We start from the raw sequence: 288,358 nt of genomic DNA on the forward strand, positions 1-288,358 counted from the left end.
CAGAAAAAAAGCCCTATTACAACATATGTGTTGTGATAATTGCCTTGTTTGCGCTATAACCTGTTAGTTCATATGCCTTGACACTGTGATAATTAAGCATTTCACTGTAACGTCTACACCTGTTTTTGTTTTTATATATATAGGCCTAAGGTCGAGACAATAACAAGACAGTTGCAGAATAAATTCAAACCACACCTTTGTTTCATGGCATCCACAAAGCATATTGCATGTCATAAACAGTTACATGACCTACAGCATGGTCAATCAAGTTAATGTTTCAGACATTTTCGGACTTCTAAACAGCTATTGATTTAGAACAGCAGAGAGTTATCGCATGTTCCAAAGAAAACAGGAGCTGCCTACACTATTCCAGCACCATTTCAACTTCAACATTTCAAAGCCATCAAATCACCTATGCTTAGTCTAATACGGTGACAACTAAAAGATTCCAAACACAATTTAGTCCAATCAACGTAAGCTAAATATCATGTGGATGTCCATGGTACTGATTTCTGTGTGTGTGTGTGTGTCTGTGTGTGTGTGTGTGTGTGTGTGTGTGTGTGTGTGTGTGTGTGTGTGTGTGTGTGTGTGTGTGTGTGTGTGTGTGTGTGTGTGTGTGTGTGTGTGTGTGTGTGTGTGTGTGTGTGTGCGTTCGTGCATCCACTCCATAAGGGCAGGGATAGTAGCGATCTTAATAATTATCGTCCCCATATCAAGGCTTCCTTGTCAAGCTAAGATTCTTGAATTGTTGGTAAATGTACAACTTTGCTCTTTTTTATCTGAACATTTTCTTTTGAAGGTAAACCAATCAGAGTTTAGGCCTGGGCATAGCACTATTACAGCAACCACTTTAGTTGTTAATGATTTTGTCCGTGCTTTATACACTAAAAGTGCTGCTTTGATTGTGGATCTGTCAAAAGCTTCTGATACTGTTGATCATGATATTTTATTGAATAAATTGTCCTCGATAGGCCTGAGCTCCGACACCAGTTCATTGTTTTATGATTATCTTAGTGACAAAACTCAGGCCATCATGATTGATGGTGTTAAGTCTGCATTTCTTTATGTGGATGAAGGTGTACCACAGGGAGTTGTTCTCTTCACTATTTATACAAGCCTCAAGTATTTTTGGGTATGACTCTGCAAGCTTGGCACACCTGTATTTGGGGAGTTTCTCCCATTCTTTTCTGCAGATCCTTTCAAGCTCTGTCAGGTCGGATGGGCAGCGTCGCTGCACAGGTATTTTCAGGTCTCTCCAGAGATGTTCGATCGGGTTCAAGTCTGGGCTCTGGCTGGGCCACTCAAGAACATTCAGAGACTTATCCCGAAGGCACTCCTGCGTTGTCTTGGCTGTGTGCTTAGGGTCGTTGTCCTGTTGAAAGGTGAACCTTCTCCCCAGTCTGAGGCCCTGAGCACCCTGGAGCAGGTTTTCATCAAGAATCTTTCTGTACTTTGCTCCGTTCATCTTTGTCTCGATCCTGACTAGTCTCCCAGTCCCTGCCACTGAAAAACATGGTGCCAGGTTTCCTCCAGATGTGACGCTTGGCATTCAGGCCAAAGTGTTCAATCTTGGTTTCATCAGACCAGAGAATCTTGTTTGTCATGGTCTTAGAGTCTTTAGGTTCCAAGCTTCTACCATTTAAGAATGATGGAGGCCACTGTGTTCTCGGGGACCATCAATACTCCAGAAATGTTTTGTACCCTTCCCCAGATCTGTGCCTCGACACAATCCTGTCTCTGAGATCTACGGACAATTCCTTCGATCTCATGGCTTGGTTTTTGCACTGACATGCACTGTCAACTGTGGGACATTATATATACAGGTGTGTGCCTTTCCAAATCATGTCCAATCAATTGAATATACCACAGGTAATCAAGTTGTAGAAACATCTCAAGGATGATCCATGGAAACAAGATGCACCTGAGCTCAATTTCGAGTCTCATAGCAAAAGGTCTGAAAACTTATGTAAATAAGGTGTTTCTGTTTTTAAAAACCTATTTTTCGCTTTGTTATGATGGGGTATTGTGTATAGATTGATGAAGAAAACAGTTTATTTAATCAATTTTAGAATAAGGCTGTAACGTAATTAAATTTGGAAAAAGGGAAGGGGTCTGAATACTTTTCGAATGCACGGTATAGGAATGCACGGCTAGGTTGCCGCAATTCGCCGGTTCCAATCACGTAACAATTCATGATGCTGTTTAATGTGTGCCCAATTTAAAGAGTACATGGAAGTGGTCCTTCCAATTATGAGGAAGTTAGTTACATTTGAATTAGCCAGATTTTGTGTTATTTTGCCATACAGTGGCAAGAAAAGTATGTGAACCCTTTGGAATTACCTGGATTTCTGCATAAATGTAACATACAATTTTATCTGATCTTCATCTAAGTCATAACAATAGACAAATACGGTGTGCTTAAACTAATAAATTATTGTATTTTTCTTGTCTATATTGAATACATAATTTACACATTCACAGTGTAGGTTGGAAAAGTATGTGAACCCCTAGGCTAATGACTTCTCCAAAAGCTAATTGGAGTCAGGAGTCAACTAACCTGGAGTCGAATCAATGAGACGAGATTGGAGATTTTGGTTAGAGCTGCCCCATAAAAAACACTCACAAAATTTGAGTTTGCTATTCACAAGAAGCATTGTCTGATGTCAACCATGTCTCGAACGAAAGAGATCTCAGAAGACCTAAGATTAAGAATTGTTGCCTTCCATAAAGCTAGAAAGGGTTACAAAATGATCTCTAAAAGTCAGTCCATGCTAAGACAAATTGTCTATAAATGGAGAAATTTCAGCACTGTTGCTACTCTCCTTAGGAGTGTCCGTCCTGCAAAGATGACTGTAATAGCACAGCGCAGAATGCTCAATGAGGTTAAGAAGAATCCTAGAGTGTCAGCTAAAGAAATCTCAGTAAGATGCTAATATCTCTGTTGACGGGTCTACAATACGTAAAACACTAAACAAGAATGATGTTCATGGGAGGACACCATGGAAGAAGCCACTGCTGTCCAAAAAAAACACATTGCTGCACTTATGAAGTTCGCAAAAGAGCACCTGGATCTTCCACAGCGCTACTGGCAAAATATTCTGTGGACAGATGAAACTAAAGTTGTGTTGTTTGGAAGGAACACACAACACCATGTGTGGAGAAAAAAAGGCACAGCACACCAACATCAAAACCTCATCCAAACTGTAAACTATGGTGGACGGAGCATCATGGTTTGGGGCTGCTTTGCTGCCTCAGGGCCTGGACAGCTTGCTATCAACTGCAAAAAATGTGGCAAAGAAATTAACTTTATATCCTGAATACAAAGCGTTTGGGGAAAATCCAACAAAACATCACTAAGTACCACTCTTTATATTTTCAAGCATGGTGGTGGCTGAATCATGTTATGTGTGTGCTTGTCATCGGCAAGGACTAGGGAGTTTTTTAGTATAAAAACAAATGGAATAGCTAAGCACAGGCAAAATCCTAAAGGAAAATATTGTTTTCTGTTTTCCAACAGACACCGTGAGACAAAGTCACCTTTCAGCAAGACAATAACCTAAAACACAAAGCCAAATATACACTCGAGTTGCTTACCAAGACGATTTTGAATGTTCCTGACTGGCTTAGTTACAATTTTGACTTAAATCGGCTTAAAAATCTATGTCATGACTTGAAAATGGCTGTCCAGCAATGATCAACAATAAACTTGACAGAGCTTGAAGAATATTTAAAAGAATAATGTGCAAATATTTAAAAATCCAGGTGTGCAAATCTCTTCGAGACTTATCCAGAAATACTCACAGCTGCTATGTGTTGCCTAACCTTAACCTATTGATGTTATATTGAGCTGGTTACATGGCATATGAATGACAGTCATCCAGTATGCTGTAATAGAAATAAGGCCATGCTCATAAAACATTTTTTTTGCAATCTATTATGCAGTTAGAACCAACTGACAAAAAGCTTCAGAGCGTAGTGGACTTAATCAGCAAACTCAGCCAGATACCATTTCCAACCACAGTTTGAATAAAAAAATGCAGGTTTTTGGATCTCTCAATGCAGGCCAAGTGTTTCAAGAGGCCGCCAGCAACTTCCATTGGCTGTATGTGCAGTGGAAACAGATGGGAAGGGGCGTTCAGTGGCAAAACGCCGTTATTATGGTCACATGGTAGTGAGTAACAGAAAATGTTCCTCATAGCAACACATTAAAGTCCCCATAGTTCACATTTTGATGACTTAGAAAGTTCCTCTCACCTTAAATGTCATGAACTCCTATCCTTCCCGATCTATACCTGTAAAATATGATTTGGTCAATATAAGATATGATATTTTGCATACATTGTTTCAATGTGTTTCAGCCATACAATGCTCTTTCTACTGTATATTTGTCAAATATGGCTAATGTCCCACCACAAAAAAACTATATATGTATTTACATGGTTTCGTAAATCACTGTAAATGGAGCATCTTCTAGCTTATTTGAGCACATTTACAGTGTTGGAGCTGCTGCAACAGCATGAGCAGAATAAATAGAGAAAGCATTGATGCCAGCGGGATCAATAGCCAGGGACTATCTGCAGAAAGAAAATAGGAATAGGGATGCCAGCCCAGGGAAAATAACACTGCTGTGTGTCCCAATGCAGAGGGGGTGGGGGGGAAGACAATGCAATATTCTCTTTGGAATTAATTCAGTGTCTGTACTCCAAGAGGATCTAATTTGGTCCTGCATTCCTCCCGTACACTTTCAATCTGTCCCTGGCTCTCTTCTCTCTCCTTCTCTCTTCATTTCTCTCATTCTCCATCTTTCCCAATCCCTCCCTACGTTCTCTCTCTCTTCTGTCCTCTCGCTGTGCCTCTGCCTTGGGTCTTTGTTAGACTGGCTTTGGTAGTGAATGTGGCAGAAGGTGAGAGGGAGGCCTTGAAGAGAATTCAAGGGCCCTGATTGGGAAGGAGAGCACAAGGACCTGCAGACACAGGAGATGAAACAGGCAGTGAGAGGTATGAAAAACATCTTCCCCCTTGAGAGAAGGGGGAAGAAGAGATAGATATAGAGAGACAGAGAGATTCATAGATAGAATAACCTCCAGTTTCAGGTAAAACAAAGGAATGATGCTGAGAGGCAATGTTTTCAGTCTGTAGGCTACTCATTCATAACTCTTGACCTCATTACATTTTGAATTGGAGCTGAAAAGATGATTGAGCCAGGTAACTTTGGGTAACTTTGGGACCGGATTCAAGATAAATGCATGGCACACCTTAGTACAATTGTTGATTCTTATAATAAGAGATAGATATACAGTACCAGTCAAAGGTTTGTGGGACCAGGGATGGTGAGGGACAGGCAGAGGTTGGAGGAGACCAGCAGCAGCTTGTTGAGTGGTCTTGTTTTGTGCACACACCGTGCAAGCCGCGACGAATGCGGAGACGTCAGGGACCATGGTGGGCCAGCAAAAGCGTCATCGCACAAAAGCCAGGGTCCGGCGGGAGCCCGGGTGGCAGGCCAGTCTGGAGGAGTGGGCCCACTCCAGGACCTCAGAGCGGACTGCGTAAGGCACGAACATCCGGTTATCTGGACCCCCCCGGGGTTAGGCTGGGAATGCTGTGCCTCCCAGACCTGTTTCCCTATACCCCAGCTGAGTTCCGTCACCAGGCACGTGGTGGGAAGGATGGTCTTGGGCTCCAGGTAATAGCCATGGGTCTATAATGGCGAGTGTGCATCCGGCTTGACATTATTGGATCCCGGCCGATATGAGAGAAAGAAGTTGAACCGTGTGAACAACAGGGCCCAGTTGAGTTGAGGCGCTTGGCGGTGCAGAGATTCTCCATATTTTTGTGGTCAGTCCATACGATTAATGGGTTTACCTCCCCTTCCAGCCAGTGCTTCCATTCCTCCAACGCCATCTTCACTGCGAGAAGCTCACGATTTCCCACATAGTAGTTGTTCTCGGTGGCGTTAAGGCGATGGGAGAAGAAGGCGCAGGGATGTAGCTTCAGGTCCAGGGCAGAACCCTGGGATCGGACCGCCCCCACTCCTACATCCGACGCATCGGCCACCACCACAAACTGACGGGAAGGATCGGGATGAACCAGGATGGGAGCAGTGGTGAAGCAGTGTTTGAGGTCCCGGAATGCCCGGTCAGCAGCAGGGGACCCTGTGAACAGAACCTTGGGAGAGGTGAGTGCTGACAGTGGGGAAGCCAGGGTGCTGTAACCCCGGATTATGCGGCGATAGAAGTTGGCCAACCCCAGGAAACATTGCATCTGCACCTTGGACAAAGGCTAAAGCCAATCCACCACCACTCTCACCTTCCCTGGACACTCCCAGCGGAGAAGATGTACCCCAGAAAGAGGATGGTAGAGTGATGGAACTCACACTTCTCTGCCTTAATAAACAGCTGGTTCTCCAGGAGATGTTGAAGAACCTGTCGGACGTGGAGCACATGTTCTTAGGGGGAGTGGGAGAAGACAAGGATGTCATCAATGTAGACAAAGACAAACCGGTTCAACATACCGCGGAGACATCATTTATCAGAGTCTGAAACACAGCAGGGGCATTGCTACCCATGGACCGGCTAGCTGTCTGAATCTCCGTGACCCCAACCAACCTCACTACTCACTGGACCCTTATGATCACTCGACTAAGCATGCCTCTCCTTAATGTCAATATGCCTTGTCCATTGCTGTTCTGGTTAGTGTTTATTGGCTTATTTCACTGTAGAGCCTCTAGCCCTGCTCATTATACATTATCCAACCACCCACACATGCGATGACATCACCTGGTTTCAATTATGTTTCTAGAGACAATATCTCTCTCATCATCACTCAATGCCTAGGTTTACCTCCACTGTATTCACATCCTACCATACCTTTGTCTGTACATTATACCTTGAAGCTCTTTTATCGCCCCCAGAAACCTGCTCCTTTTACTCTCTGTTCCGGACGTCCTAGACGACCAACTCTCATAACTTTTAGCCGTACCCTTATCCTACTCCTCCTCTGTTCCTCTGGCAATGTAGAGGTGAATCCAGGCCCTGCAGTGCCTAGCTCCACTCCTATTCCCCAGGCGCTCTCTTTTGATGACTTCTGTAACCGTAATAGCCTTGGTTTCATGCATGTTAACATTAGAAGCCTCCTCCCTAAGTTTGTTTTATTCACTGCTTTAGCACACTCTGCCAACCCGGATGTCCTAGCCATGTCTGAATCCTGGCATAGAAAGACCACCAAAAACACTGAAATCTCCATCCCTAACTACAACATTTTCAGACAAGATAGAACGGCTAAAGGGGGCGGTGTTGCAGAGATAGTCTGCAGAGTTCTGTCCTACTATCCAGGTCTGTACCCAAACAATTTGAACTTCTACTTTTAAAAATCCACCTCTCTAAAAACAAGTCTCTCACCATTGCCGCCTGCTATAGACCACCCTCTGCCCCTAGCTGTGCTCTGGACACCATATGTGAACTGATTGCCCCCCATTTATCTTTAGAGCTCGTGCTGCTAGGTGACCTAAACTGGGACATGTTTAACACCCCAGCCATCCTACAATCTAAGCTTGATGCCCTCAATCTCACACAAATTATCAATGAACCTACCAGGTACCACCCCAAAGCCGTAAACACGGGCACCCTCATAGATATCATCCTGACCAACTTGCCCTCTAAATACACCTCTGCTGTTTTCAACCAAGATCTCAGCGATCACTGCCTCATTGCCTGCATCCGTAATGGGTCAGCGGTCAAACGACCTCCACTCTGCTTCAGCGAGCAGGCCTTTCTAATCGACCTGGCCCGGGTATCCTGGAAGGATATTGACCTCAACCCGTCAGTAGAGGATGCCTGGATATTTTTGGGTTATTCTTTTTAAATGCCTCCCTCACCATCTTAAATAAGCATGCCCCATTCAAGAAATTTAGAACCAGGAACAGATATAACCCTTGGTTCTCTCCAGACCTGACTGCCCTTAACCTACACAAAAACATCCTGTGGCGTTCTGCATTAGCATCGAACAGCCCCCGTGATATGCAACTTTTCAGGGAAGTTAGAAACCAATATACACAGGCAGTTAGAAAAGCCAAGGCTAGCTTTTTCAAGCAGAAATTTGCTTCCTGCAACACAAACTCCAAAAAGTTATCGGACACTGTAAAGTCCATGGAGAATAAGAGCACCTCCTCCCAGCTGCACACTGCACTGCGGATAGGAAACTCTGTCACCACCGATAAATCCACTATAATTGAGAATTTCAATAAACATTTTTCTACGGCTGGCCATCCTTTCCACCTGGCTACCCCTACCCCGGTCAACAGCACTGCACCCCCCACAGCAACACGCCCAAGCCTTCCCCATTTGTCCTTCTCCCAAATCCAGTCAGCTGATGTTCTGAAAGAGCTACAAAATCTGGACCCCTACAAATCAGCAGGGCTAGACAATCTGGACCCTTTCTTTCTAAAGTTATCTGCCGAAATTGTTGCAACCCCTATTAATAGCCTGTTCAACCTCTCTTTCGTGTCGTCTGAGATTCCCAAAGATTTGAAAGCACCTGCGGTCATCCCCCTCTTCAAAGGGGGGGACACTCTTGACCCAAACTGCTACAGACCTAAATCTATCCTACCCTGCCTTTCTAAGGTCTTCATAAGCCAAGTCAACAAACAGATTACCGACCATTTTGAATCCCACTGCACCTTCTCCGCTATGCAATATGGTTTCAGAGCTGGTCATGGGTGCATCTCAGCCACGTTCAAGGTCCTAAACGATATCTTAACCGCCATAGATAAGAAGCAATACTGTGCAGCCGTATTCATTGACCTGGCTAAGGCTTTCAACTCTGTCAATCACCACATCCTCATCGGCAGACTCAATAGCCTTGGTTTCTCAAATGATTACCTCGCTTGGTTCACCAACTACTTCTCTGATAGAGTTCAGTGTGTCAAATCGGAGGGCCTGTTGTCCGGGCCTCTGGCAATCTCTATGGGGGTGCCACAGGGTTCAAATCTTGGGCCGACTCTCTTCTCTGTATGCATCAATGATGTCGCTCTTGCTGCTGGTGAGTCTCTGATCCACCTCTATGCAGACGACACCATTCTGTATTCTTCTGGCCCTTCTTTGGACACTGTGTTAACAACCCTCCAGACGAGCTTCAATGCCATACAACTCTCCTTCCGTGGCCTCCAACTGCTCTTAAATACAAGTAAAACTAAATGCATGCTCTTCAACCGATCGCTGCCTGCACCTGCCCGCCCATCCAGCATCACTACTCTGGACGGTTCTGACTTAGAATATGTGGACAACTACAAATACCTAGGTGTCTGGTTAGACTGTAAACTCTCCTTCCAGACTCACATCAAACATCTCCAATCCAAAGTTAAATCTAGAATTGGCTTCCTATTTCACAACAAAGCATCCTTCACTCATGCTGCCAAACATACCCTCATAAAACTGACCATCCTACCGATCCTCTACTTCGGCGATGTCATTTACAAAATAGCCTCCAATACCCTACTCAATAAATTGGATGCAGTCTATCACAGTGCCATCCGTTTTGTCACCAAAGCCCCATATACTACCCACCAATGCGACCTGTATGCTCTCGTTGGCTGGCCCTCACTTCATACTTGTCGCAAAACCAACTGGCTCCAGGTCATCTACAAGACCCTGCTAGGTAAAGTCCCCCCTTATCTCAGCTCGCTGGTCACCATAGCAGCACCCACCTGTAGCACACACTCCAGCAGGTATATCTCTCTGGTCACCCCCAAAGCCAATTCCACCTTTGGCCGCCTCTCCTTCCAGTTCTCTGCTGCCAAAAATCTCTGAAACTGAAAACACTTATCTCCCTCACTAGCTTTAAGCACCAGCTGTCAGAGCAGCTCACAGAATACTGCACCTGTACATAGTCCATCTAAAATTTAGCCCAAACAACTACCTCTTCCTCTACTGTATTTATTGATTGATTTATTTATTTTGCTCCTTTGCACCCCATTATTTATATTTCTACTTTGCACATTCTTCCACTGCAAATCTACCATTCCAGTGTTTTACTTGCTATATTGTATTTACTTTGCCACCATGGCCTTTTTTTACCTTTACCTCCCTTATCTCACCTCATTTGCTCAGAATTGTATATAGACTTATTTTTCTACTGTATTATTGACTGTATGTTTGTTTTACTCCATGTGTAACTCTGTGTTGTTGTATGTGTCGAACTGCTTTGCTTTATCTTGGCCAGGTTGCGATTGTAAATGAGAACTTGTTCTCAACTTGCCTACCTGGTTAAATAAAGGTGAAAAAAATAATATATATATATATAATTGGTGATTCCAAATGACATGAACAAATACTCGTTGTGGCCGCTGGCCGTGTTGAAGGCGGTCTTCCACTCATCCCCCTCCCGTATCCAAACCAGGTGGTAGGCGTTCCGTAGATCCAGCTTGGAAAACACGGAAGCGAAGTGTCCCGGGCCTTGTTGAACACCTCCCGAAGGTCCTAGTACTCCCCGGGAATGGCGGAGAGGTTCAGGGCACCTTCCGAGCCCCCAGGAAGACGTTCCGGGGCAGGTTGCGCTGACATCAGACACTGGGCGTGGCCAGCCCATGATGGCACCAGTAGACCAGTTGATGAGGGGATTGTGTCGCTGGAGCCAGGAGAATCCCAATACCACGGGAATCTGAGGAGACTTGATGAGCAGGAATTGAATAGTCTCGCTGTGATTCCCTGACACCCACAGGTTGATGGGAGTGGTAATAGGAGTGACCTATCCATGGGAGTGAAGAAGGGCTGAGTGGGGATGTTCAGCTCGGAAGCCAGGGTAGCGTCCAAAAAACATTGGCCACAGTCAATGACAACCCGGAGAGATTTAGACTGGTTTCCCCACAGCAGAATGGCATGAACAGGGGTGCGAGCAAGGGAATCAGGAAAGTTCTCCATAGGGCCCACCAGAGTACTCGCTCCTACCAGTGAGCCTGATCTTTTTAAAGGACAAGAGGACACAAAATGACCAAGAGTCCCGCAGTACAGACAATTCTTTGTGTTGATCCTGTATTGCCGTTCTGCTGGCGATAGCCCAGCTCTACCTATTAGTTGCATAGGCTCGGGAAGCGGTGACTCAGCCGGCTTCGGAAGGTCAGGAAGCCGGGTTCTCTTGGCAACAAGATCGTCAGAGACATCGATTCGGATGGTCAAAGCAATGAGGGAATCGAGATCCGTGGATAACTCCCGAGCAGAAAGCTCGTCCTTGACCTCTTCCGAGACTCCGTTCAGGTACATATCGAACAGTGCTTCCTGGTTCCAAGCACTCTCCACTGCCAACGTGCAGAAATCCACCGCATAGTTGGCCACACTGCAGGAGTCCTGCCGAAGCTGGATTAGTTTCCGGGCAGCTTCTCTCCCGGAGAACGGGCCGTAAAAAACCTTCTTCACCTCTCCCACAAACCCCTCAAGACTAACGTATATGGCCGGCTGTTAATCCCATACAGCAGTAGGGTCTGCTGGATCAGTCATGGCCTTTTCGTACTATCAGGGTTTGAAGGTAAGACCCAGATGCAGACTGTGTTAGAGTAACAATGTGTATTACAGCAGCAGGGCAGGCAAATGACAGGTCAAGGCAGGCAGGGGCTGATAACCAGAGTAGTGGGGGAAAGGTACAGGACGGCAGGCAGGCTCAGGGTCGTGTCAAGCAGAGGTCGGTAATCCAGAGGTGGGGCAAAGATACAGGATGGCAAGCAGGATCAGGGTCAGGCAGAGTGGTCAGGCAGGCGGGCTCAGAAACAGGACAGGCAAGGGTCAAAACCAGGAGGGCAAGAAAAAGAGAGACTGGGGAAAAGCAGGAGCTGAGACAAAAACCCCAGGAAACATTGCATCTGCACCTTGGACAAAGGCTGAAAAAAAAAATGAAAAGAAAGCTGAGACAAAAACGCTGGTTGACTTGACAAACAAGATGAACTGGCAACAAACAAACAGAGAACACAGATATAAATACACAGAGGATAATGGGGTTGATGGGTGACCCCTGTAGGGGGGTGGAAACAATCACAAAGACAGGTGAAACAGTTATTTTTTGTTTTTAAAAACTTTGCAATTAATTGCAATTCATCTGATCACCCTTCATAACATTCTGGAGTGTATGGAAATTGCCATCATACAAACTGAGGCAGCAGACTTTGTGAAAATGTATATTTGTGTCATTCTCAAAACTTTGGCCACGACTGTACATCTTTAAATGAAGTTGCATGGAAAAAGGAATGGGACGGTGAAAATATTTTCTGTCATGGTTAAAGGAACTCAAAAGGTGTGATGATACTAATTAACAAAACATTTGATCTGAATGCGCAAACAGTCAGGAATATTCTGCAAGGAAGGTGGACTCTTGAATTTGAAAGTGGATTAAAAAAAAGCCTCATTAATCTATATGGTCTAAATCAGGATGATCCACATATTTTCGAAAATATTCATAACAATCTATTGAAGTTACAGGCAACAAACGATTAAATGATCATGGTGGGAGACTATAACACAGTGTTAAGTACTGTACCTCAATGGACAGTAAAGGAAATCGCTCTACAAACTATCATCACTGTGCCCTTACAGAGATCACAAATATTATGGACACATTAGAAATAGTGGATATTTGGAGACTAAAAAACTCTGACCTAGTAATATATACAGTACATGAAGGAGACTTAATCAAGCTAGTCGTCTTGACTAGTTTCCTGTCTCTTTCTCTCTTGCATCAAAGGTTAAAAAAGTATTGATTGATGACAGAATGAGATCGGACCATCATCGAATTGGCCTTCAGATAACTCTGACAGAATGTCCTCTTGGACGGGGATATTGGAAAGTTAATCAAAGTCTACTGGAGGACAATTAGTTCTTAACTAAGATAAAATAATTCATAACAGAATTTTTGGTTCAGTAAATCCCCTTATTGTTTGCGATACATGTAAATGTACCTTCCGAGGTCAACTCAATATTCATCAGTAAAGAAAAAGCAGTTTCTGTCTAAAGAGACAAGACTAAGAAGGGAAATACAGGAACAAACGGTACAGGTAGATAGCAATAAAAATGGCACTACAGCGATACAAAACAAGTTAGAGGAAAAACATAAAGAACTGTCGGAACTTATTCAACCAAAAATTGCACCAAATTCTTCCTGAATCTTCAACATAGGAATGCTACCAAAAACAATTAGCAGAAACTCATTACTAAAGACAGTCATCCATGATTCTACAAATTATATTTTAAAAGAGGAAGCTAACTATTTTGAACAGATGTTTTCTTTTCCGTCTCCTCCTCACCCTTTGAATGACAATTACTGTAAAGAATTATTTCCAAATAAATAAAGAAATATGAAAAATGTATAAATGCACAAAAAGATGAGTGCGAAGGCCTCAAAAAGTTATTCCTTATGCTTAATTTCTATACGCTACTCGTGTTTGTTATATTGTTAAATGTTCCGTTTTATTTTTAAACTCACTTGCTTTCCAAATCCCAGCGTATACGTTAAAGAGTACTGACTCTAACAATGGAAGCAGCGGGAAAACAGAATATCTCCCAGACGGTCGACGAGCAGGGATACCTTCTAGGTCAACACCATGACCAGCTGGCACAACTGGGGACGGCTATGGTAGAGGCTCTTTGCAGTGTGCAACGTCTCAAACCTGTCCGGGAGATGTTGTCATCATCTAGCGGTGGATACTCTACAACCAGTCGACCCAGCGAGCCAGCACAACAGCCCATTCAGCAGCGCGCTCAGGTCAGCGATGCCCGTTTGTCCCTCCCGGATAAATATGACGGTACCCCATCTAAATGCCATGGCTTACTACTTCCGTGCTCCCTCTACTTTACACACCAGATGGGAGCCCCCACCACGAGAGGTCCAAGGTTGCCACGGTTATCTCTGCTAACTGGGCGGGCATTGGAATGGGCCACGGCCGTTTGGGAGAGAGGAGAGGACTAGCTAGATTCATATGAGGGGTTCATGGCTCTGTTCAAGTGAATCTTCAATCATTTCCAGGAAGGCAGAGAGGGGGGTGAGCGCTATCTTCAATTACGGCAGGGGGACCAGATGGGATCACCTTCTGGACAGTAGCAGCATCTAGTGGATAGAATGATCCGGCGCTTCGTACGCTATTCGGAAGAGGTCTGCGCGAGGAGGTCCAGACGGAACTGGCCTGTCAAGATGACAACCTCTCCTTGGACGCACTCATTGTGATGGCAATCTGTCTGGATAACCTAATTCGGAAGCGTCGCTACTCTCATCACTTCTCTCCCTCCCTCAGTGAACACTCTGGATCAGAGCCTGATCCCATGACGGTAGGGGTCACACGCCTCCCCGCGGCAGATCGATGCAGACGGAGACAGCTGGGGCTCTGTCTGTATTGTGGTCAAGGAGGGCACCAGCTCCAGTTGTGTGCGGCACTTCCCAATCCTGGATCCACAAGAGCAGAGGGACGGTCACGTGATCTTCCACCTCCTGGGGCAGGAGTGAGTATTCCATCTTCATCACTTTCTGCTAAGCTCTTTTGGTGTACATCACACTAGTTGACCTTCCCTCGTGTACTGTGTCTACAGCGTTAGTGGATTTCGGTGCCGCGGGGAACTTTATTGACCAGACCCTTGCCTCCTCTCTTAACATCATCTCATACTCGCTCTCCTCTCCTTTCCCGGTTCAAGCCCTCAATAGTCAGCCCTTAGGATCTGGAACCATCACTCACATCACCCAACCACTCAATCTTACCATGGAATCCATTCATCAGGTGAACATCCTCTTCTTCATCACCAGTGCACCAGTTCACAAGATCGTCCTCGGCCTCCCTGGGCTTCAAAGCCATAACCCCACCATATCATTGTCGAGGATGAGAATCACAGATTGGTCACCTGAATGCCGGAGGACCTGCTTCCCCATCCCCTGTGGTTCCACGTCGGTTGAGAGTCCTATGGTTGTCCTTCAGCCCGACATCTTTGAGGTTTACCAGGATGTCGCCAAGAAGGATGGAGGGTTACGTCCATGTATAGATTACAGAGGACTCAATGAAATCACCACAAAATACCGTTACCCTCTCCCGTTGGTGCACAACAAGAGAACATCTCTGTGGGGCCCTGTTCATTACCAAACCGGACCTGCGGAGTGCATACAATCTCATCCGCATCCGGGAGGGGGTTGAATGGAAGACTACGTTTAGCACGATGTCTGGTCACTATGAGTACTTGGTGATGCCATTTGGTTTAGCCAATGCGCCGCCAGTGTTCCAGGCATTCGTTAATGAGGTGTTCAGTTACAGTTGTTGCTCGTAGACGGCTGAGCCATTGTTGCTCCTAAACGTTTCCACTTCACAATAACAGTACTTACAGTTGACCGAGGCAGCTCTAGCAGGTCAGAAATTTGATGAACTGATTTGTTAGCAAGGTGACATCCTATGATGGTGTCACGTTGAAAGTCACTGAGCTCTTCAGTAAGGCCATTCTACTGCCAATGTTTGTTTATGGAGATTGAATGGTTGTGTGCTGGATTGTATTCACCTGTCAGCAACGGGTGTGGCTGAAATAGCTGAATCCACTATTTTGAAGGGGGGTCCACATACTTTTGTATGCATAGTGTATATGGCGCGTAGAAATACTAAGTGGGTGGTCAGCAGAGATAGGTGGGATGGGTTGAGGGAAACTGAGGGTTGAGATGTGGAACTGGAAGTGGGAGTGGAGTTGCTAGGTGGAGGGGTAGTATGACGGTCAAAGATAAAAGTCAAAAGTAAAGACAAAATAAACAAAAAAAAGTATGTTTGAATGACACTGAGGGGGAATACTGTTACATCCAATGCCGGTTTGCCTGAGGCTGATGCCGCGCAGGTGCTTGTACGCACATACAAATGAATACACACACTCGCATTCAAATGCAGACAGGTGCACACACACGGACACACATCTAAATAGTGCCAAACATGCACTCAAACACACACAGTTGGCCTTGCTGTTTTGATTTTTGTTGTACTTGATGTCTTTCGTTTTTTGCATTGTTGTTGTTTTCTTTTCTTTTTCCTGTTAGTTGTTGGCCATTGCGTGGCTGGCCTTGTGAAGATGCTGGAGGAAACAGGTACAAAAGTATCTATATCCACAGTAAAACAAGTCCTATATCGACATAACCTGAAAGGCCGCTCAGCAAGGAAGAAGCCACTGCTCCAAAACCGCCATAAAAAAGCCAGACTACGGTTTGCAACTGCACAAAGATCATACTTTTTGGAGAAATGTCCTCTGGTCTGATGAAACAAAAATAGAACTGTTTGGCCATAATGTCCATCGTTATGTTTGGAGGAAAAAGAGGGAGGCTTGCAAGTCGAAGAACAACATCCCAACCGTGAAGCACGGGGGTGGCAGCATCATGTTGTGGGGGTGCTTTGCTGCAGGAGGGACTGTTGCACTTCACAAAAGGAAGGAAAATTATGAGGAAGGAAAATGATGTGGATATATTGAAGCATCATCTCAAGACATCAGTCATGAAGTTCAAGCTTGGTCACAAATGGGTCTTCCAAATTGACAATGACCCCAAGCATACTTCCAAAGTTGTGGCAAAATGGCTTAAGGACAACGAAGTCAAGGTATTGGAGTGGCCATCACAAAGCCCTGACCTCAATTCTATAGAACATTTGTGGGCAGAAGTGAAACAGCGTGTGCGAGCAAGGAGGCCCACAAACCTGACTCAGTTACACCAGCTCTGTCAGGAGAAATGGGTCAAAATTCACCAATCTTATTGTGGGAAGTTTGTGGAAGGTTACCCGAAACATTTGACCCAAGTTAAACAATTTAAAGGCAATGCTACCAAATATTAATTGAGTGTATGTAAACTTCTGACCCACTGGGGATGTGAGGAAAGAAATAAAAGCTGAAATTAATTATTCTCTCTACTATTATTCTGACATTTCACATTCTTAAAATAAAGTGGTGATCCTAACTGACCTAAGACAGGACATTTTTACTCTGATTAAATGTCAGGAATTGCGAAAACTGAGTTTAAATGTATTTGGCTAAGGTGAATTCAAACTTCCGACTTCAACTGTGTGTGTGTGTGTATATATATATATATATATTATAGTAAAGTAAATATGCACTGAGTATACACTGAGTATACAAAACATTAAGGACACCTGCATTTTCCCTGACATAGACTGATCTGTTGAATTCAGGTGAAGGCTATGATCCCTTATTCATGTCACTTGTTAAATCCACTTCAATCAGTGTAGATGAAGGGGCGGAGACAGGTTAAAGAAGGATTTTCAAGCCTTGAGACAATTAAGACATAGATTGTGTATCTGTGGGATTCAGCGGGTGAATGGGCAAGATGTAAGATTTAAGTGCCTTTGAACAGGGTATGGTAGTTGGTGCCAGGCGCATCGGTTTGAAGAACTGCAACGCTGCTGGGTTTTTCACACTCAACAGTTTCTCGTGTGTATCAAGAATGGTCCACCACCCAAAGGACATCCAGACAACTTGACACAACTGTGGGAAGCATTGGAGTTAACATAGACCAGCATCCCTGTGGAATGCTTTCAACTCAATATTAGGAAGGTGTTCCTACAGTAATGTTTGGTATACTCAGTGTACAGTAACACAGAGAGATGAATTAGAAAACACTCAAATTAACTCAAACCCTACACCCCAACCAGAGCACTCCATTCTGCCACCTCTGGTCTTTTAGCCCTCCCAAAGTCAGGACTGCTGAGTCCCTGCCCATCTTCCAAAAATGTCTGAAACCCCACCTCTTGAAAAAGTATCTTTGAAGAAAAAAACACTAACAGCCTTGCTTTGTTTGCACTAACACTCGCTTGTGTCTTTTCTTGCCAGCACTGACTTTGCTGAGATCTACTTTTAAAGTGGAAAAAAGCCTACTATGACTGTGATTGTGGTTGTCTCACCTAGCCATTCTAAGATGGATGCACTCTGGACCAGAGCATCTGCTAAATGACTCAAATGTAATGCAAATGATATATCTGCCCATAGGCATATGATTTCATGAAGTGTAACTTCTTACATCAGAGAAGACGCTTCTGATGGGAGGAAAGCTCATGAAATCATTTGGATGAATAAGAAAGTCTGCCTGGCCTAAGCATATAAATTCAGAACCAACCCTCTAATAGGAACCTGGACAGAGATGCATGTCAGCTGAGATCTTGAACTGAACTGCTTTCCAGAAGACATTAGCCTAAAATTGGAGATGGGAGCAGCTAAATAAAGGGACCTGTTTTGTATCAGTGAGCATTGCCAGTTCTCCCAGGGGTCTGGTGGAAGAAACGAGAAGAGGGAGAAGAGTGGTTGATAATATAATCTACATCCCACCCTTCTGAATTTTGGCGGTGCTTTGTAGCCATTAGCCTAGCAGTATCAGCACGTGTTGGGAGGAGCTGGGGTTTGTCTCTATCAGTGAGACAGCGCCCCAGTCGGATTGCTGTGACCGACCGTGTACTGCGCGCTCCTCATCCGCCAGTGTTTTCACACATACGCACACACACAGTCTCTGACACTCACGCGCACTCAGAGTGAAACCGTCTACCGGGACCTGTACGCACGCATAATCTCTCTTGGCTATCGCATCACTTCGCGCATCACTGCGGAGAGGGTAAGGCAGGTAGCGGACCCTTGGCACTGCCACTTGTTTCAACACTCAGCATTCCAGGTAGACTAGTGCGGTACTGTCCGTGACTCTCTTCGGAAAATAAGAGGACTTACCACCGCCAGTCGAAGAGGAGGTACTAGGCTACTACCGTCACAGACTAGCCCCGCGGCTCGGTGAGAGGAAGAACTTTTGTTGTTTTGATTCGTGATTTTCTCACATTCCTTAAACCTTGGAAGTGAAACCTGCTATTTGAGAGAGGATGGGACCGTTACTCGTAATCATCGTCCTCTGCTTGAGCGCCGCTGTCCCGCATCTTGTGAAAGGTGAGTAGAGGAGCGCAATTTTATGGATGGGGATAGTCGAGAGGAAGTAGGCTATGCTTTATGTCTGGGTGGGTTTCTCTATATCCAATGACACCCGCTGAAACAGATTAGGCTATATGTGGCAAGAATTAACATTTATTTCCCATCAAAGTGTCATGTTTTAATACGGGATGTGGCAAAATATTCTAGGCTACTAAATACGCCCTGGTTGTCATGTTATGCAAGAGGTAAACGCAGTAGACATATACAGTGAGTGTTAACTGAGTTATTTTTCATTTTCCAATAGTGTATGGTAGCCTAATTTCTGGAAATAATACCGATATTAAGGAGCATGCACAATAGCTTTGACAGTTATTCAGCAAAGCTTAACGCCCGTTCTGAATCCTCTCGGATCTGAGCGGCTATTCCTCGCGTATCATAACTCTCCTGTAGGCTACTTGGGCACGTTCGTCCACTTAAGTATAATTCCAGCATCCAAACTGTGCACCGGCCATTGGTGAATGGAAAGAGACATCTGTTACAAAACACCAAAAAGCGTTAATGACATTCGGATATTGTCAAACCAGGCCTTCCGTACTGGGTACAAGGTAGGGAAGGATGTATTTTATGTTTGTTGTGATTGACATAGTCTATTTTATTGTGGTGTTGAAAACGCCAGCCATGATGTTGAAGTGCTTGAAGTGGGTAATTGGTATGCAGTTATGCTTTGCTTATTGGTTGTGTGGTGCATTGGCACAGTAGCGTGTCATCAACTATGCCACAAAAGCATACTGAAGTGGAAAAGTCCATATCCACGTTTATAAACACAGTCACTACAGTTATTGTTATTTGTGGTCATTATATTTAATTTGACTTAATTAAATGAGGGGGGGGGTATTTATTTTTTTACAGTACAGAGGGAGGGTAATGTGAAAATAATTTATGAACCACCCCAGTAATTTTTTACAGCAGAATTTTGTTGTTACCAGAATTAAAGGGACAGAAGCTCAGGTTGACCTTTATTGTCATGAATCTTGCCCTGGATGCAGAACAGAGCGATTTCTGCTAAATTGGCCAGCTGCAAAGTCAAAATTGGCCATATTGTACACATTCATGAAAATGTATTTTGAAATGGTTAGCAGTGTGGTTAAGGTTAGGTTTAAAATCAGATTTTATGACTTTGTAGCTGTGCCAGCTAGTGACCAATCTGCAGAGCTGCCTCCAGGGCAAGATGAATTACAATAAATGCCAACCTGAGAAGGAAGCCAGAAAATGACAAATGTCTTCAGCAGATCATAATGTGAAAGCGGATGATGGAACGAGATGTAATCTTGCTTGATAATTTCAGGGAATGTCAAACCGTTGCTTTTACTCCCTATTATAACATTAGTTGCAATGCGAAACCCATATTAGGCTACCCATGACCTCATAAAACATCTCGAAGCGGTAGGCTAGGCTAACTGGGATCTCACTTGAACAGTCTACCACTGAGACTGTTGCGTGTTAAACTCTGCTGTTAATTAACTGAGGATTTGTTGAATGCAAATGAGTCATCAACATTGAGACATTATGATTTAGAAATCAACAGTTATCTTGTGCAATTATGGTGACCATAGAAGACTGCATATCGCATAATGTTTTACATGAGTCCTTTGGCAGCCAATTACCCTCCTTTGATCTGTGCAGCTGTTGTTGAAGAGTGAAATGAGGATAGTGTGTTGACACAGCAGTTAGCCTACTGTAAGTCAGGTCAGAAGATTTGACTTCTGGTGGATAAAAGACTTACTCTCGGTGACACATGGCTACATTTATTAAAGGTGCAATATGTAGAAATCGCCATTTCCTGGTTGCTAAAATTCTAATATTTTGCCTAATTTCAGTTTATGTGACAAAACAAGCAAGTATAGTGTAGAGAATCATTATACTATCTGAACCTCTGTTTCATTGATATTTACATTTGTATAAGCAAATTCATACTTTCTCATCTTTTGGTTGCTAGTCCCAGTCGTTCGATTAGTTTGATATTTGAGGATGCCACCCAGTCGTTTGTTCTTTATGTTCCGTTGTTCTTTATGTTCTGATGCTAGCTAACCAGCTAGCTACGGCTAACACAGTCATGACCTCTGCAGCCAGAATAACAACAAAGTAGCTGTTTTTCTGTTGACATTCATTTGGATACAACCATAACAAAATAATGCCTAATTTTGTCTGGCATAGCTAGAAACGTTTGCCTTCTCGCCAGGACACTCAACACTGTTCATTACGAGTAGATCGCGCTGCATATCAAACACTAGACTAGAAGCTAGCTAAATAGTTTGTTGCTAGCAAACCTGCCAATATGACAAACGAATTCAAAAATATTAGTTGCTGAAAACAGCTAGTCAAACTACAAAACGTGGGAGGATTTGACAGCATAGTGCCAGTTGCGTCATGACTGCAACAGTAGGGACCGTATAAATTCATGTTCATCACTCTCCATGTTAGGTCATCAGTCTCTGCAAAAACAAATCAATGCTAGATAGCTACGTTTTTCCTCATTGGACCTGCGTTTACAATGAATGGTTGTTGGTTTAGCTTTCTGAACCCTTGTAGCAAGTATGGTCTGCATGTGTAGACGCTTGTTGCGTCATGATTGCAAGGTGTCACAATATATTTCCCAACTGTCCCGATATCCTTTCCAACTGCCCCGGTATCTGGTTTTAATGTCTATTCTAAAATGATAGACAATCAGAAACGAGTATTCAACAATGCTGTGGTATATAGTGCATTCTGAAAGAATTCAGACCCCTTGACCTTTGTCACATTTTGTTACGTTACATCCTTATTCTAAAATTGATTAAAATAATTTTTTACCTCATCAATTTAGACACAATACCCATAATGACAAAGTGAAAACTGATTTTTTTAAATGTTTGCAAATGTATAAAACATGTAAAACAGATACCTTCTTTATGTAAGTATTCAGACCCTTTGCTATGAGACTCGGAATAGAGCTCAGGTGCATTCTGTTTCCATTGATCATCCTTGAGATGTTTCTCCAACTTGATTGGACACCTGTGGTAAATTAAATTGATTGGACATGATTTGGGAAGGCTCACACCTGACTACATAAGGTCCCACAGTTGACAGTGCATGTCAGAGCAAAAACCAAGCCATTAGGTCGAAGGAATTGTCCATAGATCTCAGAGACAGAATTGTGTCAAGGCACAGATCTGGGGATGGGTATTCTGCAGCTTTCAAGGTCCCCAAGAACACAGTGTTCTTCATCATTCTTAAATGGAAGAAGTTTGGAACCACCAAGACTCTTCCTAGAGCTGTCCACCTGGCCAAACTGAGCAATCGGGGGAGAAGGGACTTGTTCAGAGAGGTGACCAAGAACCCGATGGTCACTCTGACAGAGCTTTCGTGCCATTGTGGATTGCGCAGATGATTATGGTTCTCGTTCCGTGTGTTAATCATTGTGCGCTTGTGTTATTTATTCAAGGTACTCCTCGCTCTTTTGTTTGGGTTTCATCCCTGTGTTTTGTATGGTGTTTGGTCTTCGTCCCCGTGCCTTTACACGGCACGCCGTAATTTGGGTGTACTAAAAAACCCTATTACGTATTCCTGTGCCTGTCTCCCAACCCTTTATGCCAGCGTGACAGGTATTTTTTGTAGATTGATGAGGGGGGAAACAATTCAAACCATTTTAAAATAAGGCTGTAATGTAACAAAATGTGGAAAAAGTCAAGGGGTCTGAATTCTTTCCAAAGGCACTGTAATGTATTTGAAGCTGTTTGAAGCTGGTGTACAAAGTAAAAAATGCAAAAAGAAAACTTAATTAAGGACGGAAAGCATAGAAATAGCACACATAGAACATATCTACCACTTCTTAGACTTGCTTTCAATGCTTATGACATATAAACATGTTTTTAAGTAATACACATACAAGTAATGAATTACTTCCATCATGTAAACATATTGATATGCAGTGGTGTAAAGTAAAAATACTTTAAAGTACTACTTAAGTCGTTTTTTGGGGTATCTGTACTTTACTTTACTATTTATTTTTTTGACAACTTTTACTTTTACTTCACTACATTTCTAAAGAAAATATTGTACTTTTTACTTCATACATTTTCCCTGACACCAAAAAGTACTCGTTACATTTTGAATGCTTAGCAGGACAGGAAAATGGTCTAATTCAAGCACTTATCAAGAGAACACCTGATCATCCCTACTGCCTATGGCCTGGCTCACTAAACACAAATGCATATTTTGTAAATAATGTCTGAGTGTGCCCCTGGCTATCCATACATTTTAAAAACAAGAAAATGATGTTGTCTGCTTTGCTTAATATAATTAATTTTAAATGATTTATACTTTTACTTTTGATACTTAAGTATATTTGAGCAATTACATTTACTTTTGATACTTAAGTATATTTATAACTGAATACTGTTAGACTTTTACTCAAGTAGTATTTTACTGTCTGACTTTCCCTTTCACTTGAGTAACTTTCTATTAAAGTATCTATACTTTTATGACAATTGGGTACTTTTCCCCCCACTGTTGATATGTCTACTTCTTCTGTGTGTATAAGATGGTTAAATAAAGTGTATTTGCCTATTTTCAAACAGGTGTAGGATCTTAATTTAATCACTCTTTTGTTGTTGAGAAATTTACTGCACCGCAGGAAATGTAGATAAGCTTTGTGATTTACATAAGTTCACTGAAAACCTGTGTTAATTAACACATGGTTATATTAACAGTGTTGAACTTTTAATGTAGTTACATTTTGGCCAGCTAACAGCCTAACCACCGATCAAGCAACATTATGGACTAAACATTAAAATCATGTTGCTGCAGGATTATTTTTGCTGCCACGATAGTGGTCAAATTAAGATCCTACACCTGTAAATGGGTAATGTATTCCTCTGTCTCTAGTTATTTGGCAACACGCTAGTTAGCCTCAGGAGTCAGCCTTGTCAGGCAGGTCTAAGCCTCTCCTGTCGGGCTCTGCCTAGAGCAGCAGTAGTAAGACTGCTGTGGGGCCCTAAGTCTCCCCGTGTCAACTCCCATTGTCAAGACATAATACTCCCTCCCAGTCCCCGCACAATGCACGCACAGCCAAGGTACATTGGGTCTATTTTGTTTCAAGGCTCAGTCACTTCAACATATATCCAGAGCGAGGTCTTCAATTAATCATTCATCTTTTATTCCTGAAAATGTAGTGGGATTTCGTCCATCTGTTTGTGGCTTTAAGCTCATCCAGGGATAATGGTGTACTGGGTAGGGGTTGGGGGGTTGGGAGTGGGGGGAGTTGATTTCCCACAATGATATCCCCTTCACAAACTCTGAGGGGATAATTTCTACAAATATGTGGTCATAACGGTTGTTCCAGCTGGTATTACATCACATGTTCAGTTAGATGAGAGTCAGTATGAGCAAGTAAACTTTGTTAGCAGCAGTAAAATCTTTTAGCAGCAGTAAATTCATATTTTTAACTGGAGCTAAGAGGACAGTGGGTGGTCCACAAGGCTTACTGCAGGAAAAAACAGCCACAGAGCCGATCACAAATCAATCACATCTCCCCTGAATTCTCACACAATGATCCCTACTTCAAGTGTCTAATCCCACTCGAGAATTTGCTCCAATTGGATTTTAGTGTCTCAAATCCTCTGAAGCAATATTTTCCCAGTTATATTCTCCCCCTCACCCCTCTGTATTGCCAAAGGTAGCAGGTGTCTGTGGAGACACTCCATTGAGTGTTTGAGAGTGTCAAGGGGCAGCTCTGTCTGCGGTAACATATGGTTTGGTTCCCAAGGCTGATTCTCACCTATTGTCCGCGCACTTGCCTGGGTACACCACATGACTAAGGGCAGTGGTGTGAAGTATTAAGTAAAAATACTTGAAGTCGTTTTTTGGGGGTATCTATACTTTACTTTGCCATTTATATTTTTGACAACTTTTACTTTAACTACACTATATTCTTAAAAAGAAAAGAACCCAAAAGTACTCGTTACATTTTGAATGCTTAGCAGGACAGGAAAATGGTCCAATTCACACAATTATCAAGAGAACGTCCCCGGTCATCGCTACTGCCTCTGATCTGGAGGACTCGCTAAACACAAATGCTTCATTTGAAAATGATGTCTGCGTGTTGTAGTGGCTAACCGTAACAAAAATATATATAAATACAATTGTGCCATCTGGCTTGATTAATATTAGCAATTTGAAATTATTTATACTTAAGTATATTTAAAACCAAATACTTTTAGACTTTAACTCACTTTTAGACTTCTACTCAAGTAGTATTTTACTGCGTGACTTTCACTTCTGTTAAGGTATCTTTACTTTCACTCAAGTATGACAATTGGGTACTTTTTTCACCATTGACACACACACCACTTTCAGAAGTGACACCTCTTTCTATGGAACCACAAGAGATGTAAGCTAAGTGTAACCTTAATTCTGACAAGCTTTATTGTCTCTATGTCATGACAAGATTATGAAGCTTTCTCCATTATTCCCATCCCTACGTATGTGACCTGTCATAGCTTTGTGGCTAGTGCACTATTCTCAAAACCTTCTAGATGTATTGTATTTTAGAGCAGACTTCGCTGTTCTTCATTTTTTATCATAATTGCAGTAGGATATCCAAAACCTAAAATCAGTGTAGAAACAAATTACTGATATTAGTGCAAGACGGTTTGTGATAATTCTTAAGAACAACAGACAATGCCTTATATTTTTAATATGCAGTGTCTTAAACGACTAAAATATAATTTATATCGCTGAACTGGTTAGCTTTGAATTTGATGATTTGTAGTCGACTGAAACTGATTCCCTCAAAGGAAATATGAAAATGCGAACCCCACAATAAAATAGGTTTTGGTTTACGTTACTAAGCAGCATGTTAGTAAAACATGTGAGTCCTAAATGCATGCAGATGATAGCTATCTATCTGAACGGCCATTCTATACATCCCCCATTCCTCATCTGAAGGTTATGGCTTATGTTAAGGTCACTTTTAATAATGTAGCCTTGCAATCTACCATATTGCCCTTCACTCTCCCTGTAAATGGCATGGTCTTCAATCAATGGAGAGTGGTTAAACTCTGAGATCATCAGTCGCGATAACTGTGAAAATCCTGGTTGCTCATTGGACGACAATCCAAGCAAATGGAAATGCAACACATAGACACAGGGGTGAAACAGGAGTGATTATTTTCATAATGCCCTCTACTCTTGATGAAGTGTCATAGGCCAGACTCATTGTTCTCTTTTATTCCTTACGTGGCTTTGTCAGTGCAGATGCTGTTTAGTAATAATAATATTTGGAGGGGAGTTCATTTTTCTCCTGTGTTGATAGGCTAATGGCTATGGTAGTATGTGTGTTTACTGTGAACTTGTATGTGTTGTACTAATCGGCTCTCACGCCTGAGTTATTGGGAGAGCATTAGGTGGTAAAATAATATTGTTAAATGTGCTAGGGTTTAAAGGTTACTCTGTCTAGGTCATAGGGAGTGGCTTTGTAGTAAAAATTCAGTTGAAACTGAAACTAAAATAAATGTTGAGACTATAATACAAAGACCAAATCAGAGACCACTAGATGTCCTAAGATTTCCAGCACGTTTAAGAATTAGAATAACAGAGAGGCTTTAGGACTGTTAGTGAGATTAAAGTTGGACAGGCACTGTAAGGAGAGAAATGATGCAGAGAGCTTTGGATGAGATTTATATTTTATCTGTTTACAAGAAACCTGAGCCAGATGTTTTCTATAATGAAGCGCAGGCCCTTTAATGTCTATTTAACGTCTATTAGGGTCACATATGATTGTTTTTGAGTTTTTCAGGGCAAGACCTTAATCACATTTTATCACTGATTGGGTCAAGCAGTGTTCCGTGTACAGAGGCCAATTATCAGCAACCATCACTCTTGTGTTCCAATGGCCAATAGCAAATCCAAGTGTATCATTTTAAAAGGCTAATTGATCATTAGAAAACCCTTTTGCAATTATGTTAGCACAGCTGAAAACTGCTGTTCTGATTAAAGAAGGAATACAACTGGCCTTCTTTAGACTAGTTGAGTATCTGGAGCATCATCATTTGTGGGTTCGATTACAGGTTCAAAATGGCCAGAAACAAATAACTTTCTTCTGAAACTCAACTCGTCAGTCTATTCTTCTTCTGAGAAATGAAGGCTATTCCAATGCGAGAAATTGCCAAGAAACTGAAGATTTTGTACAACGCTGTGTACTACTCTCTTCACAGAACAGCGCAAACTGGTTCTAACCAGAATAGAAAGAGGAGTGGGAGGCCCTGGTGCACAACTGAGCAAGAGGACAAGTACATTAGTGTCTAGTTTCAGAAACAGATGCCTCACAAGTCCTCAAATGACAGCTTTATTAAATAGTACCTGTAAAACTCAATGTCTCAATGTCAACAGAGAAGAGGCGACTCCGGGATGCTGGCCTTCTAGGCAGAGTTCTTCTGTCCAGTGTCTGTGTTCTTTTGCCTATCTTAATCTTTTCTTTTTATTGGCCAGTCTGAGATATGGCTTTTTCTTTGCAACTCTGCCTAGAAGGCCAGCATCGGGCTTGTAATTAAGCATGTAATTAAGCATTTCACTGTAAGGTGACATGTTGTATTCGGTACACGTGACAAATAAACTTTGATTTGATTTGAAGATGTGTCCTACCTCCAATGATATAGTAGTAGTAGTAGTAGTAGTACACTGAGGTTAAGTTACCTTTAGTCAAAATATGATTGCAGGTTAATAGAATATAGCTCTACTTTGCTCTGATAAAATCTCTCCGTGAGAGAATGGAACACCACTGCATTTTCAATAAGCCCGATCTTCTTATTCTGGATCAAATGGGAGGTGGCTTAAGATCTTACCTCCGACATACCCCAGGAGATAGGGGAGGCTCATTTTAATTCTGGAAGGGTACACTCCAAATCATGGACTTCCTTACACCTTTTTGTTCTCTTGCAGGATGAATATGTACTTGGATTCAAGTACAAAATGGAACAATGCTAACTGTGCAGGAAAAAAATAAATAACGTAAAGGCACAGTAATGCGAACTGTATTTAACTCTCTCTCCTCAGAGTAATAATGTTTAATAATTTAACTCTCTCAGAGTAATACTGTTTTTATTTACTTTAACTGTAAACGGCAGGTTTGATTAAACAGGGACCTTAGTTTCTCTAAGGCTTTGGGTCTAACTTTAACCTGCAGAGGTGAGCTCTATGCTTAATATACAGTATTGTAGTTATCAAGCCAGCATTTCTGAGTCATGTCTCTCTCTCTCTCTCTCTCTCTCTCTCTCTCTCTCTCTCTCTCTCTCTCTCTCTCTCTCTCTCTCTCTCTCTCTCTCTCTCTCTCTCTCTCTCTCTCTCTCTCTCTCTCTCTCTATCCTCACTTCTTCTCTTTCTCTCTCCTTATCTCTCCTTCTCTATCCTCACTTCTTCTCTTTCTCTCTCCCTATCTCTCCCTCTCTCTCTCTCTCTCTCTCTCTCTCTCTCTCTCTCTCTCTCTCTCTCTCTCTCTCTCTCTCTCTCTCTCTCTCTCTCTCTCTCTCTCTCTCTCTCTCTCTCTCTCTCTCTCTCTCTCTTTCTCTCTCTCTCTCTTTCTCTCTTTGTCTCTCCCTCTCTCTGTCTCACTGTCTCTCTCTCTTTTTCTTTCTCGCTCTCTCTCCCATACTCTGTGCTTCTATCCCTCTCTCTCTTAGTCAGCACTCCCAGCGTGATGTTGTTAGGCACGTTAACTGCATTAGGCACATGCAATATCCCAAGATTTGTCTGTGGATTTCATCCGATTCTCAGACTCATCAGCTCTCCCAGAGTTCACAGCATTTTCCCTGCTCTGTTAACTTTTATTTAATTGAATGTGCCAGATCCTGTGTGTGTGTGTGAGTTTTTGCATCTGTGTATGTGTGCGTGCTTATCCATCATTTTGATAGTGTGGGTGTGTGCAGTTATGCATCTGTTAATTTGTGTGTGTACAGTACAAGTGTGTGTGTGTGTGTGTGTGTGTGTGTGTGTGTGTGTGTGTGTGTGTGTGTGTGTGTGTGTGTGTGTGTGTGTGTGTGTGTGTGTGTGTGTGTGTGTGTGTGTGTGTGTGTGTGTGTGTGTGTGTGTGTGTGTGTGTTTGTGAATATTAACTTTATGGGCTGCTCGCATATGTTTTTAACTCTGATACTTTGAGAGCTAACCCAGAAATGTCATCGCTAAAATAAAGAGTTATTCCACGAAGGGTTCCTCTTGTGTTTTGCTCAGACACTGACTGTAGAGCCAAAAGCTTCAGTCATCCCACCACTCAACCAGCATGTCAACACACTGATATGTTTCACCATACAGCCTAATATAGACGAATAGCCTCTTCACTATAGGTACTGTGTATGGTAGTCTTTTCTTTGGTGTTATCAAGAAGGATCCCACCTTTGGGATATGATGACTGTTGGAATAATATTGTTGTGTATGAGTACGTGAGCCAGTGTGTGTCATAAGAGTAGCTCAGACAAGGCAAGAGAGACAAATGGGATTTATTATTTGGGGTTATTTGGGGCGAAAGATGATCCTTGAAAAAATATCTAGTGAGAACGGAGGTACGATTTAGTTATGTGAAATATCTCCAGTGCAGCTGTTTTAGATTACCCTTGGGGTGTTGGCACAGACAGAGACCAGCTCAAACAATGTGTGGAAGGTATCTGCATGTGTACATTGCCGTTGCGCTGCAGTCCCTCACTCTCCAACCTAAAGAACATCAACACCAGATGATGGGAGAGGTTAGGGTCGGTGAAGGCGGATGTTTAGTGGGAAAATGCTTGTTCCTTCGGCTCTGGAGGCAGAGCATTGATCTAATAATTGATTCTTGAAGAACATAACTTAGAAATGCCCCATAAGCCTTGTTCAACTGTCTTATCCAATCAGAACTCAAAATATAGGCTTGTTTTTTAAACAAAGTAAATGTAAACATACACTACGTAGCCCACCAGAGTCAACTGATGCACCGGTGTGTCAATCTAAGTTACATAATAAAAAAATCCCCATCAAAATCCGTCAGTTTAAGCTAGAGATATCCATTTTTTTGTGTCGAATGTGTTTCAATCCACTGCATCCGCCAGTGTCGCACTTCCTCATCTGCAGTGAAAGGTGGCAGAGCTAGAGCGGTGTTTGTCAGACCGTGAGACATCTTGAAAATGGGTCTTCTCATGTCAATGTCTGCAGCGTCCGAACGGTCTGACCTACAAACTATTATGACCACTATGGAAAGGGGAGACTCAAGAACACGACGGTGTTCTCCTTTTTGCTACGACCCCCACAAGTGTCAGGATATCAAGAAGCTGATTAAACAGCATGATAATTACACAGGTGCACCTTATGCTGGGGACAATAAAAGGCCACTCTAAAAGGTGAAGTTTTGTCACACAACACAATGCCACAGATAGTTCAAGTTTTGAGGGAGCGTGCAATTGGCATGCTGACTGCAGGAATGTCCACCAGAGCTGTTGCCAGAGAATTTGTTAATTTCAATATCATAAGCCGCCTCAAGTTGTTTTCGAAAATTTGGAAGTATGACCAACCTGCCTCACAACCGCAGACCACGTGAATGGCGTCGTGTGGGCGAGCGGTTTGCGATGTCAACGTTGTGAACAGTGTCTCATGATGGCGGTGGGGTTATGGTATGTGCAGGCATAAACTACGGACAACGAACACAATTGCATTTTATCGATGGCAATTTGAATTTACAAAAATACAGTGATGAGATCCTGAGGCCTATTGTGAGTCCCATTTTTTTTAAGGTATCTGTAACCAACAGATGCAAATCATGTGAAATCCATAGATTAGGGCCTAATGAATTTATTTCAATTGACTGATTTCCTCATATGAACTGTAACTCAGTAAAATCAATAAAATTGTTGCATGTTGTGTTTATGTTTTTGTTCAGTATACAGTGGGGAGAACAAGTATAAAATGCAAATTAATGACTTAAAAATCATACAATGTGATTTTCTGGATTTTTGTTTTAGATTCCGTCTCTCACAGTTGAAGTGTACCTATGATAAAAATTACAGACCTCTACATGCTTTGTAAGTAGGAAAACCTGCAAAATCGGCAGTGTATCAAATACTTGTTCTCCCCACTGTATATGCATTTCCTAAGTTTTCGTTTTTTATATGTCCTAGATTTAGGACTTTCCATCTAGGAACTGAATATACATTCCTACATTCCGCCTCACCCAATGTGGTACGGACCTGCTATTTTTTTATACTTTAGAACCGTAACCCCAATCAGAAGCTAGCCAGATAACTAGCTACTAGCTAGTAGTCAGTTAGCCACTGCTGCGGTCTTCGCCCTTAACTCGGACACAGCCAGCTTCAATACCGGGCCAATACCTGCCAGTCTGCAAGCGCGATATCAACCCAGAGCATATAGGACTGCTTTTTCTCTACCACATCACCGGATTCCTGACGCAAGCTCTGGACAATTACACCGTATTATCACAGCTAGCTAGCTGCAACCGAGTGGCTACTACTGGCTAACACCTCTGTCCCGAAGCAAGCACCAGTTAGCCTTGAGCTAGCCTCGAGCTAGGCCCATCTGCCGGCTAGCCGAAGAGGTCTACCAGCGAATTCTTGGGCTACAATACCTCTTTTGCCAATTGGACTGGACCTTTTTTTGCCGACACAGAGCCCTGCCAATCCATCACAACTGGTCTAAATCAGCTACAAGCTAATTTAGCCATTTTTTTGCCGCTGCTAGTAGCTTTTACCTTCTGCACAGACACCAGCCCTGTTATTAGCCTGGATATTACTCACCAATTTACCAGCATCGGACTGTCTCTCGACAACAACGCCGGATTCCTGCCGTAATCCCTGAGCCACTACTTCTGATCCTCACAGCTAGCTTGCAGCTAGCGCAGTTAGCGCCACTGCCACGAAGCTAGCACCAGTTAGCAAACACAATTCTACAATTCACAACCTCTCTTTCGCCATTCGGCTTGGATTCTCTGTCGACACGACCACGTCTGAGCAGACCCCCTCCGTCTGAGCAGACCACCCCCGGGCTACTAACTTTAAACGCCGCGTGCTAGCTTAGTGGAGGCCTCCCTGCTCCATCTACGGCTGCCCCCTGGACACTATGATCACTTGGCTACATAGCTGATGCATGCTTGACTGTCCATTAATTCACGGTACTCCATTCTGTTTATTTGTGTTTTATCTGTCGGCTCTGTGCTTTAACTCAGGATCTGTGTGTAGTTAATCCGACCCTCTCTGCCTAGTCGTCGCCATTTTTACCTGTTGTTGCTGTGTTAGACTAGCACCCTGTTATTGCTGCTGTTATCTTACCTGTTGTTTTAGCTAGCTCTCCCAATCAAGACCTGCAATCACTTTATGCCTTATTGTATGTCTCTCTCAAATATCAATATGCCTTGCATACTGTTGTTCAGGCTAGTTTTCATTATCATTGTTTTGGTTTTCAATGGACCCTGTAGTTCCACTCTCCGTACCTCTGATACCCCCTTTGTCCCACCCCCCACACATGCGGTGACCTCACCCATTGAGACCAGCATGTCCAGAGATACAACCTCTCTTATCATCACCCAGTGCCTGGGCTTGCCTCCGCTGTACCCGCGCCCCTCCATACCCCTGTCTGCACATTATGCCCAGAATCTATTCTACCACGCCCATAAATCTGCTCCTTTTATTCTTTGTCCCCAACGCTCTAGGCGACCAGTTTTGATAGCCTTTAGCCGCACCCTCATCCTACTACTCCTCTGTTCCTCGGGTGATGTGGAGGTAAACCCAGGCCCTGCATGTCCCCAGTCACCCTCATTTGTTGACTTCTGTGATCGAAAAAGCCTTGGCCTCATGCATGTCAACATCAGAAGCCTCCTCCCTAAGTTTGCCTTACTCACCGCTTTAGCACACTCTGCCAATCCTGATGTCCTTGCCGTGTCCGAATCCTGGCTTAGGAAGGCCACCAAAAATTCTGAGATTTCCATACCCAACTATAACACTTTCCGTCAAGATAGAACTGCCAAAGGGGGAGGAGTTGCAATCTACTGCAGAGATAGCCTGCAAAGTTCTGTCATACTTTCCAGGTCTATGCCCAAACAGTTCGAACTTCTAATTTTAAAAATTAATCTCTCCAGAAATAAGTCTCTCACTGTTGCCGCCTGCTACCGACCCCCCTCAGCTCCCAGCTGTGCCCTGGACACCATCTGTGAATTGATCGCTCCCCATCTAGCTTCAGAGTTTGTTCTGTTAGGTGACCTAAACTGGGATATGCTTAACACCCCGGCAGTCCTACAATCCAAGCTTGATGCCCTCAATCTCACACAAATCATCAAGGAACCCACCAGGTACAACCCTAAATCCGTAAACATGGGCACCCTAATAGACATTATCCTGACCAACCTGCCCTCCAAATACACCTCTGCTGTCTTCAATCAAGATCTCAGCGATCACTGCCTCATTGCCTGTATCCGCCACGGGTCCGCGGTCAAACGACCACCCCTCATCACTGTCAAACGCTCCCTAAAACACTTCTGCGAGCAGGCCTTTCTAATCGACCTGGCCCGGGTACCCTGGAAGGATATTGACCTCATCCCGTCAGTTGAGGATGCCTGGTCATTCTTTAAATGTTACTTCCTCACCATATTAGACAAGCATGCTCCGTTCAAAAAATGCAGAACCAAGAACAGATATAGCCCTTGGTTCACTCCAGACCTGACTGCCCTCGACCAGCACAAAAACATCCTGTGGCGAACTGCAATAGCATCGAAGAGCCCCCGCGATATGCAACTGTTCAGGGAAGTCAGGAACCAATACACGCAGTCAGTCAGGAAAGCAAAGGCCAGCTTTTTCAAGCAGAAATTCGCATCCTGTAGCTCTAACTCCAAAAAGTTCTGGGATACTGTAAAGTCCATGGAGAACAAGAGCACCTCCTCCCAGCTGCCCACTGCACTGAGGCTAGGTAACACGGTCACCACCGATAAATCCGTGATAATCGAATACTTCAACAAGCATTTCTCAATGGCTGGCCATGCCTTCCTCCTGGCGACTCCAACCTTGGCCAACAGCCCCGCCCCCCCCGCTGCTACTCGCCCAAGCCTCCCCAGCCTCTCCTTTACCCAAATCCAGATAGCAGATGTTCTGAAAGACCTGGAAAACCTGGACCCATACAAATCAGCTGGGCTTGACAATCTGGACCCCCTATTTCTGAAACTGTCCGCCGCCATTGTCGCACCCCCTATTACCAGCCTGTTCAACCTCTCCTTCGTATCATCTGAGATCCCCAAGGATTGGAAAGCTGCCGCGGTCATCCCCCTCTTCAAAGGGGGAGACACCCTGGACCCAAACTGTTACAGACCTATATCCATCCTGCCCTGCCTATCTAAGGTCTTCGAAAGCCAAGTCAACAAACAGATCACTGACCATCTCGAATCCCACCGTACCTTCTCCGCTGTGCAATCCGGTTTCCGAGCCGGTCACGGGTGCACCTCAGCCACGCTCAAGGTACTAAACGATATCATAACCGCCATCGATAAAAGACATTACTGTGCAGCCGTCTTCATCGACCTGGCAAAGGCTTTCGACTCTGTCAATCACCATATTCTTATCGGCAGACTCAGTAGCCTCGGTTTTTCTAATGACTGCCTTGCCTGGTTCACCAACTACTTTGCAGACAGAGTTCAGTGTGTCAAATCGGAGGGCATGTTGTCCGGTCCTCTGGCAGTCTCTATGGGGGTACCACAGGGTTCAATTCTCGGGCCGACTCTTTTCTCTGTATACATCAATGATGTTGCTCTTGCTGCGGGCGATTCCCTGATCCACCTCTACGCAGACGACACCATTCTATATACTTCCGGCCCTTCCTTGGACACTGTGCTATCTAACCTCCAAACGAGCTTCAATGCCATACAACACTCCTTCCGTGGCCTCCAACTGCTCTTAAACGCTAGTAAAACCAAATGCATGCTTTTCAACCGTTCGCTGCCTGCACCCGCACGCCCGACTAGCATCACCACCCTGGACGGTTCCGACCTAGAATATGTGGACATCTATAAGTACCTAGGTGTCTGGCTAGACTGCAAACTCTCCTTCCAGACTCATATCAAACATCTCCAATCCAAAATCAAATCAAGAATCGGCTTTCTATTCCGCAACAAAGCCTCCTTCACTCACGCCGCCAAACTTACCCTAGTAAAACTGACTATCCTACCGATCCTCGACTTCGGCGATGTCATCTACAAAATAGCTTCCAACACTCTACTCAGCAAACTGGATGCAGTTTATCACAGTGCCATTCGTTTTGTTACGAAAGCACCTTATACGACCCACCACTGCGACCTGTATGCCCTAGTCGGCTGGCCCTCGCTACATGTTCGTCGTCAGACCCACTGGCTCCAGGTCATCTACAAGGCTATGCTAGGTAAAGTGCCGCCTTATCTCAGTTCACTGGTCACGATGGCTACACCCACCCGCAGCACGCGCTCCAGCAGGTGTATCTCACTGATCATCCCTAAAGCTAAAACCTCATTTGGACGCCTTTCCTTCCAGTTCTCTGCTGCCTGCGACTGGAACGAATTGCAAAAATCTCTGAAGTTGGAGACTTTTATCTCCCTCAACAACTTTAAAAATCTGCTATCCGAGCAGCTAACCGATCGCTGCAGCTGTACATAGTCCATCTGTAAACTACCCACCCAATTTACCTACCTCACCCCCCATACTGCTTTTATTTATTTACTTTTCTGCTCTTTTGCACACCAGTATCTCTTCTTGCACATGATCATCTGATGATTTATCACTCCAGTGTTAATCTGCTAAATTGTAATTATTCGATTTATTGCCTACCTCATGCCTTTTGCACACATTGTATATAGATTCTCTTTTTTTCTACCATGTTATTGACTTGTTTATTGTTTACTCCATGTGTAACTCTGTGTTGTCTGTTCACACTGCTATGCTTTATCTTGGCCAGGTCGCAGTTGCAAATGAGAACTTGTTCTCAACTAGCCTACCTGGTTAAATAAAGGTGAAATAAAAAAAAATTAAAAATTGTCTTAGACTAAAGAATTAAAACTATCATTTTGATATCATGGATGGTCAGTCCTTGCATCCATAGCTCTGTCTATGAATTTGAGTGGTTACCTTTTTCCAGCCACATCCCTCAGCGTTTTACCCACACAGGGGTGGGGAGACACTTTAAATTCAGAAGGGAGTTTGGATTTGAGGAATGAGATTTTCTCTCCTCTGAGGTTTTTTCCTTTGAAACATTTCCCTGCTGCTTAGAAGGCACCTGGTCTCCCTTTAGAGTGTGGTCAATGTCTCATCCCTCTCTCCTATGATTTAGACCAGGGGTTCCCATCTCCGGACCTACAGTACCCCAAAATATGTGTTGTAACCCCAGACAAAACACCTGATTCAACTTGTCAATGGCTTGATGATTAGTTGACAAGTAGAATCAGGGGTGCTTGTCCGGAGCCACAACACAAATATGTACTGTTAGGGATACTCGTGGACCGTAGTTGGGAAACACTGATTGTAGAAACTGGTTTTCAAATGTCATGTTGTCTTTTATTGTAAAGGTCTTCTATGTAGATTATATTATGCCTAACACCGCACATAAATGTTGGAACATTTTGAAAGTGGAATGTGCATAGAATGTGGAATAGCTTAGGGCTGTGGTCTGCCAGGTGTGTGTGTGCGTGTGTGTGTGTGTGTGTGTCTCTCGAAATTTGCATCTAGTGATGAATGGACAAAGCTATTTTTCAAGTGAACAACCATTCCATTGAGTGTATCTGTGTCTTACTGTGTTGTTTTACTTAAATACCTTTCTTATGTTATGTAGTGGGGGAGTGGAATCGAAAGAATGGGGAAAAACTACACATACTTACCCCCCTTTGTTTGTTTGCATGGCATATTAAAATAACATGAACCAAGCTATTTCTTGTCTATTTGAAATGGTTATATTCTGGATACATTTTCAGTTACAGTTTTCAGTTGTATTACTGACTCAGATATTATGTGGATTTAATGTCTGATACTATCTAAACATGCCAAAGGCTGTGGTGGGTTGTGTCCAGACATTAGCTAACCGCTAACCACACCAGACATTCCTCAGATTTTAAAGTGTTGGTCATAGTAAGTAAGCTTGCACAATCTGCCTGTTTTGTAACTGCACGGGGACTTTTATTAGACCAGGAGACTTAGCTAACATTTATTTTATGATGGCACAATACGTTTGCAGAACTTCTTCCCAGTTGCAGCGAAAGGCGATAGGTTGATGTCACTGTATCTTTAGCGCCCTTGCTACCCTTTAGTTTGCACCTCCAGTCCCCAAGGCAGCCTGTGTACAGGGCTTGAGCAGCCATGTTGATTTGTTCATATTGGCCCCCTTGCAGGGAGGACATTGTTGATCTGGGCTGGCAGGATGCCAGGGTTAATCAGGGATAGTTGTCTGTACACACTGGGCATCCTCACCATAGCTGAAGGCCCCAAGCTGCTGGCCAGACCAGCATGTAATCCATGGGTCAGGATGTGGCGGTTCAGCAGGTTATTTAATGAGAACGTATGCCCTTTTATCCCCCTGAGATTGTAATCAAAATGTACATTTTTAGGTTGATGTACCATACAACACCATAAATATTGAGCACAAAAATGTCACACCAAAAGCAAAACTATGCACCAAAGCAGTGAGGCGCTTGGATCTTAATGTTATCACTCCTTTGTTGCTGAGAATATTCCTGCTCATCAGGAAATGCAAACGTGTAGTGCATTTGAGTTTTAAAATGGCTTCTAAAGTTTGTAATTTCCACTACAAAAATGTTCATTAATTATAATCCATATATTAATTCACATTTCCTGTTGCTGCATGATTATTTTCCTGCTGTAGCAAACTGGCTCTAATTAAGATCCTACATCTGTATGAAGGAATTTAATATGACAAAGAAAGATTTGTTACCTGTATCACCATATGAGGTTGCTTAAAATCTCCCAAGTTTCCTGACACCCCTAGATCCAGTATTCACAACCCAATCAAGGATGCATCTGTAAAAACAGACAACAATAATGTCTGTAATTGACAATTAGATATTGTAGATCCATTTATTCCATTATTGCTATCTGACCAACAAAAGTGTAATTTGGAAGTCGGACGTCGGACGGGGTGAGAGACCCCTACAGGGTAATTCTTCTGTTGGCTGTCAGTGTTGTTTTATCTGTTGTGAACATGGTAACTGTTCCTCACACTCCCTCCACTGAGTAACAGCCTCTTTAATCAGTGCTATGGTGCCCACCCTCAACATGTTAATGTAACAATGGAGTAATGGTGTGTTTAATAGGACGACGACCATGCAGGTTGGATTCCAACATGTGATGTTAACTTGATCTGTGAGAACAGTCAGATTTCATAGCAGGCCATTTGATGCATTTATGGCCCCGTCTGTCTGTCTGTCTGTCTGTCTGTCTGTCTGTCTGTCTGTCTGTCTGTCTGTCTGTCTGTCTGTTTTGTCTGTCTGTCTCTGCCTGTCTGTCTCTGCCTGTCTGTCTCTGCCTGTCTGTCTCTGCCTGTCTGTCTGTCTGTCTGTCTGTCTGTCTGTCTGTCTGTCTGTCTGTCTGTCTGTCTGTCTGTCTGTTTGCTGTTCTGTCTGTCTGTCTATGTCTGTCTGTCTGTTTGCTGTTCTGTCTGTCTATGTCTGTCTGTCTGTCTGTTTGCTGTTCTGTCTGTCTGTCTGTTTGCCGTTCTGTCTGTCTGTCTATGTCTGTCTGTCTGTCTGTTTGCTGTGCTGTCTGTCTGTCTGTTTGCTGTTCTGTCTGTCTGTCTCTGCCTGTCTGTCTGCAGGTCTGCCTCTGCCTGTCTGTCTTTCTCTGTCTGTCTGTCTGTCTGTCTGTCTGTCTGTCTGTCTGTCTGTCTGTCTGTGTCTGTTTGCTGTTCTGTCTGTCTGTATTTCTGTCTGTCTGTCTGTCTGTCTGTCTGTTTGCTGTTCTGTCTATGTATGTCTGTCTGTCTGTCTGTTTGCTGTTCTGTCTGCCTGTCTGTTTGCTGTTCTGTCTGTCTGTCTGTCTGTCTGTCTGTCTGTCTGTCTGTTTGCTGTTCTATCTGTCTGCCGTTCTGTCTGTCTATGTCTGTCTGTCTGTTTGCTGTTCTGTCTGTTTCTGTCTGTTTGCTGGTCTGTCTGTCTGTCTGTCTGTCTGTCTGTCTGTCTGTCTGTCTGTCTGTCTGTCTGTTTGCTGTTTTGTCTGTCTGTCTGCCTCTGTCTGTCTGTCTCTGCCTGTCTGTCTGCAGGTATGTCTCTGTCTGTCTGTCTGTCTGTCTGTTCTGTTCTGTCTGTCTGTCTGTCTGTCTCTGTCTGTTTGCTGTTCTGTCTGTCTGTCTGTCTGTCTGTCTGTCTGTCTGTCTGTCTGTCTGTCTGTCTGTCTGTCTGTCTGTCTGTCTGTCTGTTTGCTGTTCTGTCTATGTCTGTCTGTCTGTCTGTCTGTCTGTTTGCTGTTCTGTCTGTTTGCTGTTCTGTCTGTCCGTCTGTCTGTCTGTCTGTTTGCTGTTCTGTCTGTCTGTCTGTTTGCTGTTCTGTCTGTCTGTCTGTCTATGTCTGTCTGTCTGTCTCCCTATCTGTTTGCTGGTCTGTCTGTCTGTGTCTCCGTCAGTCTCTCTGCCTGTTTGCTGTTCTGTCTGTCTGTCTGTTTGCTGTTCTGTCTGTCTGTCTGTTTGCTTTTCTGTCTGTCTGTCTGTTTGCTTTTCTGTCTGTCTGTCTGTTTGCTGTTCTGTTTGTATGTCTGTTTGCTGTTCTGTATGTCTTTCTGTTTGCTGTTCTGTCTGTCTGTCTTTCTTTCTCCATTTTCTCCTCTCCTCTCCTCGTTTTCTCACTGATCCTCCTTTGTTGCTGGGAGTGCTGGCCTATTCTAACCCCAGAAATTCATCCTCATAAAATGAATATGATTCCTTTGTAGATGGAGGCATCTCTGCTAGTGTGATTAATATCAGCTGGGTCGGAGGAGATGGGCGTGGTGGAAATTTAAACCCCCAATTTAGCATTCCTCTGATAAGAATATTAAATGTCCCAGTGTACAAATATGGCAATTAACTCTCCACACCAAATCGCAGACCTCAGTGGAACAAAACAGAGTTAAGAGTATTATATTTGAGTTTGAAACTAATGAGTTATATGTATAGTGTGTCTACCACTGGGGGATGTCTCTAATGGTATTTTGCAATAAATGACCCCTGAGACAATTGCAAAACCTCTGTAAAAAGGGTGCAGTTATGTCGGCATCAAAAGGCTTTTCTATCAAAGCCCCTCGATTGAAAACTATCCTTATTGTTGTTTCTATTCACTACATTCTGTCAGTCTCTATAGACAATCATCCCATTTCAAACGTGGAATAAATGTAAAACTCCTCTGGGCAAATCAATAGGCTTTTTGAGGAGGCTGTTCACTGTATTCTTCATCAGTTTTTGAGGAATATTCACCAGCATCTTCCCTGTTATCTGTTCCTGCTGTAAGCGTTCTCTTCACACACTCAGGCCTTGGAGGCTAAGACTGATCACACATGTTCACAGAGCTCTAATTATGCCACATCAGTTCCTAATGTATTCTTTGGTAGAACACTGCGGCTTGCATCCTGATTCGGTTTGATCTCAGGAACAAAACACTTTGATATGGTAGGCCTGCTCCCTTGTGTGATTTGTGTGTCTTTGTTTGCGAGCATATGGTAAGATTGTGTGTGTACTGAATACAGTAGTATATATTTTATTTATTTGAGTTGTGAAAATTGCTTTATACTCGCCATATGTTGATAAAGACCTGTCGGTTTCTGATAAGATTTCAACAACCATGCACATTTCAAACCGAGTGTAGAAAATAACTTCTGATGTTGAAGGGTAAAGCTCAGTACCACGAGACCTGCTGAGCTGGAGCCACAACCAATAACCAGTACCCAGGAGTAACCAGGAGTAACCAGGAATGACCAGGAGTGACCAGGAGTGATCGGGAGTAACCAGGAGTGACCAGGATTGACCAGGATTGACCAGGATTGACCAGGAGTAACCAGGAGTGACCAGGAGTAACCAGGATTGACCAGGAGTAACCAGGAGTGACCAGGAGTAACCAGGAGTAACCAGGAGTGACCAGGATTGACCAGGAGTAACCAGGAGTGACCAGGATTGACCAGGAGTGACCAGGAGTGACCAGGAGTAACCAGGAGTAACCAGGAGTAACCAGGAGTGAGAGTTAAAGTGCAAAAGGGTGTTGGTTAAGATGGTACAGGTTTGTATGCATCGGTGCTAATATGGAAAGCCTGTATTTGTACGTAGTTGTTCCAAAGACAGGAAAGAGGTATCTGCTATTAGGTTTTTTACCATTGATCATCTCTTTCTAATGAGACATCTGTCTTTGACACAAAACAGTCCTGTCTTTGGACACAAATACTTTTCCTACACAGTACACACCCACTGTGTACACACTGGTTGAATCAACGTTGTTTTCACATTATTTCAATGAAACGACGTTGAATTGATGTCTGTGCCCATTGGGCACATGTTGACGACTGACTCTTGATTTATTTCTGCCCTCACAGCGATCAGCTTTTGTTTTGGATTTTCCAGTGTTGAAAATATTGCTTAAACGGGTGTTGGGAATTAGCCTTCTGAACGTGCTCTGTTTTTAAGGAGTCATGTCTTATTCATCTAAAATTCCATGTGAAAATCATCAGGCAAACAAGAATGTTAATAAGTCAACCATTTAATGAACAAGGTCTCTGAAATGCTTTAATGTCTCAATGTACTGTAAAATATTCAGACATATTCTGGATCTCTGACTGTTAAAAAATAAATTGTGCAATACCCTATCGCCTCGCCCCTTTCCACAACCCCCCCCCCCCCCCCCCCCCATTTCATTTCATTACATGACATGTTTTATGGATCATATTAACCGTGCCACGAGAATTAATCAGAGTGATCTTGTCTCTGGAAGCGATGCAGATGTAGGATCTTAATTTGAGCCAGTTTACTACAGCAGGAAAATAATCCTCAGCAACAGGAAATGTGAATTAATACTGTATATCGATTATTTTTGTGGGGTCGATAGCCTGACATTTCAAAGTGGACATTACAAACTTTAGAAGTATTTTTAAAGCTGCAAAAAGTAACTTTTTGGGCAACCCGACCAAATTCACATAGAAATGTGAGTTATAGATCTGTCATTGTATTTGAAAGCAAGTCTAAGATGCGATAGATCTCTTCTATGTGCACTATTTTCATGCTTCCCGTTCTTAAGTTGTGTTTTTGCGTCTTTTACTTTCGGTTTTGTTCACCAGCTTTGAAAAAATATTTCACAGCAGTTTAGATAATAGAATGATTCTCTATACTATACTTGCTTATTTTGTCACAAACTGAAATTAGTTGAACTATTACAATTTTAGCAACCATGAAATTGCACCTTTAAACCTCAAATACACTACACGTTTAAAGTGTCCTGCTTTGCAGGAAAGTTCTCCTCCAACAGGGGGATCAAATTAAGACCCTCGAATGACTCTAGCAGCAGTAAGGTTGTCACTAGTTACCACAGCCACAAAGTAGTAAACCCTGCCTATTTCTACTATTTCTCTTCTGAACATGTGATTTTAAACTTAACCCTAACCTTAAACTTAACCAGTCTGATAACCTTATGTCTAACCATAACCTTAAATTAAGTTAAAAAAAGCAAAAAAAAATATCATTAATTTGTACAATATAGCCAGTTTTGACCTTTTGGCTGTGGTAACTAGTAACAATGTAGAATTAGGCTCTCCTGGCTCAGCTCGGGCCTGAAGTAGGGCATCAGTAATGACACAGTAGAGAGAGGAGCAATCACACCACTCAGTGTTTGATGTAGTCAGCTCTGGGATCTGAGATCACAGATGCATCAGTAACCTAGATAACTGCATTGAAAGGGTTGTCTTGTGACAAGCTCTCAGCAGGAGCTATCGGATGGGATGTGGGGCTCCTTCCATCTCGTCAATAATTCTGACCTCTAATGTTTAATATCGTTCAATCCAATGTGAGATGTGATTTTGTTATTGCAGAAAATAGTTGTACTCAAACAAAGTGTTGTGGCGTTCGTTATAATGAGTGGCCCAAGATGCAGCGTGGTATGGTTCCATCTTCTTTATTTTGAAGTGAAACTCAAAGAAAACAATAAATCGCGAAACGAACCGTGAAGCTACTATAGTGCTCGCAGGCAACAATACATAGTCAAGATCCCACAAAGCACAATGGGGAAAATGGCTGCCTAAATATGATCCCCAATCAGAGACAACGATAAACTGCTGTCTCTGATTGGGAACCATACCAGGCCAACATAGATAATTAATCACCTAGATAACCCACCCTAGTCACTGTCACGCCCCAACCAACATAGAGAATAAACAGCTCTCTATGGTCAGGGCGTGACAAGTGTAATGATTCATCCAAGTAAAAGTGATCGGTATTGTATATTTCAAATGTGTTTGTTATTGGGTATAATATGGTACATTTACTGAATGATTTTTGCTGGATTGTATGTTGGTAGTGATGGAATGTCAAAGCTATCACATTAGCAGACCTCATTTCCACCCCCATTCAAAGGCTGGAGTAAACCAAAATGCCTTAGTGTTGGCAACAGTAGCAGAAAGTGTGACAAAGTGAGAAAGTCAAAGGAAACGTTGTCTCGGCTACATAGAGAGCCTCAAGAAATATCACTGTGCTGGGTTAAGATACACCATATGCCAGACTGGCATTGGAGATCCGCGAGAGGCACTTTGGTCAGAACTTCAGCTGGTTAAATTGTCTGCCAGCTGCTCCTTGGACTCCCTTGAGACTTGTCTCTTATGTGTGTGAATTGCTTTGATTAGCTTTTGTTATTTATTGCAATTTGGCCCTGTCATATCTTGAATTTCAGAGACAAACAGACAAGAACACAAGCACAATTTTGCACATTTATTACCTCACTTTATCATCTATACATTTTGGCACTATAGAGTTTTACAATTTGCCTTTGAAATTAAACAATGTGAAATATTTGCCAACAAGTTCAATTTATTAACAGCAGAGGGATGAAGGGTCAAAGTAAACATTCAAATAACATTGAGGTTTTTGGATTATTCTAGATGTTAGATGTCCATGATAAGACTCAATCAGTATTGCATTCCATAGCTCTTGCTTAAGAAGATAAATTATGTTGGAAAATGCAGCTTTGGAGAGTTCCTGGAGAATTCTATTACCATATCCTCTTGTATGAGTTTGGAGTCAATTTATTCTGACTATCAAAGTATGTAGAATATCAAACATGTTACATTCTTTCTTATAGTGTATTGATAAATACTGTGTCTGTGTTTTACCTGAGAAGTGGAAGAATATGATATTGAAAAGTGCCTCCACAGGACACGTTGTTCAATCAATAGATTGATTGATGTACATAATTGGCTATAATTGTGTGGTTTTTAACTATAATTTACTTAGGACACAGGTTTAGTTTGTGAAAAGCCTTGGTCCATGTTACAGGTTAGTCTGTAAGCCCCTGAACTGTGCAGGCCCCAAGCAGAGTGCATTATGGCTGCCCTTCGCCCATGATGAGGTGAGTTATTGATCTCTTACTGAGACGGAAGCCCTCTGTGTATTTCTACAGGGCTTAGAGCTGGCAAAGCAGGCTACGCAGTGCACAGTGATGAGGGCTATAAACACTTAGAAAAAAGGGTTCCAAAAGGGTTGTGCCCATTGGAGAACCCTTTTTGGTTTCAGGTAGAACCCTTTTGGTTTCCATTTAGAACCCTCTGTGGAAATGGTTCTTCATAGAACCGAAAAGGCTTCTACTGGGAAACAAAAAGGGTTCTTCAAAGAGTTCTTCAATGGGGACAGCCGAAGAACCATTTTAGGTTCGAGATAGCGCCTTTTTTTCTAAGAGGAAATAAGCTTGATATAAAATCAGTCTTCTACCACACTGACTTTGACCAAGTTCCCGGAACTTTCTTGTCACAAGCAGTTGGAAAGCAATTTTGATTAAATCTCAGGAATGAGAAAGGAAAGTGGTGGAGGTCGTCTTATGTGGATGGAAGCACTTATCAGACAAAGTGCTGGATAAGCTAAGTCAGACTGTTGGCCTATGGCTGGGAGGAAAGACCCTCGTCCCTTTGAACGGTTTGGAAGGAGACATGGAGATTTCTGTGGCTGCTGAATCGGGTCTTTAGACATGGAACCCAAGGAGAAGGAAAGGTTTGGGTCTGCGATGATTCAAGCGATGATTACAGTTTGGAGAAGCCACCTACCTCATAGCAACTGAAGCACGACCACACCTGGTGATTATGGCATCTGGTTCAGTCCCAAAACCACGCTCACCACGACCGTGACTGTAGTGGTTTGGGTTGCAAACGCCAAGGGCTGACTTCATGTATATGAACGTCGGGGAAGCAAACAGTATAGTAGACTAATGATCCTCTCAGTTCAGATCCAACATTAGATAAACCAAAGCAACCTCTCAAAGTTAACAAACATGACATTGTGATCCCTTGGCTTTCGTCATGAAAATGAAGCCATCACTGTCTGAACCTCACAGTTTCGCTGCCACCTGGATCCCATCAGCTCAGCAGATGTATTTAACCCCGTAGAGAGGGCAAGGTTGAAGGATGGCCTCAGCGATTCACTGGATTCCCAGCATCACCAAAGGTCTCTCTCATCTTCAAACCCCTAGCAGACTATCAACAAAGCAGATCCATCTCCCTGGGCTGCGTCCTCCAAAAAGCAATCGAGCTATTTAGAGATAAACGGCCGGCCTGCTCCATGTCATTGCTACTTGCTATGGCTGTCACAGAGATGCAATGCTCTCTTTTCGTTCTCTCTTTTTTTCTCTCTTTCTTCTCCTCATCTCGTCTGCTTGGTTTTATTTGTCTTTGCATTGTTTTGGCGCTGCCTTTCTTTGGGAACAAATTCTCACTGTGTCGGCTCGTTAAGACCACAATGTCTGTATTTTATGTTTGCCTGTGATCCTTTGACTCTTTCTGCATATTTTTGTTGCGTTTCTTTTCTCTCTTCTTTCTCTCATTCCCTTTAAACATTTAATCTAAATAACAGAAGAGACCCACTGGGCACAGACGTCAGTTAAACATCTAGTTTTGATTTACATTTGGTTGATTTGTCAACTAACCAGAATTCAGTGTAAAATCAACCAAAAATCTCAACGTCATTGGATTTAGGTTAAACGTTGGGTGAGAAAAATACAAAATTCCCTTATGTTGATAATTTTTTTCAAATTCAATCAGTTTTCCATGTTGATTCAACATTATCAATGTTTTGTTGTTGTTGTTGAAATGACATCGAAACAATGTTGATTCAACCAGTTTTTTCCAAATGTGGAGTGTCTTGTCTCCCTCTATTTCTACAATGACAATGTGGACTATAGAGGGATGATTCAGGCTTTTCTTTCATGAGAACAAATCATGTTCTAGTCACTTGGCATGTGTACAAAAAGCCTCATTGTACTTTTTCCGCCTTTGTGATTTTTTGTCATTTGGTGAACCAATGTCAAACGCAAGGATAGTCCTTTTGTGTTCCATTAAAATATAATTACTTTATATTGGCTTGTATCCAGTCAACTGATTATCTTTGTGAAGCCCAAGAAGAGTGTTATTTTGTTTGGATGGTGGTATAAATAAAGCTCTTAAGTATTTATCACTGTGGACCATGTGTCAATCGACTTTAGAGGAGGGTGTATAGGAGCTATTTGTAAAGATGAGCTAACACCAGAGCAAAGCTGGGCCTTTTAGAATGAACCATCCCAACAAAACATTTATTTTGAAAATGGAGTAATGTTGTGTGCGGATTACCAACCCTGTAGAATCTTGTGACCAGTCTGACACTAGCTCACTCTCTGAACTCATTTGAGTTCTAATCAAATTCCAATTCTCCTTCTTTAGATTATTGTGCCAAAGAAATGATCCCCATTAGCGGACGCCAATGGCAACAGCTAGTCATACTGGGGTCCGTCACATAACGAAAAAGACATTACGATTTACATACATTTACAAAATGTGAACATGTAGTGTGTGTGTGTTTGTGCATCTATCACTTACACATACTGTACATGTCAGTAAATACACACAACAAGTAGGTCACATATGAGCGATCTTGCTGTTCTCTAACCCCTCGGGATCCAGTGTTCTTGTCTCCCTGCGTCTTGGAAGGGAAATGTTCGTACCAATCACTGTGAAAATGGGCCGCCTGACTCAATGTTCTGGCTGACAAGGCCTTTTCATGTGAGTGTTTCACTGGTTTCTCAGGGCTCACGTGTGCTAGAGGTGTGGAGGTTGGTAAGTGAGATCAGAAACACCCCCAGAAATGACACACACACATCTGTGATTGTGTGTGCATGGGTGTATCCAACCTCAACCTGAGCCCATGCTGCGTTGGTGGTTGTGGATTGAAAGCTTGCGTTGTGTCTGTCACTGTGGTATCGGTGGTGTCATACAGTATGTAACTGTTCACAGGTGGCGAGGTGTGATCTCTGAAATGTTAATATGGCGTCCCATCTGGCGTGTGGCAGCTTGTCTCCTTGGCTTGTGCCCTACCCCCCTTCTCCCCATCACCCCTTCCTGCCCTCCTCATGGCAGTGAGACACTTAATCCCAATTCACATGCCTCAGTCATCTGCACATACCGATCCTAGTGATATCATTTTTTCTCCCTGCACATTTCTTTCTCCTGCTCTATTTTGCCCTATTTCTTTTTTAGCCCCCTTCCCCTCTCTCTCTCTCTCTCTCAATTCAATATCAATTTCAATTTAAGGGGCTTTATTGGCATGGGAAACATATGTTTACATTGCCAAAGCAAGTGATATAGATAATAAACAAAAATGAAATAAATAATAAAACATTATCAGGACACTTTACACTCACAAAAGTTCCAGAATAATAAAGACATTGCAAATGTCATGTTATGTCTATATACAGTGTAATGATGTGCACATATTTCAAGTAGAAAAGGGAAAATAAATAAACATAAATATAGGTTGTATTTACAATGGTGTTTGTTCTTCACTGGTTGCCCTTTTCTTGTGGCAACAGGTCACAAGTCTTGCTGCTGTGATGGCGCACTGTGGTATTTCACCCAATAGATATGGGAGTTTATCAAAATTGGATTTGTTTTCGAATTCTTTGTGGTCCTGTGTAATCTGAGGGAAATATGTGTCTCTAATATGGTCATACATCTGACAGGAGGTTAGGAAGTGCAGCTCAGTTTCCATCTCATTTTGTGGGCAGTGTGCACAGACATTTTTTAATAATTTTGCATACAGAGTCTCAATTTGGTGTTTGTCCCATTTTGTGAATTGTTGGTTGGTGAGCAGACCTCAGACAACCATAAAGGGCAATGGGCTCTATAACTGATTCAAGTATTTTTAGCCAGATCCTAATTGGTATATCGAATTTTATGTTCCCTTTGATGGCATAGGAGGCCCTTCTTGCCTTGTCTCTCAGATTGTTCACAGCTTTGTGGAAGTTACCTGTGGCGCTGATGTTTAGGCCGAGGTATGTATCGTTTTTTTTTGTGCTCTTGGGAACGTTGTCTAGATGGAATTTGTATTCCTGGTCCTGGCAACTGGACTTTTTTTGGAACACCATTATTTTTGTCTTACTGAGATTTACTGTTAGGGCCCAGGTCTGACATAATCTGTGCAGAAGATCTAGGTGCTGCTGTAGGCCCTCCTTGGTTGGGGACAGAAGCACCAGATCATCAGCAAACAGTAGACATTTGAATTCAGATTCTATTAGGGTGAGGCCGGATGCTGCAGACTGTTCTAGTGCCCTCGGCAATTCGTTGATATATAGTCGAGAGCTTTTTTGAAATCAACAAAGCATGAGAATACTTTGACTTTGTTTTGGTTTGTTTGTCAGTTAGGGTGTGCAGGGTGAATACATGGTCTGTTATACAGTAATTTGTTAAAAAGACAATTTGACATCTGCTCAGTACATTGTTTTCGCTGAGGAAATGTATGAGTTTGCTGTTAATGATAATGCAGAGGGTTTTCCCAAGGTTGCTTTTGACGCATATCCCCCGGTAGTTATTGGGGTCAAATTTGTCTCCACTTTTGTGGATTGGCGTGATCAGCCCTTGTACCAAATATTGGGAAAGATGCCAGAGCTGAGGATGATGTTAAATAGTTTAAGTATAGCCAATTAGAATTTGTGGTCTGTATATTTTATCATTTCATTTAGGATACCATCAACACCACAGGCCTTTTGGGGTTGGAGGGTTTGTATTTTGTCATGTAGTTCATTCAATGTAATTGAAGAATCCAGTGTGTTCTGGTAGTCGATTAGTTGATTCTAAGATTGCTATTTGATCATGTATATGTTTTTGCTGTTTGTTCTTTGTTATAGAGCCAAAATATTTCTCTCCCTCTTATCTCATCTCTCTCTCTCAGCTCATTTCTCTCAATTCAATTCAAAGGGCTTTATTGGCATGGTAAAAATATGTTTACATTGCCAAAGCAAGTGAAATAGATAATAAACTAAAGTGAAATAAACAGAAACATTAGATTACTCCCTCTCTTTCTCAAACACACATTTTCTCTCTCTCTCCGTGTATTTGGTTTATTAGGATTTGCTTTATGTTTTATTTACACATACTGTATGGCTTTAAAAGTCATAAAAAAGTAAAATGCTAGAAGCTGGGGCTTTGACCCAACCACATGTTCACCAGAATACAACTACAGTGACTTTTAGAGGAGTGGAGAGCAGGAGCTGACTGGCATTTGTATATTATAACAGATTTTACAAGCCATTTTTGCAATCCAAGCAATACGTCCTATTCTCTGTTCTGTATTTATGTGGAATATTCTGCAAAGTTCATTTGGAAACACTATAAATCCATTGTGTAAAGTCTTTTCATAATACCGCTCAACAGCACAATAGCTACTGTATGACATCTGGAGTCTGCTTTCTCCCTAACTCTCTGGGGAGACTCTGTAGCATCTGACAGATTCTTAGCTCTGCTTGCAGTAAATGTTAGCTTTAAGACATTTGGGGTTGTAGTAGAGTGAATTTGATGTACCAGAACAAGAAGTGAATAATTATTTAAAACACAATGGGGTTAATAAGCTCTTCTGTGTCTCTATGACAAAGGATTTCCAGAAATGTGCAACTGCCATTTGCCATCTTTTCTTTAGAAATGTACAGAGATTTGAAATGATTGGGTGTCCCATTGCATTAATTGACCGATGTGTCAACTTCAGGCTGCGACTCGACCCACAATGCATCTCTTGTATGGCGCCTACACCCAGCCAAAACTATCATATCACACAGAATGTGGCTACAAACAGAATAGTTTTTATTGCCATGTGTAGATGGGATGTTCCTCATTAGAGTCACAGCAGTTCCTTTGTATGACGCTACTCCAACAGGATGTTTGTGGAACAGAGAGTGATATTGAGCACATCCATGCTGATATACAATTGTTTTCTCACAGACACACACGAAAGCAGATGTGGAAAACATATTGATTAAAAGTAGAAGGCAGATGATTGCTCGTGATCAGGAAGTGGATGTGTCTGACTATTGGCCTGAGCTGAAAGGGTAAATATATTCTTCCTGTCAGTCCCAGAAATGTGTTTTTCTTAGACCTTTTCTTAGGCTTGAAAGAGTAATTTGATGCTCAATTTTAGATTTTATTCAGGTTGCCAAAAACATTTATCCCCTAAAAGGGCTATAAAAGAAATATTTATCCACTATGCTATTGTACATTTAAAAAAAAAAATCATACACATTTTCCTCTATTTTGTCTTAGGACACATTTTAATAGGAAAGCAACCCGAAGAAGATTACAAAAATATATGATGTTTTACTTGCAAAGTATTACTATTTGGTTTCAAGATCTTTCAAAGCATTACTATTTGGTTTCAAGATCTTTCAAAGACACTACGCTTGGTGTTTGGGGTTTTAGGCTGGGTTTCAGTACAATAGTTTTGTGACATCTGCTCATGTAGAAAGGGATTTATAAATACATCTAATTTGATGTAATGTATCTGTAACTGCTGTTGGAAGGAGAGGACCAAAGTGCAGCGTGGTACATGTCCATATTTATTTAATGAACACTGAAATAACAAAAATAACAAAGAGAACGACCGAAACAGTTCTGGCTGGTGCAGACACACAACAGAAAACAACTACCCACAAAACACAGGTGGGATGAGGCTACCTAAGTATGGTTCTCAATCAGAGACAACGATAGACAGCTGCCTCTGATTGAGAACCACACTCGGCCAATTATAGAATGCCCACCCCAACTCACGCCCTGACCAAACCAAAATAGAGACATAACAAAGGCACTAAGGTCAGGGCGTGACAGTATCTCTAATATGAGCCAGATGATTGGTAACAGAGACTCAAAGCTTATTCTTAAGAGTGCATTGTTTTATTTTATTTGACCAAAGCCACATGTCAACGTAGCAGGTAGTGGTTTGTGGACAGGGTTGGGCGGATTACATGAAAAATGTATACATACACATTTTTATAAACACCAGCCAACTCAACCATCTTTTTAATTTGCCAATGCATTGTATTATTCCTAGGGTCTCACTAATTGTCTTATTTAATTGGCCAATTACAGGTGTTTGGCAAATGAATGAGTGACCGACCCCATCACAACCAGAGGTGGATCTACAACTAGAGTTGTGCCCGTATTTGTCACTCACTCTAATTTCATGGAAAAAATACATAACCGAATGATAATAAGAATGTCAGTTTGATGTAATTCTTTACATTGGGCTTACTGTGAATGACTCCATGGGAAGTCCATTCTCAGAACTCATACAATAGTCAAACCAAACCAACCGAGATTTCCCCAGCCTGTTATTGTCCTGTGAGCATCAATCGCAGTATCCCACAATGGGAGGTTTCATAAACAAAACAAGTCATTTTATGGTCTGACAAGCCTCCATCTCCAGTGATTATGATGTTTGATGACATTTTAATATACATATATCTCGCTCTACAGTATATACTGTTGCTCTTTATTTATGACATGCTTAACTCAAAACATACAAATCAAGTAATATTCTTTGATGCACATTTACTGCATGACATCAATCAAAACGTACCTCTGTCACTGATTCAGAGCTGGTCATGGGTGCACCTCAGCCACGTTCAAGGTCCTAAACGACATCATAACCGCCATCAATAAGAGACATTACTGTGCAGCCGTATTCATCGACCTGGCCAAGGCTTTCGACTCTGTCAATCACCACATTTTTATTGGCAGACTCGACAGCCTTGGTTTCTCAAATGATTGCCTCACCTGGTTTACCAACTACTTCTCTGATAGAGTTCAGTGTGTCAAATCGGAGGGCCTGTTGTCCGGACCTCTGGAAGTCTCTATGTGGGTGCCACAGGGTTCAATTCTCGGGTCGACTCTCTTCTCTGTATACATCATTGATGTCGCTCTTGCTGCTGGTGATTCTCTGATCCACCTCTACGCAGACGACACCATTCTGTATACTTCTGGCCCCTCTTTGGACACTGTGTGATCTAACCTCCAGACGAGCTTCAATGCCATACAACTCTCCTTCCATGGCCTTCAACTGCTCTTAAATGCAAGTAAAACTAAATTAATTCTATTCAATCGATCACTGCCCGCACCTGCCCGCCCGTCCAGCATCACTACTCTGGACGGCTCTGACTTAGAATACGTGGACAACTACAAATACCTAGGTGTCTGGTTAGACTGTATACTCTCCTTCCAGACTCACATTAAGCATCTCCAATCCAAAATTAAATCTAGAATCAGCTTCCTATATCGCAACAAAGCATCCTTCACTCATGCTGCCAAACATACCCTCGTAAAACTGACCATCCTACTGATCCTCGACTTCGGCGATGTCATCAATAAAATAGCCTCTAACACCCTACTCAACAAATTGGATGCAGTCTATCACAGTGCCATCCGTTTTGTCACCAAAGCCCCATACACTACCCACCACTGCGACCTGTACGCTCTCGTTGGTTGGCCCTCGCTTCATACTCGTCGCCAAACCCACTGGCTACAGGTTATCTACAAGTCTCTGCTAGGTAAAGCCCCGCCTTATCTCAGCTCACTGGTCACCATAGCAGCACCAACTCGTAGCATGTGCTCCAGCAGGTATATCTCACTGGTCACCCCCAAAGCAAATTCCTCCTTTAGTCGCCTTTCCATCCAGTTCTCTGCTGCTAATGGCTGGAATGAACTGCAAAAATCACTGAAGCTGGAGACTCACATCTCCCTCACTAGCTTTAAGCACCAGCTGTCAGAGCAGCTTACAGATCACTGCACCTGTACATAGCCCATCTGTAAACAGCCCATCTATCTACCTCATCCCCATACTGTATTTATTTATTTATTTATCTTGCTCCTTTGCACCCCAGTATCTCTACTTGCACATTCATCTTCTGCACATCTACCATTCCAGTGTTAAATTGCTATATTGTAATTACTTTGCCACCATGGCCTATTTATTGCCTTAACTCACTTATCTTACCTCATTTGCACTCACTGTATATAGACTTTTGTTTTCTTTTTTTTCTACTGTATTATTGACTGTATGTTTTGTTTATTCCATGTGTAACTCTGTGTTGTTGTATGTGTCGATTTGCTATGCTTTATCTTGGCCAGGTCGTAGTTGCAAATGAGAACTTGTTCTCAACTAGCCTACCTGGCTAAATAAAGGTGAAATAAATAAATAAATAAAAATTCATAGACAGTTATGTGGCTGCATTAAAGTAAACTGCTTTTTATTATAACAATGACTGGACCAATTCTACTGCAGACACACATTAATTGTGTCAGTTGGCCTTCTGCAACACTGGAATGTTAAGCCAATAGGACGCACGAAATCTCCAAGTTATCGTGTCCTAGGTTCTCCACTAGGCCACTTGACAGACACAAACAGGATTTTTCAGTCTCTGAGAGTGGTGTCTGGGCTGCCAGAATTAGTGGTGACAGCACTGTCACTCCTGATGCCACACTGCTTAATGGAGATAAGATCCATTAACCAGATTGGTTGTGACCTTGTCATTGGGCCGTGGGCCGGTGGGCACATAGCAGGAGTGATATGCGTGACCCGTCTATGACGTCACACCTCACTCGTCAGCACTGCTCAGCATTGTTCAGACATCACTGTCAGTCTCTCAATGCTCAAGGATTTGACCAGTCACATAAGGAATAAGTTATTCATCGAGGTCACAGACACCATGATGTATCTAAATACCAGTCAATTCGTATGCCTGAATGTACCACCGGTCCGTTTAAAATATACTGTACTTTACAGTTGACTGGTTATATTTATGAGCGGAGTGCAGGGTGGACAGTTGGTACTTTTTGGGACTATTCTATTTCTTTACATTGTACCAGGCAATCAATAGTTTCTCAAGTATTTTGAAAGTACTGTATGTGAACCAGGTCTGAGAGATGTGAGGTGGTCCCCCTTATGTACTACTTCTGGACAGAAGCAGAGCGCTCTGACTGGGGCTGTTAGTACTGCTGTGAAACTAGAGTGCTTTGGTTCTTTCATGAGTCCGAGGCCATCCAAAAGCTGTCATCACTCTGACCCACTGCTAGCTGAATGCTGCACTACCTGGTATTTTCCTCATCAGCTGACTCAATGAGTCAGATTGTTCAAGAAATTTGACAACGGCAAAGTGATTTGATTATTAAGATTCAGATTATTCAGATCTCCTAGTAAGCATGTTCCTATTTTCTTTAATTTCCCTTTCTTCATTAAATCAGTCATGGAATCATAAAAAATCACTGTTGGTAAAAATGGTTTGTGCAATCCATGCCACATCCTTTTGAGTAATGATACGCTATCTGTCTTGGGCAGCAGTTAGCCTAGCGGTTAACTGAAAGGAGGCTGATTCAAATCCCAGAGCCGACTATGTGAACAAAATGTTGACATGTCCTTGAGCAAGGTACTTAACCCTAGTTGTTCTGGACAAGAGTGTTGCTAAGTGACTGAAATGTCTGTGGAAGTAATGGTGATCTGAGTACAGTAAAAAAATTAACTCAGGCCATAATACAATGCCTGCATATCTACAACCACAGATAACTTGCTCAAACACCCCTTTATTGTTCCGCAGTGTGTATGGGCAGATTTTGTTTACGTTATGGTAACCATGTCTATTTCGTGGCCCACTGTCGGGCAAATGCATCGTGCGATTATTCTAATGTATCCACCCATAGATGTGTGGGGTTTTGTATATGTGCACTACGCATGGTTCCCTGTATCTCCTCAGTATACATTGGGGTAATTTCTGGCCTCTGCTGGACGACTTGGCTGGTATCCATTTACATTATGGATGGTCTTAAGGATGGTCATTCAGATGAAGCCAATCTGCACCAGGGCAGTCGTATCATGCCACGGACAGTACCATCTCAGGCAGAGAGGAGGGGATCCCTTTGAAAAAGTCATCACTAGTGCCTTTTCGCAGACTCAATAATTGATGATTTCCATATGGAGAACCTTTTGCCGGAATCAATTAGATTCTAAAGCACGATGTATATACAGTATATAACTGATATATTGTCTATGGTTTAAAGGCTCTCCCTGGAATACTGGGTATTACGCAAAAGTGTAGAATACAGAAAGTAAGCTAGACAATGAGAATGTGTTCCATAATCCTTTTAGTCCCGACAAATTCTATATTATTATCATTGATGTATTTCATTTCGATGTGTGATGACTTGCAAGGATAATGTTGTACCTAGCTAACATTTGGAAATTGACATGACTTTTTGTAAAGATGGCCCTAAATGGACATGCCATTTCATGGGGTTTTTCTTTCCGTGAACTTTTTGTTGTTCTTGGGTAGGAGCGGTTTGGACTCTTGATATTAGTCTGTGTTTTATTTGGAGCTCAACTCAGACAATCTCCACTCCTTAGACAGAACATTTCCAGCCAATGTATTCATTTGCCTCAGAAAATGAATGCAACAATTGGCACGTAAACAAATAGGATCATAAATATGTGATATATCTCTGTCTACTTCTTGGTCTATTAATCAATGAGCAGCTCTCCATTGAAAATATATTCACTAAGCTGCATACAAATTGAAGTATACAGGGTATGAAACAAGTGTTAGGCCTAATATGCAGCTCATTTGCATAACAAACATTATTTCCATGACTCAGTACACATAACCATAGCACATTGGTTTAGTGCACACAGTGGTTTAAAGTGAGAAACAATTAAGGACAAATAGAAACAAATTACAACAAAATGCAAAGCAAAGCACAATAGCTGAGTGTGCAGTTGAAGAAAGTCAGATTTGAAGAGACACAACCAGAAGTCTCAGAACACACAGCCTTAAATCACTCTGACATGGACTGTTAAATGTTTCTATAGGAGAAGTTGGCCAGAATGGCTGGTACGGCAATAACATGTTTGGGATATTTTTTGAAACATCCAAAAAGGGTTGCTAAGAACTGTATTTTCATAGGATTTTTATCCGAAACTTTTTTGAAACGTTATCAGTCTGCTGCACAAATACAGACGTATGATTATTGCGGTTTTGATCAATGTTGACATGTACTGAACTTATTTTACAAGTCTGGCAACTCCTTAAGTATAATATCGCTTTTAGCATTTTATAAATACACTGTCACTGCTTGGGATTTGTCCGTATTGAACATATTGGATTTGTCAGTATGTAGGTCTCAGACAAGCATGAATTATGATATGATTACTTATTTTAGCTTATTTGGCCTGAATACCATTCCATATAGACAGGCATTATCCTTCCATCTACTTCCTGAGTACTCCTATGTCACTAATGCGTGTGTGTCAGTACTTGCTGTTTTTCAGCAACTCTAAAGCATCTCATAAACTGCACTATCCAAGCAGGCAACATCTGCTGTGGCTTACTGGCACACGCGCTCTGCCATCATGAAACAGGCTGGCTGGCAATACAAAAACATGGCCACTATTGGCAAGCAGAAGTCAAGTCTTTGGTCCCAACTTTGTTTACCTTTTCGAGTTAACTTTAGTTTATTCATAGACAGTGACAGTTAAAATTGCTGAGCACAATGCATACATCACCAACAGAAAGCCTACTAACTTTGAAAAAGTCTCGCCTTTATGAAAGTTTTCTTTTCTTTTTTGAAGCGTAGACAGACACAGACACAAAGCTATGGAAATGCACTTTGCAGTTACTGCCACTCAAACTTCTCACAAAAGAAGTCCCCTAGGCTACAATTGTAGTGGAAGAGGCAAATCTTACCAGCTGTAATTCATTACAAAACGGTGCAATTTTCTAACATTTAGAGAGTGATGATTTTGACAGGATACAACGTTTGCAAGTTATATGACTGCTCAATGAATGCAATAGTCAAGTCTTTTTTTCTTAATGAGCTTTTGCAAATTTTAAGAAAAGTGAGGGTGGAACATTTCCCATTATGTTTAAGACTTTGAGAGGTTTCATAGTGCTGTCGGCATTGCTTGGAGTTTTATTTCTATTGTGGTGCTGGAGAAATGACATATTAAGTCATATTTCGTAGAATCTTATACTGTAAAATGTCTTGCTGTAAGCCATTTTTACCAAACAAAGAAAAAAAAGACATTAGTATTTATCTACAATATACTGAGAAATGTTTGGAGGCATTGGGAAGATAACATGAGAACAATAGTTCACAATAGTTTATTTTTAGCGTTTGTTAGTTCTCCAATGTAACGATACACTGAGTATACAAAACATGACAGTTTTTCCCAATTGCTTACACACTGAAACTGGCCCATGAGGCACAATGACACAAACCTGTAACTCATTTGGCAGAACCAGACACCAAATCTGCAATACTATTGGCACATGTTTTGCTTTATACTCAGATTGCAGTTCTATAACAAACATATAACAAACAATGCTCTACCTTTGCAAGTCCCATCCCCCAGGAACTCATTTTCATAGATGTGGCTGGATTCAATTTAGCGAAGACGAGGAGGAGAGGAGGGAACATCATTGGTCAACACGCCATCATTGAAGTAACTGGCCAGTGAGGGGGAAATGTCACCATATGCGAAGCTATGAGCCACAATGGGGTCCTCCACCACCATGCCACCTTTGGAACATACAACACTGCCCATCTCCTTCATTTCCTGAACACCTTACATGACAATCTTTCTAAGCCAGAGCAGAGAGGGCCAGGTGATCCTGAGCAGCAAATTTATATTCTAATTTGGGACAACATGAGTTTCCATCGGGCTGCTCAGGTCTGCAGCTGGTTCCATGACCATCCCAGGTTTACAATTCTCTATCTCCCACCATATTCCCCATTTCTCAACCCCATTGAGGAGTTGTTTTCAGCATGGCGGTGGAAGGTGTATGATCGCAAACCTTATGAACGGATGGCCCTTCTCCAGGCAATGGAGGAGGCCTGTGGTGACATTCCAGCAGAGTTCTGTGGTGGATCCGTCATGCCAGAAGATATTTCCCCCGCTGTCTGGCCAAGGAGAATATCTCCTGTGATGTTAAGGAACATTTGTGGCCGGACCAAAACAACAGACATGACTGATTTGTTTCTTGACTTATGATTTAGATTGTATTGTATTTTGACAGTTTCTTTATCTATTCCGTACAATTGATATAACATACACTACAGTAGTACAAATAGGCCTACTTTTCTTCCTTTGCATATGCAAAATATATTTACTGAATGTGTGCTTACAGTATGCTGTTTGACATGTATTGAGTAATGTTAAATATAAAACGTTCTTGCTTGAGTACACACAAACAATATACAGTATACTGTAACAACAAAGTCTTAGTCTTTACACTGAAATAGGTTCTGATAATAATGTTTTGAATATTTCACATTAGTGTGATCTCGGTTGTCACTAAGTTAGATTCATTTGATATGTGTATGTCTCATTTGTGTGCAGAGTTTCATTTTGAGCAGGGAGTACATCGCTGTGATTTTGATTACAGTGTTTCATTTAGCAAGGGGTCTGTGGGATTTGGGGAAATTGGCTAACTGTTTTGTGTTTCGATTTTTGAGTACCTGAGATGTAGTTTCAGCAAACTTGTGTTAACAACTGGGAAAAACTCTAAGAACACCTGCTCTTTCCATGACATAGACTGACCAGGTGAATCCAGGTGAAAGCTATGATCCCTTATTGATGTCACTTGTTAAATCCACTTCAATTCGTGTAGATGAAGGGGAGAATAAGGATTTTAAAGCCTTGAAACAATTGAGACATTTATTGTATATGTGTGCCATTCAGAGGGTAAATAGGCAAGACAAAATATTTAAGTGCCTTTGAACAGGGTATGGTAGTAGGTGCCAGGTGCACCGGTTTGTGTCAAGAACTGCAACGCTGCCGGGATTTTCACACTATAAAGTTTCCCGTGTGTATAAAGAATGGTCCACCACCCAAATGACATCCAGACAACTTGACATAACTGTGGGAAGCATTGGAATCAACATGTGCCAGCATCCCTGTCAAACATGTTCGACACCTTGTAGAGTCCATGCCCCGACAAATTGAAGCTGTTCTGAGGGCATAAGGGGGGTGCAACTCAATATTAGGAAGTTGTTCCTAATGTTTGGTATACTTCGTGTATATGGCTGGAGTTAAGATTGTTTGTTATAACCCCAGTCAAAATTGTATTGAGCTGAGCAAAGTCAATGATACAGTATGTTTTTCTTGGCAAGCCACAATAAAATAACATTACAGAGAATATCTTCATCCAACTAGCTACAACAACATCATACTGTGGAAATAATCATACTTAGATGTATACACACACACACACACACACACACTTACATATATATATACACACACACAAACTTACATAGATACACACACAGACTCACACGTCAGTCCTCTGGCCATGTTTTTGCGTGAGCTGTCCAGGACAATTCTCCAGTGTTGTTGGGCTAATCGCAGCCTGAGATAACATTGGTCTTACCATCATCTTTGGAACACACACTTGACATAGGAGGGGGAATTGGTTTGGATAATATATCATATGGAACAACCCTTGTCTTTTGTGCATGCATGTGTTTGTGTGTTTTATAAATACCTATTGGTTGTCGTCGGGTCAGTTCGGGTCCAGGTCTGATTGTCCTCAAGTCCGATCAGGTCAGGGTCCAACTTTTTGGACCAGAGAAGACCTCTAGTGTGTGTGTGTGTGTGTGTGTGTGTGTGTGTGTGTGTGTGTGTGGGTAGGTGTGTGCGTACATGCATGTGTTGGTCTTTACAGTGGCTGAAGAGAAAGGGACACAAGGGAAACCACAATAAGAGAACTGTGGAATGTGTTTAGTCTCTTGGTCTTGGGATCAGAGGAGTCTTCTGGTGCATGGGAAACATCCACGAGGAGCTTCTCATGCCAGACATATGGGATAGCAGGAGATCAACTTCCTAGTTTTAGCTTCTTCACTGTCTTTGTCCTCAGTTACTCATGAGCTGTGGTTTTCGGTGCATTTCTTTATGGATGTTCATTCATATGCATCTGTTTACTGGCATTCTTATGTGTGTGTTTATGCGTGTGTGTTTTATAGCAACTCTCATCTTTAGTAATCACCGCTATGACACTGTCCAGATGATGGAACATTGGACGAGCCAACAGGAAAACAGGAAAAACTCTTACCACTAGTAACGAGTCATGGGTTAAAAGGACTGACAAGAAGACATAAAGCAGACTCCGTTTATTGGATTAGCGTGGTAATGTGCAAGGTACTAGAACCCTTGGAGATGATTTAGCGTCTGTCTGAGAATGTGAGTGTATTTTTAGGACTAGGGTCCCTCCAGAGAATATTGGCAGAGACAATGTTGATGTTTGATTTTGTGAAAAGGAAATTGAGTCTGTTCCATGTGTCTTTCTCAGTATTGTATTTAGCTAAAATGCTCAACATGTTCAACACGTTTTAAACAGTACCCTGCTCAAGTGTCTTTAAAACTATTGCTTGAGAAATAGTTTTTTCCCCCATTTTAATGGAAATCTATTACAGTAAGGTGCTTAATTATTACCCAGAAGTTATTTGATATTGACAAAAAAATAGCTGCATTGGGCCTTGAAGTTTGTCACTCAAGAATGGCTAAATATATCCAGTCTGTCTCTGAATTCATACACCTTGGACTGTAAGGTAATGACAGTTAGAGAAGAGAATGGACATCACAGGACCTGCCCTAGCCTGGCACAAACCATTCACACATTTAAACTGGTAGCCAATCTTTTTAATGAAAAGGCTACACTTCACATTTGGCTACACTTCACAGGCAATACTATTGCACACTTGACATAACAATGGCCAACAATGAACACGTTCATCAAAACAAAGACATTAGCACAAACATCAGTATTTCTGGTAAACAATGAAAGCACCCCTTAAAAGGAAGAAACCAAATGATGAGAGGTGCTGCACAACCTTCACTGGCGCTCGCTCTCTAGGAGCCACTTCAGACCAGTAGTAGGCCTAGAGGCAGGTTGGCGAATAACAAACAAAGAGACAGACAGTAGGCGAGTTTTACATGGCCCGGTACCCCGGTGTTTGAGAGGACCCAACGATAGCAACTTTAGCAAATAATATTTGAAGCAAACAATGTGTCTGTTTTTATGTGTGGAATGGAAGGAATTGAATATTGAAATTCGCATAGCTCTCTGTCTCTGTCTCTGTCTCTCGCTCTCCTCACTTTCTCTTTCTTTTTCTCTCTTTCTAGCTCATGGTATATGTAGTCCTTACCATTCCCACATGCTAATTTCCCATTAGTATGCAGTGTTTAAGATGAAAACATGCACATGAAAGTAATCCTAACTCTCCTTATTGTTAGACAGGCAATCAACCCCTGAGAAATACAGACTCTGCTTAGATTGCAACCTCATGTTTACATCAAGAAAAAGAACATGGTAGATGCCACAAAGCCAGGGAAAACAACAGCTTTACAGTATATACAGTAACACCTCCCCTTGGGGTCTCTGTGTCTGGCTGGGTGTATGTCTGCGTGTTTGAGGCAGGCCTGCTCTAGCTTATGATTGGGGTAGAGATAGAGAGCTGTGATAACGATGGGAGACAGCCCAGCCCTCAGCCCTGCCACTCACCCATGGCATAGGAATCGGATTAAGAGGGGGATTCGGCCGTGTATGCCTCACTAAGTAATCCTACTGTACACTGGTCCAGAATGATGAGTCCACATTAGTCAGAGGCTAGTAGCCAGTATTTTAGCCATGGTGGCCTTGAGAGGGATGGGGTTTGGCCAGGCGCTAACATTTCATGATGGCATTGTGTACATTTAGGCTTTTCTGTGGTACTGTGTCTGGTTGATTGTCACCCGCTCACCTGTTATATCATACAGTATGCATGCATGCTATTGCGTTGTGATGGTGGGGGGTAATATATTGTGTCCGCAGTGTTGGATGTACTGTACATTGTGACTCAAAGTGGGAGGATTATTAACAGAGTATTTGAGTGACTCATCCATCCATCAGTCGAAGTATTAGTAAATTCTTTGATCAATAATTATATTGTAAATACAAAACCTTCAGTGTTCATGATGGAGTTATACCATTAAAGCCTTTATAGTTACCCTTTAGTAGTATTCTACCATTAAAGCCTTTATAGTTACCCTTTAGTAGTATTATACCATTAAAGCCTTTATAGTTACCCTTTAGTAGTATTATTTGAAAGTCTAACAATAAAGTAACTGCTCTCTCTTTTGCTCCTCCCTCCTCTCTTGCGCCCCTCTTCCCTCCCTCCCCTCCCTCTGTCTCTACAGCAGTAGATGGTGTGGAGCTGACTTCAGCAGGTGGGGTATTTCTACAATTGGTAACTTGTGTTCCCCTCATTTGTGTGTGTGTTTGCGTGTTCTACCGATCATCAGTACAATCATAATATGACCTTTCCTGTATCCCTTCAACCACTCTCCCACTCTCTCACCTTCTCAAACACACACACACACACACACACACACACACACACACTAGAGGTCTTATCTGGTCCAAAAGGTTGGACCCTGACCTGAACAGACTTGAGGACAATCAGACCCGAACCCGAACTGACCCGACGACAACCAGACCTAGACCCGACCCGGTTAAACCCAAGTGACCAAAAAAATATGTTTATCAGCCAAGTTGCCCTTCTGGTTAATGAATAGGTACAGTGGGGAGAACAAGTATTTGATACACTGACAATTTTGCAGGTTTTCCTACTTACAAAGCATGTAGAGGTCTGTAATTTTTATCATAGGTACACTTCAACTGTGAGAGAAGGAATCTAAAACAAAAATCCAGAAAATCACATTGTATGATTTTTAAGTAATTAATTTGCATTTTATTGCATGACATAAGTATTTGATACATCAGAAAAGCAGAACTGAATATTTGGTACAGAAACCTTAGTTTGCAATTACAGAGATCATACGTTTCCTGTAGTTCTTGACCAGGTTTGCACACACTGCAGCAGGGATTTTGGCCCACTCCTCCATACAGACCTTCTCCAGATCCTTCAGGTTTCGGGGCTGTCGCTGGGCAATACGGACTTTCGGCTCCCTCCAAAGATTTTCTATTGGGTTCAGGTCTGGAGACTGGCTAGGCCACTCCAGGACCTTGAGATGCTTCTTACGGAGCCACTCCTTAGTTGCCCTGGCTGTGTGTTTCGGGTCGTTGTCATGCTGGAAGACCCAGCCACGACCCATCTTCAATGCTCTTACTGAGGGAAGGAGGTTGTTGGTCAAGATCTCGCGATACATGGCCCCATCCATCCTCCCCTCAATACGGTGCAGTCGTCCTGTCCCCTTTGCAGAAAAGCATCCCCAAAGAATGATGTTTCCACCTCCATGCTTCACGGTTGGGATGGTGTTCTTGGGGTTGTACTCATCCTTCTATTCCTCCAAACACGGCGAGTGGAGTTTAGAGCAAAAAGCTCTATTTTTGTCTCATCAGACCACATGACCTTCTCCCATTCCTCCTCTGGATCATCCAGATGGTCATTGGCAAACTTCAGACGGGCCTGGACATGCGCTGGCTTGAGCAGGGGGACCTTGCGTGCGCTGCAGGATTTTAATCCATGACGGCGTAGTGTGTTACTAATGGTTTTCTTTGAGACTGTGGTCCCAGCTCTCTTCAGGTCATTGACCAGGTCCTGCCGTGTAGTTCTGGGCTGATCCCTCACATTCCTCATGATCATTGATGCCCCACGAGGTGAGATCTTGCATGGAGCCCCAGACCGAGGGTGATTGACCGTCATCTTGAACTTCTTCCATTTTCTAATAATTGTGCCAACAGTTGTTGCCTTCTCACCAAGCTGCTTGGCTATTGTCCTGTAGCCCATCCCAGCCTTGTACAGGTCTACAATTTATCCCTGATGTCCTTACACAGCTCTCTGGTCTTGGCCATTGTGGAGAGGTTGGAGTCTGTTTGATTGAGTGTGTGGACAGGTGTCTTTTATACAGGTAACGAGTTCAAACAGGTGCAGTTAATACAGGTAATGAGTGGAGAACAGGAGGGCTTCTTAAAGAAAAACTAACAGGTCTGTGAGAGCCGGAATTCTTACTGGTTGGTAGGTGATCAAATACTTATGTCATGCAATAAAATGCAAATTAATTACTTAAAAATCATACAATGTGATTTTCTGGATTTTTGTTTTAGATTCCGTCTCTCACAGTTGAAGTGTACCTATGATAAAAATGACAGACCTCTACATGCTTTGTAAGTAGGAAAACCTGCAAAATCGGCAGTGTATCAAATACTTGTTCTCCCCACTGTATTTATATGTTGGCCAAGCCTTCTATAAGTCAATCAATTCACCTTATTAGTGTAAAATAAAAATGCTTTAGGCTATGCAGAGTCGTGGTCCGGTCTATTCGGGTCCACTCAGCTGTAGTTACATAGACCCGAGACCCAATGTCAATCAAACAGGACCCGGCCCAGACCCGAGGGAAAATATATAATCTTGGGTATTCGGGTTCGGGTGGACCCTTGAAGACTCCTAAAACACACATATACTCACACATACACAAGACCACGCAAGCCCACACACACACACACACACACACACACACACACACACACACACACACACACCCCTGTGACTGCTGTGGATCCTGCTGCATTGATTGATTGATTGATCAAGCCCAGTCAGTATCACTTTGCTTGACTCTTTTTACCAACTTTTTACCAATGATGTTTACGTGATGCTTTTAGTTCCTTTCTCTCTTTGAACAAACATACATCCCTTGCCTTATACTCCACAGACTCTAAACAGGCATTGAACCAATTAGAGACTTCTGTTGTTCTCCCTTGCCACAGAGAATTTCACGGAACAAATGTTTACCATTGATCGACAACATAGATTCCCCAAGTTTGAGAACTCGAAAACACTTTGGTCCAGAACACTGCCAAACAACCAACCAAGTCCACAATATTTGATCACGCAAATATGAATGAAAGAATGAAACTCATTGAAGTAAGCCTATAATTGAGTGATATATAATTTGAGTCAAGACGGTAGGACTGATTATTCAATTAGATTCTTCCATTTTTTGAGAATGCTCTTCTATACAAAAAAGCCTCAATAAGCATTCTACACATTGTTCTTACCTGAAAATAGCCCTATGAGTCAGGGTAGTTAGTGAGTGGAAAACGTTCCATCCCTGTATGAGCTCTGTACCAGGCTGTATCACAACCGGCTTTGATTGGGAGTCCCATAGGGCGGCTCACAATTGGCCCAGCGTCGTCCGGGTTTGGCCGGTGTAGGCCGTCATTGTAAATAAGAATTTGTTCGTAACAGACTTGCCTAGTTAAATAAAGGTTAAATAAAAAATAAATGAAATAAAAAACTCTGGTTAATGTGCCTCCATAAGCATTTCTGTGATATTGTCCTCATGCTTCCCCAAGCAGCTGGCTGATGTTATTTGATGCACTTATTATTAGCATATGGTGTATAACAGGATGGATTGCTGGCGTACCTTGTCCATAGACTGGCTACATGGTAAGGAAAACAATGTGTGATTTTGTCATTTGGGTAACTATCCCTTTAGGATCAGCACAGTGGTTAATTATAAGCCCTCCAATGCATCTTCTGCTGCCTCAGAAAGCATGTTTGGCAATCACATGCAATTTCCAGTTACCTTGAAAGAGGAAAAGAAATGTAACAGAAGAAGCTTTTTAGAAACTCTGTAAGTATTAAATGGAACTGAAATATTATTTATTGCAGTTTTAGACTTGTCAAATACAGAAGATCTCAGAGTTGAGAGGTCTCGATCAATGTTGTCTGTTGTTAGTGTTTCTGGTTGGTAATGGGAATACTTTGGGCATCTCCCTGGTGTCAATAGTCTGAAAAGATGAGCCTACGTAAAGTAGGGGTTGCAAAATAGTTGGGAAGAGATTTTTGACGTACCGATTCCATGGCACATGGTTTATGAATTGATACGCAAAACAACGACGGATTGAAAACTTTGAATTTTTATATTTAAATTATTATACAAAATTCTTGCAACCAATAGAATGTTATTTACATGGGGGATCCAACCTACCCAGCTCTGTAGATTTTGTTGCGAAGAAGCAGAATCATAAGGTAATTTGTCCATATGTAGCTTGTTTTTGGTCACAGGTCCAGGAATGGCTGAATAATTGCAATATTTACCTGGAGCTAACCCTCAAAAGTCATAGTCAATCGATTAATAATATAATAATACTTTTAGCAAAATAAATCAAAAATCAATTTACAATCTGTAGAAACAGTGACAATAAAGGTTCAGAACTTTTGTGAAACATCACAGCACAGTTGAACAAATATATGGCAAATAGAAATCCAATATGGATGGTGTTAAGAGATAGATTTACATTTAAGTCATTTAGCAGACGCTCTTATCCAGAGCGACTTACAAATTGGATGGGAGGGGTTGAATGGAGCTGAAGGTTGGGACTAATAACAACAAGATAACTAATGTAAAACATATTGTGCCCGTAAAACGTATATAGGTTAATAACTTTTGTGAAAGAGCACATTTTGAAAGATATGGCAAATAGGATGGACATCATAAATAGATGGGAGAGGTTGAGGGTAGATGAAGGACAGGAGCAAAAACAAACAAAATAGAACTATTGTAAAATAGAATGTGTCCATAAAATGTACACTATCGTTTGGGGTCACCTAGAAATGTCCTTGTTTTTGAAAGAAAAGCAAATTTTTTGTCCATTAAAATAACATCAAATTGTTCAGAAATACAGTGTAGACATTGTTAATGTTGAAAATGACTAGTGTAGCTGGAAACAGCTGATTTTTTTATGGAATAGCTACATAGGCGTACAGAGGCCCATTATCAGCAACCATCACTCCTGTGTTCCGATGGCATGTTGTGTTAGCTAATCCAAGTTTCTCATTTTAAAAGGGTAATTGATCATTAGAAAACCCTTTTGCAATTATGTTAGCACAGCTGAAAACTGTTTTGATTAAAGAAGCAATACAACTGGCTTTCTTTAGACTAGTTGAGTATCTGGATCTTCAGCATTTGTGGGTTCGATTACAGGCTGAAAATGGCCAGAAACAAAGAACTTTCTTCTGAAACTCATCAGTCTATTCTTGTTCTGAGAAATGAAGGCTATTCCATGCGAGAAATTGCCAAGAAACCGAAGATCTGGTACAACAATGTGTACTACTCCCTTCACAGAACTACACAAACTGGCTCTAACCAGAATAGAAAGAGGAGCGGGAGGGCCCGGTGCACAACTGAGCAAGAGGAGAAGTACATTAGAGTGTCTAGCTTCATTAAATAGTACCCACAAAACACCAGTCTCAACGTTAACAGTGAAGAGGCAACTCCGAGATGCTGGCCTTCTACGCAGAGATGCAAAGAAAAAGCCATATCTCAGACTGGCCAATGAAAAGAAAAGATTACGATGGGCAAAAGAACACAGACACTGGACAGAGGACCTCTGCCGAGAAGGCCAGCTTCCCGGAGTTGCCTCTTCACTGTTGACATTGAGACTGGTGTTTTGCGGCTACTAGTCATTTACAACATTAACAATGTCTACACTGTATTTCTGATCAATTTGATGTTATTTTAATGGACAAAAAATGTGCTTTTCTTTTGAAAACGAGGACATTTCTAAGGGACCCCAAACATTTGAACGGTAGTGTATGTATGTACAGTTGAAGTTGGAAGTTTACCTACACTTAGGTTGGAGTCATTAAAACTAGTTTCTCAACCACTCCACACATTTCTTGTTAAAAAACTATAGTTTTGGCAAGTCGATTGGGACATCTACTTTGTGCATGACACAAGTAATTTTTCCAACAATTGTTTACAGACAGATTATTGCACTTATAATTCAGACTACGGATTGCAACTGCATATGGGGACAAAGATCATACTTTTTGGAGAAATGTCCTCTGGTCTGACGAAACAAAAATAGAACGGTTTGGCCATAATGACCATCGTTATGTTTGTTGGAAAAAGGGGGAGGCTTACAAGCCGAAGTACACCATCCCAACCGTGAAGCACGGGGGTGGCAGCATCAAGTTGTGGGGGTGCTTTGCTGCAGGAGAGACTGTTGCACTTCACGAAGTAGATTGCATCATGAGGTGGGAAATTATGTGGATATATTGAAGCAACATCTCAAGACATCAGTCAGGAAGTTAAAGCTTGGTCGCTAATGGGTCTTCCAAATGGACAATGACCCCAAGCATACTTCCAAAGTTGTGGCAAAATGGCTTAAGGACTGGAGTGGCCATCACAAAGCCCTGACCTCAATCCTATAGAAACCTGTGGGCAGAACTGAAAAGGCGTATGCGAGCAAGGAGGCCTACAAACCTGACTCAGTTACACCAGCTCTGTCAGGAGGAATGGGCCAAAATTCACCCAACTTATTGTGGGAAGCTTGTGGAAGGCTACCCGAAACGTTTGACCCAAGTTAAACAATTTAAAGGCAATGCTACCAAATACTAATCGAGTGTATGTAAACTTCTGACCCACTGGGAATGTGATGAAAGAAATAAAAGCTGAAATAAATCATTCTCTCTACTATTATTCTGACATTTCACATTATTAAAATAAAGTGGTGATCCTAACTGACCTAAAACAAGGAATCTTTACTAGGATTAAATGTCAGGAATTGTGAAAAACTGAGTTTAAATGTATTCGGCTAAGGTGTATGTAAACTTCCAACTTCAACTGTATATATATATATATATATATATATATATATGTATGTATATATATTTATGTATGTATATATTAGCAAAACATATATGGGGGTTTGGAAGTGATGCAGACAATTACATTGATGAAAGCTACCTATCTATCTGCAATTTTAAAGCTGATCTAACCCTGAAAAAAAAAGTAGGGGTCAATTCCATTTCACTCTCAGTCAGTTTTAATTGGACATGAAAATGTTAGATGTGACTGAATTCCTGATCCATTAATTTAGATGGATTTGACCCTAACTCTGACATATTCAGCTGTGGTCAACACACTGCATTGCTGGCACTATAGACAACAGCATTCATATCTCCATGCTCACGTCATGTCCTGTGCATCTCTTCTTAATCATGTCTTCTGTTTTAGATGGTTACAATGTCAGAATCGTGTGTTGCTATGGTGTTATGGTAGAATTTTCTTCTTTGTTATTCAAGTATACAGATGAACCTAATCTGGAACTTTTCAAGTTTATGAAATGTTTTTTGATCTTTTAATAATAATGCCTCAGTTTATTTCATAGCAAAGTTGATTTTCTTCATGTGACATTCCATATCACGTGCCCATTTTGAGCATGTGAATGAAGGTGTTTAAAAACAATATGCAAGGCAAAACACATGTAGTATCATGTTATGTCGTTTCAGTTACTCACAAATGTGTACACACACGCAGGAAAGCACAAACACAAGCACGCGTACACACACACACACACACACAGACAGTACACAAAATGAAAAAATTACTGGTGCTATTATACTTTCTTGTTTCACTAAGTAACTAATGTTTTGTAATTACAGGTTTGAAAGTCACCTGTGAATTACCATGTTAATAACTCATACAAAAATCTGACCTTGTTATAAGGTGCCACTGCCATCAAATCAACATGTAATACCAGGGTTATAGAGGGGGTATGTCAGTGTGAAATCAATGGAACCTCTCTCACCAGTCATATCAGCTGAAAAGCTGCCTGACAGCCTTCATCCAGGCCACACAGCCTTCATCCAGGCATCACAGCCTTCATCCCGGCATCACAACCTTCATCCCGGCATCACAACCTTCATCCCGGCATCACAACCTTCATCCCGGCATCACAACCTTCATCTAGGAAACACAGCCTTCATTTGAATATGTTCCCTAACACCAGTCATGGCAAACCACACAGTAATCAGCCAATGTTTGCTGTTTGATAGGGTCAGGTGTTACAAGCTTTAGTTGTGTGAATATATCCATGTGGAAAAAATTATGTACTTGTAAAAAACAAAATGTGCATGTTTGACCCCAGAGTGAAATAAAAATGGTGAAAATGTGCGGTACCAGTCAAACGTTTGGATACACCTACTCATTTCAGTGTTTTTCTTTATTTTTACTATTTTCTACATTGTAGAATAATAGTGAAGACATCAAAACTGTGAAATAACACATGGAATCATGTAGTCATCCAGCTTCATGAGGTAGTCACCGGGAATACATTTCAATTAACAGGTGTGCCTTGTTAAAAGTACGTTTGTGAAATTTCTTTAAGCCAATCAGTTGTGTTGTGACAAGGTAGGGGTGGTATACAGCCTTATTTGATAAAATAACCATTCCATATTATGGCAAGAACAGCTCAAATAAGCAAAGAGAAACAGACAGTCCATCATTACTTTAAGACATGAAGGTCAGTCAATCCGGAACATTTCATGAACTTTGAAAGTTTCTTCAAGTGCAGTCGCAAAAACCATCAAGCGCTGTGATGAAACTGGCTCTCATGAGGACCGCCACAGGAAAGGAAGACCCAGAGTTGCCTCTGCTGCAGAGGATAAATTCATTAAAGTTACCAGCCTCAGAAATTGCAGCCCAAATAAGTGCTTCACTGAGTTCAAGTAACAGACACATCTCAACATCAACTGTTCAGAGGACATTGCATGAAACAGGCCTTCATGGTCGAATTGCTGCAAAGAAACCACTACTAAAGGACACCAATAATAAGAAGAGTCGTTTTGGGTCAAGAAACACGAGCAATGGACATTAGACCGGTGGAAATCTATCCTTTGGTCTGATGAGTCCAAATTTGAGATTTTTGGTTCCAACTGCCATGTCTTTTTGAGATGCAGAGTAGGTGAACAGATGATCTCCGCATTTGTGGTTCTCACCGTGAATCATGAAGGAGGAGGTGTGAGAGTGCTTTGCTGGTGACACTGTCGGTGATTTATTTAGAATTCAAGGGACACTTGAATTCTGCAGCAATACGCCATCCCATTCTGCAGCAATACGCCATCACATCTGGTTTGCGCTTAGTGGACTATCATTTGTTTTTCAACAGGACAATAACCCAACACACCTTCAGGCTGTGTAAGGGCTATTTGACCAAGAATGAGAGCGATGGAGTGCTGCATCAGATGACCTGGCCTCCACAATCACTCAACCTCAACTCAATTGAGATGGTTTGGAATGAGTTGGACCGCAGAGTGAGGGAAAAGCAGCCAACAAGTGCTCAGCATATGTGGGAACTCCTTCAAGACTATTGGAAAATCATTCCAGGTGAAGCTGGTTGAGAGAATGACAAGTGTGATAATCTGTCGTCAAGGCAAAGGGTAGCTACTTTGAAGAATCTAAAATATATTTTGATATTTTTAACACTTTTTTGTTTACTACATGATTCCATATGTGTTATTTCATAGTTTTGATGTCTTCACTATATATTATTCTACAATGTAGAAAATAGTATAAATAAAGAAAAACCCTTGAATGAGTAGGTGTGTCCAAACTTTTGACTGGTACTGTACATGCATCACAGAATTGGGGAGAAAAATGATTTTGTAATGCTAAAGTTGTAATATGAAGCAGTGCTTAATAAAACGAAGTGTGACACATTTGTATAGCATTCGCCGACAGCTTCAGAAATTATCTGCAATTTTATGAACATCAGGACATACAGTATCTGTTACGTACGCCTCTTGGAGGAGGGAACGCAACACCCCACTACATCTCAACTCCATGTGGAGTTAAAAAGTATGTGATCGTAGGTGCGGGGAAGGATGACAGACAGAGAAAAATACCATTTACAGGTAAACATGGTAATGTGGGGAAAAGGGTCTGGACAGAACCAAAGCAAAGAAAGTCAAAGTTAAGGAATCCTCTCTCTAGAGGTCTTACCTAGTGTGCATAGACAGATTAAATACTACGGGTTATGTATGTCCGCAGGCCTCTTGCCTAAACCCTCCCAAGGTGCATTCCCCTTCCCCCCCTGGGAACAAATGAAAGAGAATAATTTACGTGAACAATTTCATTAACCAATAACACTAAGTCCTGTTGGCATACACATACCTCTGAAGGAGCGGCTACAAAATAATATCAACAAAACTTTCACTGACCAACAACCAACACAGGACATAAAAAGTGCTCATGGGGAAGGAACACTGGCTTTTATCAAGCTGGAGAAGGAGTTGGTAATTGAAGAGACAGCTGTATCCCCTGATGAGAGGGAGGGGTCAGAGCTCCAATCAGCGATGGGGTCGACCAATGAGCTGCTTAGGAATCCAGGAAGCGATTTCCTGAAATACACACACATACAAACCCACAACAACACAGAAACTGGGGAATGTAACAGTATCTCTTCTCTTTATTGGATAAGAAATACACATTATTTTTAAGTACTGCAATACCCGTTTGCTCTACTGGTTTTAATTAACGATGAATTTGATATGCATTTTTAATATGTGGTAAGGGAGCATTCATTATTTCGCTTGTGAGGGCCTTATTAATCCCCATAAACTTGTGTAATACATTAATAATGTACTGTACATTCGGCAAGTATTCAGAGCCCTTGAGTTTTTTCCACATTTTGTTACGTTACTGCCTTATTCTAAAATGGATTAAATCGTTTTTCAATCTACAAGCAATACCCCAGAATGACAAAGCAAAAACATGTTTTTAGACATTTTTTCCAAAAAACAAAAATATCACATTTACTCAAGTATTCAGACCCTTTACTCAGTACTTTGTTGAAACACCTTTGGCAGCGATTACAGCCTTGAGTGTTCTTGGGTATGAAGCTACAAGCTTGGTACAACTGTATTTGGGAGTTTTTTCCATTCTTCTCCGCAGACCCTCTCAAGCTCTGTCAGGTTGGATAGGGAGCATCACTGCACAGCTATTTTCAGGTCTCTCCAGAGATGTTTGATCAGGTTCAAATCCGAGCTCTGGCTGGGCCACTCAAGGACATTCAGAGGCTTGTACCAAAGCCACTTCTGTGCTCCTGATTTGATTTGATTTGATGACTCCTGTGTTGTCTTGGCTGTGTGCTTATGGTCGTAGTCCTGTTAGAAGGTCAGCCTTCGCCCCAGTGTGAGGCTCTGAGCGCTCTGGAGCAGGTTTTCATCAAGAATCTCTCTGTACTTTGCTCCGTTCAACTTTCCCTCAATCCTGACTAGTCTCCCAGTCCCTGCCACTGAAAAACATCCCCACAGTATGATGCTGCCACCAACATGCTTCACCGTAGGGATGGTGCCAGGTTTCCTCCAGACGAGACGCTTAGCATTCAAGCCAAATAGTTCAATCTTGGTTTCATCAGACCAGAGAATCTTGTTTGTCATGGTCTGAGAATCCTTTAGGTGCCTTTTGGCAAACTTTAAGCGGGCTGTCATGTACCCTTTTACTGCTTCTGTCTGGCTACTCTACCGTACAATTCCTTCAACCTCATGGCTTGGTTTTTGCTCTGACATGCACTTTCAACTGTGGGACCTTATATAGACAGGTGTATGCCTTTCCAAATCATTACCAATTAATTGAATTTAAAACAGGTGGATTCCAATCAAGTTGTAGAAACATCTCAATGATGATCAATGGAAACAGGATGCTTCTAAGCTCATTTCTGAGTCTCATAGCCAAGGATCTGAATACTTACAGTCTATAAATAAGTTATTTGTGTTTAATATTTTTAATACGTTTGAAAAAAAATCTAAAATCCTGTTTTTGCTATGTGATTACGGGGTATTGTGTGTAGATTGATGAGGGGGGAAAAGGTATTTAGTCCATTTAACAATAATCCTGTAACGTAACAACATGTGGAAAAAGGGAAGGGGTCTGAACACTTTCCGAAACCACTGTATCTACGGCTCTTTTTGTAAACGGAGGTGGAGTTGCAGGTTTAATGGGCACTGGTTGGCCATTATGTAACACAAGACTGGACTTTCTGTGTAAAATAGCACTTTATATAATGGCCATGCTGCATTTCTGTGCTCTACTCTTAGACCTGGACCACTCAGACATTGACATGCTAAAAGCTCCTCACAATTCCGGTACATTCAGCGTGAGTTCTTGCACAGTACAAGCTTCTTTACAGTATGCATAATGGTGCTCCTAAAGTAGCCAATTCCATTCTCTTTCAATCTGCATAGAATGATCTCTACGATTCCACTGTGATGTTTGAAAAAAGGAACTGTGAAGCTGAAGTGAAAAGCTTGGCACAGCATTTTCGTCCTCTTATTAGTTAAAGTGTGTGAGTAATACCTTATAGGCACTAATCCTAATTTAGCTTTATTGCAGATTTGACCACTTAATGGCAGTATGATCTCCATTAAGTCTAATACACTATTTAAATAATGTTACTGAAGTTGAACAGATCACTCTTTCACACATAATTATGTGCTGCTTTATTTCCAATGCCTGACGTGTCAGAAGCAGTGCTGACATATGAGGCTCGGCCCTTATTATTAATTAACTGTTAGGAAAGAAGCCGTGTTTGTGTTCTGCACAGAGGTGCGTAAGAGGAGTCAGCTGGGGCTTTTTCTGTGAATATTAAGATCTCTATTCGGGTAACCTTGTTTCGGATCACATTCCCTGTACATATTGGATGAAAGGAAATGGAAAACACCATGACCTTTTAACTTCCTCTATGCATCTCTTTGTTGTAGCTTTTCCTCCCGTACTTTCTTCCTTTTGAGAAATGTGCTTGACAGACCTCGATGTAGTCATATGAGCTTGACTGGTTAACAAAACTCTTTATGGAATGAAGCACAGGCTTTCTTTCATTCCATTACGAGCTGGGCATTCATGACTTTTCCAGATTCACAGAATGTCCAATGCGTGATAAGGGCCTATGCATTGCCAATAATAAGTGAATCAGTCAATGCCTGACTGTATTATGGAGAGACTTATGCCAGCGAACTTTCGTTGACCACCTCGGTGGGGTGACTCTTCTCCTGGAGCAGTCTTCGTCTGATTGGCTCAGGCCTAATTAGGTTTGATTGGCTCACATGGTCAGAACAGGAAGTACTTTCTTCCAAGGTCCCATCTGCCACTGTTGTGACATTTCCATGGTCTGACTAGTCCTTCTTTCTCTTCCTCTTCTGTCAACGTCTTGAATGGTGTATTTTGTTTTGACCTCCCTGGGAGATATATTTGACATGCCGGAGTCTTAGGCACTTCCGTCTTACGTCTTTGATGTGCCTTTTATACTTTCTGACTTTGCAAGTGCATTCGTCTGTCATTGTCAAATGTCAATGTGTCTGATCCATTTCGTCATGGCAGGGTGCAAGGACATGTACAGATAGAAAGGTAAAGAGGAAAGGACTTACTAAAAGCATCCCAGGATGTGTCCTGCTGAGAAGGCTACTGTCCCTTAATGTGGACCCATGCCAGTTGCTATCAGAGAGCACTGGGAAGGGTGGGCTGAAGAAGCAGTGTCAAATAAAAGGAAGTGACATAATCAGGCCAACGTTAGAGCCCTCTGCTATCTCACCAAGTATACATTTAGAGCAGAGGCTCTGAATTGTAACTTCCTAATTTACCACCCATGAATGCATGCAAGTGGAAAATACACACAATTCAAAGGACTGACGGTTCACAGTGTGTTACAAATTACATTTGATTGCATAATCTATAAACTATTTTATGTATATCTTTACTGTACTTTGTTGGCCTTTTCAGACCATACATGTTTTCCCATTGTTGTGTAAAACACACTTGAAAAGGCGATTGTCACCAATAACGAGCAATAGTAATGTCATCTTTCTGTAGACACTAACTCTGCCACATGTCTCGTTGGGCAAAAAGCCTATGGGGAAATACATTTTGTTTTTGTAGGGTTTTTTGATAAATGCAGAAAATAAGGCTTGTGGTAAACACAGGCTTCGGAGATCTTATAATTTTTTTCCTATTAAATATTCTTCATCAGTTAACTTTTTGTAAATTTTGAAGCATTTATGCAATCAAAACAAGCACATTTAATCACATAAAGGCTTCATAATTCATAAATGTCATGTTAACTGACTGATATTATCTCATAGAACAAAACGTATAAGATATGGGGGGCAGCTAGCCTAGCGGTTAGAGATGCGAGCCAGCAACCAGGGGGTTACCAATTCGAATCGCGGGGCTGACGGGGAAAATATGGCAGGAACAGAGCTGGCAATCTGAGGGTTGCTGGTATCAAATCCTAGATACTATTGCCTGCCGGTGTGCCCTTGAGCAAGGCACTTAACCCCCACAACAATGGTGCCCAGTGTGGCAGCCCCCTGCACCTCTTCAAAAAAAACTGTATGTGTGTCTTTCAAGGGGCTGGGTTAAAAGAACAAGTCAAATTTCGGTTGGCTCTTGTGTGCAATTGACCAATAAAGTGATCTCAATATCCTAAACCTGTGTTTTCCTCAGACCTTATTTTCAGCGTTTATCCCCAAACCTCGTTCTTTCCTCATTAATTTCTCCCATAGGAATGGCTGGTCCTGGGTGGCACAGCAGTCAAAAGCACGGCCCCGCAGTGCTAAGGCGTCACTACAGCCTGGGGTTTGATCCCAGGCTGTGTCACAACCGGTCGTCACTGGGACCCCCATAGGACGGCGCAAAATTGGCCCAGTGCTGTCCGGGGTAGGGGAGGGTTTGGCCGGTGGGGCTTTCCTTGGCTCATCGTGCTCTAGCGACTCCGGGCGCCTGCAAGCTGTGCCGGGCGCCTGCAAGCTGACCCAGGTTGTCAGTCGATCAGTGTGTCCTCCGACACATTGTTGCGGCTAACATCCGGGTTAAGCGAGCAGTGTGATATGAAGTAGACGGCCAGGCGGGTAGTGTTTTGGAGGATGCACGACTCAACCTTTGCCTCTCCCGAGCCCATTAAGGAGTTGCAGAGATGAGCAAAGGGAGAAAACAGGGTAAAAAAAAAGAAGAAAAATACGCATGTGGCCATAGTACTGGGATTAGTACTGGTTAGTACTGGGATGGGAGACCGCCTTGGAATACCAGGTGCCGTAAGCAAAAAATTGTGTTTTACAAAGAAAAGGAAAAGGAATGGCTTAACTAACCAGAGGTAACTCATTTCTGTTTTTTAGGACTACAAGCGGGCATGCTCTAGAGTCGTGGCTCAATTATGTATCCCAATACATAGATATGTACACTGTCCCTTGTGGGTTTATTGGGTTGGCAGTCATTTCTGTTTGTCAGGCTCCATATCCACTGTCCTCAATGTAACTCAGTCCTCTAACGCAGGGTTTCCCAAACTCGGTCCAGGGGCCCCCTGGGTGCACATTTTGGTTTTCAAATTGAGGACAGTGGATATGGAGCCTGACTAACAGAACTGACGTGCTCTAACAAGTGTGGTGATGAGGGAGGGTTCCTTTCTACTGGCCCTGATAAGGGGTCAGGATGGGGGATGGTTGAGGGTTGAGTGAAGTCACAGTTAGGGTGGGGGGTGCCAGCTTCTCAGAATATTATGTGACTGTAAATACAAAGTAATCATGCTGATGATCAGCCAACCACAGTGGTTGGTTCAATCCGCCCCTGATTCACTCTGCCCTCTCTCCACCACTCGACCCATTTTATGTGGGACCACCGGAGATTGTAATCGAGGCTATAATGTTACGCATTCCTCAGGTTGCTGAGATGTTTGAAATGTGAACAACATTGTTTGTTGGTTGAAAGATTCACTTTACAGCAGATTTTTGTGGCCTATGCATGTGGAATGTATATAGTAAGACATAGAGAAATGCTGGATGAGAAAAATGAAATACCAAGAATAACCACAGGGGAAAAAATCCCAGTAACATAGCCAAGTGCGGCTCAATGCCTGTGCTCAAATATGATTAATCAGCTTTAAAGGTGCATGGCCTTAAGTAGAATGTATACGGAGTTGACTGAGGAGTTTAGATTGCGGTCTTTAATGTACACTGAGTGTACAAAACATTAGGAAAACCTTCCTAATATTGAGTTGCACCCCCTTTTGCTCTCAAAACAGCCTCAATTCGTCAGGGGCATGGACTCTACAAGGTGTTGAAACGCGTTCCACAGGGATGCTGGCCCCTGTTGACTACAAATCTTTCCACAGTTGTGTCAAGTAGGCTGGATGTCCTTTGGGTGGTGGATCATTCTTGATACACACGGTAAACTGTTGAGCTTGAAAAACCCAGCAGCGTTGCAGTTCTTGAAACACTCAAACCAGTGCGCCTGTCACCTACTACGATACCCCGTTCAAAGGTACTTAAATATTTTGTCTTGCTCATTCACCCTCTGAATTTCATACTTACACAATCCAGCTACACTGATTTAAGTGGATTTAACCTGTGAAATCAGTAAGGGATCATAGCTTTCACCTGGATTCACCTGGTCAGTCTATGTCATGGAAAGAGCAGGTGTTCCTAATGTTTTGTATACTCAGTTCATATGGTTTATCCCTCGGTCTAATGAAATTTAGCTGAGTAAATATACAATCCCCCGGCATCGGAACAAGCTAATGTTCCTAAAACCTGTTCCTAAAAAAACAATGTTCCTAAAACCTGTTCCTAAAAAAACAATGTTCCGAAAACCTGCCAAATAGGATTTAGGGGCTCGACTGTACCCGACACACCGAAAATGTCAGCCTTTGGTGATTGATCTCAGAGGAAACATAGGAGGCTTTTCTCTGTTTAACCACTCATCAGGTTTTCACCGTTGATTGATTGGGCTCTCTTTGCAGCCCAAAAAGAAATTGCGGAGCTGGCGCAGGCATCGCGTGGCACACATCTATCACGGCCCAAGGGCTAGAGCACACAAGACTACAGTGGCTGACATTCGCACAGCAAAGCCCCCAACCTCTTTTCAACACACACACACCGATAGCAAAGAGAACAACGTCGTAGGACAAAGAACGTTTTAGCAGGGTGAAGTCTCAAAGGACACTGCTATTATAGACCGCCCCTCTTTCTCTCTCTCTTTCTCCCTCTTTTTCTCTCGCACTTTCTCTCACTCTCTCTCATTCTCTCTCTCTCTATCTCTTTCTCTCACTCTCTCTCTCTCGCTCTCTTTCTCTCGCTCGCTCTCTCTCTTTCTATCTTTCTCTCTCTCTCTTTCTTTCACTCTCTCTCTTTCTCTCTCATTTTCTCTCTCTCGCTCTCTCTCTCTCGCTCTCTTTCTTTCTCTCGCTCTCTCTTTCTCTCTCTCTTTTCTCTCTCTCTCTCTCTCTCTCTCTTTTCTCTCTCTCTCTCTCTCTCTCTCTCTTTTCTCTCTCTCTCTCTCTCTCTCTCTCTCTCTCTCTCTCTCTCTCTCTCTCTCTCTCTCTCTCTCTCTCTCTCTCTCTCTCTCTCTCTCTCTCTCTCTCTCTCTCTCTCTCTCTCTCATTCTCTCTCTCTCATTCTCTCTCTCTCATTCACTCTCACTCTGCTGTGGCTGTGCTTTGTGCAGGGATGCATTCTCCATTAGAGAGGCTTTCAGTGTTCCTTTGTGCCGTTATAGATCGTCACGTCAAAACAGCCCTGACGCCTGACGCCTGACACCCTCTCCTCCTCCTTAGAGAGCAAGGCCTTTGTGAAAGCTATTATACTTTCCTCTGTTCAACTAATTATCCACAAGTCTCATTAATACTGATACAGGAGTGAGGCGGAATGGGCTTGACTTTGATAGGGTTACCCTCGTTTGCAATTCATATGCAACGGCGTGCCACTGCCAACAACACGTAGCAATAAGCTAGCCTGTGTTCATTCTGAAGGCTGAATCTGCCCTGGATCTCTATGATGTTGTGTCATTGCTACTCTTTTCTTGTGACTGAGGTTAAGCAGATGAGAGAGAATAGGCTGTTTGTGTGTTGACTGGACACTAGCAATTGTGCTGAAATTGGTCGTTCACCTATCGAGGTGAGAGCGAGGACATGAATGGAACCCTGAGACCTGTCATCTCTTCCTTTATAGGTGTTACTGAAGACAAGGGACATAGAATAAGGGACCTATCAAAAGGCAGTTATGCCTGTCAACAATTTGGTTTAAAAAAAAAATACAAAAGACAATTTATTTCAAGTTGGAAACATTTATTTTTGTCACAGGACCAGTCCCTATACGTGTTTTCATGTCCTTTGAAGCATTGCATATTGGCTCAAGTTGTTTTATTTAACATCCCAAGGTTAAATATGTGTTGAGCCAATACGTAACTTTAAGCCTTCTCAGTCACGATAAATTAATTGTGAACGGGCGATGCTCCTACCCTCCTGGTTATAAAATAGATCTGATTGATGTTTAAGTCTCTGCCAAATAAGTAAATCACAGCATTATACAACATAATTTGATAGTCGATCCCCCCATTCCTTCAAAGTTATTTGCATTAATATCTTCCCTGTGAGAGATTACAAAAGTTTTGCCATCAAACTTCAACTGGGAAGTTTTGACAGCATCCAGGCAGTTCTATACCTCGTTGTTTAAAACATGAGGGAGCTATTGGCAGGCTCTGAGTTATGAATCCAATAAGCCTTCATCGAGGCCTTGTCATTTACATTTGGCCCACACTGCAGGTAGTAGTTGTCGGTGAGGGGTTTTAGATGGCAGTGTTATGGCACCATGTTGTAGGCACTGTCAGTGCAGTGACATATTGCTGTGTCATAAGTGTTTGCTTGTAATAACTTTGAGTCCAAGCCTTTGCTGTCATTATTATTCCCTAAGAAATGACATTGTAGCAAAACTGAATTGGAAAAATAGAAAAGGCCTGGGAAAAGATGAGCGTGCTAACCAAGTTATTAATCATCATCAACTGAGACAGACCAGGCACTTTCAAATAAAATATGTTTTCCTCTTATTAAGATTTCAGCTTTGCTTATTTAATGTGTGTTTTGCTGTGTGGGTGTATTTCTTGGCTTCATTGCAGTTAAACAGGCTGAACTCTACACTATGTTTATCTTAGGAAATGCTGCTTTCCTAGTGTGGGGTATTCCAGGATCATTAGTGCAGCCTCCGTGCCTTGGGCAGCTCAGGATGGTTCGTACGAGGCTAGCTCTGGGCAGTTCAGGATGGTTCGTACGAGGCTAGCTCTGGGCAGCTCAGGATGGTTCGTACGAGGCTAGCTCTGGGCAGCTCAGGATGGTTCGTACGAGGCTAGCTCTGGGCAGCTCAGGATGGTTCGTACGAGGCTAGCTCTGGGCAGTTCTGCAGGACTCTAGAACTAGATCTCTGTGAATGACAGGCACTTCATCTATCACTCTCCATCCATCTATTTACCCACCAGTCCTTTCCTCTGACTTAGAGTTCAACCCAGTGTATTGGATTCATTAAGTCAGTCGGAGATTCTCTGACGGAAAAGGCTGGACCACAACCTGATGCAATGCATCACTACTGTAATGATGTTTGCGCAAGCATCCATGTCTAGTCAATAGTTATAATGGCAAAAGACCCCTTGATAATGTTGACCGTGTTTTGTCTCCTTCTGTTTGTTGTTTCTCCACTCAGGACCGTGTCACCCGAACCCATGCCACAACAGAGGAATATGTGAAATCAGTGAAACCTACAGAGGCGACACGTTCATAGGCTATGTCTGCAAGTGTCCAACCGGCTTCAACGGAATCCACTGCCAACACAGTAAGTTGGATGATCATCAATATCCTTGTATCTACCGGTGCTAACAATTCTAGGCAAAATCTCCATATGAAAAAAGAGTGAAGTAGAGATCTTAACGAAAATTTTGCCATTCATATAAAGACTTTCCACTGGTTAAATGCTCACCTGTCATGACCATACAAGAGCTTAGAGAAAACAATAATGGTCCTTTACAGAAAGTAAAGGTGTGTTTCAAGCAAAGCCGTGTTTAACTTGAAAGAGTGGGTTCAGCAAAATGCCAGAGCAGTAAATCAGGTACAGAAAATAAAAGTGCTGAATTTGCTTTCTTTTGTAGAGTAGTGTTAGTGTTAGGAAATGTATGTTGCTACACTACATGATGTAAGACCTTGGACGGGAGCTGATGTTACTGCATCTTACCTGTGTGTGTGTGTGTGTGTGTGTGTGTGTGTGTGTGTGTGTGTGTGTGTGTGTGTGTGTGTGTGTGTGTGTGTGTGTGTGTGTGTGTGTGTGTGTGTGTGTGTGTGTGTGTGTGTGTGTGTGTGTGTGTGTGTGTGTGTGTGTGTGTGTGCACATGTACACATACATTGTATTCAGGATTTTTCCTGTAAGAGAACTAAGACAAACACAAATATGAACATATCCTTGAACAATGCAGTGCATCATTCAATTCAACATGTTAATCTGTGTTGCTTTTAATATTGCACAAAACAAACACAAAGCCATGGCGACGGTGTGAATAGATCAACATGAGAGCAACATGTAGTCATAGCTACAAGGTGATCCTTTGAAAAATTCTACTTCACATTTTGAGAGTATTACATTATTGTAATTACATTATTACAGTATTACTTGCACTGTTTTTGTGTGCTTTATCAAAGTAACCTTACCCCTCAGACCGGAAAGCAATTCATATATAAACAGGGAAGAAGTAGGGAAGCCGCTAGCCATTAACGTGGAATTAGTGGCCAAAGTTTAGTCTTTGTTTGGAAGTGCTAAATCCTATATCCTGCTGGATGATATGTAGGCCAGCTCCTGTGGTCCCTATACCCTCTCTCCCTGTCTCTGCTTGGCGGATCCGGGCATTAGGTTTCCTTTCCTATACGCAGGCCATCTTCCTCACAGGTGTGTCTGTAAATAATGAAGAGCAGCTTTAATATATTCTGGTGAAGTCTGGGCGGGGTGGATATTAGTTTAGAGACAGAAAGAGAAAGAAAGGGTGGGGGAGAAAAAGGGTGGAGAGCGAGAGAGAGAGAGAGAGAGAGAGAGAGAGAGCGGGAGAGAGAGAGAGATAGCTAAACCAGATGCATCTGGTATTTCCCCACTTACATGTAGGTTAAACAGACCCAGAAGATAAACAGAGATGTTCTGGAGAAAAGTGATTTTCTTTTCCTCCCTGCTATTGTGAGAAAGAGAGCATTCGAGACACAGTCTACAGAGAGTTATGGTTGTCTAAATGAACATGAGGGACAGGGGAGATTGACTGCATTTATGTCACCGCAGTCTTTGAATTTTTTTTTTACTTGCTTTAGATTTTATTAGCTTTCAAGTGAAATTAATTCCAGTTACTTTACTTAATAAATGCGTGGAATTCCTTTGTTATGGTGTTTTTGATCTTTAATACTATAACTGTGACTATGACTGTGACTGTATCACCCATGTGTATTTGTTCTACTGCCACGTCACACTCACTGTGCCCCTGTCCCCCAACTTTTCTGACCGTTTCCGCATGTGATGGCTTATGGAAAGGTTTTGTGTGTGTGTATATATATATATACTCTGTGCTCCATTTAGTTAGTCTGCCTTTTAATTAATTTCAAGTGAAAGTGTAAGGGGTGCGTACTGGCGGCAGAGAAGTCAGGCGCAGGAGAGCAAAAACTGATTTACAACGGTGCGGTTTAATAAATAAAACCACCTTTAACAGTACAATAATAAATGGGTAAAACCCGTCACACATCAGCTTAACGTGCACAAACATTACAATAAACAATTCCGGACAAGGACATGGGGGAAACAGAGGGTTAAATACACAACATGTAATTATGGAATTGGAACCAGGTGTGTGGAAGACAAGACAAAACAAATGGAAAATTAAAAGTGGATCGGCGATGGCTAGAAGGCCGGCGACGCCGACCGACGAACACCGCCCGAACAAGGAGAGGGACCGACTTCGGCGGAAGTCGTGACAGAAAGGGCCAAGTTCTTTGACTAAGTGACAGCTCTACATTTAATCCTGACTTTTTCAACATTAGCCTCATGAATTTGGCCCAAGGTTGATTTCAGAATGAGTGATCCTGTTAGCATGCACATCATAATTCAGTTATTGTTTCCCATTAAGCCCTGAGGGCGAGAAACCTATTTGAGATGGCCTGAATACGTGCTAATGGCTGCCAACCTGAATACGTGCTAATGGCTGCCAACCTAAATACGTGCTAATGCCTGCTAACCTGAATACGTAATAATTGCTGCCGACCTGATTGCGTAATAATGGCTGCGACCCTTAATGCGTACTAATGGCTGCAAACTAAATAGGTACTACTGGCTGCCAACCTGAATACATACTAATAGCTGCTAACCTGAATATGTAATAATGGCTACCAACCTGAATGAGTAACAATGGCTGCAAACCTTAATGTGTACTGCTGACTTCCGACCTGCATGTGTACTAATGGCTGCAAACCTGAATATGTACTAAAAGCTGCCAAACTGAATACGTACTAATGGCAGCCGTTTTTATTTTCACTCATTACAGTCAAATTAATAAAAATCTGTACATGTATCTGAAGACATTAATAAACTAAATCTTGTGTCTGGATAATTTCTGCAATTAATTGATAATGGCACAGGAATAATTGTTCCCTCAGAATGACAGCTTTGCTGGCTTTGTTGAGGTACGGGTGGGCTTTTAATTGCTGACGAGCTTAATGGAAAAGATACAATTGAGTCGGTCGGATTTTATCGGAGAGGAACAAACCCGAGTTGAATGGCTGCCTGCGTGCCTTCGTTCTAAATGGAGAAATATTGCCAGGGAATCCAGCAGAAACCAGAATGACAAGTAGGGAGAAGCAGAGACGATACTGAGATGTGTTTGCATATTGAACACTGGAATAAATGTAATGTTGTCTGGCTTGACACCATTTCATAGCTTATTTTGCTTTAAAACAAATCACAAGTCAAATAAAGTCAGAGAGCACTTCACCATTTTATTTACTACTAAACTAACCACAGTCTGTTCACCTCTTGCTCTTATTCTGATTGAACATATACTACATAATGTGCATGTCATCAGTACTGTATATGATGTTACCAATACTCTGGTTTAAGTGTGCAGCAGAGAAACCCAAGCCTTTGCCGTTTCCTTTACCTGCTCACTCTGTCAGACCCAAATCCAATTTCACACCTTTGAGCATTATCCTAAACACAGACAGTATTACACACCATGCTCTTCAGATGTGGTTTATGAAGCACAGACATAAATGACATGGCATGAACAGCTCAGGAAATATAAGCTATTTTAAGTCTGTTTTGATGGACAGGTCTACAGCTGAGTTAACTTTTTTTGTGGTGAGCTATTCAGGAGACAAGTTGAGTTGTTGAGATTTTAGAGCACAGACAGGGCATTTCAGACACCTCAGCGACAAATTCGCAAACAGCTTTACAGAATAGTTTTGTACATTCATGGTCGGCAGCTGAAGTACATTGTGTTGGCTTTGCCAAGGAAAACTAGTTATCAAGGAAAAATAGAAAGGTGTGTTTTGCACGTCTGGCTTCTAAAAAAATATGTTATCTAGAACCTTAAAAGGTTCTTCGGCTGTCCCCATAGGTGAACTCTTTGCGTAATCTTTTTTGGTTGCAGGTAGAACTCTTTTGGGTTCCATGTAGAGCCCTTTCTACAGAGGGTTCTACATGGAACCCTTAAAGAGCTCTACCTGGAACCAAAAAGGGTTTTCTTATAGGGCTATATGATATGTCTCAAAAATAAATCTGACGTTTTTTGTTTGTTTATGTATTTGATGTGCACACCTTACTGAAGCCCAATATATCTCTGTTTCAATACTCTATCTACCAAGCAAACCTTTAGCTTTCTCCAGGATGCAGTACTGTGCTCTAGTTCTCTCTAATAGAATATGAACATTTGGTTTGTTAGCACTAGGGATTCTCTGATTCTAACACAATTGGGCATCTGGTCATTGAAATGATGGACAGTTTAGGCTTTCATCAATATAAGATGATAAGATGGACAATTTTTGGGGGGCACAGCGCCAAGACAAGGATGGAGAATCTCAGGATTGTGAAGATTACAGTATGTGACTGAAAGTGTATTGGTTGAAATCCCTTGGGAGCAGATGGATATACCCTCGCTTATCCAGCCTCTCCTAGGTAAAATGGAGTCAATGCACATTCTGTCTGCCGTGAAAATACATGGGAAATGTAAAATATGTATTACCTTCATTGAATAGAGCTTAGAGAAATAAAACACCTGTCATGTCAAATTTGATATGTTATGTGATAGTAGTTGAATCAGGGCTTTGTATTGCAGACACAATCTGTAAAATCAACCCGTTTTCTGACATGGATTATAGTATGTTTGTTTTTCAAGTGTCCCCATATGATCGGTTCTCATGCTGGCGACCTTCCAGGATTCTCCACAGTCTGTAAAAGGCACAGCAAGTCCCTGGCGGTTTGGCTTATTATCATCACTGTTATTATCACAGCTCTTATTTTGAGAGAAAGTGCCGCTGCGTTGTCATTACTCAAATGATGCGCTGTCATGTTCCCGTGGCGACAGGGGGCCGACTGTCAGACCACAGTATTCGGAAAATGGCTTATTATTGTAATGAAGTGTCAAACAGGCAGGCGATTGGGAGTGATCACCTCTGTGTCTGTAGGGGTCGAGCCTGTCCTGGACACACATACTGCGTCTTCCATCTACCAAGGTCAGACAATACAGACAAACAAAGGTTAATTTGCTGTTGTTTACATTTTGCAGAAGCATCTTTCTTGCTTTCTCTATGTGTTTTTTCTGTCTTTGTTGTAGGGTTAATGTGTCATGATACAACCACTTTTCTTGGGACTCTCAACTAATCCAGTGGACAACATTGGTTGTACTGTACAGTACCCCCTGTTAACTCCATCGCAGAACTGCCTGCAGCAATCAGATGGCAGGCTGTAGTCAACATGAGGCATTTCCTTTTCAAAAAATCGGACCTATCCTGTCAGGAAGCGATGATAAACTAGGCTTAAATGAAATAGCACACCATCATTATAACAGTGCTCTCGCTAGGATCTCAGGGTGCTCCACTATCCTCACTCTCACTGATGTAGAAGGATATAGCACATCAGCTCAGTATGAGTAAACAGCGAAGCAGTGTACTATGAGCTTAATGATGTCTCCAACACTCTCTTCCTGAAATAGGATAATGTAGGTAGAGAGGGCACAGAATCCCAGCCAGCGGGAAAGGCTGTGTGGTGATATGCACAGTGTTCCCAAGCTGGCTCCATGGAAAACAAGTTTAAAACATGGCTTCTTCTCTGAATGGGCTGGGGCTGTGCCTTCACTACATCCCTTTATTCCTCGGCCAGATGTCTCAGAGCGCATTTCATCTACTATTTTTTTATCAATAAGCAGTCTTTGCCCTCTTTATTTTCAAACCATGCCAACAGGGCACAATTGATTGAAGCTAAACGTAGGATGTGTGGGTTTTTTCATATTTGATGATGTATTGACAGGTGCTGTCATGGCTTGTTGGCTCTGACGCCTGCTCGGCTCCTTGTTCTGAGGGAATCAGCCTGTGTTCATGGTGTGGTCCAATATGAGCCGTGAGGAGCAATTACTGTAAGTCAATACACCTGGGCAACATCAGAGCAGCCTTTCATCTGCACAGGCGACAGAGACGCTAGATCCGCATCTGGGCATAGTGTTGGGCTCTCCAATTATGCCTGCATTAGACACATTTATTTGATATGCTGCTGGAGAGATGCAGTGGTACCGCCACTTCTCAAACCTTCACACACACATAGGGAGAAAATATACATGCTTGCTCACGCAACAGAACTATATTCAGCTCACAGCATCCCATCTCCATGAAATGCTCTCAGTGACTTTGGCAGAGCTGTTTTCCACTTCTCCAATTGTTGTGCGCTATCTACTCTTCAAGAGTCTAAGAGGCAGAGGTGTATCTGTGTATCCCTGCATGTGTGTGTTAGCGTAAGAGAAGGTTTAGCCTGTACAGTACCAGTCAAAAGTTGACACACCTACTCATTCAAGGGTTTTTCTATATTCTTGCTATTTTCTACATTAAAGAATAATAGTGAAGACATCAAAACTTTGAAATAACACATATGGAATCATGTAGTAAACAAAAAGTGTTAAACAAATAAAAACATATTTTTGATTTTAGATTCTTCAAAGTAGCCACCCTTTGCCTTGATGACAGCTTCGCACACTCATGGCATTCTCTCAACCAGCTTCATGAGGAATCTTTTTCCAACAGTCTTGAAGGAGTTCCCACATATGCTGAGCACGTGTTGGCTGATTTCCCTTCCCTTTATGGTACAACTCATCCCAAGCCATCTCAATTAGGTTGAGGTTGGGTGATTGTGGAGGCCAGGCCGTCTGATGCAGCACTCCATCACTCTCCTTCTTGGTCAAATAGCCCTTACACAGCCTGGAGGTGTGTTGGGTCATTGTCCTGTTGAACAACTAATTATAGTCCCACTAAGTGCAAACCAGATGGGATGGCATATCACTGCAGAATGCTGTGGTAGCCAGGCTGGTTAAGTGAATAAATAACAGTTTCACCAGAATAACACCCCCACACCATCACACCTCCTCCTCAATGGTTCACGGTGGGAACCACACATGCGGAGATCATCCGTTCACCTACTTTGCGTCTCACAAAGACACAGCGGTTGGAGAGAAAGAAATCTCAAATTTGCATTTTTTTATGCTGCAGATCGATTGTAGCTTCCATCAATTTAATTGTCTGTATCAATTCCAATCACCCAAATATTTGTTTGTAAATAATACAGTACCAGTCGTAAGTTTGAACACATCTACACATTCCATTTTTTTCAATTTTTTTTACTATTTTCTACATTGTAGAATAATAGTGAAGACATCACAACAATAAAATAGCACACATGGAATCATGTAGTAACCAAAAAAGTGTTAAACAAATCAAAATATATTTGAGATTCTTCAAAGTAGCCTTGCCTTGATGACAGCTTTGCACACTCTTGTCATTCTCTCAACCAGCTTCATGAGGAATCCTTTTCCAACAGTCTTTAAGGAGTTCCCACTTACGCTGAGCACTTGTTGACTGCTTCTCCTTCACTCTGTGGTCCAACTCATCCCAAACCATCTCAATTGGGTTGTGGAGATTGTGGAGGCCAGGTCATCTGATGCAGCACTCCATCACTCTCCTTCTTGGTCAAATAGCCCTTACACAGCCTGGAGGTGTGTTTTGGGTCATTGTCCTGTTGAAAACTAATTATAGTCCCATTAAGCTCAAACCAGATGGGATGGAGTATCGCTGCAGAATGCTGTGGTAGCCATGCTGATTAAGTGTGCCTTGAATTCTAAACAAATCAGACAGTGTCAACAGCAAAGCACCCCCACAACATCACAACACATCCTCCATGCTTCACGGTGGGAACCACACATGCGGAGATCATCCGTTCACTTATTCTGCATCTCACAAAGACACGGTGGTTGGATCCAAAAATCTCAAATTTAGACTAATCAGATTGGTGTCCTTTAGTAGTGGTTTCTTTGCAGCAATTCGACCATGAAGGCCTGATTCACACAGTCTCATCTGAACAGTTGATGTTGAGATGTGTCTGTTACTTGAACTATGTGATGCATTGATTTGGGCTGCAATCTGAGGTGCAGTTAACTCTAATTAACGTATCCTCTGCAGCAGAGGTAACTCTGGGTCTTCCTTTCCTGTGGCGGTCCACAATAGAGACGGTCCTCAGTTTCATCATAGCGCTTGATTGGTTTTGCGACTGCACTTTCAGAAACTTTCAAAGTCCTTGACATTTTCTGGATTGACTGACCTTCATGTCTTAAAGTAATGATTGACTGTCATTTCTCTTTGCTTATTTGAGCTGTTCTTGCCATAATATGGACTTGGTCATTAACCAAATAGGGCTATCTTCTGTATACCCCCCTATCTTGTCTCAATACAACTGATTGTCTCAAACGCATTAAGAAGGAAAGAAATCCCGCAATTTAACTTGTAACAAGACACACCTGTTAATTGAAATGTATTCCCGGTGACTACCTCATGAAGCTGGCTGAGAGAAGAGTGTGCAAAGCTGTCATCAAGGCAAAGGGATGCTACTTTGAAGAATCTCAAATATTATGTTTTGATTTGTTTGTCACTTTCTTTGGTTAGTACATGATTCTATATGTGTTATTTCATAGTTCTGATGTCTTCACTATTATTCTACAATGTAGAAAATAGTACAAATAAAGAAAAACCTTTGAATGAGTAGGTTTGTCCAAACTTTTGACTTGCACTGCATGTTTGAGTGAGTAGGAATGCGAGATAGTGTGGACGCATTAGTGTGTGTGTCTGTCTGTCTGTCTGTCTGTCTGTCTGTCTGTCTGTCTGTCTGTCTGTCTGTCTGTCTGTCTGTCTGTCTGTCTGTCTGTCTGTCTGTCTGTCTGTCTGTCTGTCTGTTTGACAGGATTAAATTGTGTTTTAATGTGACTGTGTAATCCATTGATGATGCCCTTTTGTCATTTCAACATAAAAATTAAATGTGATGATGTTGAATCAATGGGGAAAACTGATTACGTTTTAAAAACAGTAATCAACGTAAGGGAATTTAGCATTTTTTTCACGCAACTTTTAACCTAAATGCAATGACATGGTAAAATATTTTGATATCACTTTGAATTCAGATTAGTTGACAACTCAACCAAATGTAAATCAGTGTTGCCGGGGTTCAGCTTTGTGCCCACGGTGCTACCAACAGGACAAATTGGACACATTGTGTCACAGCCGTCGAATGAAGAGGACCAAAGCGCAGCGTGGATAGCGTACATATTCCTTTTTATTAGGATGACGCCGAGGTACCCTCGTTGCGGGCCTCGGACTGGGCACCCTCGTTGCGGGCCCAGGACTGGGCACCCTCGCTGCGGGCCCCGAACTGGGCACCCTCGCTGCGGGCCCCGGACTGGGGACCGTCGCTGGAGGCTCCGGACTGGAGACCGTCGCTGGAGGCTACGGACTGGGGAACGTCGCTGGAGGCTCCGGACTGGGGAACGTCGCTGGAGGCTCCGGACTGGGGACCGTCGCTGGAGGCTCCGGACTGGGGACCGTCGCTGGAGGCTCCGTACTGGGGAACGTCGCTGGAGGCTCCGGACTGGGGAACGTCGCTGGAGGCTCCGGACTGGGGAACGTCGCTGGAGGCTCCGGACTGGAGACCGTCGCTGGAGGCTCCGGGCTGGAGGCCGTCGCTGGAGACTCCGGACTGGAGACCGTCGCTGGAGGCTTCGTGCCATGACTCCTCACTGGAGGCTTCGTGCCATGGATCATCACTGGAGGCTTCTTGCCATGGATCATCACTGGAGGCTTCGTGCCATGGGTCATCACTGGAGGCTTCTTGCCATGGATCATCACTGGAGGCTTTGTGCCATGGATCATCACTGGAGGCTTCTTGCCATGGATCATCACTGGAGGCTTCGTGCCATGGATCATCACTGGAGGCTTCTTGCCATGGATCATCACTGGAGGCTTGTTGCCATGGATCATCACTGGAGGCTTCGTGCCATGGGTCATCACTGGAGGCTTCTTGTCATGGATCATCACTGGAGGCTTCGTGCCATGGATCATCACTGGAGGCGTCGTACCATGGATCATCACTGGAGGCTTCGTGCCATGGATCATCACTGGAGGCTTCTTGCCATGGATCATCACTGGAGTGAGGAGACGTATGGACAGTCTGGTACGTGGAGCTGCCACAGGGCTCACCAGGCTGGGGAGACATACAGGAGGTTTTGTCCGTGGCAGAGACACCGGATACACTGGGCCGTGTAGGCGCACTGGAGGTCTCGAGCTTAGAGCTGGCACAACCCGTCCTGGCTGGATGGTTATCTTCGCCCTGCACATGCGGGGCGCTGGCACAGGACGCACTGGGCTGTGCAGACGCACCGGAGACACTGTGCGTAGAGCCGACGCAGGATATACTGGGCCGAGGAGGCGCACTGGAGGTCTGGAGAGCAGGGCTGGCACAATCCGTCCTGGCTGGATGCTCACCCTAGCCCGGCAGATGTGGGAAAGCTGGGATGTAGCGCACCGGGCTGTGAACGCGCACTGGAGACACCGTGCGCTCCACCGCATAACACGGTGCCTGACCAGTACGACGCTCGCCACGGTAAGCATGAGGAGTTGGCTCAGGTCTCCAACTTGACTCAGCCAATCTCCTCGTGTGCCCCCCCCAAAACATTTTGGGGGCTGCCTCTCGGGCTTCCTTGCTAGCCGTGTTCCCTCGTAACGCTGTGCCCATTTACTCGCTGCCTCCGCCTTCCTCAATGCTTCCGCCCGCTCCCACGGGAGGCGATCCCTTCCGGCCAGGATCTCCTCCCGTGTCCAGGATCCCTTGCCGTCCAGGATGTCCTCCCATGTCCAGTCCTCCTGAAAATGCTGCTCCCCCTTACCATGCTGCTTGGTCCTTTGGTGGTGGGAAGTTCTGTCACGGCCGTAGAATGAAGAGGACTAAAGCGCAGCGTGGTGAGCGTACATATTCCTTTTTATTAGGATGACGCCGACATAAACAATAAACAATACAAAAAACGACCGTGAAGCTTAAGGCTATAGTGCCACAAACAAAGACAACTTCCCACACTGAAAGGAGGGAAAAGGGCTACCTAAGTATGGTTCCCAATCAGAGACAATGATAGACAGCTGTCCCTGATTGAGAGCCATACCCGGCCAAAACATAGAAATACAAAATCATAGGAGAAAAGAAACATAGAATGCCCACCCCAAATCACACCCTGACCAAACCAAATAGAGACATAAAAAGGCTCTCTAAGGTCAGGGCGTGACAGTACGGGGGGGCACCTCTGGTGCGTGACACATTGCCCTAGGATGAGTTACGTCTGTACTATTTAGCACGCTTACCAAATAAATGAAATCAAAATCAAACTGATCATGCAAAAAATATGCTTTGGATGTACCATATTTTAGACCAATTTCAATGATGTTGATTACTTTAAACATCTTCTTCTACAGAACCTGCTGGACCTATCGGAACCAAATTTGGTATATATCATCTATGAATGCACATCTTTCAGAAATCTAGCAAAAAAAATATGGCCGCTAGGAGCCAATGAGCTTGCATTAATGTTTTTTCCTATCCAACTGCTCCACAATGTGGCCAAACTCAATCATACTTTACAGGTTAGCTAAACTCATTATAGCATCACTGTGTAGTCAATATGAATGTGCTTGCAAATGTTGAGTCTTTACAGTGGTCGGAACATGTGAACCAAGTTTTGTTACTAAACAAATATCTGTGACTGATTTATATGCATTTGTGACAGACCACGCCTATGTGCATGTTTATTGGTCAGTTGCAGCCATGTTGTTTGACATACTAGCCTGGATTATAGTGTGTTTACAGACATTGGTCCATAGATGCCATTTATCAAGTTTCATGAAGGTTGGTCATTCGCTGCCAGAGGTAGCGTTTTAAGTGTTTTTCACAAAATTCTAAATGGCGTAAAATCCATCATATTCTTCAGGCATATTTGTTCCGTGTGAGGAAAGGGACCTATGTACCAAATTTCATGACTCTAGGTCACATGGGGTGAAGGTTGTGACCTTTAAAAGTTTGCATATTCAATCGCTTGTTATACCTCCACCATGTGGCCAATTGGCATTGCATCGCATGGGAGGGTTATGGCCTTTGGACCTTTACCATCATGCCAAGTTACACCATCCTTGGCCTTACCATCTCACGGGAATGTGAATGTTATTTTACTTGGGGGAAAAACCCGGTATAATAATAATAATGAACGTCAACAAATACAATATGGTTTCACCAGCTACGCTGCTGAATCCCTAACTAGATGTTGAACTGATGTCTGTGCCCAGTGGAAAGTGTCTGTGTGTGATTGAAATGGGTTGAAAAGGTCCACACAGATCAGTGTTGTGCATCAAATGTAAATTTGCCCCCTCATATCCCACTAGCCATTTCTCAGGCCCAAGAGGAGTTGGCCTTATCTTAGGTATCTGGGATAGCAAGCTGGGGAAACAAGCTGGAATCAAGGTGCTAAGGGAGGTCTGCGAGGCCTGCCTCAGACCCTGAAATATTTTTCAGTCTCTCTCTACACCCTTAGCCCCACAGATCAGGACTGGCCATTCCATCTCTGGGTAAGGCTGTTGACTGAGCGACACAATCTGCCTCCGCATGCAGCACTCAAGAGAGACTAAGCTTAGCTGTCTGTCAAATTATTGCCTGTCTGAGCTGAGGGAGAGGGAGAAAAATAGAGATAAAGAGGGGGAACTGAGGTAGGGAGAAGGAAAGAGAGAGTGAATAGTAGAGGCAGAGAGAGAGAGAGAGTTAAGAGTAGAGGCAGAGAGAGCACAGTAGAGACAGCTGGTAGTGAAGGAAGCCAACCGAAGGGGAGAAGAGAAACAACAGAGATGCACAGATATATGTTTTGGTTAAGAAAGAGAGTAGCTGGTGATATAACTAGATGCCTGCAACAAAACAAAACAAAAAACAGATGAGAGAATCGGCCCAAAACTGATCCTGAACCCATTAGTTCCAGTTGAGGTGTTTTATATTTGTCTCCTCTGCTTCCCTCTCTGTCTCTGTGCACTTATTCACCTGGTTTATCTTTCCTGTGGAGGAGTCGCCGGGATCGAGTGGTTATTGAGGTTAATTGTGCGGACACACCCTCTGTCACTTGGGCTGTGCTGTCACCCCGGCCTCTGCAGCAGGCAGCCAGGGGTGGCCCCACTGGCACACCGCCAAGCAGCATAAATAGAGACGCATTCCCAAATCCCAGGTGGCAGTAGCACTTACAACAGGACCAACCCTTGGGTGTTCAGCTGGACGCAACAGCCTAAACATTACAAGTAAATGTTCGGGACGAACAGCCATAGCCCTATTAATTCTGTATGGTCAGAAGAGTGTACTTCATCAACAATGAGGAATTCATGTATTTAGGTGGGTGAAACAAAAAATGTCAAGAGCTAGAACAAGGAAGAGAAGAGAGAAAACTCTGACTATCGAAAAGTGCTGGGAATAATTTGACTGCAAACCAAATGGATGTACCTCGACCAGAGTAGAACATTTCACGTTCACAGGTCAGTTTTGCCTGTTGAATATGCATCTACATAGAGAAACATCAGGGTTCATTGGGGCGGCAGGTTAACAAGGCAGTTAACCCACTGTTCCCTGGTAGGCCGTCATTGTAAATAAGAATTTGTTCTTAACTGACTTGCCTAGTTAAATAAAAAATTAAAAAGGCTCAGTGCAGTCAAACATATGATTATCCTGTGTTTTAAATATATTTTCACACTATGTTGTTGGAACAATTTGAAATAATGATATAAATGAAAATGATATAAAAACGTCTGCATTGGACCTTTTAAATAAACAGCACAGAGATAAAGGGTTAGGAAGGAGTAGACTAATTGAATTGGCTCTGAATTGATTCCCCAGAGCTACCACTGCAGCATTCTAATTTGTTGCGACAACATCAATATTGAGTCTGCATAAACCATATATTTTCAGTTCATTGTGAAAACCAGCAGGATCAAGTGTACCATGACTATTTTTTCTATTTGACAAATTTGACTATTTGTAAAATGCTTGCTGGATATCCTCCTGGTTTAAACACATGGTGTGAGGCTTTTACACTGGTACTTTGTTGCCTTAGCTGTTAGAGTCATGTAGATGGATGTAAATTGCACTGCCTTATAAAGCTACAAATACTCTGAAGCAGGTCTTATTCAATTGTTTTAAATGTCAGCGCTTTAGTGGCAAGGCATTCATTGTTTTCTGATAGTCTGCTAGAAATGGAAATAATGTATCAGCGTTACTTATTGGACATAATTTGACAGCATAAAGGCAAATGACCACAAAGATTGAGCTTGGCATGAGATGACTGCTTGCCAGCTTTTGAACTAAACCCACGGATCGGTGGGCTGTCTTGAAGACAGACTCATATTTCTTACTGAGCTGCACTTCCTAAATTCTATCTGGAAGCATTAGAGGTCCACGCTGACAAGGTTTTGATGATGGTAGCACTAACATAGTTGGTTCAATTCCAATAAGGGTTGCAAATACTGAATTGTCTATTTTATTAACAGGGAATAATGAACTTTCCAACAGTGTCACCTCTTTCTCCCTAAAGCCCCCTTCTACACTCTCCTCCCCTTACCTTATATCCTCCTCATATCTCTCAACTGATGGGCTTAGTCTATAAAGGTCCTTGTTAGAACATCTCCATGATGTGAAGTGTGCCCATGGTGGATCAGACCCTCTTGTTCTGACTGATTAGTATTCCTTTCATATGTCTTGTAGATGCTCACTCTGAGCTTATTAAGATGACTCACAGCTCTCAACAGAGTGCCATTCGGCCGGGGTGTCGAGGGCTCTTCACATCTCCCCTGAATCCCAGGCATACAGCCCTCTGGTGACTCCGTCTCTCTCCTGGATGCTTTGTCTGTTATGCCCCGTTTCCACTGGCACTTAAAATTAGGACCAAATTGGGGCCAAATTTGAGCTGGCTCGAATGGAATTTTCAAATTTGAGCTGGGTCGAGGGAAACCCGGGCCAGTTTCACAACTGGTAACAGCTCTATTTGAATTTGGGCTGGTGACGCCATTACTATGTAACCACCAAGCTGATCACTGCTGGATGCTAACACAATGTTAGCTAGCTCGTCAGAGCTTGTTGCTGTTAGCTAGCACATTTGGGCAAGCAGTACTACAATAGTCAGACATGACACAAATTACCACTATAGCTGGATCCTATATTCATTTTTACACTACACAATAAACTTTTATGAGAACATTCAGCCCTCCAATGCTAGCTACCTAGCTAGCAAATCAGAGTTGAAACAAGCTAGCTAGCTAACGTGAGCTTGCAGGAATTTTAGCTGGCCAGTTCATATTGAAAGCTAGCTACATTAGATACATCATAACAAACCTGGCATTGATTTGCTTGGTTAGCTAGCTAGCTAATAGCCAATGCCATGGCAAGCAAGGTCGGAATTAAGCTAGCTACCTAGCCTGTTGTGCTAGCGACGACACTAACTGTTTAGCTAGCTAGCTAACATCAGCAAACTAAATACATGGCTCTGAGTCTGGCTGGCACTGGCATGAGTATGGGGTAACGTTAGTTTCAGCATGGTGAGGGTGAATTCAATTCTTAAACATCTTGCTAGCTAACAACATTAGCGAAGCCAGCTGATGTCACATATTGGCTACCTAACAACATGACATAATTTCTCATTTCTGGAGGCAGTGGAAATGCAATTTGAGCTAGCCCACCAAGGCCAGCCCAACCTGGATTGACTTCAAAGTGCCAATGTAAACATGGCTTTACATGATTCTCACCGGCATTCTAGATGTCTTTTCAACCATCACCATTCACAGTGTGTTTCTGAGTAGCTCCTCGCTAGCCAAATCCCACTTGAATACGTGTGTCCTTTCAATACACTGCTCTTAATCCCTCATTCACCACTAAATGTATCATCATGTCCCTCAGTGGGGATCTCATACATGACATGCAACAATACAGGAAAAGGGAAGCTGAGTAAGCTGTGTACTGGGATGGAGTTTAAGACATCCCTTTATGGGGGAAACACTCACGTTGCTGAGCTGTGAGATCTGTATGTAATTGTAACTGACTGACAAATTTAGACAGCTCTGTGATGTGAGTGTGAGAGACGGGCCATGCCGCGGCCTTATCTGTCAACAGAGATGAACAGGACACAATTCACCTCACAGGCACCCAGTCCCATCACATGAACAACACTGAAGGCTGTAGTATACATCCAGATTTAATAAGTGGCAAAACTGGTGAAATAACGCTGACTGTTTCCTTTCCATGCAATTTACATAGCTAATAGGATTTCACCCCCGAGGTCTGACTTCAATTACACTAGTCAAATATTTTCAACTATCAAAATCCCCTCAAATTAAGATATCAACAGACCAAGAAGAGCACTGGTACTTCACACTGAGCCTTGTGTGTGTGTGTGTGTGTGTGTGTGTGTGTGTGTGTGTGTGTGTGTGTGTGTGTGTGTGTGTGTGTGTGTGTGTGTGTGTGTGTGTGTGTGTGTGTGTGTGTGTGTGTGTGTGTGTGTGTGTGTGTGTGTGTGTGTGTGTGTGTGTGTGTGTGTGAGAGATACTTCTAGAGTTTGAAGTAGCTCATTGTTTTCATTCCAGGTTATTTCAGCTACTGTTAATGAAGACCTCACTCTCAACTTTCAACCCACTGAGGTATCAAGCCTGTCTTTCCCTGAGAGATGATGTGAGATGATGGTTCTTTTATCCATCTTCTGCTTTGTGAGTGTACACCGTAACCTCAAAACTGTCAGGAGTGAGTGAAGATATTCACAAATAAACAAAAACAAGATGAGTGTTGAACCACTGAAGTGGTGAGAAGACAAGCACTAGAGTCAGCAGAACACAGAAATCAGCCTATAGGGAAGAATCATTCTAAATTTGCATTCTGAACTTCTCTCCACCATGAGGAACCACCTAACGGAAAATACCATGTCATTTCTATCCCGGTATAAGGAATACCTATAATCAATGGCTGCCATCTTTACCTCAGTGTGCTGTAGAATGGCTGATAAGTTAATGATATATGTTCCTCTGCTAAACAGATTGAGATGCGTGTTTGTCTGTCTGTGCCCAACACGAGGGTAGCTATGACAGCTCAACCTGAAGATCTGTTTTTCATTTCCCACATGGATTTATTTCAGTCATCAGGGAAGAGATGTGGTTTGCAATATATTTCAACATCAAATTGAACATCAGCCTTGAAGGCTTACTATGAATCATCAGGCTTTGACCCTGTCCTTGAGAACACCCTGACCCATCTCAAGTAGAATGATTACTGCTATATAGGAAGGGTTAGTGCTATCCGTAATCCTTCGCACGTCCCTACCCTAAACCCTAACCCCTACTCCCCCTCCCCCCCTTTTCTTCCCAGTTTCGTGATTACGATCTTGTCTCATCGCTGCAACTCCCCAACGGGCTTGGGAGAGGCAAAGGTCGAGTCATGCGTCCTCCGAAACATGATCCGCCAAGCCGCACTTCTTAACACCCACTCGCTTAACCCGGAAGCCAGCTGAACCAATGTGTCGGAGGAAACACCGTTCAACTGATTACCCAGGTCAGCCTGCAGGCGCCCGACCCGCCACAAGGAGACGCTAGAGCGTGATGAGCCAAGTAAAGCCCCACCGGCCAAACCCTCCCCTAGCCCGGACGATGCTGGCCCTATTGTGCTCCGCCCTATGGGACTCCCGGTCAAAACTGGTTATGACACAACACTGCGATGCAGTGCCTTAGACCGCTGCGCCACTCGGGAGACCTTAACCCCTATCATAAACCTAAACCTAACCTTAACCATAACCCTTACCTAACCGTTTTAAATTTAAACTTCAATGTGGTGACGTCAGAGTTGGGACGTCCCAAGGATTCCATTTAGACTATAGGAAGTGGGGTAAGAGAGGACAAGGTTATTCACTTCAATAGCAGAATTAAACAACTGGAGCTTTTTTCAGAAATGTATTCTGCTGAATAGACAACTTTAGTCTATCAATGTGCAATAAAAAAGTCTGCTTTATGAGTTACATTTCTATCGGCTGCTATTTGAATGTTTCACCCTTCTGAATACACCCCTGATAGCTGTAATTATCCAACCAGTGACTCAAAGTCACCAATTTAACAAAACTAAGAGGTCAGGGTCAAGTTGTCCATATAGCCCTGTCCAGGAAGAAGGATACTGTACTAAAAACAGAGACGTGGATTTTCAGCCACATTAAAATGGCTTCATAATTTAGAGTAGGTGGTAGTTGTGATGCGGGGGCAACGCCTGTGAGGAGATTACCTTTCATTCTGCTAATTAAGTTTGGGCCATTTACAAATGTGACAGGACTACAAGCTATTAGCGCCCATTCATTTTAATGAGGGTCACTCAGCTGTGCTCTTTATCAGGCTTACTGACAGTCTGTTGAATATGTATAAGCCGCATGTCACTTCCAAAAACCCTTTAGATGGGAAACGTAAATAATATAGCAATTACGATTAAGTCACACAGTCAAGTGTACCTGGGCAGCGCAGTGGATTTGATTACCTGTCTGGTAGCGATCTCTTCATAGGTTTCTGTTTGGAGTTGTTGTGACTCAGTCAATTGTAAAACTAATGACCATTTTCCTGCGATTTTATATAGTCCCTCTGACGTATGAGCCTATGAGATGGAGCGGACTGGCTGTACCGTTGCATGGTTGTAGTGTAGCAGGGCTGTAGTGTAGCAGGGCTGTAGTGTAGCAGGGCTGTAGTGCCGCAGGTCTGTAGAGCAGCATTGCTGTAGTGTAGCAGGGCTGTAGTGTAGCAGGGCTGTAGTGTAGCAGGGCTGTAGTGCAGCATTTCTGTAGTGCAGCAGGGCTGTAGTGCAGCAGGGCTGTAGTGTAGCAAGGCGGTAGTGTAGCAGGGAGGACTGTAGTGTAGCATGGCTGTAGTGTAGCAGGGCTGTAGTGCCGCAGGTCTGTAGTGCAGCATTGCTGTAGTGCAGCAGGGCTGTAGTGCAGCAGGGCTATAGTGCAGCATTTCTGTAGTGCAGCAGGGCTGTAGTGCAGCAGGGCTGTAGTGTAGCAAGGCGGTAGTGTAGCAGGCAGGACTGTAGTGTAGCAGGGCTGTAGTGCAGCATGGCTGTAGTACAGCAAGAGTCAGTGTAGCCCAGTGGAGAGGGTTCTTGTCCCCTTCCCTCCACACCCCCAGGCCTGTTCCTGGTCCCTGGACATGCTGCAGCCAATTTAGCACTCTCCGCAAGTATCCCTTTCTGCCACAGAGTGCTATTCATCACTCTCATTATCGTCCAACTGAGACACGCTTAGTAAAGAACAAGAGGGGGGAGGGGCAGGGAGTGAGTCCTTACGCTGGTCCAATCAGAACAGGCCCCAGGTCTAACTATAGAATAAGGTGTTGTCGGAGTTCGGATGGAAGGGGGGGGCGAGATAGCCCCTGCCACTAAGCCCTATCTGGCATGCATTATCCCTGGTCCACCCAAAGCCTGCTGCAAATTATTTGATTTAGTTTTTTCTAGTGCTTTTATATCAACCTAGCTCTATGATTTAGAATGGACAGGTGCCCATACTGAAAATGAGAGTAGTTCAACAGTGAGTAAATGCATATTTCTGTGAAATGGTATGAAACATTTGTACATTACTTGAAATATTACACAATACAACATGTGTATTACCATAAAATATATCCTTTATACTCTAGCTATACAGATCTAGGATCTAGGATCAAATTTGATCACTATTTTGTTGCTGTGAATTTTCATGCAAGTGTATTTCAGTTCTAAAAAGGCTTTGTAATTTCGACTTTGAAATTTCAGGCTTGATTTGCGCTAACAAAAAATGTAACAACCCTTACTAAAATGACCATTAATTATAATCTACATAATAATTCACATTTCCCGTTGCTACGTGATTCTTTTACTGCTGTAGCAAACTGGCTCAAATTAAGGTTCTACATCTGTAGTAGTAGCATCTCTTAGAAAGTAGAGAATCTAATGTAGTCATGAAAATGCCAGGGAATGCAGAGGGCAGTCTGGACAGGTTCTGAGGGAGAAGGCCAAGTTAATAGAGAAAATATAGAACCTTAATATTAACATGTACGCGCGCGCACACACACACACACACACACACACACACACACACACACACACACACACACACACACACACACACACACACACACACACACACACACACACACACACACACACACACACACACACACACACACACACACACACACACACACACACACACACAGAGAAAGACTCCCTCTCCAACCCTCCTTACCCTTCCTAGCCTGATGTCGACGGTGTAAAAAAAAGCCTGATGTGCTCTGAACAGCAAATCAGTTTAAGCCTCTGCTCTGCCGTCTCCTCTGTGTATAATTTTACTGAGCTGAGTCAGGGAGAAAGTGAAGCTCCGAGGCACTTGTCTGGGTGAGATAGATGAACGCTTCAGGATCAGCTCAGTAACATTCTGATAATGGTACATTATATGATGAAGATGATGAAATCACTCATCGCTTTGGATCTACAACTTTGTTTTGTGTTGTTCTCTCTTTCTCTTTGCACATTTATATGATGTGGTGTAATGACTAGAAACAAGTTGGTTCTCAGCTACAATAATGTGCACATTTGTTTGTTTAGCATCTCCACGCACAAAAGCTGCATAAACGCCCCTGAACATCTACATTTGAAAAAAGTGTAATAAATAATTTTAATATACACCACAATAAATCCATTATTTATTTTATTTAGGTCTAAAGAAACATTATGATACCAGGAAAATGTATTTCAGAAGAATAGAAGATGAGTTGGCCTACTGTATGTTATATGGCTAAAAGTGATCATTTGAAACAGGACCTATATGCTAGATTTAGAGTTGTTTGGCCATTTTAGTTGTGTCCTTAGAAAACCTTAGAATGTCTTAGAAATCAAAACAGATATGGGCTGCATGTTGCAACTATAGGCTATTGATGATTTGTGAAAGTCGCAAAAAAAGCTTGTGCTCTTTTACTTGCCTCAGGCTGCTCAGCTCTTCTCTCATCCAGCGTTCATATTTCCACCCATCATACTATTGTCAATTTAATATTGTCTTTACTAATATGTAAAGTTTGTTTAGATTTAGAATGGCCAATTGTCAAATGGGCAGGAACAGGGGCAAGGGAAAAAATAAGTCATCTGTACGCATTCGAATAGCGAATGGAGGCCGTCCTATTTTTCAATGATGCCGGGTAGGCTACTATGGTTTTATAGTGGAGCTGCTTAATATGAGCAGCTGAGAAATACATATAACAACAAATATTTCACTCCACACATCAACCACTGTTTGAGGAGCATGCTCTCGCTCGGTGACAGGTGATATTCCTGTTTGAGGTGCATGCTCTCGCTCGGTGACAGGTGATATTCCTGTTTGAGGAGCATGCTCTCGCTCGGTGACAGGTGATATTCCTGTTTGGGGTGCATGCTCTCGCTCGGTGACAGGTGATATTCCTGTTTGAGGTGCATGCTCTCGCTCGGTGACAGGTGATATTCCGCCCAAACTCTGTGTGCCATGGGCTCTCCAACCTCGTTCCTGCAGCTAACCAGTGCTTAATTTGGGAAACGAAGTGAAATCTGTTTGGAAACATTGATGTTTTTGCAACAAAACATATTTCACTAAACTGTTGACAGCCTCTCTGCGCGCTGGAGAAAGTACTAAAGGAGAGAGAGGAGAGGGAAACGCATGGTGGTGAGATCCTGTATAGCTAAGGTAATTAATTATGAAAATAAATTAAAAATCCCTATTACTAGGCTATTTAAAATCACCCTGCACAATCAATGAACCTACAGCATCTCCTAGGGCTAAACGTTACCTCCCAGGTTTATGGATATACATTTTGGAGCATAGCATAAGGTAACCAGTGCATCCAGTATGCATAATAATACTGTCCACACTCAAAGGTGATTACTCAAAAAATATTTTTGGAGTATAGGCTAGACCAATTACGTTCCAAATACATCTTAAATCAGATTTGCAATGCCTAATTGTTGGTAGGCTATGTACAGTATGTATTGTATAATGTCACATAAGCCTATGCATATGCATAATCTGTAATATGCGTATGGGTGTTTTGAATGAATCATCACCTTAGAAAGCTCTGTCCATTTCATTGTGTTAGGCCTTGAAACGACATCCACAATGACCATGATTTACACTCAGTTTCAACCTGCTATTGAACCTCTTTCTTCAAATTGATTGTCACAGTGAGGTGAGTTTTGAAAGCAGATAGTGTTTAGAATATGATAAGTGTTTGATGTGATTTTTGATTGCATGTGCATTTGATGTCAGAATCAGTGGTTAGAGGGACAATACAGCCCTGAGTACCAGGCCATTAGGACCTGGTGGTCATTAGCAAGTTGGGTACTACCAAAGCATGCCCAGAGTGCATAAAAGGAGATTACTGTGACTCAACAGTCACAGAATTTTACTGCAGTTATGACTGACAGAGTGGCGGTAATATGGTCATCGCAACAGCCCTAAATACAGTAGATGAAACCACGTTTGAAACACATCATCCTACCTTGCTTAATGGTGATTGCACATAATCATGCTCATCAAATGAGCTTAGCAAACTGAACCATTTGGCAATGTGTGGTGCGTTACATGCTTATTATATGTTAATTACTGAATCGAATGCAAAGAGGCTGCCTTGGACTCCTCTCAGTTCCTAAGTCTTTGGCCCTGTGCCTGTGGATGTGCCTGTGTTGTAGTGAGATGGAACCGGGGGGGTGTTTGTTTACCTGACCCCATGGACTAGCACATCCCCGTCTCTCTCCGGCTCTCACTGGACGGATTAACTGCATTCCCTCTAGTAATCCGCTCTCTCTCACCTGATTTACCGGCAACACAGCACCTTAAAGTCTCACTTTTCTACCGCTGAGTTTCTAGGGGTGGCTGACCTCTCAAAAAAGAGCAAATCATTGCCCTGGCTGTGTTTGTCTCTCTGTGTTACGGCCTGCTGCAGGCAATCTGGTTCTGTGTAACTCAGCTGGTAGAGCAGAGTGCTTGCATTGCAAGGATTGTGGGTTTGATTCCCACGGGGGGGACCTGTACGAAAATCTATGCACTCACTACTATAAGTTGCTCTACTTAAGTGTGTCTGCTAAATGACTAAAAAGTAATCTGAATGGCTCAGCCATCAATAAGCTGCTCCCAAACGTTTTAAACCCGCATTAGGAAGTTGAGTCTATCATAGTTCGTGTGGGATTCAATGACATTATGAAGGACAGCTCAGAACAGCTGAAGATGGATTTTAAAGAACTGACTGGGTCTCTGCTTGACACCAACAAACGCCCCATAATATCTGGCCCTCTGCCCTCCCTAAATCATGTCATTGAACATTTCAGCAGACTTTTAGTCCTCCATAACTGGCTACGAGACTATTGCAGCTCTGTTGGTGTAACATTTATTGACAGTTTTGATACCTTCTGGAAACAAAGCATGTTTTATAAGGAGGATGGGTTCCACCCAAATAATTTGTGTTCCTGGATCCTTTCACGGCATTATAAGGCTGCGTTGAGACAATGACTTATTAATGATCCAAGCCCAACTCAGTTAATCTCTACCATTGTGTCGCTGAGTTGTCATGTTTCAGAAAATGTATAATATCCCAGGGGTGTTAGAAGACCCAATGTAAGAAACCTAATGTATATCCCTCTAACTGTCCGGAATGCCTCTGCTGATCCTACAGCTATTGTATGCAGTAATAATGTACCATGAACTAGAGTTATATTGTTAGCACTGAGGTGGTGTGCCCTAGTAGGAAGTCCACTGTGTGCAGCTCACCCTGCACGAACATAAATAACATGAGCATGTCTACTTATGCTAAGCTTCCCAGGGAAGCAATGAAAACAATCAAGAATCCCAGAAAGTGCTAAAAAATAGCCCACGTTAACGTATGTAGCTTAAGAAACAAGGTTCATGAAGTTAATCATTTGCTAGTAACAGATTACCTTCATATTCTGACAGTCTCTGAAACTCACTTAGATAACACCTTTGATGATACAGTGGTAGCAATACATGGTTATAACATATACAGAAAAGACAGAAATGCCAAAGGTGGTGTTGCTGTTTATATTCAGAACCACATTCCTGTAAAGATTAGAGAGGATCTCATGTTAAATACTGTTGAAGTAATATGGCTACAGGTTCATCTGCCTCACCTAAAGCTCATTCTGGTGAGAAGCTGCTATAGACCACCAAGTGCTAACAGTCAGTATATGGATAACGTGTGAAATGCTTGATAATGTACATCCCCGTCTCTCTATGTGATATCAACAGAGAGGTATAAATATTTCAAAAACTTAAAGCATTATATTTGGGACAAATCATTCACTAAACCCTAAACTAAATCGTGTAATAAATAATGTGGAAATTGAGCAGGATGTGGAGACTATACTGCTTGGAGTAACCCTGGATTGTAAACTGTCATGGTCAAAACATGTTGATACAACAGTAGCTAAGATGGGGGGGAAGTCTGTCCATGATAAAGCGCTGCTCTGCCTTTTTTTTTATTATTGTCTTTTTAACCACACTATCAACAAGGCAGGTCCTACAGGCTCTAGTTTTGTCGCATCTGGACTACTGTTTAGTCATGTGGTCAGGTGCCACAAAGAGGGCAATTACAATTGCCTCAGAACAGGGCAGCATGGCTGGCTCTTAAATTCATTATTCTCAAATTGATTATTATTATCTATGAACATTTGAACATCTTGGCCATGTTCTGTTATAATCTCCACCCGGCACAGCCAGAAGAGGACTGGCCACCCCTCATAGCCTGGTTCCTCTCTGGGTTTCTTCCTAGGTTCTGGCCTTTATAGGGAGTGTTTCCTAGCCACTGTGCTTCTACACCTGCATTGCTTGCTGTTTGGGGTTTTAGGTTGGGTTTCTGTACAGCACTTTGTGACATCAGTTGATGTAAGAAGGGCTTTATAAATACATTTGATTGATTGATTGACATGGAGAGATAACATTAATAATATGCATGTAAATCTCTCATGGCCGAAAGTGGAGGAGAGATTGACTTCATAACTACTTGTTTATGTAAGAGGTGTTGACAAGCTGAATGCACCGAGCTGTCTGTTTAAACTACTAGCACACAGTATAGCACACTCGGACACTACTAGCACACACAGTAGCACACTCGGACACCCATACATACCCCACAAGATATGCCTCCAAAGGTCTCTTCACAATCCCCAAGTCAAGAACAGACTATGGGAGGCACACAGTACTACATAGAGCCATGGCTACATGGAACTCAATTCCACATCATGTAACTGATGCAAGTAAAATTAGATTTAAAAAACAGATACAAATACACCTTATGGAACAGCGGGGACTGTGACGAGACACACACGTACAGGCACAGACACAGACAAAAATGATAAGACACGCACTCTACACACACGTACACATGGATGTTGTATTGTAAATATGTGATAGTGGAGTAGTGGCCTGAGGGAATACAATAAATGCATTGGGTTATTTGCTATAAAATATAATGTCATGTAATATTTTAAACTGTATAAAACTGCCTTAATGTTGTTATACCATTATATAAAATATAATGTCATGTAATATTTTAAACTGTATAAAACTGCCTTAATGTTGTTATACCTATACTTATACCTTGTTATAGCTACCTTATGGTACCTGTTGTATCATACATGTGTATTCTGCCTGCTAAGGTTCTATAGATTCCAGTGATGTATAAAAGGCACGTGCTGTACTACTAATAATGTTCATTTATTGGATAAATATCAGTTACATTTAGCCATATGGCTGCATTGTAAGTGCAATATATTTAAGATGCCTGAATGACCTCAAAAAGAGAGGTTGAGTTGGCGACAAATGCAACCATTTCTGTCCGTGAGATCCGACATCTGGACACAGGCAGGTGGGAACCCTATTAAATACCCATCTGAGTGTCCCAATCAGCCAATTCGATACTCTGCTGTATGTTCAGCTCTGAATGGCATTTTTTTAGACCCCTCTTTGATAATTCATAGTGGGTTTTTTTTCTTCTTCATGCAATTCTATGAAATAATGCAGGATAATGAGTTTGAAAAGCTGTTTTGAAAATCTCAGCTTTAATGATGATTGGCCCTTGTTGTCATGTATAATGCAGATACTAGTCAGTGTTTGTCAGGTTAATATTCTTAACGAGATTGTTAGGCCCCTCTAGGTTGAATTAATTAAAACATAATCCTCCTTGATTGCGACAGCCTCCTGCTATCAAGATGGAATCCCTCCGACAAGTGCTTGTTTGTTCATTTCACAGCTAATAATATGTTAGTCAGTGGGGGACAGGGTGTCTAACTGGGTGCTCTCATTTCAATCACGCTGCCCTTTGCATGGATGGATAATTACCTGTAATTGTCCTTTGGTGCCATCACAGAGCAGTTATAGCCAATGTCTCCAAAAGGAAATGTGCTCTACTCACCTCGGCAGAGTTACAAGGTGTCACTGGATTCCTTTCAAATAAATAGTATCACACTATTAGAGTCACTTTGCGGGTGTCTCCTATTGACAACAATGATCAGCAACATGTGTTGGTAATAGTATGTCATCATGCCAAAATATCACTTGGACATATCAGAAAAGTGTTTCATGCATGATTTAATCCTAGTCATCATGAATGGAATCCGTTGAAGACGGTGGGACACAGCCTAGTTGAATAGAGCACGTCCTAATACTCCTTTACTTTGTCTTTGCAAACTGAGCAGTTGGTCAGGTCTGTTTCAGGGTGGCAGGTAGTCTAGTGGTTAAGAGCGTTGGGCCAGTCACTGAAAGGTTGCTGGTTTGAATCCCTGAGCAGACTAGGTGAATAATCTGCTGATGTGCCCTTGAGCAAGATGCTTTACTCTAATTGCTCCTGGTTAAGAGTGTCGGCTAAATGACTACAATGTTTCCCCACTCCCAAAGTTCAAAGAGGAATTGTGTCACCTCTTAAGCATAATCGAACAGGACTGAACCCTGAGGTGTGCTTTTGATAAATTTATTCTGCAGTTTAGCAGAACTCCACAGCCCCCTACCTACCTACCAACCAACCACGCGAGGCCAATATCAATGTCTATGTCTATAGTGGCAACATTGAAAGCCCTTGTCTTTCTCAATTTGGACATATGGTCCAGATGAAATGCTTTTCAAAATATAACGTTCTCTTTGTTTCCCGGCGGGATGCATGTTCTATCTGATTCTACTCAGTTATGGAGGACTTGTCTTTATTTGTTTCAGTGCTTTCAGTGCTTTCAGTGCTTTCATCGTCAGGTTGAGAAGGTTCATCTCCGCAGAGGTATTCTCTCCATCACACGCATCATAAGAGGGTTGGCTACTGTGACTGGTGCTCCATAGGTCTATGTGCTCTTTGAATATAATAGTGAATAAATGGAATGTTAGCCTATAATGAGTGCTAATGTGTTCCCATAACGATGTCTGAAACATTGTCACGGTAGCACATGTAAGCTTCACATGCCACAATAGACAGGCATACCAATGTGGATGTGATCTTCCTCAACTTTCAGAATGCAGTATTGCATGCGTATTGCAACAGTCTCATCACACTGCTAACTCTATCAGAATTCAATTCAGATATAGACAGAAAACCCTCATTTGGAGTTTTGATTGTATACGGTGGGCTTGGCCAAATGCCTTCAGCTGATGTGAGGTAATGTGTGTTATGGATGTGTTAGCTTGGATACTGCACTTAGATGACAAAATTGCCTAAAAGAGTAAAATCAGCTCACCCAATTTTAGTCTATGATTTGACTATTATATGTTCAATGTTTCTTTAGGATTTTTTGTTTTCCAATGGAATAGTTTCAACACATTAAAATGAGAGTTCAGTTCACGTAACAGGTTTGACCTTAAAATGAGGGAAATACGTAAATTAATCACTAATCTTCAGAATTTACTTTGTCAAAGCAACACAAAAAACTATGGATTTACAATGATGGTGAAACGATTAAGTGGGTTAAAATCTTCCTAGAAGTGACACAGGTTTGACGGAGGGGCATGTCAAAATACAGAATTTTGGCACTTTAGCAAGATTTTATTTTCAGTTGAAGTCAGAAGTTTACATACACCTTAGCCAAATACATTTAAACTCAGTTTTTCACAATTCCTGACATTTAATCATAGTAAAAATTCCCTGCCTTAGGTCAGTTAGGATCACCACTTTATTTTAAGAATGTGAAATGTCAGAATAATAGTAGAGAGAATGATTTATTTCAGCTTTTATTTCTTTCATCACATTCCCAGTGCGTCAGAAGTTTACATACACTCGATTAGTATTTGGTAGCATTGCCTTTAAATTGTTTAACTTGGGTCAAACGTTTCGGGTAGCCTTCCATAAGCTTCCCACAATAAGTTGGGTGAATTTTGTCCCATTCCTCCTGACAGAGCTGGTGTAACTGAGTCAGGTTTGTAGGCGTCCTTGCTCGCACACGCTTTTTCAGTTCTGCCCACAAATGTTCTATAGGAATGAGGTCAGGGCTTTGTGATGGCCACTCCAATACCTTGACTTTGTTGTCCTTAAGCCATTTTGCCATAACTTTGTAATGCTAAGTATGCTTGGGGTCATTGTCCATTTTGGAAGACCCATTTGCGACCGAGCTTTAACTTCCTGACTGATGTCTTGAGATGTTACTTCAATATATCCACATAATTTTCCATGTATTTTGTGAAGTGCACCACCTGCAGCAAAGCACCCCCACAACATGATGCTGCCACCCCCGTGCATCACGGTTGGGATGGTGTTCTTCGACTTGCAAGCCTCCCCCTTTTTCCTCCAAACATAACGATGGTCATTATGGCCAAACAGTTGTATTTTTGTTTCATCAGACCAGAGGACATTTCTCCAAAAAGTACAATCTTTGTCCCCATGTGTAGTTGCAAACAACAGTCTGGCTTTTTTATGGCGGAAGCAGTGGCTTCTTCCTTGCTGAGCGGCCTTTCAGGTTATGTCGATATAGGACTCATTTTACTGTGGTTATAGATACTTTGGTACCTGTTTCCTCCAGCATCTTCACAAGGCCCTTTGCTATTTTTCTGGGTTTGATTTGCACTTTTTGCACCAAAGTACATTAATCTTTAGGAGACAGAACGCGTCTCCTTCCTGAGCGGTATGACGGCTGCGTGGTCCCATGATGTTTATACTTGCGTACTATTGTTTGTACAGATGAACGTGGTACCTTCGGGTGTTTGGAAATTGCTCCCAAGGATGAACCAGACTTGTGGAGGTCTACAATTGTTTTTCTGAGGCCTTGCCTGATTTTCTTTTGATTTTCCCATGAGATCAAGCAAAGAGGCACTGAGTTTGATGGTAGGCCTTGAAATACATCCACAGGTACACCTCCAATTGACTTAAATTATGTAAATTAAGAATCAGAAGCTTCTAAAGCCATGACATCATTTTCTGGAATTTTCCAAGCTGTTTAAAGGCACAGTCAACTTAGTGTATGTAAACTTCTGGAATTGTGATACATTGAATTATAAGTGAAATAATCTGTCTTTAAACAATTGTTGGAAAAATTACTTGTGTCATGCACAAAGTATATGTCCTAACCGACTTGCCAAAACTACAGTTTGTTAACAAGACATTTGTGGAGTGGTTGAAAAACGAATTAATGACTCCAACCTAAGTGTATGTAAACTTCCGACTTCAACTGTATATAAAAAAATGTCTGATACAAAATTGTAAAAAATTAAAGTCAATGTTGATGCACAATTTCTACTTAAAATGTCAAAGGTACTCTTTTCGTGGAATGACGCACCAATGTCTATGTCTGTAGTGGCAACAGTGAAAGCCCTTGTCTTTCTCACTTTAGACATATGGTCCAGATGATATGCTTTTCAAAACATAATGTTATTCTCTTTGTTCCCCTGTGGTGTGCATGTTCCAGCTGATTCTGCTCAGTTATGGAGGACTTATCTTTATTCGTTTCAGTGCTTGAATTCTCATCACTGTCAGGTTGAGAAGGTTCATCTCAGCAGGGGTATTCTCTCATCATCACATGCATCATATGAGTGGGGGGCTACTGTGACTGATGCTCCATAGGTATATGTGCTCTTTGAATATCACAGTGTAATGTGTGCCTATATGAGGGCCACACATGTTCCCAGAATGATGTCTGGAACATTGTCTGGGACACACCTGGAACATGGTAGCACATGCAAACGGCACATGCCACTATAGACATAGGCATACCTTTGTGAATGTGACGTTCCGCAACTTTTAGAACACAGTATCGAATTTGTCTTTCAACTGTCTTGTCACGTTGCTAAATTGCCTACACTTAATTTGGAGTTTTGATTGTATGCTGTGGGCTTGGCCAAATGCCATCAGCTGATCCGAGGGCATGTGTACTATTATGGATGTATTAGCTTGGATTCTGCACTTAGATGTGGAAGATAACATCTCAGAAAATCATCAGAAAAACATCCTAACAGGCTTATAATTTATTCATATTTGAGTTCTTAAGCTTGCAGAGTTTGTTCCATAATCATGAAATCAGTGTTTATTAGTCACTGAAGAGTAGGGCATGCTTTAGAGTGGGATTAAGTGTCTTAGTACTCACTTTACTAGAGGCGGAAATGAGACCTTTGCTTATGTGTATGTTTCCAAATGCCAAGTTATGGATTCTTCTCAACATCTATTCCAACCTTTTTCTTGTGTGCATGAGACTGGCAGGATGCCATAAAGTGGATTCCTTTATGAGATCTCCTATCATGAAACACATCCGATTCACAGTAGGTTATTCTCAGCAGGACTTTGCCCCAAACACTAACTGACGTCAGTAACTGATCACAGACATAGCAAACAGACTGTGGACCAATGGGGATTTTTTTGGAAAGAAAACAGTAGAGCACTGATTTCGATCTGCCTCAAAAGAACATGATGGCTGACATGCGTCACTGTTCTGTGATCTGTAGATGAAATGGCATGAGACCAGCTAGTTCCAGCTAGATTGAAGATGTGTACATTCCTTACTAAGCTTAACCTAATATACATTCTTTACATTGCATAGCTCAAGTCTACACAGTAGTGGTGCAGTAGCCTGCTACAGTGCCTTGCAAATGTATTTATCCCCCTTGGCATTTTTCCTATATTGTTGCATTACAACCTGTAATTTAAATGGATTTTTATTTGGATTTCATGTAATGGACATACACAACATAGTCCAAATTGGTGAAGAAAAATGAAAACAATTACTTGTTTCAAAATTACTTGTGTCAAAAATTACTTGAAACAAAAATAAAACTGAAAAGTGGTGCGTGCATATGTATTCACCCCCTTTGCTATGAAGACCCTACATAAGATCTGGTATTACCAATTACCTTCAGAAGTCACTTAATTAGTTAAATAAAGTCCACCTGTGTGCAATCTAAGTGTCACATGATGTGTCACATGATCTCAGTATATATACACCTGTTCTGAAAGGCCCCAGAGTCTGCAACACCCTTAAGCAAGGGACACCACCAAGCAAGCGGCACCATGAAGACCAAGGAGCTCTCCAAACAGGTCAGGGACAAAGTTGTGGAGAAGTACAGATCAGGGTTGGGTTATAAAAAAAAACAGAAACTTTGAACATCCCACGGAGCACCATTAAATCCATTATAAAAACATGGAAAGAATGTGATACCACAACAAACCTGCCAAGAGAGGGCCGCCCACCAAAACTCGCCGACCGGGCAAGGAGGGCATTAATCAGAGAGGCAACAAAGAGACCAAAGATAACCCTGAAGGAGCTGCAAAGGTCCACAGCGGAGATTGGAGTATCTGTATATAGGACCACTTTAAACTGTACACTCCACAGAGCTGGGCTTTACAGAAGAGTAGCCAGAAAAAAGCCATTGCTTAAAGTAAAAAACAAGAAAATATGTTTGGTGTTCGCCAAAAGGCATGTGGGAGACTCCCCAAACATATGGAAGAAGGTACTCTGGTCAGATGAGACAAAAATGTAGCTTTTTGGCGCTCAAGGAAAACGCTATGTCTAGCGCAAACCGAACACCTCCCATCACCCTGAGAACACCATCCCCACAGTGAAACATGATGGTGAAAGCATCATGTTGTGGGGAATTTTTTCATCAGCAGGGACTGTGAAACTGGTCAGAATTGAAGGAATGATGGATGGTGCTAAATACAGGGAAATACTTGAGGGAAACCTGTTTCAGTCTTCTAGAGATTTGAGACTGGGACAGAGGTTCACCTTCCAGCAGGACAACGACCCTAAGCATACTGCTAAAGCAACACTCAACTGGTTTAAGGGGAAACATTTAAATGTCTTGGAATGGCCTAGTCAAAGCCCAGACCTCAATCCAATTGAGAATCTGTGGTATGACTTAAATATTGCTGTACACCAGTGGAACCCATCCAACTTGAAGGAGCTGGAGCAGTTTTGCCTTGAAGAATAGATGTGCCAAGCTTATAGAGACATACCCCAAGAGACTTGCAGCTGTAATTGCTGCAAAAGGTGGCTCTACAAAGATTTGACTTTGGGGGGTGAATAGTTATGCACGCTCAAGTTTTTGGGGGGTTGTGTTTTTTCTTGTTTGCTTCACAATATAAAATATTTTGCATCTTCAAAGTGGTAGGAATGTTGTGTAAATCAAATGATACAACCTCCCCCAAGAACAATTTTAATTCCAGGTTGTAAGGCAACAAAATAGGAAAAATGCCAAGGGGGGTGAATACTTTCGCAAGCCACTGTATATATGTTTGTGGAAAGTCCCAAACCTAAATTGGTGGGTAGCATTAACGGTCGATCCCAGGAAACCATTTTGATTTATTAGCTTCAGGAAGCCTGCCACTCCGTCTCCGCTCCGTCTTCAATAAATATTCCCCACGAATGCATGTTAATTAGAACCATGTCCTGCTAATTGCAAACATTTCTGCTTCAAAGAAATTAATGTGCCTTTTTTCTGTTTTCTTGGTTCTTGCAGATGTTAACGAATGCGAGAGAGACCCGTGTAAAAATGGGGGCATCTGCACAGATCTGGTTGCCAACTACTCTTGTGAATGCCCTGGGGAGTACATGGGAAGGAACTGCCAATACAGTAAGTGCTGTATTTTTCTCTTATTTTCTCTTCTCTTCTCTTTTATGATCAGCCTTGCCTGGCTCTTCTCTTTTATGATCAGCCTTGCCTGGTGTACAGAACAGTTGGTAGCTAGTCCTGGCAAACAGGGCAAAAACATTATTTCATTTTGTTTCTTTGTTTCTTTTCTTTGTTTCTTACTCTAACCATCTTTCTGTATCTAAATCCACAAGGGTCTGTATCTGTGTGTTGTGAAAATTGTTGTGAGGATTCAGGGTTGTTCAAGATGAGAATCTGACTTGGAAAAAGCCATCCATGACTGCAGACAATCAATGGGGCAGACCTTGCACAACACACATGAACACACATACGCATGCACGCAACCACACACACACACAGATTCTTAAACTTACCCACGTACTCTGCTTTCACCAGACATATTCCCTCTTTTGGGACATTAACAATACTTACACTTTCTCTTAAAGTTACAACAATGTGCTAGTTTTGAGTAGTCCAGTGGGAGCTGAACTGAATTTTTTGTAATACAGTCATGTCATTGGACAAACTTTTGGCGCCGTCTAGTAGAGATTTTGTCAAAAAAGAAGCCTAAATATGTTGCTAGAGACTGGCCATGTCCGAATACCCGTACTTGCGTTCTAGGCTGTAAGAGTGTACGCCCTGCTGCTCGTTGTTAAGCTAGTGCTCCTGCTACCTGTCTCTCCTTAACTTGTTGAACGGTGTTTTGGCTTACTGCCCTGCAATTTACTGCTTGCTTCTACATCACCAACTTGCGAGTTGGTGATGTATAGTGTATGTGCAACCAGGAACCATACAATGAGCAAGTCCTCTACTTTCTCTCTGTTTGCCATACTGGTGTGTGACTCAGGTGTGTGTTGCTTGTGCTTTTGCCATTTCACAGGCTATGCTTGTTTCGGGAGGCAGGGTGAGGCTGTATTTGTGAACCCACTGTAGTTTATAGCAATTTTTTTGTAAATTATTGTCAAGAAGAGAGACACAGAAGAACAGTTAGCCTAGCTAGCCTAGCTAGCCTGTAGTTTCAAATGGTGGTTGCTAATGAATGGTTTCAACGCTGCATTATGGGCTCCTGAGTGGCGTAGCGGTCTAAGGCACTGCATCTCAGTGCTAGATGCGTCACTACAGACACCCTGGTTCAAATCCAGCTGTATCACAACCGGCTGTGATTGGGAGTCCCATAGGGCGGCGCACAATTGGCCCAGCGTCATCTGAGTTTGGACGGTATAGGCCGTCATTGTAAATAAGAATTTGTTCTTATTAACTGACTTGTCTAGGTAAAAAAAGTATAATTAGCTAGGTTTATTTTGCTCTATTCCGGGACAATGTGGACTGTCCAGACTTTCAATGTAGCAACTGTTTGCTCGCAGAGGACTACAAAGGCGAAGAGCAAACAAGTAGCAAACTTACACAAGCTACTGGGGAAGCTACTGGGGAAGCCACTTCCGAATACTTTCTCTTTCTCTTCTACTCCAGTAGCTGGACGCCGCTCTGACCTGATGGGCGTGTCGCCCCCGTGTCGTCTCTCCATAACCGACTGGCTGGAGCTCTGAAGTGATCCCTCCCCAAAGGAGATTCCCCCTTCCCTGGAAAATGGAGTTAGTAGAATGCTTCTGGATGACGTAGTAGATGATCCTATTATTTACCCTGCCACCAGCCAGAGAGGCACGAAAGCAGCAGACTTTGGCAATTGGGGCCTCTTTGGCGGTGGGAAACCCAGACTAGATACAGACTTCAAACAGCTTCATCACCCTTGATCCAGAGGTTCCAGAGCCTTCATCCCTGGGGGCTTCTGCTTCGAGATCGGATCCGGAGGTACCTGCACCTTCGTCCCCTGTTCTGACTCCCTCTTCATTGGCTTTTACGGTGAATGAGACTTTGTTGGTTATAGGAGGCTCGAACCGTGTCCAAGAGTTGAGGACCTTTTGAGATTCTGCCTCTCGCAAGTCCTCGACGGGTCTCCCGAATCATGTAAGGTGTAGGAATAGGCAGATGTCCTCTTCTATCTCTCCGGCTGTAGTTTTAGGCAGCTCTACGGTGGTCCTCGAGCAAAAACCCTGTGCTAACCCAGGGTGTGCTAACCCAGGGCTCGAGTACAGGATATTACTAAGCTTCTCCCTACCGTTCTGTCAGCACACATGGATTGATGCTGTTGTAGTCCATATGGCTGATAAACATGCCCCTTTCAAGCGACTCAGTCAAAAACAGAACTATTCCATGGTGCTCTCCTGTACTCTCAGACCTCCTCTTCATAAGAAATCAAGCCTGGGCCAAGGCTAGACAAACTGGCTCGTTAGCTGATTGGAAGCAATTTAGGCAATTGTTGAAAAAGGTGAACTGCCTCGGTTAAACAGGCCAAATCAAACTACTTCTGTAGCTCTATGACAGACTCTGTTAGTGATCCCTATAAATTCTGGAAAACTGTTATTAATTTACTGAAGTGGGGTACCTGTACTTCCCTGCCTAAGCAAGTCGTTTTAGACTCCTGCATCATTACTGAAAAGTTACGATTTGTGATGTTTTTAAATCAGCATTTATCTCAGCTGGTTTCCTATTTGAAAGAAATGGTGGTCATACTGGTCTTGGCCAGTCAGTTGACTGTTCTTCACACATACAGCCTGCAGTTGCCTCGATGGATGATCAGTCAACCGCATGTGATTTGGGGAATAGTAGTCAGGGGTTTTCTTTTTGCCAACTGACAGAAACAGAAGTTATTGCTGCCTTATTAGCTATTGACACCAATAACTTATTAGGGGCTGACAATTTAGGTCCGTCTTTGCTTAAATGCAGCACCAAACATTGCTGGTTCAGTAACACACATTGTTTTTACTTTAGTATTAGGAAATATTTCAAAAGTGTGGAAATCAGCTTTTGTGCTATCACTCCATAAGGGCAGGGATAGTAGTGATCTTAATCATTATCTACCCATTTCCAGATTTCCTTTTCTTGCGAAAAATAGTAGAATCATTGGTCAACAAACAGCTACGTTATTATTTTCTATCTGCAAGTGGTATTCTTAATGTTAATCAATCCGGATTCAGAACTAAATAAAGCACCAGTACGGCTACCATAGTTGTTTATGTATTTATTACATTATTAGGGAACCCCATTAACTCTTCCTAGGGTCCAAACATATTAAAGCACTTACATTACATATTAACAAAAGATAAAACAGTACATCATATAACATTATTACACCACTGAAATGATATTGCAAATGCCTTAGATTATAGAAAGAATTGTGCTGCCATATATGTTGACTTGTCAAAAGCTTTTGATATTGTAGACCAGAGCAAAGGCCGGCCCGGGGGCCGTATGTGGCTCGCGACCTGATTAGATACGGCCCGCGGAATCATGCTCAGATCACATATAGAATTTGCGATAGTTAAGTTTTGAAAAACATTTGTTATTCTGCAAAAAATGCAAAAATGCATTTTTCAAAGAAAAGAAAAGTAGACTGAATGTAGGGTGTTCGAGCAACAGTGGTCATCGAAATATATCTTTATTGAGGAATCAGGGAAAGCTGTGTGCAAAGAGACCATCGCTGTCTTGAAAGACTACAACTTGTCCCAACACTTCCAGACGAAGCATGCAGAGAAATACAGGAATATGTCTTCTGAGCAGAGGGAAAGTGCATCGAAAGAGTTGCTTTCTCAGTTGCAAAAGCAGCAAGGACTTTTCACAACTGCATTCAGCAAACAACGGAATTGCGAGAGCTAGCTATGTACAGTCAAACAAAATTGCTAAACATAGCAAGCCATTCGCTGAGGGTGAATTCATTAAAGAATGTTTAATTGACTCTGCAGCAATAATTTGCCCCGACAAGAAAGAGCTGTTTGAAAATGTTTCCCTGTCAAGACTAAGTGACATGGCGTATTGAGGACATCGCAGAGAATATGGAACAACAGTTGAAAGACAAGGTCAAGGATTTCACCTATTTCTCCTTGGCCCTGGATGAGAGCAGTGACATGACATGGCGCAGTTGTCGATATTCTTACGAGGCATAACCTTAGACTTTGAAATTACAGAGGAGCTTGCTTCAGTGCAGTCAATGAAGAGCACAACCACAGGGAAAAATGTAATGGAGGAGGTTAATAACCTCTTGAAGCTAGGGGGCAGAATTTTTATGTTTGGAAAAATAATGTTCCCAATGTAAGCTGCCTATTTCTCAGGTCCAGGTACTAGAATATGCGTATAATTGACAGAGTAGGATAGAAAACACTCTAAAGTTTCTAAAACTGTCAAAAATATTGTCTGTGAGTATAACAGAACTGATTTTGCAGGCGAAAACCTGAGGAAATCCAACCCGGAAATGACTCTTATTTAGAAAAATCACTGTTCCATTGCCTGCCTTTCGTCCATTTAAAGGGATATCAACCAGATTCCTTTTTGGCTTCCTCAGGGTGTGAACAGTCTTTAGACATAGTTTCAAGCTTTTATTCTGAAAAATTTGTGAGATTTATCAAAACATGTCAGTGGATAGACGGAGGTCCTTACATTAGTTCATGCGCTCAACACTGGTTGCTTGACATTTTCTTTCTCTCCAGTATTGAATGGTTTACAGTCCGGTTGAAATATTATCGATTATTGATGTTAAAAACAACCTGAGGATTGATTATTAAAAACGTTTGACATGTTTCTACGAACTTTACGGATACTTTTTGGAATTCGTCAAGCCTTGATGACCTGCCTAAGGCTGTGGAATACTGAACATAACGCGCCAAACAAATTTAGTTTTTTTGTTATAAAAATAATCTTTATCGAACAAAAGGAACATTTATTGTGTAACTGGGAGTCTCGTGAGTGCAAACATCCGAAGATCATCAAAGTTAAGCGATTAATTGTATTGCTTTTCTGGCTTTCGTGACCAATATACATTGCTGCTAGGTGTTCTTAATGTTTTGTCTAGTGATCGATAAACTCACACAAACGCTTGAATTGCTTTCGCTGTAAAGCATATTTTCAAAATCTGACACGACAGGTGGATTAACAACAAGCTAAGCTGTGTTTTGCTATATTGCACTTGTGATTTCATGAATATAAATATTTTTAGCAATTTTTGGGGAATTTGGCACTCTACAATTCAGCAGTTGTTTACGAAAATGATCCCGCTAAAGGGATCCGTGCGTCAAGAAGTTTTAATAAGTGTGTGGCACAGCTGGGACTGAGTTTTGAAAAGTTATCCAGTGTGACCACTGAAAAAAAACTTGACATGAAAAAATGTTGGCCTTTTGAAAAGGATACAAGATCACGTAGCTGAGCTGAACCCAGATCGGGAAATTATTTTCCTGCATTGCATTATTCATCAGGAGGTGCTCTGTAAATGTGTTCTGAAAATGAGCCATGTCGTAGATAGTCACTGAAGTGGTAAACTTCATAAGAGCAAAATCTTTAAACCGTAGGCAGTATGTAAAAATCTGGTAAAAAGGTAAAAATCTGTCGTTCTGCCCCTGAACAAGGGAGTTAACACACTGTTCATAGGCTGCCATTGAAAATAAGAATTTGTTCTGAACTGACTTTCCTTGTTAAATAAAGGTAAAACAATAAAAATATATATATATATCTCACTGTTGGAAGAGACCGGTCATGCAGATCTCCCCTACTACACAAACGTGAGATGGCTGAGTTTGAGGAAGGTACTTAAAAGGGTGTGGGACCTGAAGTCGGAGATTGCTGAGTTTTTGCAAATGAAAGGGAAATACGTGGATTTCCCTCAACTGCAAGATAAATAATGGTTTGCTGATTTTGCCTTCACCATGGACATCATGGCCCTTGTGAATGAACTGAATTCCAAACTAAAAGGGAAGGGCCTTTTTGTACATCAGATGTACAGCCTTGTCAAAGCCTTTAAGGGAAAATTACTCCTCCTGACCCGCCAAGTAGAAGCCAACAATCTCACCCACCTTCCCACACTACTAGTCTGTTTTCTATCAGATGACCAGCGGGAGAAGTATACATTGCTGCTGCGTGTTTTGAATGGTGAGTTTTCTCGTTGTTTTGATGATTTCATAATGCTGGAAAATGACATGCTGTTGGTTTCCTCTCCTTTCACCTTCAATGTGGATAACGCTCCGACTGACCTGCAACTTGAGCTTATTGATCTTCAGTCTGATGCAGTGATTGGAGAACTATTCAAAACAATGTCACTGACAAGGTTCTATGCATCTCTAGATGAACACAACTTTCCAAAGATAAGGAGCCATGCTCAGAAGGTGTATGTACTGTTTGGGTCAACCTATGTATGTGAACAGACATTTTTATTGATGAAATATAACAAGTCAAGGCACAGATCATCTCTTACTGACTCTCACCCCTCAGCAATCCTGTGCATAGCGACGTCAGAAACCTGACTTCACTGCTCTAGTCAATACCCATCAGACTTCACTCCTCACACTGATTGAGTAGTTTAAATGTAATGTTGAGCTCTTTCTCTTCCTTTTGTTTTTGTGCATACCCGTTAACAAGAGTTCTGTCCGTGGTGCTGAATGCACAGTGTACTTTTCTCTCTGTGTAGTTCATTGCATGTTTAATAATGAAAATACCTACCAAAAGAAGAACATGGATGTGGTTTATTTCTGTGCATGTTAAAACAGTAAAATAAGTAACATATCTGGATGTAGATATCTGTCAACGCAGTCATACACATGATGTATAATCCTGTAATATGAATCTGGCCCGCGATGGCAAAAATATGTTCTAATATGGCCCTCCATGGAAAAGAATTGCCCAGGCCTGCTGTAGACTGTCCTTGATAGAGTTGGGTACTGATGCTTGCCGATGGTTTCATAATTATCTCAATGACAGAACTCAGGCCATCAAGGTAGAAAGGGTCAAATCTGAATTCCTTGAGTTACATAAACGAGTGGCCCAAGGTTCATTACTCGGCCCACTACTGTTTTCAATCTATATACATAACATAGGTAATGCTGTAAAAAATATTAATTAATTTGTATGCAGATGATACTGTGTTGTATTCCATTGCCACATCGGTTGGCCAAGCCTTTTCACATTTGAAGTCTAATTTCCAAGCACTGCAGTGGTCCTTATTGGATTCAAAGTTAGTGCTAAATGCAAACAAAACAATGCTTTTATTAGGTCCCATAACCCAGATTTAAATGAATTTGTAATGACTAGTTTGAACGGTACACAAATTGATCAAGTTCCTTCCTACAAATATCTTGGTGTATGGCTTGATGACAAACTGTCATTTAAAGAACATGTCACTGTGCTGGTAAAGAAGTTGAAGTTCAAGGTTGGTTTCTTTTACAGAAACAAAGCATGTGACTTTTGTTAATAGGAAGGAAATTGTCCAGGCCCTGGGGATATAATCTATATGCATGCAGCAGCATCTACACTTAAACCACTAGATGCTGTTTTCAATTGTGCCCTTAGGTGTATTACTGGTGATGGTTATAGAAGTGTGTTGGGCCTCTTTGTATTTAAAGAGAGAGCAGCTTTATCTTGTGTTTATCTACAAAGCACTAATGCAGAATCTTCCTATGTATCTATCATCATTAATTCAATTTAGACGTATAAATGACCAAACAGGGTCTCAGGGTTGGACAACACTGGAGGCCCCTTCGGTCTCCATAGATTTGGGAGAAAGCAGATTTCTTTTTTTTTTGCTCCCTTTATGTGGAACACCTTCCAGAGCTCTCTGAAATAAGATGTTCTGTTCCCCCTTGGTCAGTTCAGAGTGATGATCAGAGATCTCTATGTTCATAAATGTGTTTGTTTTTCTTAATATGTTTTGTATATTGTATGTGTTTGATGTATTTATGCAGGGCTCATCTGTAAAACAGACCCTAGTATCAGTATGACTTCACTGTCAAAATAAAGGTCAAATAAATAAATACAAATAAACAATACAATTCTAGGCATTTTGGGTATGCAATTTAAAAAAATATTTATAGTATGTTAAATTGCGCAAAATGTGTATGCTTTAAATACCAGGATGTCATATTCCTTTTGGCTTTTCATCTAGTATAATTCGCTGCGCACTTTTTTAAGGAAGAGGATTGTCTTTTGAGACAGACGTGTGATTGACAAGGGGACGCGCTGTACCAAAATGAACGAATGGCGGGAATCAAAGTAATTGCGCATTGGATTATGTATTCTCAGTAGGATGAGCCTAGTATGCTGATATTTGTTGATTAATGCAATTGTTTTTACTAAACAGAATGTTCTAAATAGTATGTATTATGATTTGTACACAATATGCAGTTTAGGTAATAGTAGGCAAGCAAGATTTCAGACAAAGACAATACATGTGCAGTCATGTACAGCTTCTGTCATTTAGTACTAAAGTTATCGTTGAAAAAAATAAGACCACGCACAATTACCCTTTTTTAAATATTATTTTATAAGCATCTATATGTAAATTACAGCAACACACTGGATACCATTTCCACCAGCATTTTTTGGTCTCTTTGACGCACTCAGAGCTAGAGTTCTGATTTCCCCTCATACCTTTGGTTTTGAAAGAATTTGAACTGATTCAAGAGCAGAAAAAAATATACTTTTTGAATCAGGCGAGGATTGGGAGCCTTGAACTATTTTCTAACCTGGCTTCTGTGTTTCGGCCACAGCCACTGCTTAGAAGAAAGCTGTTTGATGGATTAGTTCAAGTCTGCACTCGCCAGATAGCAGAGTCCTTTTCCAACAGAGGGAAATGTCACTACAAAGTGCCTCAGCATTTACAGTCTGTAAACAACTTAATCTAGAAATGCACCAGAAATCAACATCTTTATGTTTGTATTTTGTGAAGGCCCCAAGTGTGAAAGTTTAATTTTTTTCGTTATCATCATGAAATAGTCTCTGTCTGAACAATTTCTACTGGAGCAATAACAACACGTATTGTAGAGCAGAGATGTGTCACGTTCCTGACCTTGTTTTCCTTTTGTATTGTTGTGTTTAGTGGGTCAGGACGTGAGATGGGTGGGCAGTCTGTGTTTGTTCTATGTTAAGTGTCAGGTTTAATTGACCTTGTATGGCTCTCAATCAGAGGCAGGTGTTTTCGTTTTCCTCTGATTGAGAGACATACATAGGGAGGTTGTTTCACATTGTTTGTCGTGGGTGGTTGTCTCCTGTGTCAGTGTCTGTATGTTACGCCACACGGGACTGTTCCGGTTTTTGTTAGTTCGTTCGTTTTATGTAGTCTGTTTTCCTGGTTCATGCGTTCTTCACGTTGTATGTAAGTTCGTGTCCAGGTCTGTCTACATTCGTTTATTTGTTTTGTAATTATTCAAGTGTTTGTCGTGTTTTTCCGTTTTGTCTATTAAATCAATATGTATTCACAACCCGCTGCATTTTGGTCAAATCCCTGCTACTCCTCTTCGGATGAGGAGAAGGAGGAAGCCCGTTACAAGATGGGCAACTTTAGTGGGGGTGGGGGCCACAAATCTGAACTCATCATGAGTGGTCCGCAGTGGTCCACAGATCTGCACACCCACATCCACATGCCATCAGAGCCGGCCCTTGCCTTTTGGGGGCCCTAAGTGAAATTTTGTTTTCATGAGTCTTTACAATATAGCCAATTTTGACTTTGCAGCTGGCCCATCTAGCGGAAATCGCTCAGTTCTGCCTCCAGGACAAAACTCATCCCAATAAACGTCAACCTGCTCTGTGAAGCATGTGGAAAGGAAATCCATAATAAAGTCTTTGAAATACATATCATCCATGTGAATAAACCAACCAATAAACGAGTTGCCCAAGGGGCAAAACTCAAGGGCTTGTCATTGTAAATCAATCAGGAAATTTTCATCAGTTGAAAAGCAATTATTGGAAATTAACAACTATAATTGTCTGAGATTTGACACCACACATTCACTCATGGCAATGACATAGGGCAACTAGAGTGTCAACCAATTGAATGCCTTGAACCAAAAAATGTACAAATATAACTTTTCTACCTCCAACCAGACCAAGTGCAAACCCAGAGGTGGAGATCAGAGGTAGAGAAATACCTTTTAAACGCTGAGCTATTCTGAGAGCAGTAGGGAGAGAGAGGGAGTACCAGAGATGTTTATTTTCTTATTTCCATTGCTGCACAGAGTGAGAGGACTGCTCACTGTCTCTCTCATCTTCAGAAGTGGCTTGTTTTTCCAAACCCTGGAGCCTATTGGCTCAAAAAGACCTTGTTCATTCATTAAGCCATTTCTGGGAATTTCTAGGAGTTCAGTTGGGACGCACGCTGGTGAATGCCCACTGGCAAAGTGTCTGTGCATGCACAGGTGTTTGTTTGTGTGTGTGAGAGCCTGCATCAAGCCGGTGGGCATTCACAGGAAATGTTGTCAAACTTAACTTTTTGAATGTTAGTGCACGCATATTCACACCTCAGAATGGGTTTTCATTCTCTCCCCAGTCCTCCAGTTTTCCTTCTCATTAGTATTGCTGCGGTGGCCTTAATTTCAGTGTGGCTCTAATTTGTTGGGGCTGTATGTAAGCCTTGTGGGAGATTTATTCAGCTGTCACATGGTAGCGATGGTGGCGTTAGTGATGTGTGTGCTGTCGGAAGGGCTGAAGTATGCACAGGGAGCAGCAAGCTGAGGCCTAGGGCCTCCAGCCACAGCTGCTCTGCTCTGACGGACGCACGGCTGGCAGACAGATCATTAAAGGAGCCCTGTTATCTCCACAAGGTGAACGTTGCCACAGAGTTGCCGTAGCGGTGTTATGGCGTTGCTGCTAGTGCTGCTGCTAGGTTTGGTAGAGAATTGCTACAACATTGTTACAGTGTTTCTACACAGAGTTGTTACAGATTGTCTAATGGAACAGTATTGATAAAGTGTTGGAGCATTGGCTAAGGCTTAGTTGCTACAGTGTTTCTTCGGTGTTATAGAATGGCTTCCCTGGCAGTACAGTTGGGGGGGAACTGGAATAGAGCTTTTATATTTTAATATATGCTCAACTGTAGGATCTGTGTTCACAACACTAACTCGGATATCTGGCATTAAAATGGCATTATAATTACAAAAAATGGTGGTTAATCATATCAGCTATACATTAGGACTATTATACAAATCCAGGTGCCAAATCGAGTCATAACATAAAGGGTAGGTAATGTCAAGGGGGAAAAAACATGCTAAAATAAATAAGCCTTAGAAGTCAAGTTCTTTGTAGTGAAGATTAAATAACAGAATATAGAGAGCGACAGGAAAAGAGAAAAAAACAAGGCATATTGTTTCGACATTATTGAACTCTGAGTTACGGACGCCGCTCAGAAAAAGAATCCTTGTTAAAACTTGTCATGAATATAGGTGTCATAAGTTTATCCTGTGATGTGCTTTTTTTTTATTCCACCCAAACCGTCTTTTGATTGAGGGATGAAAGGATGAAGAAAAAACAGATTCCCTGCTCTGGCATAACAAGATTGAGAGGGTTTCTGCAGTGTACCACAGAAAGGCAGCCTTTGGTAAACATTAGTATTCATGGCTTTGAATCCAGGGGATTGGCCAGAGATTGCCAACCTGCAAATGAAATTGGGATTGTATGTCAACACAATGGAGCATTAGCAATGCTTAGCCATCACTTTAATACTAATGTTTGATAAGACAGGTTCCCTCAAACCATTTCATTCTTTTAGTTCAAATTTGAGCAAAGAAGCTATTTCTTCTCTCCCCAAAAAGATAGGTTATTTAGAAAATAACCTTTTTCCATCAATAGTTTTCTGTTTGTAGAGGCAGACGACCAGGCAAAGCTGACAAGAGCACAGATGGAGTAGAGATACCAGATTTGAGCAAACACAAAAGCCTTTTGGAGACACTGACATCTCTCATTGCCAATGTACTCATTTGCTCTTTCAATGGATTGACCTTCTGGTATGCCAGGATAAGTTCTTACCATACTACCCCTAATATACAGCAGGTGGACTTATGACCATATGACACATAGGGTGTTTCTCAAAATGGATACTACCGTGCTCCGAGCACGCAAATTGGAGCACGGAGGGTCGGAGTATGAATTCAAATCAATGTATGCAAAACGGAGCAGGGAGGGCACTTCTCAAATGCGTACTCTGTTTATACATATTTTGAATCATGCACAAGGAGTCACAAGGAGTCACTAGAGCGCGTCCGGCCAAACCCTCCCCTAACCCAGGCGGCGCTGGGACAATTGTGCGCTGCCTCATTGGTCTCCTGGTCACGGCTGGCTGTGACATAGCCTGCTATCAAATCCGGGTCTGTAGTGACGCCTCAAGCACTGCGATACAGTGCCTTAGACCGCTGCGCCACTCGGGAGGCCATCAAATGAAATGTTTTATGCGTTCTCCACAGTCTCGTCCTCACAAGAACGTACTCAAGAGAATGCACTTGGAGCATGAAAGTGTGGAGCACGATAGTATGCATATTGAGAAACACCCAGAACATACAGTCTGTGAACTGTTTGATGATGAATCAACCAGAGAAAGAGAATGGAGTGAGTTATCAGACTGGAATACAGACAGGGATGGTGTCCCCAAGGCTGTCCACCACTCATTACACACACACACACACACACACACACACACACACACACACACACACACACACACACACACACACACACACACACACACACACACACACACACACACACACACACACACACACACACACACACACACACACACACACACAGAGAGATAGACTCTTTCTGAGGACAATCCTCAGACATCACCGGCTCCCTGCTTCCCTAGCTACGTTGTTACAGCAACTGGATCTGCTGTTGGTGGTGTTTTCAAAATTGCCATTGCGTCTCCCACAACAGTATTTATTACTTGATAAGAAGGGTCTCTTTACACTCCAGGCTACACAGGTTCACAGGGTTTGTATTTGTGTTTTTCATCTTGTGACTTTCACCTTTCGGCCAAAACATCATATCACAGACTTTGATGACTAGTGCTGCAGGCTAACCCTGCAGGATAGTGTTTCGTGACACATCCTATTGGTCAGTGCCCAAGGCTAAAACATGTAGATTCATTGTGCTCCCTGTTTGAGGAGTCTTCTAAAAAGTGGACAGTTTTGTCAACATGCTGACCAAAGTGAGTAGACATCAGTTAAGCATACTGTACTCACTGTGACACATTCAGTTGACACCCAGTTCATCTCACATACCGGTTACCTAGTTAAACAAAGGAATATAGTTGTGTCATATGCTATCAGCATGCTTTGAATGCAGGTATATCAACACTCACTTACATTTCGAGCCTATAATGTTTAAATATACCCATGTCCTGTATGTTCAGTTACATTTCTAGTCATACCACCTTTGGCAAATCCCGGCATTGGATGTTAGCATTTCTTATACATTAGTCACCAAGACAAGTTAGTGACTAAGTTGTGCAGTATTTGCTGTTGACCTGCACACATTGCACTGATATAAGCTTAGTCTTAAAATATCTCCTAACTGAGAATGACTTTCTGAGAATGTTAGCTACTGTGGAAAATCTGAAGAAATAAGATCGCTTTGGAATAATAATTGTAGCAACTTATTCTACGATGAAGGGGAAAAACTAAATCAGTCAACATCATTGTTATAGCCATGAATAATAATTGACCGTGTCTGGCATAGCCAAAAATACATATAAGAAAGAGGGTTACCTAATCGTCATCTGTTACTTATCTGTTGTCTGGCAAAAGCTGGAAGACATTCTAATTAAAACAAATGATGTATTAAAACAATAGACTGTAAACTTAACCACTCCACAATGTTTCATTATTCTCTTTGTTGTTACCCTCCAAAGACCCACACAGACAACAAGAAGTTTAACCCTGGCTTCTACTGTGACTTCCTTTTAAAAATGCAAATGTTTAAGTGAGGTTTCTAATAAGAGCTAGGTGACGTACAGTATATGTTCATGTATGCATCTGTGTTAGCCATTGAGGGATAGGTTTGGTAACAGGATAAATAGCAGATGAATAACTGAGAATTACTATGAAGTGCTTTTGTTGCCCTATAAATCAGTATGATGATATTTATTGGGCCAGCTGCAAAGACAAAATTGACTATATTATAAAAATTCCTGAAAACAAAAATCTTTAAGGACTTTGTGGCTTTGCCAACTAGTGACTACTCACTCTGCAGTGCTGCATCCAGAACAAGTTCATGACAGAAAATCCCAACCTGCTATAGATCACGTTGCAAACAAGTTATCTAAACATAATTTCTTCTGCGAACCTGCACATCATCTCTCTTTTGTTATACCAATGTGAGGGGTTATGACAGGAAACAGTGTTGCAGTATCCTAGTGTGTGCTGCTGAAATAATGACAACCGAACCTGGAGATCTTTGTGATCACATTGCACTAAAAAAGGGAACCGGACCACGTTTCAACATGTGAAGATGGCGTTGCAGTGGATAGCAATTCTGCTATGTTTTGTGTTTTTTTTTTAATGTTGATCTTAACTTTTTTGTGCATACAGTGCATTCGGAAAGTATTCAGACCCCTTGACTTTTTCCACATTTTGTTACAATACAGCCTTATTTTAAAATGTATCAATCTTCACACAATAACCCATAATGACAAAGCAAAAACTGGTTAAGACATTTTTGCAAATGTATTAAAAATAACAGAAATATATTATTTACTGAAGTATTCAGACGCTTCAGTCAGGACTTTGTTGAAGCACCTTTTGGCAGTGATTACAGCCTTGAGTCTTCTTGGGTATGACGCTACAAGCTTGGCACACCTGAATTTGGGGAGTTTCTCCCATTCTTCTCTGCAGATCCTCTCAAGCGCTGTCGGGTTGGATGGGGAGCGTTGCTGCACAGCTATTTTCAGGTCTCTCCAGAGATGTTCAATCAGGTTCAAGTCAGGGCACTGGCTGGGCCACTCAAGGACATTCAGAGACATGTCCAGAAGCCACTCCTGCGTTGTCTTGGCTGTGTGCTTAGGGTCATTGACCTGTTGGAAGGTGAACCTTCACCCCAGTGTGAGGTCCTGTGCACTCTTGAGAAGGTTATCATCAAGGATCTCTCTGTGCTTTGCTCCGTTCATCGTTCCCTCGATCCTGACTAGTCTCCTGGTCCCTGCCACTGAAAACATCCCCACAGCATGATGCTTACTTTACTGACTTTATTGTCACCATGGAGAAATGTTGTTGCAGTGTCATGTACACGTTTAAAGTGGTGTTTAAATAACAAAACAAATTGACATTATGACTTTCATAACAGTTACATACCAATAAAAAGAGACTAGCCTGTTGGCCTTACTGGGTCGATAGGAACATTAGCCTGAGCTATTTAGGAGGGATATCACACCTGGCACAAATGATTGTCTAGTTCTGTTTTTCCTGCTGAGGGGTGCCCTATACCTGCGCCCAGAGGGGAGTAGTTCAAAGTCCAGGTACAGGAGGTGGCTTGAGTCTAAAATTATTTTGTGAGCCTTGTGGAGGGCCCTGAACTTAAAGATCTCATCCAGGCCTTTCTGTTTGACTTCAAGTACCTTCATTGCTGTGGTGATAATCCTTCTCAGCATATTTCTCTGGCTGACAGTGGAATTGCCAAACCAACAAAAAACACAAAAAGTTAAAGTACTCTCAATGAAAAACTTGTAAAACAGAATCAGTATAGTACAATTAACACTGCCACCACCATGCTTCACCATAGGGATGGTGCCAGGTTTCCTCCAGATGTGACGCTTGGCATTCAGGCCAAAGAGTTCCATCTTGGTTTCATCAGACCAGATATTCTTGTTTCTCATAGTCTGAGAGTGCTTTGGATTACTCTTGGCAAACTTCAAGGTGGCTGTCATGTGGCTTTTACTAAGGAGTGTCTTCCGTCTGGCACTCTACCATAAAGGCCTAATTGGTGGAGTGTTTGTCCTTCTGGAAGGTTCTCCCATCTCCACAGAGAAACTCTGGAGCTCTGCCAGAGTGACCATTGGGTTCTTGGTCACCTCCCTGACCAAGGCCCTTCTCCCCCAATTGCTCAGTTTGGCAGTGCAGCCAGCTCTAGGAAGTCTTGGTGGCATAAACTTCTTCCATTTAAGAATGATGGAGGCCACTGTGTTCTTGGGGACCTTCAATGCTGCAGAAATGTTAGTGTACCCTTTCCCAGATCTGTGCCTCGACACAATCCTGTCTCTAAGCTCTACGGACAATTCCTTCGACCTCATGGCTTGGTTTTTGCTCTGACATACACTGTCAACTGTGGGACCTTAAAGAGACAGATGTGTGCTTTTCCAAATCATGTTTCATCAATTGAATATACCACAGCTGGACTCCAATCGAGTTGTAGAAACATCTCAAGGATGTTCAAATGAAACAGGATGTACCTGAGCTCAATTTCGAGTCTCATGGCAAAGTGTTTGAATACTTATGTAAATAAGTTATTTCTGTTTTTACTTTTAATACATTTGCAAAAATTTCTAAAAACCTGTTTTACTCTTTTTCATTATGAGGTACTGCACTGTAATGTCTCCACCATCATTTCCTATGGACAGAACAGCGATCACTAACCTCGATTTGGACAAAATTTCTACTTCAACGAGTTGGCAGCTCTGGACTTTCTCCTTATCCCAGTCCAGACCCTAATCCCCTGTACTTGAAAGAGGAAGCAGCGGGAGGCAGGCGAGGCGGCATCCTTTTGAGACTACGTCAGAGAGCAAATACACCTCCAATGACCGCCTGTTTATTGGTGAACTAGCAATCACTGGAGAACAAACTGGATGAGCTCTGTTTGAGACTATCCTATCAACATGACCTGAAAAACTGCAATATTCTATGTTTCTCAGAGTCGTGGCTGAACGAGTACATGGATATACATCTTGCTGGTTTTTCTACGCATCATCATGATCTGACGGCAGACTGGTAAAACTAAGGGAGGAGCGGTGTGTCGCTTTGTTAACAACAGCTGTATGTATGTATAACAACAGTATTCGAATACCTCATGATAAGAGGCATACCATACTATTTACCAAGAGAGTTTGAATCTATATTACAACCACAAACTGATGCTGGCACTAAGATCACACTCAACGAGCTGTATGGGGTCATAAGCAAACAAGAAAATGCACATTCAGAGGCAGCGTTTCTCGTGACCAGTGATTTTAATGCAAGGGAACTGAAATCAGTTTAACTAAATTTTACCAGAATGTCACCTGTTCAACTAGAGGTGACAACACTCTAGATTACCTTTATTCCACACACAGAAACACACACAAGGCCCTCCCTTACTCTTCCTTGGGAAAATCAGATATTAACTCTTTCCTCCTACTTACAAGCAAAAACTCAAACAGGAAATGCCAGTGATGCGCTCAATACGGAAGTGGTCCGATGATGCGGATTCTAAGCTACAGGACTGTTTTGCTAGCACAGATTGGAATCTGTTCAGGGATTCATCCTATAACATTGAGGAGTATACCACATCAGTCACCGGCTTCGTTAATAAGTGTATCGACAACGCCGTCCCCACAGTGATGGTACGTACATACCCCAACCAGAAGCCATGGATTACAGGCATCAGCCGCACTGTGTCCCGCTTTCAAGGAGCGGGACACTAATCCGGACACTTATAAGAAATCCGACTACAACCTCCGAAGAGCCATCAAACTGGCAAAGTGTCAATATAAGAGTAAGATCAAATCCCACTACGCTGGCTGACACACGACGGATCTGGCAGGGCTTGCAAACTATCACCGATTTGAAAAAGGGAAACCCAGCCACCAGCTGTCGAGTGGCGTGAGCTTAACATAAGAGTGAAATGCCTTCTATGCTCGCTTCCATGCATAAGAGCACCATCTGACATCCTTGACATGTTCAACCTATCCCTGACCCTGTCTGTAATACCAACTTGTTTCAAGTGGACCACCGTAGTCCCAATGCTCATAATGCCAAGGTAACCTGCCTAATTGACTATCTCCCCGGAGCACTCATTTATAGCCATGACATGTTTTGAAGGCTGGTCATGGCTCACATCAACACCATCATCCCAGACACCCTGGACCCACTCCAATTTGTATACCACCCCAACAGATCCGGAGATGATGCAATCTCTATTGCACTCCAAGCTGTAAAAGTTATACAGCTGCACGATTGAGAGCATCTTGAATGGCTGCATCACCGCTTGGTATGGCAACAGCAAGGCACGCTAGGCGCTACAAAGGGTGGTGAGTACAGCCCAGTACAGCCCAGCCCAGTACATCACTGGAGCCGATTTCCCTGCCATCCAGGACCTCTATGCCAGGCGGTGTCAGAGGAAGGCCCAAAAAATTGTCAGACTCCAGCTACCCAAGCCATAGACTGTTCTCTCTAATACTGCACAGGGACAGGTCGAATAAACATGAAACATGTATGGAAATGTATCTAACTAGCTTGCTGTTGTGAGCTAATTTATTTACATTTACATTTACATTTAAGTCATTTAGCAGACGCTCTTATCCAGAGCGACTTACAAATTGGTGCATTCACCTTATGATATCCAGTGGAACAACCACTTTACAATAGTGCATCTAACTCTTTTAAGGGGGGGGGTTAGAAGGATTACTTTATCCTATCCTAGGTATTCCTTAAAGAGGTGGGGTTTCAGGTGTCTCCGGAAGGTGGTGATTGACTCCGCTGACCTGGCGTTGTGAGGGAGTTTGTTCCACCATTGGGGTGCCAGAGCAGCGAACAGTTTTGACTGGGCTGAGCGGGAACTGTACTTCCTCAGAGGTAGGGAGGCGAGCAGGCCAGAGGTGGATGAACGCAGTGCCCTTGTTTGGGTGTAGGGCCTGATCAGAGCCTGAAGGTACGGAGGTGCCGTTCCCCTCACAGCTCCGTAGGCAAGCACCATGGTCTTGTAGCGGATGCGAGCTTCAACTGGAAGCCAGTGGAGAGAGCGGAGGAGCGGGGTGACGTGAGAGAACTTGGGAAAGTTGAACACCAGACGGGCTGCGGCGTTCTGGATGAGTTGTAGGGGTTTAATGGCACAGGCAGGGAGCCCAGCCAACAGCGAGTTGCAGTAATCCAGACGGGAGATGACAAGTGCCTGGATTAGGACCTGCGCCGCTTCCTGCGTGAGGCAGGGTCGTACTCTGCGAATGTTGTAGAGCATGAACCTACAGGAACGGGTCACCGCCTTGATGTTAGTTGAGAACGACAGGGTGTTGTCCAGGATCACGCCAAGGTTCTTAGCACTCTGGGAGGAGGACACAATGGAGTTGTCAACCGTGATGGCGAGATCATGGAACGGGCAGTCCTTCCCCGGGAGGAAGAGCAGCTCCGTCTTGCCGAGGTTCAGCTTGAGGTGGTGATCCGTCATCCACACTGATATGTCTGCCAGACATGCAGAGATGCGATTCACCACCTGGTTATCAGAGGGGGGAAAGGAGAAGATTAATTGTGTGTCGTCTGCATAGCAATGATAGGAGAGACCATGTGAGGATATGACAGAGCCAAGTGACTTGGTGTATAGCGAGAATAGGAGAGGGCCTAGAACAGAGCCCTGGGGGACACCAGTGGTGAGAGCACGTGGTGCGGAGACAGATTCTCGCCACGCCACCTGGTAGGAGCGACCTGTCAGGTAGGACGCAATCCAAGCGTGGGCCGCGCCGGAGATGCCCAGCTCGGAGAGGGTGGAGAGGAGGATCTGATGGTTCACAGTATCAAAGGCAGCCGATAGGTCTAGAAGGATGAGAGCAGAGGAGAGAGAGTTAGCTTTAGCAGTGCGGAGCGCCTCCGTGACACAGAGAAGAGCAGTCTCAGTTGAATGACTAGTCTTGAAACCTGACTGATTTGGATCAAGAAGGTCATTCTGAGAGAGATAGCAGGAGAGCTGGCCAAGGACGGCACGTTCAAGAGTTTTGGAGAGAAAAGAAAGAAGGGATACTGGTCTGTAGTTGTTGACATCGGAGGGATCGAGTGTAGGTTTTTTCAGAAGGGGTGCAACTCTCGCTCTCTTGAAGACGGAAGGGACGTAGCCAGCGGTCAAGGATGAGTTGATGAGCGAGGTGAGGTAAGGGAGAAGGTCTCCGGAAATGGTCTGGAGAAGAGAGGAGGGGATAGGGTCAAGCGGGCAGGTTGTTGGGCGGCCGGCCGTCACAAGACGCGAGATTTCATCTGGAGAGAGAGGGGAGAAAGAGGTCAAAGCACAGGGTAGGGCAGTGTGAGCAGAACCAGCGGTGTCGTTTGACTTAGCAAACGAGGATCGGATGTCGTCGACCTTCTTTTCAAAATGGTTGACGAAGTCATCAGCAGAGAGGGAGGAGGGGGGAGGAGGGGGAGGAGGATTCAGGAGGGAGGAGAAGGTGGCAAAGAGCTTCCTAGGGTTAGAGGCAGATGCTTGGAATTTAGAGTGGTAGAAATTGGCTTTAGCAGCAGAGACAGAAGAGGAGAATGTAGAGAGGAGGGAGTGAAAGGATGCCAGGTCCGCAGGGAGGCGAGTTTTCCTCCATTTCCGCTCGGCTGCCCGGAGCCCTGTTCTGTGAGCTCGCAATGAGTCGTCGAGCCACGGAGCAGGAGGGGAGGACCGAGCCGGCCTGGAGGATAGGGGACATAGAGAGTCAAAGGATGCAGAAAGGGAGGAGAGGAGGGTTGAGGAGGCAGAATCAGGAGATAGGTTGGAGAAGGTTTGAGCAGAGGGAAGAGATGATAGGATGGAAGAGGAGAGAGTAGCGGGGGAGAGAGAGCGAAGGTTGGGACGGCGCGATACCATCCGAGTAGGGGCAGTGTGGGAAGTGTTGGATGAGAGCGAGAGGGAAAAGGATACAAGGTAGTGGTCGGAGACTTGGAGGGGAGTTGCAATGAGATTAGTGGAAGAACAGCATCTAGTAAAGATGAGGTCAAGCGTATTGCCTGCCTTGTGAGTAGGGGGGGAAGGTGAGAGGGTGAGGTGGAAAGAAGGAGGCAGAGAGGAATGAGTCAAAGGTAGACGTGGGGAGGTTAAAGTCACCCAGAACTGTGAGAGGTGAGCCATCCTCAGGAAAGGAACTTATCAGGGCGTCAAGCTCATTGATGAACTCTCCAAGGGAACCTGGAGGGCGATAAATGATAAGGATGTTAAGCTTGAAAGGGCTGGTAACTGTGACAGCATGGAATTCAAAGGAGGCGATAGACAGATGGGTCAGGGGAGAAAGAGAGAATGTCCACTTGGGAGAGATGAGGATCCCAGTGCCACCACCCCGCTGACCAGAAGCTCTCGGGGTGTGCGAGAACACGTGGGCAGACGAGGAGAGAGCAGTAGGAGTAGCAGTGTTATCAGTGGTAATCCATGTTTCCGTCAGTGCCAAGAAGTCGAGGGACTGGAGGGAAGCATAGGCTGAGATGAACTCTGCCTTGTTGGCCGCAGATCGGCAGTTCCAGAGGCTGCCTGAGACCTGGAACTCCACGTGGGTCGTGCGCGCTGGGACCACCAGGTTAGAGTAGCAGCGGCCACGCGGTGTGAAGCGTTTGTATGGTCTGTGCAGAGAGGAGAGAACAGGGATAGACAGACACATAGTTGACAGGCTACAGAAGAGGCTACGCTAATGCAAAGGAGATTGGAATGACAAGTGGACTACACGTCTCGAATGTTCAGAAAGTTAAGCTTACGTTGCAAAAAATCTTATTGACTAAAATGATATAGTACTGCTGGCTGGTGAAATAGGCTAGCTAGCAGTGGCTGCGTTGTTGACTTTGTTTGAAAGTGTAGCTGGCTAGGTAACCTCTAACTGGCTAGGTAACCTCGACAATTACTCTAGACTACACAATTATCTTGGATACAAAGACGGCTATGTATATTTATCCTGGGATATAAACTGGGTTGCTTATTTTTCCTGAAATGCACAAGGTCCTCTACTCCGACAATTAATCCACAGATAAAACGGTAAACCGAATTAGTTTCTCATCATCTTTCCTCCTTCCTTCAGGCTTATTTTTCTTCTTTGGACTTTATATGGCGGTTGGCAACCAACTTTACGCTCATCTTTCAATCATCCAGATGGGTACATGCTCCTAAAAACCAATGAGGAGATTTGAGAGGCAGGACTTGCAGCGCGTTGAGCGTCACAAATAGAATGATGTTCTATTTTAAAGCCTGGCCATGCAGACGCTCGCAAGCAGTGTGGGTGCAATGATTGAATAATATGTATGTGTACATTTATTTTGCAACTCTCACGCACGTGATGTGTCTGGTCTGGTCAGCATGTAAGACTGCTAAACAAGTCTTCTAAATAGCTAATTTAATGACTGCCCGGACTACCTGCATTGACCCTTATTTGAACTAACTCTCATGCACTGACTCTAAGCACACACACTGGACTCTACCCAAACACTCACACATACTTACACTGACACCCCAACACACACATACGCACACACAAACACACACACACTACATATACCCACACACATACAGTATAAAATGCGCTCACATGCATACTGACCACCCCCCCACACACACACACTTTCACACTCACCACATACGCTGCTGCTACTACTCCACATACGCTGCTGCTACTACTCCACATACACTGCTGCTACTACTCCACATACGCTGCTGCTACTACTCCACATACGCTGCTGCTACTACTCCACATACACTGCTGCTACTACTCCACATACGCTGCTGCTACTACTCCACATACGCTGCTGCTACTACTCCACATACACTGCTGCTACTACTCCACATACGCTGCTGCTACTACTCCACATACGCTGCTGCTACTACTCCACATACACTGCTGCTACTACTCCACATACACTGCTGCTACTACTCCACATACACTGCTGCTACTACTCCACATACGCTGCTGCTACTACTCCACATACACTGCTGCTACTACTCCACATACACTGCTGCTACTACTCCACATACGCTGCTGCTACTACTCCACATACACTGCTGCTACTACTCCACATACACTGCTGCTACTACTCCATATACACTGCTGCTACTACTCCACATACGCTGCTGCTACTACTCCACATACACTGCTGCTACTACTCCACATACGCTGCTGCTACTACTCCACATACGCTGCTGCTACTACTCCACATACGCTGCTGCTACTACTCCACATACACTGCTGCTACTACTCCACATACGCTGCTGCTACTAATCCACATACGCTGCTGCTACTACTCCACATACGCTGCTGCTACTACTCCACATACGCTGCTGCTACTACTCCACATACGCTGCTGCTACTACTCCACATACGCTGCTGCTACTACTCCACATACGCTGCTGCTACTACTCCACATACGCTGCTGTTACTACTCCACATACGCTGCTGCTACTACTCCACATACGCTGCTGCTACTACTCCACATACGCTGCTGCTACTACTCCACATACGCTGCTGCTACTACTCCACATACGCTGCTGCTACTACTCCACATACGCTGCTGCTACTACTCCACATACGCTGCTGCTACTACTCCACATACGCTGCTGCTACTACTCCACATACGCTGCTGCTACTACTCCACATACGCTGCTGCTACTACTCCACATACGCTGCTGCTACTACTCCACATACGCTGCTGCTACTACTCCACATACGCTGCTGCTACTACTCCACATACGCTGCTGCTACTACTCCACATACACTGCTGCTACTACTCCACATACACTGCTGCTACTACTCCACATACGCTGCTGCTACTACTCCACATACACTGCTGCTACTACTCCACATACACTGCTGCTACTACTCCATATACACTGCTGCTACTACTCCACATACGCTGCTGCTACTACTCCACATACACTGCTGCTACTACTCCACATACGCTGCTGCTACTACTCCACATACGCTGCTGCTACTACTCCACATACGCTGCTGCTACTACTCCACATACACTGCTGCTACTACTCCACATACGCTGCTGCTACTAATCCACATACGCTGCTGCTACTACTCCACATACGCTGCTGCTACTACTCCACATACGCTACTGCTACTACTCCACATACGCTGCTGCTACTACTCCACATACGCTGCTGCTACTACTCCACATACGCTGCTGCTACTACTCCACATACGCTGCTGTTACTACTCCACATACGCTGCTGCTACTACTCCACATACGCTGCTGCTACTACTCCACATACGCTGCTGCTACTACTCCACATACGCTGCTGCTACTACTCCACATACGCTGCTGCTACTACTCCACATACGCTGCTGCTACTACTCCACATACGCTGCTGCTACTACTCCACATACGCTGCTGCTACTACTCCACATACGCTGCTGCTACTACTCCACATACGCTGCTGCTACTACTCCACATACGCTGCTGCTACTACTCCACATACGCTGCTGCTACTACTCCACATACACTGCTGCTACTACTCCACATACGCTGCTGCTACTACTCCACATACGCTGCTGCTACTACTCCACATACACTGCTGCTACTACTCCACATACGCTGCTGCTACTACTCCACATACGCTGCTGCTACAGCTCAGTCTATTATCTATCCTGTTGCCTCGTCACCTTACCCCTACTATGTATGTAGCTAGCTCAATTACCTCGTACCCCTGCACATCGACTCGGTACTGGTACAGTAGTCCCTGTTACAATAACAATACTTGTTTTTGTTATTCACTGTGTTTTTTTTTCATTTTGTCACTATTTTTATTTTAGAAAATGTATGTTCATCTTAACTCTGCATTGTTGGAAAAGGATCTCTAATTAAGCATTTCACTGTTAGTCTACACCTGTTGTTCACGAAGCATGTGACATATACATTTTGATTGATTTGATTTTGATTTGAGACTTCACGCGAACAGAACTCAGACCATCTCTCCAGATCTTTTGAGGGGTCTAAGTTACTTTGGACGGCACTGAGTTCACAAAAATTGGCTGAAAGGGAACAAGTGTGGAAACATCCTAAGGGTGAGCAGTCGTAAGAAGCGTTTTACCTACCCAGGTCTTAAAATTCATCCTCAGTTAGAAAAATACTTATCTGTAATTATGTGCAATTATGTGAAGTTGGTGGCTGAAGAAAATCACTCATCACAGACTAAGTGTACGCAGCAGGTCTGAAAACACATGACACCTTCATGCTTAAGCCTAGCTCGATGACATGCTGGTTTATTCGCCTAAGAAGAGTGCCTCTACTCTCGCCTAATATTTAGCAGTCATGCATAGCTGTGAGTTGGGGACGCTCGAGAACGCTGTGGGCAAAGGCCTTAAAGATGCTTTGCAAAGCAGTGTCATAGCAGCCTGTTAATGCACGCCTGAGCAAAACACTAAAAATAGCATTAAGCCCAAAGTAGTTAGAGAAGCACTAAAACCAGGGGTACAGACGAAGCTGGGCTGTTACCCCTTTTAACCCTTCCAGTCCCCCGCAGGGTTCCCCTTCACCCGAAACACAGGGGTGGATGGTTGAGATGTAGCACATTGAGTTGGTCTATTTTGAAAAGAGAATGACATTTTGTTTTAGTTTGATATGATTAGTCAGAAAATCTGAAATGTTCTAGTTGCATTACATATACAAAGCGCCCATTATTTGTTGTGGAGTTGCATTTGAAGAAGACTAATTTACGTAGCATAACTGCATTTCTCCGGACGATAAATCAATCCCAAAACGTACAGTTATTATTGCTACATGGTCAAATCGTTCCATTCCCATGCATCATGTCACTCTAATTGACTACAGCGTGAGGTAGGTGGAAACTTACAAACTGTTGTGTTCTTTGAGAGCAAAACAGATGTTTTTGCACACAGACTAGCAATTATAAAAAGGAGGGAAGGTGCTAAACACCTGACAGTCGAGGGCTGTTGTGTGTTCTTGTTCAAATCGAAACAATGCTGTTTATGCTTCCAAGTACTGATGTAAGAGTAGCCAAAATGTGCCATTCCTTGGTTCACATTCACTCACTACGATGGGCATGTGAGGAATCTACAGTATGTAGTTCGTTTTCAATTTGTTTTCAACTCTCCCATGTTTTTAATTAATATTTTTAAGAATTTCTGGGATGAGGCCCAATTGTTTGATTTTGCTTAAGAAATTACATCTTTGACACGGTGTGCATTATAATGGACACAACAAAAAGAAGCACTCCCAAGTTCAGCACAAGAAGCATTTTGTCTTTGAAAAGCGTTGTCAGGGTATACAATCCACAGATGCGGCTGTTAAAATGCTGCTAAAGTACCTGGACATGCTGCTTAGCAGATCCTCAGTAAAAAGGATTCTTACACTTTGGGTGATTTCATTTGAGCCATATTGGTGTCATGCCTCTCCACTTTAGCTCTGGAGCATTGATGGTATATAAACCCTGCTTGGGTCTGTTGACTGTGGTGATGATGTTGTCCAGGCAGAATAGTTGGAGTTCCTTTGGAGCCAGTCTGAGGGCTCTCTTTTTGGTGGAGGACTTAGAGAAGAGACCCATGGCTCCTGTGGAAGAGGATGGGTTGCAGGATGACCAGAAGGGCCCTCTAACTGAGGGAAACATTTAGGAGATGAACCAGATCAATGACATTAGTTTGAACACGTGTCAAGGTGACCTGACTCTTTTCGACATCAAGGACAGGATTTCCATGGGAGAGAGCACCAATACGATTTCGGTTAGCGAAGGCAAAAACTCAGTGTTTAGGACTGAGACTCTGCCTGATGTAACGGAGGGGAGCCCAACCATGGAGTACATCTTGTTCTGAGACAGATGGACATGGACAGAAAATCATGGACTGAGGAAGGAACATTGAAAAGCAGCAGTGCTGTAGAGAATGGGACGGTGGACCATCAGATTATTCCTATGAAGAAAGTATGCTGCTCCTCTGGTGCACACCTATACATATGCCTTATTAAAATATTCATGTTTTGAACAACCTCTATCTTAAACTCACTAGCCAGATACCTGTGAAACGTATGATTGCAAACGTATTTCATCCTTTATCTAACCCTATACATGTCTGTTTTTGTTCTGTATTCTCAGAATGCTCTGGACCACTTGGCATGGAGGGGGGCATCATCTCCAACCAGCAGATAACAGCCTCATCCACACATCGTGCTCTGTTCGGCCTGCAGAAGTGGTACCCCTACTTTGCCCGGCTCAACAAGAAGGGCCTGGTCAACGCATGGACGGCTGCCGAGAACGACAGATGGCCCTGGATCCAGGTAAGACTCAGATACCAGCTGGGAGAAACGAGTCACTCAGGTTACTAGACAGAGACAGATGTGCCCACTAAAACTCCTCACACACCAGAGCGAATCTGAGACGTGTGTGTGTGTGTGTACATCTGAATGTTGCCGTTAATGCAGTATTAACTGGAGTTTAGGAAGTCAGGATTTGTGACGTACTGTATTTGTTTTTAGAGTTGAAGTTACAGTACTTATATTATGCTTGGGTCCTATTTCAGTTCCTATTTTTGCTTGTAGTGTGACTTTACAGTTAATTAGTGTGTCAGTTGACTAGTGCCACAGTGCTGATTGGGTTTAGTGGCAGATTAAACAGTGAGAGCTGGACAGAACAGCTGTTGGTTCCACTCCTGTGTGTATTACCAGTGGGGTTGCTGGAGCGAATCACAGCATGTATGTGCTAAACCTCCGGCGTTCTTTCGTTCAGAAATGCAAATGCATATCCTTCACTCAGACCTACACAGTTGTGTACTCCGAGATTTGTCTCAGAGGTGCCAGTTCAGGCCTCAAAGTGTCTGTTTGGTTGGATTCGTAATAGCAACAATAAGTACATTTCACTGTGTGGATATTGAAAGCAGTTAGTGAAAGGAAATGATATAATAACTATCCCATTGTGTCTCTAACAATAGACATGGATTATGGATTTATTTATTTTTTAGCTGTCATTTCTAAGTGTGTCCCAAATCTGTGTTATAGATCACAGAAATTAAAGAGAGCGATAAACAGAAAGGGGGGGCGAGAGAATGTGTAAAAGAGAGATAGGAGGAGAGGGTATATAGAAAGAATGATCCACAGAGATTATCTGAGGAGAAATGCAGAGCGAGAAAAGACAGACACATGCATGAAAGGGAAAGGTGAGCGAGACTGAGAGAAAAACAGAGTGCGAGAAGAAGTTTATTTGCGTTGTTTGTAATGTATTTTTTACTTATTTTGTACATAATGTTGCCACTACCATCTCTTTTGACCGAAAATAACCTCTGGACATCAGGACTGCGATTATTCACCACGGAATGGCAGAATCCTTTTTTCCCTTTAACAAATCTGACGAGCCCAACGCGAATGAAGTACTGCTTTCTCGGGAACAGGCCCAGATCCCCGTGATTTGCAAGTGGCCAGAGGGCGGGCTTCTTCTGAGAATTCTTTGGCTATCGAATAAACCCCCACTTCCTTCCATTCTGCTAGCAAACGTGCAATCTTTGGAGAATAAAATCGATGACATACGCGGAAGATTAAACTACCAACGGGACATTCAAAACTGTAATATCTTATGCTTCACGGAGTCGTGGCTGAACGACGACACTATCAACATACAGCTGGCTGGTTTAAACAGTTCAACATTCACAAGACCGAAGGGCCAGACGGATTACCAGGACGTGTGCTGCGAGCATGCGCTGACCAACTGGCAAGTGTCTTCACTGACATTTTCAACCTCTCCCTGTCCGAGTCTGTAATACCAACATGTTTTAAGCAGACCACCGTAGTGCCTGTGCCCAAGAACACTAAGGTAACCTGCCTGAATGACTACAGACCCTTAGCACTCACTTCTGTAGCCATTATCGCAGAAACCCTAGACCCACTCCAATTTGCGTACCGCCCAAACAGATCCATAGATGATGCAATCTCTATTGCACTCCATACTGTCCTTTCCCACCGGGACAAGAGGAACACCTATGTGAGAATGCTATTCATTGACTACAGCTCAGCGTTCAACACCATATTGCCCTCAAAGCTTGTCGATAAGCTAAGGACCCTGGGACTAAACACCTCCCTCTGCAACTGGATCCTGGACTTCCTGATGGCCACCCCCAGGTGGTAAGGGTAGGTAACAACACATCCGTTACGCTGATCCTCAACACAAGGCCCCCGCAAGGTTGTGCTCAGTCCCCTCCTGTACTCCCTGTTCACTCATGACTGCACGGCCAAGCACGACTCCAACACCATCATTAAGTTTGACGATGACACAACGAGACAGCCTATAGGGAGGAGGTTAGAGACCTGGACGCGTGGTGCCAGTAGAACAACCTCTCCCTCAACGTGATCAAGACAAAGGAGATGATTGTGGACTACAGGAAAAGAGAACCGAGCACGCCCACATTCTCATCGATGGGGCTGCAGTGGAGTAGGTTGAGAGTTCCTTGGTGTCCACATCACCAACAAACTAAGATGGTCCAAGCACACCAAGACAGTCATGAAGAGGGAACGACAAAACCTATTCCCCCTCAGGAGACTGAAAATATTTCGCATGGGTCCTCAGATCCTCAAACGTTTCTACAACTGCACCATCGAGAGCATCCTGATTGGTTGCATCACTGCCTGGTATGCCAACTCCTCGGCCTCCGACCGCAAGGCACTACAGAGGGTAGTGTGAACGGCCCAGTACATCACTGGGGCCAAGCTTCCTGCCATCTAGGACCTCTATACCAGGCGGTGTCAGAGGAAGGCCCTAAAAATTGTCAAAGACTCCAGCCACCCTAGTTATAGACTGTTCTCTCCTGTTCTCTCTGCTACCACACGGCAAGCGGCACCGGAGCACCAAGTCTAGGTCCAAGAGGCTTCTAAACAGCTTTTACCCCCAAGCCATAAGACTCCTGAACATCTAATCAAATTGCTACCCAGACTATTTGCCTTGCCCCTCCCCCTCTTTTTACACTGCTGCTACTCTCTGTTGCTACTCTACTTGAATAACTCTACCTAAATGTATATATTACCTGAACTAACCGGTGCCCCCGCACATTGACTCTGTACCTGTACCCCCCTGTATATGGTCTCGCTATTGTTATTTTACTGCTGCTCTTTAATTACTGGTTTCTTTTATTTCTCACTCTTATCTGTATTTGTTTTAAACTGCATTGTTGGTTAGGGGCTCGTAAGTAAGCATTTCACTGCAAGGTTGTATTCCGCGCATGTGACTAATACAATTTGATTTGAAGACAGAGTGGAAGGGAAAGGTGAGCAAGACAGTGCGAAAGAAGACAGAGAGACACATGGGTGGAAGGGAAAGGTGAGCGAGACAGACAGAGAAACAGAGGGAGCGAGAGAAAAGCAGCCAAGCGCATGGAGCATATAAGACAAATCTGAGATGACGTGGCCACTGAGGTGGTTTGTTTGGCTTTAATGATGCCACGTGGGATAATGTTGGGGATTCTGTGGAGCTCTGGCTTCAGGAGAGGGGCTCTGGGTAATTGGGACATGAGTAGAGTCGTGTAGACTTCTCTCAGCACTATGTGGTTTTAGGCGGTATGTTCTGAAAGTTTGTGTGTGGGTGTGTGTGTGTGGGTGTTTTGTGTTTTCCTAGTGTCAGGGCCAGCCCTGTCATGGTGTCAGGTTTAACACTCCAGTTCTGTGTGTTTGTCTGATGATTTATTGTATTGACAAGATAGCCAAGTGACCGCGCTAACAATGGAAATATATGTCCTCAATGATTGAAGGCAGACGAGATCAGGTGGGACCATTCTAGCAAATGAGAAGGCAGATATGTGTGTGAACAACATGCACAACAACTAAGTCGTTTTTGTCAAAGTTGCCAGAATTCCACATGTATCCACTTATATCAGTACATTTGTAACAGCTTAAACATTATGAAACTTCTATTTGATCAAATGAGCCTTACTTAATTTGACACTCTCATAGACATCCATACAAAAAAGGGCTTATGTCACCCGGACAGATTTTGGGCGGAGTAAAACCTCTCCCTTCACCTCTTCCTCTCTGCTCTGTATTATTGAATAGCAAATAAATCAAACAGACAGTGTCATACTTTTAATAATACTGACATTGTGTATTTACACACTTTGTGTGGTTGTATTTCCAAATATATTGTATATATAACTGTATATATAACCTTTTATAACTGTGTGCCTGTGTTTGTGAGCCTGTCTGTGTTTCTTCACGCATCTCTCTTTGTAAGGGAGCCTGGATTGTCCTCATTAGGGCTCACACACACATGACATTGCTTCGCGACACTCCAGGGAAATCTGGTGTTGGCGTGACGTTGACGACATACCTCTCTGGTGGTTCTTGGATGAATTGAGATGCGACGATGTGATATGAATGTCTAAAACAAATAAAATCACTTGTGAATGCTAACAGGGTTAGGCTATAGATGAGAAGAGAAAGTGTTACTTTTCATTGAGGGGATGCAGCTTCTACTGCTCTACTCCACTCCACCCTTAACTCCAATGTTTTGGAAATGCAAAGCTCTGCATACAGTCATTGAAGAGTTAATTAAAAGGGAAAAAGCTCATCACCACCACTTGCTTTAGTACTTTAGAACAGCCATGGCTTGGTATTTGTGTCATGGTTTGGCATTTATAGACATTTACTGATATGTCACGGTTTACGGACGCCCTTAGTAAGAGTCAAAGTTTTGTAGAGACATTAAAGCATTAAAGCATTATTCACGTTGCATTATGGGCATTTTTGGACAGGAGTTGTATTATGCTTTTACACGTGCCATATATTGTGGGAGCTAGGAAATGTCCTTCTCTGGTGGTTCTCGTCCTAATATCTGAGCTGCAAAAGTCCTGTACTCGGTTGCCCAAAAGCATTTTAAGGCTACGTTCATCGTTAGAACCTTTGGAGGAGCATTATTAAATCTCTGTTTCCCAACCATCAGTTGCTTTTGAAAACACTTGTTATTTAACGGCTGCTGCAGACCACTTGTAGAACAGCTAAGTACATTGTTAGATTATTTTTTGCCCTTCCGTGTCACTTTATACACAGATCTCCGCTAAGCACAAAATCAAGATGTTTATCTGTCTTTCTGTGACCGCCGATATCTTTAAAACTAATGTTACAAGTGACTACAAATACAAAGTTGCCCATTTCTTTGCATAACAACCAAAGGATATAAAGATCAGTGGAGGCTGCTTAGGGGAGGACAGCTCATAATAATGTCTGGAACGGTGCAAATGTAATGGCATCAAACAAATTGAAAACATGTGTTTGATACCATTCCACCTATTCCGCCCCAGCTATTACCACGATCCCGTCCTCCCCAATTAAGGTGCCACCAGCCTCCTGTGATAAATGTTTCAAATGAAATCCGAGATGACTGTATAAAAAGGTACATACAGTATAGGCTGCATAGATCTATACATTTCAATGATATTGAAATCAAGTTCATATTAATTGAATTGAGTTTTATTCAGCTATTTGTACACCACTCTCTGTCATTTTTGACTCTATATATTTCATGATGTGTAACGTGCACAATGATGCACAAAATCTTGATTTAGTGCATTATAATAGGTTAAGCATTAGAATAAACCGGCTCAATATTTGTAGCCAAAGGTGATATTATCTCTCTAGGAGCTGATCTGTCAATGGTATTGTGGAATAATTCTAATGTTAAATTGAGATTGGAAAGGGAGAAAGCTGATCCAAGAGCAGTGCTTCCTTTCTTTCGATCCTATCAAAATCAATAGATGCCTCAACAATGCACTTAAGAACATTCACCCATTCACCATCGTTCACACTCTCTTAAACCTTTGCCCCACCCATCTCTTTAAGGGTTGATCTGAGCGTTCTGTCCTAACAACAGCAGTCAAGCACCCAAGTTAACTGCCAAACATTGGCTAGCTTGCTATCTACTTCCAGACACAAATGAGAGAACACCTCACTGACCTATTTACTCGCCCTAGCAGAGCTGGTTAGGCTGTTTTTATTCTATCCAGAGCGTTGGTGACTGCAACTGTGCTGCTGGCAACAATTTACACTTTTTTGCCAATGTTTACTGACACCAGCCATATTCAATGGGTGTTGAGCATTCGTAAATTTGTCAGTTATTCTGCACTCTGGCACACTCAGACGAGAGTGCTTGAAATCGGAGTAGATAGCCAGAGTGAATTTACCAGCTACATCTATCAACAGTTGTCGCAGTGACATTCTATTGAAATGCATACTTGCATAGTGGAGTCTTTTGTTAAGACATGTAGCTAGCTATCTAAACAATGAACCATAATCCCAACTCATGACGTTACTAACCTGCATGAATCTACAGGTAGCTAACCAGCCAGGTTCAATTTTAGCTAGCTAACATTAGGCTATAACTAGCAAAGCAAATGGCTTTGAGTAAATAATAAGTCATAATAATAAGATCATACACGTAACATTAGCTAGTGAGCCAGCCAGCTAATGTTAGCTAGATAGATAACAGTACACATTAACTTGGAATGAAAATGACTTTCTGTCAAAATTAGAAACGTGTAATATCCAAAAATGTAGATAGCTAGGCTATCTTACCCATATACATCATGGATGGATGCTTCTCCTGGTCACGGAAGCCATGGTTGCCCTTATTTTGAAGATGTAATCCGGAGACAGGTGTTTTCTCCATCTCCTTAGCTATCATAATCTAATTCCACTTATTTCAAAATTCGGTCTTCCAGAGCAACACTTATGCAGTTCTACTACGCAATATATATTTTTTAAAGCCGCGTTAGACAGGATTACCTACCCATACTAACCAACTCAAATAGACAGAAACGTGCTATATGGCAGACCAATCCGAACTCATCTCTCGCCATGTCCAGCCCATTCATTATCTCAGCCAATCATCGCTAACAGGAAGGTTGCTGTCTTTTTGTGTGTTAAACCAACTAGGCTCATAATTTAACATTTTTATTCATATTTACAGATGGCATACAAGTTTGTTATTAAGGCACAGGTAAGTTCACATGTTCCAGAAGGCATTTCTAAGTTCACGTTCAAATGGCTCTCCTGTGAAGTATTGACCCTCGACATACGCCTAGTTTCCTGAAAAGAGTCACATATAGGCGCAGGAGAAGGGGAATAAAGCATGCAAGATGAAGATCTGTTTTTCATCACACAGGGTTCTTTGGTTGTGTCAAGGACACAGGCCAATCTGATGGCCACAATGTTGGCAATTCTCTCAACAATTACAAGCCCCAATCTTGATTTGAGAGCATAATCAACTCTGAATATCTATCCAGCTGATGTGTTCTGGGCCCGTTGTGTTTTTCATTTTTTTATGCTGCAGATCGATTGTAGCTTCCATCAATTTAATTGTCTGTATCAATTCCAATCACCCAAATATTTGTTTGTAAATAATACAGTACCAGTCGTAAGTTTGAACACATCTACACATTCAATTTTTTTCTTTTTTTTACTATTTTCTACATTGTAGAATAATAGTGAAGACATCACAACAATAAAATAGCACACATGGAATCATGTAGTAACCAAAAAAGTGTTAAACAAATCAAAATATATTTGAGATTCTTCAAAGTAGCCTTGCCTTGATGACAGCTTTGCACACTCTTGTCATTCTCTCAACCAGCTTCATGAGGAATCCTTTTCCAACAGTCTTGAAGGAGTTCCCACATACGCTGAGCACTTGTTGACTGCTTTTCCTTCACTCTGTGGTCCAACTCATCCCAAACCATCTCAATTGGGTTGTGGAGATTGTGGAGGCCAGGTCATCTGATGCAGCACTCCATCACTCTCCTTCTTGGTCAAATAGCCCTTACACAGCCTGGAGGTGTGTCTTGGGTCATTGTCCTGTTGAAAACTAATTATAGTCCCATTAAGCTCAAACCAGATGGGATGGAGTATCGCTGCAGAATGCTGTGGTAGCCATGCTGATTAAGTGTGCCTTGAATTCTAAACAAATCAGACAGTGTCAACAGCAAAGCACCCCCACAACATCACAACACATCCTCCATGCTTCACGGTGGGAACCACACATGCGGAGATCATCCGTTCACTTATTCTGCATCTCACAAAGACACGGTGGTTGGATCCAAAAATTTCAATTTTAGACTAATCAGATTGGTGTCCTTTAGTAGTGGTTTCTTAGCAGCAATTTGATCATGAAGGCCTGATTCACACAGTCTCCTCTAAAAAGTTGATGTTGAGATGTGTCTGTTACTTGAATTCTGTGAAGCATTTATTTGGGCTGCAATTATTTTTTTTCTTCATTTTATTTAACCTTTATTTAGCTAGGCAAGTCAGTTAAGAACAAATTCTTATTTACAATGACGGCATACCAAAAGGCAAAAGGCCTCCTGCGGGGACAAGGGCTGGGATTTAAAAAAAAGTTTATATATATTTATATATATATATATATAGTACAAAATACATATCACGACAAGAGAGACAACACAACATAAAGAGTGACCTAAGACAACAACATAGCAAGGCAGCAACACATGACGACACAGCATGGTAGCAGCACAACATGATAATTTCTGAGGCAGGAAACTCTAATGAATTTAATCCACTGCAGCAGAGGTAACTCTGGGTCTTCCTTTCCTGTGGCGTTCCTCATGAGAGCCAGTTTCATCATAGCGCTTGATGGTTTTTGCGACTGCACTGAAATTTTCCAGATATTGACTGACCTTCATGTCTTAAAATAATGATGGACTGTCGTTTATCTTTGCCTATCTGAGCCGTTCTTGCCTTTAATATGGACTTGGTCTTTTACCAAATAGGGCTATCTTTTGATGTCTTTGCTATCGTTCTAAAATGTAGAAAACAGTAAAATATATAGAAAAACTCGGAGTAGGTGTGTCCAAACTTTTGACAGGTACTGCATATGTATACACATATTTTTTAAATATGTTTTTGTTAATTATTTTCCACTAACCCTTCCACACCTCCCCTAAATGAAAACTAATGAACAACAACACTAATGAACTAATGAACAAACTAATGAACAACAACACTTAGGCTTCTACTTCCAGGTTATACATACTATATACATTTTACAGATACAATCTATTTTACAATAGTTATCTTTTGTTTGTTTTTACCTCTATCCTTCCGCTATCCTCAACCCCTCCCATCTTCATTTGAAGTCGGAAGTTTACATACACCTTAGCCAAATACATTTAAACTCCATTTTTCACAATTCCTGACATTTAATCCTAGTAAAAATTCCCTGTCTTAGGTCAGTTAGGATCACCATTTTTATTTTAAGAATGTGAAATGTCAGAATAATTGTACAGAATTATTTATTTAAGCTTTTATTTCTTTCATCACATTCCCAGTGGGTCAGAAGTTTACATACACTCAATTAGTATTTGGTAGCATTGCCTTTAAATTGTTTAACTTGAGTCAAACGTTTCGGGTAGCCTTCCACAAGCTTCCCACAATAAGTGGGGTGAGTTTTGGCCCATTCCTCCTGGCAGAGCTTTTGTAACTGAGTCAGGTTTGTAGGCCTCCTTGCTCGCACACACTTTTTCAGTTCAGCCCACAAATGTTCTATAGGATTGAGGTCAGGGCTTTGTGATGGCCACTCCAATACCTTGATTTTGTTGTCCTTAAGCCATTTTGCCACAACTTTGGAAGTATGCTTGGGGTCATTGTCCACTTAGAAGACCCATTTGTGACCAAGCTTTAACTTCCTGACTGATGTCTTGAGATGCTGCTTCAATAAATCCACATAATTGTCCTGCCTCATGATGCCTTCTATTTTGTGAAGTGCACCAGTCCCTCCTGCAGCAAAGCACCCCCACAACATGATGCTGTAACCCCCGTGCTTCACAGTTGGGATGGTGTTCTTCGGCTTGCAAGCCTTCCCCTTTTTCCTCCAAACATAATGATGGTCATTATGGCCAAACAGTTCTATTTTTGTTTCATCACACCAGAGGACATTTCTCCAAAAAGTAGGATCTTTGTCCCCATGTGCAGTTGCAAACCGTAGTCTGGCTTTTTTTATGGCAGTTTTGGAGCAGTGGCTTCTTCCTTGCTGAGCGGCCTTTCAGGATATGTCGATATTGGACTCGTTTTGCTGTGGATATAGACATTTTTTGTACCTGTTTCCTCCAGCATCTTCACAAGGTCCTTTGCTGTTGTTCTGGGATTGATTTGCACTTTTCTATTCTCATAGTTTCTTCAGATTGTAAATTAAAGATCACATTTTTTGTTAAAAGTATTATTATACTATTGTTCGATTGACTATGACTTTTCAAATCACCCAGTAGTGCTATCTGCAGAGTTAGCGCCAAGTTAATGTTGCAATTCTTCATCCATTCCTGGACCTGCGACCAAAAACAAGCTACATGTGGACAGTACTAAAACAAAATATCTAATGATTCTGTCTCTTTGTAGCAAAATCTGCAGAGCTGGAGTGGTTGTATCCTCCATATATATAACATTCTATTGGTTCCAAGATAGTTGTATAATAATATTAATTTAAAATTCAAAGTTTTTATTCCGGCGTCGTTTTGCGTATCAGTTCATAAACCATGTGCCTTGGAATCTGCACATTGTAAATCTCTTCTCAACTATTTTGAGATCTCTATGGCACGGCTGTCAATATTTGGTCCTTAAATGAAACTCTTTCAAATCACCCAGCAGTACTATCTGTAGAGTTAGCTCCAGGTAAATGTTGCAATTGTTCAGGCATTCCTAGACCTGCAACGAAAAACAAGCTTCATATGGACAGTACCAAAACAAATGATCTAATGATTCTGTCTCTTCACAGCAAAATCTGCAGAGCTGGGATGGTTGTATCCTCCATATATATAACATTATTTTGGTTGCAATCATTTTTTAACTTGCAACCAACTTTCTATGGCTTGTTTTAAAAATAGCAATATTTTGGAGATTATTTATTTTTCAAATAACCAAAAGGGAAAGGTTGTAATCTGAATAAAGAAACAAAAGCCCATTCTTGAAAAGGGTGAGACATTCTTACTAATCTGCTAGAGAACCAGTTCAGATTTAAGTATAACTTTTGTATGACTGATGCCTTTAGTGAGAGGTCTAATGCTTTAATATTTAATCATTCCTGTCCTCCGAATTCCTATTCATTATATAAATAGGCCCGTCTAATTTTATCTGGCTTGAATATTTTTTATATTAATCATATTTTTAATATGATTAAAAAATAGGTCGCTAGGTGTAGGCAAGACCTTAAGCAAATAGGTCAACTGGGATATAGTTCATCAGGGTGATATTTCCACAAATATACAGGTATGTTCCTTTCCGTGGTAGCAAGATATTTTCTATTTTTAACCTCTAAAGGTTGTTTTTCTTAGCAGTTCACACATGTTGAAATACATTATTTAATGTACAGCTGTAGGACCTTATTTGAGCTATATTGTCACAGCAAAATAATTCTGCAGCAACAGGATTTTAAAGTTTAGTCCATTATGTTGCTTTTATCGGTGGTTAGGCTGTTAGCTGACCAGAAGTAGGTTACATGAAAAGTGCAATACTATTAATAATGTGTTAGTGTGTATTTATGTAAGTTATGTAAATCACGAAGCTCATCTGCCTTTCATGCAGTGCCAAAAACTCATCAGCAACAAAAGAGGGATCAGATTAAGATCCTACATCTGTAGGCACTGCACTGCGGAACACCTCACAGGGTTTATCAGATCACAGTATATGTGAACATATGTGAACAACATGAATTAAATGAAGTAATAATCATGATCAGTCATTTCTACTGGTCAGTGCTGACTTCCTCCACACAGTAAGCTATAAAGTTCAAACCACTGCAGAGAAACGACATTCACGACTTTAGGCATCTACTAAGTCAGTGGAACTAATCGGCCTGGCATGAAAACATATTCTTAATTCTGACAAGAACACAGTATGTGACTGGTCCATTCTGACTCTAAAGAATGTGTAGGGGCATTATTACAGCCTGTGTGAATGACACAGTGTCAGCGCTGAGGGGGATGGATCTACGTGACTCAACCGATGTGCCACATTAGCGGCTTAAAACGCAATCCTTCCTCCATTTAGGTCTTGAATACTTTGGCAGGTCCTCTGCCACTTCAAAAAACCACAGGGAAATAAAAATAAATGCTTGTCGAGGAGACCATTGCCAAAACTAATTGACCATTTTCATACAATTACTGTATAAAAGAGTGGAGGATTTTAAGGACGACAGAATATCTTGAAATTGCAGTTTAAGAGTGGGATGATGTGAACTACAGCAGTGAGCTGGAAGGACTGAGTTTCTGATAACACCCGGTCTCACTTCTGTCTTACCTCAAGAAGCGGGAGACATCTTACTCAAGAAGCGGGAGGCATCTTACTCAAGAAGCGGGAGGCATCTTACTCAAGAAGCGGGAGGCATCTTCCTCAAGAAGCGGGAGGCATCTTCCTCAAGAAGCAGGAGGCATCTTACTCAAGAAGCAGGAGGCATCTTACTCAAGAAGCAGGAGGCATCTTACTCAAGAAGCAGGAGGCATCTTACTCAAGAAGCAGGAGGCATCTTACTCAAGAAGCAGGAGGCATCTTACTCAAGAAGCAGGAGGCATCTTACTCAAGAAGAAGAAGCAGGAGGCATCTTACTCAAGAAGAAGAAGCAGGAGGCATCTTACTCAAGAAGAAGAAGCAGGAGGCATCTTACTCAAGAAGAAGAAGCAGGAGACATCTTACTCAAGAAGAAGAACCAGGAGGCATCTTACTCAAGAAGAAGAACCAGGAGGCATCTTACTCAAGAAGAAGAACCAGGAGGCATCTTACTCAAGAAGAAGAAGCAGGAGGCATCTTACTCAAGAAGATGAAGCAGGAGGCATCTTTCTCAAGAAGAAGAACCAGGAGGCATCTTACTCAAGAAGAAGAAGCAGGAGGCATCTTTCTCAAGAAGAAGAAGCAGGAGGCATCTTTCTCAAGAAGAAGAAGCAGGAGGCATCTTTCTCAAGAAGAAGAAGCAGGAGGCATCTTTCTCAAGAAGAAGAACCAGGAGGCATCTTACTCAAGAAGAAGAACCAGGAAGCATCTTACTCAAGAAGCAGAAGCAGGAGGCATCCTTCTCAAGAAGAAGAAGCAGGAGGCATCCTTCTCAAGAAGAAGAAGCAGGAGGCATCTTTCTCAAGAAGAAGAAGCAGGAGGCATCTTACTCAAGAGGAAGAACCAGGAGGCATCTTACTCAAGAAGAAGAACCAGGAGGCATCTTACTCAAGAAGCAGGAGGCATCTTTCTCAAGATGAAGAAGCAGGAGGCATCTTACTCAAGAAGCAGGAGGTATCTTTCTCAAGAAGAAGAAGCAGGAGGCATCTTTCTCAAGAAGAAGAAGCAGGAGGCATCTTTCTCAAGAAGAAGAAGCAGGAGGCATCTTTCTCAAGAAGCAGGAGGCATCTTTCTCAAGAAGAAGAAGCAGGAGGCATCTTTCTCAAGAAGAAGAAGCAGGAGGCATCTTACTCAAGAAGAAGAAGCAGGAGGCATCTTTCTCAAGAAGCAGGAGGCATCTTACTCAAGAAGAAGAAGCAGGAGGCATCTTACTCAAGAAGAAGAAGCAGGAGGCATCTTACTCAAGAAGAAGAAGCAGGAGGCATCTTTCTCAAGAAGAAGAAGCAGGAGGCATCTTACTCAAGAAGAAGAAGCAGGAGTCATCTTACTCAAGAAGAAGAAGCAGGAGGCATCTTACTCAAGAAGAAGAAGCAGGAGGCATCTTTCTCAAGAAGAAGAAGCAGGAGGCATCTTACTCAAGAAGAAGAAGCAGGAGGCTTCTTACTCAAGAAGAAGAAGCAGGAGGCATCTTACTCAAGAAGAATAAGCAGGAGGCATCTTACTCAAGAAGAAGAAGCAGGAGGCATCTTACTCAAGAAGAAGAGGCAGGAGGCATCTTACTCAAGACGCAGAAGACATCGTACTCAAGAGGCAAGATGTGATCCGACTCTACTGGCTCTAACAGATTTGCTAAAAATATATATTGATTGCAGATGGGTTTAATGGTTGTATTTTATGAAGGGTGGACGGTTTGTTTTGAGTACATACTTACACTACACTGTTAGTGGGGAAACTGTGTAGCAATGTACAGATAAGTGAGGTTCTATTGTCCCAATAAGCACCAGCAAATTACAAAACTTTGAAGAGCAGCCATGATGGCGGCAGATGAGGGGCCATCTGACCTCAAACCCTTTCCCGTTTCAGAGACTCGACTGGGCCATCTCTTTGAGACCTCCCCCTCCATGGAGTTCACACTGAGCACTTCTCGTATCCCTGTCACTGCCGAATTGAGATCATGATGGGGGAAATTATCCTCATGTAATGCAGTGTCATTTTGATATATGGCCGGGGGAATTATGGGCCTTTTATGTCAGTCCGCTCATACTGAATCAATTTTCTCAAACTGACAATCACCGCTGAGCAGTATCCAGGCAGATGTTCTCAACAGAGCCTCACTCAGCGTGAACTAAGACACCACCAGTATTATGTGGAGTGACTGAAGTGTGTTTGTAAGTGGTCATTATCCGTGCAAAGAATCACACCAATTACCTGAGCACTAGGCCTTTTAGTCACAGTAGACTAATGAGAGAGAGAGAAGATGTTCATGTTGTTCTCCAGAATATGAAAAAAAACAAGAGATAAGTGGGTGTTCATTGTGGCTTTGATTGCATTGAGGATGCTGTGTAAGACTTTGTCAAGAAGACTTGAGTTACTGTAGTCAGCAAGTGAAGAAGTACATGCTCAGAGTGCATAGTCGTACTTCATTTCAGAGGCTAAGTTTGGCCCTTGTGGTGGTGTTCCAAGAAAATATTGTCTATCCATCATTATCATGAACAGGGGCCTTTTTGGTTTTCACAGTATGATGTCTCTCATTTTTGTGGGACACAGTTCATTTGAGTTTCCCCTGATCTCACCCCAGGATGTTACGTGTGGTAGCAGCCGTTGTGAGGAAGTAGCAGTTGCCAAATGTACGGTGCATTCAGAAAGTATTCAGACCCCTTGACTCTGTCCACATTTTGTTATGTTTACAGTCTTATTCTAAAATGGATGAAATATTTTTTTTTCACTCATCAATCTACATACAATACCCCATAATTACAAAGCAAAAACAGTTTTTTAGAAATTATTGCAAATGTATTACAATTAAAAAACTGATATCACATTTACTTAAGTATTCAGACTTTGTAGAAGGACCTTTGGCAGCGATTACAGCTTAGAGTCTTCTTGGGTATGATGCAACAAGTTTGGTACATCTGTATTTGGGAAGTTTCTCCCATTCTTCTCTGCAGATCCTCTCAAGCTCTGTCAGGTTGGATGGAAACCGTCGCTGCACAACTATTTTCTGATCTCTCCAGAGATGTTCGATCGGTTTCAAGTCCGGGCTCTGGCTAGACCAATCAACGACATTCAGAGACTTGTCCCGAAGCCACGCCTGCATTGTCATGGCTGTGTGCTTAGGGTCGTTGTCCTGATGGAAGGTGAACCTTCGCCCCAGTCTGAGGTTCTGAGCGCTCTGTAGCAGGTTTTCATCAAGGATCTTTCTGTACATTACTCCGTTCATCTTTCCCTCGATCCTGACTAGTCTCCCGGTCCCTGCTGCTGAAAAACATCCCCACAGCATGATGCTGCCACCACCATGCTTCACCATAGGGATGGTCGCAGGTTTCATCCAGATGTGACGCTTGGCATTCAGGCCAAAGAGTTCAATCTTGGTTTCATCAGACCAGAGAATCTTGTGACTTTTGGCAAACTTCAAGCGTACTGTCATGTGCCTTTTACAGAGTGTCGTTTGTCTGGCAATTCTACCAAAAAAGTGTGATTGGTAGAGTGCTGCAGATATGTTTGTCCTTCTGGAAGGTTATCCCATCTCCACAGAGGAACTCTGGAGCTCTGTCAGTATGACCATCAGGTTCTTTGTCACCTCCCTGACCAAGGCCCTTTTCCCCCGATTGCTCAGTTTGGCTGGGCAGCCAGCTCTAAGAAAAGTCTTGGTGGTTCCAAACTTCTTCCATTTAAGAATGATGAAGAACACTGTGTTCTTGGGGACCTTCAATGCTGCAGAAATGTTTTGGTACCCTTTCCCAGATCTGTGCCTCGACATAATCCTGTCTCGGTGCTCTACGGGCAATTCCTTCGACCTCATGGCTTGGTTTTTGCTTTGACATGCACTGTCAAACTGTGGGACCTTATGTCGACAGGTTTGTGCCATTCCAAATCCTGTCCAATCAATTGAATCAACTCTAATCAAGTTGTAGAAACGTCTCAAACATGATCAATGGAAACAGGATGCACCTGAGCTCAATTTCGAGTCTCATAGCAAACGGTCTGAATACTTAAATAAGGTATTTCTGTTTTTTATGTTAAAAAATGTGCAAAAAAATTGAAAAACCTGTTTTCACTTTGTGTTTATGGGGTATTATGTTGTAGATTGATGAGGAAAATGTGTTATTTATTCCACTTTAGAATAAGGCTGTAACGTAACAAAATGTGGAAAAAGGGAAGGGGTCTGAATACTTACCGAATGCACCTCAACACTGTTCTAATATTATTTTGACCCAGTTATGACTGTTGTGAAAATGAATCAGATTCAGATTAATCTGAGGCTGTGTGTGTGTGTGTGTGTGTGTGTGGGTGTGTGGGTGGGTGTGTGTGTGTGTGCCCCTGTCTTTGTTTCTTTCCATATGTGTTCATTCAGCACAGCAGCAGTCCTTAGTTACCACCATAGTCTGTCCTCTATTACAGCAGCAGTCCTTAGTTACCATCATAGGCTGTATTCTATTACAGTTCTGTCAACATATGGAGCTATTAAAATTAATAATAAAATAACTTCTGACTGAAGAAAAGACTCTCTCTCTATCTCTCCTTCTCTCTGATAATGATCATACTGCTGTGCGTCAAACTTAAGGATTCTAACTGAAGCCCCAACCCGTCTCTGTCAGAAGTGCTTTAGTTTGGCAGTATATTGACAGGCTTGATTGGATTGACTGGCTGGCTGGCTGAATATGGTGTGAGAGGATAGACTAAAGTTGCATTCACACACAGTCCTGAGGAAGATAGATGACCTTGACAGGAACAGATAAAATATTTGAGTGTAATGGCCAGAGGATGTCTGACACACACCGATGTGCCCTAGGAGGAAGTCCACTGTGTGCAGCTCACCCTGCACTAACATAAATAACATGATACTGTTGAAGTAATATGGCTGCAGGTTCATCTGCCTCACCTAAAGCCCATTCTGGTGGGAAGCTGCTATAGACCACCAAGTGCTAACAGTCAGTATCTGGATAACATCTGTGGAATGCTTGATAATGTATGTGATATCATCAGAGGTATATTTTCTGGGTGATTTTAAATATTGACTGGCTTTCATCAAGCTGCCCACTCAAGAAAAAGCTTCAAACTGTAACCAGTGCCTTATCAGTCAACCTACCAAGGTAGTTACAAACATCACAGGAATTAAATCATCAACATGTATTGATCACATCTTTACTAATGCTGCAGAAATTAGCTTGAAAATATTATCCAGATCCATCGGATGTAGTGATCACAATATAGTAGACATATCTAGGAAAACCAAAGTTCCAAAGGCTGAGCCTAATATAGTGTATAAGAGGTCATACAATAAGTTTTGTAGGGATTCCTATGTTGTTGATGTAAATAATATTTGTTGGTCAGTGGTGTGTAATGAGGCGCAAACAGACACTGCACTTGACACATTTATGAAATTGCTTATTCCAGTTACTAATAAGCATCCACCTATTAAGAAAAGTACTGTAAAAAATGTTTAAATCCCTGTGGATTGATGGGGAATTGAAAACTTGCATGGTTGAGAGGGATGTGGCAAAAGGAATGGAAAATAAGTCTGGCTGCACAACTGATTGGCAAACTTATTGCAAATTGAGAAATGCTGTGACTAAACTGAATAAAAAGAAGAAGAAACTACACTATGAAATAAAGATAAATGACATAAAGAATGATAGTAAAAAGCTTTGGAGCAACTTCAATTATATTTTTGGGAAAAAAGCAAACTCAGCTCCATCTTTCATTGAATCAGATGACTCATTCACAACAAAACCAACTGATATTGCCAACTACTTTAATGATTTTTTCATTGGCAAGATTAGCACATTTACGTATGACATGCAAGCAACTAACACTGACACTACACATCCAAGTATATCTGACCAAATTTTGAAAGACGAGCATTGTCATTTTGAATTCTGTAAAGTGAGTGTGGAAGAGGTGAGCAAAGTATTGTTGTCTATCAACAATGACAGGCCACCGGGGTCTGACAACTTGGATGGAAAATTACTGAGGATAATAGCGGACGATATTGCCACTTCTACTTGCCATATTTTCAATTTAAGCTTACTAGAAAGTGTGTGCCCCCAGGCTTGGAGGGAAGCAAACACCATTCCGATACCTAAGAATAGTAAAGCCCTCTTTACTGGCTCAAAAGCCTACCAATCAGCCTGTTACAAATCCTTAGTACATTTTTGGGGAAAAATTGTGTTTGACAAGATACAATGCTATTTTACAGTAAACAAATTGACAACAAACTTTCAACATGCTTATAGGGAAGGACATTCAACAAGCACAGCACTTACACAAATTACTGATGATTGGCTGAAAGAATATTATGATAAAAAGATTGTGGTGGCTGTTTTGTTAGACTTCGGTGCGGCTTTTGACATTATCGATCATAGTCTGCTGCTGGAAAAATGTATGTGTACGGCTTTACACCCCCTGCTATATTGTGGATAAAGAGTTACCTGTCTAACAGAACACAGAGGGTTTTCTTTAATGGAAGCCTCTCCAACAAAATCCACGTAGAATCAGGAATTCCCCGGGGCAGCTGTCTAGGCCCATTTATTTTTTCAATATTTACTAATGACATGCCATTGGCTTTGAGTAAAGCCAGTGTGTCTATGTATGTGGATGACTCAACACTATTCATGTCAGCTACTACAGTGACTGAAATGACTGCAACACTTAACAAAGAGTTGCAGTTAGTTTCAGAGTGGGTGGAAAGGAATAAGTTAGTCCTAAATATTTCTAAAACTAAAAGCATTGTATTTGGGACAAATCATTCACAAAACCCTAAACCTCAACTAAATCTCGTAACAAATAATGTGGAAATTAAGCAAGTTGAGGTGACACATTTTTTGGAGTAACCCTGGATTGTAAACTGTCATGGTCAAAAAATATTGATACAACAGTAGCTAAGCTGGGGAGAGCTAAGCTGTCCATAATAAAGCGCTGCTCTACCTTTTTAACAGCACTATCAACAAGACAGGTCCTACAGGCCCTAGTTTTGTCGTACCTGGACTACTGTTCATTTGTGTGGTCATGTGCCACAAAAATGGACATAGGGAATTTTTAATTGGCTCAGTACAGAGCAGCACGACTGGCCCTTGGATGTGCACGGAGAGCTGATATTAATAATATACATGTCAATCTCTCCTGGTGGAAAGTGGAGGAGAGATTGACGTCATCACTACTTGTATTTATGAGAGGTATTGACATGTTGAATGCACCGAGCTGTCTGTCTGAACTACTGGCACACAGCTCGGACATCCATGCATACCCCAAAAACATGCCACAAGAGGTCTCTTCACAGTCCCCAAGTCCAGAACAGACTATGGGTAGCGCACAGTACTACATAAAACCATGACTACATGGAACTCTATTCCACATCAAGTAATTGATGCAAGCAGTAAAATTTGATTTAAAAAAACAGATAAAAATACACCTTGTGGAACAGCAGGGACTGTGAAGCAACACAAACATAGGCACAGACACATGCATGCACACACGATAACATACGCACTATACACATACGTACACATGGATTTTGTACTGTAGATATGTGGTAGCGGTAGAGTAGGGTCCTGAGGGCACACAGTGTCTTGTGAAATCTGTGAATGCATTGTTATGTTTTTCAAATTTAGCAGCTAATGGGGATCAATAATAAATACAAACACACACGCTCACACACACAATACATACATGTATGAATATGTACACTCACACACAGACACACAAACTCACACACAAGGGTCTTGATTGCTGTTTTATCCCTTATTTCTCCACAGATAAACCTACAGAGGAGGATGCGGGTCACGGGCCTAATTACCCAGGGTGCAAAGCGCATCGGCAGCCCAGAGTACGTCAAGTCTTACAAAGTGGCCTCTAGTGATGATGGCAAGACCTGGAGGACAAACAAAGTCAAGGGCACAGACGAGGACATGGTGAGACACACACACACACTCACAGCAACTGGAGACCACACACCAAGTCAAGGGCAGAGTGGAGGACATGATGAGATTACTTTTTAATTAGCCAGCTCACTCCGGGTTCCTCTTCCTAGCACTTACCCCCCTCCACTTTTTATGACTTTTAGATTGCATTTTATACTATTTGGGGATAAACGGCCACCAAATAGACTCCCCGACACTCTGTCATTTTTGACAGCGCACCATGTCCCCTGTCCTGTCCTCCAACCAGCCATCCCCATTTTGACCCCTGCCACCAATGGATTGTGTATGTGTGCCATTCAGAGGGTGAATGGGCAAGACAAAAGTTTGAAGTGCCTTTGAACAGGGAACAGGGTATGAAAGTAGGTGCCAGGCGCACCAGTTGTTCATGCTGAACGGTTTCTTGTGTGTATCAAGAATTGTCCACCACCCAAGAACATGCAGCCAACTTGACACTACTGTGGAAGCATTGGAGTCAACATGGGCCAGCATCTCTGTGGAACGCCTTTGACAGCTTGTAGAGTCCATGCCCCAACGATATGAGGCTGTTCTGAGGGTAAATGGGGGGTGCAACTCAATATTAGGAAGGTGTTCCTAATGTTTGGTATACTCAGTGTATATATCTACAGTACCAGTCAAAAGTTTGGACACACCTACTCATCAAGGGTTTTTCTTTATTTTTACTATTTTCTACATTGTAGAATAATAGAGAAGACATCAAAACTATGAAATAACACATATGGAATCATGTAATAACCAAGAAATTGTTAAACAAATCCAAATATATTTTAGATTCTACAAAGTAGCCACTCTTTGCCTTGATGACAGCTTTGCACAATCTTGGTATTCTCTCAACCAGCTTCATGAGGAATGCTTTTCCAACAGTCTTGAAGGAGTTCCCACATATGCATATGTTGGCTGCTTTTCCATCACTCTGCTGACCAACTCATCCCAAACCATCTCAATTGGGTTGAGGTCGTGTGATTGTGGAGGCCAGATCATCTGATGCAGCACTCTATCACTCTCCTTGGTCAAATAGCCCTTACACAGCCTGGAGGTGTTTTGGGGTTCATTGTCCTGTTGAAAAACAATTGATTGTCCCACTAAGCGCAAACCAGATGGGATTTCATATCGCTGCAGAATGCTGTGGTAGCCATGCAGGTTTAGTGTGCTTTGAATTCTAAATAAATCACCAACAGTGTCACCAGAATAACATCCCCACACCATCACACCTCCTCCATGCTTCACGGTGGAACCACACATGCGGAGATCATCTGTTCACCTACTCTGCGTCTCACAAAGACACAGCGGTTGGAACCAAAAATGTCAAATGTTTTCCTTTGCGTGTCTTTATTTTGATGTTGAGATGTGTCTGTTACTCTGTGAAGCATTTATTTTGGCTACAATCTGAGGTGCAGTTAACTCTAATGAACTTATTATCTGCAGCAGAGGTAACTCTGGGTATTCCTTTCCTGTGGCGGTCCTCATATGAGAGCCAGTTTCATCATAGCGCTTGATGGTTTTTGCGACTGTACTTGAAGAAACTTTCAAAGTTCTTGAAATTTTCCAGATTGACAGACCTTCATGTCTTAATAACGAAATGATGGACTAACGTTTCTCTTTGCTTATTTGAGCTGTTCTTGACATAATATGGACTTGTTCTTTTACTAAATAGGGATATCTTCTGTATACCACCTCTACCTTGTCACAACACAACTGATTGGCTCAAATGCATTAAGAAGGACAGAAATTCCATAAATTAAGTTTTAACAAGGCTCACCTGTTAATTGAAATACATCCCAGGTGACTACCTCATGAAGCTGGTTGAGAAAATGCCAAGAGTGTGCAAAGTTGTCATCAAGGCATCGTGTGGCTACTTTCTCAAATCTCAAATATAAAATACTGTATATTTTTATTTGTTTAACACTTTTTGGTTACTACATAGTTATTTCATAGTTTTAATGTCTTCGCTATTATTCCACCATGTTGAAAATAGCAAAAATAAAGATAAACCCTGGAATGAGTAGTTGTGTACCAACTTTTGACAGGTACTGTATACAGTTGAAGTCGGAAGTTTACATACACCTTAGCCAAATACATTTAAATTCAGTTTTTCACAATCCCTGACATTTAATCCTAGTAAAATCTCCCTGTTTTAGGTCAGTTAGGATCACCACTTTATTTTAAGAATGTAAAATGTCAAAATAATTGTAGAGAGATGTCACGTTCCTGACCTGTTTTCTGTTGTTTTGTATGTGTTTGACGGTCAGGGCGTGAGTTTGGGTGGGTAGTCTTTGTTATGTGTTTCTGTGTTGGTTTAAGGGTGACCTGATATGGCTCTCAATTAGAGGCAGGTGGTTTTCATTTCCTCTGATTGAGAGCCATATTAAGGTAGGTGTTTTCACTTTGATTGTTGTGGGTGGTTGTCTCCTGTGTCAGTGTCTGTATGTTACGCCACACGGGACTGTTTTCGGTTTTGTTTGTTCGTTCGTTTTATATAGTCAGTTTTCCTGTTATTGCGTTCTTCGTGTTTCATGTAAGTTCGTCGTCCAGGTCTGTCTACATCGTTTATTTGTTTTGTTAATTATTCAAGTATCGTTCGTTTTTCGTCTTGTGTAAATAAATTATGTCATCACACAACGCTGCATCTTGGTTCAATCCCTGCTCCTCCTCTTCGGATGAAGAGGAGGAGGAAAGCCGTTACAGAACCACCCACCAATCCAGAACCAAGCAGCGGAAATTCGAGCAGCGGCCAAGAGATCAGGACTCATGGACTTGGGAGGAAGTATTAGAGGGAAAAGGACACTGGGCGCACATTGGGGAATATCGCCGCGCTCGTGAGGAGATGGAGGCAGCGAGAGCCCAACAGCGGTGGTATGAGGAGGCAGCAAGGAGACGTGGCTGGAAGCCCGAGAAGAAACCCCAAAAATGTCTTGGGGGGGGGCTAAGAGGTAGTGGGCCAAGGGCAGGTAGGAGACCTGCGCCCACTTCCCAGGCTTACCGTGGAGAGCGGGAGTACGGGCAGACACCGTGTTACGCAGTAGAGCGCACGGTGTCTCCTGTACGTGTGCATAGCCTGGTGCGGGTTATTCCACCTCCCCGCACTGGTAGGGCTAGATTGGGCATTGAGCCAGGTGTCATGAGGCCGGCTCAACGCGTCTGGTCTCCAGTGCGTCTCCTCGGGCCGGCTTACATGGCACCAGCCTTACGCATGGTGTCCCCGGTTCGCCTACATAGCCCGGTGCGGGTTATTCCACCTCCCCGCACTGGTCGGGCGACGGGGAGTATTCAACCAGGTAAGGTTGGGCAGGCTCAATGCTCAAGGGAGCCAGTACGCCTGCACGGTCCGGTATTTCCGGCGCTACCTCCCCGCCCCAGCCCAGTACCACCAGTGCCTACACCACGCACCAGGCTTCCAGTAAGTTTTCAGAGCCCTGTTCCTTCTCCCCGTACTCGTCCTGATGTGCGTGCCCTCAGCCCGGTGCCACCAGTGCCGGTACCACGCACCAGGCCTATAGTGCGCTTCGAGAGGTCAGTGTGCCCTGTTCCTGCTCCCCGCACTAGGCTTGAAGTGCGTGTCTCCAGTCCGGTGCCTCCAGTTCCGGCACCACGCACCAGGCCTACAGTGCGTCTCAGCCGGCCAGAGTCTTCCGTCTGCCAAGCGCCGCATGAACTTCCCGTCTGTATTGAGCCTTCAAAGCCGCCCGTCTGCCATGAGCCTGCAAAGCCGCCCGTCTGCCATGAGCCTACAGAGCCTTCCGCCAGACAGGAGCCGCTAGAGCCTTCCGCTAGACAGGAGCCGCTAGAGCCTTCCGCCAGACAGGAGCAGCCAAAGCCTTCCGCCAGACAGGATCAGCCAGAGCCATCCGTCTCCGCAGCGCCATCTGAGCCATCCGTCTCCCCAGCGCCATCTGAGCCATCCGTCTCCCCAGCGCCATCTGAGCCATCCGTCTCCCCAGCGCCATCTGAGCCATCCGTCTCCCCAGCGCCGTCTGAGCCATCCGTCTGCCCAGTGCCGTCTGAGCCATCCGTCTGTCCCGAGCCATTAGAGCCGCCCGTCTGTCCCGAGCCGTCAGAGCCGATAGTCAGTCAGGAGCCGCTAGAGCCATTCGTCAGACAGGATCTGCCAGAGCCGCCAACCAGACAGGATCTGCCAGAGCCGATAACCAGACAGGATCTGCCAGAGCCGCTAACCAGACAGGATCTGCCAGAGCCGCTAACCAGACAGGATCTGCCAGAGCCGCTAACCAGACAGGATCTGCCAGAGCCGCTAACCAGACAGGATCTGCCAGAGCCGCCAACCAGACAGGATCTGCCAGAGCCGCCAACCAGACAGGATCTGCCAGAGCCGCCAACCAGACAGGATCTGCCAGAGCCGCCAGCGAGCCATGAGCGTCCAGAGCCGTCAGCCAGCCATGAGCAGCCAGATCCGTCGGCCAGCCATGAGCAGCCAGATCCGTCAGCCAGCCATGAGCAGCCAGATCCGTCAGCCAGCCATGAGCTGTCCAGCCAGGATCCGCCAGAGCCGTCCAGCCAGGATCCGCCAGAGCCGTCCAGCCAGGATCCGCCAGAGCCGTCCAGCCAGGATCCGCCAGAGACAGCCATCCAGAACTGCCCCTCAGTCCAGAGCTGTCTCTCTGTCCGGAGCTGCCCTTCAGTCCGGAGTTGCTCTCTATCCTGACCTACCTCTCTATCCTGACCTACCTCTCTATCCTGACCTACCTCTCTGTCTTGAGCTACCTTATCCCGGTGCTGCCCCTTATATCGACGGTACCCTTTAAAGTAAGTGGGTGGAATAGGAGGGTGGTCATTCAGAGGGGAAGACGGAAGTTGGGTTTGACTATGGTGGGGTGGGGACCTCGCCCAGAGCCTGAGCCACCACCGTGGTCAGACGCCCACCCAGACCCTCCCCTAGACTTTTGGTGGTGCGCCCGGAGTTCGCACCTTGAGGGGGGGGGGTTCTGTCACGTTCCTGACCTGTTTTCTGTTGTTTTGTATGTGTTTGACGGTCAGGGCGTGAGTTTGGGTGGGTAGTCTTTGTTATGTGTTTCTGTGTTGGTTTAAGGGTGACCTGATATGGCTCTCAATTAGAGGCAGGTGGTTTTCATTTCCTCTGATTGAGAGCCATATTAAGGTAGGTGTTTTCACTTTGATTGTTGTGGGTGGTTGTCTCCTGTGTCAGTGTCTGTATGTTACGCCACACGGGACTGTTTTCGGTTTTGTTTGTTCGTTCGTTTTATGTAGTCAGTTTTCCTGTTATTGCGTTCTTCGTGTTTCATGTAAGTTCGTCGTCCAGGTCTGTCTACATCGTTTATTTGTTTTGTTAATTATTCAAGTATCGTTCGTTTTTCGTCTTGTGTAAATAAATTATGTCATCACACAACGCTGCATCTTGGTTCAATCCCTGCTCCTCCTCTTCGGATGAAGAGGAGGAGGAAAGCCGTTACAAGAGAATGATTTATTTCAGCTTTTATTTCTTTCATCACATTCTCAGTGGGACAGAAGTTTACATACACTCAATTAGTATTTGGGTAACATTGCCTTTAAATTGTTTAACTTGGGTCAAACGTTTCGGGTAGCCTTCCACAAGCTTCCCACAAATAGTTGGGTGAATTTTGTCCCATTCCTCCTGACAGTGCTGGTGTAACTAAGTCAGGTTTGTAGGCCTCCTTGCTCGCACACGCTTTTTCAGTTCTGCCCACAAAATGTCTATAGGATTGAGATCAGGGCTTTGTGATGGCCACTCCAATACCTTGACTTTGTTGTTGCCATTTTGCCACAACTTTGGAATTATGCTTGGGGTCATTGTCCATTTGGAAGACCCATTTGTGACCAAGCTTTAACTTCCTGACTGATGTTGCTTCAATATATCCACACAATTTTCTTTCCTTGTGATGCCATCTATTTTGTGAAGTGCACCAGTCCCTCCTGCAGCAAAGCACCCCCACAACATGATGCTGCCACCCCCGTGCTTCACGGTTGGGATGGTGTTCTTCGGCTTGCAAGCCTCCCGCTTTTTCCTCCAAACATAATGATGGTCATTATGGCCAAATAGTTCTATTTTTGTTTCATCAGACCAGAGGACATTTCTCCAATACAAAGAGGTTCTGAGTACATCCACAGGTACACCTCCAATTGACTCAAAATGTGTCAATTAGCCTATCAGAAGCTTCTAAAGCATGACATTATTTTCTGGAATTTTCCAAGCTGTTTAAAGGCACTGTCAACTTAGTGTATGTAAACTTCTGACCCACTGGAATTGTGAATAAGTGAATTATAAGTTAAATAATCTGTCTGTAAACAATTGTTGGAATAATTACTTGTGTCATGCACAAAGTAGATGTCCTAACCGACTTGTCAATACAATAGTTTGTTAACAAGAAATTTGTGGAGATGTTGAAAAACAAGTTTTAATGACTCCAACCTAAGTGTATGTAAAGTACCGACTTCAACTGTATATTCTGAAAAAAATATAAACGCAACATGCAATCATTTCTAAGATTTTACTGAATTACAGTTCATATAAGGAGATCAGTTAATTGAAATGGTCACAGATATCTTTCAAAAATTAGCCTCACAACAGGGCTCAGGATCTCGTCAAAGTATTTCTTTGCATTTAAAATTGGCATCGATAAAATGCAATTGTTTTCATTGTCTGTAACTTATAACTGCCTATACCATAACCCCACTGCCACCATGGGGCACTGTTCACAACGTTGACATCAGCAAACTGCTTGCCCAAATGACGTCATAAACTTGTTCTGCGGTTGTAAGGCTGGTTGGACGTACCGGTTGGACGTACATTCCTGCAATCAGCATGCCAATTGCACGCTGTGGCATTGTGTTCTTTGACAAAACTGCACATTTTCAAGTGGCCTTTTAATGTCCCCAGAACAAGGTGCACCTGTGTCATGATAATGCTGTTTAATCAGCTTCTCGATATGCCACAGCTGTCAGGGGGAGGATTATCTTGGCAAAGGATAAACACTCACTAACAGGAAGTAAACAGATGTGTGCACAACATCTGAGAGAAATAAGCTTTTGTGCGTATGGAGAATTTCCCGGATATTTTATTTCAGCTCATGAAATATGGGACCAACACTTTACATGTTGCGTTTATATTTTTGTTATATATACAGTATATAGTTGTTACTCTAACAACTGTAAGATTAATGAGGCATGCGGAACACCGGGGTGAGAGGCTAAACTCAAAACCCAGTTGTTAATTTTCTTGCCTGAGATCTTTGAGTCTGACTGAGTGTGCTAGCCAGAGAGTAGACTCTGATGTTCTGACCTAGAGGGACCCCCCTTTTTAGTATACCTCTGTTCAATGCTGACCTGAATTCATCCAGAGAGAGCTGCATTCCTTAACACACACACAAACACACACACACAAACAAACATGCATACCACCTGAGAGGGCCCTGTGAAACACTATGTTAGTTCATTTGGGGATAGCACTGTAAAACGGTCTATATGGCATGGCAAGGTAATTGGTCCACTAATTCAAAACACATCGTGTGCTTACAAATTACCAGCTTAAATCGTGCAATTTAAATCATATATTTTTCCAGTAATTCGAGCTCATTGAATGGCAGCAATTTGTTGAGTTTCGAGTAGACACTAGAGACCGTGTGAGAGACTGTTCACAGAGACAATTTGCTTCCTCCTTCCTATCCCTTTTAACCCCTCTTCTGTCGTATAATTTCCCTCCTCAGATATTCCGTGGAAATGTGGAAAACAACGCACCTTCTGCCAACTCCTTCACCCCTCCCATTGAGGCGCAGTACGTGCGCATCTACCCCCAGGTCTGTAGGAGACACTGCACCCTGCGCATGGAGCTGCTTGGCTGTGAGCTGACAGGTAATAATTAATGACTAGAGGTTCGCACAGGTGTCGCGCCACCTAGGTGCGGGTAGAAGTTCCCCTTCTTGGAAGAACAGAACAGTTCTGCATTTCTCAAGAAGTACAATAGGGGGCGCCATTGAGTATTGTCAAATCATATTTCTTTGGAAGTATTGTTTTGGAGGTCATTTGCAGTTCTAGAAAGGACTGTTTCCACTAACGAGTTTGTTTCTCCAGGCTGCTCTGAGCCCATGGGGATGAAGTCAGGCCACATCCAGGACTACCAGATCACAGCGTCCAGCCTCTTCAGAACACTCAACATGGACATGTTCACCTGGGAACCCAGCAAGGCCCGTCTGGACAAACAGGGAAAGGTCAATGCCTGGACTTCTGGACGCAGTGACCAGTCCCAGTGGCTTCAGGTAGGAGGCTACCCTGCTTCCCATCTAAGAAAACATAGGAACTGGAGTTTCTCCTGGCCACATAATCTGACCAGGAAAAACAGAGGATCGTAGGAATAGCCTAGTCAGGATAAATTAATTTGTTATTTTTCAGCAGAAACTTGCATAAAGGAACTTATACTATATGCATTCAGAACTTGTGGCTTATGGGGGAAGCATACTTCAACTTTATTTTGTAAGCATCATACATCTACTAACTTAACCACCAGAACCTCATAACTCCAACTAGTCCTAATTCAACCACCTTTTCTATAACTACTCCTGAATGCAACTCCGGCCACGCCTGCACTGTGCTTGTGAATCTGCCCTCTTGTCCTCTTACCTTTAGCTGCAGCCCAGTACGTGCTGTCACACTACAGTTATCCTATTTGTGCTCATTAAGGTAACTGATTGTCTCAGACGACCCAGCCGGGGCCTTAAGCAAAGACGCATCCCTCAACGGACACTTATAGTTTGTCCTCCCAGGAACTTGAGAAGTATCTCGTTACCAAAAAGCGTGAGAGAGTGACTTAGAGAGTATATGAGAAGATTTTGTCTAGAATAACAGTTGGGAACAGAGCAGGTCACAGCTGTTTGGAATCATCGGGACTTAGCCAGATGTGAATGTGCATCAGTGTTTCAAAACAATCGTAGATATAGTCCAGATGCAGGATCTTAATTTGATCACCCTGTTGCAGGAGAACTTTAGTGCAATGCAGGAAATGTGTAACTTGTAGTGTACTTGAGGTAAAAAAAGGCTTCTGAAGTTTTCAATTTCCACTTTGCGATTTCAGACTTGATGTTCCCTTACGAAAAATGTATCAATCCCTACAAAAATGTCCATGAAATATGATCATCATAATAATTCAAATGTCCTGTTGCTGCAGGATTATTTTCATGCTGTAACAAACTGACTCAAATTAAGATTCTACATCTGTATGTCCTTATTGTTTATTGCAGTGTCCGCAGTTGACTTAAGATGCTGAGAAGTTCCAGGGAAGGAGATAAAAGCTTCTCCCTACAGGCTGCACTGGTTCCAACATGAATTAAGCTATCCTGGCATTACAAAAGCTCTGTTATGAAACGTTGCTCGTTATGACACTGTCACCTGACCTGACAAGGACAAAACTCTGGATTCCAGTAGCCTGGAGTTTTCTAGCTGGTTAGGTGACATGGTCAAGAAAACTCCTGGCCCTAGACATACTGCAGTAAAAATACAGGAATATTTTGTTTTCTAGAACAGTAAAATAAAGGGCATAGCATTTGTGTCTGATGGTGATCTCTGGGATCGGTTGTTCCCTGGCCTTTCTGTCGTCTCCTACCTCTCTGATAGTCCGTTAGAGCCTAGCGGTGACATAAACAGTGCCCCACAGTAGTGCCCCCTTGTCTAGCCATAATTACATTGGCTGAACCTGGCGTGAGATATGTTTTTATCACAGCAAAGGCCTTCTAAGAAGGAAGAGGCCAGGCTCTGCGGTTAGACTAGCTCCAGACAGGCCATGAAGCTCAGTTGAATTGATTGCTGTGGATAGAGGGAAACTTGTGGTTTGATATTACATGCTGTGCCTACAGGAGGAGGGAGAGGCTATGAAGCCTGCTGTTAAATCAATGGCTTCCTCCAACGACAAGGATACATGGCGATGCCCACTTCTCCCCACACCTTCTAGACCTATGGCAAGGAAAAATAAATAGAAGCATTGATGTTTTCACCTCACATTAGTGTGTTTGTCACAGGAAGTATTGATGTTCATATGGTAATGTGCGGATGTGTTTGTTTATGTGTATGTGGGATGTGTATGAATGGATACACTCTACATATGAATGTTGGTGACTCTACTCACAGTTCAATATCTTCTCCGCACCAGTTGCCATGGTGAATAATTGATTACCAGTGACATTACTGGATGACTTTACACTTGATAGATTAATGGAATTAATCACACTTAGTGACAAGTTAAGTATTCTAATTAATCAAGACAACTGCAGTAGAGCAGCAGGAAGAAAATCCTTTACAGAGTGCAAACACGCCAGACTAGATCTGGCCATGGAAGAGACTGAACCCGCTCTCATCTGACTAACGAACCAGTCACTGTAATGAAATGTTGATATTGTCACATATGTATCTTTATCTTGAGGAGACCAAACAAACGTTGTGCATGATAAGGGTGAGACAGACTTTCGATATGACTTTCATGATCTTTTTGTAAGACCCACCTGCTCACACCCCCATCTCCAGTGTTTAAGTATACATTTTTTAAAGATGATTGATTAGAAAAGTATTGTCCAACCCATCGGGTATCTCACTGCACCCTCATATGCCGTGTCTTGAAATATGCAGATAGATGGATTAAAAGTACATTTACACTGTAATAATTCCCACTTTAAATTACGTTCAGCTTATAAATGCTTCATAAAGCCTTCATAATGCCTTCAATAAGCACTACAAAATGTGTTACAAAGCAGCTATAACCATATTTCATGCTTTATACAGGGTTCATAAATGTGGCATAACTGTGTGACATAATCACCTATGTCAAATGTGACATAACCCACTAGATTGAATATGATATAAACATGTGCTTTATAAAGGGTGACAACATGTGCTGATAAGCTCTAAAGTGATGTCATGTTAGTCACATTACACCTAATCTCTTTCCCAGACACTTCTGACAAAATGTGTGGAAGGTCTAGTGGACCAAAGCATCAAACTTGGCCATCAGTTAATTTTTAGAAGATCAATTGTGGAAATGGGCATGGTTTAGCCATAATTATGACTTTTTGACTGTGTTAAGTAGTGACGATGATAAATAATTTACTCAGTAAGGTCACTCCTATAGAATTCTATGGTCACTCCCACTAAGGCCAACTTTTAATGGCTATCCCAGGAGTATACTGTATGTGCTGTGTGTGCAATAGCCGAGGGACGACGTTACTCGAAGAAACGCTTACCTTGATGAAAGCCCCCAACCTAAAGAAATTGAAAGTGTCTTTCTTCTGGAACCAAGTTACATGTTCCTCAGTACACAAACATGCACAGAACAAAAATTAGCCATACTGCGCGGTGCTGGGCCCAGTCAGGTCTTTGACACATTCACCCACTCCCCCGATGACATAGCAGCCACAAAATGTTGTCACCATTGTAACAGGTTGTAATCAAGCCCTGGTCTCCGGCATGGGAACAGAAGAGGAATACCTGGTGCGGTAGTCTCAGGTTGGACTACTCCAAATCATCTTGGTTCTGACACACGCACACAAACGCAAGCTTTGCAGGTCCATCAAATCATTTAAATACCTCTCACACCCTACAGTAACCTGTAGATCATGAGACAACCTTCATAAATCAACAGAATGTTAATAACCTATCTATTTACATGTTATGTAGTGTCCTGTAATACTTAGATTGAAGTGAGACACCTTCGGTCATTCATAACACATCCGTAAAGACTATATCGCATGATGCTGTACTTAATTTAAATTCAAACACTTTTGGTCATTTATAACACATACATAAATGCCTTGTACCATATGACTCTGTACTTACTATAAGGTCAGACACCTTTGGTCATTCATAACTCATATATAAAGGCTTATTGATTTCAACACAAATGTATTAACACTTAGAGAATTATCACTAACAGCTAAAACAAATAAACATTAAAAACTTGTTCAAAACCATACATTTCCTTTTATTTGTAAATGTTTTAAGCAATACAAATACATTACATTTCTAAAAGTTCAGCAATGCAAATACATTGAACATTACACAGGGCTGTGAATAGTTTAGCTTGTCCCTAAGCTGGCGGACGTATGGTAATTGCCTTTCTTCCTGCTACAGTTACTGCATGTTGGTTCCAACCTTAAAAGTAACAACAAAGAAAGTTAGCAGGTCTGTTAGGGAAGGCCTTTGTCACACCATCAGGAAAGGGAATTCCTGTGCTTCACTAGAAACTCAAAATGGGAAGATGGGAAACTCCATTCAAATCATATTATATTCCTCTTACAGTTACAAATCTCATAACATGACGACGGGACGCTGCGGTATCTAGGGGATTTGTATTTAGCTGAGCCTGCAAGCTAGCTACATTTCGGATAGCTAGCAATTGTTGTGAAGTCACTGAACTTATTTTTTTTAAATGATTGAGGTAGCTACAGTAATCTAAGTCAACACTTAACTACTACAACCTAATTTAATTTACAATAAATAAAGGTTAACTTGTTTTTCATTGTCCAGTGGCAGCACAAATGGGCATTTTACTTTACTCCACCCATTCTATTGGGGACCGATTCACATCTTATGTGCGCTTACTGCACTACAGAAAACCCGCTAACCAAACAACAGTGCAGGGCATGCTCACTGAATTAAAGGGCAACTACCCTCAAAAATACACATTTCTTAGATTTTTACAAGACCTCAAAAGTCATCCCCTGATGTGGTTTAAACATCTACCGCACCTGCTTTTAAAAGGCCCTACCAACATGTTTTTCCATGAATGACTCCACTTTAGAGTGTGTGTAATCCTGCAGCACAGCATTTTGGGGGAAGGTCAGGTCCAACACTGACTATGCAGCCAAGAGTTAAAGTGGTTTGGCCATCCTAGAAATGTTGTAGTGAAATATAACATATCAAATTCAGCAGACGCTTTTATCCAAAGCGAGTAACAGTCAAGTGTAAATAAATGTTTACGTATGGGTGGTTCTGGGAATCGAATCCAAATTCCTGGCTTTGCAATGCTCTTTGTGAAGCCTCAATTTAATATTATTTATAAAGGCCTTTATTAAGCAGTGCTTATGCCACCCTTTATAAAGCACAGGTTTATGTCAGCAGAATTCCAGCAGCATACCACCCTGGATCCCACTGCTGACTTGCTTCTGAAGCTAAGCAGGGTTGGTCCTGGATGGGAGACCAGATGTTGCTGGAAGTGGTGTTGTAGGGCCAAAAGGAGGCACCCTTTCCTCTGGTCTAAAAAAATATCCCACTGCCCCAGCACAGTGATTGGGGACATTGCCCTGTGTAGGGTGCCGTCTTTTGGATGGGACGTTAAACGGGTGTCCTGACTCTCTGTGGTTACTAAAGATCCCATGGCACTTATTGTATGAGTAGGGGTGTTAACTGCAGTGTCCTGGCTTATTTCCCAAACTGGCCCTCATACCATAATGGTCACCTAATCATCCCCAGTTTACAATTGGCTCATTCCTCTCCCCTGTAACTATTCCCCAGGTCATTGCTGTAAATTTGAATGTGTTCTCAGTCAACTTACCTGGTAAAATAAAGGTAAAATAATGAATACATTTTTTTACATAGTGGGTTATGTCACATTTGACATTGGTGTTTATGGCACATTTATGAACCCTTTATCAAGCATGACAAATGGTTATAGAAGATTTGTAACACATTTATGTAGTGTTTATGAAGTCTTTATGAAGGCTTTATGAATCCTTTATGTCATTTAAATCGGGAGACACCTACTCATCCCAGGGTTTCTCTTTTATTCGACTATTTTCTACATTGTAGAAAAATAGTGAAGACATCAAAACTATGAAATAACACACATGGACTCATGTAGTAACGAGTGAGTCCATGAGTAGGTGTGTCCAAACGTTTTGACTGGTACTGTATGTTCCAACATCCATCTTGTACCAACATCAGTCATCTGTAAGTCTTTCTTCCAATAGTAAGAGATAGTCAGTTGGATAGGCTCTCTGCAAGGTTTTGTATATCTTACCTATCATATGAATATCCTTTTCTGAATCAAATAGGATTCCCTCAAGATTTTTCTGATGTCCAAAATATTTCAAATAAAATAATTGTGATATGAAACTTTTAAATTGTTTGTATTTGAAAATATCTACTTTGGTCAGCCCAAAACTGCTTTTTAATTCTCTCATGGAAATAAATTACTTGATAATAGGAAATAAATGTAAGGTTTCTATGGCCTTAGTTTTCCATGTGGACCAATTTATCAGTCCATTCTGAAAAGCTATCCAAGGATTATGCCATCGGGTTGTGTTTTTGGGGAGTGATATTGGTTATTGCAGAATCTTACGGTTTCTTCCATATTGTTATAGCGTTCTTAACTTTGAAGTTGTTAATGTTTTTAGCTTCATCCTTGGAAAATAGACACGTAAAAAGATTCATCCTCTGAAAATAGACATGTAAAAGGATTCTTCCTCTGAAAATAGACATGTAAAAGGATTCTTCCTCTGAAAATAGACATGTAAAAGGATTCTTTGACTTTCAGTAGCGCTTCAAGTAGCTGAGTTAGCTGTAGCCTGGTACATCCCAGGGACCCCTCCCAGGCAAACCGGCGACCCAGGGACCCCATCATACGTTAACAAAGATTACATTTTTTTGTCTTGTCATCAGGTGAATGATAATGGCAAGGATAAGTGATCAACATTTCAAAACGAATAGATTTGGTAAATCGTTTTTCATTATTTTGACCTCCCAACACTATAATTGGACGAGGAAGTGTAATTCTTGCAGCCTATAAACTAGAAAGGTAACGGCAAACACATTTTGGCTAAGAGCAGCCGTTTAGCTGGTTAAACAGAACTTTCCGCGCTGGTAGCCTTTTTGTTGGGTGCTTTTTCAAAGACTGTCAGATACTGTACACCAGTGAGTGTAATTAGCTTCAATGAGTGTAATATGCTGAATATTGGGACTTCATAAATAAAGTTGACATCATTAGAAATAAGATATTTTCCTATGTTCTACTTTAGTTATGTAATTCAAAATGTGTTTAGTCTGTTGTTTCTAACGATGTTCATAAAAACATTGAGATAGTTGTTTTTTTCGCCGACCCCTGCAGTACCCCTGGTTGAATCCCCCTGGCCCAGTACCATCGCTATACCACGTGAAATGTCTACTCTACAAAGACAATGCAAAGAGCAGGCTTGTTGAGCCTTCTGTGACTCTTGATCCCTTTGTTGTATTTTCTAAATTGATAGTAGTTGAAATAGGAAATGCATGCTTATACAAATAATTGACACAAAAGCTCAGACTGATGTTTTCATTCAGGCAACCATTTTGTTTTTCAGTAGCCTGCCAAACAATACAGAAACTGAATTAGCACAGATACTGAATGTTTTTTCATACTTTCTTTCCTACGTTGTTATTTTTCCTGGTCACCATTCATTTCTTCAAGAAAGCCCCCGTCACTCCAAGTATGTCATTTGATACCTCTGAACATCATTCATTTTCCTCTTAATGAGTGTGTAGTTACCTACTACGTTGCCGTCCAGCATCTCAGGGAACCTTTGGGCACACGTACAGAATGAAGTTCTTTGTTTGGCAGTGCTCACTTGCCCCCGCCGCCGTCCCAGTGCGTGGTCTGGCACCAACTCGGATATGTCTTATGAGATACCCGTCCATGGAACAACAGAACAGCATACCTATGGATCTCTCCCTTACTCAGGTGGCACAGGAAGTTGTGCTCCGCTGGCGTTAACTCATCAGGATGTATAATATCTCAGTGTGGTGAGAGCAGTACAATAGGATACCAGAGGGATGTGTCTGTGGCAGCGAAGGGCTGTAGGCTGTGGTGCTGCCTCTTCCTTGTGACCAGGGGGGTGGAGTGTCTGGATGTTTTGTTGGTGTCCATGGGTCTTGTATCTGCTGTAGGGGGATCTCAAAGATGGGCAGTGGCCTGAATCCATACACCTTGTGAGCATGAAGGCAGGTCTTAGTTGAGAAGGTGTACAGAGATGAGGGGATTCGATTTATGCTCCGGGCCTTCGTTTTGGAACTGGGTGAGCCGGGTGCCCCGATTGAGGCCGACGGCGAAGTGACTGATGTCAAGCACGTGGAGTAATGGGCACTTAAGTACGGTCAGTTACCATTGATTGACAAGATAAATGCTCTTCTTATTGCATTCAGTAAATGTTTTCCTTTGTTCATATCTCCTGCGTTGTGTTGGAGCTCCATGTGTCCATTTCTGTCTTGGCGCACCTCTATTGGATTACTGTGTTGACGCCATCGCCGGTTCCATTCATATGATTCATGTTTAATATTAGTGTGGGCCCATATCATTTACTTTCATAATGGCCAGGGGTGCACCGCGAGATGAAACGACACAAACACAATTTTTGCCTTTCGACAGCCTAACACGTAAGAGGTGCACTTATTAGGATAGGCTAATGGCCCATTAGCACGCCCGACTGGACATTACACTTAAGTAGGACTCAAATCTACTGAAGAAGAAAAAACACTGACACAATTTATTTGTTTGGTATCTTTATTTTCATTTTCATGTCATGTATTTGACTTCAATGGTATACCATACTATTAATGTTGCCGTTGGTTTCTGAAGAGTTTGTTCACTTATTCCCTGACAGATTTGAAGTCGCCGAGTGTAGCAGAAGGAAGTAAGAACTGCACACTCTGCACAATGTATTGCTTCAACTTGTTGGGCCAAGGCATCTTGCCTTCTACCACACCTGACAAGTTCTGTGCCTCAGCACAGGAATGACTCTTCTGACCAAATGAGATGTACAGCCTGGTAGTTGACTTGTTATAGAATGGTGTAATGGCCTTTAGGTCTTGCTGGTAGTAGCTCCACAGCTGATTCTCAAACCAAAGACCTGAATGTGCTGAATGTACTGAGCCATAGGGGCCCAGGGTACTAGAGGTGCTGGAAGAGGCACATCCATAGGGGCCCAGGGTACTAGAGGTGCTGGACGAGGCACAGCCATAGAGGTGCTGGAAGAGGCACAGCCATAGAGGCCCAGGGTACTAGAGGTGCTGGAAGAGGCACAGCCATAGAGGCCCAGGGTACTAGAGGTGCTGGAAGAGGCACAGCCATAGAGGCCCAGGGTACTAGAGGTGCTGGAAGAGGCACAGCCATAGGAGCTCAGGGTACTCAAGGTAATGGAAGAGGCACAGCCATAGAGGCCCAGGGTACTAGAGGTGCTCTCTGTACTGGAGATGGATTACAGCCATAGGGGCCCATGGTACTCGAGGTAATGGAAGAGGCACAGCCATAGAGGCCCAGGGTACTAGAGGTGCTCTCTCTACTGGAGATGGAGGCACAGCCATAGGGGCCCATGGTACTAGAGGTGCTGGAAGAGGCACAGCCATAGAGGCCCACGGTACTAGAGGTGCTGGAAGAGGCACAGCCATAGAAGCCTAGGGTACTAGAGGTGCTGGAAGAGGCACAGCCATAGAGGCCCAGGGTACTAGAGGTGCTGGAAGAGGCACAGCCATAGAGGCCCAGTGTACTAGAGGTGCTGGACGAGGCACATCCATAGGGGCCCAGGGTACTAGAGGTGCTGGACGAGGCACATCCATAGGGGCCCAGGGTACTAGAGGTGCTGGACGAGGCACATCCATAGGGGCCCAGGGTACTAGAGGTGCTGGAAGAGGCACATCCATAGGGGCCCAGGGTACTAGAGGTGCGCTCTGTACTGGAGATGGAGGCACAGCCATAGAAGCCCAGAGTGCTAGAGGTGTTCTCTGGCAAAGCCATAGAGGTGGTGGCTCTGCTTTCTTTTAACAAGTGTGCCAACTCAAGTATACTGGCTGCTTGCTTCTACATCATTTTAAACAAGCTTTCTTGCGAATAAACTTCACCTGACTCATAGACGTCAATGTCTAGTTCCTCATCTGGAGCAGTTACTATTCTGAAAGGGACTTGAGGAATGCTGGGGAGAAGTGAGCTGACGTTTGCCGTGATGGTCCAGTGTGGTACTCCCTCGAAGGGGTCTCAGAGATGGGTTATGGTGCTGGCTTCTCCTTAGAACCAGAGGGACAGGACTCTGTATGGCAGATGGATGTGGCTTTAGGGCTGCTGTGGAGGGTTGGGTTCAGCCTACCAATGACCTCTTCTGCTCTCCTCTCTGTTGTTTGAACTCAACCTCTTCCAGGTCACACTCCTCCTCCCACAGACAGATACTGCTGAAATTGTTGTTCCACCCCTTCCAATATAGATGGGACATGATAATGGTGAGAGAGGACGATAGAATCCTATGAAGCATAGAGATCAAACTAATTTAGCATACAAGCATTTGAATCTTTTGAAGTTCGTTTGGAAAATATACAAGTACTTCCATGATTAGAAAAAGAATAGCAGCTTTAAAAAACAAAACAGAAACAATCAACATTGTAAATAATAAGTCTTAACATTTCGATCTGTTGCGCTATGTGGTGTGAGTATTCTGCATACCATTCCTCTTGCCCTCTGAAAGACAGCTGGAAAAATCTAAGTAAATAAATATTTCTAATGTATTAGACGAAAGCACACCATCTGATTATGTTGTGTGGCAGGTCTGCTAACAGATCTCTGTTTCATAGTGCAGTCAAAAGGGTGGACCAGAGAGTAGTGAAGTCCACCTCAGGCAGTGGACAAAGACAGTAGCAGTAGCTCTGGTAGTGTCAGGGTCTTGTAATGAAATGATCCTGAGCTGTGCTGTTTTATGGGTTAAGTTCCTGCCTTGCCCCTAAAGGGTGTTAGGGATGTGGCTGCAAGTGACCCCTGGTTTGCATATGAACAGATTAACCTGAAGAATGACGCACTAATGAGCTCATTAGCCACTGTACTGGTTGAATAAACTTTGTTTCCACCTTGTTTTCAACCCAAAACATCAATGTGATATGACATTGAATCAACATGGGAAACGGATTGGATTTACAAAGTCATTTTTGTTGTTGATTTCACATTGAATTCACATTAGTTGACAACTCAACCAAATGTAAATCAAAACTAGACATTGACGTTTCTACCCAGCGGGTAGCCATCACAGCAGAATGCCCATGCCTAGGATGAGTATTAATGTCCCATTAACCCTACTGCTGTGGCTGTAGTGAGAGACCGAACATATTATATTAGAAGTTATGGAGTGTGTCATACACTTTGAGTCAGTACATTGGTAGCACACAACACTTTGGGGAGAGTAAAATATGGTCAGCTATCTTGATTTATTTCCCCAAAGAAAGCCATGGCCTTGACATTAAACATTACAACAAACCTTAAACATGACAACAAAAGGATGTAGTCCCAGAGACAGACATTAGGGCTGTTGACATTAGGGTTCCTAGAGCTATGAACATGAACAGAATAACAGTATGGTCGTTACGGCATGGAGAGTTTAACTGAGATAGTGATGAGCCTCGTATTGATGTATTTCGTTCACATGGTTGAAAGATCAATACGGCCTGTGAACAATCAATCTTAGTGTCAAGGCTGGACGCTTTGGGTTATCTAAGCTCCCATAAACTAATGCAGACAAATTTCTCTTTGTTCAAACCCCATGGCTTCCTTGCTCTCGTCTTGGATGTCTTCAATACAGAGATGCCGAGCTTTCCTCTTACGTTTGCCTCCAAGTTTGTTTAAGTGATAATGCCTTCGAAGCAGGTGTTTGGAGGATATTGGCATGGGAGTTTGTTAGGCCCGAGACGGCTTCGAGGGCATTATCACTTTTATACAATCGGTTACCAACATATTCAAATAATGATTGACATATTTTCATTAAAAATGTTATTTTGATGAATTTATTCACACTATTACATCCTTCCACAAGATATAGTCCGAAACAAATCTAGGGTTGCTACCCAAGCCGGCTGGTCGTTCGTTCTATTGGTTCAGTTGCCAGAGACGCGACGCAGTCGTTCAGTCTTTTTGTTCTGTATCTATGGACGTGACCCAGTCGTTCGTTCTAAATGTTCCATTGCCTTACTGGCTGGCAACATTCTTATCCCATGCTTGCTAGCTACCCAACTACGGCTTACTTACAGTCACGTCAAACAGTGCTGACAGAATAACAACAGTAGCTGCATTTGTTTAAGCTGTTTTCTAGTGACATTTATTTGGATTCATCCATAACAACGAGCTAATGAGGCACGATTTCGCCTGGCGTAAAAAATGTGCTCCCTCATTAGGACACTGTTGTTCAGAGGAGCTAGCCAACAACACAGCTAACACAATAACTTCAAACTGAAGCTGGAAAGACAGCAAACTAGCTGCACTTCATTACGTTTGACCTTTTTTCAATTGATATTTCTTTCTATATATCCATAAAAATGATGCCAGCTGATTCATGATTTCAACTGGCTGAGAAACGCTGTCTGCCTGTCTTTCTCTCGTCACGACTCCCGACCCCTACACGTTCATTACTATGGGACAGTTGGAGATCGAATTTTAATATTGAAGCAATGTTGCTAATGTCGAAGGCACAGAGAGTAAGGTTTATACAAATCTCTGCTGTTGAAAACTAAATGTTAGTTAGTCTGAAAGAAATGTGTGATAAAGTCTAGATGCTTTTGATTGTGGAGATGAAGTTTATAACTTCCCTGCCTGGGCTGATGCGACAGTGGATTGCGCAGTCAGATGGAACCGAGTAAATAGGCATTTTAATGTCATAGATTTAGCCGGGGGTAACTTGTGGAATACACACCTTCTGGAATGCGCTATTAACCAATCAGTTTTCAGGATTAGACCCACCGTTGTATAATTCTGCACATCCACCACTAACTACACTAAAAATTACTGAGCCAGGTGAAAGTCTGACAGGCAGGCCCCTGACGATGAGAACCATGGGTCTCTTCTCCCTGTGAGAGTATCTCGCCGGTCTGACTTAGTTTCTTTCAGACTGACCATCCCAGTTGTTATCCTAATTATGGCTTTAAATTGCTTCTCCATGTTTTCCCTTTTCCTTTCTTGCCTGCCTTGCCTACCATATTGTTTTTCCTGTAGAAGACCTTCAGTATTCTAGTTGGATCTGTCTGTTGTGCTTTTACAGAGAGTACAGAGCTACAGCTCTTTTCTGTCCATATCTCATAGGGGGGTATGGAGTGGCATTAGACAGGATGTTGGCCTGTAGAAGATAAACTAACAATAAGATATACATGTTGTTTTGTCTTTTCTGTTCTGTTTAAAGTCCTAAACTAAAAAAAAATATTCCAGCTCAATGTTGTATGGTATAATCAATCAGCTCAAAAGCATTTTATTTTATTTGTCACCCTATGTTTATCAGATACAGAATATATGTTCCATAAAAGTCTGGTACTGAATTAAAAGTGTTAAGTTGTCAAGCACATCTCCCTAAGACTAGTGTGACAGGCTTCTTCTCAATTCTGTTGTATAACTGAAACAAACAAAGAGAGAATTGAGTGATGTCCACCAAAATGTATTTTGAAATATTGTGCTCAAATAAGAGAGAGGACCTTTGGCTTCAAATCAGGTTTTTATGACCGTCTTTTCACAAAGAAAGTGAGATATTGTCAATAGAGACTTTTATTCGATAGGTTGTTTGAAAAATATATGTTGTCTAGATTTTTCACAAACCAAGTTCGATTTTATCACTAGAGCTTTTAATCCAATTATTGCCTTTATAGACTGCCTGAAAAATACATTATCTAAGCATTGTCTTCGCTGGCAATGCTTTTTCCTGCCTCCAAGTGTCTCAAAGCAACGTGAGAGAGCAACATAAACCTGTTTTCACCCTGGCCGTATCCTGCCTAGTTGAACCACCACCTGCCATTCACCCCTATAGATAAAATGTATGATCATCTGTGCACAAGCACCATTCATCTGGCCAGCTGGCCATCACCTGCACCTCACCCCTCAACGTTATCCTCCACCCCCTAATCCTGCACCATTTACAGTGATGAGGTAAGAACAGCAGGCAGTTTTTGATGGGCAGTTATGGGCAGGGGCGCAACTTTCATTGGGGACATGTCCCCCCCCCACATTCTGAAATTGCATTTTTGTCCCCCCCAGTTATATAATTGGAATGTGATACAAAACGAGGCAACGGTGTACTTTAGGACCATGCGGATGCCTCCGAGCGGTCGGGTAGGATGTTTGGAGTGTTTATCCGACTGGATAAAAAAATAATTATATGTCCCACCCACTTCTAAAACCAATGTTGCGCCCCTGGTTATAGGTTAATGTGTGTCAAGTACTGTAGCATTTTGACTGACAACACAAGAGTATTATTATCCACAAGAGTATTATTATCCACAAGAGTATTATTATCCACAAGGGTATTATTATCCAAAAGGGTATTATTATCCACAAGGGTATTATTATCCACAAGGGTATTATTATCCACAAGAGTATTATTATCCACAAGGGTATTATTATCCACAAGGGTATTATTATCCACAAGGGTATTATTATCCACAAGAGTATTATTATCCACAAGAGTATTATTATCCACAAGGGTATTATTATCCACAAGGGTATTATTATCCACAAGGGTATTATTATCCACAAGAGTATTATTATCCACAAGGGTATTATTATCCACATGAGTATTATTATCCACAAGGGTATTATTATCCACAAGAGTATTATTATCCACAAGAGTATTATTATCCACAAGGGTATTATTATCCACAAGAGTATTATTATCCACAAGAGTATTATTATCCACAAGAGTATTATTATCCACAAGAGTATTATTATCCACAAGGGTATTATTATCCACAAGGGTATTATTATCCACAAGAGTATTATTATCCACACGGGTATTATTATCCACAAGAGTATTATTATCCACAAGAGCATTATTATCCACAAGAGTATTATTATCCACAAGAGTATTATTATCCACAAGAGTATTATTATCCACAAGAGTATTATTATCCACAAGGGTATTATTATCCACAAGGGTATTATTATCCACAAGGGTATTATTATCCACAAGGGTATTATTATCCACAAGAGTATTATTATCCACAAGAGTATTATTATCCACAAGGGTATTATTATCCACAAGGGTATTATTATCCACAAGGGTATTATACTTGATAACAGATGGAGAAAAAGTTTATCTAGAACCATTGTGAGAAAGGACAGAGGGGGTTGGATTGAATTGTAATGAATTTTCCATTGATCTCATCCTATTCGCTCACCCACACATTTGGATAACACATAAAACCAAATGTTTACTGCCATATATAACAACAGAGAAGATACTGTTTTCCACAAAATAGTTTTAACTGCAGTGCTGTGTTTTAATGCCGCCTGGTCTGGCAGTTGCTGTAAATGACCACACGTTTTCCGTTGTGTGCCACATGTTCTCAATTGACGAGGGGAATATTAACAGATGAACTTGATGTGCTATCACGATCAACGTTGTAACCAGCATCTTTTGAGATTACCTGAGATGGAGAACTCCTCTCCTGTACAATTGCCCAAGTTGTTAAGCTTCTTTTTTCCTCAGGTTTTTAAGTAGATTGTATTAGCATGTTTTGTGAACAATAACATTGTAACTAGAAAGGCTGTCAAAAAATAACAAAGAAATGTGTATGTACAGTGCATTTGGAAAGTATTCAGACCCCTTAACTTCTTCCACATTTTGTTACGTTACAGCCTTATTCTAAAATGGATTATATATACAATACCCCATAATGACCAAGCAAAAACAGGTTTTTATAAATTTTTGCAAATGAAAAAACACACATTTACATAAGTATTCAGACCCTTTACTCAGTACCTTGTTGAAGCACCTTTGGCAGTGATTACAGCCTCAAGTCTTCTTGGGTATGATGCTATAAGCTTGGCACATTTGAATTTGGGGAGTTACTCCCATTGTTCTCTGCAGATCCTCTCAAGCTCTGTCAGGTTGGATGGGGAGCGTCGCTGCACAGCTATTTCCAGGTCTCTCCAGAGATGTTAGATCGGGTTCAAGTCCGGGCTCTGGCGGGGTCACTCAAGGACATTCAGAGACTATTCCCGAAGCCACTCCTGCGTTGTCTTGGCTGTGTGCTTAGGGTCGTTGTCCTGTTGGAAGGTGAACCTTCGCCCCAGTCTGAGGTCCTAAACACTCTGGAGCAGGTTTTCACCAAGGATCTCTCTGTACTTTGCTCCGTTCTTCTTTCACTCTATCCTGACTAGTCTCCAGGTCCCTGCTGCTGAAAACATCCCCACAGCATGATGCTGCCACCATCATGCTTCATCGTAGGCATGGGGCCAGGTTTCCTCCAGACGTGACACTTGGCATTCAGGCCAAAGAGAATCTTGTTTCTCATGGTCTGAGAGACCTTTAGATGCCTTTTGGCAAACTCCAAGCGGGCCATCATGTGCTTTTTACTGAGGAGTAGCTTCGGTCTGGCCACTCTACCATGAAGGCCTGATTGATGGAGTGCTGCAGAGACGGTTGTCCTTCTGGAAGGTTCTCCCATCTCCACAGAAGAACTCGGGAGCTCTGTCAGAGTGACCATCGGAATTCTTGGTCACCTCCCTGAGCAAGGCTCTTCTCCCCCGATTGCTCAGTTCGGCCGGTTGGCCAGCTCTAGGAAGAGTCTTGGTGGTTCCAAACTTCTTCCATTTAGGAATGATGGAGGCCACTGTGTTCTTGGTGACCTTCAATGCTGCAGAAAGGTTTTGGTACCCTTCCACAGATCTGTGCCTCGACACAATCCTGTCTAGGAGCTTTCCTAGACAGGATTGTCTATTCCTTCGACCTCATGGTTTGGTTTTTGTCTGACATGCACTGTCAACTGTGGGATGTTATATAGACAGGTGAGTACCTTTCCAAATCATGTCCAATCAATTGAATTTACCACAGGTGAACTCCAATCAAGTTTTAGAATCATCAAGGATGATCAATGGAAACAGGATGGACCTGAGCTCAATTTCGAGTCACATAGCAAAGGGTCTGAATAATTATGTAAATAAGGTATTTCTGTTGGGGTTTTTTTGCGAACATTTTTAAAAACCTGTTTTCACTTTTCATTATGGGGTATTTTGTGTAGATTGATAAGGAAAAATAATAATTTAATCAATTTTATAATACGGCTGAAACGTAACTAAATGTGGAAAAAGGGAAGGGGTCTGAATACTTTCCGAATGCACTGTATATATTACATTGGGGACAGTCTATACTACGTTTTTCCTTACCTGAGTGTTTGAGTGCAATTTTATTAGATTATATCAATAATTTCCAAGTTCCTGTTTTTGTAATGTGTTTTTCAAGACAACATAAAATATCATATGAAACTACATCTTCTGTATATATCTGCTTAATCTATTCACGCCTTGTGGGAGATGCAATTACACATGAGGAGCCTGAACTATAATCTGTCAAGATGTTGCCAGGACGGAAGCTGGAAGCCATCGAAGCGAGCTGCCAAGCGTTCCAGCTGGCATAAGCTGATTAGTTAATTATGCACATTAACATGTCCATATAGCAAAGGGAACATTCCAGACACTGTGCTTTTCAAGTTTCACAATATCCCTGCTACAGCATAGAATACATATGGAACTTCTGGCATGTATTGTTTGAGCAGTAGTAAGACTTTGGCTGGTTATGCTAAACAGTCCTCAGAAAAAAGATGACTAAAGGAGGAATGGAGTGCTTAATCTCCTCTTAACTTCTGATAGTCCATTGGTTGTCTGAAAGTTAACTAGGCTTTATGCTGGACTAGTGTCATTATTAAGAATGCACATTTGAGTTTGGCCTTCTTTGTCCTTCTTTCATTGTGCCTATCTTACAGTATATTAGACAGGCGACATAATTACTTTCTAGTTACCAGTTTGTTATTGAAGTAACTGCCCTACACTAAAGTGTAAACTTGATGTGCTGAGTGTCCTGAAAAAAAAACACTGAAATCTCTTCAGGTCTTGACTCAAATTGCTTGGGAATAGTGAAAGGTTATAAAAGCATCCTTTTCCTAGAGTCACCCATACAGATAGTTTGGTGAGCAGAGAGACTGTAGTAGTGTACTGTAGCAACCCAAGAACAGCATCCCATAACATAATATCATCCCGTTTGTCTAACAAAACTCCCTCCTCTCCGTACCCCATCACTGCTTTCCACTGCTTCTCTCCATACTTTAACTGGTCATGCAGCGTACTAAGGAGCCCAGTGGTGAGAAAAGTGTTGTAATCATTATTGTTATGAAGTGACTGAGCAGAATGCTTGAAACTGTGGGAATGCACTACTCTCATATCCACAGGAAGTTACACATTGCCATCACTCAAATCCATAAGACACAGGGAGATTCTGCTATGGCAACACAAACACAGAAAATATTATAACACCGTTATGTTTAAGCTCTTGACCTGAGCGACATCAGTGTAAGACTAACAGATGTCTGTGCAGACTATGATAAACAAGCCAGGCCCTAGTTAATCGTGTTTTGCATAGACAAGCCACCACTGCATTGTGAGATTATCAAACGCAGATCATGCGGTGGTGTCATAGTTCTGATGTTTGTTCTAAAACCTAATGTTGTAGTTCCAGAGCACTTCATAAGGACATGCATTCTACAGGCATTCCTCCCCTGCCGGTTCCATAATAGAGGGTGTGTGTTTTTAACTATGACTCAACACTGTGTGATACTTTCCTGGAGTTTCCCCTTTTGTTCTTTCTCACTGTCAGGTGTCCAGTGCAGATGGACCTGTTATGCATTATTTCTCAGTCAGACCCCCCACCCCCCTCTCTTTTTAAATACCCTTTAGCAAGCGTGCACACACAGACTAGTTTTGTCACGATACCAGAATTTTTACTTCAAGTTTAGTATCACGATACTCGATACCATCACAATACTTATACCAAAACAATACCAAACCATACCATGGCAAAGAAACAAGGCGTATTAGCCAAAGTCACAGAATGGCATTTGATCCAGACAGATCTTTCTAGTTCAATACCATTGCATTTGAACATTTTGGTATTTGAATGTATGCATTAATGAATCAATTATATAAAAATTCAATCAATTTCACTTTGGTTTTTACCAGTCTAACTACATAACACTACAATTGTAATAATTTATCTCTATTGGTAAACTGGGTAAATGAAGATGTACAGTAGCCTAGACCTATTCACAATACAGGTGAATGCACATTCGTTAGGAGTGTGTACGTGAATTGAGCTATATAGCTTGTGAATTGAGCTATTGAGGCTACAGATGAAAAACAATCTGTTTACCTTGCATTTGGGTCTTATATGATGGTACTGATCATGCATAGAATAAGCAATCACTTATTTTATAAAACTGTGCATTGTCTCTTTAAGACCCATGATGTCATTCACACGCAAAGTCAGTTCGAGGCTCGAGCAAAGATGATCTTGACTGGGAGAGACGTGAGGCAGGGGAGACGAAGTGAAGTGAAGTTTCGGTGTACCGTGCAACACTAACACACACGCATGTACGCATGCAAACACGCACGCCTGCACAAACACACACACATTTATACAGTGCCTTCAGAAAGTATTCATGCCCCTTGACTTATTCCACATTTTGTTGTTACAACATGAATAAAAAAAATATGAAATATATGTTTTTCTCTCACCCATTCACACAATACTCCATAATGACAAAGTGAAAACATATTTCTTAAATGTTTCCAAATTGATTGAAAAAGAAATACAAAAATGTCTAATTTACATAGGTATTCACACCCCTGTGTCAATACATGTTAGAATCTACTTTGGCAGCGATTACAGCTGTGAGTCTTTCTGGATAAGTGTCTAAGAGCTTTGCAGACATGGATTGTACAATATTTGCACGTTATTAAAATTGTTCAAGCTCTGTCAAGTTAGTTGTTGCCATAGATATTCAAGCCAATTTAAGTCAAAACTGTAACTAGGCCACTGTGGAACATTCAATGACGTCTTGGTAAGCAACTCCAGTGTATATTTGTCCTCGTGTTTAAGGTTATTGGCCTGCTGAAAGGTACATTTGTTTCCCAGTGTATGTTGGAAAGCAGACTGAACCCGGTTTTCCTCTAGGATTTTGCCTGTGCTTTGCTCTATTCTGTTTATTTTTATCCTCAAAAACTCCCTAGTCCTTGCCGATGACAAGCACACTCATAACATGATGGTTCGTATTCATAACGCTTCGTGTTCAGGACATAAAGTTAATTTCTTTGCCACATTTTTTACAGTTTTACTGTAGTGCCTTATTGCAATCAGGTTACATGTTTTGGAATGTTTATATTCTGTACAGGCTTCCTTCTTTTCACTCTGTAATTTAGGTCAGTATTGTGGAGTAACTACAATGTTGTTGATCCATCCTCAACTGTCTCTTATCACAGCCATTGAACTCTGTAATTGTTTTAAAGTCACCATTGGTGAAATCCCTGAGCGGTTTCTTTCCTCTCCGGCAACTGAGTTAGGAAGGACTTCTGTATCTTTGTAGTGACTGGGTGTATTGATACACCATTCAAAGTGTAATTAATAAATTCACCATGCTCAAAGGGATATTCAATGTCTGCTTACATTTTTTTTTACCCATCTACCAATAGGTGCCCTTCTTTGTGAGGCATTGGAAAACTTTGTGGTTGAATCTGTTTTTGAAATCACTGCTTGACTGAGGGACCTTACAGATAACTGTATGTGTTGGGTACAGAGATGAGGTAGTCATAAAAAAAATCATGTTAAGCACTATTATTTATTTTTCATTAATTAGTAAACATTTCTAAAAACATAATTCCACGTTGACATTATGGGGTATTATGTTTAGGCCAGTGACACAATATAAATGTAATCCATTTTAAATTCAGTCTCTAACACTACAAAATGTGGAAAAAGTCAAGGGGTGTGAATACTCTTCTGATGTCACTGCATCTACTGTATTGTCAATGTCTTGCGTATTCCCCTATGAAGACAAACTGGAATTCAAATGTGGTATTCCAGTAGTTGTTGGGACCTCATAACAGACTGTTTATTCATTTCAAAATAAGCTCACCCTTTCCAACATTATTGTTTCCCTGTGTAAAATAGTACTTCTAATAGGAAGCAGCACCTCACCACTGTAAGTGAGGAGCCAAAGGACTGTAAACAAATTGCTTTCACCTCAGTAGACCAGGTTTAAGTCCCTCTACCCAGCCTTTCTTATAAGCTTACATGTCCCTGTGGCACAGGCAGAGAGATGAAATATGGCCTGTGAGCGCTGCTCTGGTGGTTCAGTGTCGTCTTTTTGCTCTGCAAGGAGGATTAAATGCAATACAAACCCCCTTTGGATGTCCCAGAGAGCCCTGTGAGAGGGAGTTACCGCCTTGGTTCATGTTGTGGAGATATGATGTTAACTTCTCAGCCATACTTCCACGTGGCATTACTGCTGTGCACTGGCAGCCTGAAATACTGTATGTAGAAAAAAGTATTTATTGGAAACTGGGGTGAATGTAGGAACTGGGCTAGCATGTTAAACCAGCAATCAGCAGTAGAAACAATAAAAAAGCATCCTCCCCACCCTTGTTTCAGTAAAAAGCTGAGGTATTCTATGAATGCAAGGACTGACCATCCATGACATCAAAATTCTAATTTTAACCATGTTTTTAGGCTGTGCAGTATTACATTTACTTTGTTTACAAACATTGGAGTAAAACAAAGCTTATAGTTTGGGTTCTGATGGGATGTGACAGCTGAACTAAGCTCATGAGGCATTTATAAGTTATATTCTTCAAAAATCAATGGGTACATATCATTCATTTATAAAGAGGGTGGTACTGCCAAGCCACTCTGCTATAAGGCAGGACTGATTGATGCTAGTGCTCAATCCCCTATCTTTCTTCTGTGGAGCTCGCTTCATACAGACAATAATTTCTCTTACATTTGTTGGAGTTTAAAGGTGTTGTTACTTTACAATATTTAAGAACAAAACACGGCCTCTCTTGTAACATTGCTGTAGTGCTTTGAGTTGTTTATGAGTTAATCAACTGGCAATACAAAACACTTTACCAGACTGCTACAAGGACATTTGTCATCCAGTAATCGGGCAGAACCACCTGCACAATGTCTGGGTCGTCATGCTTCTTCAGTTGGGATGTATCCATTTATTCTGGTCTCAATAACCTGCAAAGGTTATGAACAAGCTATAAAAGAAGTCCCATTTCGCCTGCTCGTTTGTCATCCCTTGGCCACTTCATTTTCACAGCTAATTATCTCCAGTACAGTGATAAATATGTGTGGTGATTGTCTGTGGCACCCTGATAATTATACCCAGCTCTGATGATGGGGAGTGGGGAGAGGAGGGGGGTGGGGGGACTTCTGCATGGAAACATTGAGAGAGAACCAGTTGGGCATGTGTGTAACTGGTCTCTGATAATATTAAATGCAGCGCACTGCCTTAGTCAATTATCAGTGAGTTGCTACACTACACTACAACCTAAAAGGGTTTTTCAACTGTCCTCATAGGAGAACCCTTTGAATAACCCTTTTTGGTTGCAGGTAGAACCCTTTTGAGTTCCATGTAGAACCCTTTCCATATAGGGTTCTACATGGAACCCAAAAGGGTTTTCCTATGGGGACATCCAGAGAACCCTTTTGGAACCCTTTTTTCTAAGAGTGTAATGCAGTAACTACAGCCATAGCTGTACAACTGCCCTGCTGGGTACTGCCCTGCTGGTTACTGCCCTGCTGGGTACTGCCCTGCTGGTTACTGTCCTGATGGTGTGGTGGATGAATCAGAATTAGTTGGGAAACATAAGTAATTAAGATGTCATATCTGCATAATATTCTTATGTGATATACTTTTTATTAGAATGTATTTCTAATAGACTCTAGTGTTGGCAGTTGCATTTTTTCCCTCAGCTGGGGCTCAGTCACTTGGGGCCCAGAGAGGGGAGAGGTCAGGCTTGTCTTTCACATATCCCAGGTGCTATGCAGAATATCAGAAAGGGAAGAGGACAGGATGGAACATTGTCTTCATATGTGAATGTATCTGTTAAACCATGTGAAGGGATGGCGTGATTAAGGGGGAACCAATTACTTGTCTCCACAATGTCTGTGCGCCAGTCACTCCCTCCTTTCGCATTGGGGGGAGGTGTATGGCAGTGTCTGGAAACATTGTATGTCCTCTCTGATGTTGCACTTATCCTGGGATAGTGTATGACCTAGAGGCTCACTCCCCTCAGTGAGCTTGTCCAGGAGTGGGGTCAAGAGGGGGTCTCTTGAGATGGGAGTATCTAGAGTTAACATTTGTTCTGCCATTGGATGAAGTAATGGTTCTGTGCTATGAAGTACCAGGAACGAGATTAGAACCTCGTCTTAGGGACCACACTGAACGATAATTTATAGCGAATTATCTGGCTAAGGGATACTCCTTTCTCAATTATAAAGTCCCTTTGTGAACTGTTCCTAAGATCTGTGGTTCGTCATGTAAGTTGAGAGGGGTGTATCTTGGCTATAAAAGATCTTGGTACTTTTCTGTTATCACTTTTCAATGGTTCATTAGAGATGGCGCATCATTGAAAGTCAGATGCTATTGGAAAGCTCTATTATTATAAACAATTTAGTTTAAGTATAACTCTGACTGGTGTGTGAAGTTTGTAACTCTCCTCATTTGGTAAAGCAGAAATAAGCCACCACAATGGTTACTGGCCTGCTGGTTACTGCCCTACTGGTTACTGCCCTGCTGGTTATTACCCTGCTGGTTACTTGCTCATCTAGCAGGTTGGACTCTGTGTTCCTGACAGAGTAATGTGTGTCATAATGGGGTTAGGGACCAAAGGCCAGCCACCCTGTCGTAATTGTCAGAGTGCAATGGGATCCGATTCAGTAGGAAATTGGAGCAGAAATGGATATTAAACAGCTTCAAAACAAGGCAATGATTGGATGATGGATGGATTCTCCATTACTGCTCAGAATGATGCATTGAGAGGAGTGTTTCTGATTGCTCTGCTTTTAAAACGTAATGTGGGTGAAAGCATACAGTAGGCATGTCTCTAAATGCCTATCATTTGCAGTAAATCTCTTAAAGCTGAGATCCGCATAAAGGGAAACAGCGCCGCTGGTCGCCCCAGGCGTATTTAGGGGTTCAGCAGCGTAGCTGGTAAAACCCTATTGTATCTGTTGGCGTTCATCATTACTGTTTTCGTTTTGTTTATTAACCTTATTCTGCAGTGGGCTAAATCAGGGTCACATAGTCTTTCTAGGTATTCTTAAACAAATCTACTTTGAAACAAAAGTATGCACCTCACACACATGGTTATGGGCTTAAAAAGTTAACTGTTCATCCCATTACACTTTATATAATGTACATCACAGAATACTGAAATATAACAAAACCATATGACATAGAAACAGCAGATTTTTCGGCAGGTTTTTTAAATAATAAATAGAGGGTACATCAGCTTTAATAAAGCATATAGATTAGGGTACATCAATGTAGTAGTCCGCATCATTTCCAATCCCCCATATATTTTTTGGTTAATATATATTATACATTATAGCCATACAACATTATAGGCCATGACACCATTTGACTGCAGCGAAGGGCTACACAGAGAAGAGGAGCTCCAGTGTTGTGGTAAAACAAATGTTGCAATACTTTCCTGTTCTATCATGCGTATAATGATGTGCAATGATGTCAGAGGGAAATAAAACAGTGCTCCTTGTTTGAAGTAACGTCTTTGTTGTTGTAATATGGCAAACGGATTTGTCTGTTTCACCGCTACGGACTCCAACTTTAAACAGACTGAAGAAAGAGAACAGCAGAGTTAATTGCGGGGTTATAATGACTAAGTCATGTTGCAATGAAAACAGTGCTGTAATCTTCATTATTGCTCTGCTCATAATATGTATTGCAGGTGATGTAAATTGGATTGTATTAGTTTAGGAAGAGGAATTGAGTTTGGAAGCTGCAGGCTATTTATAATATGACTGCATTTTTTGGGGGAAGCAAATACAGTGCGTTCGGAAAGTATTCAGACCACTTGTCTTTTTCCACATTTTGTTACATTACAGCCTTATTCTAAAATTGATTAAAAAAATAAAATCCTTAACAATCTACACACAATACCCCATAATGACGAAGAAAATGTGTTTTTAATATAACGTATACATAAGTATTCAGACCCTTTACTCAGTACTTTGTTGGAGCACCTTTGGCAGCGATTACAGCCTAGATTCTTCTTGGGTGTGACGCTACAAGCTTGGCACACCTGTATTTGGGGAGTTTCTCCCATTCTTCTCTGCAGATCCTCTCAATCTATGTCAGGTTGGATGGAAAGCGTCGCTGCATAGCTATTTTCAGGTCTCTCCAGAGATGTTGGATCGGGATCATGTCCGGGCTCTGGCTGGGCCAGTCAAGGACATTCAGAGACTTGTCCCAAAGCCACTCTTGTGTTGTCTTGGCTGTGTGCTTTGGGTCGTTGTCCTGTTGAAAGGTGAACCTTCGCCCCAGTCTGAGGTCCTGAGTGCTCTGGAGCAGGTTTTCATCAGGATCAGGATTTGTACTCTGTACACCTTCCCCTCAATCCTGATTAGTCTCCCAGTCCCTGCCACTGAAAAACATCCCCACAGAATGATGTTGCCACCACCATGCTTCACCATAGGGATGGTGCCAGGTTTCCTCCAGACGTGTCGCTTGGCATTCAGTTCAAAGAGTTCAATCTTGGTTTCATCAGACCAGAGAATCTTGTTTCTCATGGTCTGAGAGTCTGTAGGTGCCTTTTGGCAAACTCTAAGCGGGCTGTCATGTGCCTTTTACTGAGGAGTGGCTTCCGTCTGGCCACTCTGCAATAAAGCCCTGATTGGTGGAGTGCTGCAGAGATGGTTGTCCTTCTGGAAGACTCTCCCATCTCCGGAGAGGAACCTTGGAGCTCGGTCAGAATGACCATCGGGTTCTTGGTAACCTCCCTGACCAAGGCCCTTCTCCCCCGATTGCTGTTTGGCCGGGCGGTCAGCTCTAGGAAGAGTCTTGGTGGTTCCAAACTTATTCTATTTAAGAATGATGGAAACCACTGTGTTGTTAGGGACCTTCAATGCTGCAGACATGTTTAGGTACCCTTCCCCAGATCTGTGCCCCGACTCAATCCTGTTTTTTGCTTTGTCATTATGGGGTGTTGTGTGTAGATTGAATAGGGCAAAAAACTACTTTATCAATTTTCGAATTAGGCTGTAACGTAACAAAATGTGGGAAAAGGGAAGGGTCTGAATGCTTTCCAAGTGAACTAAATGAGCTAAAGTGGCCTGGCATGTATTTCAAACATGAAAGTAAAGGAAGGAACACTAGCCAAAATTAGTAAGCTCTCATATCCTTTATAATTATGGAATTTCATACAATTGAAGTCTACTTCCTGTTTTTCTGCTTCCTCTTTATCATTCTGAATTGACCCTTAACCTTTTGCAGATAGTATTTACAGTAGGCTTACTCTTTTTAAATTCATGAACCTGAGAATGAATCATTATGACAACTTCCAAGTGTCACAGGAAACGTGCGAATGAAGCAAGCTACAATGCTCACTAACACGTCAGGGACACTGACAAACCCCTAGGTATAAGAAAACAGGGATGTTAATTAGAAGTATTACTTGATAGATACCTGCTCTGTTCCTCTTCACATGTATTTGCGGCAATGAAAGTATTATTATGGTATTATGATTACTAGGCTTCTGAAAGGCACTGCTTCCCTAATGAAATTGGTGCAATACTGCTCCGACCACAAACTCAATCTCTTTAATCAATAAAATTAGCTGGATGTTTATTTCCATCTACACTGGAGAACTGTTCTAATGCCTCCCGGTTGAAACTCACATCTTGTCTTGAGTGTTTATGCAGAACACAGCTCAGAGTTGAAGCATATCTCTCTCCAAAGCAGTCAAAAGCTGTGTGATAGAGGGATTTTGATTGTCTGGGAGAAAGAAGACACTGGTGTTTTGATTAAATGACATGCATGGTGAAAAAGTGGAATGCAACAAGTAATTGGGAATGTTGAAGGGTGATCTGTCCTCAGTGTCCTTCAGGATAGGGGGACCACTGTGGGACCACTGGAGGCATCTGGTCATGTATTCTCAGGCAGTCAGCAGAGTCCCCTGCAGCCTAACTATTGCTATTGCCAGCCTTCAATATTGATCTAGTCCAAAGTATTCATGATGGCATTTTGTCCACGCAGACTGAGGATCCATGAGCGTTCAAAATTCTAATCAGTTTAAATGCATTCTTTATTCTCGGTGCTACCTGGCATTTTATCATTATGTGTCCTATTACTCCACACGCATAAGGGAATCAATAGGAACAGCACCTGCGGCCAAGTTCCCTTGCTGAACTAATTGAAGAAAGAGTGTTACAGATACAAAATCTCCAGGTGGTTCCCAATGCAATCAGAGAGAAGCACACAACCATTTAGCCACAGCTGTGATATTCGATGAAGGTGGCAAATATGAAATATGGAGCCTGCATCATATGTGTGTGTATATGTGTGTGCGTGCGCTTGCATTTGTTTCTAGCTGCAGGTGTGTGGACTGGTCCTCTAGGGCAGGTGTGTGGACTGGTCCACCAGGGCAGGTGTGTGGACTGGTCCTCTAGGGCAGGTGTGTGGACTGGTCCACCAGGGCAGGTGTGTGGACTGGTCCTCTAGGGCAGGTGTGTGGACTGGTCCACCAGGGCAGGTGTGTGGACTGGTCCTCTAGGGCAGGTGTGATGACTGGTCATCTAGGGCAGGTGTGTGGACTGGTCCACCAGGGCAGGTGTGTGGACTGGTCCACCAGGGCAGAGTACGGAATGAGACTAACAATGAGACTCGTGTACACTCATCATACTCATCTCCAGGGTGCCTGTAGAGAAAAATAGAGAAAAACATTTAAGAGCTGTTGCTCAGGAATCTTTGGTAACGCCAAACGTCATTGTCTCTTGTAATCATTAGAACATCAGATGTGAATTCATGATTCCAGGAATATCTTTAACTTAATCTAATTTGAAAAACACATCTGATACTAATTTAATTAAAGCATTATTGGCGGAGCCTAATTTCAATCCAGTCCAATATGGCCCTTACTTAGCTCTATTTTATTCAATTTCCACGCAGCTAGCGCGCTTATTCAATTAGCCTCCAAATGAAGTTACTGTGGGGACGCTAGATCCATCTGCTTCCCGGATTCAGTTGGGTGCTTTTTAGTGTCCCCCGGCCATCACATCTTTAAACGAACAGCCCTCCTTTGAGCCTGGATAATGCTACACCTCACCTTCCATTATCTTCTCTCTTCTTATCTTCTAGCACACGTCGGCCTCATCCCCCTGTCTCTTTTCTCGCTCAACTGATGCTGGATGTTTATTTATTGATTTATTGATTTATTTTATCTTTGAATGATTGATTCATGAGTTTCCAGCAGAGAGAGAGAGCCTTAATCTCAGGGATCTGTAGGAATGTAAGGATTGAAGGCGCCTCGACTCAAATCAGTGCTGCCCAGATTGCCTCCTATGCATTCTACATGTGTATCTGGCTGTTTCAACATATATCAAAGCCAATCTCCCACTCAAAGACCAGACTTGTATCCATGTGCTTATCTCAGTGCTTTTCTATCAGAGATTCTTATTGAATATTCACAAGTAGATGGAGCACCTTGTAGATGTAGCATCTTGTCAGTCACACACGATGATAATATGATTGATCTGGAGCTGTCCATTTTAAGAAAGGGTGCAACACTAGAGGAAACTAGGTATAGATCATATTAGAGGCCTTGCTTGGCATTCACAGTTTGTGTCTGTCAACACAAACTGTCTTTGTGTGTGTGTGTGTGTGTGTGTGTGTGTGTGTGTGTGTGTGTGTGTGTGTGTGTGTGTGTGTGTGTGTGTGTGTGTGTGTGTGTGTGTGTGTGTGTGTGTGTGTGTGTGTGTGTGTGTGTGTGTGTGTGTGTGTGTGTGTGCATGCTTCACACTTGCCACTTTTAGCACTCACAAAGACCACTAAGGAAAGAGAAACGTATAATAAACTTGTAATCGATTTTTGAACAAAATTAATGGCTGCCCTTTATCCTAGTATAGTAGATGAAAAGAGAGTACAGAGATACTACTCTGCGCCTGATCTGTAAGTCTTAACCCTGTGTTAACCCTGCCACCTGCCAAATCCAACGTAAATGCTGTTTATGAGAATCACAGTGGGTGTAATTTCCAGCGTCCTCTCTGCTGTTGTAACACCAAATCAAAGTGTATTTGTCACATGCGCCGAATACAACAGGTGTAGGTAGACCTTACCGTGAAATGCTTACTTACAAGCCCTTAACCAACGATGCAGTTCAAGAGTTAATAAAATATTTATTAAGTAAACTAAAGTTAAAAATATATATATTTCAAAAACTAACACAGTACATTTGCATAACAATAACAAGACTTTATACAGGGGGTACCGGTACCGAGTCAATGTGTGGGGGTACAGGTTAGTCGAGGTAATTTCTGACTGCATCCCAATAATCTCTCTCTTCTCCCAAAGAGTGCACTTGTTTACTTCCCTTCATGGATTTAACAGGAAATAACGGGTACTATAGCCCATGCCTACACCAATCCAATGCTTTTAAGTGGGGATTAGTGAACGGGTGCACACTTCAGGAGAAAGCAGGTATTCTTTGGATGCGCCCCGTGGATTTGTGTCCCTCTCTACTCTCCAACAGATATAGGACACGACACACTAAACCAATGGAGTCCCTCCACACTGTCAAAGCTTTAAAGGGGCAGTGCATTGAGTTATTTTCATTAAATAGACACACACAGTGATTTATTAGACATACAGTGATGATTTAAAAATACAATTACAAAGGCTGCATGGGGGCTTTAAATGATCTGTCAGCATGGTTGATTCCATGGCCGTTTTCTTCCCCCCATTTGATTTGAGTTAATGAGACAAGCAGAGTCTATCTCTAGCCCATCCCTAGAAACATGGAATTTATTTTCCAGAAGGATGTAGAATGTTTACCTTTTAATAACTGGATTTGATCCAAGGTTTCTTTGGGAAATTGATCACCCGCCTTAATTGTGTTTTTATAATCCATTCTGTCTTTGTCTTTTGGCACCCAGGTGAATTTATGCTTAAATCTTCTTCTCAAGAACTTAGCTTTGGCCCGCTGGTTTAAATGATGTATGGGGAAAAAAGGCTCCCACTAAATGAAAAGCTGTCAAGTCTTTTCAACTGTGTGTGCTGTGTCAAATTCACTCTGATCACGGTAGTCTCTCCTCAAAGGCACTCAACAGTTTTACACCTGCATGTTTTAGCATAACGTTTTTTCACATCAGAAAAAATCAAATTTTATTTAACAGTGAAACGCTTACTTACGAGTCATTTTCCAACAATGCAGAGGTAAAGATAAAGATACGAATAAAAAAATTGAAATAGTGACAAGGAATAAATACACAGTGAATAATGAATAACAATACAGAGTAAAAATAACATGGCTATATAAAGGGAGTACCAGTAGGGAGTCGAGGTGCAGTGGTACGAGGTAATTGAGGTAGCTAAGAACATATAGGTAGGGGTAAAGTGACTAGGCAACAGGATAAAAACTAGACAGTAGCAGCATATGTGGTGAGTGTGAAAGTGTATGTGTGTGTGAGATTGTGTGTTTGTGTATGTGGTGTCAGTACACATGTGTGTGCATGTTTTGTATATGTTGTTTTGGTGTGTCAGTGTAAGCATGTGTGGGTAGATTCCAGTGTGTGTGCATAGAGTCAGTACAAGAGAATTAGTGCAAAAAAGGGTCAATGCAGGTAGTCCGGGTTGCCATTTGATATTTAGCAGTCTTGTGTAGCAGTCTTATGGCTTGGGGGTAGAAGCTGTTCAGGGTCCTGTTGGTTCCAGACATGGTGCACTGTTACCTCTTGCCGTGCAGTGGCTCGAACATTCAGACTGCTTTGTAGTGTCCTTCGATTTACTGTTTACTGGAAGGCTTAAAACTACCACTCTGGCTTGAAGATGCACACTTTTATTAGCTCATTTTTGACCAATATTGGGAAGCTGTCACCAATATTTCTCCACAATTTTCTCAACATAACCTAGTATTTCCACTCAACACTTGACACTTTTTTCCTAAAGTGGATTCGGTATGCGCCACAACTGTCATTGAACCTTTGCTCTAGGAGGGTGAGGCGACATGCGGCACTGTTAAAAGCAGTCGATTTGTCAGAGCGAGCAGGAAGTTCTGTGTTGAACTTTGCTTGTCTTGCACTTAGCTCATCCCAGCAGGGGCTGGTCTCACGCCAATACAGCCAGTACTGAGCCTTTAGTATCTCCACTGTGAGTTAGGCCCCGAGGCAACAGAGGTGTACGCACCTCTTACTTGACAGAACCCGCCTTTTGCCATGTCAGTGCTCAGCGGAGGCCTTATGTGATTTGACATCCCGCTGCCTCAAGTGGAAACGGTAGTCATGGAAGGGGTTGGGAGTTGGGAGTTGGGATTGTGTGTGTGTGTGTGTGTGTGTGTGTGTGTGTGTGTGTGTGTGTGTGTGTGTGTGTGTGTGTGTGTGTGTGTGTGTGTGTGTGTGTGTGTGTGTGTGTGTGTGTGTGTGTGTGTGTGTGTGTGTGTGTGTGTGTGTGTTAGGTGTTTCAGTCTAATATTCCCATGTGGTGTCTCCCAGTTGGGCTGGCCTGAGTGTTGCCTGGAGTTGGAGCCAAGACTGTGATTATCAGGTCATCAGGCTTAAGCCTCGACACGACCACCTCTTCAACAGGCTTTCCCAGAGGCGTTTGGCCTGTTAAATCCATTGAGGTGGTGTTCTAGAACATGCTTGGAGCCTGTTCTGTGTGTTGCTAGGGGATTCACAGGTCGGGATCTGTGTTGACTCAAACAGTTGACATATAGAAACTCACACACATTTATCCCTTCATAAAAAGAAACTCAACAGCATTATGCTTGCATGTCTCGATACTATGATGTTTTATTCAAATACAGGGCCCCTTGCTAATATACAGGAAGAGACACTCCTATCTAGTTTTCTGAGCACAGATGTCACGCTAGGGAAAACCATGGGAATTGGTCTATTCCTCTCACACCTCTGCTTTAAGCTTTAACGATGGCGGCCCCAGTTTGGGGTTGATGGGCCATGATATCATCCTGTCCAGTCCACATCCCTGCACGAACTGTACTTACAGTATACTAACCTGGCTCCTGCTCTGTGCACTGTGTACACTCCACTCACAAACCCAGGCACACACACAAGCACATGCACACTTCCCCACAGGCTAGAAATTGGGTCAGGTTATATGAGCAGTGTAGATTAAATGAGTCTTCAACACACACAATTAAACGAGCACAGCTTGAGGGGGAGCTAGCTGCTGTCTGCTGCTATAGATGTATGGTATGGAGCAACAGAGGGGATAACTGTGTTCCTCTACAGCAGTCAGCCCTCAGACAACAGCACCACTTCAAATATGGACATGGGGATTACACGTCGACTTTCAACTTAATGAGCAGACGAGGGAGTCTCTCTCTCTCTCTCTCTCTCTCTCTCTCTCTCTCTCTCTCTCTCTCTCTCTCTCTCTCTCTCTCTCTCTCTCTCTCTCTCTCTCTCTCTCTCTCTCTCTCTCTCTCTCTCTCTCTCTCTCTCTCTCTCTCTCTGTGAGAAACACATCCATATGTCGTCTCTTAGCGCCATGACACGAATTCTAGCACCCCCAGGTGTTGCAGGGGCAGTGCTAATTAATTCTCCAAAATACATTTTGTGAATACGCAAATGTTTTCCGCAGTTGGGGGAAACGGGTGGAAATGGAGAACAGGGGTTGGGGGGGTGGGACTCTTGTGTCATCTTCTACTCCCCCGAGGAGAAGGATACAGAGAAAGAAAGGAATGCTGGTATTGTTTTTTGTGTGTCTTTCTCCACCACAGCCATGCAGAGGTTGCTGCAAAGACTTCAAAAGCCTCCGGTGTGCCAGGGTTAAGTGTGTTGGGGGAAGGTTGGGGGGTTGCCTGGCTCTAACAAGCTTATCTCACCCTTTAATTCGGTTTGGGCCATCAAAGTGTTGGGAGCTGGCTGCGCCAGGGGCGGTTGTATTTTTTGACCGCTACCTGTGACAGCAATTACAGGTTCCCCTTCAAGCGTGCCTTTGTTTTGGTGGCAGACTCGACTGGTTGGCCAGAATGAGATTACCTCTGCGCTGTGCTCTGCTTGGAGGGTAATCAAGCATTACAATGTGACGTGTCACTCCTTTTCTCAATGAGCAGCTTCTCTCTGAAGCTTTTTACAATTATTGTAATTATAAAAGAGAGGTTACCATAAACGTATTTATATGCACCATAGGAACATACTGTACCCCCCCCCCCGAGAAACAGACATGAACACTTCGTTAAACAAAGAGGCGAAGGGTCTTTCAATAATTTTTTGAAGGAAGTATCTCATGAATAGTGTATTCATAGCAAACGATTTATGCCCATGTGTATAATTTCCTACATGATATCAAGGTAAAGTGCCCTTGTACCGAGACTTAAATTAGGACCATAACTGTGCAACTGACGTACAAACTCAGAGAGCGAACACATTTTATGTTGTTTTCAGAACCCCAAAAGCTGGCTGCTTACTCCATATCACGTAACTCTGTTTTATAAGAGCACAGAAAGATTGACAGCAAGCCATGGCTTTTCCTCCTTAAAAGTCTCCAACAGGGTGTCTGTAGTGAAAACTTCTATGACTCCCTGGGGAATCACCCCGAAGTCTGTCAGGAGCTGGGAGGGTTGAACAGGACTGAAGGCATGCTCTGAAGCAATATCTGGGCTTCATGACAGGTGTTGTGGAGATGTGAGCTCATGTGCAACATGCGCCATAGTGAGGCATGTTTGTGTGTGTAATGCATTGTGATATGTTGTATTGGGCGGCAGGTAGCCTAGCAGTTAAGAGAGAGTTGGTCCGGTAACCAAAATGGTATTGATTTGAATCCCGGAGTCGACTAGGTGAAGAATCTACAGCCTAAATGCTCTAAGTCACTCTTGATAAAAACGTCTGCTAAATGACTAAAAGGTTCATGTAAAATTGTGTTGCAATGCATAATAATATAATGTCTGGAATGATGTACAGTAACGTAGAGTCATGCGAGGGTCTTGAAAACATGAGAGAGAAGCCACACTATCACATACTCACTCTGACAAGACTAATCAGGATAATATATGAGCTCCTGCTGCATGTTGTAAATTCAGTTTAGGAAATCCAGCTCTCTGAATCGTACTTCCCCTCTCTACTTTTTGACGGCCATTCTCTCTCTGCCAATATGTTTTATTAGTTTCCATGCAATGGCAAAACTCAGTCTGTCCTCTCTCCAGCACGTGCAGGGGACTGTTGTTGTCCATGGATCTGATAAGCCAGTTATGGTCATGATGTTATAGACATTAGGTCTTGATACTTTGACACCACAGTTTGGCCATGCAACTGCAGAGAGTTTGATGATAGTGGTCAGCAAATGTTTTTCATTTTTCAAATCCAGACTTTTACATTTTGGTAATTTGTCAAATCAAATCAAATGTATTTATATAGCCCTTCTTACATCAGCTGATATCTCAAAGTGCTGTACAGAAACCCAGCCTAAAACCCCAAACAGCAAGCAATGCAGGTGTAGAAGCAGACACTCTTATCCAGCGCAACTAGGGTTAAGTGCCTTGCTAAAGTGCATATCAACAGATTTTTCACCTTGTCAACTTGGGAATCGAACCATCAAACTTTCAGTTACTGGCCCAACACTTTTAACTGCTAGACTTTCTGCTGCCCTGGACTTCTGGATCATTTGTGGTCTAAAAGTATTTATGGTTATGGTTCCTCTTTTAAACTATCATCCATGGTTACTATGTTGAGCTCTAAGACATTACCTAAGAGTGCAATGTCAGGCAATTTATTTGATCCTTAAGCCACACATTAAGGTGGTATTTTTATTGTCATGTGAAAGAGATTTAAAGGATCTTATCGTTGACAGAATGCAAAATGTATGACCCGAACATTACCTGTTTTTCTCCCTGGTTCCTCTGTGGGATGCAACCTGGTATGATTAGGGACTCAACATGCACACATGTCTTTGTTTATTTCCTCAGATGCAAGGCTATGCTGATTGAGGCTAAATTATGAAAGATAAAGCGAAAACACCTATAAGTCCATAATTCTGCTCAGATACTATAGATAACTTTTCCCTCAATGCACAGTTCTATACTCCAGGGATACCCATCTTACATTCAGTGTGCCTTGCTCTCAGGTTCTTCCACTTTAGATTCAAACAATGTATTGTTTTTGGCATTGTGAATTCGCATACATTAGTCATTGAGCATAATCAACGCATAATAAATATAGAGATGCTAACCCAGACAAACCATTGACTTAATTGGTGGTAATTGCATGAAATCCTGCATGGGCTTGGTAATAGTAAAACAGATAGTTATGGTACATTCTGTACGTTGTTGTTATTGCGTGTTCAAGTCCAGGCTTAACACAACAGCCAGAAACATGGACTGTTGTGTTAGCTGGAAATAATGAGGAATAATTGAACCTTAAAAGTAAATGATGTAACAGCTACACTGTTTACTACCAAGCCCTTTGATGTAGGCTACAAATGAGAGTGTGTTAAAACATTTACCCATATGATGCTGCCCGGCTCTCTGAAGCTGCTCTGGCCGGCGATTTCTGCTCTGCTGAGGAGAGGCCTTGTTGTTCAATATGCTGTGAATAATTGAAGGTTACTTCTTGCAACCAAATGTACAATGTCTTTATAAATCGTCTCTGGAGATAGGAAGAGAAAAGATGCTGACGGACTGGAAGGAGAAAATTGAGCATCACTGACACTTTCGTTTAGCTGAGTCAGAGAGGTGACTAAGTAACGTTTATTTATCTCTCCCCCCCACCCCACCCACCCCATTCTTTATCTCACTCTCTGTCTCTCTCAGGTTGACATGCTCCTGCCTACTAAAATCACCGGCATCATCACCCAGGGGGCCAAGGACTTTGGCCATGTCCAGTTCGTGGGCTCCTACAAGGTGGCCTACAGCAACGATGGAGAGAGGTGGCTCCTATATCAAGATGAAAAACAGAAGAAGGACAAGGTGAGCCATCCACACTCCATGAAGATAACCAAACTGCTCCATTAAAAAATACATGGAACACAAACACTGCATTCCCTGAGTAATGGAAGGAACAGTGTCTACCAGAACTCAAGCAGAAGTATTAGTAGTTATAAAAGCCAAACAATATTTCAACATTCAGTAGTAATATCCCAAATGCATCCAAATAAAAATGTCCATTATGAAAACAAGAATAGCACCCCATTGAATAAAATAGTAAATTAATGGGAGAAGCAGAATGAATGGAGAAATGTGTTGTGCAGCCTGTAGTTGTCCAGATCTGTCCCGGTCTCATCTCTCTGTTAGCATTGCATCTTCTTATCTCGGGCTCCAGCACAGCTTGCTGGGGCCTCTCTGCCGTCGTCTCGTCTCCTGGATCAGATAAGGGCATGTTGTCTAGCAGTCCTGGTTGGTACACTGCCCGAAAATGTGTTTGCAGTCCTTCAATAGAGTACACGTGTTCGTTCCAATTGCCCACGCCAGCCAGCGGAAGGGAAGGAGGCTGTGGCAGTCTCCCTGCTATCAGGAGAGCAGCAACATTACTCGGGCTGTTGTTTTAGAGGAGGCCTGTTTACTTTGCTACTCTCGCTGTGTTGTTTAAAGATAAGGACTTCATGGTGCTGTTGCTTACAGACTTACGATGGTCAGAGTAGGGCTAACCTGGGAGGAAACACACCTAAACACACACACAGAGATCTCTTGATTTATTAAATCCTTTAAAACACACTGGCAGCTTCCAGTCTTTGTTTAATATCATATAGTGAACTACATTTTCCCAGAAGCATACATTCACCAAATGAGCATAATGACAAGTGATCAAATTAGCTGTTTTATACAGTCAAATGTTGTTTCCTGGAGCAGGCTTTCATAACGGGAGCATGGCGAAGATAAGGGTTCTAAAACAGATATATAATGGTAACTTGTTATGACACATATCACCCTCCAATGGGCACACATCAATTTACTGTATGCCCTCATGTGCCAATAAATGGTCAGTTTAGCGGCCCATGCCTGAAAACACTTCTCCATCCCCTGATTGAATGCCTCGCTTGAGGAGTTTATAATTTCAACGCCCGGGATGATCTTTGGATGCAGGCCACCGCGTTTTCAACCAATCTCAATTTTGAGCACTGGAAGACTTTCAAACAGTTGTCAAACCTGGCAGGACCGAGAGAGAAGAGGTAAAGGAGACAATGGCAGGATCCTAGCAACCTTTTGTTTTGAAATCTATAGTTCCTCATTTGTAACCATAGGCATAGACTAAGAATACAGCGACACTATGTAATGGCACATTCATATGCTACATATGAAATAAGTGTTAATAAACTATGCAATCCACAACAAAACATCCTATCAAAACATCCTATCAAAACATCCTATCAAAACATCCTAATTAGTGACCTTAATTCTAAAACCCGCAGACCCTCAGCGCTCTGTGGAATGAGTGACATGTGTTTTGGAGCATATTTGAGAGCAAGGCCTGGAGGGCTGTTAATCAGTGTGTCCCAGGACAGAGCTGTGATGAGCTTTCCAGATATATTACTTTTCAAGGTGTTTCCGCCTCTCAGGCATTTAATGCTAGAGGACGCATTAGGCTGCCGGACTCCAGAGGCGTTTCCTGTTACGCCACAGGCTTGGAGAGGTTGGTCGGGCTAAGAGCCCTGCGTGTGTGTCTGTGGATTCATGCATGACTGTTTGAGAGAGAATCTGAGTGTGTGTTTGTATGTGCACATTCATGCATGTGTGCGTGCAATACGGAGAGTGTGTGAACGTTTGTGTGTGTGTGTCTCTGTCTGGGTGGGGGTCTGGTTGGGCACAGTGGCTGAGCCTTGTAAATATTCTCTTCAAGTCTCTCCCCTCCTGAGCCTCAGTGTGGCAGAGACCGAGAGGAGAGGCCTCGGTCAGCATACAGATACCCTTGGACACAGACACTACCAGGGACATGGACACAGACACTACCAGGGACATGGCCACAGACACTACCAGGGACATGGCCGCAGACACTACCAGGGACATGGCCACAGACACTACCAGGGACATGGCCACAGACACTGCCAGGGACATGGCCGCAGACACTACCAGGGACATGGCCACAGACACTACCAGGGACATGGCCACAGACACTACCAGGGACATGGCCGCAGACACTACCAGGGACATGGCCACAGACACTACCAGGGACATGGCCACAGACACTACCAGGGACATGGACACAGACACTACCAGGGACATGGCCGCAGACACTACCAGGGACATGGCCACAGACACTACCAGAGGCATGGCCACAGACACTACCAGGGACATGGCCACAGACACTACCAGGGACATGGCCACAGACACTACCAGGGACATGGCCACAGACACTACCAGGGACATGGCCACAGACACTACCAGGGACATGGCCACAGACACTACCAGGGACATGGCTACAGACACTACCAGGGACATGGCCACAGACAATACTGGCTGTCACTCACTTAGATGTTGCATGTATTTATACACCATACATTCCGTCGCTATCTATCTGTCTATCTATCAAACTAATGCAAATTCACACAGGAACACACACCTCCATTTATACACTGACACATGGAAACACTGACACACTCACACATTGATTTAACACAAGCAGACTTGTCAACATGCAAATCCTCACACTTGCACTCAAAAAAATTTACACATTCAGTGATAGCACCATATTCGCAGCAGCCCACTGATCTCACTGCAGATTCCTATTTGCCAATATTTGCAGAGTACGTTGATGGGGGAAATCAAGCACAGAAGTAATTGATTCATGTGTAATGGTGTTCCACTTAGGTGCCAAAGGGTTAATTAGCCAGTGGACCTGCCAATTCCCCTCAGGTCAGAGGGTAACAGCATGTTAGATGGCGTAAATACAATCATAGTTTAAGATTAACCACTAATAGCTCTCGTTTCCTCCCCCTTTGGCAGTGCTCTGTACACCACCACATCTGAAACATGCGGTGAAGGGTCAAGATTAGCTGTGATTCGGTCTATATTGCCTCACCGCTTGAAGAAGTGGTTGGCTTGCGGATGTGAATTTGATTGAGCGGAACCAATGAAGGCAAGGCTGAGCTGAGATTGCCTAGCGTCACCCTTGCTAGCCACAAGCTACATAAGAGCTGGAGTTTGCTAGGCCTAGGAGACCTGCACTCTTCGCCTCTGCAGCAGTTTTGAATAATGAAGTATGGTCAGTGGTCAACCCCCTGAGTCCCCCCAGGCTCGTCCAGTAATGTACGCCCTTGACTGGCTCAGGCAGTAAAATCAATGCTGGGGGAAAGGCCGGCTCCTGGGTCAAACTAAAGGTGTGCCGCAGAACGGAAGGAGATGGACTATTCGGTACACAACCATTGGCCATTAGATTAGAGCGAAAGCAGTTTGCAGTCATTGTAGAGGGAGAAAAAAAAAATCCCACTCTGTAGCATAGAATTCCACCATAGACTGTCAGTTAGGGCATGTGAGGACACATGAATGGATGTCTTTGTTCGAGGAGGTTTGGAACATGGTGTGTCTTCTCCGAGAGGCTGCAGAAGTCTAGAGATTCAGGAAGTGCTCAGTATGAACCAAGTCAAATAACTAGACCCAAACATCTGGCCTTTTCTTCCAACTCCCCTCATCTTGGCAGGGAGATGCATAGCTTTACTTTCAATTTTTGCCTTTTTAAAGAGATGTTTTTTTTTTAAAGATACAAATAATTGACATTGACACTATCACGCCCTGACCTTAGAGAGACGTTTTATTTCTCTATTTGGTTAGGTCAGGGTGGGCATTCTATGTTTCCTATTTCTTTGTTTTTGGCCGAGTGTGGTTCCCAATCAGAGGCAGCTGTCTATCGTTGTCTCTGATTGGGAATCATACCTAGGTAGCCTTTTTCCCACCTGTGTTTTGTGGGTAGTTATTTTCTGTTTAGTCTCTGTTACCTGACAGAACTGTTCGCTTTTGTTTTGTTACTTTGTTCAAGTGTTTCTTTGATAAATAAAATCATGAACACTTTCCACGCTGCGCTTTGGTCCACTCCTTCCGACGACAGGCGTTACAATTGGACCCAGTCAGTGAACTTCTATATTTTCCAGACCTGGGTTCAAATTCTATTTACTGTATTTCAATTACTTCCAAATGTATTTTATTTGTCTAGTATTTGGATATTTTATTATTTTAAAATACAAGTTGTTGAATATTGGAATGTATTTGGAAATACACCTGGAAAGTGTTGGCGTGTATTTGAAAATACTCAAGTATATCTTTAAATTAAATATTTAAATATTCCCATGCATTTCAACAAAGGTCTGTTTGGTATTTGAAATAATTAATTTTGAAAAAATATATATGAAAAACACATTTTAAATAGTAGGCTATTTATAGGAAATTATTAGGAAATACTTTCAAATACTTACAATAGAAGTAGTTGATTCGGGTCATATTATTAGAAAGTATGAAAATACACTGTACATAAGTATCTCAATTACAAATAACCAAATACTCTTGTATTTGAACCCAAGTCTACTATTTTCCAAGTAAAACCACAAGGGCAAGTCAGTTGCATCCTCTTTTTCGCTTTCTCTTCTCCTCTTTCTCACTGTTTGTTACTGTTTGTTCTTTTTTAGTGGTCCTGCACATCTCTTGTTTCACCCTGTTTGTTTCATAGAGACAGCCTGACAGTGTGGATGTCTCTGGACGGCTCCAGAGAGATCCTTGTCATATTTCAATCAACTGCTGTTTTTCTATTCTTCCTGGGCTCCCTGTTGTAATAGCTCAACTGTATCTTGTGTCTGCTATATTACCGTTGTGGCAGCACTCCTGCAATTGATACCACCGGTTCTCTTCTCCTGAGCCCAATAGACTTCGATTAAACTGTACAATATATAGCAAGGGTAAAGATTGTAGGTCCATACAGAACGGTTTAACAACGTAAGATTTGATACAGGCCCTTCTCCAAAATGTTTTTTACTCCAACATTCCTCCATGATAGAATGAGCTTCAATATTTGGTGTATTGCTCTATTAAATCTACTGTAAATTGCCTCCCTGCACTGAAACTTGATGGAATATGACCACTCTTCTTTGTTTTTAGGAGGTGGAACATGTCACAAATTGCACTGCTGTGGAGAGAAGAAGAAAATTGAGTCATAGAAATGTTAATAGTGAGCTGAAAATGGTTAAGAAAGTCCCCAATAATGGATTTCTAGATATATCCATAGCAGAAGCAACATTGCAATCTATTGCACTCTTATTGCCGTCAATAGTGAGCAGAAAACGGTTAAGAAAGTCCCCAATAATGGATTTCTAGATATATCCATAGCAGAAGTAACAGTGCAATCTATTGCACTCTTATTGCTGTATTCATGGCCTAGAAATGGGATTTTTTTTACTCAGCCTTTATTTCACAGTGGAGTATCTGTACCTGTTGCACCTCAAATCGCATGCTCATCACTTCACCTATTTTATTTCAAATAAAAGCATTTTCATTAGTTTATGTTACTGTAGGCTATATGAAAAAAGAAAACAATTATGCCAAAATTCAGGTGAAACAGAAAGCATGTGTTTTGGAACATGGTAAAAGCTTATTTTTATAACAACACCATAGATAAATAAAATACCCCAACTACCAAGACGTATGGTCAAAAGACATCAGTAGCCTGAACACATCAGTAGCCTGAACACATCAGTAGCCTGAACATCAAAATAAACCCCAAGTGGCCTTGATAAATAGTGAAACTCGGCACAAAAGAAAAAAATATTATAATGAATGTACAATAAGTGTCAATATAACAGCAGTAAACAATTGTCAATTATTATCAACTCGTGCTTGTGTGCATCTTCACGTAATGGCATCAGTTGAATTTACTTTAGCTGTTGTCCCTTGTCCTAACAGGTGACAACATTTTTGTAATTTTACTTGCTTGACACTTTGACTTACCTTTGTTTGGTTGTAGTGCATAATAGTATCCGGTTTTGTCTTTATTGTGTCCCCGTTCACGGTGTCTTGTCATTCTTCAGCATATTTGTGGAGTGCACCATTGTGGAGTACAATGCCTGTGCAGGTGCCTTATTTTGCACAGAGGGAGAGAGCTCCCGTCTCACTTTGTTCATGGTGCCGGCCAAACTTTGCAAGCAACTTGTTCGCCAATGACCATGAAGTGAAGAAATTGTCCGTGGTGACATTTCTCCCCTTGCCTACATAAAGTTCTACAAGCCTCATCACCACATTCTCCGACACTCGCTCACCTGCTAGGCGATGTGGAATTATCCCAGAATTTGAAAGCCATTCAGAATGTACAATTACGTACGCTCTCACTGTGTAGGCTACTGTAAGTAGGCCAGAGTAGACTGATAAGACTGCTTTGATTCGGTGGACTGATATAGAGTACATACCATTTTAAAATGAGGGCTATAATTACAATAGAATGGCCCGCCCTGTTCTTCATTCACAATTGGTGATTACATAATTATGCTTTGTTCGCTTCCCCTCACTTATCAACTCACCCATTCTCCCCATCATACTTTACTTAATTTATTTAATCTGTTGTTATATGTGTGAAATTAGTATCGGTATATAGTTTAGGTTCAGTTTTGAGGCAATTGTCGGGGTGATTATCAGCTGGGCACTTTCAAATGTTGGAAGAAGGAGACGGGCAGGCCACACTGTTGGGAGAAGGAGCGGAGCAGGCCACACTGTTGGGAGAAGGAGACGGGCAGGCCACACTGTTGGGAGAAGGAGCGGAGCAGGCCACACTGTTGGGAGAAGGAGACGGGCAGGCCACACTGTTGGGAGAAGGAGCGGAGCAGGCCACACTGTTGGGAGAAGGAGCGGAGCAGGCCACACTGTTGGGAGAAGGAGACGGGCAGGCCACACTGTTGGGAGAAGGAGCGGAGCAGGCCACACTGTTGGGAGAAGGAGACGGGCAGGCCATACTGTTGGGAGAAGGAGACAGGCAGGCCATACTGTTGGGAGAAGGAGCGGAGCAGGCCATACTGTTGGGAGAAGGAGACGGGCAGGCCATACTGTTGGGAGAAGGAGACGGGCAGGCCATACTGTTGGGAGAAGGAGCGGAGCAGGCCACACTGTTGGGAGAAGGAGCGGAGCAGGCCACACTGTTGGGAGAAGGAGCGGAGCAGGCCACACTGTTGGGAGAAGGAGACGGGCAGGCCATATTGTTGGGAGAAGGAGCGGAGCAAGCCACACTGTTGGTAGAAGTAGAGGAGCAGGCCACACTGTTGGGAGAAGGAGCGGAGCAGGCCATATTGTTGGGAGAAGGAGCGGAGCAAGCCACACTGTTGGTAGAAGTAGAGGAGCAGGCCACACTGTTGGGAGAAGGAGACAGGCAGGCCATACTGTTGGGAGAAGGAGCGGAGCAGGCCATACTGTTGGGAGAAGGAGACGGGCAGGCCATACTGTTGGGAGAAGGAGACGGGCAGGCCATACTGTTGGGAGAAGGAGCGGAGCAGGCCACACTGTTGGGAGAAGGAGCGGAGCAGGCCACACTGTTGGGAGAAGGAGCGGAGCAGGCCACACTGTTGGGAGAAGGAGACGGACAGGCCATATTGTTGGGAGAAGGAGCGGAGCAGGCCACACTGTTGGGAGAAGGAGCGGAGCAGGCCACACTGTTGGGAGAAGGAGCGGAGCAGGCCACACTGTTGGGAGAAGGAGACGGAGAGGCCATATTGTTGGGAGAAGGAGCGGAGCAAGCCACACTGTTGGTAGAAGTAGAGGAGCAGGCCACACTGTTGGGAGAAGGAGCGGAGCAGGCCATATTGTTGGGAGAAGTAGAGGAGCAGGCCATACTGTTGGGAGAAGAAGCGGAGCAGGCCACACTGTTGGGAGAAGGAGACGGGCAGTCCACACTGTTGGGAGAAGGAGACGGGCAGGCCACACTGTTGGGAGAAGGAGACGGGTAGGCCACGCTGTTGGGAGAAGGAGACGGGCAGGCCATACTGTTGAGAGAAGGAGAGGAGTAGGCCATACTGTTGGGAGAAGGAGACGGGCAGGCCACACTGTTGGGAGAAGGAGACGGGCAGGCCACACTGTTGGGAGAAGGAGACGGGCAGGCCACACTGTTGGGAGAAGGAGACGGGCAGGCCACGCTGTTGGGAGAAGGAGACGGGCAGGCCATACTGTTGAGAGAAGGAGAGGAGTAGGCCATACTGTTGGGAGAAGGAGACGGGCAGGCCATACTGTTGGGAGAAGGAGACGGGCAGGCCACACTGTTGGGAGAAGGAGAGGAGCAGGCCACACTGTTGGGAGAAGGAGACAAGCCGGCCATACTGTTGAGAAAAGGAGTTGCGACGGGGTAAACCATTCAAAAAAAGGACATGCCCTCCTTAATAAACTGGTTATAACTCCAATTCTTATTGTGATAGAGGTTAAGATTCTAACAATGTCAGTGTATTATATAAACTTATTTAGGAAAAGTCAAGGACAGAGGAGGGCATGACTTAAAAAATGGCAGAGTAATCACATATATTTCAAATGTCATGTGCAGTTACAATTACTGCTTTAGCGGTTCTAGGGCTAAAGGTGTTGTTGTTTGTCTGCAGACCTGTGGTGGGGAATGACTAAAGCCTGAGATCCATAGGGGGAAATAATGGAGTACAGGTGACTGGTGGCACCTTAATTGGCTGGAACGGAGTGAATGGAATGGTATCAAACACATCCCACAGATGGTTACCATGTGTTTGATACCATTCCATTCTGGAGGGGATGGCAGCTGTTTTTATGGGCTCCTGACCAATTGAGCTATTTGGTGTATTTTTCTGCGCTGATCTTAACTGTTTTGTACATAATGTTTCCGTTATCGTTTCCTATGACCGAAAATACCTTCTGGGCATCAGAACAGGTAACAGGTCACCTCGATTTGGACGAGAACTTCTACATCAATGAGTCGGAGGCGAAAGACCCAAATCCCCAACACTCGAAGTATGAGGAGCCGGCGCTATAAAGGCCGGCCTGCAGGATACCTGATGAGGCTATGTCAGAAAGTGGATAAATCGCCCTCCATTTGGCAAATCTGACCTTAACTCTGTCCTCCTGATGCCTGCTTACAAGCAAAAACTTTAACAGGAAATACAAGTGACGCTAAGCTACAGGACTCTTTTGCTATCACAGACTGGAATATGTTCCCAGATTCATCTGATGGCATTGAGGAATTTACTGCATCAGTCACCGGCTTCATTAATAAGTGCATTGACGACGTTGTCCCCGCAGTACATACATATCCAAACCAGAAGCCATGGGTTTTAGGCAACATCCTCACTGAGCAAAAGGCTAGAGCTGACGCTTTCAATGAGCAGGACACTAATCCGGACGCTTATAAGAAATCACAGATGAACCATCAAACAGACAAAATGTTAAATACAGGAACAAGACTGAATCCTACTACACTGGCTCTGACTCTTCGGATGTGTCAGGGCTTGCAAACTATCACAGATTACAAATGGAAACCCAGCCACTAGCTGTCCAGTGATGCAAGCCTACCAGATGAGCTGAATAACTTCAATGTGCGCTTCAAGGCTAGCAACGCTGATCTATGCATGAGAGCACCAGCTGTTCCAAACGAATGTGTGATCACGCTCTCCATAGGTGATGTGAGTAAGACGTTAAAACAGTTTAACATTCACAAGGCAGCAGGGCCAGACGAGTTACCAGAACGCTTACTCAGAGCATGGACTGACCAACTGGCAGTGTCTTCACTAACATTTTCAGTCCCCCCCCTCAACCAGTCTGTAATACCTACATGTTTCAAGCAGACAACCATAGTCCTTGTTCCCAAGAACGCCAAGGTAACCTGTCTAAGTGACTATCAACCCCGTAGCACTCACAAATATAGCCTTTCAAAGGCTAGTCATGGCTCACATGAATACCATCATCCCAGACACCCTGGACCCACTCCAATTCGCATACTGCCCCAACAGATCCACAGATTACGCAATCTCTATTGCACTCCAGAATGCCGTTTCCCACCTGGACAAAGTAACACTCACGTGATAATGCTGTTCATTCACTACAGCTCAGCGGTCAACACCATTGTTCCCTTCAAGCTCATCACTAAGCTAAGGACCCTGGGATTAAACACCTCCTTCTGCAACTGGATCCTGGACTTCTTGACGGCCCGCCCCCAGGTGGTGAGGTTTGGCAACAACACATCTGCTATGCTGACCCTCAAAACGGGGGCCCCTCAGGGATGCATACTTAGTCCCCTCCTGTACTCCCTGTTCACTCACGACTGCATAGCCGCGCACAACTCCAGCACCATCTTTAAGTTTGCAGATGACACAACGTTGGTAGGATTGATCACCGATGACAATGAGACGCTCTACAGGGAGAGGGTCAGAGAGAGTGTCAGGCAACTGCTTGGCATCTGACCACAAGGCACTACAGAGGGTAGTGCGTATGCCCCCAGTACATCACTGGGGCCGAGCTCTCTGCCATCCAGGACCTCTATACCAGGCGGTGTCAGAGGAAGACCCTAAAAATTGCCAAAGACTCCAGCCACGCAAGTCATAGACTGTTCTCTCTGCTACTGCACGGCAAGCAATACAGATGTACCAAGTCTGGAACCAACAGGACCATGAACAGCTTCTACCCCTAAGCTATAAAACTGCTAAATAGTTAGTTAAAATGTTAACCAATAGCTACCCGGAATATCTGCATTGACCCTTTTTGCACTAATCTCTTTGACTCAACACATGCGCTGCTGTTACTGTTTTTTATCTATCCCGTTGCCTAGTCACTTTATCCCTACCTATATGTACATATCTACCTCAATTACATCTTACCCCTGCACATTGACTCGGAACTGGTACCCCGTGTATATAGCCAAGTTATCGTTACTCATTGTGTATTTATTCCTTGTGTTATTGTTTTTCTATTTATTCCTATTTAATTTTTTTATATATATTTTTCCACTATTTATCTCTTCATTGTTGGGAAGGGCCCGTAAGTAAGCATTTCCCTGTTAGTCTACACCTGTTGTATACGAAGCATGTGACAGATATATTTGATTTGATTTGATTCACTCTATTCCAACCATTATTTTGAGCCTTCCTCCCCTCAACAGCCTCATGTGGAATGGAGGTGGGAGAAAGAGCGGTAGGAAAGAACTAGGGACGAGAAACTGTAGGGAGGGAAACCATGAAAAAGAATGAAGGATGAAGAGTTGGTCCTTAACTGTACAGCATGCTGTATGAGTAGACGTGTGAATACCAAAGACATTCTTAATCGAATCCAGAGTAGGAGAGACATGATCAAGAGAAAAAGACCAAACGACACAGGAGGAAGAGAGAGAAACAGATGAGGAGAGACATGAGGAGAGAGAAATGTCCATGTGTTGCATGCCTAGTGGTGTGTGTGTGTGTGTGTGTGTGTGTGTGTGTGTGTGTGTGTGTGTGTGTGTGTGTGTGTGTGTGTGTGTGTGTGTGTGTGTGTGTGTGTGTGTGTGTGTGTGTGTGTGTGTGTGTGTGTGTGTGTGTGTGTGTGTGTGTGTGTGTGTGTGTGTGTGTGTGTTTCTTTTTTTAAACCTAACATACTGCTTCCCCCATCAATCAGAGGCTGGATTGCCTGTCACCCTCTCTTCATGCAGATAAGGGCCCTTGAGGCCCCCTGTGTTGCACTACCACCAGAGATCCAGGGGGTAAACTGCAGTAAGCTGCAACCACTCTACCTAAACCCATTCCAAGGGGTGGTTGTGTATCTGTTGCCGTCCTTTTTGGGTTAAATAGCTCCATCAGAAAATTGTGTTCACTTTAGACCTACTCTGTATCTGCATCCAGCACACTGGTTTAATGGGTCAGGTCAGAGTCTTGTGTGGTCATGAGTCTATAACATGTGTGTTGGTTGCTTCCACCAAGACCTCCTCTGTTTCAGCAAAACAAATGTGGTTGCAGTGGTGGGTTTGCTATGCTGGCGATGCCGGAACTTTGATGTTTGAATAGCTGCATGTATTTGGAACCACACTTCCATGAGATCATAACTGATTAGAATAAATAACTATTTGATTGACTTGTTTTCATACTTTGGTTTTTACTAAGGCTAATTAAGATTTCCTCCAATCCTCCATTTAAACCTATTTAATTGAAGAATCAAGTGAAGATTCATTTGATGGGGGATTGTGTACGAAGAGTTTCTAAAATGTGTGGCAAATTCGTTCACATAAAATAAACATGAAAATATTTGTCATTTGTATTATCTTCAAGCTCCAAGAGATAGTGTCTTCAAAAACAGTTTATTGGTGTTAACATCAACAGTATCCATTTTGGGCTCACTATTTGCATCTGTTTTTAGGACTCTGATCTGGACCATTAAACCAGTCTGCTGGATAATGTCTTCACCTTGAGTGTGAGGGGTATCGGAGATGACACTTATTTTGTAAGAATTCACACCTTTGGCATTCACGCCTCTAAGTAAGTGTGGAGTGGTTTTTGGAGAGAAACCTGATATGTTTGTGGAATAGGGAGGTGTGGGCATCTTTTGTGAATGTATTTGCAGATTGCAATAAAAGACAACATCATTCATTGTACATAAATACAGACTCTAGTGAATGCGTCAGATATGTTGATCATATCTGACGCACACGCCAACAGTCATGAATCAAGTCATGCGTGGAAGTCATTGGGAGATTTACACTAAAGGGTCACATCCACATATCCTGTGTAGAATTACACAATGTCTACTTATTTTTCACTTAAAAGCAACATGAAAGATAACAAGGCCCATATTGATGTATACAAAACAGCACGGAACCAGTTCTAACTCTCCATTTTTACACTACTAAATCAGAGTTAGGACTTTTTCCTGACTATGTGATCTGACAGGGAAAAACGCTTGGCCCTAATGAAATCACATTTTATTGGTTGCATACATATATCTTGCAGATGTTATCGCAGATGCAGCAAAATGCTTGTGTTTCTAGCTCCAACAGTGCAATAATACCTAACAATACAAAACAATACACACAAATTCAAAAATGAAATGAGAAAGGAATTAAGGAATTAAGAAATATCAGAAAGAGCCATGTCAGATTCTGAATATAAATATGTATGTATATTATGGTATGTATAGACATTATGGACAGTAAATGAATAAAGGTGTGTACAGCAGTAGGATGAGCCTTGACTAGAAAACTGTATATACTGTATATATGGAGTGGGTAAAACAGCATATACACATTATTAAAGTTACCAGTGTTCAATGACTATGTGCATAGGGCGGCAGTCTCTCAGGTGGGTGGTAGCTGGCTAGTAAAAGTGACGAAGTTCAGGGCAGGGTCCTGGGCGGAGACTTTATGTGCCCTACTCACTATGCCCAGTCAGAACTGCAGTAATTCTAGAGCTTTCAGCAACTCTCCCAGGGCTTGTGTAGGGCTGATGATAAGGACTTGGTATGAGTGCTATCGCTGATCATACCCAAGGCCCCAGAAAAGCCATTGAGAAGACATCCTCCCTAGTGGGGGAATTACCTTAGTGCGTGTTAGCGATCTGTGGAATATTTTAGGAATTGAGCAGCCTGAAGTGACTATGAAGTGTCTTGCAGTAGGAGGATAATGCAGGCCTTCTCACTGCTCTCTTCAGTAAGGAGCAGGATTCTTAGAGTGGAAATGCAGTGTGGCTTGCTCAAGTGTCATTATTTCACGCGAATCCTGTGCACGATGCAGCAGAACACGTCAAAGTAGATCAGAAACGGAATGTGTTTAGCTTTTGAGACCTTCCTACCATACATACCAGCTAGAGTTCCCTTACATCACGACTGAATATCCCTGGTCCTGGAAGGACCGACAGGAATGAACTTTGTATTTGATCATCAACACCTAATCGTCAAGCCCTTGATTAGTTGAATGAATCAGATGTGCTGGTGCTGGGCAAGAAAAGGTTTGCCCCCCAGTGGGGCCCCAGGAACAGAACTGAGAAAGCCTGAGAAAACCATAGAAAGGTGTCTGAAAGAATGCTTTCTAGGGGTCATAGTTGGCTAATGTCAAGTCAACCACTCAGAATGTCTTCAGCACCTGCAGGGGTCCGTCCCACTGGTTTTCCATTTCACATAATGGCGAGTCCCATTACATCCCAATTAAATAGTCATAATCACGCTTGTTTAATTGAAATGATCACGGCCTTCAATGAAGCGGTCCCAGTAGGTACCTATCACCCATATTCCATTTAATTCTACTGTCGATTAACCACACTTAGACACAAGGCTTGTATTTATCAACAACACAGTGTGCATCCCAATACATTTGTTATGCTTGTTTATATTTGAATATTTTATTCTCGCTCGCTTAACTACATATCAGCAGAGAGATTGATAATTTGCTTCTGGGCTGTTGTTTAGCAAACTGCCTGTCTATTGGGTTTTGATGGATGCTACTGCACCAAGAATGGCCTGCCGTGATGGAAATGACAATAGTTTGCTACAGTAACACCACTGCCATGTGTTTTCTATGGCCACAAAGCACAGGTCTTGACCATCTTTCTGGGCATTGACGTTATGGAAATGTAGCCATCAGAATTATGTAGCCTACACAGCATGTCCATCACTCTTTATCTTCTTCTAACCTTTGCTCTTGCTATCCTTTCTTATTTCCCTTTGTTTGCGTGATGAGGTGCACAAATGCTAATAAGCTTTCTGAGGTCTGTGTGGGTGTTCAAGATCACAATTCATTTAATGTCATTCCCACTGTCCTTCCTTTCGCAGGTGTTCCAAGGAAACTTTGACAATGACACGCACAGAAAGAACGTGATTGCTCCGCCCATCTACGCCCGATTTGTCCGGATCCTTCCATGGTCGTGGTACAGCAGGATCACTTTGCGTGCAGAGTTACTGGGATGCACAGAGGAAGAGTGACCAACCCCTCCCCCTCCTCCCTCCCCCCTTTAATAATGGATCATCTAGCCCAGATCCAGTGTTTCAATATAAACTGTGCAACCTGTAAAAAGAAATCAATTTCAAATGGATTTTTCAAGAATACGTGTTTGGTTGTGATGGGTTGCTGTTTGTTTTTTGTACAATGATTTAAACTTGTCCTTGTCCTCATTTTTTTCTTTTTGTGGTTAATGTCTTTTTTTTTCTTTTTTTTTCTCCCAGATTTCCATCGTGTTTCGAATGAACTTGTGTAACATATTTGACTGGCAGGGGTGGGGGAGTGGGGAGGGGAATCACACTCTGATTTAAACATATTGCCATGGAAGCTACTGTACAGTGTCACTTTTTAACAAAGACGACATGAAACCTATCTACCATGCTTCATTGGACATTATTAACCCCACTTCAACTCATAGCGGAACTATCCAAGAAATCCTTCAACGATGACAACTAAAATACTACAGTGACAGATATATTTTACACCTCTTCAAGCCAGGCTTTTACCATTGCTGACACTGACATTGTAACGCAAGTCAAAAACAACAACAATGCCATTGTATTTTATGTAAAACACTTAATAATTGCATGGTGCATAAATTATTATATTAAATGTATATTATGACAAATCATTTATAACTCCTTCCCTAAGAGCAATCGCTTTGTTTTAGGGATCTATTTTTACGTGCATTTTAAATAGTTCTGATACACACCGCAAAAGCTTAAAGAGTGACTGATCTGCTCGACGAATAACAAGCAGAATAGCCACTGAGCTTGATGGGCTAGCTGATTGAAGAGTCCAAATGCTCTCAGCTTTTTATTGCTTCTTTAATTTATTTCAATGTAATTTGCATTTCAAGATATTTACCTGGAATTACGTCACATTTGTAGAATTGTATACTTTGTTTACTTTTGTTTTTGTCTGCTTTTGTATCCTGCCCAATTCTGCCTTTACCATATACTTTTGAATCAATTTGAAAAGCTCAGGACAGAAGTCATCCATCCATACCCACAATTTTATCATTTCTAAGAGTAAGCCCTCCTTTTAATATAATATTTTAAAAAAAAATTACATTTACAGACATTACCATGGCAATTAAATTAATAAAATTACAAACTTACTTCACAGAAATATTTTATTTATTTATTATATTTTCTTTTTTATATCAAAATACATAGTGACAGCATAACACAAAGAGCTTTCTATTCATGCATTTTCAACAAAAAAACACAGTAAGAACTTTGAATATATATATCTGTCTTTGTTTGATATGTACAATGAACATTATCAATTGTTGTTTCAGTATGTCACTGTATTTCAGTGTTGCATTTTAAAGTATCATTACGTGCATCATAAAAAAAAATATTTGAATGACACCAGAAATACCAGAATAGTCAAGGACTTATGCCCATTTTTTGCAATATGATTGGGGGAAAAAGCCACTTGACTTTTACCCTAGTTTGTGCAATTTCCAATCGGAATGTCCCTGGAGTGACCTTTATGATATTGGGACATTACGTCCCAAAAATAAAGTTGCCCGATGTATTTCGTTCATAATTCTGAATCCCATATACGCTGATAGAGCGATTTTGTTTGAACAACATTGGATGTGAAGTTGCTATTGGTGTAAAATAGTGTAACATTTGTTAGATCCATGGACACAGCATAAGCGTCATGCCATGCAACTAACTCACTTTTTATAATGGATGTATTTGGCTAGGCATAATGTTTTTTATTTAATTTTTTGATATCTTGGCTTTTGATTGAGCTATTTACTAGTATTTCTTGTCCAGCTGTTCCTGTCTCCATAAGGTTGTCTGCTTGATTGATCATTCTAGATGGCTGCCTGTGTGCACTTTTCACAACGGGATTTTGACTGACCAATGGATATGGCAGCATGACGTATTAGGAGGGATACAGTATCAAATATGTCCATGTCCACAGGCACATTTTGTTATAACATTATGTTACAGGTCCTTTAATTTGCACTCACCATTGCTGCATTGTAAAACCTTGGCTAACTGGTGAAGGGGAACCAGGACGTCCATATTGTGTTTCTGTGTCTACTCAGTCTGAGTATCAAGCGCTATCTAGCAAAGTGTACCAATTATATGCTGATTAGTCCAAGCTTGCGAAGGAGAGTCAGAAACTAATACTGTGTACAGCTGAAAAAATATGTGGCTTCAAACATGAGCTCTTTCAGTTTGACCAATAAAAATATGTCTGTGAATCGAATGGCTTGCCTTTTTTTGCTCGCAAAGGTGTCACGTTACCGTCTTTAATAGGAGAGTCTTTTCTCGTTCTTTGCTCTGCTTTCTCCCAGCGTCTGATTACACGTGGCTGTGCTGTAGCGTGTCGCCTTCATTGATTTACCGTACCGCTGCCATGCTTAGTTCCTTCATTGCACTTTCAACTTCATTCTCTTTGCTGTGGCAGGGGATCAAGACGTGAGTCGAAGGCCAAATGTGAAACTGCACTGTCTATTAATGAATCAATTACGTGAGATCCCGTATGGGGAGATAATTGCCTCGTAACTCAGGTGAGTGAAGTTGCGCACCAATTAAAAGCTGATTAGAAAACAATCTGTTTAGTCTGCCTGCCCCATCCGTTATATCAGGGGTGTCAAACTCATTCCATGGAGGCCGAGTGTCTGCTGATTTTTGGTTTTTCCTTTCAATTAAGACCTAGACAACCAGGTGAGGGGGTGGGGGCAGGACCCAGTTTGGGGAAACCCTGCGTTAGAGCATGATCCGGAAAAGAGGAGATGCCGGTGGAATGAGGAGTGTGTCTTAGCAGAGCCCCAGCCTGATTTACAACTGCAGCCTGGTAAACAGGCTCTGGATGAATGCTTGCTGGGGGTATGTAGACTAGAAACAAATCGATGGAAGAATTTGGGTGAATGACTGCAAACACAGCCTTTTTTGCATTCCTAGCATAGACAAAGCCATGCCTCCAACTTGCCTTGTGTATAGTTATATTGCAAAGTATGTATACAATAAGAATCTAAAGCTGCTAACAAGGCTGTAACTTGAATAATAACATTGAGGTTGAGCATAAACAGTTTTTAAAAGAGGCTTTATTTTATTTGAGGTAAATGCATATTGTAATAAATAATAGTTTTGCACATAATCAAAGGTGTCTTTTTTCTTAGTGTAGAGGTAGTATTGTCTTTGGAAACCAATTTACACTCAATGTCTTCACCCTCTCACACATCTTTACTTATACAAAATATGTATGCTTTGTACCATCTTGCCGTAAGGTTGTGCAAAAAAATAACCAAGGAAAAAAGTAAACAAATGTCAGTACAGCAAGCTACTGTTCACTGACAGAAGGAAATTGGAATTCATAAGGTCACTTCACTCAAAGAACCCCAGACCAAAGGATTAGACGGAAATGTACTTAGGATGGCCTCAGACTGTCAAACCCAGACCAGGACCTTGAATTAGACCTGCCAGACTTTTACTCCATCACCTTGCTTCAGTGACTGGTGCATTCCCCATGCTGAGTGGTACCTATGGCCCTGACAGGTCCTGACAACTCCGTTGACTCCCTTGTTGAAGAGTGAGTGAAAATCATGTCAATCCATGTCAGTTCACCCCATGCATCTCTGTCTAGATAGTAACCAGGTCTGACATTGCTGACACACTCACATGCTCTCAGCTTCACACCTTTCCCCTTCACTCGCCCTGTGTGTGTGTGTGTGTGTGTGTGTGTGTAACCATGCATGCAAGTGCTTTCAGACAAATAAAGGTTAAGTGATGTTTTCACATCTTTAAATAGATGTAAAGCCCATTACCAAAACAAATAATCATCTTGTTCTAGATAGCAATGGCAAGTGTTTCCAAGAAACATATATGTATAGTAAATATCCTCAAACAATGCTGATACTGTCATTGAGCATAAGTGGGTCCAAATGGATCACAAACATAACAATTACATAGCATTATAAAAGCAGGAGTTGTAGAGGGAGCACTCATAGCAACCAGTAATTTTGCAACAACAACAAAACATCAATTTAGTTTGTTATCTGGACCATAATGGAATTCTAATGTCTGTGTTTCTCATTCCTGGTCCTCTCATACGATTTAATTAAGCACTCCATTTCCTTTTCCTTTTTAGTATTTCGGTTTGAATTGTCCTTTCAATTCACACCACTTTGGGACATTTTACCTCTTTACCTACAGCGTGCCGTTGCCCCTCTTTCAATAAAGTTGGAGCCCTAGAACTGCTGAGTTGTGACCAAAGTGTGAAGTATCTTATATAATCTTACATATTTTACATTACCACAGATTATTGCTCATAATTATCAATACTGTAAATTGTTGTATGATTTCTAGTTCAATGTGAGTTTATTTGGAGATACAGGAAGTAATTTATTACCAAAACAGGACCACCTCTGAGAAAGATGTGTGTACACCTGAATAGAATGGCAGATCCAGTGTAAGGGCGATACGATTCCTTTTCCATGATCCGTAGTGTGACATTTCTGACGCATCCCTGTCAACTATAGTCATCTGGTTGCCCCTCAAAATCAAAAACCAAACACAACCAACAACATGTTTCTGGCTACTGAACATCTACAACACAACCAAACACTCAGTGTGCAAAGTGCATCTGCATTCCTAAGACATCATTATTCCAAACACAAGCATTTGGGGACAACCAGGTGACCCGCGATACAAGCCAGTATTCCATGTCCATTCATGTCTGAGGACCTCTGGAGATGAGGTGGAAATTGGCCACTAAGGGCAACAGTGAGTGCTGTTAGCTTCAAGTAGGATCCACTTTTGCTACGGATGGGGGATGGTGAAAGAGCGTAAACATCTGCCTCTGATACCAAAGGTTGCAAGTTGAAATTCAGTGACAGAAAGTCGTTTTTCATATTTTTGTTTAAAGCCTATCCCAAACCTTAACCCTTATCTTAACCATTTGGGGTTAATGCATAACATTAATAATTTGAAGTTAATGCCTGAATTTAAGCCTCACCTTAAAAAAAAATCTGAGTTAATGCCTAAACTTAGCCTTAAACACTTTGAAATTTGACGTATGAGAAGCATGGATGAACGTCTAATTCTGATGTGAACTGGTAGTTTGAGGAATACTTCTATTTCCATTTTGACATCCATTGTCAAATCTAGTGGGATGGCTCAGGTACTACTACTACTCAGGTACTACTACATGTACTTCAATTCCATTAAACTTCTCCAGCCATTTACAGAAGAGCTGGATCCCCTGCCGTAATCCAGCTCTATTTTCTGTTCGTCAAAACGAGTGAGACAAACAAAAGATTTGTGAACACATTTTATTCCCTCAATATGTCTTGGAGTCAATACTTTTTTTCCTAAAATAATAACTGGATTATGTTATGGTTTCAATAGGGAAGGCATTGACATTTCCCATTTCAAAATATTGTTGTCTCTCTTTCTGCTCTCCAACTGTGTTCCCGACTGCAAGAGGAAATGGACAACACATAATATCTGCTATTAATATCTGACGTTAAGTACTGAGAACAAAAGTTGTGCTTGGTGGGTGGAATTTAATTTGGAGTCCTGTCTTTTTCCGTGAGGCTATTTGCAGAACGACATGGAGATTAAAGGTCTCGTTCCCATCAGGAGTTAGTCCACCCCTACCGGGGACGCTGTGAAGTGGCTCATTATCAGCTGAACAGGAATGACAGCACTTGCATGACAGAGAAGTCTCCCCCGCTGTTCCCGTGTGTTCTAACAGGCAGAGCCCACACGCTCTGTCAGATGGGCTGACCAAAGGAGAGGCAGGGGGACTGATGAGGCACAGAATAAATAGCAGAGAAAAGTTTTGTTGTTGCGTAACCTAATGAAGGGCTGACCTGTGGGTGCAGAATCCTCGTTCGGGAACATGACATCCTTACTAGTGACATCTAGAGAACTATTCATGAGGCATGTCAAGACATTGATCACTCCATATTCCATGCAGTGCAGACGACATGATGGAGATTTTCAGCAGTGGCTGTTCAAACAGAGGTCTGCAGTCACTGTCTTACATGCACATTAAAGCAGAGTCATGGTGGACAGTTTGCTGCTGAGCCCTTAATGATGTAGAATTATTGCATTAGCCAAATCAATATGTTTTGCCTGTTGTCGATAAAGGAAGGAAAACAAACAAGTTAGAGTGAATATGGATGCGGATATTGATGCACTTGTGCATGTGTGTGTGTGTGTGTGTGTGTGTGTGTGTGTGTGTGTGTGTGTGTGTGTGTGTGTGTGTGTGTGTGTGTGTGTGTGTGTGTGTGTGTGTGTGTGTGTGTGTGTGTGTGTGTGTGTGTGTGTGTGTGTCTGTGTGTGTGTGTGTGTGTGTGTGTGAGATATAGAGACATAGTGGGAAAGAGAAAGTATGGCTGTGTAGGTAGCATCTTAAAATGCTGTATTTTATGAGGTGTTCCTAAGGAAATATATAATTACGCATGTCATAGAGATGGCGGATGTGTGGCCAGGCTGGCGTAGCTCTTTCCTGCAGTCAATTACCAAAAGCACACTATTTGGCCTCATTGGTGGAATGTTATTTATATTTTTCACAATTTCATAAATAATAAAGACGTTTTTTTTTACGAAAATCCAGTGTTTCTATGTCAAGCAGATTTGTTACATTTCCGTGTTCTGTGATGTATATAAAGTGTAATATTGGGATGCAAACTCAAAATTGAATACATTTCAACTGTATATCTGGCATGGTGTCTTCTTTTTTTTGAGCCCATAACCATGTCTGTGAGGTGTATACTTTAGTTTCAAAGTAGATTTGTTTAAGAATACCAAGAATCACTCTGTGTGACCCTGATTTAGCCCACTGCAGTAAAAGGTTCATGAGATTTACCGATGAACCACAATGGTATCTTCCAGCTCTCACAGACAGCTACATTTAGTACAGACATCCCTGACAGATAGATACCTTGGTTTTATGGGACTGTAGTATATTATATACTAGTGTTGGTAGCTTTATGAGTATGCTATGTTATTGTGATAATATTGAATCCCGGAGCGGCTTAGTACTTGCGTCGGCATTGTGGTTTCAGAGCAGACAATAGAACAGAACTATCAGTAAGATTTTGTGGAAAGTATGAATGCAGTTAACTATCCTCCATCCAGACTGCTGTGTGTATTTATTTTTTTATTTAACCAGGTAGGCCAGTTGAGAACAAGTTCTCATTTACAACTGCAACTTGACCAAGACAAAGCAAAGCAGTGCGACAAAAACAACACAGAGTTACACATGGGATAAACAATCGTACAGTCAATTTTTAATATTTTTTATTTCACCTTTATTTAAACAGGTAGGCCAGTTGAGAACAAGTTCTCATTAACAACTGCGACCTGTCCAAGATAAAGCAAAGCAGTTCGACACAACAACAACACAGAGTTACACATGGAATAAACAAATGTACAGTCAATAACACAATAGGAAAAGAATCTATGTCAAGTGTGTGCAAATAAGGTAAGATTAGGGAGGTAAGGCAATAATAGGCCGTAGTGGCGAAGTAATTACAATTTAGCAATTCAACAATGGAGTGATAGATGTGCAGAAGATGAATGTGCAAGTAGGGATACTGGGGTGCAAAGGAGAAAAAAAAGAAAAAAAAGAATAGCAATATGGGGATGAGGTAGTTGAATGGGCTGTGTACAGATGCAGTGATCAGTGAGCTGCTCTGACACATGATGCTTAAAGTTAGTGAGGGAGATGTGAGTCTCCAGCTTCAGTGATTTGTGCAATTCATTCCAGTCATTGGTAGCAGAGAACTGGAATGAAAGGAGGCCAAAGGAGGAATAGGCTTTGCGGGTCACCAGTGAAATATACCTGCTGGAGCGCGTGCTACGGGTGGGTGCTGCTATGGTGACCAGTGAGCTGAGATAAGGCGGAGCTTTACCTAGCAAAGACGTATAGATGACCTGGAGCCAGTGGGTTTGGCGACGAATACGAAGCGAGGGCCAGCCAACGAGAACATACAGGTCACAGTGGTGGGTAGTATATGGGGCTTTGGTGACAAAACAGATGGCACTGTCATAGACTACATCCAATTTGCTGAGTAGAGTGTTGGAGGCTATTTTATAAATGACATCTCCGAAGTCAAAGATCAGTAGGAGAGTCAGTTTTACAAGGGATGTTTGGTATGAGTGAAGGAGGCTTTGTTGAGAAATACGAAGCCGATTCTAGATTTGATTTTGGATTGGAAATGCTTAATGTGAGTCTGGAAGGAGAATTTACAGTCTAATCAGACAATTAGGTATTTGTAATTGTCCACATATTCTAAGTCAGAACCGTCCAGAGTAGTGATGCTGGACGGGCGGGCAGGTGTGGGCATCGATCGGTTGAAGAACATGCATTTAGTATTAGTAGCATTTAAGAGCAGTTGGAGGCCACAGAAGGAGAGTTGTATGGCATTGAAGCTCGTCTGGAGGTTAGTTAACATAGTGTCCAAAGAAGGGCCAGAAGTACACAGAATGGTGTTGTCTGCGTAGAGGTGGATCAGAGCATCACCAGCAGCAAGAGCGACATCATTGATGTATACAGAGAAAAGAGTCGGCCCGAGAATTGAACCCTGTGGCACCCCATAGAGACTGCCAGAGGTCCGGACAACAGGCCCTCCAATTCGACACACTGAACTCTGTCTGAGAAGTAGTTAGTGAACCATGCGAGGCAGTCGTTAGAGAAACCAAGGCTGTTGAGTCTCCCGATAAGAATGCGGTGATTGACAGAGTCGAAAGCCTTGGCCAGGTCGATGAATATGGCTGCACAGTATTGTCTCTTATCGATGGCGGTTATGATATCGTTTAGGACCTTGAGCGTGGCTGAGGTGCACCCATGACCAGCTCGCAAACCAGATTGCATAGCGGAGAAGGTACGGTGGGATTCGAAATGGTCGGTGATCTGTTTGTTAACTTAGCTTTCGAAGACCTTAGAAAGACAGGGAAGAATAGATATAGGTCTGTAACAGTTTGGGTCTGGAGTGTCTCCCGCTTTGAAGAGGGGGATGACCGCGGCAGCTTTCCAATCTTTGGGGATCTCCGACGATATGAAAGAGAGGTTGAACATGCTAGTAATAGGGGTTGCAACAATTACGGCGGATAATTTTAGAAAGAGAGGGTCCAGGTTGTCTAGCCCAGCTGATTTGTAGGGGTCCAGATTTTGCAACTCTTTCAGAACATCAGCTATCTGGATTTGGGTGAAGGAGAAATGGGGGAGGTTTGGGCAAGATGCTGTGGGCGGTGCAAGGCTGTTGACTGGGGTAGGGGTAACCAGGTGGAAAGCATGGCCAGCCGTAGAAAAATGCTTTTTGAAATTCTCAATATTCATGGTTTTATCGGTGGTGACAGTGTTTCCTAGCCTCAGTGCAGTGGGCAGCTGGGAGGAGGTGCTCTTATTCTCCATGGACTTTACAGTGTCCTAGAACTCTTTGGAGTTTGTGCTACAGGATGCAAATTTCTATTTGAAAAAGCTTGCCTTTGCTTTCCTAACTCCCTGTATAAATTGGTTCTTAACTTCCCTGAAAAGTTGCACATTGCGGGGGCTATTCAATGCTAATGCAGTTAGCCACAGGATGTTTTTGTGCTGGTCAAGGGCAGTCAGGTCTGGAGAGAACCAAGGGCTATATCTGTTCCTGGTTCTAATTTGTTTGAATGTGGCATGCTTATTTAAGATGGTGAGGAAAGCACTTTTAAAGAATAACCAGGCATCCTCTACTGACGGAATGAGGTCAATATCCTTCCAGGATACCCGGGCCAAGTCGATTAGAAAGGCCTTCTCACTGAAGTGATTTAGTGAGCGTTTGACAGTGATGAGGGGTGGTAGTTTGACCGCAGACTCATTACGGACGCAAGCAATGAGGCAGTGATCGCTGAGATCCTGGTTGAAGACAGCAGAGGTGTATTTAGAGGGCAGGTTGGTCAGGATGATATCTACGAGGGTGCCCGTGTTTACAGATTTGGGGTAGTACCTGGTAGGCTCATTGGTAATTTTGTGTGAGATTGAGGGCAATTACACAATAGAAAAAGCTGTATACAGTGTGTGCAAATGAAGTAAGGAGGTAAGGCTCATTGGTAATTTTGTGTGAGATTGAGGGCAATAACACAATAGAAAAAGCTGTATACAGTGTGTGCAAATGAAGTAAGGAGGTAAGGCAATAAATAGGCCAATAATGACAAAGTAATTACAATTTAGCAATTTACACTGGAGTGATATATGTGCAGAGGAGGATGTGCAAGTAGAAATACTGGTGTGCAAAAGAGCAGAAAAACAAAAACAAATACGGGGATGAGGTAGGTAGTTGGTTGGCTGGATGGGAGATATACTCTGCTACCAAGCAAAAAGGCAGTAACTGCTCATAGCGTGGAACTGAGAAAAATTGCTTTTTGTAGCAAAAAAATACATTAACTCATTTTCAACCAAATGAGCAGTTACTGCCTTTTTGCTTGGTAGGGCAGAATAAGTCTCCAACTTCAGTCATTTTTTGTTCCAGTCATTGGCAGCAGAGAACTGGAAGGAAAGGAGGCCAAAGTAGGAATAGGCTTTGGGGTCACCAGTGAAATATACCTGCTGGAGCGCGTGCTACGGGTGCTGCTATGGTGACCAGTGAGCTGAGATAAGGCGGAGCTTTACCTAGCAAAGACGTATAGATGACCTGGAGCCAGTGGGTTTGGTGACTAATATGTAGCGAGGATCAGCCAACGAGAGCATACAGGTCACAATGGTGGGTAGTATGTGGGGCTTTGGTGACAAAACAGATGGCACTGTCATAGACTGCATCCAATTTGCTGAGTTGAGTGTTGGAGGCTATTTTGTAAATGACATCGCTGAAGTCAAGGATCGGTAGGATAGTCAGTTTTACGAGGGTATGTTTGGCAGCATGAGTGAAGGAGGCTTTGTTGAGAAATACGAAGCCGATTCTAGATTACATTTTGGATTGGAGATGCTTAATGTGAGTCTGGAACGAGAGTTTACAGTCTAGCCAGACACCTAGGTATTTATAGTTGTCCACATATTCTAAGTCTGAACTGTCCAGAGTAGTGATGCTAGTCGGGCGGGTGGGTGCAGGCAGCGATCGGTTGAAGAGCATGCATTTAGTTTTACTTGGATTTAAGAGCAGTTGGAGGCCACGGAAGGAGTGTTGTATGGCATATATATACAGAGAAAAGAGTCAGCCTGAGAATTGAACCCTGTGGCACCCCCATAGAGAAGGCCAGAGGTCCGGACAACAGGCCCTCCGATTTGACACTCTGAACTCTATCTGATAAGTAGTTAGTGAACCAGTCGAGGCAGTCATTAGAGAATCCAAGGCTGTTGAGTCTGCCGTTTATATGCTACTGTACTGTATGAATGCAGTTAACTAGTCTCCATCCAGACTGCTGTGTGTATATGCTACTGTACTGTATGAATGCAGTTAACTAGCCTCCATCCAGACTGCTGTGTGTATATGCTACTGTAGTGTGTGAATGCAGTTAACTAGCCTCCATCCAGACTGCTGTGTGTTTATGCTACTGTAGTGTATGAATGCAGTTAACTAGCCTCCATTCAGACTGCTGTGTGTATATGCTACTGTAGTGTATGAATGCAGTTAACTAGCCTCCATCCAGACTGCTGTGTGTATATGCTACTGTAGTGTATGAATGCAGTTAACTAGCCTCCATTCAGACTGCTGTGTGTATATGCTACTGTAGTGTATGAATGCAGTTAACTAGCCTCCATCCAGACTGCTGTGTGTTTATGCTACTGTAGTGTATGAATGCAGTTAACTAGCCTCCATTCAGACTGCTGTGTGTATATGCTACTGTAGTGTATGAATGCAGTTAACTAGCCTCCATCCAGACTGCTGTGTGTTTATGCTACTGTAGTGTATGAATGCAGTTAACTAGCCTCCATTCAGACTGCTGTGTGTATATGCTACTGTAGTGTATGAATGCAGTTAACTAGCCTCCATCCAGACTGCTGTGTGTTTATGCTACTGTAGTGTATGAATGCAGTTAACTAGCCTCCATCCAGACTGCTGTGTGTTTATGCTACTGTAGTGTATGAATGCAGTTAACTAGCCTCCATCCAGACTGCTGTGTGTTTATGCTACTGTAGTGTATGAATGCAGTTAACTAGCCTCCATCCAGACTGCCACCCACAACATTTGAATATAACAGCGCTAGGGAATTAGATCAGCTGCCACTAAATATGTTTACAGATGCTATTCCAGGGATCACATTGACGTTTTTTTTTTTTATCTCTAGAGCACTTATGTGTTGTAACATTGTCTAATGTACTGTATTTTGCAGACAGTTAAAATCACAAAACTGAATATAATATTCTTTCAATCATTCAGGAGACTCACTTTGTATATTGAGCAGTGTGAGGACAAACAACTATTCAATCAAATAATTCTCAAGAGGAACATCAAAGGGCTTGTCAGCAGTTTTCCAAGAGGGGACTGCATGAATTTCCATAGAAGCCAATGCTAGTTAATTATAGCAGATTTTTGTCGTTAACACGTACCTAATTTGTCGGTATGGGTCTGTGTTTGTCACACTCACAATTGTGGGCGCATGTGTTTTGCGTACGGTGCAAAATCTCTCTCGTTATCTTGTTTGTGGAGTCCGTGGGGAGTCTTTGGCAGACCTGGGCCAACCTTGTGCGCAGCATTCACTTCTCTAACTAAATTGTTGCTAATGTCATTTGGGATTCCAGTTACCTATGGAACATTGAAGTAAGTCAAGTATGCTACCAAAAAGCTTCAGAGATCGCCAGGCAAACTCCTCTCCTGTATCTTATTTAGGCCAGATCTACCGTGAGCTAAGGATTATGGGTCTTTCTATAACCTAGGCTACCAATGAGCATTTCTTGTAGTGGAGCTGTTTGGAGCTGTTACAAAATCATTAATAATAAATAGCTTTTTTTCTCTTCATGTGAATACATTAAGATATAGAGGGGGAACGTAGATAGATTCAATATGTATCTACATTCCATGGGGTTGCAGGTAGCCTAGTGGTTAGAGTGTTGGACTAGTAACCTGAAGGTTGGAAGATCAAATCCCTCAGCTGACATGGTAAAAATCTGTTTTCTGCACCTAATAAGGCAGTTAACCCACTGTTCCTAGGCTGTCATTGAAAATAAGTATTTTTTCTTAACTGACTTGTCTAGTTAAATAAAGGTGAACATATATAATTAATGAATTGAATCAAAACCTACAGTCTATTTAAATCCTTTCTCATGCTTGGTCTTCACAGATTTGGCAACAATAGTGTGACATAAAACATGAACTTTCTTTCCTTACATTTATGATACTGTTCTTTGTTGTTATATCACATACTAAGCATAGAACAACTGAATTACACATTGACCTTAATCCTGTGAAATTCCTGGATATTGCTGTAGGACTCTTTTTTTCTATGGAGATCTCGGAAGTGTACTGTAACCTTGTAACATTTCCCTATCTTACGGTGTGATTAGGGCTGTTGCGGTGACCATATTACCGCAACATGGCAGTCATGACCGCAGTAAAGTTCCATGTGACTATTGAGTCACAGTAATCTCCTTTTATGCACTCTAGACATGCTTAGGTAGTACCCAGCTTGGTAACGACCAACAGGTCCTAATGGCCTGGTACTCAGGGCTCTATTGTCCCTCTAACCACTCTGACAATGCAAATGCAATCAAAATTCACATCAAAACACTTATCAGCAAAACAGTATCATGCTTTTAAAACTCACCTCACCGTGATAATTTGAAGAAAGAAGGTCAATAGTAGGTTGAAACTGAGTGTAAAATGTGTCGTTGTGGATCTTGTTTCAAAGCAATATCCACAACGAAATGGACAGCGATTTCTAAGGTGATGATTCATTCAAAACACCCATACACATACAGTACCTTCAGAAAGTATTCAGACCCCTTGACTTTTTTCACATTTTGTTACATTACAGCATTTTTCTAAAACTGATTAAATAAAAATAAAATCCTCAACAATCTACACACATAATAACACATAATAACACATAATGATGAAGCGAAAACAGGTTTTTGTACATTTTTGCAAATGTATTACAAAGAAAAAACAGAAGTACCTTATTTATATAAGTATTCAGACCCTTTGCTATGAGACTCGAAATTGAGCTCAGGTGCATCCTGTTGTCATTGGTCATCTTTGAGATGTTACTACAACTTGATTGGAGTCCACCTGTGGTAAATTCAAGTGATTGGACATGATTTGGAAAGGCACACATCTGTCTCTATAAGGTCCCACAGTTGACAGTGCATGTCAGAGCAAAAACCAACCCATGAGGTCGAAGGAATTGTCTGTAGAGCTCCGAGACAGGATTGTGTAGAGGCACAGATCTGGGGAAGGGTACCCAAAAATGTCTGTAGCTTTGAAGGCCCCCAAGAACACAGTGGCCTCCATCATTCTTAAATGGAAGAAGTTTGGAACCACCAAGACTCTTCCTAGAGCTGGCTGGCCAGCGAAACTGAGCAAACGGGGGAGAAGGGCCTTGCTCAGGGAGGTGACCAAGAACCCAATGGTCACTTTGACAGAGCTCTAGAGTCCCTCTGTGGAGATGGGAGAACCTTCCAGAAGGACAACCATCTCTGCAGCACTCCACCAATAAGGCCTTTATGGTAGAGTGACCAGACGGAAGCCACTCCTCAGTAAAACGCACATGACAGCCTGCTTGGGGTTTGCCAAAAGGCACCTAAAGTCTCTCAGACAATGAGAAACAAGATTCTCTGGTCTGATGAAACCAAGATTGAAACCAAGAGTGCCAAGCGCCACGGGTGGAGGAAACCTGGCACTATCCCTACAGTGAAGCATGGTGGTGGCAGCATTATGCTGTGAGCATGTTTTTAAGTGGCAGGGACTGGGAGACTATTCAGGATCGAGGCAAAGATGAACGGAGAAAAGTACACAGAGATCCTTGATGAAAACCTGCTCCAGAGTGCTCAGGACCTCAGACAGGGGTACTTACGGGGTACTGTGTGTAGGTTGATGTGTAATTGATGTGTAAAACGTAACTTAATTAACATTATGATTGTGCTGTTATACAATACATAGCCTACAGCAAATTATTAATTTCCGAAAAACATAAGTTGTCGCCTTTGATTGTGGACTGTATTATTATGCAAACTGGATGGACTGGTTACCTTGTGCTACACTCCAAAATGTCCATCGACAAGTCTGGGAGAGAATGTATAGCCCTAGGCAATGGTGTTGGTTCATTGATTGTGCAGGGTAGCTTAAAGTTGGCCTACAATTATAGTGAATTTGTATTTGATTTTCAATAGCCTACTAATAGGGAATTTGGTTGACACATTACATTTAGCTATACAGAATATCTCACCACCATGCGTTTCCATCTCCTCCTCTCTCCTTTACTAATTTCTTGAGCGCTCAGAGGGGCTATCAACAGTTTAGTGAAATATGTTTCGTTTTGCGAAAACATGTTACTATTGAAGTTCCCAAACAGGGTTGGAGAGCTCATGGCATACAGAGTTTGGCCGGAATATCACCTGTCAGTCAGTGAGAGCATGCTCCTCAAACAGGAATATCACCTGTCAGTCAGTGAGAGCATGCTCCTCAAACAGGAATATCACCTGTCAGTCAGTGAGTGACTGACAGGTGTCCTTTCTATTTTATTCAGCTAAGTTCAATTATATTCTTACTATAAAATAAAAATAATATAATATAAAATAATGGCACGGGACTTATAAGCATATCTCTTTTGCATGTCAATAACTGTCTGACAGAATTTCATGACTGCCACAGACCTAAGAGTGAAAACAGTTTTCATGGGCACACATATTTCAAATAATGTACAGTATGTGATGAGTATGTGATTGTAAAATCCAATACTTCAAACAGAATGAAAAACGTTAATATGATTAAAAAAACAAAAATCTGCCATTAATACTGTCATTAACTGGGTTCGTCAATAATTATGCATAATAGTTGTTTGATGGGCGTTTGATGTCTAGCTATTTAGTTACTTATGGACATTATTGCTGCAACATCAGCTGATTCAGGAAAGGATTTTCTGAATGACAGTCAAGTGATAAAGAGCTTGTGTGATAGTGCACGCGATTTAACAACAGCCAAAGTGTATTAATTAATGTTGATCTGGAGGCTTGACAGAACGTTTTGGTGTCTATGTTGTTACAGAGGTCAAGATAATTAGCTTGCTGTTTGGGGTTTTAGGCTGGGTTTCTGTACATTACTTTGTGACATCGGCTGATGTAAAAAGGGCTTTATAAATACATTTGATTGATTGATTGATTAAATGGGGATACACAGCCAAAACAACAGTATCTATTGCTAGACTAGAGGTACGCTATACTTTGCTATAGTTTGTCAGTGGTTGCACATCTAATTAGTTGGATTGAAGCCAGAGTGTGACTAGTAGACATGTAAATATATACTTTCTCTGTTTCCAGCAGGTCTCCGGCTACCCAGACCTGTCTGATCAGCCTGGTAGGGTGCCGTGGGTGTCCAGCTTACACCTGTGAAAATCTGTGTGTGTATAGCAATGGAATGAAACATCCAACCAATACCTCAAGTGTCGTGCTGTAGATCCACCACACACCTGAAGGGTTGTGGGGTCCTGTCCTGAAACAACCCCTAGCCCCTACCACTAGACACTTGTGGAGATCTGGACAGGTGTAAGCAATACTGCCAAAATTCCACCAAGCCTATCAGAGGGTGAGGTGGAGCTCTCACCATGTCACCACCCATCAATCCCTCTCAGATCTCCACACGTTTCTAGACTCTGGGCAGTAGGGGCTAGGGGTTGTTTCTGGACAGGCCATGGGTATTACGGTAGCTCAGTCAGTCAGTCAGTCAGTCTGGCACTGTAAAAAAATGTTAGATGTCAAATACTTGCTTCCTCTGTCCTTGGGAGAATCTCAATTGCATTTTCTTGATTCGTTGCATTCTCTCTCCTCGTCTCCTCAAAACCCATTAGATGAGAAGGTCAGAGGAAAGAGGATTTGAGGAATGTGAGGAATGAAGGATATGCAATTGAGATTGGTCCATTGTTTCCTCCATTCCTCATCTCCCTCTCAAAGTACATTGGTTCCTCCCCTCGGGCTCCAATGCACTTTCAAAGAGAGGCAATGAGTGGAGAAAACAAAGACAGAGGATACAAGAATATGATGTTAAGTTTACACACACACACACACACACACACACACATTGCTTGAACAGTTTATTGATTATAATGATTTAATTACTGGTTATTATTATTGTCAATTGTTTTATTGACAGAACCCATTGTATTAAATTATTGTATTAAATGTTTATATCAACCATAGATAAATATAGAAATGCTGTTGCTAGTGCCCCATCTCGACAACGTCCGGTGAAATTGCAGAGCGCGAAATTCAAAATACAAAATTCGTAATATTAAAAATTCATGAAAATACAAGTGTCTTACATTGTTTAAAACCTTAACTTCTTGTTAATCCAGCCGCTTTGTCAGATTTCAAAAAGGCTTTACGGCGAAAGCATACCATGCGATTATCTGAGGACAGCGTCCCGCGTACAAAAGCATTAAAAACATTTTCCAAACAAGCAGAGGCGTCACGAAAGTCAGAAATAGCGATAAAACAAATCACTTACCTTTTTATGATCTTCCTCTGTTTGCAATCCCAAGGGTCCCAGCTACATAACAAATGGTTGTTTTGTTTGATAAAGTCCTTCTTTATATCCCCAAAAAGTCAGTTTAGGTAGCGCGCTTGATTCAGTAATCCACCTGTTTCCCTCGTTCAAAATGCATACAAAAGAATCCCAAAAGTTAACAAGAAACTTTGTCCAAAAAAGTCAAACAACGTTTCTAATCAATCCCCAGGTACCCTAATATGTAAATAAACAATCAAATTTAAGACGGAGAATAGTATGTTCATTCAAATAACGAAGTGCGCGCCCTCATCCATGCGCACCACAATACTGCAGTCAAAATGAGAGCCACTTAGAAAAATGACAAATTCTAGTTAATTTTTCAAAATACAAACCTGAAACTCTTTCTAAAGACTGTTGACATCCAGTGGAAGCCATAGGAACTGCAATCTGGGAGGTATTCCTTTGATTTACCCATAGGCAGCCATTTCAATGGGTGGTGCCCTCAAAAAGAAAATATTCCGGATGGATTCTCCTCGGGTTTTTGCCTGCCATATCAGTTCTGTTATACTCACAGACATTATTTTAACATTTGGAAAATTCAGAGTGTTTTCTATCCAACAATACCAGTTATATGCATATCCCAGCTTCTGGGCCTGAGTAACAGGCAGTTTACTTTGGGCACGTCATTCATCCAAATTTCCGAATACTGCCCTCTATCCCTAAAAAGATTTATACCCTATATGCTGCATCAGATGCATCTGGGAGCAGTATGACTTACTTAGGCAACACACAGCTCCCCTATCTATTAGAGAGGAGAACAGTAAAACACACCATAGCAGCCCCATCTTAATGGCCTTTCCAAGGTCATCTCAGTAGCAACCCGGGGAGAATTCTGGCTCCCCACAGGGTGGAAGGAGGCATTGTATTAGTCTGACCTTTTCCCAAAGGTGCCTGCATGTGCAAACCAATTGTTATCTAAGATCACCCCGGTTGCCCTCAGATGAGGCAGAAGATATGTTACAGGCTGAGTGCATTCGGCTGTTGTTTACTGTAAATATGCTATTCTTCTGTCTGTGTTGGCTGGTGGGAAAGGACATTAAGTCCAGAAAGTCAGTGGGTTTATTCTGTAGCCATGGGTTCACCAACAAGAGAGAAACCAGTGTGATGGCAAAATTTGGGGTGAACTGTTGTAACTTCTCAAGGGATATGTTCCGTTCCTTTCATAGACTCCTAGTATGTCTGCACCCTAACACAAGGCCATTGTGTTCCGGAACGGTTGCTTGTATAAAGAACTGTTGTGTAAACAGTATGATTGTATTGTTACCTCCCACTATGTAAGGGACATGGAGCCATTCACTCTTGCAGTTCATCCCTGTGAAATCAAAGATACAGTAGATCTTCCCTGCAGCTGCTTGATTAAAGATTTTTCTATTATACAATTAAATAGTCTCTGCCTTCATCTTTGGATCTAATTTTCCACAACATCAGCTTTCACATTGGGAAAAGATTCACAGAGAAAGTGTTAAAATATCAACATAAATTGTATCCCTTAAACTTATGCTGTTCCTAAACGTATTACTAGTTTCATGACTGTTACAATTGTGTTCTTCGCTGTGGATTTGACTTTAACTTTACCGAATTCAAGGGTTTTCTTGGAACTAATCCTTTGATATTAACACAGCATGCCGTCACACACAGAAATGGTCTCTGAGATTGTCTCTGAAAAAAAAGTGCATTATGTAATAGAAATGAAAGGAAGTCACAATGTGCATCACCTTGGACTCGTAAGTCCTCTTGTACAAAGATATTCTCTCTGAGTGTCTGAGCCCAGAGGGAGAATCATTTTGGCTTGTCTTAATATGATGAAATTAACAGCCAAGGATAGTCAATTAAATCACTGCCAGCATCAGAGGATTATTATAAAGAATCAAGGTTTTAAATGAATACTGTGCAGCAATTTTAATCAAATATAATTTATTTGATGATGAAAGAGGGTAACTGTTGAGAGTTGTTTGCTGAAGTATAGAGGCCTATTTGAACACACAAGTGAAATATTATCAACCTATATCCTTTATGTGGTTACCAGGACAATGGTAAACGTGGTACAGTAACAGTGACTATTGAATTGCACCTTTGTGTCTTTAATGCATGCCACAAGGTCATGAGTGTCTGTGACTCAATGTCTTTGACTGCACGGGGAGCCTGACAGTAAAGTCACACTGACAATTATTCTTCATCCAAAGCTCTGCCACCATATCATATATGTTACGCTCTATTTCATGCTATGTGGTTGACCGCATTGATGCATGGAAATTAATACAGAGGACTGTGTCTAATTGTGTAAAACATTCTGCTGGAGAAAATGGAAACATAGTCACATTCCCAAGTGGCGCAGCGGTCGAAGGGTGGCGCAGAGGTCGAAGGGTGGCGCAGAGGTCCAAGGGTGGCGCAGAGGTCGAAGGGTGGCGCAGAGGTCGAAGGGTGGCGCAGAGGTCGAAGGGTGGCGCAGAGGTCGAAGGGTGGCGCAGAGGTCGAAGGGTGGCGCAGAGGTCGAAGGGTGGCGCAGAGGTCGAGGGCTCCCGAGTGGCGCAGTGGTCGAAGGCACTGCATCTCAGTGCAAGAGGCGTCACTACAGTCCCTGGTGCAAATCCAGGCTGTATCACATCCAGCTGTGATTGAGAGTTCCATAGGGTGTTGCACAATTGGCCCAGTGTCATCCGGGTTTGGCCGGTGTAGGCCGTCATTGTAAATAAGAATTTGTTCTTAACTCACTTACCTAGTTAAATAAAGGTAAAATAAAAACATTCCATGAGTTTCCCTGCCATGTAGCATGGTAAAACCATTACTGAGGATTTGTTAACCAATTGCATGTTATGGTAAATCAACACTTACAGTATTTGTCAATCGCCTTGAATAAAATTATTATGATCTGATTCAATTAAGCAATAAAGCGTGAGGGGGTGTGGTATATGGCCAATATACCATGGCTAAGGGCTGTTCTTACGCACGGCGCTACGCGGAGCCCTTAGCCGTGGTATATTGGCCATATATCACAAACCCCCGAGGTGCCTTATTGCTACTATAAACTGGTTATCGACGTAATTAGAGCAGTAAAAATAAATGTTTTGTCATACCCGTGGTATACGGTCTGATATACCACGGCTGTCAGCCAAACAGTATTCAGGGCTCGAACCACCTAGTTTGTAATTGGTATTATGTTGTGTGTATTACGTGATTAAAAAGTTGTTATTTTTTGTTATAAAATAATATATATGCATTACACATTCAATCTACAGTACAATCACCACAGGTGAAGAGCTAGAGATGATAACATTAAATGAGAAGAAATACAATAGAGAGAGAAATCAGTGTTCAGTCACACGTGGCCCTTATCAAGACAGCTCTGGCATTTACTTCAGAGCTCACAAGTATGCAAATTGCCTCTGTCAATTTGTTAAACTCGAGAGCAAATGCTGACAGCACCATCTGACAGGGAACCTTGATTACATTCGAAAAAATAACAAACAGCTGTGTGTGTGTGTTTTTTCTCTGTCTGTCTGTCTGTCTGTCTGTCTGTCTGTCTGTCTGTCTGTCTGTCTGTCTGTCTGTCTGTCTGTCTGTCTGTCTGTCTGTCTGTCTGTCTGTCTGTCTGTCTGTCTGTCTGTCTGTCTGTCTGTCTGTCTGTCTGTCTGTCTGTCTGTCTGTCTGTGTGCGCGCGCGTGGTTATTTGCAATGGTACAACAACTGACCTCATCATTCTCTCATATTAAATGAGTTAATAGTGTGGGCAAATCATAATGGGTTCTGATTAAAAACATTACACTCTAGCTTTCCAGCTGAATGTTTTAAAGGAAGTGATAATTAAAGTCTAACTTTGTTCCACCCTAGCTACTGTTAGCTGGCAATGAAGCATTTCTCTGCTTTGACATAATGATGTACTGAGCAACACTTTAAGTGACAAATTGGAGAAAGAACAAGGAAGAAAGTGGCAGAGAAAGTGCACAAGGATAAAGAGAGACATAGGAACAGAAATACGGTGTCAAATGCGGCAAACGGCAATAGAGTTACATGCTGGAGAGAGGAGTGACCAATGAGAGTGAGAGAGTGATGAGAGAGTGATGAGAGAGTGATGAGCCAGACAGAGAGAGTGAGGGAGAGAGAGAGAGGGAAATAGGCAGAGAGAGAGAGAAATGAGAGAAATGGGTCCATCTATGCTGTGACTGCATTGTGACTGTGAAAAGAAATCAGCCAAATCCATGTATGAGCTGGTGAGCTCCCAGTCGATTTCCCAATCCATGTCAAGAGGAACGTGAGTTCTCAGGGCCTGAGAGGCACCTCTTAGCAGTATGTAGTATGTACACTTTTCAAAAAAATAGTCAAAACGGAAATATTGTCTCCCTGTAACAGGAGAATTTGAATAAATATAAAACATTTATAATTGCTGCTAGGGTGCAGCTGGAAGTGGTGATTATAGGCTATGCAATGCAGTAACTTACCTAGGGGGCTATGGTTTGGAGAAGGCTCTGCAAACCAACCGACCTCATACCATCAAGTATTCTCACAGCTTGTTAGAGAATTGTGAACTGCCATAGCACAGTGGTCTGAGCAGCATGCTTCGACTTTGAGGCTCACGAGTTTGAACTCAGTGCTGGGCAATGGTTTTGACACTTTGTATGAACGGAAACTAATGTTGTTATTTAATCAATCCAAAGGCTGCTGCGTACCTACCTCCAAAGGCACCTAACTTAGTAGGTAGCACTTTTCCTGTAGATTATGGGATTTGAAGGCTGCATCACTTGATAACACATATTCATTCCACTGAGCAGGAGACGTTTGTAGCCACTGTAGAAGTGTGAGAAAGTAGTGCTAGCAATTCATTGAACAACTAACCCAAAATGGAAATATCTGACACAAATAACAAGTAAACAAGTAACAGAATCAATCTCCTCAGTAGCTGTTAATGAATGAAGTTGACCCCAACCAGAATAATTATCTTACTATGGTATAGCTTCCTCCTCTCCAACCTGGTCTCAGAGCATTTCTTATTATTCTGTACATAAATCCGTGACACTCCATTTAGAATGTGTTATGTTTCATATGGTATGGATTAATTTGTGGATGTCCATCACCCATTTCGTATGATATGTTACAAATTACATTTCAAATTATCTGTTACAAATTTGCTAAATGTACAATATTTTCAGAATTGGCAAAATGTACAATATGTTGGGCTTTTGCAAAACGTACGACATGTTACGAATTCTACATAGCTCGCTAATGTTAGCCAGCCTGCAGGTTAGGGTTAGGGTTAGTGTTATCTAAAAGGGTTAAGGTTAGTCAAATGGTTAGCTGAAAGGGTTAAGGTTATGGTAAGGGGAAGGGTTAACTAACATGCAAAGTCCCAAAGTAGCTATAAAGTATTGTTGTAAGTAGTTGAAAAGTTGCTAATTAGTTAAAATGCTAAAGTTGTCTGTGATGTTATTCAAACTCACAACCTTTAGGTTGCTAGACGTTTCAGTTATACTCCCACCCATCCACCCCACTTTAAGTAACCATCTGTCTTATGTAACGATATCAAACATAACATATCATACTAAATGGAGTGTCTCGGATTTACGTACAGAATAATATGAAATGCTCCAAAACCAGGTTGTCCTTGCTTGGTCTGCTGCTCCGTCTTTGTGGACATGACAGGTAAGCTTGCATGCATGACATCATACAGGCAAAGTTTTTTTGAGATAGCTAAATAAGCTATTTTACTGACTGCTTAATAATAACGGTGTTTCACTGTGAAGCTAATATTGCATTGCAGCTGCTAATATATTCTAATGAGGAGGCTTGCATTGTGATGAATTCATACAACTATCAAACTTGTGCCACTATTTAAAAATAGCAAAACATTTCAAATTATTGAGTGACAGGTTGGCGCAAAATTTGTATCTCCCCGCTGCACTATGTCAGCACAATGGACAGAGCGCAGCTCGGTGTGTGTAGGGGGTTTATGTTAGCCGGTAATTGCAAATAAAATAAATGAAAATCCTCCCACTTGCTGGCCAACAGATTTTCTCATGGTGTTTTCATTCAATATGTTTTTTAGTACATGTATCTTAAGCCATCCCTTTAAATACGGTATACACCTAATTAGAATTTTTCCGACAGACTCAATAGAATACATTAAGAGAATGGGTTCAGAATATAGGGATCAATGAAAGACCGCCATCTTTACATATTTGTCTCCGTTTCAGCGCAAACTGGTAGATTTAAAAATACTCTGATCCTGTATGTAATTTTGGCACATTTTAGTGTTATGAAAGTACGTATGAATGAAAAAGAAAATTGGTTTGGAGAGCCTTTACACACAACGTATATTGATGAATAAAAAATACAGGGGTTTGATTCATCCTGAAAGTTGTCATATTCAAGTTCAATCCATAAACTATTGGAAGGTGGGGAAAAGTGTACAATTGGGTTTGAACAATAGTCCTATGAATCTACCCTAATTCTCTCTAATCATGGAACTATATGACGGCCCAGTCGTTGTGAACTGTGGTCTGAGTTCCATAATGATTGCACAACGTTAGCCTATGGTCCACTAATGCTAGCGACCCTCACCAATTACTTACAAGGACGTGACAGAGGCAAGAAAGGTACAATGAATGGAATGGAATGATGCAAAAATAAATGTATGTGGGTATTACTGACGGTGGCTCCTGATAGTGGCTAATATTTAACCTGATGCAAATTGTAAAATAAAACAGAGAAAAGCCCGGGCATATAATCGAAACATTCTAAATCGCATACATCAACCCGGCAGGTTCAGCACAACAGAAGCCCTTTAGCTTGGGTCTCCACATTTCTTAAACGCAAATTCTGAGGGCACACAATTAACATTCTGAATAACGGCACAGCTATGTATATCCTACTTCACTGTGGAAAAGGGTCCGCAATACATGTCACGCTGACGTGTTTGCTTCCTTATGGATGCTTTCACATTCGTCTCCAGGGATCTTAAGGAAAAATCATCTAAAACAATTGTGTGTTTTAAATCACCTTCTCCAAACGTATTACTCATGTACCTAGCTCTTATGAATGTATAAATTACAGTGTATGGAAAATGCTGTTATTTCTAGTGAAAAAAAATTAAGTGGATACCTTTTCCATTTGGAACCGGCAGTTTCGCTCAACCTTATTCATGGTTTCCTTGTGCATAAAGGTGATGGATTTATGAGGGAATTATGATTTTTATAAGCTCAACCTCAAATGTATAGTGGGTGAATAGAATGCTATTTCATGCTTAAATTCAAGATTAGAATATGCATAGAGCAGTGGAGGCTCCTCAGAAGAGGAAGGGGAGGACCATCCTCCTCAGTGAATTTCATAAACATTTTCATTGTAAAACATTTAAAAAGTTATCATCTTTAGATAAAACAATAATAAATATAATCACGTGTCACCAAATAATTGATTAAAACACACTATTTTGCAAAGAAGGTCTACAGCAGCCTCCACAGCCCTCTGTAGGGTAGCACCATGGTTTAGCCGGAGGACAGCAACCTTCCATCCTCCTCTGGGTACATTGACTTCAATACAAAACCTTGGAGGCTCATGGTTCTCACCCCCTTCCAATAGACTTACACAGTAATTATGACAACTTTCGGAGGGCGTCCTCCAGCCTATCAAATCAAATCAAATGTTATTTGTCACATGCGCCGAATACAACAAGGTGTAGACCTTACAGTGAAATGCTTACTTACAATCCCTTAACCAACAATGCAGTTTTAAGAAAAATAAGTGTTAAGAAAGTGTTTACAAAATAAACTGAAAATAAATAAATAAATAGATGAAGATAAAAAAATTGGGGGTGGGGGGTAAATGCAATTAGTCCAGGTAGCCATTTGATTAGCTGTTCAGGAGTCTTATGGCTTGGGGTAGACGCTTAACCTCTTGACGCTAGGGGTCAGATTTTATTTTTGTTTTTAAATAACGTTCCCAAGGTAAACGGATTATTTCTCAGGTCCAGATCGTAGAATATGCATATAATTTACAGATTAGGATAGAAAACACTCCAAAGTTTCCAAAACTGTCAAAATATTGTCTGTGAGTATAACAAAACTGATTCTGCAGGCGAAAACCTGAGAAAATGTTTTGAAGTGTTTTTTATTTTATTTTATTTTTTAATCAGTGTTTCCTGGCCTGTCTTTCTTCCATTTAAAGGGGTATCAACCAGATTCCTTTTCCAATGGCTTCCTCAGGCTGTGACCAGGCTTTAGACATAGTTTCAGGCTTTTATTTTGAAAAATGAGCGAGATTTTTCAAAATTAGTCAGGTGTCCTCTGATTAGTTCCTGCGCGCGAGAGGGTAGCTCTCCATTCTCTTTTTCTCTCTTATTGAATAGGTTACGGTCCGGTTGTAATATTATCGATTATGTTTGTTAAAAACAACCTGAGGATTCTACGACCATTACGGATACTTTTTGGAATTTCCGTCGAACAGAACGAGGCTTTGGTTTTCTGAACATAACGCGCAACCCAAATGGCATTTTTTTTAATAAAAGTAATATTTATCGAATAAAAAAAAAAAAAAATGTGTAACTGGGAGTCTCGTGAGTGCAAACATCCGAAGATTATCAAAGGTAAGCGATTCATTTTATTGCTTTTCTGACTTTCGTGACCAAGCTAACCAAGCTAATATAAGGCTAACTGTTCTAGCATTGATTGATACACTCACAAAAGCTTAGATTGCTTTCGTTGCAAAGCATATTTTCAAAATCTGACACAATAGGTGGATTAACAACAAGCTAAGCTGTGTTTTGGTATATTTCACTTGTGATTGCATGATTATAAATATTTTTAGTAATATTTTTGAATCTGAAACGTTTGGGAATTTTCTTCTGCCTTTCAGGACCGGAACGAGGCTGTAGTTTTCTGAACATAACGCGCAACCCAAATGGCGTTTTTTTGTTATAGAAAGTAATATTTATCGAACAAAAATAACATTTATTGTGTAACTGGGAGTCTCGTGAGTGCAAACATCCGAAGATTATCAAAGGTAAACGATTAATTGTATTGCTTTTCGCGACCATGCTAATTTGGGGCTAGCTGTTGTAGCATTGATTGATACACTCACAAAAGCTTGGATTTCTGTCTCTGTAAAGCATATTTTCAAAATCTGACACGATAGGTGGATTAACAACAAGCTAAGCTGTGTTTTGGTATATTTCACTTGTGATTGAATGACTATAAATATTTTTGGTAATATTTTGCGCCCTGCTCCTCGCACTCGCCCTGAGGTGCGTGTCACCAGTCCGGTGACACCTGTGCCGGCCCCACGCATCAGGCCTCCAGTGCGCCTCCCCAGTCCAGAGCTTCAGGCGACGGTCCCCAGTCCAGAGCTTCAGGCGAAGGTCCCCAGTCCAGAGCTTCAGGCGAAGGTCCCCAGTCCAGAGCTTCCGGCGACGATTCCCAGTCCAGAGCTTCCGGCGACGATTCCCAGTCCATAGCTTCCGGCGACAGTTCCCAGTCCATAGCTTCCTGCGACAGTTCCCAGTCCGAACCATTGTTTCTCTATGGTATAGTAGGTCAGGGCGTGACTAGGGGGTGATTTAGTATATGTATGTCTATGTTGTATTCTAGTTTATTATTTCTATGTGGGTATTCTAGTTTTCATATTTCTAGGTTGGTGTGCTTGATATGGTTCCCAATTAGAGGCAGCTGGTTATCGTTGTCTCTAATTGGGGATCATATTTAAGACGCATTTTTCCCACCTGTGTTTTATGGGATATTGTTTTGAGTTAGTGCACGTAGCACCTCTGTAGTCACGGTTCGCTGTTAGTTTATTGTTTATTGTATTGTTTTGTGTGTTTCCATATTAAATATGTAGAAACCATATCGCGCTGCACCTTGGTCCGATATTTATTCCAGCGAACGTGACAACTCCAGTGAATATTTGGCCTTGTGTTTTAGGTTATTGTCCTGCTGAAAGGTGAATTTGTCTCCCAATGTCTGTTGGAAAGCAGACTGAACCAGAGTTTGTATAATAACATAACACTTTGTATTCAGGATATAAAGTTAATTTCTTAATATATTTTTTTGCAGTTTTACATTAGTGCCTTATTTCAAACAGGATACATGTTTTGAAATATTTATATTGTGTTAAGACTTCGTTCTTTTTACTCTGTCATTTAGGTTAGTGTTGTGGAGTAACTACAATGTTATTGATCCATCCTCAGTTTTCTCCTATCACAGCCATTAAACTCTGTAACTGTTTTAACGACACCATTGGCCTCACGGTGAAATCCCTGAGCGGTTTCCTTCCTCGCAAACAAGTTAGGAAGGACGCCTTTAGCTTTGTAGTGACTGGGTGTATTGATACACCCAAAGTGTAATTAATAACTTTACCATACTCAAAAGGATATTCAATGTCTGCTTATTTTTACCCATATACCAATAGGTGCACTTCTTTGTGATATATACGTAAACATAATTCCACTTTGACATTATGGGGTATTGTGTTCAGGCCAGTGACACAAAATCAAAATGTATTCAATTTTAAATTCAAGCTGTAACAAAAAAATTTTTAAAGTCAAGTGGTGTGAATACTTTCTGAATGCAATGTAAGTAATTCCCAAGCGAGGGACATCTCACAGAGATGAACCTCCAACATTCATAAGCTTTTTCAGTACTTGAGGTCAAATTTTGTCAGACAGCCACAGGTTTTTTTTATACACAGGACAGGAGTTTAAAGGTTTTTGTTCTAGCCCTTCACTAACACCTAATTCATCTAATTGTGGTCTAAATCGAAGACTTGAACTCAGTGCAATCCTGTGACGGTCAGTGCCATTTAAGATTAAGGAGGATATGATCACCCTCTGGTTGGTACTGTCATCGCAAAAACCTAGTCCTTTTTTAACTGACTAAAGGTGATTTATCTATTTGACAAGCATTCCATGCAATATAAATAAAGCATTTCCTTGTTTGCCACGACAAATCTAATGTGGCAATTTACCCTAGATTTGTATGAATGGAAACTAATGTTGATTATTTGTTTCCTATTTATGTTATCCAAAAGTGTCTGGTATGGTCATTTCCTGTCAAGATCGGGGATAAAATAACCTTGGACTGCCCATATTTGAAATGTGTAACCACTATACATCATGTCAATCAGAGGAATGTGTTATGTTTGTGCCAGAAGGGCATGGGTGGGAATCAAACCCATCCCGACACGGTAGGTCCTATATGTGAGCGCTGAATGCAGCGGGCCTAACCGCTAGACCACCCCAGACCACAATTGACCTCAATATTGACTTCATTCGTAACCTTAAGGTACACTAGACACTTGTATGTCGTAGCCTAGTGAAGACCAATATCTATCTTGTTTTATTATATATAAAATGATGGTGGTTGATGTGTATGGCTGCATTTCAGATACTTTTTTGTACATTTAAATGTTGCTGTAATAGGGCTTATGCCTAGCGTTTGAGAGAGAGAGAGAACATTGTTTTGATAGCAAGCCCTGATCCCAATGACTCTACTGCCTGCGCAAGGAGAAAAATATCTGCTCATTTTCAGCCACTCACGAGGCTCATTTAAATTTCCTGATGCATCAAGAAAAATTCTCGGTGACAAGAGAGTGAACAAGTTTAGATCCGACATCTGTAGGCTATGCTTAAAGAGTGATGAGATATGTTTAAAGCTTCGATGTCTAACATTTCCCTGGGGCCTCTCTCTATTGTTGCTCGCCTTAATGTCAGCGTTTCACAGACTGTCGACTTAACTTTCTCTTTTTTATGCCAAACTTTTGTGCAAAAACCAAAACCCCCCAAACCCCTTGTCTGAGAAAAATGCAATAGGAATTTCTGAAAAGAGGCATATAAGGCAGAACTAGAATATTGGACGTTTTTTTATTTGAAACGTTGAACATATTCTGACATCCACACCGTAAGCAATATACATTTGGAAAGGGAGAGAAATAGAAATATAGAAGTCGATTGACATTCAAATCAAATCAAATTGTATTTGTCACATGCGCCGAATACAACAGGTGTAGACCTTGCAGTGAAATGCTTACTTACAAGCCCTTAACCAAGTAAGAGATAAGAAAAACAAATCATTAAAGAGCAGCAGTGAATAACAATGCTGTCTCATTGTGACGTTGGTTTTCTGACAAAGTGGGCTAGAAGGGTTTCTAGGCATACATTGATTATAAAGATTATGTTTCAGTGCTATGGACAAAAGTCTGTTCCAATTCTCATAAGACTTGATTTACTATCTTGAACTAAGATGCCATTTAAAGATTTATTTGACAACTTTGTCCCCTGTGCTAAAAATGTCAAATGAGCAAGAGTAAACGGGAATTGTAGAAAAAGGAAAGATTTAAGTTGCATTAGAATGAGCGGGTGGCAGGTAGCCTAGCGCTTAAGATTGTTGGGCTGGTAACTGAAAGGTTGATGCTCTGAATCTCCGAGCCAACTAGGTGAAAGATCTGTCCATGTGCTCTTGAGCAAAGAACTTAACTCTAACTGCTCCTTTAAGTCATCTGAATAAGAGTGTCTGTTAAATGACAAAAATGTAAAATGTCATGATTGAACCCAGTACTCGCTGGAAGCACTATTTTCCCCTTTTCAATTTGAGAATATGTAACTTGTCCAATAAAACTGCTTATTTTCATTCAAATCAAAAGAAGCATGCCTCCCTATTGTAGGCCTCTGGTAACATGAGAAATAGGTTGTGCTTTCATAACAAGGAATTTAATGACAACAATATTGAGAACACAGAATGGAGAAATTGATTTCAATGTAATATCCCACAAGTCTGACAAAGTGATTCATGACCCCCCCCCCCCCCACCACCACTCTCTCTCTCACTCAGAGGATTTGGGAGTCACACTCTTTCCTTTAGTCTTCACAAAATGTATCTTTCTTGAAACTTGGTTCCAGAGGAGGAATTTTTCATTTGATCAAATACTATGTATTATATAGAGGGTGAGCAGTTCCAAGGGCAAACACATCGACCCAGTGCTTTGTCATCTAATGACTTTGAGACTTGAATAGGTTATGGAAGCTTTTATCTTCCCTTAGTGCTACAGGCTTATGAAACACAGTCAACATGCTCACATTGCTTGTTTATCTTCACTTTGAATATGCATGCTGCTCTACACTCACTTTGGACCCAATTAAAGTCACATCATATAAACAACAGACCCTCAAGGTAGCATTAGTGAGGTTTGGATAGTCGACTGTGGACAGTGATATATGGTGTTTATGGGGCTTTAAGTCCTTAGGCATTTTCACTACAGTCTGTATCTGTAACTGTAATTGGGCCAGTAACCGAAAGGTTGCTATTTTGAATACCCGAGACAACAAGCTGAAAAATCTGTCGATGTGCCATTGAGCAAGGCACTTTACCCTAATTTGCTCGATGGGCACTGCACTACTATGGCTGACCCTGTAAAACAACACATTTCACTGCACCTATCCAGTTTACATGACAATAAAACTGTTTAAAATGTTTACTAATCAACCTTAACCCTTACATGCCAGAGGTAACTGTATTTAAAAACTGCTTGTTTACAAACACATATGAATATTAAATTACCTAATGTCAATTCCAACAGTAGACAACTGAATTTCCACTTGTATTGTAGATACATACTGCTGCTTGTTATGATATATTTTCAGGACCATCATGTTCCATATGAAGAACATTCTGTGCCTTTAGAAAATATTCATACCCCTTGACTTATTCCACATTTTGTTGTGTTACAGCCGGAACTCAAAATTGCAAAAAATAAATTATTTTCTCAACCATCTACACACAATACCCCATAATGACAAAGTGAAATCATGTTTTTAGACATTTGAGCAAATTTATTGAAAATGAAATAATAGCCCTATTTGTGTAAGGGGTGCGTAACTGGTGGCAGGGAAGTCAAACGCAGGAGAGCAGGACTTGGTGAACAGCCAGAGCAGTTTAATATATAAAACTAACGGAATACAAAACAATAAAAACATGGGTACACAACCCATAGCACACCAGTAACACATAGAACGAGTACTTACAAAATAAACAATTCCCGACTAGGACATGGGGGGAAAAAGAGGGAAAATATAAAACATGTAATTAGGGAATTGAAACCAGGTGTGTGTGAAAACAAGACAAAACAAATGGAACATGAAAAATGGATCGGCGATGGCTAGAAGACCGGTGACCTTGACCGCGAACACCGCCCGAACAAGGAGAGGAACCGACTTCGGTAGAAGTTGTGACAATTTGATAAAAGACCAAGTCCATATTATGGCAAGAACAGCTCAAAAAAGCAAAGAGTAACAATAGTCCATCATTACTTCAAGACATGAAAGTCAGTCAATCTGGAAAATGTCAAGAACTTTGAACGTTTCTTCAACTGCAGTCGCAAAAACCATCAATCGCTATGATGAAACTGGCTCTCATGAGGACTGACACAGGAAAGGAAGACCCAGAGTTACCTCTACTGCAGAGAATAAGTTCATTAGAGTTACCAGCCTCAGAAATCGGCAAGTAACTGCACCTCAGATTGCAACCCAAATAAATGCTTTACAGAGTTCAACAAACAGACACATCTCAACATCAACAATTCAGAGGAGAGTGCGTGAATCAGGCATTTATGGCCAAATTGCTGCAAAGAAACCAATACTAAAGGACACCAATAAGAAGAAGAGATTTGTTTGGGCCAAGAAACACGAGCAATGGACATTAGACCAGTGGAAATCTGTCCTTTGGTCTGATGAGTCCAAATTTGAGATTTTTGGGTCCAACCACCGTGTCTTTGTGAGACGCAGAGTAGGTGAACAGATGATCTCTGCATGTGTGGTTCCCACCATGAAGCATGGAGGAGGAGGTGTGATGTGTGGGAGTGCTTTGCTGGTGACACTGTCTGTGAATTATTTAGATTGCAAGGCACACTTAACCAGCATGGCTACCACAGCATTCTGCAGCGATATGCCATAACATCTGGTTTGTGCTTATTGGGACTCTAAATTGAGCTCAGGTGCATCCAATTTTTTTTGATGATCCTTGGAGATGTCACTACAACTTGATTGGAGTCCACCTGTGGCCAATTCATTTGTTTGGACATTATTTAGAAAGAAACACACCTGTCTATATAAGGTCCCGCAGCTGACAGAGCTTGTCAGAGCATAAACTATACCATGAAGTCCAAGGAACTGTCCAGATATATAATTGTGATAAGCCATAAATCTGGGGAAGGGTGTAAAACTATTTCGAGAGTCTTTCCAAGAGCACAGGGGTCTCCAACATTGGGATATTGAAAAAATATGTAACTACCCAGACTCTGCCTAGAGCTGGCCATCTGACCAAACTGAACAACCGGGCAAGAAGGACCTTGGTCAGGGAAGTGGCCATGAACTCAATGACCACTCTGACAAAACTACAGAGTTCCTTGGCTGAGATGGGAGAACCTGCCAGAAGGACAACAGTCTCTCCACCACTAAACCAATCTGGTCTTTATGGGAGAGTGGCCGGACGGAAGCCACTCCTGAGAAAAAGGCACATGACAGCACGCCTGGAGTTTGCAAAAAGGCACATGAAAGAATCTGAGATCATAAGGCAAAATATTATGTGGTCTGATGAGACAAACATTTAACTATTTGGCCTGAATGCAAAGTGCTATGTCTGAAGAAAATCAGCCATAGCTCATCACCCATCTGAATTTTGGCCCATTCCTCCTGACAGAGATGGTGTAAATAAGTCAGGTTTGTAGGCCTCCTTGCTCACAAACACTTGTTCAGTTCTGCCCACGAATTTTCTATAGGAATGAGGTCAGGGCTTTCTGATGGCCACTCCAATACCTTGACTTTGTTGCCATTTTGCCATAACTTTGGAAGTATGCTTGGGGTCATTGTCCATTTGGAAGACCCATTTGCGACCAAACGTTAACTTCCTGACTGATGTCTTGAGATGTTGCTTCAATATATCCACAATATATCCACTATTTTGTGAAGTGCACCAGTCCCTCCTGCAGCAAAGCACCCCCACAACATGATGCTGCCACCCCCATGCTTCACGGTTGGGATGGTGTTCATCAGCTTGTAAGCCTCCCCTTTTCCTCCAAACATAACGATCGTCATTATAGCCAAACAGTTCTATTTTTGTTTCATCAGACCAGAGGACATTTCTCCAAAAAGTACGATCGTTCGCGACTTAAAAAAAAATATATTGTGTAGTGGAGCTGCAAAAGTGTTGCTCTCCACTTTCTGGAGGATCAAGTTTTGAAATCAGTGGAATTAGAGTATGATACCTAAAGAGATGGAGAAAACACCTGTCTCCGGATTACATCTTCAAACTAAGGGCAACCGTGGCATGACATTCCTGACAGGGAGACGCGTCCATCATGCATGATGATGTTTACAGGTAAAATAGTCTAGCGTTAGCTAGCTACATTTTCAGATATTACACGTTTTCTAATTTTGACAGAAAGTGGTTTCATTTCAAGCTAAAGTGTACTGTTAGCTAGCTAACGTTAGTTGGCTGGCTCCCTAGCTGGCATTATTATTTGTTTCCCAGAGCTGTTTTCTGTTCTAGTTAGAGCCTAATGTTAGCATTGAACATGGTTGGTTAGCTCCCAGCACCATGGCACTGTTCATTGTTGTTTAACTAGCTAACGTTAGCTGGCTGGCTCATTAGCTAACGTTACATGACGTGTGTACAACACCCTATGAATATGACCTATGTCAGAAAACGTCTGCAAAAAAGCGTAATGAAAATTTTGCCAGCAGAGCTAGTTAGGCTGTTTCCATGTTATCCAGAGGTAAACAAATCATCAGCCAGAGCGTCAAGTGTGCGCTCCGAGAGCGAAACGAGATGGGTTGGGCTAAAGCTTAAGATGGTGTGAACGATGCTGAATGGGTGTAAACAAAGAAGAGCTCTTCACTAGATAGCAAAACATTCAAAGGCCATTTTCTCAAAAGTGAATTTACAAGTTGATCAACTTTCCAAGCAGAATTACTTTCCCATTGTTCCTCAAATGCTGTGTATGATATACCATTTTGTAGCTCTGAGTATCTATTTTTTATCTAATGTAAAAAACACCCTTTCAAATTTTGCTACATAAGACCGAAACCAGGTTGTGAGTCACTATTGGTGTGTGAATGGAGAGCTAGCTAATGAATGATAAGGCTTTATAAATGTTTGAAAGAGCTGGCCTGGGACTAAGCTCGCTGGCAGCAGTAACAGGCTACAGACTTGAGGTGGAAGGGAACGTTATGCGATGCATGTGACCACCTTGCTAAACAGACACTTTCCATGTACTTGTCAAGATTATGTTTGTTGTGTATAGAATCTAAGCTTTGGTTAAAATGTCCATATCATACTGACATACAAAACATGTAATGTTAGTTAACTCTGTTGCACTTTTTTCTTTCTATTGTGGAAAATGATCACACTTGACTTAAAACCAACAAATACCTATTATGGTGTTTTATAATTAAGTGCATCTATTGCTGTAGTATAGTAAAGGGCCTTGTGTGTATTAACTGTCTTGTCTGTGTTTTCAAACAAGTATTGCTATAATACATTATGCACCATAGTATTATAAGTCATTATAGTTAATGATCTATGAAACCTCAGACTGAGTTTTATAACCGCTTATGAGTTAATATAGATGCTTGAAGCCAGTGTTATATTCCATTAGAAAGGGTATTATTATGTGTTATACGTATGCACTTCATAGAAAGTGTTTCCAAATGTGTAAATGGGAATGTTTTGGCAGAAACACATTTTGTTGGAATTGGTACCATTCCTTCAGCATTGTGCGGTGGAGAGAGTGAAAACAAGGGTCTGTTTTGCCCAGTGAGGTATTGAGAGCCGAGGCTTATGACTGTCCAATACTAAAGTAGGATCTTAATTTGATCTCTCTTTTGTTGCTAAGATTTCCTGCATAGGGAAAAATGTATCAACCCATAATCCATATAATAATTCACATTTCATGTTGCTGAGGGATTATTTTCCTGCTGTACCAAACTGGCTCAAATTAAGATCCTAAATCTGTAACTTCTTGGATGGGACAGAGGCAGACAAATGGCCAAACTGTAGCAAGTGATTACTTGAACTTCATTTGAGTGTGCAAGCTTGTGTTGTTTATGAGAAGTCAGCTCTGTCCAGAAGCAACCCCTACACACTTGTGTAGCTTTGAAATTATTTGAAAGGTTTAGGCAATATAGTAGCTCCTGGCTGTGTTTTTTTCCGGGAAGATGTTTCCTCCAATCTGCACTTGTTCACTCTCCTTCACAGATCTCATAGGACTGAATTTGTGAAAGCAACATGGCGGAAACTAGGTGGAGGTGTTGCTTACACCTACCCAGTTGTCTCATATTCATAGAGAGGAGTGAACAAGGGGAGTGGGAAGGTAACGTCCCAGAATGAGACCCATATCTAGTCTTCTCAGGTCTACACTACAAGTGCCTAGCCCCGTGAGGGAGGGGCCATAGGGTGTTTCTAGATGGGGACATGGTGAACTATATTAAGTGTTTCTACACGGGGACATGGTGAACTATATTAAGTGTTTTTAGACGGGGACATGGTGAACTATATTAAGTGTTTTTAGATGGGGACATGGTGAACTATATTAAGTGTTTCTACACGGGGACATGGTGAACTATATTAAGTGTTTCTAGATGGGGACATGGTGAACTATATTAAGTGTTTCTACACGGGGACATGGTGAACTATATTAAGTGTTTTTAGACGGGGACATGGTGAACTATATTAAGTGTTTTTAGACGGGGACATGGTGAACTACATTAAGTGTTTTTAGACGGGGACATGGTGAACTATATTAAGTGTTTCTAGACGGGGACATGGTGAACTATATTAAGTGTTTCTAGACGGGGACATGGTGAACTATATTAAGTGTTTTTAGACGGGGACATGGTGAACTATATTAAATGTTTGTAGACGGGGACATGGTGAACTATATTAAGTGTTTCTACACGGGGACATGGTGAACTATATTAAGTGTTTCTAGACGGGGACATGGTGAACTATATTAAGTGTTTTTAGACGGGGACATGGTGAACTATATTAAATGTTTGTAGACGGGGACATGGTGAACTATATTAAATGTTTGTAGACGGGGACATGGTGAACTATATTAAATGTTTGTAGACGGGGACATGGTGAAATATATTAAGTGTTTCTAGACGGGGATATGGTGAACTATATTAAATGTTTGTAGACGGGGACATGGTGAACTATATTAAATGTTTGTAGACGGGGACATGGTGAACTATATTAAGTGTTTGTAGACGGGGATATGGTGAACTATATTAAATGTTTGTAGACGGGGACATGGTGAACTATATTAAATGTTTGTAGACGGGGACATGGTGAACTATATTAAGTGTTTCTACACGGGGACATGGTGAACTATATTAAGTGTTTCTAGACGGGGACATGGTGAACTATATTAAGTGTTTCTAGACGGGGACATGGTGAACTATATTAAGTGTTTGTAGACGGGGACATGGTGAACTATATTAAGTGTTTGTAGACGGGGATATGGTGAACTATATTAAATGTTTGTAGACGGGGACATGGTGAACTATATTAAATGTTTGTAGACGGGGACATGGTGAACTATATTAAGTGTTTCTACACGGGGACATGGTGAACTATATTAAGTGTTTCTAGACGGGGACATGGTGAACTATATTAAGTGTTTTTAGACGGGGACATGGTGAACTATATTAAGTGTTTCTAGACGGGGACATGGTGAACTATATTAAGTGTTTCTAGACGGGGACATGGTGAACTATATTAAGTGTTTCTAGACGGGGACATGGTGAACTATATTAAGTGTTTGTAGACGGGGACATGGTGAACTATATTAAGTGTTTTTAGACGGGGACATGGTGAACTATATTAAATGTTTGTAGACGGGGACATGGTGAACTATATTAAGTGTTTTTAGACGGGGACATGGTGAACTATATTAAGTGTTTCTAGACGGGGACATGGTGAACTATATTAAGTGTTTTTAGACGGGGACATGGTGAACTATATTAAATGTTTCTAGACGGGGACATGGTGAACTATATTAAATGTTTTTAGACGGGGACATGGTGAACTATATTAAGTGTTTCTAGACGGGGACATGGTGAACTATATTAAGTGTTTTTAGACGGGGACATGGTGAACTATATTAAGTGTTTTTAGACGGGGACATGGTGAACTATATTAAGTGTTTCTAGACGGGGACATGGTGAACTATATTAAGTGTTTCTAGACGGGGACATGGTGAACTATATTAAGTGTTTCTAGACGGGGACATGGTGAACTATATTAAATGTTTTTAGACGGGGACATGGTGAACTATATTAAGTGTTTCTAGACGGGGACATGGTGAACTATATTAAGTGTTTCTAGACGGGGACATGGTGAACTATATTAAGTGTTTCTAGACGGGGACATGGTGAACTATATTAAGTGTTTTTAGACGGGGACATGGTGAACTATATTAAGTGTTTCTAGACGGGGACATGGTGAACTATATTAAGTGTTTCTAGACGGGGACATGGTGAACTATATTAAATGTTTGTAGACGGGGACATGGGGAAATATAAGTGCTGAACCCTATTTAAGTGCTGAACCCTTTTTCCTCATAGTGTGATGTATTCGCGGCAGGTACCCTAGTGGTTAGAGCGTTGGGCCGTTAAAAGTTGCTGGATCGAGTCCCCTAGCTGACAAGGTAAAAATCTGTCGTTCTGGCCCTGAGCAAGGCAGTTAACCAACTGTTCCCCGGGCCCCGAAGACGTGGATGTAGATTATTCAGAGGGGTTGGGTTAAATGCAGAAGACATGTTTCAGTTCAAGGCTTTCAGTTGTACATCTGACTAGGTATCCCCCTATTCACAGGACTTGGGGAAAAAGTGTGTTATCTTGAACATGATTGCTACATCTTGCACATGATCACATAGAGGTCATCGCAAGTAGACAAAGACTGACTAAATAGGTCAATGTGATATATGTACCATTCTCTTGATCAATTGTGGTTCCAGTCCATCTCACCTTGCTATCCAGTTAATGTGTTATTCATTGATAGTAGATTGCAACACAGTGGGATTCACATGTGTGAAATTGAAGATAACCTTTAAGGGTTTGCTAATAGTGCATAGCCTTCCATTTATATTGTAATTTCAACCAAGCTGACAATTATTGATGAGTCATGCACATGCTATCTTATGAAACTCTGTTTATAAGGGGATTGGTGAAATTAAACTATGTATTCACAAATGCTGTTATAATGTGTCATCTTCCAACTAAAAGTTTGACTCAACGGGGGAAGATATACAGTACATACACCAAAGACCAAACTATGTGGACATATGCCCATCAAACATCCTATAACAAAATAATGGACATTAATATTAAGTGGGGTCCCCTTTGCTGCTTCAACAGCCTCCACTCTGGGAAGGCTTTCCGCTAGAATGTTGGAACATTGCTGCGGGGATTTGCTTCCATTCAGCCACAAGAGCATTACTGAGGTTGGGCACTGATGTTGTGCGATTAGGCCTGGCTCGCAGTCAGCGTTCCAATTCATCCCAAAGGTGTTGAGGTCAGGGCTCTGTGCAGTCCAGTCATGTTCTTCCACACCAATCTTGATAAACCATTTCTTTATGGACCACGCTTTGTGCACAGGGGCATTGTGATGCTGAACAGGAAAGGGCCTTTAGCAAACTGTTGCCACAAAGTTGGAAGCAGAAAATCGTCCAGAATGTCATTGTATGCTGTAGTTTTAAGATTTTCCTTCAATGGAGGTAAGCGGCCTAGCACGAACCATGAAAAACAGTCCCAGACCATTATTCCTCATCCACCAAACTTTACAGTTGGCACTATGCATTGGGGCAAGTAGCATTTTCCTGGCATCCGCCAAACCTAGATCTGTCAGTCGGACTGCCAGATGGTGAAACGTGATTCATCACTCCAGAGAATGCGTTTTCGCTGCTCCAGAGTCCAATGGCCGCAAGCTTTACACCAACCCTGCCGACACTTGGCATTGCACATGGTGATCTTAGGCTTGTGTGTGAAATGGAAACCCATTTCATGAAGCTCCTGACGAACAGTTTTTGTGCTGACATTGCTTCCAGAGGTAGTTTGGAACTCCGTAAATGAGTGTTGCAACCGAGGACAGGCGATTTTTACGCGCTATGCACTTCAACACTCGGCTGTCCCATTCTGTGAGCTTGTGTGGCCTACCACTTTGCGGCTGAGCCGTTGTTGCTTCTAGACGTTTCCGCTTCACAATAACAGCACTTACAGTTGACCGGGGAATCTCTAGCAGGGCAGAAATTTAACTAACTGACTTGTTGGAAAAGTGGCAACCTATGACGGTGCCACTTTGAAAGTCATTGAGCTCTTCAGTAAGGCCATTTTACTGCCAATGTTTGTCTATGGAGATTGCATGGCTGTGTGCTCGATTTTATACACCTGTCAGCAATGGGTGTGGCTGAAAGAGCCGAATCCACTAATTTGAAGGAGTGTCCAACTACTTTTGTATAGATAGTGTACATGTCATGTGTGTAGATTTGAAATATCAAAGATCAGAACAAATAGACATCAATGCCCTCAGGATTTGAGGAATTTAAGACTTTATCCACCAATAATTTTCAAGGCCATTTTGTAATGCAAAAACGTGTCCTGCTTTAGTATGTCTCATTACTGAAATACAGTATACACATGAAGTCCATGTGTATATGCATTAATTTAAATGTGTCGTCCCACTCTGAAATCTCTTTTAGATTTGTGATACCAAAGATCACAACACATTTACATCAAAGCCCATCAAGACCTAACAGAAAACAATGTTTCACTTCAGAGAGCGTTTCAAAACAGCCACACTCTCGTCTCCTCCGATGAAGATTCCATGTCATGAAAGTTTAATGACCAAACAACAGAGTCCTCTGAAGATTCACAAATAAAAATAAATGTGACTTGAAAATCCCAAGAGGAGGAAGGAGGTGAAGAGATGAAATAATATAATATATTATTACAAATAATATATTCTTGGTTGAAATGAAATAAATGCTCAAACATTATATATTTTTACTAGATTTTTAAGAGAAAATGTGACAGTATTGGTTTGAACATCAGACATAAGACTCACACATATTGCTTTGTATTATGTTTTATGTACTGTATTTTCTCTATTACTGTAACGCTCAGGTGTATTACTGTAACGCTCAGGTGTATAAGAAAAATTGCGAGACTGATATATTAACTGAGTAAAATTGGCTACACACAAACTTGCCAAAGTTTTATTCTCTCTGCCTCTCTATTTTATTCTCTGTAAAACTTATCCAGCCAAATCTCTTTCAGCTCCAGCTTCACTTCTTGATGAGATTGGACCTTGGAAAACCTTTCTCAACTCTGTCTGAAGAGTTCAACGGCTTGGCTGCCGACATCCATACTGTAAATCAGCAACTTGTATCCTGGGCTGTCATTTAAACCTCACAAAAGAGACCAAATGAAGAGTGCACTGGGCTGAGCATAGAGAAAGAGAGAGCACAATCAGGCCCGTGCAGAACAGGGAGTAGAGAGGGAGGCGGGAGTGGAAGAGGAATATGGCGAATGGTGAGAAAAGAAAACGGCTCCAGTAAAGTTCCTGTGGATGAAATGTAAATTTGCTCAATCAGCTATTGAAGTTCATTGAAGACCTTATGAGAAGATCCAATACTACATTATGTTCACTATCACAGGGTCTAAAGCAGAAGGGCAGTGGAAAAGTGCTGATGGCAAGGTGCAGTGCATGGGTTGGTAAAGGCAACAGTCTTAAGTTAATATGCTTTTCATCTTTCAAGTGGTTGGGAAGTTGTTTGTCTGGAATCAGGCACGGCGACTACACCGGGGCTAGGGGGAGCTATAGCCAAGTCACAAATCTGCGTAGCCCCAGTTAAGCCCCCTCAAGCATTTTAGCATTGAAAAAAAATGTAAATAAAGAAATATGTAAAAGTTAATAACCAGCCATTCTGTTCCCAATCCGATCCTGGCTGCGTGTGCTCGTGCCGCACGTGCGTGAACCCTATGACATGTGTGTGTGTGTGTGTGTGTGTATTTGTGTGTGTGTTTGTGTGTGTGTGGGGGGGTCTGGTGTTAGGCTACGTTATGTGAGCTAACTTCTAGCTAGCTAGTCGCCCATCTCGCCCCGTTGCAATTGACCGTTTTCTGATCAAGAGAAGAGTGCGGGTAGAGAATTCAAATCCAGACCCAGACCATGTCTCCAAGGGGGCCAAAGAAGAAGAGTGAGATAAGAAAGATGAGTCGGAGAGAGAAACTCGTGAGCCACGACGTGAAGGAGCACAAGAGCAGTTCGTCGCTGCTAGCTGCTCCACAGTCACCATTAGCTGCACTGTTAGCACAGCCACCGCTCCCTCTAATTTAAGTCAGTCACCTGTTGAAGAACCAAGGTGCCCTCTTCTTCGGCGTTACCCAGCCACAAAAGTTGGACAGCAGAATCGCTACTTCAGGACCGTGCTTTCTGCTTCGCATGCCGCCACTTTCAACGTCCAGGAAACCATGGTCAAATCAAAGTTTATTTGTCACGTGCGCCGAATACAACAGGTGTAGACCTTACAGTGAAATGCTTACTTACAGGCTCTAACCAATAGTGCAAAAAAGGTATTAGGTGAACAATAGGTAAGTAAAGAAATAAAAACAACAGTTAAAAGACCATGAAAAATAACAGTAGCAAGGCTATAAAAGTAGCGAGGCTACATACAGACACTGGTTAGTCGGGCTGATTGAGGTAGTATGTACATGTAGATATGGTTAAAGTGACTATACATATATGATGGACAGAGAGTAGCAGTAGCGTAAAAGAGGGGTTCGTGGGTGGCGGGACACAATGCAGATAGCCCGGTTAGCCAATGTGCAGGAGCACTGGTTGGTCGGGCCAATTGAGGTAGTATGTACGCGAATGTATAGTTAAAGTGACTATGCATATATGATAAACAGAGAGTAGCAGCAGTGTAAAAGAGGTGTTGGGGGGGCACACAAAGCACGTAGTCCGGGAAGCATTTTGATTACCTCTTCAGGAATCTTATGGCTTGGGGGTAAAAACTGTTGAGATGCCTTTTTGTCCTTGACTTGGCACTCCGGTACCGCTTGCCATGCGGTAGTAGAGAGAACAGTCTATGACTGGGGTGGCTGGGGTCTTTGAACATTTTTAGGGCACCGCCTGGTGTAGAGGTCCTGGATGGCAGGCAGCTTAGCCCCAGTGATGTACTGGGCCGTACACATTACCCTCTGTAGTGCCTTGCGGATGGAGGCGTGAGCAATTGCCGTACCAGGCAGTGATGCAACCAGTCATGCTCTCGATGTTGCAGCTGTAGAACCTTTTGAGGATCTCAAGTATTCTTTGCAATAGAATTATAATCGCTAAGATTGTAATGATAGCCAGCTTGTTTTAGACCATGTGTGAACAGTTGACAGGAGTAAATGCACTTCTCATTGTGGCTGCACTGTAGATATTATTCCCTTAATTTCTGACGTTGTGATAGCCATTTCATCCGAAACATTATTACCAATGCACAGTTGTCTGATTATGAATATGGAATAAATGCACTTGTAAATTGTCATGAAAATCTACTATTTTCTTAGCACCCCAACGTATTGGTCAAGCCCCCCCTTAGCACCGGGAGAGAAGAAATCCTGGTGCCGTGCCTGTCTGGAATGTACAATTGTGTACCTTCATTTAGAATGTTATGTTACATTACGTTACGAATGGAATAATGGTCTGGTTACTTAAGATAGAAACGAAAGCAATGAGGTTGGCCGGGGAGGATGGGTGGGCGTATACTGTGACCGTCTACCAATCAAAAGGTTGCATGTTTGAGTCGCGTCCAGGAACAACTGTAGCATTTTAGCTAACCCTTCCCCTAACCCTTTTCCTAACCTTAACCTACACTGAGTGTACAAAACATTAAGGACACCTTTCTAATATTGAGTTGCACCAGCTCCTTTTGCCCTCAGAACAGTCTCAATCCGTCGGGGCATGGACTTTACACGGTGTCAAAAGCATTCCACAGAGATGCTGGCCCATGTTGATTCCAATGCTTCCCACAGTTGTGTCAAGTTGGCTGGATGTCCTTTGGGTGGTGGACCATCCTTGATACACACAGGGAACTGTTGAGCGTGAAAAACCCAGCAGTGTTGCAGTTCTTCACACAAACCGATGCACGTGGCACCTACTACCATACCCCGTTCAAAGGCGCTTAAATCTTGTGCTTTGCCCATTCACACTTTGAATGGCACACATACACAGTCCATGTTTCAATTGTGACCCACCACCTAGATGAGGTCCTATACAGCACTACTACATGATTTCATATGTGTTATTTCAGAGTTTTGAAGTCTTCACTATTATTCTACAATGTAGAAAATAGTAAAAAATAATAAGAAAAACCCTGGAATGAGTAGGTGTGTCCAAACTTTTGACTGGTACTGTATATAGAATTGAAAGAAAAATATCTCAAATGAATATGCAACCATTTAAACAACTGCATTAGCATGACAAGCAAAAATGTATTTTACATACTGATCTAAAAGTGGATCTTTTCCTTCCAAAAACATTTTTTCCATGCTGGAATCAAAACTGTGCTCACTCAAAGTCCTACCGTGCGCCCTGTTTGCCTTCCGCTTGAGAATGAACACTGTTGCACACAGCATGATGGCTGTTTGTCGTACAAAGGGTGATCACATACTGCTGTAAAGCCCAGCTCATTGGATATCTAGCTAGCTACATTTCAAAACGATACGTGGTCATTTGACCAAGACACTGCCAATTAAGTGAACACCGCTCGTCTCATTGGTGCGTAATGATGGCTGACCTTCATGGGCTAATTGACGTGTTGTGTAGCCAAAACGTAATGTAGAATGATGAAACATGGTTTGGTTGTTCTCTGTCTGAGGATTTCACAGAAACCAAACTTGACCGGGTTCCACAATGTTTTGCCGATTAGATTTCATAAATTGTTTTGTTGCAAGTTTAAAGAGTCAGAATTCATGCAAAACACTCTATACAACATGGATCGTGTTGGGTTATAAAAATTGATTTTATCAAACAAAACAATGCTACATTTTTATCTCTGGGACCCTCAGGTGACAAATCAAAGCAAGATTACTGAATGTAAGTACATTATTTACCGTCAGACATGAATGTATCAAACCAATTGCCCTGATAAAAGTGTTTTGTTGTTGTGCACTATCCTCAAACAATAGCATGGTATTTTTTCACTGTAATAGCTGCTGTAAATTGGACACTGCAGTTAGATTAAGCTTTCTGATGATATAAGACATGTCTATGTCCCTGAAAGTTGGCTGTTGTTTACAACGCCATTCTAGTCACATATCCTGTAGAGGTTAAATTGTGTTTTTTACATTGTATAAAAGTAAAGACTTAGAGCTAGAACATGGCATATCATACACTGCAGTTGAGTAACAATGGGAAAGTAATTCTGCTTTGAAAGTTGATTAACTTGTAACCCCACTTTTGAGAAAATGGCCCATGAATGTTTTGGTACACCTACTGGAGAGTTCTTCTTTGTCTACACCCATTCAGCATCCATCTCTTTAGGGATTTACATGTGCTGAAATGTCCTAAACAGAGTGAATAAGGTAGTGTAGTAAACAACCAAAGATTTCAAGACTAACAGGGGTGAAAGCAGTAGCAAAAAGTAGCAGTAAAAATACACATTATCTAGTCCTTGTCCTATATCCTAATCTGACTTTAGTGCAGGTTGTGTTGTTCTTCACATTACCGTCTCTGGTAAACACACACTATATCAAATAACATCTATGTTTATTTGTCATGTGCACATGATACAGAAGGTGTAAATGGTACAATGAAATGGTTACTTACATAGTGGAGTCTAGCTAGCAAGCTAAACAATGAACCATAATCCCAACTCATTCTACCATGCACCATGCATTAATCTGCAGATACAGTAGCTAAAGCTAATCAACTAGGTTCAATGTTAGCTAGCTAGATAATATTAGGCTATAACTAGCGATGCAAATGGCTTTCTGAGATACAAATAATATTATTATACAGATCATATACGAAACATTAGCTAGCATGTCAATCAGCTAACATTAGCTAGATAGCTAACAATATGCTTATCTTCCAATGAAAGTGACTTTCTGACTAAATTAGCAATGTATAATACCTTAAAATGTAGCTAAATGGCTGAATGCTTCTCCCTCTCGATTCTTCTGTGGCTAAACCAACTAGGCTTGTAATTTAACAATTGTATTCATATTTACAGATACAAGTTTGTTATTAAGGCACATGAAGGTTGACATGTTCCAGAAGGCATTTCTGCCCTCAAATATATTTTTGATACAAATAAAAAATAAAACGTTCAAATGCCTCTCCTGTGAAGTAATGATGTGCGACATACGCCTAGTTTCTAGAAACTTCTTGACGCTAGGGGTCAGATTATTATTATATATTTTTTTAAATAACGTTCCCAAGGTAAACGGACTATTTCTCAGGTCCAGATCGTAGAATATGCATATAAGGTACAGATTAGGATAGAAAAAACTCCAAAGTTTCCAAAACTGTCAAAATATTGTCTGTGAGTATAACAAAACAGATTTTGCAGGCGAAAACCTGAGGAAATCTAACCCGGACGTGATTTTCTTTTTTTTGTTTTGTTATAAAAGTAATATTTATCGAACAAAAAGAACATTTATTGTGTAACTGGGAGTCTCGTGAGTGCAAACATCCGAAGATTATCAAAGGTAAGCGATTCATTTTATTGCTTTTCTGACTTTCGTGACCATGCTAATTTGGGGCTAGCTGTTCTAGCATTGATTGATACACTCACAAAAGCTTGGATTGCTTTCGCTGTAAAGCATATTTTCAAAATCTGACATGATAGGTGGATTAACAACAAGCTAAACTGTGTTTTGGTATAGTTCACTTTTATTGCATGATTATAAATATTTTTAGTAATATTTTGCGCCCTGCAATTCAGCGGTTGTTTAGGAAAATAATCCCGCTAAAGGGATCCGTAGCGCAGAGAGGTTAAAAATCCTTCTTTAACCGGTCTCCTCTCCTTCATCTAGACTGATTAAGTGGTTTTAACAAGTGACATTAATAAGGGAGCATCTCTTTCACCTGGATTGAGCTGGGCAGTCTGTCATGTAATTCTCCTAACCTACTAGTTAAATTATCTTAAATTGTTGTTATCACAAAGGTTAACGACGCAACAAGCAACAAGCTTCAGAGCAAGTCGTATACTACTATACATTCTCCAAGACCTTTGATGCATTATGTCATCCATTCCATGTGAGATTGTATGACCGGGTAGGACTTATGATACTATACGTCCACCAATTTGTATGACATTGTACGACCACTATTCCATTCGTAACATAATGTAATATATCATACTACATTCCAAATACTACAAATTACCGTGAGGCCAGGTTGATCTTTGATACATCATTCGTTTTACCATCGCTAGCTGCAACACTGCTTGAATGTCCAAAGAAGTCTAATTAAAATAATCCACAGAGTGAGCTTCCCAATCCAGAATGAAATAATTCACACTCTAGATATTGACGGTTTTTGGGAGGTTTTCTGAGGTTTCTCACATGCACTTAGCTAAATTATAGATGAGCAGTCCGTACACCTAAAATAATTGCCTCCAAATGATAAAGCTTACTTCTCGCTATCAAACATGAAAGGTTGAAGCGTGTACATCATTTGCTCTCATATGTCATTTGAACAAATTGTTTTGATATGAAAGGATGAGAGCATTATTTATTCATGTGACAAAGTTATTGAATGCAGAGGGAGCCTCATTAAATGTGTCCTTTTTCTCTCTGAGTCATAAAAAGGCCAGATGAGCCCATCAGTAGCTGAGCTACCAGCAAGCCTGTGTGCCCCGTGTAAGCAAAGTCTGGCATCTCTCTGTGTGTGTGTGTTTTCATGCATGTATGCATGTGTGTATGCACGTGTGACAGTGAGAAACAAAAATAGAGAAAAGAGAGAGAGCAAAAGGAGACTTGTAGTGCAACAGCAAAACAGAATTCTCCTTCCCCTCCAACGTTAGAACTTGGACGAGTTGGCGGTCACACAAGTTCATTTCAATAAATCAGTGTACTGAGGCAGAGAGAGCCTGCCTGCCCTATCTGGATTCCCACACAGTGTACTGTGCCTGGCACCCTCCTCATCAGAAGGATTCTTCAGTGACACAACACAATAACATGGACGGTTAAAAACCCTGCTTCCGCTTTGCAAACACGGCATCTGTCCCCTGCAGCTGTCCTCACTCGTGTTCTCATCTGCGGAGGTCAGGCCACCCACGACCCCTGGACTGGCCAGGTGCCCTCGGGGCATGGTTGCTCTGCCAACTGCTCAGATGAACTGTCTTGGCTGCTTCCAGGCCTCGCTCAGGCTTTTGATCAATCTGCCCTGTTTTGTGAGAACAACAAGCACTCGTGCCACGGACAGTTTTGTTCAACACCAGGCATGCTCTGAAACGACGGCTGTTAACACTCCCCTAGGTATCAGGTAGAGGGAAGCCAGTGAGAACCTTGGGCAGAGTTGTATCAGTGGTTTCCAACACCCAAACTTTGAAATTGATTATTTTGCCATGTCCAAGTAAGAAATGGCTTGGACAATGTGATCAGTCTCCAATTGAATCATGACATTTTGATTTGATCTCTCTCTCTCATATATTTTGCAGATATATCTCGTGGTAGTAAAATATGTAATAATAGGAAGTGGTTGTGGTGGTCTGTTGTTCCTGTCAGCCTCAGATGGAGTTGGCAAGGTCCTTTATAGCAGCTGGGAAAAGGTAGCTGAATAGTGATCTACTGCTGGCATACTATACTGAACAAAAATATAAACATAACATGCAGCAATTTCAATGATTTTCCTGAGTTAAAGTTCATATAAATAATCAGTCAATTGAAATGAATCTACTAGGCCCTTATCTAAGGGATTTCCCATGACTGGGCAGGGGTGCAGCCATGGCTTGGCCTGGGAGGGCATAGGCCCACCCAATTGGGAGCCAGGCCCACCCACTGGGGAGTAAGGCCCAGCCAATCAGAATTAGTTTTTCCCCACAAAAGGGCTTTATTACAGACAGAAGAACTCCTCAGTTTCATCTGCTATCCGGGTGGCTGGTCTCATACGATCCCACAGGTGAAGAAGCCTGTGTGGAGATCCTGGGCTGGCGTGGTTACACGTGGTCTGCGGTTGTGAGGCCCAGTTGGACGTACCGCCAAATTCCCTAAAACGACGTTGGAGTCAATTTATGGTAGAGAAATGAACATTCAATTCTCTGGCAACAGTTCTGGTGGACATTCCTGCAGTCAGCATGCCAATTGCCCGCTCCCTCAAAACTTTAGACATCTGTGGCATTGTGTTGTGTGACAAAACTGTACATTTTAGAGTGGACTTTTATTGTCCCCAGTTGAAGGTGCACCTGTGTAATGATCGTGCTGTTTAATCAGGTTCTTGAAACGCCACACCTGTCAGGTGGATGGATTATTTTGGCAAAGGAGAAATGTTCACTAACAGGGATGTAAACTAATTTGTGCACAAAATGTGAGATAAATAAGCTTTTTGTGCATATGGAAAAAGTCTAGGATTTTATTTCAGCTCATAAAACATGGGACCAACACTTAGTTTATATTTTTGTTCAGTATAATTATAGTCTCTGATGCGCATATTGGCCTTCATGGCCTGCCAGTTTAGTGATGATGGAATTGAATTTGAAACCTACAACAAGTTTCATAACTCATATTGGATTTCCTTGGATACTGATATTAATTGTTCTACCTATTTAGGTTAGTGTAATGTAATTCCATCATTCCTTATTCAAACTGCACGTTAGATTGTACGAATGAGCAATGTACCCTTAATCATTGAAAAGCATTTATATTTTTCCTCCATTTGCTAAAATGCATCATATATATTCATTGCATATTATTGTGTGTCTAACCCTCACTAACAATTAATTTATCTTTACTCCTCTGACCATTTCATCTATCTACTTCATGCAAGCCATGAAACCGTGATAATGCTTTTCCATTCCAATCCATCCTTTGATTTCACTCAAATAGCCCACGTGGAATGGCAGTGGATTTATATTACGATGACCAGGTTTGAAATTACACAGACATAACAATTTGGACATATCTGGCTGTGGGGAATGCAAATCATTTACAATATCAAGATGAAAATGCCTGTCACAGCACAACATTATAAAGCTGCCACACTCAATATATTCATTTGTATAGGGGGACAAAAGTGTCAAAGAGAAAATAAGTGTGTGTGTGTTGGGATGATGGGGTTGTGAATCATCAAAGCCACTCAATTAGGTGATCATGAACGTAATTTACTTTTTTAATTAGATATTTTCAAGGCGCCACTATTTCTACAAATTTAAGTCAATATAACACAAATTAAATGTAATTGGTTAGTTGTCAAAATGCCATGCAGTCTGTTGCAGGCACATACTGAATATCCCATTATTGAGATATGCTGATTGGTGACTGTAAGCGGCGTATGATGGGCCTACGCACACCCACTCTATCTTCCTCTCTCACTCACATTAAGGCCTGTCTGTGCTGTTCGATAAGGGCCTTGAATTAACATTTTAATAAAGGGACTGTTCTAGTTGTCTGTCTTTGTCTTTTCTTGGAGAACAAGGAAATAAAACTTACCTTAGGCCAGTACAATATGTGTGCAACCCAAGATGGCCTACCAAAGAAAACAATGAATGTATGATTGGCAAGTACATTGATAGTGTTCATTTCAAACAAAAATGAAGTAATCTTCTGAGAATGCCAAAGAAATGGCATCCCAAAGTCCAACATCACTGCTAAATGTTAGAATGGCATCCCAGAGTCCAACATCACTGCCAAATGTTAGAATGGCATCCCAGAGTCCAATATCACTGCTAAATGTTAGAATGGCATCCCGGAGTCCAACATCACTGCTAAATGTTAGAATGGCATCCCAGAGTCCAACATCACTGCCAAATGTTAGAATGGCATCCCAGAGTCCAACATCACTGCTAAATGTTAGAATGGCATCCCAGAGTCCAACGTCACTGCCAAATGTTAGAATGGCATCCCAGAGTCCAACATCACTGCTAAATGTTAGAATGGCATCCCAGAGTCCAACATCACTGCTAAATGTTAGAATGGCATCCCAGAGTCCAACATCACTGCCAAATGTTAGAATGGCATCCCAGAGTCCAACATCACTGCTAAATGTTAGAATGGCACCCCAGAGTCCAACATCACTGCCAAATGTTAGAATGGCATCCCAGAGTCCAACATCACTGCTAAATGTTAGAATAGCATCCCAGAGTCCAACATCACTGCTAAATGTTAGATGTCTTTAGAGCAATAAAGATTGTAGAATATTCTTCCTTTTCTGTTTTGTGGTTCATTAAGTCTTTCCTCCCAGGTTTTTACTGACTCATCTCTGTTGATTTCACTCCTCGTGTCCTCTTCCTCTATCAAAGTCTATCATCTCTCCTAAATTCACTCTTTATAACTGATATATCACAAACCAATCCACGAGGTAACTTACATTTCTATTCATTTCAAATGACACATTCCTCATTTTTATTCTATTTCAGTAGCAACCTCTCCATCCATCTTATCTTGGTAAAGAGGAGATGAGACACCAACAGCTATTCACATACAGTGGGGAGAACAAGTATTTGATACACTGCCGATTTTGCAGGTTTTCCTACTTACAAAGCATGTAGAGGTCTGTAATTTTTATCATAGGTACACTTCAACTATGAGAGACGGAATCTAAAACAAAAATCCAGAAAATCACATTGTATGATTTTTAAGTAATTAATTTGCATTTTATTGCATGACATAAGTATTTGATACATCAGAAAAGCAGAACTTAATATTTGGTACAGAAACCTTTGTTTGCAATTACAGAGATCATACGTTTCCTGTAGTTCTTGACTAGGTTTGCACACACTGCAGCAGGGATTTTGGCCCACTCCTCCCTACAGATCTTCTCCAGATCCTTCAGGTTTCGGGGCTGTCGCTGGGCAATACGGACTTTCAGCTCCCTCCAAAGATTTTCTATTGGGTTCAGGTCTGGAGACTGGCTAGGCCACTCCAGGACCTTGAGATGCTTCTTACGGAGCCACTCCTTAGTTGCCATGGCTGTTTGCTTCGTGTCGTTGTCATGCTGGAAGACCCAGCCACGACCCATCTTCAATGCTCTTACTGAGGGAAGGAGGTTGTTGGCCAAGATCTCGCGATACATGGCCCCATCCATCCTCCCCTCAATACGGTGCAGTCGTCCTGTCCCCTTTGCAGAAAAGCATCCCCAAAGAATGATGTTTCCACCTCCATGCTTCACGGTTGGGATGGTGTTCTTGGGGTTGTACTCATACTTCTTCTTCCTCCAAACACGGCGAGTGGAGTTAGACCAAAAAGCTCTATTTTTGTCTCATCAGACCACATGACCTTCTCCCATTCCTCCTCTGGATCATCCAGATGGTCATTGGCAAACTTCAGACAGGCCTGGACATGCACTGGCTTAAGCAGGGGGACCTTGCGTGCGCTGCAGGATTTTAATCCATGACGGCGTAGTGTGTTACTAATGGTTTTCTTTGAGACTGTGGTCCCAGCTCTCTTCAGGTCATTGACCAGGTCCTGCCGTGTAGTTCTGGGCTGATCCCTCACCTTCCTCATGATCATTGATGCCCCACGAGGTGAAATCTTGCATGGAGCCCCGGACCGAGGGTGATTGACCGTCATCTTGAACTTCTTCCATTTTCTAATAATTGCGCCAACAGTTGTTGCCTTCTCACCAAGCTGCTTGCCTATTGTCCTGTAGCCCATCCCAGCCTTGTGCAGGTCTACAATTTTATCCCTGATGTCCTTACACAGCTCTCTGGTCTTGGCCATTGTGGAGAGGTTGGAATCTGTTTGATTGTGTGTGGACAGGTGTCTTTTATACAGGTAACGAGTTCAAACAGGTGCAGTTAATACAGGTAATGAGTGGAGAACAGGAGGGCTTCTTAAAGAAAAACAAACAGGTCTGTGAGAGCCGGAATTCTTACTGGTTGGTAGGTGATCAAATACTTATGTCATGCAATAAAATGCAAATTAATTATTTAAAAATCATACAATGTGATTTTCTGGATTTTGGTTTTAGATTCCGTCTCTCACAGTTGAAGTGTACCTATGATAAAAATTACAGACCTCTACATGCTTTGTAAGTAGGAAAACCTGCAAAATCGGCAGTGTATCAAATACTTGTTCTCCCCACTGTAGATAGTGTTTGGACTGCATATGCTATTGATTCCTGGTACATAGCTATTCCCCTTAATTTCACTCAAAACCTAACAACAGGTGTAACAGTTTAACTTTAAACCGTCCCCTCGCCCATACCCGGGCGCGAACCAGGGACCCTCTGCACACATCAACAACTGACACCCACGAAGCGTCGGTACCCATAGCTCCACAAAAGCCGCGGCCCTTGCAGAGCAAGGTGCAACACTACTTCTAGGTTTCAGAGCAAGTGACGTAACTGATTGACACGCTACTAGCGTGTACCCGCTAACTAGCTAGCCATTTCACATCCGTTACACTCACCCCCCTTTCAACCTCCTCCTTTTCCGCAGCAACCAGTGATCCGGGTCAACAGCATCAATGTAACAGTATAACCTTACGTCGTCCCCTCGCCCCGACACGGGCGCGAACCAGGGACCCTCTGCACACATCAACAACTGACACCCACGAAGCGTCGTTACCCATCGCTCCACAAAAGCCACGGCCCTTGCAGATCAAGGTGCAACACTACTTCTAGGTTTCAGAGCAAGTGACGTAACTGATTGAAACGCTACTAGCGCGTACCCGCTAACTAGCTAGCCATTTCACATCCGTTACACAGGGACAACAATTGTCTGGAGCTGGCTGACCAAGTAGGTCATGCAGATCCAAGAGAAGTTGAAGATCCAGGTAATTTGACTGTCTCTGGTTGCAACATTCACTAACCCTTTCATTGTTCACTGTCACGTTAAACTGCTGCAAATAGCCTATTTAGCCTGTGTTCCCCTAGACTAGTAATGAGTGTGTTGAAGTAGTTTATTAAATTAGCATCGGTGGTTTAGCAGTAGAGGCAAACTCTCTGCAGTGAAAGCCTAGAAATTGCCTCTGTTTACGACCCCCCTTCTCCCCTCCTCCTATATTCAGCCAGCCAGCCAACCAAATGGACTCTTTGGCTAGCACATTCAGCACTAAGTGGCTATTTGTTGTCTCTGTGCTCTTGTCTGTGTTCCATTGTTAGAACTGGGTGCAATAAGGCTATTTTGTGCTTACTTTTTTTCTTTAAATGCTGAGCCAATTTGGATTAAATACAAGTTAGCATTCTACTCACTGTGAACAGGAATAGAATGTAGCTAAATCCCATTCCATTTGGGACCGACTGCCTAGTACATTGACAGTGTTACCTAATTGTTACATTCTCTAAATTTATCCAAGCTAAAGTCAGTTTCAGTACTTAATCATTTTGTGTCTGCCCAACAGCCAGACTCCAATGATAAGTCATGTTTTTGAATAGCATTGCATTGAATTAAAACACAATCAAATGCTGTTACTGACAAGTCACAATGCAATTGCTTTACATCTTTCTCAGTAGTGTTTTGATGAGCTTTCTCAATACTGCTTTGATGAGCTTTCTCAGTAGTGCTTTGATGAGCTTTCTCAGTAGTGCTTTGATGAGCTTTCTCAGTAGAGCTTTGATGAGCTTTCTCAGTAGTGTTTTGATGAGCTTTCTCAGTAGTGCTTTGATGAGCTTTCTCAGTAGTGCTTTGATGATCTTTCTCAGTAGTGCTTTGATGAGCTTTCTCAGTAGTGCTTTGATGAGCTTTCTCAGTAGAGCTTTGATGAGCTTTCTCAGTAGAGCTTTGATGAGCTTTCTCAGTAGTGTTTTGATGAGCTTTCTCAGTAGTGCTTTGATGAGCTTTCTCAGTAGTGCTTTGATGAGCTTTCTCAGTAGTGCTTTGATGATCTTTCTCAGTAGTGCTTTGATGAGCTTTCTCAGTAGTGCTTTGATGAGCTTTCTCAGTAGTGTTTTGATGAGCTTTCTCAGTAGTGCTTTGATGAGCCTTCTCAGTAGTGCTTTGATGAGATTTCTCAGTAGTGTTTTGATGAGCTTTCTCAGTAGTGCTTTGATGCGCCTTCTCAGTAGTGCTTTGATGAGCTTTCTCAGTAGAGCTTTGATGAGCTTTCTCAGTAGTGCTTTGATGAGCTTTCTCAGTAGTGCTTTGATGAGCTTTCTCAGTAGTGCTTTGATGAGCTTTCTCAGTAGTGCTTTGATGAGCTTTCTCAGTAGTGTTTTGACAATGCAATTGCGTTACAGCTTTCTCAGTGGCCATCCTCTGCTAAATCAAGTTATTGGGGGCCAGGTGATTATGGCTACTCAAACTTGCATCTTGTAGAATTTTTCCATTACTCGACTGTTGTGCTGTTTACGTTTTTTTTACATTGTTAAGAAGAAAATAAATCTGTATTACCTCTTTTTCAAGTCTTAAAAAAACACTACTATACTCTGCCCCTTAATGTTGCCCGTATCAGGCAGAAAAGACGCAGCTCAATGTCAAGAATCATATCTTGTGATTTCAGGCGTGTAACCGGAGGGGGCAACACCACTGTCGCCTCTAACGTTTAATTTGGAGATTAGAAAAAGAAACACATTTGCATGAAAATAACATTACTGAAACTGCAATCAGACGGAGATGGTCTAGGCTAAAGTGTCATTCTCCTGAGACGAGGCTAGGGCCGTATCTTTAATTGAAACGAGAAATGGGGATAAAACCTTTCGGAGATAAGCTGAGCGGGCGTTTTCATCTTCTTTCACCTCCGTCCCCTCATTTTCTCTCCTCCACCCTCATGATTTATTTATCTCCTGTTTTTGCCCAGACTGTATTGGGGTTTCTACATTGTATGCTGAATTACTATGAGCTACAGCTATTTGATATTTTAGGAGACAGATATTTTACTAGAATGCGTGCCTATAGTGGATCAGTCATGCAGATATAGTCATGTCAGTGAGTGTGTTCTTCCTTGCTCACATACAAAATTCACACAGTCGATCTTTTGTATTGTAATGACCCTTACCTTCGTACATAGGCTCAATGCTATCTCACCCAAGGGATAACACTTTTGGAGCAGTGGTTAGCAAGTTTGCATACAGGCTGGGTAACCCGGGGTCGACACCTGCAAGGGAAGTTGCACTACTGCCGACCACTACGGTATGCTCAGTGCTCACTTACCCATCCACTGCTCTCTTTATTAGAAAAGTAATTCCCTGACTTACTGTCACTGAATCACTGGTGCCAATGAGTGCCCATATCTTTCGTCAGGCAAATGAGAAAAGGTTAATTCTGGCCTAACGAGCTGGATGAAGTCTGTGGTATCGCAGCGGGCCACACGGCTCTGTGATGCGTTAATGAGGAGCGATGGCTGGGGCGAGAGGAGAGGCTGAGCAAATGAGTGAAGGCTGCTAATTCTCCTTCTCGCCTGGAACGGGAGATAAGAGACAGATTAAGATTAACAATGTCCAGCCTGTTGAATGCGTGATTATTAAGCACTCAGAACAGTCACTAACTTCCTTAATGGCACTTCACATAAGAGAAAGAGAGTGAGAGAGAAAGAGAGGGTGTGTGTGTGTTTGCGTGTGTGTGTGTGCTTGCATGCGTGCATACAAGCGCGCGTGTGTGTTACGACACAGACCAGGAGCAATGTTCCACTTGCCATCCCTCAGAACATGTCTGTGTAGATTCTTGTCCTTTTTGTTCACCCTCTCCACGGCTCCCTATGTTCAGCCTCTTCATCCCTCTATTGTTCCTCCTCTCCACCTCTGTTTAGTGACTAAATGTCAACACTTGGCTCCATGGAGACTCCATTTTCCATACTGTGAGAATGGCGCTGCAGTAGATAGCAGCGGTTTTACGGGCTCCTGACCAATTCTGCTATTTTGTGTATGTTTTTAAACTGATCTTATCTTTTTTGTACATAATGTCTGCGCCATTATTTCCTATGATGAACAGCTTCTGGAGATCAAAACAGCAATTACTAACCTTGATCTGGATGATAATATCTACTTCAATGAGTCAGCAGCTGTAGACGTTCTACTTACTTTGGACCAGGCCCTAATCCACGGGACTCGAAAGAGGAAGCGACGGCGCAAAAGAGGCAGACGAGCCAGCATCCTGACTACGTTGGCGAGCAATTAAACTGCCTCTACCCTCCGTTCTGTTGGCGAACGTACAGTCACTAGAGAACAAACTGGACTAGATCTGTTCGAGACTATCCTATCAATGGGACCTGAAGAACTGTAATATTCTATGTTTTTTGGAGATGTGGCTGAAGAAGGATGTGGATAATATACTGTACATCTCGCTGGCTTTTCCATGCATCGTCAAGACTGGTTGGCAGCCTCTGGTAAAATGAAGGGGGAGGGGTATGTCTCTTTGTTAACAACAGCTGGTGCCGAACTTTAGTGTTAAGGAAGTCTCACGTTTTTGTTCACCTTGTGATAAACTGCATACCGTACTATTTACCAAGAGAGTTTTCATTCATATTTTTCACAGATGTCTATTTACCACCACAAACCGATGCTGGCACTAAGAACCCAGTCAGCTGTATAGGGCCACAAGAAAACGCACACCCAGAGGCGGCACTTCATGTGGCCAGTGATTTTAATCCAGGAAAACTGAAATTTGTTTTACCTTGTTTTTACCAGCAGGTCACCTCAAAATCGAATCAAATCAAATGTTATTTGCCATGAAATGCTTACTTACGAGCCCTTTCCCAACAATGCAGAGTTAAAAAGTAAGACAAATGTGCAAAAATTAAAGCCATAGATTACAGGCAACATCCACAATGAGCTAAAGGCTAGTGCTGCCGCTATCAAGGAGTGGGACTCTAACCCGTATGCTTATAAGAAATCCCACTACGACCTCCGATGAGCCATCAAACAGGCAAAGCGTCAGTACAGGACTAAGATAGAATACTACTACAGCTTCCGGTGCACATGGTAAAAAATGCTGCTGCTTCTTTATGGGACCAAACTCTTTCAAAACTTTTTTAAATGTAAACGTTTTCAAAGTTTAAAACATAGCAATCGGATCGTGAATGGAGGCAGCTGAAGTCTGAATCCCGTGAGGGTGAAAGACAGTCAATAGACAGACTTGTTGGGGATTGTTTGGTGAGTAATCTAGCTAGCCTAACTATAATGTTACATTTAGCTGGGTCTCTAACGTTACCTTGAACAGCAATAACGGAAACACTTAACCGCTAAAACATATTGAAAAAATGATGGAGGAAATTAAGCTGAGTATTTAAAAAGGAATTAATAGTAAGGTTGACAGCTTACATGCATCTTTGGAGAAAGCCATTCAGGATAATCATACAGCTTTGCTGACTCAACTGGAGAATAACAACAAGCAGCTACAAGACCACATAGCGCTTGATGTTGGACATCTGGAGTCCTGTGTAGAATTCCTAGAATCTGGGATAATAGGCGCTGCCAAAACAGCAAAGTTCAACCCAGACGTGCCTATCATAGTGGCAGAACAGCCAGCTGATGAAAACGAGGGCCTAATCTCCAAACTGAAACAGATGATATCAGTAGGCCTAGGCTGCGAAAAAGAGGTGATTGCAGTTGAAAGGATGAGGGAGAGAGGTAAAGGTCCTGGGTTGTGAAGGTGGAGTGTTGGTCCGTGGAGGAGAAAGTGGCTCTGTTACAAAAAAACAAAAGCTGCGAGACCATCCTAATTGTAAGTCTTCCTTTGATCAGCCAAGTCCCACACCGATCTCCTTATAGAACTGAACTTCAAGACGCTTCTGAGGGAAACACCAGGAGGAAAGGACTATTTTGTCACGGGAAGTGGACGGGTCATGAAACGAGATCAACCAGAAGGACAACGCAGACAAGGACATGGGATGTACAGACCTACATCATACTGAGGGGCTTCCCATCCCCTACGAGATTCGATTTCAATAGCGCATTGGAATGTTACGGATGGACTACATTAAACAATAAATTACGAAAATAATACTAAAATCCTTAAACCCAGACATTATCTCAATAAATGAAACGCATTTGCGTCGGCAAGAAACTATTGATATTGAAGGGTATGTATGGTATGGACACAACATAAACACTCATGTGAAAGCACCCAGGGGCTCTGGGGGACTGGGAATATGTGTAAAGTCTGATATGAGGATAGCATATAAAATGTAAATGATCGATAAAGCCATACAAGGAATTATTGGTTTGCGCTTTGAACATAGGGAGTCAGATTATTGTTTTGTTGTATATTCATGCTATTTGCCACCTGAACAGTCCACATGGGGTAGAGATGCATCCTACTTCTATAGTCATTTGTTAAGTCAAGTATACCTACATACAGAACCAGATGCTATTTACATATGTGGGGATCTTAGCAGTCGAATTGGGAGGGTAGATGACTATATAAAGGATATTGATGATGTTCCATTGCGTGTTGCTTTGGATAGCTTGGTTAGTCATCATGGGGAAACCCTATTAGAATTCCTTTGGGAATATTCTCTAAAATATTTATAATTAATGGAAAGATATGCCCCTTAAGCGATAACTTTACATCCATATCTGTCAAAGGAGAATCTGTGGTTGACTATATAGTTACCCTCCACGACTGTCTAGAAACTTACTTTAAGGTGTTATCTCCTACACAGATGGTTGAAGAATATGGATGTTTTAACTTAATTGGAGAAAAAAACTAGTCTTCCTGATCATTCTCTTTTATTTTGATATTTTCTGTTGGCCACAAACTTTCTCAACCAGGTATTGCTGCGCATCACAAGGGGCAAAAGATACATACCCCAGATAGGCCTAAATGTAAGAAAAGAAATGTGCCAAATTACTTTCTATGATCTGAAATGGCATGTAGAGCTCTGGTGGGACTCATCGAAACTCTGCAAAGATGCCAAGAAACAACATTTGATTTAGATGTGTGGTATGAAACATTTTGTGATATTATATATCCTGAAATTTGAAAAAATGATGTGAATAAAGAATACACTCCCAAGTCCAGGAAAGTTTACAAGCCGAGCAAACCTTATTGGAATGATGAGTTAATGGATCTATGGTGAGCAATGCGCAAGGCTGAGTACTTATTTTTACTGTGTAAAGATAGGAATACAAGAGAACAGTGTAGGAAGGAATTTAAGAAAATACAGAATGTGTTTGATAAAAGATTGTGCCTATTTAAACAGAGATATCAGAGACGGCAGTTATTACACCTTGAGGAGATACAGACAAGAAATCCTCAACAGTTTTGGAGCCAAATAAACAAGTTAGGACCAAAACAACATCAGAAAATTGCAATGGAAGTCAGGGAAGAACTCTAATATTTCACAGGTACTTAAGGAGTGGGAAAAGGGGTTTGCTAGTTTGTTCTCAGGTAACAAAAATGTGGCATATTTTGAGGAAGAATTTTATAAAGACATATGTTCCCTGAGAACTAAACTGGAAAATACAATGTTAGAACCCTCTTATATATGTAACCTGTACCGAAACGAGGAGCTGTCTGTGGCAGAAGTTAAGAAGGTGATTGACGCTGCAAAGAAATGGGAAAGCGTTTGGCATTGAACTGCATAATGAGGTTTAAAAATTCCTTAAATTAATTGATGTTCTATATGATTTGCTCCAAATTTGTTTTGAGTACAGTATACTGCCATCCACTTGGTATAAGTCTATAGTGAATCACATTCCCAAATCAAAAAAAAAATGACCTGAGAGTGTCACTGAATTATAGAGGCATAAGTTTATTAAGTACAATATATAAATTATATTCATCCATCCTCAACGATAGGCTAATTACATTTTCGGAGGACCAAAACATTCTGGTGGAAGAACAAAAATCCAGAGCCTGTATAGATCATATCTTCTCGGTCTGTACAATAATCAGAAATAGATTACATGAAGAGAAGCCTACTTTTGTTCATTGATTTCCAGAAATAGGGATCTTTTAGACTATAGTTTGTTCAAGACAGGGGTTGATGAGAAATGTTATCAAGCAATCCAGTCTCTTTACAAAGTACCAATTGCTTGTGTGCGTGTTAATGAATATCGTACAGATTGGTTTCCCACACCCTCGGGTGTAAAACAAGGAGATGCATTATCACCGACTTTGTTTGCTTTGTTTATAAATGATTTGGCAAAATAAATGAAACAGTTAAATATTGGAGTAAGATATGATGATGAAATGCTAAGTACCCTTTTATATGCTGATGATATTATTTTGATGGCAGAAACTAAACAAGACCTGCAGAACATGTTATTATGTGCAGTCAATTGGTCTAGAAGACTCATGATTAATCAGACAAAAACACAGATAATGCATTTTAGAAAAGCAGCTACTACGAGAAGTGTTTTTCAGTTTTGTTTTGGTGAAGACGTTCTTGAGTTTACTAGCATTTATAAATATTTGGGTCTTTTTACTGATGAACATATTACCTTTCTATACTCAACATCTGCCCTGGCCGACTCAGCAAGTAGAGCTCTTGGGGGAGTAATAGAAAAAACTAAAACACTGAAAGATATTGATTATGCCACGTATTCCAAACTGTATCATACATGTGTGTGTCCTGTTCTGGACTATTCAGCAGGAGTGTGGGGTGCTAAGATGTATTTTACAAATGAACATGTTCATAACAGAGGAGTACATACTTTTTCGGTGTCCACAAGTGTGCACCTATACTTGCAATAACTGGGGACATGGGCTGGGAACCCTGTGAGGCGAGATGGAAGGCATGTACTGTATGGTGAGACTTTGGAATAGACTGTTAGATATGCCAACTGCCAATATGCCAACTGCCAGAATAGCTAGTAAAGTTTTTCAATGGGATCTATCCATAGGGGGAGCCTGGGCAACTGAAATGTTTGACCTTTTTCAACAGTCTGACTGTGAACATCTGTATTCACAACATTCACTTCCGGCGCCGACAGAGATGGCCGTCTCGCTTCGCGTTCCTAGGAAACTATGCAGTATTTTTTTTTTTACGTGTTATTTCTTACATTGGTACCACAGGTAATCTTAGGTTTCATTACATACAGTCGGGAGGAACTACTGAATATAAGAGCAACGTCAACTCACCATCATTACGACCAGGAATATGACTCTCCCGAAGTGGATCCTGTGTTTTGCCTTCCACCCAGTACAATGGATCGGATCCCAGCCAGCGACCCTAAACAACGACGCCGTAAAAGGGGCAAACGAAGCGGTCTTCTGGTCAGGCTCCGGAGAAGGGCACACCGCGCTCCCCTCCCTAGCATACTACTCGCCAATGTCCAGTCTCTTGACAACAAGGTTGATGAAATCCGAGCAAGGGTAGCATTCCAGAGAGACATCAGAGACTGTAACATTCTTTGCTTCACGGAAACATGGCTCACTCAAGAGACGCTAACGGAGTCGGTGCAGCCAGCTGGTTTCTTCACGCATCGCGCCGACAGAAACAAACATCTTTCTGGTAAGAAGAGGGGCGTGGGGGGGTATGCATTATGATTAACGAGACGTGGTGTGATCATAACAACATACAGGAACTCAAGTAATTCTGTTCACCTGACATAGAATTCCTCACAATCAAATGTCGACCGCATTATCTACCAAGGGAATTCTCTTCGATTATAATCACAGCCGTATATATTCCCCCCCAAACACATCGATGGCCCTGAACGAACTTTATCTGACTCTATGTAAACTGGAAACCACACACCCTGAGGCTGCATTCATTGTAGCTAGGGATTTTAACAAGGCTAATCTGAAAACAAAACTCCCTAAATTCTATCAGCATATCGATTGTGCTACCAGGGCTGGTAAAACCCTGGATCATTGTTATTCTAACTTCCGCGACGCATATAAGGCCCTCCCCCGCCCTCCTTTCGGAAAAGCTGACCACGACTCCATTTTGTTGCTTCCAGCCTACAAACAGAAACTAAAACAAGAAGCTCCCACGCTCAGGTCTGTTCAACGCTGGTCCGACCAATCTGATTCCACGCTTCAAGACTGCTTCGATCACGTGGATTGGGATATGTTCCGCATTGCGTCCAACAACAACATTAACGAATACGCTGATTCGATGAGCGAGTTCATTAGAAAGTGCATCGGCGACGTAATACCCACAGCAACGATTAAAACATTCCCAAACCAGAAACCGTGGATTGATGGCAGCATTCGCGCAAAACTGAAAGCGCGAACCACTGCTTTTAACCAGGGCAAGGTGACCGGAAACATGACAGAATACAAACAGTGTAGCTATTCCCTTCGCAAGGCAATCAAACAAGCTACGTGCCAGTATAGAGACAAAGTAGAGTCGCAATTCAACAGCTCAGACACAAGAGGTATGTGGCAGGGTCTACAGTCAATCACGGATTACAAAAAGAAAACGAGCCCCGTTGCGGACCAAGATGTCTTGCTCCCAGACAGACTAAATAACTTTTTTGCTCACTTTGAGGACAATACAGTGCCACTGACACGGCCCGCTACCAAAACCTGCGGGCTCTCCTTCACTGCAGCCGAGGTGTGTAAAACATTTAAACGTGTTAACCCTCGCAAGGCTGCAGGCCCAGACGGCATTCCCAGCCGCGTCCTCAGAGCATGCGCAGACCAGCTGACTGGTGTGTTTACGGACATATTCAATCAATCCTTATCCCAGTCTGCTGTTCCCACATGCTTCAAGAGGGCCACCATTGTTCCTGTTCCCAAGAAAGCTAAGGTAACTGAGCTAAACGACTACCGCCCCGTAGCACTCACTTCCGTCATCATGAAGTGCTTTGAGAGACTAGTCAAGGCCCATATCACCTCCACCCTACCTGACACCCTAGACCCACTCCAATTTGCGTACCGACCTAATAGGTCCACAGACGACGCAATCGCAACCACACTGCCCTAACCCATCTGGACAAGAGGAATACCTATGTGAGAATGCTGTTCATCGACTACAGCTCAGCATTTAACACCATAGTACCCTCCAAACTCTTCATCAAGCTCGAGACCCTGGGTCTCGACCCCGCCCTGTGCAACTGGGTACTGGACTTCCTGACGGGCCGCCCCCAGGTGGGGAGGGTAGGTAACAACATCTCCACCTCGCTGATCCTCAACACTGGGGCCCCACAAGGGTGTGTTCTGAGCCCTCTCCTGTACTCCCTGTTCACCCACGACTTTCAAATCAAATCAAATCAAATCAAATTTTATTAGTCACATACACATGGTTAGCATGTTAATGCGAGTGTAGCGAAATGCTTGTGCTTCTAGTTCCGACAATGCAGTAATAACCAACAAGTAATCTAACCTAACAATTCCACAACTACTACCTTACACACACACACAAGTGTAAAGGGATAAAGAATATGTACATAAAGATATATGAATGAGTGGTGGTACAGAACGGCATGGCAGATGCAGTAGATGGTATAGAGTACGGTATATACATATGAGATGAGTACTGTAGGGTATGTAAACATAAAGTGGCATAGTTTAAAGTGGCTAGTGGTACATGTATTACATAAAGATGGCAAGATGCAGTAGATGATATAGAGTACAGTATACACATATGAGATGGGTAATGTAGGGTATGTAAACATTATATTAAGTGGCATTGTTTAAAGTGGCTAGTGGTACATTTTTACATAATTTCCATCAATTCCCATTTTTAAAGTGGCTGGAGTTGAGTCAGTATGTTGGCAGCGGCCGCTAAATGTTAGTGGTGGCTGTTTAACAGTCTGATGGCCTTGAGATAGAAGCTGTTTTTCAGTCTCTCGGTCCCTGCTTTGATGCACCTGTACTGACCTCGCCTTCTGGATGATAGCGGGGTGAACAGGCAGTGGCTTGGGTGGTTGTTGTCCTTGATGATCTTTATGGCCTTCCTGTGACATCGGGTGGTGTAGGTGTCCTGGAGGGCAGGTAGTTTGCCCCCGGTGATGCGTTCTGCAGACCTCACTACCCTCTGGAGAGCCTTACGGTTGTGGGCGGAGCAGTTGCCGTACCAGGCGGTGATACAGCCCGACAGGATGCTCTCGATTGTGCATCTGTAGAAGTTTGTGAGTGCTTTTGGTGACAAGCCGAATTTCTTCAGCCTCCTGAGGTTGAAGAGGCGCTGCTGCGCCTTCTTCACAACGCTGTCTGTGTGGGTGGACCAATTCAGTTTGTCCGTGATGTGTACACCGAGGAACTTAAAACTTTCCACCTTCTCCACTACTGACCCGTCGATGTGGATAGGGGGGTGCTCCCTCTGCTGTTTCCTGAAGTCCACAATCATCTCCTTTGTTTTGTTGACGTTGAGTGTGAGGTTATTTTCCTGACACCACACTCCGAGGGCCCTCACCTCCTCCCTGTAGGCCGTCTCATCGTTGTTGGTAATCAAGCCTACCACTGTAGTGTCATCCGCAAACTTGATGATTGAGTTGGAGGCGTGCATGGCCACGCAGTCGTGGGTGAACAGGGAGTACAGGAGAGGGCTCAGAACGCACCCTTGTGGGGCCCCAGTGTTGAGGATCAGCGGGGTGGAGATGTTGTTACCTACCCTCACCACCTGGGGGCGGCCCGTCAGGAAGTCCAGGACCCAGTTGCACAGGGCGGGGTCGAGACCCAGGGTCTCGAGCTTGATGACGAGTTTGGAGGGTACTATGGTGTTGAATGCTGAGCTGTAATCGATGAACAGCATTCTCACATGGGTATTCCTCTTGTCCAGATGGGTTAGGGCAGTGTGCAGTGTGGTTGCGATTGCGTCGTCTGTGGACCTATTGGGTCGGTAAGCAAATTGGAGTGGGTCTAGGGTGTCCGGTAGGGTGGAGGTGATATGGTCCTTGACTAGTCTCTCAAAGCACTTCATGATGACGGAAGTGAGTGCTACGGGGCGGTAGTCGTTTAGCTCAGTTACCTTAGCTTTCTTGGGAACAGGAACAATGGTGGCCCTCTTGAAGCATGTGGGAACAGCAGACTGGGATAAGGATTGATTGAATATGTCCGTAAACACACCAGCCAGCTGGTCTGCGCATGCTCTGAGGACGCGGCTGGGAATGCCGTCTGGGCCTGCAGCCTTGCGAGGGTTAACACGTTTAAATGTTTTACTCACCTCGGCTGCAGTGAAGGAGAGCCCGCAGGTTTTGGTAGGGGGCCGTGTCAGTGGCACTGTATTGTCCTCAAAGCGGGCAAAAAAGTTCTTTAGCCTGTCTGGGAGCAAGACATCCTGGTCCGCGACGGGGCTGGTTTTCTTTTTGTAATCCGTGATTGACTGTAGACCCTGCCACATACCTCTTGTGTCTGAGCTGTTGAATTGCGACTCGATTTTGTCTCTGTACTGGGACTTAGCCTGTTTGATTGCCTTGCGGAGAGAATAGCTACACTGTTTGTATTCGGTCATGCTTCCGGTCACCTTGCCCTGGTTAAAAGCAGTGGTTCGCGCTTTCAGTTTCACGCGAATGCTGCCGTCAATCCACGGTTTCTGGTTTGGGAATGTTTTAATCGTTGCTGTGGGTACGACATCGTCAATGCACTTCCTAATGAACTCGCTCACCGAATCAGCATATTCGTCAATATTGTTGTTGGACGCGATGCGGAACATATTCCAATCCGCGTGATCGAAGCAGTCTTGAAGCGTGGATTCAGATTGGTCGGACCAGCGTTGAACAGACCTGAGCGCGGGAGCTTGTTGTTTGAGTTTCTGTTTGTAGGCTGGAATCAACAAAATGGAGTCGTGGTCAGCTTTTCCGAAAGGGGGGCGGGGGAGGGCCTTATATGCGTCGCGGAAATTAGTATAACAATGATCTAGGGTTTTTCCAGCCCTGGTAGCACAATCGATATGCTGATAGAATTTAGGGAGTTTTGTTTTTAGATTAGCCTTGTTAAAATCCCCAGCTACGATGAATGCAGCCTCAGGGTGTGTGGTTTCCAGTTTACAAAGAGTCAGATAAAGTTCGTTCAGGGCCATCGATGTGTCTGCTTGGGGGGGAATATATACGGCTGTGATTATGATTGAAGAGAATTCCCTTGGTAGATAATGCGGTCGACATTTGATTGTGAGGAGTTCTAGATCAGGTGAACAGAATGACTTGAGTTCCTGTGTGTTGTTATGATGATCACACCACTTCTCGTTAATCATAAGGCATACCCCCCCGCCCCTCTTCTTACCGGAAAGATGTTTGTTTCTGTCGGCGCGATGCATGAAGAAACCAGCTGGCTGCACCGACTCCGTTAGCGTCCCTTGAGTTAGCCATGTTTCCGTGAAGCAGAGCACGTTGCAATCCCTGATGTCTCTCTGGAATGCTACCCGTGCTCGGATTTCATCAACCTTATTGTCAAGAGACTGGACATTGGCGAGTAGTATGCTAGGGAGTGGAGCGCGATGTGCCCGTCTCCGAAGCCTGACCACGAGACCGCCTCGTTTGCCCCTTTTTCGGCGTCGCACAGGGTCGCCGGCTGGGATCAGATCCATTGTATTGGGTGGAAGGCAAAACACTGGATCCGTTTCGGGAAAGTCATATTCCTGGTAGGAACGATGATGAGTTGACGTTAATCGTATATTCAGTAGTTCCTCCCGACTGTATGTAATGAAACCTAAGATTACCTGGGGTACCGATGTAAGAAATAACACATAAAAGAACAAAATACTGCATATTTTCCAAGGAACGCGAAGCGAGGCGGCCATCTCTTTTCGGTGGCCATGCACGCCTCCAACTCAATCATCAAGTTTGCGGATGACACTACAGTGGTAGGCTTGATTACCAACAACGACGAGACGGCCTACAGGGAGGAGGTGAGGGCCCTCGGAGTGTAGTGTCAGGAAAATAACCTCACACTCAACGTCAACAAAACAAAGGAGATGATTGTGGACTTCAGGAAACAGCAGAGAGAGCACCCCCCTATCCACATCGACGGGACAGTAGTGGAGAAGGTGGAAAGTTTTAAGTTCCTCGGTGTACACATCACGGACAAACTGAATTGGTCCACCCACACAGACAGCGTTGTGAAGAAGGCGCAGCAGCGCATCTTCAACCTCAGGAGGCTGAAGAAATTCGGCTTGTCACCAAAAGCACTCACAAACTTCTACAGATGCACAATCGAGAGCATCCTGTCGGGCTGTATCGCCGCCTGGTACGGCAACTGCTCCGCCCACAACCGTAAGGTTCTCCAGAGGGTAGTGAGGTCTGCACAACGCATCACCAGGGGCAAACTACCT

The 288,358-nt window shown here is 42.4% G+C and overlaps 1 protein-coding gene across 3 annotated transcripts; it reads left to right on the forward strand.

Moving 5' to 3' along the window:
- Positions 1 to 18,394: 18,394 nt before the first annotated feature.
- On the forward strand, positions 18,395 to 222,707 carry LOC139577168 (EGF-like repeat and discoidin I-like domain-containing protein 3). 3 transcript variants are annotated; one of them, XM_071404062.1, is made up of 10 exons: positions 18,395 to 18,908; positions 62,622 to 62,648; positions 81,686 to 81,814; positions 114,573 to 114,686; positions 141,525 to 141,706; positions 161,479 to 161,634; positions 169,359 to 169,503; positions 169,723 to 169,907; positions 205,433 to 205,588; positions 220,307 to 222,707. In XM_071404062.1, the coding sequence occupies exons 1-10, from the start codon at positions 18,845 to 18,847 to the stop codon at positions 220,454 to 220,456; spliced, it is 1,308 nt and encodes a 435-aa protein (XP_071260163.1). In that variant the 5' UTR covers positions 18,395 to 18,844; the 3' UTR covers positions 220,457 to 222,707. The 3 variants fall into 3 exon arrangements, with proteins under 3 accessions (XP_071260163.1, XP_071260164.1, XP_071260162.1); XM_071404061.1 differs by having other exon boundaries at positions 18,397 to 18,908; positions 62,619 to 62,648; XM_071404063.1 differs by lacking the exon at positions 62,622 to 62,648 and having other exon boundaries at positions 18,396 to 18,908.
- Positions 222,708 to 288,358: the final 65,651 nt, after the last annotated feature.

Source organism: Salvelinus alpinus, chromosome 5 (assembly GCF_045679555.1).
Source record: "Salvelinus alpinus chromosome 5, SLU_Salpinus.1, whole genome shotgun sequence".
Lineage (NCBI taxonomy): Eukaryota > Metazoa > Chordata > Actinopteri > Salmoniformes > Salmonidae > Salvelinus > Salvelinus alpinus.

What these genes read in the sequence shown, in the direction of transcription:
- LOC139577168 (XM_071404061.1), top strand. Translation starts at nt 18,845, where the DNA reads ATGGGACCGTTACTCGTAATCATCGTCCTCTGCTTGAGCGCCGCTGTC. An exon ending in TGTCCCGCATCTTGTGAAAG is followed by an intron (nt 18,909 to 62,618) that starts GTGAGTAGAGGA and finishes CTGTCTCTACAG; the next exon opens with CAGTAGATGGTGTGGAGCTG. An exon ending in GGGAAGGAACTGCCAATACA is followed by an intron (nt 114,687 to 141,524) that starts GTAAGTGCTGTA and finishes CTGTATTCTCAG; the next exon opens with AATGCTCTGGACCACTTGGC.